The sequence below is a fragment of the Falco biarmicus genome, chromosome 11, assembly GCF_023638135.1.
Source record: "Falco biarmicus isolate bFalBia1 chromosome 11, bFalBia1.pri, whole genome shotgun sequence".
Classification (NCBI taxonomy): Eukaryota; Metazoa; Chordata; class Aves; order Falconiformes; family Falconidae; genus Falco; species Falco biarmicus.
In genome coordinates, this window is record NC_079298.1 from 12502480 (window position 1) to 12784321 (window position 281842).

General features: G+C 47.8%; 8 protein-coding genes and 1 long non-coding RNA gene across 30 annotated transcripts; 7 read left to right on the top strand and 2 right to left on the bottom strand.

The window, feature by feature from the left end:
* Positions 1-2075: 2075 nt before the first annotated feature.
* TAL1 (TAL bHLH transcription factor 1, erythroid differentiation factor) lies at positions 2076-11708 on the top strand. Its single transcript, XM_056355236.1, is given in 8 exon segments — positions 2076-2224; positions 5031-5052; positions 5054-5143; positions 5145-5210; positions 5212-5322; positions 5324-5463; positions 6201-6292; positions 10676-11708. Coding segments are annotated over 8 exon segments (954 nt in total). The 5' UTR covers positions 2076-2210; the 3' UTR covers positions 11095-11708.
* A 2639-nt stretch (positions 11709-14347) lies between these two features.
* PDZK1IP1 (PDZK1 interacting protein 1) lies at positions 14348-36678 on the top strand. 2 transcript variants are annotated; one of them, XM_056356448.1, is made up of 4 exons: positions 14348-14528; positions 33429-33537; positions 35465-35563; positions 36100-36678. In XM_056356448.1, exons 1-4 carry the CDS (start codon positions 14498-14500, stop codon positions 36170-36172), a joined length of 312 nt encoding a protein of 103 aa, XP_056212423.1. In that variant the 5' UTR covers positions 14348-14497; the 3' UTR covers positions 36173-36678. The 2 variants fall into 2 exon arrangements, with proteins under 2 accessions (XP_056212423.1, XP_056212422.1); XM_056356447.1 differs by lacking the exon at positions 14348-14528 and adding an exon at positions 28731-29668.
* A 5639-nt stretch (positions 36679-42317) lies between these two features.
* Positions 42318-51791, bottom strand: LOC130156699 (cytochrome P450 4A4-like). 3 transcript variants are annotated; one of them, XM_056355354.1, is made up of 13 exons: positions 51481-51791; positions 50446-50587; positions 49702-49746; positions 48890-49017; positions 48336-48457; positions 48090-48241; positions 47806-47912; positions 46829-47019; positions 45279-45412; positions 44857-44954; positions 43949-44031; positions 43461-43581; positions 43140-43225 (listed from the first exon to the last, which is right to left on the bottom strand). In XM_056355354.1, the coding sequence occupies exons 1-12, from the start codon at positions 51664-51666 to the stop codon at positions 43506-43508; spliced, it is 1464 nt and encodes a 487-aa protein (XP_056211329.1). In that variant the 5' UTR covers positions 51667-51791; the 3' UTR covers positions 43140-43225; positions 43461-43505. The 3 variants fall into 3 exon arrangements, with proteins under 3 accessions (XP_056211327.1, XP_056211328.1, XP_056211329.1); XM_056355352.1 differs by lacking the exon at positions 43461-43581 and having other exon boundaries at positions 42318-43225; positions 51481-51790; XM_056355353.1 differs by lacking the exons at positions 43461-43581; positions 44857-44954 and adding an exon at positions 44736-44800 and having other exon boundaries at positions 42318-43225; positions 51481-51789.
* A 755-nt stretch (positions 51792-52546) lies between these two features.
* On the top strand, positions 52547-61436 carry LOC130156707 (uncharacterized). The gene is made up of 3 exons (XR_008824570.1): positions 52547-54912; positions 59944-60051; positions 60335-61436. It is a non-coding gene; the product is annotated as an uncharacterized LOC130156707 (long non-coding RNA).
* A 32-nt stretch (positions 61437-61468) lies between these two features.
* On the bottom strand, positions 61469-75043 carry LOC130156701 (cytochrome P450 4B1-like). Its single transcript, XM_056355361.1, has 12 exons — positions 74717-75043; positions 70648-70792; positions 69941-69985; positions 69284-69411; positions 67608-67732; positions 67338-67489; positions 66672-66778; positions 64966-65156; positions 64291-64424; positions 63583-63647; positions 62971-63053; positions 61469-62222 (listed from the first exon to the last, which is right to left on the bottom strand). The coding sequence occupies exons 1-12, from the start codon at positions 74894-74896 to the stop codon at positions 62054-62056; spliced, it is 1524 nt and encodes a 507-aa protein (XP_056211336.1). The 5' UTR covers positions 74897-75043; the 3' UTR covers positions 61469-62053.
* Positions 75044-76063: 1020 nt separating this feature from the next.
* EFCAB14 (EF-hand calcium binding domain 14) lies at positions 76064-94144 on the top strand. 5 transcript variants are annotated; one of them, XM_056355355.1, is made up of 12 exons: positions 76065-76478; positions 77351-77499; positions 80813-80958; positions 81310-81396; positions 82828-82926; positions 87166-87276; positions 88170-88250; positions 89121-89303; positions 89948-90028; positions 91225-91336; positions 92189-92320; positions 93185-94144. In XM_056355355.1, the coding sequence occupies exons 1-12, from the start codon at positions 76303-76305 to the stop codon at positions 93358-93360; spliced, it is 1533 nt and encodes a 510-aa protein (XP_056211330.1). In that variant the 5' UTR covers positions 76065-76302; the 3' UTR covers positions 93361-94144. The 5 variants fall into 5 exon arrangements, with proteins under 5 accessions (XP_056211333.1, XP_056211332.1, XP_056211330.1 ...); XM_056355358.1 differs by lacking the exon at positions 92189-92320 and having other exon boundaries at positions 76064-76478; XM_056355357.1 differs by lacking the exon at positions 87166-87276 and having other exon boundaries at positions 76064-76478.
* A 2193-nt stretch (positions 94145-96337) lies between these two features.
* Positions 96338-106266, top strand: ATPAF1 (ATP synthase mitochondrial F1 complex assembly factor 1). Its single transcript, XM_056355374.1, has 9 exons — positions 96338-96559; positions 96920-97028; positions 97598-97648; positions 98379-98441; positions 99851-99901; positions 101724-101771; positions 103868-103963; positions 104571-104678; positions 105543-106266. The coding sequence occupies exons 1-9, from the start codon at positions 96381-96383 to the stop codon at positions 105735-105737; spliced, it is 900 nt and encodes a 299-aa protein (XP_056211349.1). The 5' UTR covers positions 96338-96380; the 3' UTR covers positions 105738-106266.
* A 6118-nt stretch (positions 106267-112384) lies between these two features.
* On the top strand, positions 112385-170601 carry LOC130156702 (MOB kinase activator 3C). 14 transcript variants are annotated; one of them, XM_056355373.1, is made up of 16 exons: positions 112985-113378; positions 113565-113622; positions 114096-114259; positions 121270-121769; positions 146899-146985; positions 154006-154104; positions 154977-155074; positions 156507-156586; positions 158014-158087; positions 161386-161490; positions 164514-164569; positions 165148-165243; positions 166191-166385; positions 167021-167185; positions 167800-167843; positions 168771-170601. In XM_056355373.1, exons 4-16 carry the CDS (start codon positions 121352-121354, stop codon positions 168997-168999), a joined length of 1746 nt encoding a protein of 581 aa, XP_056211348.1. In that variant the 5' UTR covers positions 112985-113378; positions 113565-113622; positions 114096-114259; positions 121270-121351; the 3' UTR covers positions 169000-170601. The 14 variants fall into 14 exon arrangements, 11 of the variants coding, with proteins under 11 accessions (XP_056211342.1, XP_056211348.1, XP_056211343.1 ...); XM_056355365.1 differs by lacking the exons at positions 112985-113378; positions 113565-113622; positions 114096-114259 and adding exons at positions 148335-148404; positions 150520-150621 and having other exon boundaries at positions 121634-121769; positions 146921-146985; XM_056355366.1 differs by lacking the exons at positions 112985-113378; positions 113565-113622; positions 114096-114259; positions 121270-121769 and adding exons at positions 145820-145941; positions 148335-148404; positions 150520-150621.
* A 122-nt stretch (positions 170602-170723) lies between these two features.
* Positions 170724-217571, top strand: TMEM275 (transmembrane protein 275). Of its 2 annotated transcripts, XM_056355375.1 has the most exons (7): positions 170724-171960; positions 174485-174636; positions 198979-199083; positions 201005-201204; positions 201287-201371; positions 201475-207166; positions 207807-217571. In XM_056355375.1, the coding sequence occupies exon 7, from the start codon at positions 207898-207900 to the stop codon at positions 208444-208446; it is 549 nt and encodes a 182-aa protein (XP_056211350.1). In that variant the 5' UTR covers positions 170724-171960; positions 174485-174636; positions 198979-199083; positions 201005-201204; positions 201287-201371; positions 201475-207166; positions 207807-207897; the 3' UTR covers positions 208447-217571. The 2 variants fall into 2 exon arrangements, with proteins under 2 accessions (XP_056211350.1, XP_056211351.1); XM_056355376.1 differs by lacking the exons at positions 170724-171960; positions 174485-174636; positions 198979-199083 and adding an exon at positions 200349-200952 and having other exon boundaries at positions 201039-201204.
* Positions 217572-281842: the final 64271 nt, after the last annotated feature.

The window sequence follows — 281842 nt, forward strand, 5'->3', positions numbered from 1 at the left end:
TCGATCACGCTTGCTCAAAAGGTCTGGGGCCTGCTCAGAGCATCACCGGCATCGTTATTCTGCGCAGTTCGGTGCTCCCTGCCCCACGGCGGGGCTCGCTGCCCCTGCGCCGCGGGAAAGCGTGGGGAGGGGGCGAGCCGCGGCCGTGGGAAGCCCCCCCCGTGGCCGGGCAGCGGCGGGGAAAGCTGCCCGTTACCTGCCGCACCGGCGTTCCCCTTAGTCCCGGGATGGGGTCTCCCGGGAAGGGGCAGCCGTGCTGGCGGGGGTGGGCTGCCCACGGCCCCCGCCCCCGCGGGAGGCAGGCACGGGTGGGAATGGCCCGGCGGCGGCTCCCGGTGCACAGAAGATGCTCGGTTTCCTAATCTCCCCCGCCCAGCCCCGACTGTTCTATCTTTAACGCTTCCTGTTGGTTAGAGGAGCCGGCTTGAAAATGGTCGTGTTTCCTGGCGGGCGGCACGGCGGGCCCCGCGGCGCGTCCTCACCGGCCCTGCCCGCCGCCCCACGCGCGCCGCCGGCAGCCTGCGCGCCCCCGGCCCGGCCCGGCCCGGCCACTGCCCCGGCGGGGAGCGCTCCCACGGCCGCGGCCAGAGCGGGAGGCTGAGGGGAAGGAGTGAAAGGAAGAGTAACAGCTCGGGCATTTCCCCCTGCGGGAGGGCCCGCAGGTGGCGGGGAGACAATAGCGCGGCCCCGGCCCCGCCGCCCCCGCCCCACGGGCCGCCCCGCACGGCAGGTGCGGCCGGTGCTCAGCGGTTTCTCCCCCTCGGCCCCGGCTCCGCAGCCTCGCCCCGGCCCCGTAGCAGGGACCGGGGGGCGCCCCGGGAGGTGCTGGGCCCCGGCCCCCTCCTCCCCTCCCCGCTCCGGGAGAGATTTCGTTGATTTTCTGCTGCCCGGGCAGGCCGATCCCCCGCGCCATCGAAAGCCGCTCCCCGCCGCTGCCCTGGGGACCACTTTAGCTGTGGGTGTCCGGAGGAACGGACCTGGGACACCCCAGCCACCCCCGCCGCTCCCCCTGCCCCTGCCTGCAGCCTCTGGCAATGTGGGGAGGGAGTCAGACGAGTCCCGTCGCCTCGCAAGCGCCGCAAACGTATCAAATAAACCCCCCCCGTGTCCCGCACCCGTCCGCCTCCCCGTCCTCCCGCACCCGCTCCGCTTGCACGGCGGCGTCGGCGAGGGCAAGGGCGTCCCCGTCCCCCCGGGCCCGCAGCCCGCCTCGGCCGCGCCGAGCACCAGCCCCGACGGGGCGGGCAGCCGCTCCCGGGCCCCGAGCCCCGCCGGCTGCCCCGCACTGCTCTGGAGCGACCGAGGGTCCCTTCCCCAGGCCCCTCTCCTCCAGACTCGGCCCTCAGCTCCGCTCACATCCCAAATTTCCCGAGGGCGAGGGGTGCCGGCTCGGTACCCGCTGCATTCCCCGTCCCCCAGCATCCCTCAGCTCGGCAGGGATGCTTGGCCTCCCCCGCCCCAGCAAGGGAGGTGAGACAGGGAGCTCGCCCCAGTTAAGCCCTTCAGTGAAAATACACAGTGTGGGGGGAGGAAGGCTGGGGCTGGGGCCACTTCTCTCCAAAACATCTCCTCTCGATGTGCTTAATTTACCTCCTCTTGTCCCAAAGCAGCCCACACCCCTCTCTCTCAGTATCTCCAACAATTTATTTTGGCTCATTAAATTTAATTAAGAACGGAGTAGGTGTTCCATATTTAATAAGAAAAAAAACCCAACAAAAAACAAAACAAAACAAAAAAAACAACCAAAAAAAAAGGGGCATAATAACCTCCAAGAGGACTAAAATAAAGAATTGCTATTCAGATGCGGGCAGCCACAGTGCAATTTTTTATTACTTTTTTTTTTTTTTTTTTTTTTTGCAGTGTCTTTTTAAGAGCATCTAAGCACACACACATAAAAAGCTAGAAGGCATGCATTCCGGAGTTATTCCTATGCATATCCCTGCAATAATTTTCCGCTTTCCTTCGATAAAATTGCCAAATAATAATGAATCATTTCATAAATAATGGGTTTAGAAGCTTATCAGGGCAGGCGGGGCCACTGCTGGGGTTTATCTCTCTCGGCCACATTGCAGTAGTGTTCCGCTCTCCATACTAAATAGGAAACTGGACGTGATGTGGAATTAGAGCCTACCCAGCTGAAGCCACCCAACACTTACTACAAATATAGCCGCGATGCGTAGGCCACAAAATGGCTCCACTCACTTTTCCCAATGAAAAGCAAATGGTGAGTAGAGCGGGATCCGGCCCTGCAGCGAGCCGGGCGCTGGCTGGAGCGGGCCGGGGCTCCGGGGGGGGTGGGGGCACCCAGGGCTGCTCGGGGGGCTTCTGCTCCATGTAAGAGGCAGGCAAGGGGGGGAAAAACCCAGTCTTTACAGCGGTCGGATTTTAATTTTTTTTTTTTTTTTGGTGCGGTGTGGGGGAGGAGTAGGACACGCTTTCCCTTTTGAAACTGTGGGGTGCGCCCCCCACCCCGGACCCCCCGAGGGGGCGGGTGGGACCGGCCGCGGGGGAGCGGGGGGCGAAGCGCCCACCGGGCCGGCTTCCCCCAGCCCCTGCCGGGGGGCACCAGCACCCGACCGACGGCCAGGGCCGGTCGCTTGTTCCCGGGGGGACCTTCCCCACCCCCACCCCCCCCCCCGCCCCCCGGCTGCCCCCCGCCCCGGCCGCGCTGGGGCCGTTTCCCTACAAAGGGCCGGTGGAGAGGTGCGTTTCTGGGCTGGAAATTTCCTGCCGATCCGCTGCTGGAAAACAAAAGGATTTTGCGGAGCAGAAACCAGCGGGCGGGGATTTAATGCCCCCCCCTCCCGTTTTTCTAAACGAAATCACCCCCTCAAATGAAGGCAAAATACTGCGGGTATTTTTGCGGTTTTGTGTATTTCGTTTTTTAACGAAAGCGGGAGAAAAAGCCACGGGGATTACTTCGTTTTCTACGAAGGGGGAAAAATCTTATTTTTTATGATTTCTTTGCCGGGGGTGGGGGGGCCCGTCCTCGCCTTCCTGTTGATCCGCGGCGGGGAGCGGGCTCACCCCACCGCCGGCCGGCCCCGGCCGTCGCGGCAGCTCGGGGCGGGAGAGCTGCCTGTACCGGCCCCGTTAGGAATTAAATTTGCTCCATTAGGAATTACATTTTCCAACCGGGCGTGGGAGAAACGCCGCGGCCGCTCCTTGCGAGCCCAACGGGAGAAAAACAACTCCGTCTCCAGCCCCGTCTGGGATTTCCTCCCGGGGAGACCGGGCTTGCGATGTGTCCAAAAAACCGCCCAATACGCCCCAAATATAAGGCGCTGCTTTTTTTTAATTCTTTTTTGATGTATTTACTGTTTTCCACGCCAGGCCGTGGCCCTGTGTGCGAGGCGGTGGCTCCGGTTGCGCGGCGGGGGGAGCCCGGGGGGGCCGGCGGTCCCCTATAACTGGGGCCGCCCCGGGGTGCCGTCCCCTCCTTCCCTCTCCCCTGGTCCCCCTCTCCCCACCGATCTCTAGCAATCCGGGCCCACGAGATCCACCCTCTCTCTCTTTTTTTTTTTTTTTTTTTTTTTTCTCCCCCCCTTCTCTTCCTCCCAGGATTTAGCAGTTTTATCCCGATGCGGGTGTCCCTTCCTCTCTGTAAAGTCGTAAGTACCTTGAGGTGGGAGGAGTAAATTCAGCCTGACACTGAGAGCGCTTTTGTTGAAACAGGAGAGACTTGCGGTGTCCCCTACTTAAATATGACACATGTGAGTAATCTCTTCCTATACAATATCGGAATAAGCAATTAGATTTTTCTTTCTAGAGGCTGGTGGGGAGGGGGCTGGAGGGAAGGCAGAGAGCTTGTGCTTTGGGTTGCGTGGGTTGGTTTTTTTTGTTGGGTTTTTTTTTTTTTGTGTTTTTTTTTTTTTTTAACCAGAGAGATGGTGAGATATGGCCCCCCAAATGGGGTTTCCTCTCGCAATTCATCCCAGCAGAAACAAAAAAAAAAAAAAAAAAATACCCAAGGCAAAGGAGGGGAGAAGGATGGGGAGGAGACCCGGTGTGTGGCAGCTCTATGTCCGGCCAAGTCTCTTATTTATGGGGGGGGGGGACACGACACCAAACCCGAAGGAGGCGGGGTGTAGGAGAAACAGCATGGCAATAATAGCGATATCGCTGCCTGCCCTAGGCGCGAGGTGCCCTGTCGCGACAGTATTCGTTCTATGGCAGCAGCAGGGGGACAATGATGGTGTACGGGCGCGGACGGAGGGCTGCTCCGCGTCGGGCCCCTTCCTCCTTCCTGCGGTAGCGACTGCGCGGGGGCACTGACTCCGCTACGGGCTGCTTTAACCCCCTCTCCCCCAAAAAGTAGTTTCAGGTGTATTTCACTGTTTCAAAAAATAATAATAAAAATAAAAATGGGAGGGAGAGGCCTGAGGCTGCTGCCGGCAGGCCGGGCCGCTGTGGGGCTGGCTCCGTGGGACCCCCAAAAACGGGGAGACATCCTCCAAGCGGGGGGCTGAGCCTCCTCCCGCCTGGCCGCAATCGGGCCGCACCGTTCCGCAGCCTCGGCTGGCCGAGGCGCCCCTCGCTGCACCAGCCGCCCGCGCTGTGCCCCCCCCCCCCCCCCCCCCCCCCGCGTAGCCGCGCACATCGCCGCCAGGCCCCGCTGCGCGGCTGCGGAGCGAGGGGGGGGGTCCGGCCTGGCCGCCCCCCTGCGCGGTGCGTCGTGCGGGGCCGGGGCGCTGCGCGGCGTTTACAGCGCCGCACCGTTCCGCGAGCTCCGTGACGTCACGGCAGGGCCGGGGGCGCTCCGTGACGTCACAGCACGGTCTCAGCGGCGTGGCCCCGCGGACCCCCGGCCCCTCTCGCAGGGGTTGACGGGGCCGTCCCGCCCGCAAACTCCAGCTGATTTGGGGTGATTAATGCCTCCCCTTGCCCCCTCCCCCCCCCTTGCCCCCCATTTTTCGCCTGTGAGGCCCCGAGCCCCCAGCAGACCCCCCCGTCGGGGCGGGTGCCCAGGGCGGGTACCCCCCCACCCTGCTCCAGCCGGGGCCGCCCCTCACCGCTGCCTCTCTCCGCAGGACGATGGACAGGCCGCCCGCCCCCGCCGCCCCCCAGTGACCCCCGCGATGCCCGCCCCCCCCGGCGGCACGACTCGGAAGCGGAGACCACGAGCGAGCCGGAGAGCAGCCGCGGGGGGCATGGAGGCGCCGGCGGACCCCCAGCTGCTGCTCAACGGGGCGTCCAAGGAGGCGGGCCGGGCCCTCCCCCGGGCCCCCCGCCGCCCCCGTGCCCGTCATCGAGCTGGTGCGCCGGGGGGGCTCCCTGGACATAAAAAGCCGGGAGGCGGCGGGGGAGGCGATGCAGAGAGCGCCCGGGCGCCGAGCCGTGCCGCGCCGCTGAGGCCGCCTGCGAGGCCCGCATGGTGCAGCTGAGCCCCCCCGCGCTCCCGCTGCAGCCCCCCGGCAGGGCCATGCTCTACAACCTGGGCCAGCCGCTGGCCACCATCAACAGGTCCGTGTCTCCCCCCCCTCCCAGCCCACCCCCGGCGGGGGGTCCCTCGGAGCGGCTTCCCCGACGGGTGCCGCACTGGGCAGCGGGGCTCGGTGCCGGGGAGGGAGAAAGAGGGGGGGTGTGGGTGGGCAGCACCATCCTTTGCTCCGCGCGGGGCTCGGCGCTTAGTCATCGCGGGTTTGCATGCAACTTTGCAAAGGAAGAAAGGGGGAAAAAATAACCAGAAAACGAAAAACTGTCGTTCCTAGGAAAAAAAAAAAAGAATGCACGGCAGAAAATGCCGGGCAGAGCAGAGGGGGGCCGTCGGTAACCGCGCTGTGTTTGTTGAGAGCCGGTTTAGAGGCCAGGGAGCGGGCTCCCGCTGCCCTCCAAGTCCCGCAAAAACCAGCGCCAGGGACGGGGACCCGCTCGGGCAGGGCGGAGCGCAGCCCCCCGTGTGCGGCGACCGACCCCCGCGCCCCGCCGCTATCGCCTCTGCGGGGGGGGGCTGCGCTGCGGGGCCGGGCTGGGGGTAACGGGGAGGGGGGGCGGGGTGTCTCCCGGCAGCCGCCAGCCGGGCTGTCCCACGCCGGGCAGCCGTGCTGCGCTGCGTGTCACCCGGGCGGGAGGGCGTTGTCGTGTGTCGCCGCACGACCCCGGGCTCGGCTTCGTGCTGAGCCCTGAGCCGCCCCCCGAGGGGACGGGAGCGGGGGGAGGCGGGGGTATCCTCACGGCCCCTCTCTGCTTCCCGTTTGCAGCGGGTTTTTCGGCGAGCCCGACACCTTCTCCATGTACGGCAGCAACCGGGTGAAGAGGAGACCCTCTCCCTACGAGATGGAGATCACCGACGGTGAGAGCGCTTCGCCCCTGCGCTGGCTCTCGGGCGGTGTGTGTGTGTGGGTTCCCCGTGTGCTGGAAGGGGGCGAGTTGCTTCACGGTGCCACGTGCTGGGATTAGATCCCCAAATCGTACAAGGCGAACGGGGTGGCGGCCCCCCCCCCCCCCCCCCCCCCCCCCCCCCCGCCCCCGCCGAAGGCTCAGCAGAGCTCAGACCTGTCCGCCTGGCGCCCAGCAGCGTGCTCGGCGGATTTGCCTTCACGCAGCAAAGCAGTTCAGCGTATGGTTAATTACATCCCTGTTCGGCAAATTGCTTAGAGATTAAATCCGAAGGAAGCCACTAAATTTAAGTCTTTGTTGAAGTGCGGAGGCTGGATCAGGGCCATTGCAGTGACACTGTGTTTGTAAACCCTTCCAGCCAGGTCGCGATGCAGAGCAGCCGTGGGCAGAAAGGTCCAACCTGCCTTTAAAGCGTCTAGAAACAAAGAGCTAAATTCTGTGCTGAGCTCTGCAGGGTCCCCCCGCGATGGTGGCCGGTCCCCGTGCCAGCTTGCCCGCACCTTGGTGCGGTACACATCCACAGAAACACCCCACGCCTGGGTTGTGGCACAGCCTGGGAGGGTGGCAGCCTAGTGCCCGAGCAGGGACCCCAGGTGCGGGGCATCCCCTGGGACTGGCAGGGGGATTTCAAAGAAAGGAAGGCCAGGAGCAGGAGGGCCGCATCCTGCTGCCTGCTCCCTGGCACTGGCCTGTGCTGCCGCGCAAAGGCGGTGTTCACCCAAGCGGTTTGCACGTGGAGGGCTGACAGGTTTATCTGCAGAGTTAACAGCCCCTACAAATGAGATCCATTGAAATGTGGTTTTTTCTTCACCATCGTGAACGCTGTATTGCAGTTGCTGGACAATTAATTTTCCTCCTTTTGAGCTAGCTGTCCCTTTCCTCTACCCAGCTAATCTAAAATCAGATCAAATCATAATCCACATCGCTCTAAAATAATACAGCCCAAAATGACGGGCTCAGGGCATTATCTGCGTTCATCAGTCACTCTCTCCCGCTCCCTGCCCTCCTCCGTCTGCCCTGCTCCTTTCAGACCGCGGCCCGTGGGGCAGGGGCTGTCTCAGCCCCCGACACAAGAAGGTCTTTTTTGTCTGGGGTTTCGATTCAGAGGCTTAGTGGTTACGGTGAAAAGTCCATCAAATCAGTGTCTGACCTAAAGCTTTTGACTTGCTATTAAATTCGATATTAAGGATTACAGAGATACTTGGTTATAACCAGGTTTTTGGATATGTGCTATAGTGCAGGTGTATAGATTGGGCCCGATCCTGCAGGATCTGGCTCATGCGAATTTCTGAGGCTGGGCTCAGAATTTTTTTGGAAAGAATAGGTACCGACGATGCTGTCTAAACAGGAGCAATTTTAGGGATGTGCATCCCCTGCTGAGGCGTCTGTGTGGTCTGCTGGGCTTTGCTCGTTGCTCTGATGGTCACCTGCTGGATGACACCCACGGCACACCGGAGCATCGCTCCTGCTGGTCCTCAGGCCTCGGGAGGTGCAGAAGGGCATGAGAGTCTTGCTGGGCACCTGGTGTTTGCTTTCCTCTGTAAGGAAACGAGCAGGGATTTTTTGCAGCTTTTCCTTTATCCATCTTGGGAAAAGTTTGGTACATCGAGTATCTTAAAAAATAGATATGAATGGAGATAAAAACAGTATCTGCAGGGGTATTCTGGAACTTTGGAAGCTCAGCTTTTTATTAGTTTTCCTCAGATCTCAAATTACAATTAAGAAAGCTTTGGTCGATCCCTTGGAACAAAATTCAGGCAAAAATTCTCAGCCGACTGCTTGAATTAATTACGAGGCAAGTTTCTTTATGAGAAATAAATCTCTTCTATCATAACACAGCTACAGGGCTTTTTAAAATTTCTCCATTGCTTGACATGTTTTGGCCAAAACCTGATCTCTTTCTGAAATATATGTTTAATTCGGTTGTTGCAGGAATCAAAAATCTGCAGGGTGTCAGAATTTGTGTAATATACTGGAGCTTGGTTTGGGTGCCCCTGGATGAAAATGAACAGGTCTTTTTTCTGATTTCTGACCTATTTATGAATAGATGTCTTTCAGTCAGCAACTTTCAGTGAGCAGAGACACATATTTGAAACCTGTGAAGACTGGAAATCTCTTGAGTTCTTTTTTTTTTTTTTTTTTTTTTTTTTTTTTTTTAGTGAATGGTATCCAAGGAGTTTTTTTGTCATACTCTTATGGGAGTAAAATGGTTTTAAGTTGCATCTCCTTCTGGATTCAAGGCTAGTTGCTTTGTCTTGTCCGAAGAAAGCATTTAGGTGTTGCAATTGTATTATTGTAGTAGGTTGTAGCACATACTCCACTGCGTTATTAGGACTGCTGGGTAGCCTGGTTGTTGAGGTCCCCTTGATCCCCACCACCTTCCCCATGACCCCGTGGAGCAGGCTGTGCACATCAGGGACAAGAAACCTTCCCTTTCCATGAGCTCTTGCATATTAAGTCTTATGAAGGACATTTATGTGTTGTTTGGGAGTGGAAAATTGGCTCTATTAAAGCATCAGACTGGGATCTTAGAGGTCAGAGATGAGCTTGTCATTCTGACATCCTCCAGCTTATCCCAGGGGCTCTTTGTGATTTTGGGGGACTCCCTGCTCCTGAGCACGCTTCAAGAAGTGAGTTGTATGGCTGCTTGCATGCTGGAGAAGCTGGTAGCGTTAATCTGGCTGCTTGGGCATGTGTCCCCATGCAAACCCTGTGGTGGGCTTATTTCGCGTGATGTGCTGGACCGAAGGACCTCTGTTTCCACTGAAGGGAGAAAAGTGTGATGGTGTTGAATGGACTGGAATGTGGGATTTCTCTTCTTGTGTCGCGCCAGATGGCATCTGTCAAGGTGCAGCCTGACTGGGATGCCTCCAAAATCACATCTGTTCAGCTGCTCTGCCACAGTCAAAGCAGCCAAGACTTTTGCTATGTAAGGATAACGACGACCAAGTGCCCCCTGGGATGCTGGTTTCACTGGGTGATGGCAGAGCTATGGCTTAAACTGCTCACCATGGCCAGGGACTTGCTCCCACCGGGCGGGAGTAGTTAGGCAAGCGTCTGAGAGGGGAGGCTACAGGGGAGAGATGGTGCGGATGGGAATATCCACAGCCTGTCCGGTGGGTTACGACTCACCGATGTGTTACCTAGCAGTCTTTGCTTCATACTTTTTGAAGATTTTCACTGTCTGTGATGCTTCCCATCCTATGGGGGTTTCTGCCATGGCATTCTCCCAGACTTTCATGAGGCTGACGTGTGGAGACACCAACAGTATCTCCTGGAGGTGAGGATGGAAAGGATGAAATTATAAAAGCATCTTATAATAGCATCTCCTTGCATGAACTGGTTTCCATGGACCCAAGGATCTGCAGTCCTGATTTACCCCATTGCTGCTCCGGTGGCACAGTACTTTTGGGTGGACGTGCTTTTGGGACTCTTCTAGCGCAGAGACAATGTCTTGCTTGTGCCAAGAGGAGTTACCCTCATGATCTGAAAGGGGAATCGGTGAGTTTCGTGCATCCGTCCTGTGTAATGCCCCATCAGAAATATGGCTGTGAAATTAGAAATACGGCTGTGAAATTACAGGGATTTAACTGGAGTTCACGTGTAACTGAGCCAAATGGACACCTCTAGCAATTTAGTGTCAGGTAGGGAGCCTTTGCCCTGCGTCACTGAGGTGCAGAGAGAGCAGGCAGTCCTCAGCCCAGCTCTGAAACTGCCTCATCTTCCACCTGTGATCACCCTTCCAGCAAGGACGCCGCTTTCACTCTGTGGGTCACATTGCTGCCTCTCCTCATTGCTATGGGGTGAATCCTGCCACCCCGATTCATACAAACCATCCAGAGGGCTAGCGGCAATCCTATGATCTCTGTCAGCTTGGGATCCCGCCTACATCAGGGAGGATCTCTGAATCTTTCAGTTGTCAAAGCCTCTGCTCAAGCTAATTTCCTCCTCTCCCGATGATATGTCCTTAAGACTTTTTTTGGGATAGAAAATAAAACCATCTAGTGAGGTAAACTTTTAACAGAACCTTTGTTGCAGAGATACCTTAAAAATATAGCAGCCTGCTGCACATGTGTCATGGTCTAAGCCTTCCTCCTTGGAGAGCGGTAAATTTAGGCATCTCAGGAGACATCTAAAAAGACACAACTCCATTTTTCCCTTCTGCTAGATTGAACAGAAGTTATGGCTACCTCAGCTCATCAGGTTAGCTTCTAGTTAGCTGTTGTGCTAATGTCACTGAAGTAAGTTGGTTAATTTGGGAAATGGTGACCTATTCAGCAAAGTAATAAATGACCTGCTATGCCCTGTTCCTAATTCTGCCTGGTTGCAATTGCAGGTCCTCATACGAAAGTGGTTCGTCGCATTTTTACCAATAGCCGGGAGAGGTGGAGACAGCAGAATGTCAACGGAGCCTTTGCAGAGCTTCGCAAGCTCATCCCCACCCACCCGCCTGACAAAAAACTGAGCAAGAATGAGATTTTGCGCCTGGCTATGAAATACATCAACTTCCTGGCCAAGCTGCTCAATGACCAGGAGGAAGAAGGAAACCAAAGGGGCAAAGTGAACAAAGACTCTGGGATAGTCCAGGAAGACCTCCTGCAGGACATGTTGTCTCCTAACTCTAGCTGTGGAAGTTCTTTAGACGGAGCGGCGAGCCCGGACAGCTTCACGGAAGAGCACGAAACACTAGATTCGAAGCACACGCGGAGCCTGCACCATGCCATTCTCCCCGTAGAAGGCAACGCGCAGCGGTGATGACCTTCGGCGTCGCTCCCGAAGCACCGAGGGGGGAGGCGAGACCCGAGCGTGTGGATGCTGGAACTTGTGCCCATGGGATTTGTGACTCTGCCTTTCTGCGGGGGCTCGGGCTCCCTGTCTTCCCCAGCCCAGGACGGAGCGGCTGGCGCGTTGGCTGAGGACAAGACCAAACCAGATGGACATTCGGTATTTAGGTACGTGATCGTACAAAGAAGAAAAGCATTGAAGTCATCTTCATTGTACATACTGCTCATGATGTGACTCTGCGGAGAGGAAGGAGATGCGGCCAGCCACCTCTTCAGTGTTTCGAGGGTTTTCACACCGTTCGACCACCATCGCTTTTTAAACAGCTGCCTGGTTGAAATGTGAAACTCCTCTTTCACTGCTGGTGGAGGCCATGGAGGCCACCGACGCTTTCCAGCTCCACGTGGTGCTGGAGACTGCTGAAACCCACCAGCGCTGCAGCATTTCTCCAGCCTGTGGCATATACAACGGGTCCGAGCAGGAGCTGGGGCCACGTGTTCCTGTTGTCTGAGAGCTTTTGACTGTATCTTTTTAAAGAGGTGAAAAAAACACCCTCAGCAAAAGAACTATTAAAAGCATTAAGACTATTTCTTTTTCTCTCCTTTTTTTTTTCTTTCTTCTTTTTTCCCCCCCCTTTTCTTTCTTTCCCTTCTACCTAACTTTGGATTTTTGGGGTTGTTGTATTTATGACGTGGGATTACTTCTGTTTAACGCTGTCATGCAGTATCCAGTGAATGAAAAGGTACATAGGTGTTTTCTGCTGGCCTCCCAGTCTGCTGGTAATGCCCAGCAGGTGAGCTTCAAGCCTATTGTGGTCTCCTAGAGTTTCCCCAGCAGTTTCTGTAGAGCCAGAGCTTCTCTCAAGGAAGATGAATTTCAGAATTGGTAAGGGGGAAAAAAAAATAATTTGCTAGTGAAGCATCCCCTTGGACTGGGGATTTTTAAGTTCAAAAAGCGACAAAAAGGCAAAAGGAGTCGATGATGCATCAACAGTGCGTGTGTACATAGGGTTATAAAAGGGTTTTAATGGTATGCTTTGAATTTTTTGGTTTTATTGTGTGGAAATGGTGGTGGTTCAGCTGTGCCAATGTCTGTAAGCTGGACTGCAGCCCTGGATTTATTCTGGCGTTAGGAAGGTCCTCGCCTGCCCGAGGCTGGTAGGAGCCCACAGCCTCCCCCAGTCTTGAGAGGAAGCGCTAGAAGGAGCAGTGGGGTCAGCTCCGTTCCCCAGGGCTCGGATTGCTGCAAAGCTGATGTCTGCGCCTGAGCTGACCCTCTGGTCCCGGCTGCCTCCCTGGGAGGGCGTTTGGGAACAGAAGGGCTGGGGAGCAGGAGGCTGAGAGCTGAGGACCACACTGTGCCATCACTGCTGTATCAGGCCCGTCTCTCACCCATCGCCTGATGGAGCAATTCCCCCAAGCCCATCCCTGACTCTGCAGAGATGTCAAGGCACAGAAATCTCTACCGTGCTACAGTAAAAAAAAAACAAAAAACAACAAACCAAAACACTGACAAACATCCTTTGGAAGGGAAAGAGTCTTTTGAGCAGGGACAACTTCCACTGCACTCATTCCTTTCCGGGGGTGCTGAGGTACAAGGAAACACAGAGTTATCTGGACAGGCGTCTGCAAGCCCGTCCAGGCTGAATTCAGAGCCCCATCATTTCTGTCCCTGCTTGGTTTTAATGCCTCTTTGTAAATAATAGGTGGGAGGCTGGCGCGTGGGTTGGCACATTAGTTGCCTGGGAAGGGGTCCTGGCCCAGGCAAGAGTTCCCAGCATAGATCCCAAATCCTCCGAAACCACCAACCTCCCCCATCTTAAATTGGAGAAAAGGAGGAAAACTCCTTCCCCAGTCTGGACCGCCTGTGCATGGAGGGTTTGCTAAAGAGGGTTACCTGCATGGCTGGGCCTGGGGAGAGGTGCTGGCGGGTGATGGAGTGATGCTGGGGAAAGGGTTTGGGTTGCTGCCAGCACCAGGGGTAGGAGAGGTGGGCGGCGGGACCCTTCGGGAACGGGGGGGATATGCTGTTCACACAGGTAAAAGCCGTTCTTGGTTTTCAGCATTCGAAATAACCCTGGGGTGGGGTAGGTGGGGGTTTTACACCCTTTTTATTAAACTATTGCAAGAAGAAATCACCAATACTCAGAAATCCCTTATTCCCCACAGGTTTATTTTTTTTTTTTTTTAATTTTCGGTAGCTGAACAGTTGGGAAAATGGTACAACCTTGGTGGCACCCCCTAACACCCCCATGCTCATAGCCCTTAGCAGAGCACACCGTAGGTCTCCCGGGGTATGTACAGTTGTACTTTAATTGTGATTTGAATGGTACATTTCCTCTGCCCACCTCTCCTCCTGCCTGCTTCATCTCTCGCTGTGTGGACCATCGCCCCCCGTTTCTGTTGGAAACAGTGTTTTGGGGCAATGTACCGTGTGAGTGAATTCCTGCCTTATGATTTTTGGTTTTTTTAAGCCCCATCCCTTTCTCTGCCACCCTCCCCTGGGATTTCTGCATTTTTTCTGCAGAAACAAAGTAACCAGACCTGGTACCCTGAGTTTCAACCCACTGTGGATGTGCTATTTAGAAAACACATTTGTTGTAATGTGTGTGTATATATAAATATATATATATAATGAATATATCAAGAATATTTCTAAATAAAGTTTTACAAAGCAGCCTCCGTTTGCTGTCTGCCTCTCTCCCACCTCGTCACTCAGATCCATTGCTGCTTTGATATTTCATTCCTGGACATCGTGGGGTGAGAATGCCAGGATGGCCCACCCCCTGCCATCAAAAGTCATCAACAGGCAGCAAAAACCTTGCAAAAGGATCTGCTAATTTTTTTCTTGCTTGGCTCATGCAGTCCAGCTTGGGCTGGGCTTTTGCAGGGAGAGCAAGTGGGAGGAAGAGCGTGCGGGGCCAGCAGGAAGGAAGACGGGCGGTGGAGCAATCCCCCCGCTGCAGGCGAGTGTCACCAGCTGCCATGGCCTTACCCCCAGCACATTATTTGCAGGTCCCCCAAAGCCTCTGATGGACTTTTCCTCTCTTTTGATGAGGGGGATGTGGAAGGAGGGGGCTGCCGGGGGTGATGCTGCTTCCCTTCACACCCCACACACATTCAGCCACAATTTAAAGGCAACGACAGTAATTCCTCTTTTTTTTTTTTTTTTTTTAAAAAAGAAGTTGTTATCGCAGCCATATGCACAAATACTTTAAAAACTGATTGAGCTGGTAACATTAGTTAGGGAGTGTTTACAGGCTAACTGCTCCGTTGAACATGTGCATGTGTGTATATATATATATGTTAAATACGTATGTATGTGTGTATAACTAAAGCACCATGCTGCAGATGGTGGCCAGCACCATACCCATAACATGGAGCAGATGAGCAGGAATGGCACCGCAGGTATTTTCTTGTCTGTAATTTGTTTGATTTTCAGAGTCATTACCTACTTAAGCAGGGTCTTTTAGAGCATCCCTTGCTTTCTTAAAGCATCCCCCCACAAGCTTATCTGCTAAACCCCCCCATGACCAGCAGCCTGGCAGGCAACCCTTGCTTTTAGAGTTTCTGGGTGACATTTCCCCCATGGGTGAAAGAGGAGGGGGGGTCCTTCTCCAGCTCTGACCTGGGGGTTGTGGGGAGACCTGTCCAGGCACAGCCCCAAGCTAGAGGCATGGGGGCCCTCACTGCCAGTCTGAGTAAACCCCCACAGTCAGGGCCAGGCTGGTTTCCATCCCTGGCACCGGGATGAGGCGTTGGGTGGGTGTGGGGCAGCGGGTGGCTGCTGGGTGTTTATCTGGGGTAGGGCGATCACGGCTGCACAGCTGGTTTAACCCCCACCCCCAGCCCTGCTGCCAGCCCGGCAGAGCTGATAGCTCACCCACTGCTTATCTCTCCCTCCCACCTCCCGGCCCTCTCCCTCCTTCCTTCCATCGCCAGCACAATTCTCCTTCCACCTCCTCTCTCTGCTTTTTTTCTTTCTTCACTTAAAATGTCCTTCATGGCCATGTGGCCTTTGCCACCAGTAAAGGGAAGAGCATCCTCAAGGTGAAGGTTTCAAACCACTCCCTGCACATATATATTTAATAAATAGCTCTATAGCCTACAGAAAGGGCTGGGAGGATGCTGATGCCACCCGCTCCGCAGTGGGATGGCTGACATGCGTCACTCCTGATGGACCCCAGGGATGGGGAGACCCTGGGAGCCACCGTGCTGGGACAGGCTCCAGGGACATGTCCCCAGCTGGGTGCCTGGTGGCCCTGTGTTGGCCATGATGGAAGTGCTCCTTCCAGCACCTTCTTCTCCAGAGTATCTGGACCTCACTGCTGCTTGGCCACCAAGATCAAATGTCACAGAAGGTAGCAAACATCATCTGCAACTTGTGTTGCAAGTGGTGATGAGCACAGCTCTGTGGATTTAAATATATGGGGAAAAAACCCCAACCCCACCTGTTTTTTTGTTTGTTTATGCAAAACAGAGGAGAAAGTTGGGAAAAGCACCTTAGAGTCCTGATCTCTACCACACAGGCACAATGACAGGGTGGTAGCCTGGGTGCCATGGGTGGCATTGCCCTTGGCTGGGACAGGGGTTCACCTCCCAGCAGTGGCATCACAAGGCGATGGGGGTTTTGGCCTGTCTCCTACTGCAGAAAATTTTCTGCAAATAGCAGTTTCTTTAAAAACTCGAAGTAGGTGCATTTAAAGGTATTTTGTTCACCCATGTTTCTAATGTGTCCCAGGAACCTGGCTGACATTCAGGCTCTGGTGGCACAATATTTGCCTTACCATTGCATGGATGACACCGGGGAGCGAGAGCAGAGGGGAAGTGGCATTGAGATAAAATTGAATTTAAGAAACCAGAGAAGGTGGGAGGGACGTCTATGTCCGAGACAATGAAAAAAACCCACAAAAACCCAAAATCACCCCAAATTTGGGCAGCTTTTATTTTCAAGCCCCATTATCTGGCTTTAATTACAGCCTTTCTGGCAAAGCGATGTTGAGGGCAGCCTGCACGGGCACCCCTGCCTGGGAACACCACCGAAGCCAAGAGCAAGGACCTGCTTCATTAAGAGCATTCCCACATTATTGAATTAAATATGCTCACAGAAACGACAGGACCCAAACATTCCCACCCCAGCAGACGATGGGAAGGCTCTGCCTCTTCACTATCACAGGCCAGTGACAACAGGAGGCAGTAATTTATGGCTTTCTGGGACTGCTCGATATGCTCCTCATCCTGGGGCTCATCCCCGACATTCCCACTGCCACACAAAGGCTGCAGCCGGCCAGCAGTGCCCAGGGGACACTGTGCTGTCACAGCGGAGAGGAGATGAGCAGCCAGCGGGATCCCCTTTCTCCTGCCAGCCCTTTTCTTCCTCTCTGGTCCTCCTGCCTCTACTTTCACCTTATTTCTTGCTCATTGATTTTTTTCAGTTCCCATCCAAATTCTTGGGTGCTGGAGGAGCTCCGTGGCTCAGCAGGGCTGAGGGTACATGGGAGAAGACAAGGTCACTCTGAGACCCTGGGGGCTCAGGAGGGGGGACCCTCACCACTGATGGGGATGCAGGATACCTCCTGTGGGGGGTCCAAACTTGTCCCCCCGGTAGACATTCCTTTTACCCTGCTCTCAGAGCTATTCTCAGCTGCCCTGGTGACCTTTCCGGGGAACAATTTACTATTGTGTTTTGGTGAAGCCCAGCCTCTATTTTTACACTCTGTTTTGCTGATGTGGGGAGCGAGACGGGAATCCAGCAGGAAATGGGAGGGAGCGTCTGGAGCACGGTTAAAACTGCACCGGCACTTTGATGTGCCGGGGCTGAGCTTGCCCGGCAGCACGTGTTGGGGCCAGGGGCTTCACTCCCTGCCCAGCTCTCCGCTAAATCCTGCATGGTACCAGCTTAACCCAGCCATGCCAAAGTGGGAATGGGTCCTACAGCAAACGGCTTGTGGCAAAGAGGCTATCAAAGCCGTGGTGGTGCTGTCTCCCTTGGTGCGTGCACGGTGCAAACTGAAAGGCAGCTTTCTTCTGGCATTGTGTTACTTAAGGGATGCTGGAAACAAGGGGAGGAGGTGACTTGCTGTCCGTGCTGGGAGAGGTTTGTGGACTTGCCCAGGGACATCTGGGAGAGCCCATGGCAGAGCATCCTGGGTCGCATCATGTGAAATGAGCAGGCTGATAGCAGGTGAAAGGGGCGGGTCTTTATGTGAGGTGTGGTTGAGCCATAGTCCTCCCTGATGTGGAACCCTGGTCTGGGCTTGTGGGGAGTAAGTGGCTCCAAATACGCCAAGAACCACAGCCTAGAGTGGCTAGCGGAGCGTGGCTGGCCACATGCCCCATTGGCCCTGTGTCTGTGGCAGAGAACACCAGCCCATCCAACCCTGGAGGTGTAGCTGGGGAGGTGGCCAAGCCCCAGGGAAGGGAGTGGGGCCAGCTCTGTCCTGTCACTGTCCTGCTTCCACCGCCATCATCACCCACAGCACAGCCCTCAGGGCAGGAGTAGCACCGTGCTGCCCCAAGGGTTTGCCCAGAGCCCACCAAAACCACAGGCAAGGTCCTCCTGCATGTCTGAAGGGTCTAGCCACCATCTCACCCACTGCCCATCCAAGATCTGCCTGCAAGGGCCTGTGAGCAAGGGGACGCTTTACAGCAGCTGTCCCATCTCCAGAGCACTTCTCTCGCACCCCACCAGAGAGACATCCCTTCACACGCTGCTGGAGCTGAAATAAAACACATCAACACTCTCCCAGTCGTGTGTCTTGCAACCATCCAGCAATGCAGCATCGCTCTTCTGAGCACGCCATCTGCCCCGTCCCTGGGAATGTGCTGAGAGGGGACCTGGAGGCCAGCGCGGGTGGCCTGAGGGGCAGCCAGAGCTGGTTAGTAGCGTGCTGCCGTGGGCGCTGTGGGTGGGAGGCTGTTCCTCGGGGTTGGGGGGCTCTGTTTGTGCTGGGCTTATGTGCAATGGGTGAACTGGTGCCCTGCAGAGGCTGGGCCAGGGAGCAGGTGAGGAACAAACCTGGCTGCAGCTCCAATGTGGGGCTTCACGTAGCAGTCATGCATTGGCATAGACACTTGCATGCACAAGGAATCACGAACCTACTCACCCCACAAATACCTGTCCATGGACAAGATCAGGCACCTGATGGGTAAGTGTGCACACTGACTTGCTCACAAATGCATGGCCCATGTGCTCTGACATGTGTGATGGGGCACGAACACCCTCACAAATGCATGTGCTAATTTTTGCACGTCCCACACCTGTGGGCACATCTGTGGATGCACCTCTGAGGACAGTCCTAAATAGAGATATTTGGATGGATGCGAACATGCAGTCCTGCAGAAGTCTTTTAAGCCATTCAAGCCCACGACATGCTCACACATGTGTCCCCCCTGCTCCTCGCACGCTCCCCTGCCGGTTGTCCCCACCAGGGTGGTTACGCTGTTTGTTGCACCAGCAGAAATCACTCCCAAGCTGCTCCCTGCCTCATCCGAGCAAACCGGGAGCTGCTTTTTCCCTTCTTCTAGGTCAGGTGGCACCAAACCATCCCAAGCAGGTACCGGATGCTTTTCCCAGGGTGATTCCGAGGGCGGCAGGGAGGGCCAAGCTTGCCGGTGTGCCAGAGGTGGCAGCTGTTGCCCCTGCCCGGGCTGGCGTGGGGTGGGGGGCTGCCTGCCCCATCCCAGGGGCCACCCTCCAGCCGGCTGCGCCCGCGCTCCGAGCTGCCCCTCTCCACCCTCCCGGGCAGCACGAAGGGCCGTGTGCCGGGAGCACGTTTTGTCCCCTCCAACGGTGACACTCCCCAGCGACGGCAATGCCACCGCCACTCCCCTGCGCGCTCGGGGCTGCTTTCCAGCAGGAGCTCGACGTCTTCGAGGTGCCGTGGCCCCAGGGGGCGTCCCCGTGTCCCCGTCCCGGCGGGCCTGTCCCACCCGCGGGTCCCGTCCGAGCCCCGTCCCCGAGCCCACGGGGCGGCCGGCGCTCCCCGGGCAGCAGCCTCCGGGCCGGCGCCTCCTTTGAACAGGTCTCGGGGAACCCCTCGCCGCAGATAAACGGCAGATCAAAGCCGACCGCAGCCGAGCGCTTCCTGCCAGCCCAGCGCGGCGGGGCCGGGGCGGCAGCGGCAGCAGCGCCACCCCCGCGGGCGCGCCCCGCCCCGCCCGCCAGGGGGCGCCGCCCCGCGGCAGCGCAGCGCCGGGCGTGGGGGGCGCGGAAACGGGGTCTCGTAAAAGGGTTTAGTGTTTTCTTGGCGTTTTCCAAAGAAAGTATGTTAAAGACTGTCCTTTCCCCTCTTCCTTTCCTTTTCCCTTTTCCCTTTTCCCTTTTCCCTTTTCCCTTTTTCCTTTTTCCCTTTTCCCTTTTTCCTTTTCTCCTTTTCCCTTTCCCTTTTCCCTTTTCCCTTTCCCTTTCCCTTTTCCCTTCCCCATCCCCATCCCCATCCCCTTTCCCTTACCCCCTTCTCTCTTCTTCCTTTTTCACTTCCCCTTGCCCTTGCCATCCCCATCCTCATGCCCATTCTCCCCTTCCCCCCTTCTCCCCGTTTCCCTCTCCCACCCATGCTGATCAGCAATCCAGGTCCCCATGGGGTTACCACAGGCTGCCAACCCTTACGTTACAACCACTGTATTTGAACATTGCAGCTGTTTTCCTGCAGAGTTTTGGGGTAGGAAGACACAGAGGAAGCCTGGGACAGCCGGCGTGTTCCCCCCAGCTCAGCCAGGCCCTGGAGGTCTTGGTGCTTGCCGGGACGTGGGGGCCATGGGCTCTGTGCCAGTGGTCACCAGCTCGCCGTTGGCTCTGCCAGGGGAGCTGCCCAAGTGCCCAGGGATTTCTGCAAGGGTGAGTTGACCCTGCGAAGGCTTCTTCTTCCCAGTGGGAGCGCTGGTGGCTGTGACAACACCTTGCTATTTATTGAGTTTTAATTAATAGCCCGCCCAGTCCTGGAAACAGCCTCTCTTCCTCAATCCCAGGCAAAGGCATCTCTTGGGGGTCTTCACCTTTTGTCCTCAAAACCTATTCAGGGCTGAATTCAAGGGCAGCCTGTTCTCAGCCACTGTGGCACAACGGCACAGCTCGATGTTGTTTAGCCCTTTCCTATCCATCCCGTCCCTCCCACCCTGGCTCCCTGTCCCCAACTCATGGTACTCAGCTCAGCTGCAGCAGCATCCTGCTGAGGCTGGCAGCCTCCAAGCCTTCAAGAATGGGTTAAGGCTCCCAAAAGCTCCCCTAACTTCAATGTACTCTGAGAAATGGCTCTTTCACCCCTTGGACTCACATGAAATCCCTCTGGCCTCGCCATGTCCCTCCCACCCCCTTCCCCAGCAACAGAAATTGCTGCTCAGAGCAGAAGATGACATGATTTTTCCCATCTTCTCTACTACCTGCATCTGTTTGCTTGGGTGGCAGCCAGAAAAGTGACTTCATACATTTGATTCCCCACCCTCCCCCTTTATTTTTCATTTTATTTTTCGACGAGCCCAGCGCTTTCGCCTGTTGCAGAATCAAGGGTGAAGCATCCAGGCCAAATCCTGCCCCTGTGTTATGGTAATCGCGGCTGCCACCCAGCAGATGCAGCTTGCCTGAAATAATAAGGCTGTTTAACAGGCACGGAGAAGGAGAGGGAAGCTTTTGTTTGACACTTGCCGGGGTTGGAGTACACTTGTAAAGCAACAACTGGAGCTTGTTGAAAAGAAGTGGAGGTTATTAGATGTGTTTTGCTCACTGCCGATCCCCCCCTTATTTTTTTCCCTTCGGATGCCAAGGCAAAAGCTCCCTTGCTGAGAAGGAAGAGGAGAGAGATGCTACCTGAAAACGTGCTGCTTTTGCTGATGGGCATGGAAATAAATAGGGCTAGTGCCTGCTGGCAGGGCTCTGGAAGGTTAAACCCCATGGTTCAAGGATGCTTAGGCTGATCTCCTGTACTGGGGTGCTCCTCACGCTGCCCATGGCCCTTCTTTTGGCCCAGTAAGTCTGCAGGGGCTGAAGAAGGGAAAGCATCTTCCTCAGATGGTGCTGAGCAAGGGGGTCCTACTGAAATTAGCTCTTCTCTACCAGTTGGCGACCCAGAGGGTCATGCAGGGGTGTCCTCCTCATGGGGCAAGGCCTTCCCTGATGCTCCTCTTCTTTCCAGGAGGCTGGCACCTGTCTGTCATGAGACAGCAAAGCCAAGTGGGACTCAAGGGTGCACTGAGTTGCTCTCAGAGTTGTCAAAACACAGGGCTTGCCACCAGCAAAGGTGGTCCAGAATTTATCATGGCTGGTGGGCAATGGGTTACTGATGGGGCTGAAAGAAATTCAGGTGACTGCAGGAGCTGGGGTGACATAAAATCTCATCCTTGGGGGTTATAATCCCATTTTGAAGTGTTACAGTTTTGGATGGGCAAATGACTGAAGGTAGGTCCGGGTGCCACGGGGTTTTTATCTTCCCCCAGATAAGTGGGAACAAGAAAATTATTAGATGGGTTGGGAGTCCATCCATCCTTCTACCTCCCAATCTACCTCTCTGTCTTGATGCAGCTCTCACCAGCCTTATCTTTGCTCTGAAAAAAACCCAGCGATCCCCTTCAGAAGCCAGGAATAAAATCAATATATTCCCTCTCTAATTCAGGTAGCTCCCCATAAATCTTCCCAGCTTCAGTTTGGTCTCCTAGGACTCCCAGATCAGTTGGGAACCTATTTAATCAGCTGGGAAGATCAGCGCTGTTTGTTGCCGAAAGGCCCTTTGAACTCTTTGTCTCTTCGTTGAATGATGCTCGTGTCCCCAGAGGATTTAGCCAGACTGGCCCATTCTGTGTGACAAGTCTCAGGTTAATAACGCCGGGCGCTGGCAGCGCCCACCAAAGTCCGGCTGCGAGCCCAGGGTGCTGGGAAGAGTCAGAGCCCCTCTCTGCCAAGCTCTTATTGCTGCATCTGCCCCTGGCCCCTCACTTGGCTCGCTGCAAAGCTCCATAAAACTACACCAAATTGCAAGCCCAGCAACGGAGAGCATCCAGCCTGGAGACAGGGGAAGAGAATTATAGCTCCTTTTGGAGAGGCTTAGCAAAGGATGGAGGGGGAGTGTGAAATCACAGTCCCCCCATCCTGGGGGTGCAGGCTTGGTTTTTTAGCATATTTGAGTGCATTTTAGGTGTTAGCTCACTGAGAATTAGCCCCACGCTGGTACCTTTGCTGAGGGATGGTGGCTTCTGGAAGAGGTTTCCCATGCTGGTCCAGCCCTTGGGAGCAGGGGGCTCGAGATCGCTCAGGATCTGGCCTCCAGGAAGCAATTCTAGAGCTGCCCCAAATCAGCAGGACTCCTTCCACTGGCTTGGACCAGTTTGCAAGCAGGGAAACATTGAAGTGTCACCTTCAATAGCCAGGTTTCTTTTCTAGGCTGTGTTGAATCTGTGCTGCAGGTGGCTGCTACCTGCCTCCTCAACAGCCTCCAAGCAACCCAGCCTGGTGAGAAGCAGCCAGATCCTCACCCTGTCTCCATCCAGCTCTGGCCCAAAGGGTCAGAGTTTCTTCTTCCTAAGGTTTCTGCTCTTCATAAACCACAACTTAGCATGGACCACCATCCAGACAGGCAAAGCAACCTAATCTATGAGCGCATTAGGGTGTCAGAAAACAATAATCCGAGAAGGAAACACATTATCTGGCCTTGTTACTTTACAAAGTAATTTAAATTAATTTTTCCCTAGAGTGGTTAGGGAGCACTGCAACTTGCCCTTGTCTATTCTCTCCGGCTAATGAAGCTTTACCAGCGACTGCTCGTGAATTCCTATTAAGACCTCATCTTAGAGGTTACAGGGCAAAGCAATTTCTGCTCCTGGGAAAGATGCCTATGAATTTGTAATTGTAAGTCCATGTTTGATAGGGATTAGCATCTGAAAGGGGTAGAGTGGTGGGTAGCAGAGAAAACATTATTTCAATTAGCAGAAGAAAAGCAACTTAACATTTGATTATAGTTTACACTTTTAATTTTCTACTATTCTGGCATCTGGGATAATTATTTCCTGAAACTGTCCACCCCCACCAAGCCAGCCAGCTCTTTCCTTCTCCTCCTCTTGGCCATCTTGGTTGAGATTCACATGGAAGTAGTTGATGAGTTGGGTCCTTTCTTCTCCCAGGCAATAGCCAGACTCACCAAATTTGGGTCCAGAGAGGAAGATGCTGTGCCAAGCCAGACTGAAATGAGACATGATGTTTCTCTTCACACTGAGGAAGTGCAGGATGAGGAGGATGGAGCTTTGCCCTACAGCCAGGCTCGTGGTCAGGCTTGTGGCCAGCAGCTTGGCATGGCCCTTGTGCCTGACTCCCAGGCAGAGCCCTGGTGCCTAGAGCTTCTCTCTGTGTTCAGAAATTACTTTCAGTCCCGCCTCTCCTCCCGCCCCATAAAGGCAGGTGCCATCTACTCTGCAGGGACCTGGCCATTGCTCTAACCTGTGCTCCAGCTATTTTTTTCTGGCTTCTCTGCCTCCCATTTCCTAATGACGATGCAATCAGTTTTTGGGTGGGAGATTCCTTGTGAGAAGGCTTGTTGTTATTTAAGGAAGATCATGAAATCCATCCTTAATGAAAGGACAGGAGAAAACCCTTCCACCAAGTTACAGTGAAGCCTGAGATTATCATTTTTATGGGCTTCCAATCTTTCCTGCCTCATGTCTTATCAGTGAATGCAGCTGGAGGCTTCAAAAACCCTCCCAGCTTGCTGCTGATTTTATGGGATGAAGATTAGAGATGATCGGATAGTAAATTATTCAATCCATTCAATATCACTGGGCAGGAGGGAATATCCAGAGTGAAGTCAGCTCCCTTCTCCCTTTCTGAGCATCACGTATTGGGAACCCGGCTATCTGCCACTCCAGCAATGCAGCGGCACTTCCCCCTGTGCTCAGAGATGATTAGGGGGGCAATATGCCCTCTGAACAGATGGGAAAGCCAAGGGGGAATCACGGATGCAGGCTCATCCCCTGGCAATAAGGCAGATCAGAGGCAGATGGATTTTCTTCGTGTTTCAGGGATTTTTAGTTTGATTCCTCCCAGCCCAGAGCAAGGTGGGACAGATCAGGTAGGTGTTTTCTCAGTGTAATTTTCCAAGGTTGCGGGCCCCCAGGCTGAATGTGAATGTGCTGTCAGACCCCTGGCAGCTATCGACCCCAGGGATGGAGGAGCGGGGAGCTCAGAGAGGACAAATCCTGGCAGCTGTGTGCAGACAGCTGGATAGAGAAGGGAGCCCATTGCTGTCCTTAGATGTACGGAGCAGGAGCATCAGGCCCCAGCACAGAGGGTGGCCAGTGTGAATGCTGCCCAGAGATCCATGCCAAAAATCAGCTGGTGTAAAGAACATCATTCAGAAGGTCCCATGAAACATGCACGGACCACAATGATGCTACTGAGCAGGTCTCAAGGGAAAATTAAGCACATACCTGGTGCCTGATGCTGGGGCCATGCCTGGGCCCCATCTCAGATGGCTGCTGGGTACCAGCTCCCAGTGAGTGTCCTGCCAGGAGTGGTCCTGGCTGACCTCATTGAAGCATCCAGGCTGCCTGGGGGGGGAAGGGAAAAATCCACATCCTCGCCAAACAAAGGTCCAGGAGGGATCATGGCCACCACCATGTCACCCCCTTCTCCATACTGCTTAATCAAGGCTTGCAGTTAGCATCAGCTCTGGGAGACTCAGGAATGGTCCAATGAAATGTTTAATAAAATGCTGAAAGGTGTGTTTTCTCCTTGGCTCTGTGTGTGTGTGTGCAATAAGGGAGCAAACGGCTCAGCTGAACCCCAGGCTGGCAGTGGGAGAACGGAGCCAGTGTGGGGCGATGCCCCGTTGCCACACCATTGACAGCGGGGGTTTCATCAGCATGTAAATAAGAACACATATTGCTGTTTAAAGGCATTTTTAAAGAGGGGAAGTGAGGTACAGAGCTGTGATGGATAAAAAGCCTCAGTAGGGGCTGCCTTTTTCCACTGCTGTTTATCCACGCTAGGCTAAAAAAAATATGCCCTTTTCATAGTGGTTGTATCTCCTGGCTCTCCCCTGAAAGCATCCATCCCAGGCAGGATTTGAAAGCCAGTGTTGATGGGAAATGAGAGAATTCTGGGGCAAGGAATATTTGGCAAATGTTGAAAGAAACAAGTAATTAAAAATTGGTTTTTGTTTTGTTTTTCTTTTTGGAGTAGCTATTAAAATAGAACAAATTCATCTTTTTTTTTTTTTCCCCTAGGAAAAATACAATCTCTTCTTCAGGGGATGTTCAGGCTCACTCTCATATTTTCTTTATTTTTACGGGTCTTTCTGAGAGATGTGGAGGATGAAGGAGGGAAGGAAGTAGGGAGGAAGGAAGAAAAGAAGGAAGGAAGTGAAGGAGAAAAAGATGATCTCCTATATAACACAGAGCCCCACAATGTTTTTCAAAGAGGAACTAGCATCTGTGCTCTGAGCTGTTTCACCCAGGAACACATTTTAGGCTCAGGAATGTTCCTTTGAGCAAATATTAATTTTGGCTAAAATTTTCATATTTCTTATGGGAAAATCCCACTGATTTTTAGATAATATCAGCATAAATCTTGGAATTCGAAGACTTGCTGTACACTAGACCTGTTGTATAGGCAACTGCTCACATGGGTCCCTAAGAAAGAACTGAGCTAGCTCTGGGTCCACTTGGGTTTGACTAAATACTGCCAAGGTGATTTGCCCTTCTGTGCCTTAGTTTGCCCTCACCTGTGAAATGGACCTGTAGGGCTTTGAGTCACCACAGCTAGGTGATGCTGAAGGCTTAAATGAGAGAGACAGCAAGATTTCCAGCATGCTGCAGCAGAAACACATAGCTTCTCATCTCTGCAGGTCCCAAGCCACAGCCAGAATGACATTAATATTTACCAAAATTTTGGACTTTGCCCCTGCAACAAGGTTGCTGCCATTGGAGTGACTTGCTATTTTTCACACCCCCTAGGCAGGACCCAGGGATATGCACCCAAGCAGGTGCCAGGCCAGCTTCTGTCACAAGAGCACATACCTCCCTGATAGCTGCCCTGGGCTAAAGAAGATGCATTGGAGCACAGGGGAGCTTTGAGATAAGCAAACAAGCAGCAAACGAGCAATTCCCTGGCCTCATCAGCAAGCCCCAAACAATTTAATAATTAAATTTCCTATAAATGTGGGAATGTGCACTGGTAAAGTGTTATTTGCTCCTCAGGAGGGACCCAACAGTAAGACCCCTGTCTGGAAGGTACAGCAGCTCTGCCTTCATCTCAGTGTGTGGTTTGTCATGTCCTGTCCCCCCAGCACATCATAGAATATGGGTGGATCCTTGAGATATTCCTATCCTTGGAAAATCAGCCCAGGGATGCTGGGCTGGGCAGGGCTCTGGGGTGAGAACACAACCTGGAGTACATGTGGAGGAGGAGCAGAAGGAACCCACTAAGCAACCTGCCACAGCCCCAGGCATGGCTGGGCGTGGGTAGCAATAGCAGAGAGATGTCTCAGACCTTGAATTTTCCAAGGGCAGCAGCAGAACTGGCTTCTCTAGGACTCCTGATCTGCCGATAAAGCCTTCTGCTCTAAACAGCTAGTGTTTTGCTGGGCTTTTGGTAAGAGTCAAGTAACAGCTGCAGATGTGGTGTGGGAGTCTGTTACAGACCACCCGACCAGGAGGAAGAGGCAGGTGAAATATCCCATATGCAGCCAGGAGAAGTCTCCCAGCCGCCAGCTCTTGTTCTCCTGGGGGACTTCAACTTGCCAGCGCCTGCTGGAAATGCACCACAGCAGGGGGAACAGCCCGGGGGGTCCCTGGGGCGTGTGGCAGGGACCTTCCCGACACCGCTGGGCCTGTGGGCGACGTGCTGGTCGGAGGCCGTCTGGGGCACGGTGATCACGAAATGACAGAGGTTTTGGTTCTCAGGGAAGTCAGGGGAGGGGTCAGCAGAACGGCTGGGCTGCCGTGGGCTCCCCGAGGGCAGGCGGTGGCCTCCTCAGGAGGTGGGCTCAGCGCTGGGCCAGGCCCGTTAATGTCTTCATCGACGACCTGGGGGGGGATCGAGCGCACCCCCAGTCAGTTTGCGGACAGCACCAGGTTGGGTGGGAGTGTGGATCTGCTGGAGGGCAGGAGGCTCTGCAGAGGGATCTGGGCAGGCTGGACCGATGGGCCGAGGCCAGTGGTGTGAGGGTCTACAGGTCTCAGTGCCGGGTCCTGCGCTGGGGTCCCACCAGCCCCACCAGCGCTACGGGCTGGGGCAGGGGGCTGGGACTGCCCGGTGGGAAAGGGCCTGGGGGGGCTGGTGGGCAGCCGCTGAACAGGAGCCAGCGGTGTGCCCAGGTGGCCAACAGCACCCTGGCTGGTATCCAAACCAGTGTGGCCAGCAGGACCAGGGCCGTCATTGTCCCCCTGCTGCACCTCGAATCCCGTGTCTGGGTTTGGGCCCTTCAGTACAAGAGGGACACTGAGGTGCTGGAGCGTGTCCAGGGACGGGCAGCGGGGCTGGTGAAGGTCTTAAGAGACCTTACAAGTCTTGTGAGGAGCAGCTGAGGGAACTGGGGCTGTTTGGCCTGGGGAAAAGGCGGCTGAGGGGAGACCTTATTGCTCACTACAGCTCCCTGACGGGAGGCTGCAGCCAGGTGGGGGTCAGTCTCTTCTCCCACGTAACAAGCGACAGGACACGAGGAAATGGCCTCGAGTTGCACCAGGGGAGGTGTACATTGGATGTTGGGGGAAATGTCTTCACCGAAAGGGCTGTGAGGCACTGGAACAGGCTGTGTGGGGACGTGTTGGAGTCACCATCCCTGGAGGCATTTAAAAGGCCTGGAGATGTGGTGCTTGGGGACATGGTTTAGTGGTGGACTTGGCAGTGCTAGTGGACTTTATGATCTTAAATGTTTTTTCCAACCTGAACCATTCTATGATAACAAGCAGGCAGCAAAGATTGCAAGCTCTGCGTGCTTTCCCAGACAGATAACGTGGAAGCAAGTCATGGGGAACGCAAAGTTCACTCTCATTTTTATTTCTTCACCAGCCATTCCTTTTTCTCTGTTACAGTATGAGACCGATTTTATAGGGCCTTATTATGGGCAGGTCCCTGTTGTGCCACTTCCTTTCTGGGTGCAGTAGGAGAGTCCCTACCCCATGGAGTTCGTAAGTAAAAACTGGAGGGTTGGGAATGGGATTACCCCATGTTGCAGGTGGGGATTTGGCCATGGAAAGGAATCTAAGAGAGAGCCGGGAAGTGGTGTTCAGTCTTGTACAGCTCAAGCCAGGTCCAGCTTGTTTTCAGGATACACTACATCATTCTAGATACAAGGGAAAGAGGAGAGATGAAGGGCAATCCGCAACGATGGGTATGTATTCCTGAGGGTGCTGCATGTTCCCAAATGTGCGTCCCTTGTGGGTGGCCACATGGGGACCTGGCACCCAGGCAGGGTCCGTGGCGGGGGGACGACTGACCTAGAAGCTGGGGAGCTCAGGTGCTATGAGGGGGATGCTCAGCAGCCCTGCAGGCTGGGCTTACAGGGATGCTATGACACACCACAGGAAGACTGACAATGAAACCACTGGCTCACAATTTTAAAATTCCCTTCAGGAATAACTCAAGTGGCACAGCTGTGAAGCCAAATAGCTTTTATTCTTCCTGCAGAATGGGTTTGTCAGCCATCCACACCCAGCATGGTCTGGGAAGCTGCTTAATTCGGGATCTGCAGTCTTCCCTGTCCTGCAGCATTTGCCCAGCTGATGTGAAGGGCCAGCCTTGCTGTCTGCTGCAGGTCTTCAGGTATTTCTACCTCTTCTGGTGTCTAAGAAATTTTGGAGACAGCCCTGAAGGCTCAATAAAATGAATGCCAAGTTTGCGCTATTTAACATCTCTCCGTTAAACAAGGCTTAGGAGGTGGGAGGCAGTACTTGGCATCAAGTCTGGTTTATTAACGGATGTTTTTAAGCTGCAGATGTGTTTTGCTGGGTTGTTAATGACACTTGTTGAAAAGGAAAGGGCAAGGAAGCGCATGGGGGCCGTGCTGGGCAGCTCCCTGCATCTCCAGGACTTGGGGTCCGTGGGGTGGGGTGGGATGTCAGAGCTGGGGCGTCGCTGGACCCCTGGCTCTCCTGCTGCAAGGGGGAACACTCGGGGGACACCCAGGTCCTGTTCAGCCACATTCCCCAAGCACCGAAGCCACAGACTTACCCATCTGGGTGTCTTTCTTCCTCCTGGCGATGTAAATGTTTTGTGCCTGTGTGCCCTTCCACGCCCTAAGGGGACTATCAGGTTCGAGTCACCGTGCCCCATATTCCCCGCCAGCAGGAGACAGGCACCTCCTTCCACCCCTTCCCACAGCAGGATTTGAATAACCAGGTGTGAGCATCAGCCTCCCTCGTTAATACGTTTGATAATTGACCAGGCGCTCATTCCCGTGGGAGGGCTGCGTGCCCGAGCGCAGCACCCTGCGAGGAGGGGCCGCCCGGCTGCTGCTCCGCACCCTGAGAGCCCGTGGCCTTGCCTGCCGCCATGCCCGCCCGCCGCCTCCTCCTCCTCCTCCTCCTGGGGCTGCTTCTGGCCCTGCAGCCTGCCTGCTGCCAGGAAGGTAAGTGCAGGAGGCTGCCTGCCCTCCCGGGGAAACTGAGGCAGGGGCAGGCAGGAAGGTGTGAGAGCCCCGGGCAGGCAGGAGCTGCTCGGTGGGGTGGCTTTGGGGGCAAGGGACAACTGTTAAAGAGCCTCTTGGGAAGAGAAAAAAAAAATAAATCCCAACTCCTGCCTAAGCTTTACCTCCGGCTTCACATCAGTGGGCAGTGGGGACGGGTGGGTGTCCGGTGGGTTGGGACGTCTTGCCGGAGCACCGAGACTTTCTACCTGTTTTGCTGAAGGCTGAAACGGCCATCCGAGGTTTATCTTACCTGCTTACATGGAGATAAAGCAGTTCTGATTTACCTCCAGCAGGACTGTGCACTGAGATGAGTAATCTGTTTTCTTAAGGATTTTTTTTTTTCTTTCTTCTCACTCTTGTCCCTGAGCAAGTGTTGTGCTGGGTCGCTCTCTGAGCTCACAGGTTTTCCTGTTAATCTGTAATTTTGATCATTGCTGAGGTGAGGGAGCAAATATTTTCCTCTGCAAGCCGTCCTCCCGTTCCCTTCCCAAAGACTTAATAGAGAACATTATTTTTAGGAAATTTGTGGAAGGACTTTCCTAATGCTAGAAATAACAAGTAGTAATTAAAACTCATCTGATGCTGCCAAAGTCCCGGAAAATTCCCTCCCCCTTTCTCCTTCTGATGCCCCAGCCCTGACCGCTCTTCCTGTGTTTGTTTACCAATTTGCTGAGGATTTAACAGTCTAGGGTCTACCCTGTCAGCAGGATTGAAAGTTTTGCTGTTGCCTGGAAAGAGAAAAAAACCCCAACCCTTTAATGAGTATCAGAGCCTGGCATGGCTTCCTCAGAGAGTGCAAAAGACAGGGGCCAGCTGATGCTTTCTAAGCATTTGGGGAAGATGGATCAAAAAGTAGGTCTATGTCTTCAAACCAGCCGTTGAGCATGGAAACAGGGTTAAAACATGTGCAAGGGCTTATGCTAGCTAGCATTGGCACTTCCCTTGGTCTCAGGTGTAATCACAGATGTGTGGACACTGATACACATCTGCCAGGGGCTGCAGATCCCGCATTGCTTAGTTTGGCCTAGAATAACTTGTTTGGGAGGGAAAACCACATCACTGCTATGGTGTGAAACATAGAGGAGGTGGCAGAGCCCAAGGGACAGGCTGTCCCACGAGGCACATCCCTAGTAAAGCATTTTTGCAGAATCACAGTCCTGTTTCCACAGGCGAGACTCATCTTTTAAGCCATCCCTCCTGGCAGGGCACTGAGGTGTGCTCTGGTGGGACTCCAGACAGGTGGTGCCCCCCAGGGCTGCCATCCACATACTTGCTGCCCGAGAAGATGCTATCAAGCTCTTGCCTCTGCCTAGTTCCCATTCTTCCTTTCTTATGCATGTGCAAGTTCCCTGCTCCCATGGGGGTATTTCAGCCTGATGTGCAGGCACTGGCTGCTCCCCCTGCCATCCTCACCTCTCCTTGCCGCTGGGCTTTCTGTGGTCTCTCAAAGCCAGAACCACTTGATTTTGGATTGGTATTTTTCCTTTTGCTTTTGGATGCTCTGAAATCTGGTGGAAATAGCTGCCTGAGTGGTTTCACTTGCAAAAACCTTCAGTACTTCCTGAGCATAGATGCTTGGAGGAGTTTTCCTACCGCTTCTCTCCTCCTTTGCTTGAAGATCATGAGATGCACATTTGGCGATTTCAGTCATTGCTGACTTCATTCCCTGCTTGACCTTGAACTCCGTTAAGCCCAGCAGAAACCTCACCGAGGGCTGGACCTGACCACCCCCTCCTAGGCTTGGGCGGGAAACCCTGACCCCGGCAGGAAAAATAAAGCACAACTAATAAATAAATGTGACTGAGATAACAGCCAAGGGCAGAGCGAGGAGGAAGCAGAGCGGGCCAAAGCTCAGCCTGGAGGCAATAGGTAGGTGTGTTTGGGGTGCACCCGTGGGGGTGGTGGGCAGCAGGGGCGTGAGCATCCTTGCCCATCAGGTAGGGCAGGAGGGGACCAAACCCTGCTCTGCCTCACTGCCACCAGCAGCTTGCTAATACAATGGGATTTCAGCTGAAACACCTTGATGCAAGAGGCAATTTCCATCTGAGCTCCTCCCGCTTGAGTTTTGGCCCTGGGACCTTGCACTAAACATGGCAAGTGTCTCTGCAGGGAAGTGGGGGACTGAAGGACATTGTTCAGGGCTGCTCTTGCAGCCTCTTGCCCTGGGGGTGCCACCATTTTCCGGACTGGCATAGGTGGTGAGTCAGCTGGCTAGGTTGATTTTGCTTCCAAGAGTTAAAAAGAGCTTTGTTTTGTGGGTTGCTTGGTTTTTTTCTTTTTTTTTTTTTTTTTTTTAATAGAAGCCTCTTGCAGTAAAGACTCAAGGAGCTGGGGGTCTTACCAAAAAGCACTCTGCCTCCCCAAAAGCAAAGGAAGGAGATGAGGGCTGTCAGCAGCAGCAGCAGCTGTGAATGAGAAGTTTGCACACACGGAGCACACAGCCCAACTTTATTGCTGCTAGTAAAGTTTATTTGCTGCTTATAGCAGGGATTTGTCTCCTGTGAGACAGATGAAGTGTTCAGCTGGCGTAAAGCTCCCTAGTCAGGCTGATGTACCAATTCACTCATCCTGTGGCAGGTCAGCTTCACAGGTGCTGGTGGTGGGGGCTGGGTCCAAGTGGTCCGAGGCTGGCAGGTAGCATCCCCCACCTGCCCCATCTGCCTGTGCAGATGGAGCTCATTTATGTGCAAGGCTTGGTGTTTTGATCAACACAAGGATGAAAAGCCATGCCTGAATAAATAGTAATTTAATCCCAAAGGGATGTGTCTGCATGGGCGAGGTCTCCTTTTGGTGTCCATGTGACAACACTTAAGGATGGGTTTGACTGCATCTGAGTGCTCCATCACCCCAAAGCTGGTGGAGGCAGGGAGCAGCTGTCCCAGCAAGGGCTGGGACAAGGTTTCCTCTTCTCATCGCCCTGCCCTTGAGTTCCTCCCACATACAGGAATATATCTCACAGCCTTCCTACCTGTGGCTGGATCACTGCTCAAGTCTGGCTAGAGAAAAATGAACCTGTGAGTCCATCCCGGGCCATAGATGCTGCAGCCTGCTCCTGCCCCTCTATGGCCTGGCCCCCTGCCAGCCCTGCCTGGCCTTTGTGCTAAAAGCTGTTGCTCTGAATACTTCACCCTTCAGTTTCCCATCATAGATCAGTTTGCTGCTCTGGAAACTTGTTGAATGATGCATTTTGCTGAAATCCACACCAAGAACCATAAGAGTGACAACTGAATTTTACACCATCCCTGTTGGGGGGTCCTTATTTTGCTGGGCAGTATTTGGAAAACCAGGAAAGATGTCTGTGGCACCTGGGTATGGAGAATAAAAATCTTACTGAAACCCCTCTGCCATATTTCCCCTGTCACTTTGGGTAAACACTCTCCCTTCCTCCCTCCATGTCCCCCAGTCCTTTGTCCCCCCAACCCAGAGTCATCTGTGCCCCACTGCGTACATATATGTATGTATGTATGGGGTACCAAAGCTGCAAGGCAACATGGTCCACATGCAAAAGCCAGTGAAACTGCCATTATTTGCACTTTATTTCATTGCTGTCACCCAGGTGAATCTGCCTGAATTAACAGCAACATGCTCTGCTTGGGTTTGCAGGACCCAGCTCTTGGCTGGACGTTGCTAAAGCTGGACAGAAGTTTGGCAGATAAAGCCTGAAGGTGTATTTCTAACGTGTCCTCTTTTTTTTCTGCAGCCCGGGGCAATCTCCAGCCATGGTCACAGGGTGTCATCGCAGTAGTTGTGTTTCTAGTCTTGGTGGCCATCGCTTTTGTGGTTAATAGGCTCTGGTGTAAGGAGAAAGTGTAAGTGTGGGAGCCCCACGGGTTGCTTTGGGTTGGGCTTAGCTGCCTCTGCATGGGTCACTTCCAGCTGCCTCCATCCCCGTGCCAGGACTGGGAACACTGTGATCACTGTGCCAGGACCCAGGCAGAGAGAGCAAAGACTCCCTGTGCTGATCTCCCTGTTCTCTTCTCCCTGTCCTGGTCTCTGCTCCCTGTTACTTATTGCCAGGTTCAAGCTTGCACTGTCCAGGTGCTGCAGTGAGAAAGCGCTGCGTTGGGGATGGCAGAGCTGCAGCATCATGACTGGTGTGCATAGGCATGTGTCTTGAGGGGCTGGCCTGAGCCTGGTTTCCTACGAATTTGGGGGTGCAGTTACCAGGTGCCTTATATCCCTTGGAAAACAAGCCCAAAACAGCTTCGTTTGCAAAGCAGAGCGAGCCATGTCATCAGAAGGCACTGAGAGGAGCTGGGAGAAGAGGGAGGTAGCTGAGCCGTGGCAGCTGTCTCCACCCGGAGCCCACAGCACAGGCAAACCAGGTGGCCTCATTCATCAGAAAAGGCTCTGGCAGAACCATTACCTCTGGTCCATTGCTGGCCAAGTAAAGCCACAGGCTCCTGCTCGCTGCCCCAGGCCCACTCGCTAAGTTGCAGTAACTTGATCTTGAGTTTGAGCCCAAAGTCAACAGGGGATGAGGACTGAAAGTGCCTTATAGCTGGGTTCCCAGTTTCTTTCCAGTGGCATGGGCACTTTGGGCTTTGCACCCTAAGGTGCTGGAATCTTCTTGGATCTGCACATGGAGACTTGGGGTATATCCCGATGCTCAGCAGATTGACTTCTGCCCTAGGTGCCTTTACAGGGGGCCCTTTGGGATGCATTTAGGGCCAACGCATAATGCAATGTAAAGAGAGAGATATATATATTTATATGGTCTGATCTGCAACTGCAGTCTTTGTTTCTCAAAGAGGAACCTTTGTCCTCAGGCTGGAGGAGCTCACAGCCCATGGAGTGGGAGGCAGGGATGGTGTTTCCTACCTCTGCCTGTGGCTGGGCTGCCTCTTCCCAGCCTGGAGGCAGAGGATGCTGAGGAGGGCTTGAGAGGGGGGGACGGTGGCTTGTTTTAATTAATCTGGCCTCTCTTCAGAAGAGTGGGCAGCGAGGCTCGGCAGCCTGGCACACTGCCAGCTCTGCACTGTCACTGTGACAGCAGCTATCAGCTCAAGCCACTGCCTGTTTATGCCAGTCTGCTCCTCGGAAAAGCCTCTGAAATTGCCCTTGGGCAAGTGCTGGAGAAGGCAGGGATGTGCACACTGGGTGGACCTGTGCCCACCCTCCACAGCTAAACCCCCCTGGTGCTGTTTGGGGCATGGCTTACTCCAGAGCTGAGCTTTTGGGCTCCAGCTAAGGTCGAAGACCTGATCCCTGTGCTGTGGTTCCTTCTTCGAGTGATCCAGACTCACATCTGAAAGCAAACAGCTCTTCTTTGCACATGTGTGCGGATGTACACCCCTCCTGTGCCAGGGCTGCAGCACTGGCAGAGCCTCGGCATTTCTGTCTGTCAGTTGGGACCCATAGGGAATATTTTGCAACAGATTACACAGAAGAAGACTGGAAAAACCAGTTAGCAGGAGAAAACAATCCCATGTATTGACAAATGAGTCTTGCTACCTGCCAGGCTGGCACTGGGAGTACTAACTCCAGAGACATGGGTTGGCACTCAGCAGCTGGGCATGACCCCTGCAAACCTGCCATGAGGGCATCTGTTGTTACCCATGTCTTGCTGGGAAGGGGGTTGTGCTGGGTGTTTGAGGCCAGGATTACACATCCAGGTTCCTTATTGTCTCTGTAGTGTCGGAGCAGTCCCTTCCTCTCTGCCATCACCATTGCAAGCTGCTCCCTGGCACAGCCCCTCTGTCTCTCTGTCTCAGCTGCTCTTGTCTCCCTCTCCAGGGAAAATGTCGAGACGGTGGTGAGTGTCGAGGACAAGCAGGAGGCTGTCATGTCCAATGGTCACGAAGGGAAATACCTAACTGCTGCAGCCAACTTCAGGTGAAAGACTTGCTTAGACCTCCTCCACATGGCTCCCAGGCTCTGTTCCATCCCCCGGGGACAGTTCAGACTTGCAGTGCTGCAGTCTCTCCCACTTGGGGTCTCACATGTCCCATGCACCTGGTTTTGGGGCTGTTATCCACTCCAGGGACTAAGAGAGTGGTGAGGGAGTACCCCCTCCTCCCTAGTCTTTCCTCATCCCTGCAGCTGAGCCCCATGGTCTGTTCACCACCTTGCAACCTGCCACACCACATTTTTCTTATACTACATCACAACTTTCAAACAGAGAAAACCACCAAAAGTGGCCATAGGTCAGCAGATATTGACTATCAAAACAGCCCTTGCTAGGAATTAGAGCAATTCCCACGCTGTGCTTGGCTTTCCCTCCTGGCAGCGGGACCCCTCCCACCCTCCCCACCTCACCCCTTGCTCGATGCATGGCTGGCACCAGCAAGGTCAGGGCTCCGGTGGTGGCTTTGGGGAGGCTGGTCTTGCTGGGGGCGAGCTCAGCGCTGTGCTTCTCCCTCCCAATGCAGGTCCAAAGAGAGCCAGCACGCTTACGAGAACACCCTGGAGCCGGAGGAGAAGGTGATCACCACTGCCATGTAGCAGGCACCCCAGCTGGCTGCCCTCTTTCCACCTCTCACTTTGCTTCCCGCTGTTGCGATGGGCATTTTCGCAGGGATCCTCTGCACTGGCATCCCCCGGGTGCAGCAGCTGCCTGACCTCTCCACAGCACCACCATCTCCTGATCTTTTCCCTTCCCACTAGCGGGACACACACCACCCACTAGTGGCGCCCACGCTGGTTCCCGGGAGAGGTCTGGAGATGCCACCTCTCCTGCCTGGTGGTCACCCTACCTGGTTGGGGAGGCTGATGTCCCCCATCCCAGGGGGGTGCTGACCTGCCCCAGGCGTGGAGGGGTCCACACTGGGTGCCTGGGACCTCCCCACACCCCCAGCTGCCCTCTGGGGAGCTGCTGATGGAAAATCCTCTCTCTTCTCCCTGTTTTCCCTTCCTTTTTACAACCGACACCATGCATTTTAACGTCAGAACAAACCTTCTCCCCTGTATATATCTTCCCTGTGAGCAATAAAGAGAATTGTTTGCCCATAGGACAGCAAAGAGGGCTGTTTTGTTAAATCACCCAAAGGACTTTCTGGTATCTCAGCGCTCCCAGCCTTGGGGCAGTTTGGGCAGCTTGTCCTGGAGGAGGTGCTGCCCAGCATGGCGCAGGCAGCAGGCTTCTTCCCCAGGCAGGGGCTTGCAAAACACCATTTTCCTACAGCACCAAAACCTGATAAGTATTCCCTAAAACAAAGATGCTACAGTCCTGGTGGGGATCTCAGCCCAAAATAGACCACTTCCCACCGCCGGGAGCCCTCCAGGATGGAGCAGGGAGCTGGAGCTGGTGCCACTGCTTGCCATGAGCCACTCTCTCACTTCCCACGGGTGACTCTGTCGATGTCCCTAGCAGATGGTGACACAAAAAATCAGGAATGGGAGTAAACTAGGAGCCACATGAGAGTAAACTAGGAGCCTTCCAGTAACAGACCCACCCTGAAAAGCATCTGAAAAGCCTCTGAAAAGCCTCGTGTTTTGAAAACGCCCTCAAGACTCAGTGTTGAGAAATCACCGTTCCAGTTGAGAAATTGCATGGGGGTAGAAGAAAACAGGCAGAAGGGCCAGAGGGGTCAAGCCCTCCAGTGCAGAGGCAGGATGGCTGCCATCCACATCATCGCATCAGAGCTGTTCCATTCTACCACCTTCTCTGGGGCAGCTGGAGGCTGAGCCAGCCCCAGGCTGGGTCCTGGACCTCCCTACTTGTGCCCCTGATGGATGCTGTGCCCCTGACTTTTCTCTTGCAGGTGCCAAATGTCATGTGGGCTTGGAAAAAAACAAGCTCCCTAGTGCTTCGCTCAGCAGGGTTTAAGGAGGATTAGTCATTGCGTGTTCCCGCTGCGTCAGCACTCGGGCTGGGGGCTGGGGGTGTGGCGAGAGGAGGGGAACCCATTAATTTTTACCTCTTAGTTGCAAAAGAAGTTAGAAATGGCATCCTTATAATGAGTAACAGTGGGAATCTATTCCCTGCCCGGTGCGCACCCTGAATGTGTGACAAATGCCCAAGCTGTTCCTCTGGCGGTGCCTGGATGTGGGTTTGGAATGGAGGTGTGCTGGGGGCTCGGTGGGTCTCAGCATCCCTTTCTGTGTGGATCCCTCCCAGGGTCGTAAGTCCAAGCAAAGAGAAGGATGGGGCTGTACCACTGCACGTTTTGGGCTAGCCCAGGAGCCTCGGTGCTTGGGCTTATTGCAGCCAGTGCCCCTTCAGAGTTTGCTTTCCTAAGGAAAACATCTTTTGCAAGAGCCAGTCTGTTACCTCCCTGCTGGCATCTCACCTCCGCACTGTTCGTGACGCCTTCCTGCCTCAGTTTCCCTTGTCTGTCAAGCACGACTCGAGGCTGACTGTGCAAAGCAGGCTGCCTTCCTGCGAGCTGTGCAGCCAGCTCACAGATACTTCTTGGTGTGATCCTAAAAAGAACAAAAGGAAGCAAGCATAAATGAAATTTATTGTTGGAAAATCTTAATTAGATTTTAAGCCCCAAAGGGAGAAAAGTGAGGTATTATCTGAAACAGCTAATGAGTGTTAAGGGTCCATTGTTATATTTCTTGTTTACCTTTCTGTGCGGGCTGATACGGCCCAGATCCTCGCCTGTACTGCCATAATTAGGATATCTCATCTCTCGCTGATAGGGTCGGGGATGCTCTTTAAAGCACAATGCTGTCTCATCCCTCCCTGGCAGGATGAGCGTGATCGGGAAGGCAACTTCTGATGTCCCAGTGCTCACGCCTGCCGCATTGACCCTGTGAGTTGGGGGATGCCCTCCAGAGCTGGGGCTGTACCTGATAGCTCCTAGGAGATGGGCACCTTCAACCGCCTTGGTGATCTTTCTGAAGGGTCCCAAGCCAACTTGCTTGGGGGCCAGATCTTCCCCAGCACCTCTCTCCATGCTGCACAGGGGTTGACTGTGTCCTCCACAAGTCACCCCATGCCCACCAATGAAGGGGAAGGACACCCATGGGTGCCCCATCCTACCCCTCACTCCATAATGCCAGTATCTCTGACGCTTGGCCTTTAGGAAGACATTCAGGTTTGGGACCTGCTGTGGACAGGATAGTGTCCCTTTGGGCAGAAGATATGCAGGGTGGTCTTTCTGCATTACCACCCTGTTACAAGATGTATCACAGCATTTCTTCTCCTAGTGGCCTAGGAGAGTGTAACTCAACTCTTGGACCTCCATATAACAGAGCATCTTGCTGAGAACCATCCTCTCTGATCCTTCCCCAATCTCTCCTGAGGCTCTTTAGCCGTGGAGGTTTAAGATCATAGAATCATAGAATCATTTAGGTTGGAAAAGACCTTTAAGCTGTTCCTGTTCTGTGACCACAGCCCTGGAGCCGCTTAGGCAGGTGGACACCTACCACATAAATAATTCCAAAGTGGTTTAATTAAAGACTTGCTGTGTGCAGGTAAACCTCTGCTGGAAGGACCACCAGCTCTAGCTCTAGCCCAAGCAGTGTAGCCTGGGGTTTATGTCCTGGCATTGGGCACCTTGATACCCAAGTGATGTGATTTGGACCTTCAGAAAAAAGGGAGCCCATCCCACTGTTGTGGTCCTTCAGGCTGGGGAAGGAGCCCAGCCACCCAGGTGGGAGCTGGAAGCGTGGTGTGTAGGGGTGGCTGTGTGTGGGCAAGGGATCTGCGAAGTTTTTGGTCTCAATTCAAGCCACTGAAAGCCAGAAGTAAAATACCGTCCATTGTTGGTTTATACACCCGTAGTAGCCAAACAAACATCCCCGGAGCCTGTCCTTATCACTTTATTACACCTGCTAGAGTGAATAGATTAAAGAGGATGGGGGAGGGGGGAGAAAGCAGAAGAATCCAGCAGAAAAACCGGGTTTTGGGATTGTTAATTATTCTCTGGGGTCTCTAATCTTTAACTGGCAAACAGCATCACTAACTGTCTTAAAGCCCCTCCTGGAACATCCTGATAATAAGCCATCTGCATGAAGGCACCCCGTTATCTGCCCTCCTCCAGCCGCCTGTGACATGGCTGGAGTGGGAGATAATGAATGTGTGGTGTGTAATAATGACACGTCATTCATGATTATCGGCCTGATACCCAACCTTTTAGCTCCATTGTTTGTGCTTCAAAAAAAGAAGAGGGAAAAAAAAAAAAAAAGAGAAAATAAAAAGGAGGACAAAAAGAAGAAAAAGGGGAATTTTTGGTGCTATGGGCTGTCCCGGGGTCCCCGAAGTGTCTCCCTGCCAAAGAGGCTGGGTCTCGTAGCATCTCCCAGAGGGTTTGGTGGTACCCAGGAAGGACTCGCCCGTGGATTGGCGGCTGCTGTAACCATGGTGATGGAGGGAGAGAGCCGAGACAGCGCAGAAATGTCACTGCCTGGCAGAGAGACATTTGGGGCAAATGCTTGGGTGATTAGATCTGTGTCACCGGGTGCTGCTCGGCTCCTCGTGCTGCTTTTTGCTGTTCTCGAAGCCGTTTAGCGGTGGCTTGGTGGAGGAGGTTATCTTGTACATGCTGCTGTCCAGAAACTGCCAGCATTTGAAGGTGGGGGGATGTTTGGATTGCCTGGTTAGACTTGGATAAGCTGAAAAGTAGAAGAATCTTCTCCTGGTGGCCACTGCGTTATGGCTCCGTGATGCATTTGTGCTGAGAGAATCCTCCCTCAAAAGCTTTGGTCCTTCAAACAGCAAACCTGGGTTAAGCATGATTTTTAACAGGGAGGGACTTTAAAGTGTTTGTATCTCAGGTTACCTCAATTATTGTCAGAACTTCCTGGAATAACAATCCATTTTTTTGCATAAAAAATAGCAGTAGTTTCTCCTCTCTTTCCTGAGCAGATTTCCCAGAGCAGTTTCCCTGGGTAAGGTCCCTGCTGGAAATGGTTGGGGTTTGGCTGTTTGTTAGAGTCAGGACGACTCTTGGAAACCAAACGAGCAGCCTCAGTCTTGGCAGTGCATAAGGTGATGGCCTCAAAACACAGGGTTGGGAGGCCAAGCAGGTTGCTGTACAGACCCAGAGATGGGCAGCAGCTGTAGGTCCTCATCAGATCTAACTTCTGCTCTGGCCTTATCCCCCCATGCCCAAACCAGAAGATGATGCAGGAACATCTTCAGGTGCCACCTAGTTTCCTTTGCAACCCACCACCACCAAGAAGACTGGGCTGGGGCTTTGTGGCCAAGTGCTCCCTGGGTTTGTTGCTTGGACCACAAGCTGGAGAGTGCATGAGCAGAGCTGCAAGGTGGGCTTGCTTGTTCCTGGATGGGTGGGTGAAATGTCTGACAAATAGGAACAGTAATGAAAAGCTGTGTCAAACTGCTGCCCTCCAACGGCTTCGCTGTGCTGGAGCTGGGGAGCAGAAGAGCTGGAGTCTGACTTTTGAGACCAGCCAGGGGTGCCGGGGTGGTGGCACCTGCACAACCTGCGTCTAGTCCCTTCCTGGGGGAGAGGAGGAGAGGGCTGGGAGAAGAGGAACTCAGTCTCCAGCTGCCTTGCAAATAAATACAAGCTGCACCTTGCCGGTAATTCACAGCATCCCTGTCCCGCTAGGTGCTGAGACAGCCAAAACAAAGGTCCAGACCCAGCCCTAGGGGAGTTTCGTTTGTCAGACTGAGGGTGCAGCAGGCGGTGGAGATGAGGAGCAGGGGGCTGCAAGGGTTTGTTCAGAGGAGGAGATGCTCAGATTTGGCTGTCCTGGTCTGGCAGAGGACCCAGCAGAGGTAAGCTGCGCAGACAGATGGCCATGGTTCGGCTCAGTTAGTGCCTGTGGTGATGCTGGTGATGCTATATCGCTGTGAGTGAAAGCTGGACAAACAGCCTTGTCTCTCGCTGTGGCATGGCACGTGTGCAGCCCTCCGTGCCTCAGTTTCACCTGATGCCTGCTGAGTGCCCAGGCACTCGTGGTGACAAGCTTTCCCTCGGGTAATATCACCATCGTGCTGGGGACTGTGACGGAGCAGGGCCTGCTCCGCCGCCCTGCATGGCTGAGGGTGGGGATGGGGGTGGGGGTACCCCCAGGGATGGGGCCCATCACCTGCCCTGCTGGGCCTGGCCATGCTCCCTGCAAAGCCCAGGGGGTTTTGCCAGGGACCAGGGAGAGCTTGGGTTTTTCTGGGTCTCCCACTGCCACCTAGTGATGCGTTTCCCACCCGGGACCTGCAGCTCACCCAGATGGTCCCCCTTGGCCTGGGAGCCCACCTATGGTCAGTGCTGGGGTGAGGGCCTGCAGTGGGTCCCTGCACCTCCAAAACCAGCCCGGCCCCGCGCCCATCTGCACTGCTGGGGCAGCTCACTCATGTACCGAGCGGTCAGTTCTCAGCCTGTGCAGGAAAAGACTTTGTGCTCCCTCTCGGGACTTTTTCTTTTTTGCAAGCTGATTTTCTTCTTGCCACCGGCATGTGTGTGGGGTGTGTGTGTGTGATCTCTCTTTCCCTTTGTTTGACCCCAGATCTTGTTTCCTTACCACAGAAACTCCTGGAGGCAGAGTCGAGGGCATGGGAGGGGTAGAAATGCTCCTCGGGCTCAGTGGGGGACAAACCCACTGAAACAGCCCTTGTGGCATGAGAGAATGTTTGCAGGGCTGCACCCTGGGGCACAGCCTTGCCTCTAGGCTGCTGGGACTCATCCTGTACCCCCCTGACCCCCTCCAAAGGCAAAAGAAGCCAAAGCCACACTTGGGGAGCAGCATCACACGGCTTTATTCTTATTTCAGAGAGTAAGACTAGGCTGACCACACATTGTTTTCAGCCTCTGTACTTTCTCCAGGTTAGCTAGTGACACATCTCTGCACTGGCTCCTGAGCACCCTCAGCTCAAGGAAGTTCAGCACTGGGGCAGAAAAGCCTGCTGGCCTTTGTCTCTGTAATGTTGGGCACAGGCCAGCCCCAGAGCGGACTCGGGGATAATTGGGAGGGTGGTGTGGGGGTGCAGCGTGGTGGCAGGGAGGAGCAGCACACCCAGGCTGGAGGCAGGGGAGGGATGTCGTGCTTAGGCAGTACCCGGGCTTTAGACATCTGTGCAAACCATACTGGCGATGCTCACTGCCGTGCCCAAGCGGGGAGCTGGCAATGGTGCGAATACACAGGTGGGTGACAGAAGTCCCACCAGGCAGCATGTGAGGGCAGCTTGGAGGTGAGGAGATGAGCAGGACACGGAGGATGCCTGCGGAGGTGACAGCTGAGCCACAGCCGTGCTGTGAGACCCCCTTGGCAGTGCCGTTCTCTGTGGCAGGAGGAGACCTGGACCTGCTGGGTTTGGTGTGTGTGACAGGCGTCAGCGTGCCCCCCTGGACAGCATTGGCCGGGGGTTAGTGTGGGAGAAGTCTGAGGTGGCCAGGGTGGTGTTCCCCTCAAATCTCTGGGTGAAGGGTGATCCTTGGGAAAGCCCTTGCCCCTTGCCGTGGTACCCCACAGCATCAGTGAATCTTCTTCAAATGCAGGTGGATCCCATTCCTGGACCTGAGGATGATCTGTGGTATCAGTGTGGGAGGCTTGGATGGGTCAGGGTAGAGCTGAAAGCGGAGCAAGGTCAAGGCCAGCGCCACCTTAATCTCATTCATGGCAAACTGCTGCCCGATGCAGTTCCTGGGGAGAGGATGACAAATGCTCCGATTACTGCCTTCATCCCTGCCTGCCCTAGAGCTGGGCTCAGCCCATGCATGAGCTGGGGGACCTCCAGCTGCTGTGAGGATGATGCCACAGCTTATCTAGGAATCCCCTGATGCCACACCAAAATGCACCCAGCTCTGCAGTGAGATATTGCTGGTTTTTGTTAATAAGCATTAAAAAAAGATATGAGATTGAGAGAACTGGGGTTTACTTCACTAGAAAGTGCTGCATGGATCCAGTCAAAAACCCAGACACCTCAGAAAGGTTGTTTTTGGCTCTGTGTGGAGTATCTCCTCTTGGAAGTTACTGAGAGCTCAGTATCCTGCATCTGTCTATTGATAAAACACATGAACCAAAGACAGTTGGACCCACCTTGGCTTTGAGGTGCACTGGGTACTCACCCCTAAACAAGGGAGCCTGTGTTTCCAATGCAGGCAACAGAAAACGTAAACATCTCTGCAGATCCCCAAGAAAAGTGTGTGAAACCCTACAGTGACCACAGACAGAGCTTGGGGTGTGGGAAATGCTGTGGAGCTGACAGAGCGTGGTGGGGATCCTGCTATGGAAAGCTTGCTTGGCTGACCAAGCCAAGCTGGCTCATAGGCATTGAGGGAAGATTAGCTTCAGGAGCTTGGCTCTGAGCCAGGTCTGCCATGCAAGGCAGCCTGTGGGGGAGGAGAGGAATGAAGGATCTCCCACCTGGATCCAGCGGAGAAAGGCAGGAAAGCATGGGAGTGCCTCTGTGCTGAGTTCTCTGGAGAAAACCTCAGGGGGTCATAAATCTGTGGGAGCAAGAAAAGCCATTTGGTCAATGGTTGGTCTGATATGAGCAGCACCAGGTTCTTCCCCGATCCCCAAGGTAGGGCTGGACGTGGCCTCTGCTGTTCCTGGGGGAGCTGCAGCTGACAGGCATGTCTCTGCAAAGCCAGTGGGTGAGAAGAGGGAGCTGGTGGCTGTGTGGAGATACCCTCTTGGTGATAACCAGATCACCCACTACAGCACCCAAGATGCCTGCAGGTGTTTTCTCATCCATGATAGCAATGATCAAGTCAGACTCTTTCTGGTACAGAGATGCCTGATCCTGGCTCTCCAGACAGCCACTGGAGAAAGGCAGCTGTGTACCCTCCTTCAAGTTTCCCAACTATTTCTTCCTTGAAGCCCCCATGATATCAGCTTCGAATCACACCCTGACTGGACCTAAATCTACGCTGGGACCTAAGTCTATCCAGGGCAGCTGAAAGCAGTCTGAGTATCTCTGTGTCACCGTGCATGAAGATAGACTCTTCAACACCCTTTCCCAGCACTTTGTCATGTTCAAAGGCTTAGCGGTATTTGGTAACTTCGTTGAACTTTGCATTTAGATATGGACTGTTGGAATAAAAGGGAAAAAAATCCATGGCAGGGAGGCACAGGCTGCCTTGTTCAAGGGGGCTGAATGTCTGGGCTCAGAGATCATCTTCCCCTTCTTGTTATAAAGGTGAGATACCTCAGGGTCCTCCCACACATCCCGGTTCCTATGAATTGCAAATATGTTCACTGCAACCTGGCAGCCTGTAAAAGAAAAGTGAGAAAAAGCTTGAGACACCTCAGAGTGAAGCGATACCCACCCAGGAGAGGTGGGATGTCCTCTCTCCCTGGTTCTGCAGGGGCTGTTGCAGGGCATCTGGGCAGTGAGGATGCCCAGCCTGTCCAGGGATGTCATCTCCTGAAACCTCACATGGAAGAAACAGTGGTCTCAAAGCAGGGCCCCATTTTGGTAACAGTGGATGAACTTTTACTCATGGTCAGGAGAAACACTCTGCAAGTCCCCTTTGAGCTCTGTGAACACCTCACTGCCTTGGAGCATGTCCTTGGACATTCTCCATCCACCCTTCAATGCTCACTGTGACAGTGAGCTGTGGTGGCCCTGTACAGCCCTTGGAGAGAGAAAAGAGGCTGGAAGCCCCTACAGCCTCTCCACGCAGCAGTCTAGCAAGGATGACCCACTTGTCATGGACAGAAGCATGAAGGATGAATGAACTCAACAGACCTGCTGGCAAGCTGCGTCCATCGGGAAATGTGACAGGTTTAGAGAGCTTTCGGGACACAGAAGGAACTGGTGGAAATAGGCGCAAGCTCTCTTTGATGCACATCGTGGTGTAAGTCATCTTCCCAAGGTCCTCCCTGAAAGCAAAGCTGGGGGTCAGGCTGTGTTTGAGTGACAGCAATGGGGACACCCGCAGCCACGGCCTGTGTGGCATACTGGGTGGGCTGGACTTGCACGTCTTCTGTCTCCTGCTGGGGTTTCTCCTTCTAGTCCTCTCTTTGCTGCCAGCATTGCTACATGAAAAGCAGAATGCCCCAGTGCAGGTGCAGTATAAGCTGGATGAAGTTTCCTTCTCATGATCGTAGAATCATAGAATGTTTTGGGTTGGAAGGGACACTTAAAGGTCATCCAGTCCAACCCCCTGCAGTGAGCAGGGACATCTTCAACTACATCAGGTTGCTCAGAGCCCCGTCTGACCTGACCTTGAATGTTTCCAGGGATGGGGCATCAACCACCTCACTGGGCAACCTGTGCCAGTGTTTCACCACCCTCATCGTAAAACATTTCTTCCTTATACCTAGTCTAAATCTACCTTCTTTCACTTTAAAGCCATTCTCCCTTGTCCTATCACAACAGGCCCTGCTAAAAAGTCTGTCTTTGTCTTTCTTGTAAGCACCCTTTAAGTATTGAAAGGCCACAGTAAGGTGTCCCTGGACCCTTCTCTTCTCCAGGCTGAACAATCCCAACTCTCTCAGCCATTCCTCATAGAAGAGGTGTTCCACCCCTCTGATATTTATATGCCTTCATCTGGACCCGCTCCAACAAGTCCACGTCTTTCCTGTGCCGAGGGCTCCCGAGCTGGTTGCAGTACTCCAGGTGGGGTCTCAGCAGAGCAGAGCAGAGGGGCAGAATCACCTCATCTGACCTGCTGGCCACGCTTCTTTTGATGCAGCCCACAATATGGTTGGCCTTCTGGGCTGCAAGCGCACATTGCCAGCTCCTGTCCAGCTTTTCATCTACCAGTACCCCCAAGTCTTTCTCAGCAGGGCTGCCCTCAATTTTTTCATTCCCCAGCCTGTATTGATACCAGGGATTGCCCCAACCCAGGTGAAGGACCTTGCATTTGGCCTTGCTGAACCTCATGAGGTTTGCATGGGCCTACTTCTTGAGCTTGTCCGGGTCCTTCTGGATGGCATCCCATCCCTCCAGCGTGTTGACTACACCACTCAGCTTGGTGTCAACTGCAAACTTGCTGAGGGTGCACTTGATCCCACTGTCTATGTCATTTATGAAGATATTAAACAGTATTGGTCCCAGTACAGACCCTTGAGGGACACCACTTGTCACCAGTCTCCATTTGGACATTGATCTGTTGACCACTGCTCTCTGGCTGTGACCATCCAACCAACTCCTCGTCCACCCAGCAAACAGTCCACCCAGCAAATTCATATCTCTTCAGTTTATAGAGAAGGATGTTGTGGAGGACCGTGTCAAAGACCTTAAAGGATAAATGAAAAGAGTTCAAAGTAAAGGAATAAGAAGTCCTAGCTCACCACTCAACGGTATCTCGGTCTCCCAAGATCCCCTGGATCTCCTCCCTGCACCGCTGCTGGTGCTCTGGATGTAATGACAGGCAGTAGAAGAGCCAGGAGATCCCACTGGCTGTGGTATCATGTCCCGCAAACATGAACGTGTCCACCTCAGCACGCAGGTCCTCATCAGATAGCCCAACTCCATTTGCGTCCTAACAGAGAGGATGCAATTCTTAATATCATTCTTAAGCACACATAGACTGGACTTGGGTTTTTTTGGCTGTAAAAATAACCCTGGGAGATGATGAAGAAAGGACCAGTTTGGTGTCTCTTATATGTCCCTGTACAACAGGAAGTAAGCTGGCAGAAAATATATCTGATACACGTGAGAACAGTCAGACCTGCTTGTTGCTGACTTCGCAGTCAACAGAGCTACAGAGCTGGGCTTTGGTGGGATGTCAGGTCCCAGCCCTTCAGGACATCCTATTCTACCCAGGGCCCCTGTTAGTTTTTTCAGTAGTTGAATGACTTTTGTTTCAGATTGAGACACAAAAGAAAGCGGTGGCTCCAGAAAGCCAGAATGAGCCAGCGTGTATCTCCTTCCTGAACACCAAATGCCGTCCTGTGAAGGTAAAACTACAGAAGGTAAGAAACAAAATCTCTTGAGAGGACTACAGCCGCAGTGGCCACCTTGCAATCTTTCCAATGATCTCATTCTTCTCTGGTTTCTGACAGCTCACTTATTTTAACTACTAATGTGCTCAATGAAAATGAACAGGGGAGATGAAAGTCTGCCCGAGCTATTTATGCTCAGTCACTGCACCTCACACATTTGCATTTCTTTCCCTGTCAGTCCACCTTTCCTCAGCGAGGAAACCTGGAGTGGGGAAGCTGTTGCCAGCAACTCCAGCCAGGGGCGGTGAGCTCCCTGCTGATGCATCCTCGGTGCCACCTGGGTATGTTCCTTAGCATTTGAAACAATTATTTCAAACGTTCACCTTGGTACAAAGAAGAATATCCAGAAAATCCAGATGTCTCTTCTTCCGGATCTTGTCAAGTTCCTTCTCATTGGACAGCAACATCTTTCTTTCTTTTATTACCTTATCTGCATAGAAGAACGATCAGTTAGATGTGTCTTGCTCCTCCAGAGACCTCATGTACTTCTCTGCTTGGTCAGCAGCTCTGACTCAGTTTGATGTGTAACCCCCTGGCCAGCACATGCTGCAGCCCCGCACGGAGCCGCTCCAGGTGCAAGTGGGCTGGGGAGAAAGGGGAGAAATACCTGTGTGGGTATGGGCCAGCTTGCAAGCGTCCTGAAACTCACGGCCTTTGTGAGTCAGGTCATAGAAGATATCCTTGTAAGAAAAAGTCTGGATTCTGTTGCTCACGAGGTAGCTCAGGTCATAAACAGCTCTGATATAATAGTCTGAGTTGCTGTAAGGAGACCAAGGTTAAGGCTGGTCTTAGCAACAGGAGTGGGGAAACGGAAGCACTTGCTTTCTCAGAACTTGAACATTTGGGCACCGACCTCTGAGTCTGACAGTTGGCGTTATAACTGAAGGCACATTTCATGATGCTGTCTAGTGTCATCAAGCTGACGTCTTGAAAGAGCTCCACTGATTTCGTCTCTGTGTTCTTTCCCCATTTATCCTAGCGGTGGAGACAGGGGTAAGGAGGGACAGACTACCATCTACAATCAGGTCATATTTTCCTGTCCCTCTTCCCAGATCCATGCGACTATGTCCTTTCTTTTCTGCAGGCAGAGGCCCTAGTTCACTATGTATTCTGTGAATCTAATCAAACTCTTCTGTGCACTTCTTTTTCCAGGTTTACCATTAGTGGGCTAGAAAGAATATTCTAGCAGTAGCTGATTTTCTTGGAAAGCAGAGGAAAGAGAGAGTAAGTGGAATGGCCAGAGGAAAGTGAGGGGAGCAATATCAGAACTTTAAAATAACCCCAAAGGTCCAATCAAACTTCAGGAACCATCTAAGTCCAGTCTCTTTCCCTCAGTCATTCCCAGACCTGATTACTTTTGCTGGTGCACAGCTGAAAGGTAGAAGTAACAAGAGTGGTGATTCTTACCAGCATCACTTTAACAGAGTCTGACATCAGGGCCACGTAAGATTTCAGCACATCATAATGAAAAGCTGGGGTGAGCAGCTTCCGATGCTGGAACCATTTGGTTCCATCCAAGATCAACAGTCCCTGCCCTGGATACACAAACAGCAAAGGTGCAGTCAGCTCCTCCAGACTCTGATCACGGCTCTGGCAGCCTTACTACTGCTCTTGGCCAAGCACAGGCCAATGTACAGGGGCCGGGAGAGGGAAGAGTTGGTGGTGCAGCCTTTTCTCCAGCCCCTCTGAGGCTGTTCACAGCAGGGCTCTTTGGATGGAGGAGGAGCATGCCCACGTGTCCTTCACTGCATCCAGCTGTGCACACCTGATCTATCCTGAAACCAAACCCATGATGGCAGAGGCACAGGACTTGCTCTCTTGGGTATTTTTTTCTGCTCTAAATGAAATACTTGAATGTCTTTTGCAGCACACGCTGACATTTGTTAGCAGGACCCTGGAGGACTACCTCAGAGCTGTGTGCAAGCCATGAACCCTCCTGTGCTCAGTGTGCCTCACCCCAGTTACCCACAGTAACGTTCAGTCCCTGCACAAACTGCAGGTTGCTTTGTGAAGGCCAGGGTGTGTGATTCAAGGCAAAGCCACCTGATGTGCTCCACGACTAGGTGGGCACCACCAGTCCTAGTGGTCACACTCAAACCAGCCCTCTCATTTGTGGGTTGTGGTTTTAGAATGGAAGAAAGCAAAATAAAGGAAGACAAGAGAGAAGCCACTGAAATGGGCAGTATGGCTGAAAGGGTTAATGGAAGAGAATGACTTACCAATCCAGGGAACTACGAATTTGTAGGGTACATTGGGCTTGCGATCTGTAAAAAAAAAAAAGGTACCAAAACAGTATGAATGACTCATGAATTCAGCATAACAAAAAAGAAAATTCAGGATAAATCTACATTAGACTTTGTCCTCCAAATCACAAAGTAGAATTGATCTCCTTTTGATACGTAAAATACCCTACCACTAGAGCTAGAGTTTAGAAGTGGTATCCCACAAATATGTCCTCATTGGAACTGAGAAAACCAGATAAAGGTATAATGAAAAATGTGTGTGGAAAAGATATGGCCATGGCAAATCTCAAAGCTGAGAAACATGGATGGGAGTTACTGGAGATTCCCTGTCATGTACGACTCACAGGCATCATGCTCCATAGAAAGGAGCAGAGGAGAAGACTTAAGATGTCTTTTGAGAGCTATTGCCCTGCTAGCTCGCTCATATTACTGGATTTACTGAGAAACACAGGTGGTAGGTGCCATAGAAGACAGTAAGATCAGCGATAATGGAGATGGTGACCTGGGAGGAACAGGCACCTGGTCACTGTTTTGCACAAGAGTACAAACTGCTCCGTGAAACCTGGAGCAAGCTGGGAGCTTGTGAGGGGGAGCAAAAAAGGAATTGCAATACTGTGAAGGAAGCTGGCAGAGGGGATGACTCCAGGCAAGTTTCCCATGATTTTCTCGGTAGGGAAGTGTCAGGGACATGACTTCCCAAAACCAGATGTAGACACTTACCTGTTTGGCCAAGTAGGCTTTTGGCATATTCAGGGTGGTGGATTACTAGAGAAGGCAGGACTGGTCCAAACCATCTGGGAAAGGCATAGGGGTATTCTTCTGCCCATGACACCAGCTGATCTAACATTTTTTCAGCATTTAGCTGCAATGACAGTTAAGCAGGGACTGATTTCAGTCAGAAAAAAAAGGGTGTACTGGGGAGAGCAAAGGCTGAACTTGCCCTCTTAGGGAAAGCGGATACCACACATCCTTTCCTGGGAAATTTAGACAGAGTGGGCAAACTTGCCAGAGCAGGGGTTTCCATGCTGCAGGTGGAGGAGATGCTGGGCATGGCAAAGGGAGCGTGCACAGGTAGCAAAGCCGCCTGAGCTGCCACGTCCCTGCAGCCCAAGGCAGCTCTGTGGGGAGTCCCGGCTGCAGTCAAGCTGTGTTAGGGCAGCCTGGGCTCAGAGCAGCTTGGTGCCACACTTGGGAGCTACAGCTGGCATGGGCAATGCCAGGATGCGCAGTGAACAGCCCGGCAGGACCAAGGCTGTTGCACCCCCACTCTCTATGTTCAGCAGTGCAAAGTGGGCATGCAACGTGAAAGCAAAAGTATCTTCACTATGGAAGGATGAAAATGGCTGCAATAAAATGCCCTGCTTTTGTGGTCGTGTCTTAAGTGGCTATAGGGGAAAAGACTTCCTGGTAGAAGTTCTAGTGCAGGAGAGACATTTTATGGTTGCTCATGTTTAAATAACTTGATGAAAGTCTCAGAAATCACCTAATTCCATGTTTAAGTATATGATCAAAACCGATGAGGCTGTTTTTCTCCAGATGCTGCACATCTCTTATCCAGGCAGATAGATAAGAGATGTGCATCATTTCTGCCCTGAAGAAGTCTTGGTGCTCCCTCTGCAGAGGTCCTCTCCCATAGGAAGGGAGATGAGCAGGAGACATGCACACCCCACCCAGTGCATCCTCTCATCCTGACTGATAGCTTGCACAGCTGCTGGGACAAACTTGCCCTGAATGTGCCCCGCTCCCTCTCCTTACCAGGTGATTGTGGCCATAGAGCCAGTGTTTCGGGGGACCAGGGAATGCCTCCAGAGCTTTGATGAGTTTCTTCCTCTCCCGATAGAACTGGGCCACCTTCAGCAGCACGAAGATTACACCAAGCACCACAGACAGCTGCAGAACGACAGCAGAAGGTCTGGCTAGGTTGTCCAGCAGAGATGCCATGCTGGCCCTGCGTCTGGGATGCCTGACACTGCCTTCTCCTGCCTGCTTCTCTTCTGCTTCTCACATGCCTACACCTGATGGGGAGCTAGGTACAGGTAAAAACCCTCTCCTTCTTGCTCTGCTGGAGCCGAGCCTGGTGAAACACTGCTGGCAGCAATTTATAGCAGCAGGAACATCATGGTAAACAATGACTCAGCTTGGCCGCCAGCCCAGTTGCTGCTCCCACTCACCCTTTGACCTGTTTCCAGCAACCTGTGGATGCAGGTGGCTTGTTAACAAACAATCTGTACATATTTCCTACTTTCATTGAAGTCCCATACTCCCCAGCAGCAAGAGAAAGCACTCATGGTCATCCATGCCCAAGTGGACGAAGCCTTAGGAGGGAGGAGGTGAGAGGCAGTCAGGGTCGGGCTCTAGCTGAGCTCCGTGCTGTCCTCAGCCAGTTCAGATCTGGAAGCTGTTCATCCGCTCATGAGAAGTGAGGAAAAAATAGGCCACCTCTACCCAACACATGAGCTGGATGGATCCAGCCATCTTCAGCTGTAAAAGCATTGCTCTGGGTGACTGCAACATCACACAGCACCGCTAGACTGTAATCAAGAGAACAGACATAACGCCATCAGCACACAAGGGACTGTGGCCCCATTCTCCAAGAGGTCCTACCATAGGTAAGCCAGCAGACAAAACTACTGCCCAGGAGTATTACCATGGTCAGTAGTTAAGACAAGGAGGGGGAGAATAGCAGAGCAGTACGATGAGCTGCAGCAAGGTTGAGGGCATGTCTAACCTGATAGAGAGGTGTGATGGTCTGCGGTCCTGGTGAGTGCTCCTTTGTCTACACAGCATCTCAACATCCTCAAAAAAAGGCTCCACATCACCACATTTACCTCTTCAATGCAATGCTTAGTTGGGACCAAGTAGGATTCCTTCTAGCAATCCCTGAAGGATCTTTGCAGAAGCCTGGAATTGCTTGGAGGGAATTGTGGGGTTGGTGGAGGGCTTGGACTGGAAGCCTGCTACATGTAGGTAACTTCTAGGCATATTGCAAAGAGGATGATCTCCAGATGTGCTGAAATAATTTCCCATTTGGATGCTGGGATATTGTGAGGATCAAATGGGTTATCAGCTGCTAAACCTGGTAGTAGGATGGGCTTCTACATAGGAGCTGCTGAATTCTGTGGGTCTTTCTTTTCAACTGAACATGTCTCTAAGACAAAGGTCTTCTGGTGTTTGGGCACTTTCCTTTAGTTTTTAGTCTAAATTATGCCATGGCAAATCGAAACCCATGTTTTCTGCTAGTGGAGTCATTTTACTGAAAAAAATACTGTTTATCTGATGTTCCTTGCCCAGATCTATCCTTTTTATAACCACAGAGACATGGAGATCATAGGCTGAAGTGAATGTGCACAGCCCCAATGAAAACATTTAAATTTTTTAGACAGAAAGAATATATGAAAAAAGTCTTACACAACCCCCTGTCAGGGAATTACCTGGCTCCACAAAAAAAGTCTGAAAGGTAGTGGAGTAACTTTTCTCTTAGCTGGCTTGTGGCCTATTCGTTAATTAATGATCACAAAGGTGAAGCCACAGGTACAGACAGTACCATCTGTATTTCAGTCTCAGGGAGATCTAAAATGCCTGGCTGCTACTAACCCATGTAAGGGGCTGACAATAGATTGCTGGTCCGTTGTGATGTGCTGCTCACCGAGAACAAGCCGAAGGTCATGTGTGTGCCAGTCTGGGGGTAGCTTGGGAAGGTGCTCAGCTGCCAAAGCCAGACTCATCCTGTGCTCTTTGAGAGGAAAATCAACAGACTACAGAAATGCTCAGGTGTGGTGCACGGCACCCTTCAGGAAGAAGTGTTGTTAAAGTATCTCCCTTTTCACCTGAAATCTTCACATGCTACTTCAAGTTCTCAACTCCTCTTGGGAGCTCACAGCGTAAAGCCCCATATTTGAGGGCATTTGGGGCAGTTTTACTTCACATCTGTGCAGATTCCCTTGATGATATGTACAATCTAATTCAGGATGGCTTTTTTTTCTCTTCTTGGGTGGGTAAACTAGTGCACAGAGCAGGAAGACTCATCTGACCCTCTGCCCAGCACAGGCACTGCAATATTACCTGTGTGTCCTTGCAAGGGAGAGGATTTGTCCTCCCTGTCGTGCAGCTAGAGGATGCTGAGTGCTGTATAAACACTGAATCTCACAGCTGAACAGTTCACAGAGGGACCCTGTGAGTTCAGGTGGCTCCACCTTCATGTCCCTTCAAGGGATATTTGTGCATCCCACTGCTTCTGTCTCCTCTTGGAAGTTCAGCTGTGGATTTTCTGGGTGAACATCAATCCCTCTGCTGATGTTAGCTAGTGTGGTACATGGTCTCTGTCATGTGTACCATAGTTCTCAGGTTGGGATAAGATATTTTGCAAATGCTTGGGCATGACCTGTTGGAAGCGGCAGTTTCTAACAGTGGCCTCCAGCTTCAGCAGCGACAGCGTTTCCAGAGCTCCTCATTTACTGCTGTGTTTGCATCCTGAAGCTGGCAGCCTGGACATTTCCACATAAGATAAGATGAGAACGCTGACATTGAGACACCTGCCATCACGGGTACCCAGGGCACAAAAGGCACCGGGCATGGCAGCTGGCCAGCCAGCTCCTGCCATGCACGCCCAGATGCCTGCTAAATTTTGGGCTAAAGAGGGGGTCTGTCCATTGCTTCTGCATGCTGGTAGTAGAAGACTGCTCTAGAAACACACTTTTCCCTTGAAAGACACCAACTCCATGATCTACTCTTAGTCTGTTCCTGGGCTGCACATACCCTTTTGCTGGTCTGCCAGTGTTGTCTGTAACACTGAGTTTCTTCAGCATTTCCCTAGAAATAGCGATTGCATAAGTTCCTCAGCTGAGATAAAGTGACCCAGTCAACACTACAGCTGTCTGCATGGCACTGGGCTTTCCTTAGCATGGCGGGAGGATGCATTGGACAAAGCCAACGGACACAGCTGAAAGTCTTTTATATTTCCTCAGACTTGTGTGCTTCGGCTGCCTGAGCTCTGTCCTAGCACATTTCTTCGCTCCCCGGTGTGACTGTCCCCTGAATGGGACCCCTGTAACTTACATTAAGATGGTGTCTCTGGTTCTTCAAACTGGGAAGAAGAGGAAGGGGGGGTTATATTCTCTGGCTGGCATTTGTCATCCTGCTTTCTCCCCACCAGTTGCTGGCATGCTGCATCCTTTGGGCCAGAGCCTGGTAAGTCATTACAGCCACATCCTGCAACAATTTTAAAATTTAAAGAACACACTGACTGTCCTTGTGTTGCATTGGAGAACAACCCTGGCAGGCACTGAACACCGTTAACTTTTCACACACTTGGCCATCTTCATAAAACTAAGCGTGTGTAACTATGCCGAGCCAGCTAGATCTGTGTGAAAGTTCAGAGAGTTAAATGTTGTCCTACAGGAGGCACAAGGCTGCAGGCTGTCAGGTTAGACATGTCTTAGGAAAGGCTCTGGCTGTAACCAGAGCAAAAGGCACCTGATCTGTCATGGCAACTTCACACTCCTGAGCAGGAGACCCTGACTCCAGGGATCTCACGGCCATGGAATGTGTAGTACACATTACCTCTAGCTCTTCCTATGATCCTCCATCTGTCCTGCAGCACCATGATGAATGGGCTTCCCATCAGGAGAGGAGGTGGTGCAGGCTGGTTAGCCAGCTGGCTGGCAAGTGTGTGGGTTGCAGTTGGTCAGGAACCTCCTGTTGATGCTTCTTGCCTACCTGAGGAGGAGAAGGATGAACATGCAACACAAGGAGCCACTTTTGAGCTGTCAGAGCCAGGCTCTGCATGTTGCCTTCAGAACGTGGGGCTGACCTAAACAGACTGGGCAGGTGAAGGGTGTGAGGAGAGCAGTGTTACCAAGTGCTTTCTCTTGTTATCAGATGAGGCTGTAGAGAGAGTTTGGACAGGTCTGCTGTGATGCTTTGGATTAACCTTGAAGTTGGGTTCAAGTGGTGTATGCTACAAGAGACCCCATTCACCATCTCCAATGCATCATGGACTCTGTCCCAAAACTATCCCTCCTCCAGGCTTTTTTTCCTCTCAACTAGCTCTAAAATGGCCTTTAGGCTCTTTCAGAGATGCCCCTTTAGGAAACAGTCCATAAACAACTAACCTCTTGTCTGGCCTTGCCTGTGACTGTGGACAGGAGGGAGAAGAAGGGGAGCTCTGTGGGGCTGAGGATATTGGAAGGTGGGATTGCTACTGTGGGTCCCTCGTGTGAAGACCTGCAGCACGCTCCTATATCCAGCAGTGTCATGTAGTTGGGTGCCTTACAGTGTCTACGAAAGGAAAACAGGGAGATTTGGAGGTTGAGCCTTTGGTCAGTGCCAATGGAGCTGTTTTGGGGTGTCCTGTGGCACCTACCCCATTACCAGACCGTCTGACCTGGATCTGGCTGGCACCTTCCAGCAATCACCTACAAAATAACTCAGAAATCCCCAAGACCCACAGGCTGGTGAAGTCGCCGGCATGGTCTCAGATGATACTTTTATAACAACACAGAAATTCTCACTGGTGACAAAGTCCCTGGACAATGGGTTTGACCATGGGTTACTGAGCAGGGTGAATTTTTACCTACCTGGCTCCCTGACAGTTATTTAATAACCAGTAACAGCTGTTGAGTGTGGAGCCAAGGCGACATGGGTTGTCTTGAAGGTCAAGGGAGATGTCAAGCATTGAGCTGGTAGGCAGGGAACACGGGGGACAGAGTGGCTAAACCCATGTTTATAGGGATTTGGAGCAAGAAGCTGAGCTTGGGTGTTGGCAAAACTAGATGCCTCATCCAGCCTCCAGCCTCTGCGTTTTCTGCTTCACTGGTGGAGGGGAGACAAACGCCTTTCTCACCTGTTTCAGAAGTTTCATGGAAAGAGGGGCCATGAACATTTGGTCTGACATTCTTTAGCGCAGCCCAGGGAAGATAACTCAGGGTTTTTTACGGGGGAAGAAACCATGGAAGTTTAAAAGGGAAAGTGAAGTGGCCACAGAGCCACAAGTGGAGCAAAATGAAAGGGGCCAGCACTGGTTTGGTCATCGTAAGGGACTGGGACAAGGCCAGAAACAGTCTGCTCAGCACCAAGACAACCTACAGCCCTGTTGCTCCCAGGCACCCCGACTGAAGTACGGAGCCTCTGAAAGAAGATTTAGGCATGACAAAGCAGCTGCAAGGGTCCCCAGCCAGCCGGGGAGGTCTGGGGAGGTCAGCAGGGTGAGCAGAGGCTTGGCTTGACCTTCTGGACATCTGGGGCTGGCAAATACACAGGTGGGTGCTAAAAGGATGCTTCGAGGGTCCTGAAATATTTGCAGAGAGCATCGGCCCGGCTGGCTCGGTGGTGTGGATGCCCACATGACAGCAGTGTGTGCACGGCAGGGCAGGCCATGCACGGGCAAAATATCCCAAGTTGGGCTGAAGAATTCCCATCCCATCCGGCAACCATGGGCACATCAGGCTGAGGAAGTTGCTTTTGAGGTCTTGGGAATTTCTCCGCTTAATTTAGACACCTAAACAGAAGGAGGAGAGGGTCTTCCTCACTGATTTAATCATCGTTGGCACTCGTTGCAGAAGAACTGGTTTACTAAGCAGGTGAAATTTAGGTAGTGGATCAGTACTTTTCCCCGGAGCGTGACCTTGCTGCAGCTGCTTTCCCCGGCTGTGCCTGTGTTTATTTGGGTAGGAAGAAGAGTCCAGGCCCATCTGTTTCTGTGTGTTCCTGCAGCGCTTAGTGCTGACAGACGAAATGTAGCTGTAATGCCAAAAAAAAAAAAAAAAAGTGTTTCAAGCTTCTAAACACATGAGGAAATCACGGCAAGAGCCCAGCAAGTGTTGCAGGGTAATGTGAGCTGCCTGGATCCCATCTGAACACACATGTCTTGAGGATGATTTTATATCTGGAAGCATTTAATACAGCTGTCTTACAAATATGTGGCGATACTTATTTAATTTACGGGCTGCTTCCAGTGGAAAATCCCAGTGCAGTTTAGATGGAAGTTGCTGGTCCCATCTGATAATGGAATTGCTCGGAGAGCTGCCTGGGTGCTGTGCAGGGACTGCAACCCCCAGCAGCACGAGCCAGCTGCTCTTGCTGCTGGTTTTACTGCCTCTGTTGTGCTTGGCAGCGTGTGAGAAAGTACCGGCACTGGTACGGATGGGTATCCTTCGTGTGACTGGGATGTGGCTGTACAGCTATTATGACAATCTCTGTTGGAAAACAAATAACTGCATGAGCATATGGTGTCTTTACTCTGCCATTATTACAAGACCAAGCTATAGCAATGAGAAAAATCCAAGATCTTTTTAACCGAAATAAAGACTTACCTAGTTGCACCCCACCTAACCCCTCTCATGAGTTCTCGTTAAATTATTTATTTGAAGGTCTGAATCAGGCAGTCCAAGGTCAGCTCATCATCTTTGCAATTACCCTTTCTGCAGAGAGTGGGGAAGGATTAGAGAATGAGGTAACCTCTCTGCATCTAGTCCTTGATTTTATTGCTCTGAGTTATACATCCCATGTGACCAGGTCTTTTTATTACTGCCATGCGTCTAATATCTAGGAGCGGAAAGGTAACTGGGGGAAAGCACTCTCAGAAATTATATTTGGGAAATATCTGGTTTGCTCTGGCACCAGGACATAGTTGCCTCAGAAGCCCCGTTGCAGCCTCAGCCCAGCTCTCCAGTTCAAGAGCAGAGCAGACACAGAAGATGTGGGATCCAGGATGCGGGATGTGGGATGGTACAGGATGTGGGATACAAGATGCGGTATGTGGGATGATGCAGGATGCAGGATATGGGATGCAGGATGCAGGATATGGGATGCGGGATACAGGATGTGAGATGCAGACTGGCTAGCCTGGCATGCAGTGCTGGCCCATGTGGCTTGGGGAGATTGGGAGCTGGGCTGCCATGCGTGACATTATTTAGAGGAGTGTGACTCTAGCTCCTGGCCTCGGAGGGTGTTAGCACCAAGGAGAGCTTTGTGCACAGAGCTGATGTTGGATTTGGGCAGGCAACAGCAGGGGGAACCGGGCTCTGTTCCCTTCCCATGCCAAGACACCACAAACACAACAGAGAGGAGGAGGGGAATGCTGCCATAGCACCTTTCCTTTCCCTCTTCAGAACTGAAGAGGCAGATTTTTAGTGAATCCTAAAATTCATGGAAGGAACAATGAAGGCAGAAGCAGTCTGGCTTTTCCATCCAAGGGCCAGGAATAACCAAGTGTTGGATGATCCAGTTGGGAAACCAGCTGTGCAGGCTTTCCTCTACCCCCGATCCAGTCCGCTCCCCAAAACCAGACCAGAGGTACTGTGCTATAACCTCACACTACATTTGTTGCCTTCTTTGGGATTATGCAGCAAAAACAGTGACCTGCTCTAAAACCTCTGAAAATGCAGATTCCCCAGACAACCTATCTCAGGGCTTGAGAAACCTTAGGGAGTGCTTTATGCTGTGTAATCTGTATCTACCTAAATGCAGTTTAGCAGCTGTAATTTATTTACATGAGGGCTGTTATGCCAAGTTTTCCTAGTTTGATACCCTTTTACCTACTCCCTTCCAGTGGGTACACCATGATTTCAGCATTGTGCTCTTGCTCATCAGGTGTTCTTGCTTTAATCTTTCACGTTTACATGCCAAAGTTCGTCACTCGTTTTTAGATGGTATTTTTTTCAAATTTTATCTTTAAAAGAAAATTGAATCCAATACAGAGATGCACGTCATTTGCTTCTAGTGACTTCAGCTATTTTGATTGATTTTTTTCTCATTTTACACTTTAGAATATGTAGGCAAGGTACATTTTGGAATAAATGCAGTTGCCTTTATACTACAATCTCCAAGCAGGGTTGAAGGACACTGTCTCATTTCATCTAGTGAAAGGAGATGCAAGTGAAAAACTTTTGAAAAATATTTGTATTTATGTATCCAAGTATGACGTTTGCTTTGATTGCAACAGTAGGGTATTATTGATTCATTTTACCTTTGTCAAACTCTATATTTACGAAATACCTTTTTGAGACATTGCTGCCTATCCATCCTTTCTCCTCCTGGTTTTGTGCGGTGGCTGTTCCTGCTTTTGTGCTTATGGATTCCAATCCCATTCACTTCAGTATTGTTTTCAATTTATCAAGATAGTTTTGTGTCCTGATACTACCCTCCAAAGAGCTTGCGGTGTCTCATAGTTTTGTAACAGTTTACATTTTAATAAGCACACTCTGTCTCTCTCCATTGCAGGGCTATCTCTGATTTCAACTCAAGAGCTGTACCTTGCATCTGAAGAGGGGACAGGTGGCTGGAACATGCCATATCATTAGAGGATGTGACCAAGCAGCTTTGAGCCAGGTGCATTTACTGCTTTCCTCCTGGACCAGAGCCTCACCAGAAGGAGATAAATCATTGCTTTCCTTTAACTTATGCCAGCATATAGAATGACCCAAGTTTTTTTCCTTGCAAGCTATGGATACAAATCCATGGGGGGGGTGTGTGGGAATCTTTTTGTATTTTTTGTGCACTCAGGCTTAACAAAGTCGTAACTGGATTCAGGGTGAAGCTGGATGATGCAGACATGTCTTTTGTGTTACCCATGCACACTGGTGATTTCTTTCTTTCACCATTTCTTCTGCAGTGGGATATTACTGAATCCTAGCAGTTGCTTCAGGGCAATCTGGAGGTTTTGCTCATAGGAGGGATTAATTTGTGGCTTGGGTGCCTGGAGCACCATGAGGCATGGAGATCAGAGGTGAAGCTGGCTGATGGATGTGCCCTCTCGAGGCTGCTTGGCCAAGCGAGCACCCCAAGGCATGCAGGTTTTATTGACGGCAGCTGGCTATGCTGGCACAGAGGTAAGTAGAGAGGACACAGGAGGGGTTTGGGGGGGCTAGGTGGTAGCTGTGGATACAGCTGTGGTTAGAGAAGATATGGGTGATGTGGCAGAGGAGGTGCATGGGTAACCCTATTGCATAATATACTGATCTGTTTTTTGCAGCTTCTTAGTTACAGCTGTTCTGAGGACGCCTTTGTTGTGGCATTTGCAGTGGGTTGGTAATACGCTCAGTGAGAGAAAACCCAAGTTATCTGTATTATCTCATTTATTATGGGCATCCTTTGTGCATTTAAAATTAAAATTGGACAAAACCTTATGTTCAATGTAACCTGTTAACGGCGCTCACCAGTGATTGGGGGCAGTGTTGTTAGTGGAGCACAGTGTATCCCACAAAAAGGCCCTCCTGTATGCCACTCTGCTTTCTGTCTGCTTTATCTCTGCAGATGAATGCTGTACGAAGTCAGCCGCTGGGTTGCTGCACAGCTGCCTGCTCACGATGCTGGAACCACAGTCAATGTCACTGTGATGCTAATTGCAACAGCAGCAGTTGGGATTTCCCAGTTTGACACTTTCTACCCCAATAATGATTCCTGTAGGGGCAGAGGACAACTCGCTAGTGTCCTCCGGAGTACCTCAAGCATAGAACTCTGACAACTTTATCAGCTTAGGAAAAAAAATAAATAAAAGGAGGACAAACCCCTTTCTAACTGTTAGAACTCCTCCCTTGCAGCTTTAAATGAAGATTGCACATTGGACCCCTGTTTAGGTGTTGCCCATGGAAGGAGATGCTGGGTTGGCTGTGGCTGGGCTGGACACCCCCAGGGTTGTCTCTTGCTGTTCATGGGTTTCCTCTCCATCTCCCATTTCTAAGGGGGTTTTACACTGTATTTATGACAAAGTGGGCAAGCATCACAATAAAAACAGATGCAGCTGCTGTTACAGGAATAATTACTGGTTTATTAACACAAAAATTACAGAATATTTTGCAGTTTAGGCAGAATTTCAAAGTTTTCAAAACTGGACTCAGTGCTTTCAACAAAACAGAAACACATGAAGTGCGAGAAGAGACAGGTCTGCCATGGGCTGTCCCTGCTCCAGGAGAGGAGGGCTGACCTCTACGCACTGAGGAAGGTACTGATGATGGAGCAGGGCTGGGAATGGTTATGGATTAGGCCAGGACATGAGTGCAAAGGCCGGATTTGGTAAAAAGGAAGATGCTGGGACCTGCAGATGTTCCCAGGTCAGGTCAGCCCTTACGGCAGGGCAAGAGGGCAGCCAGTGAAGGGGCATGGCCACACCTGGCTGCTGGAGACTAGCGCTCAGAGCAGAGTGCAATGGGTCTGTGCAATGCCATCCAGGCTACCTAGGCCCAGGACACAAGGGGCTTTCAGCTGGTAGGAGAAGCACAGAGATCAGGAATCCTCATCCACAAATCCTGCCTTGCACCTTTTACCCCAGAGTAACGTTGTCCCATCATCAGCTTGGTCCCTCCCTCTGGCAAAGGCAGATTGTTTTCCAGCATCAGCCGATTTTCTTTAGATACAGGTGAATCCCATTCTGGGAGCGAAGGGTGATCCTAGGTATTTTGAAGGGAGGGTTGGCAGGGTCGGGCGAGAGCTCAAAGCGGAGCAGGGTCAGGGCCAGCGCCACTTTCATCTCGTTCATGGCAAACTGCTGCCCGATGCAGTTCCTGGGGTAAAACAGCAGCTCAGCCACTCCACCTCAGCAGTGGGCACAGCAAACCCACATGGTCAGATCCCAGCCCTCTCCCACCAGCACACAACCCTTCCCCTCTGCAGCTCTAGGGGCCCCAGGCAGTGTTTTGGGTAGCAAAAGCAGGGGCATGGGCTGAGCAGGGGGAATCTGGGGGAGCATCGGGAGCTCCTGGATGCATGCTCGGTGAGCATGGAGGAGGGATGGGGAAGCCAAAGGAGAGGCAGGCAGAGCCAAGGTGGTGGGTCTCCAAGCAGGAGCGGATCTGCAAAGTGTTTGCCTTGGTGAGGTAAGCACAGGGCGAAGGGAAGGACTGGGAGCAGGGGAGAAGGGGGAATCAAAGGCCTGGGGGGTGGGATGGAGGTCTCTGTATCAAGGAGAGGAGGAGAGCAGTGAGCCCAGGATGCTGCAGGCTCCCTGCGTGATGCCAGGACGATGCTCCACGGCTTTGGGACCTGGCTCCCTGTGCCCAGGCGAGGCCTGGCAATGCTGCCTTCTTATTTTGCCTGCTGGTATCAGAGTCCCTCTGGCATAAATGCTTTTTATATGCTCATGAACTGTTTAACATCGCAGGGCCAGGACCTCAAACGGTGGTCTCTGAAAGCACTCTGTGAGTGTTTCTCCAGTAGCAATTATACCAGCAGCACACACTTCTCGGGCTGAGCAGTTCCCGGGGATGCATGCTTTCTTTCCCCACTACCCCTTCGCTGTTCAATACACTTTACCTCATTCCAGCAGAAAAAGGCAGAAAGGCGTGAGAGTGTCTGCCTGAGATGTTCTCTGGGGAAAACCGCAAAGGGTCAAATACCTGGAAATTAAGAATACGCAGCAAGAAAAAGTGATTATTTAAGAAACACAGTACTGACTAGTATTTTCAAAAATGTGACACCCCATAATTTCTGAACAACCCCACCGGAGAGAGACTTTATTCTTAGATGGGCTGAAACTCATACACCAGACTCCCTTGCTTTCCACTGAGCCTGGCAAAGGTGTTGCCAGGATAAAACAGACACAGGTATGAATCCTGGAGAGTTGGGATTCAATTCTCCACCTGTAGGCTGAGCAAAAAATCATCTTTTTGCCTGATATTACAACAAGCTCTTCGGAGCACTTTGTCTTACTGTTTGTGCAGCACCCAGCCCTAATGCTGGGGTCTAACTGCCCTGTGCCGCAGCTGGCAGAGATTAACGCTAGGCAGTCACATCCCAGTGTGGTTCCCATGGGCAAAGTTGTTGGGAGCAAGAGGGGCTCTGCTCTCCTGCTAACAGGTGAAGGGGACATTGGAAGAGGCATAGCACAAAGGGGAAAAATTATTAGAAGGGCAAAAGAAAACTCACCAAAGGGTCTTTCCATACTGCAGGGTTTCTGTGAATGAGATAAATGCTTATTGCGGCGACACTGCCTGTAAAGCAATAGAGAAGAAAAGAGCTCATTGACAAAGAACCTAAAGGGAAAGTTGCAGCATACTCACACAAAGGTCTGACTAAATCATCACAGTCTTATCTGTCAACTGGAAACCTATGAGGGTTTTGTCATTGGCTTCAGAGAAGATGAAACATTTTCCATTCGTTTAGTTGTAAGCAGCCAAACGGTGGAAATGGGGAAGGCACCGGCACCATAGGTGCATCATCCCCCCACCAACACCGCCTGTCTGTGTGCCAAATCAGAGAAGGGAAGGAGCAGCACAGGGCAATTCAGTGCCGCAAGCTGGGATGGGACCATTCCCTGTCCCCCTGTGCCTGCAGTTTGCCAGAATGGGTGAACCATGAACTTGTGCTTGGCCGGGACAGAAGGGGCTTTGGGCACTGGCACAACTGCCCTATAGCGACAGTGGCAGGAAGGACATCACAGGGATGCTGCTGTACAGCCCAGACCTCAGTCTATCAACAGAAGGCCAACATCTGCACAGTCCTATCTGAAACATCTGCGCCGGCGAGGAGCAGGTCACAGAGGCAGGGCTGTTGCCTTTGCTCTGTGGCAGGCAGCGAGGATGCAGCTGATGTCCAAACGCACAATTTTCTGAAGCAGCAATGGGATTTACAGACCTTCTGGCAAGGTGCGTCCATCGGGGAAGGTGATGGGTTTGCTGAGCTGCCGGGACACACCAGGCACTGGTGGGTAAAGGCGAAGGCTCTCCCTGATGCACATGGTGCTGTAAGTCATCTTGCCCAGGTCCTCCCTGCCAGGACAGAGGCAGACTGAGGCCCACACTCCCACTGCTGCCCTGCACTGGGAGGTCCACTGCCCCATGGCCATCAGCCCCCTGCGCAGACCCCCTTGCAACAGATGGGGCATACGGAGGGACCCACAATGTCCAACCACAGGCTGCTGCAAGCTGGGGACCCCAGGACACTTCTGAACAACCTCTGAACATGCTCAAGTGCAAAGTGACAGCAAAAGGTGAAAAGCTGTGACTACAATGTCCTGTGGCAAGAAAACAGGACGGAGCAAAGAGCAATGTTGGCGGACCAGGTCTTGGCACGGCATCCAGCATGGGCCTCCTGGTCTGGAGTGGTTTTTCTTGTGTTTGCCCCAGTAATACAAGCCCTGAAGGGCAGGGAGGCAGATTTAGCTAAAGGATGCAGTATGTGCTCCACCCTATGAAGTCCCTGTGCATGCAGCAGCCTTTAGCACCCCAGCTTTCAAGCCTTGAAGGCATTGCTCACTTAGAAATGGCAGTGATGGGGAAAAAAGTCACCAGCTGAAAAAAGCAACCTTACCACTGAAGTGTCTCCCGGTGTCCCAGGATCCCCCGGATCTCCTCCCGGCACCGTGCCTGGTGCTCGGGGTGTGATGCCAGGCAGTACAAGAGCCAGGAGATCCCACTGGCTGTGGTATCATGGCCCTCAAACATGAACGTGTCCACCTCGGCACGCAGGTCCTCATCAGACAGTCCAGCTCCGTTCTCGTCCTAACAGTCAGGAGACACTTTCAGTGGCCCATATATATATATATATATGTAAAATATATTAAAAATATAAAAAAATAGATAATAGAGATAATACAGCTAATATAGGTGATATATATATATTAAAGTGGCCCAGATATCACAGAATGGTTGGAGCTGGAAGGGACCTCTGGAGATCACCCAGTCCAACCCCCCTGCTAAAGCAGCTTCACCCAGAGCAGGCTGCACAGGATTGTGTCCAGGCAGGTTTTGAACATCTCCAGAGAAGGAGACTCCACAGCCTCTCTGGGCAGCCTGTTCCAGTGCTCTGTCACCCTCAAGGTAAAGAAGTCTTTCCTCATATTCAGGCGGAATATGTATTATTCTTGTATTTCACTTCATGCCTGTTGCCCCTTGTCCTGTCGCTGGGGACCACTGAAAGAGCCTGGACCTATCCTCTTGGCACTCGCCCTCAAGATATTTATAGACATTGATAAGATCCCTTCTCAGCCTTCTCCAGGCGAAACAGGCCCATCTCTCTCAGCCTTTCCTCACGAGGCAGATGCTCCAGCCCCCTCATCATCTGTGTAGCCCTCCACTGGGCCCTCTCCATTAGTTTCCCATTCCTCTTGATCTGGGGAGCCCAGCACTGGACACAGCACTCCAGGTGCAGCCTCACCAGGGCAGAGCAGAGGGGAGGATCACCTCTCTTGACCTGCTGGCCACGCTCCTCCTAATGCACCCCAGGATCCCACTGGCTGTCTTGGCCACCAGGGCACACTGCTGGCTCATGGGCACCTTGCTGTCCACCAGCATTCCCAGGTCCTTCCCTGCAGAGCTTCCTCCCAGCAGGTCAGCCCCATCCTGTACTTGTGCACAGGGTTGCTCCTGCCTAGGTGCAGGACCCTACAGTTGCCTTGGTTGAACCTCATGAGGTCCCTCCCTGCCCAGCTCTCCAGCCTGTCCAGGTCTTGCTGAAGGGCAGCGCAGCCTCTGGTGTATCAGCTGCTCCTCCCAGTTTGGTATTTTCAGAAATTTGTGGAGAGGGATCTCTGGCTCTTCATCCAGTTCATTGGTGAATAAGTTGGATGAAGGGACAGTGTAGACTCAGTAAGTTTATATATCTATATTTATACGTAAAATATATAAAATACAATATCCCAGGAGGGACCATTATATTATTCCAGCTATTGCAAAGCAGGGTGGTGATGCTCCTGGGATATGTATAAACAAAATCAATCTGTTTAGACTGAATTCAGGGCCCCTTTGCCTTCACTTATAAATTCCTTTATCACCCCATATTAAACCACCAGGACTATGAAATCCCTCTGCATGTTGTATTCCCCAATAGACACTACCAGCATTTCAGGATGAGAAATGGGATCACCTTAGCTTCTCCTCAAATGGGCAGAGCTGGGCCAATTAACTTTAATGGTGTGTGCAGTCCTAAGGGTCTCTGGTAGTTTGTGAGACCCTTGCAAAGACTGAGTGGCTTTTGCACCCTGCTGCCCTACCGCACACCCACTCCTCGCCACTCACTTTGGCACACAGCAGAATGTCCAGGAAGTCCAAATGTCTCTTCTTCTGGATCTTTTCAAATTCTCGTTCGTCTTTAAGGGACTCCTTTCGCTCACGGATCACCTTGTCTGGGGAAGAAAGAGTTAAAGGTTCAGCAGAGGCAGGAGTGCTGAGCTGCAAACTCACCCTGTGAATGCAAAGTTCACCCAAGGGGGTGACCAGTGCTCAGTCCAATACGTGTGCTTCAGTATCCCAGGCAGTTTGGCTTTTTCAGCAGCATGGCAACAAATGCTGTGCACACTGCCATCCTTTTCTGCAAACTTCTTTGCCCACCACAGACTCCTCACCTACTTTACCCTTGCATTAAAATCATGCCTGGGCTGGAAAAGGAAAATCATTCCTTGCATCAGTGTTGCCTGCAGCACCCATCCTTTCTCTCAGGAGTCTGGCCATTTAACAGGAGTGTTCCCAAAGAGGAATGCCTCCGTTAGTCCAGTTTAATAACCCAGGAGCTGTGAGACCCCCTTGCTTCATGCCTAGATCAGACCACTGCTGCAAGCTGATGCTCTGCTTGGATCCCAGTTCTGAGCCTCCAGGCAGGATCATGGCGTGGGCAAAGAGGTAACTCTGGTCAGCCATCACCCATCCTGTTTGAAAGGTTTGGCAAAAGATGGAGGCAGGGGATACCTGTGTGGTCATGAGCGAGCTGGCAGACCTTCCTGAACTGAAATCCGTGGGGACTGAGCCAGTAAATGATGTCATTGTGGTAGGGAAAGATGCGGAGGCGCTGGTGCACCATGTGGCATAGGTTGTAGACCGCCTGGATGTAGGTGTTTTCCCTGGGGAGAGGGAGTGGTGGAAGTTTGTCAGTTTGGGAACTTCATGACAACCAACTTGCCCATTTCCCTTCTGAGGTGCAAACTTTTTTTGCCAGGGTTTGGGACAGCCAGCACTGACCTGCTGGTCTGGCAGTTGCTGTGACAACTGAAGGCACATTTCATGATGCTATCGAGAGTCATCAAGCTGACATGCTCAAAGAGCTCCACCGGTTTCCCGTCTGTGATCAACTGCTCCCATTTATCCTAGGGCACAAAGGAGACAGAAATGAGAAGGCAAGGGACAGTTCTGCACAATCTGCAGTTACCCTCTGGTTAAACGAGTGCTCAGCTAGGGATACATCCCAGAGAAATGGAAAGAAGAGACTCTAGTTGCTGTCAAAAGCCTGGAGAAGGGAAGCCAAGAGTGGGGTGGTTAATACAAGACTTGCCTCAGGCAGCTGCTAGTGTCAGATTCTGGCAGCGGTGGGCCCTGGTACACTGGACCCTGGGGCAAGGGCACCCTGGAGAAGCCCAGGATGGGTGCATTCCTGGGTGATGGGGTGTGTTACCAAAGCCTGTCTCGGGGAGCAGCATGTTCCCTGCACAAGCGCAGTGTATGTCGGCACTGGGCTTCACCAAGTCTGTTCTCAAGCACATATGAGTTTGGTGCTTAAGATGCAAACTTCTGACCCAGGTTTTTCCTCCATCCCATGCTCTGTCACTGTGTTTTTCCAGCATAAAATCTAGGAGCTTTTGCTCAACTTTTCATATAGGGGATCCCTAAAGAAACTATAAATAGCGTCTCTCTTGCCTGGCAGACACGAAATGATGTTGAATCCTCTGTCCCTTCATGGCTGTAAGGAACCAGTGGACTCAAAAGCGGAGAAAGGGAGATGGAGGAGCACAGTCATATCTGAGTTCCTACAGAACTGGGGAAGTGGGCTCGTAGGGCCAGACTCGTGTCCTTAACACATACAACGATTGCCACCTGGTGGCATCGGCTCCCACAATAGGCACTGTGCATTGTCTGCAAGGAATGACAAACTGCCAGGGGCTTGTGTGCATTGCAAAAGCTCTCTTGGCTCTCCAGCCCCTGGCTCCTGGCTGCATCCTGGGCCAGTGGGAGGGAGGACAGTCAGGAACCATGTGGAAGTTTCTGGGGAGGCTGGATGGAGGGAGGCAAAGGAGAAAGAACAGATCCAGCATGCAGCCTCCTGCTGGTCCACGTACACAAAGCCTGGTACCCCTCACCTGTAATTCACACTGGTTTCCATCATGTCCAGCACTGATGGATGGGAGAACAGCGCAGTTTCACTGTGTGTTAGGCAAGGCAGTGATTGCAATCCAGTCATGGGTATGTTGACAGCAAATGATACCCTTTAACCTTAGGTCACAGTAAAGCTCTGTTCCAACCTTTTTATTTTGGGGGGTTTATTATGAACCTTTATTTACTTCAATTCTTCATTTACAAAAACACCTTACAAGAAGTTGAGGTTGGGATTGCGAGATCATGCACAGTTTAGGGATGGTAGTAACATTAATCCTCAAATCTCAGCCACAGAGCCCAAGGCAGTACCAGAGACATAGCCCCTGCAGGGAGGTTCAACCTGCTCATTCCTTCCAACTCACAGGCAGAGGCAGGGATTTGTGGTGCCTCGGAAAGCCTGACCACCAGGACACAGCCTGTCCTTACAACTACCAGGTTGTGAGCAAGGGCGCTGCAAGAAAACTCTGCTCCAGCATTTACCCACTACCCAGTCAGGATCAGGGAAGAGAAAACAAGGCAGAGAGAGGAGCATCAGATATGAGTCCTACCAGCATCACGTTAGTAGACTCTGCCATCAGGGTCACGTATGGTTTCAAGACGTCATAATGAAACCCTGGAGTCAGGAGTTTTCGATGTTGGTGCCATTTTGGCCCATGTAAGATCAGCAACCCGTTCCCTGGGGAAACACAGGCAAGGCATGTTTTGTTGGGCACAAGCAGGCTGCTTTCACCTGCCTGCGGACACAGCCTCTGCCTGCGAGGAGCATGATTAAATCCACTGTCTGAGCTGCTACGAGACAGTATTTCCAAATGTTGCCATCAGCTCTAGGGTTCCCAGGGCTGAGCAGAGCCCTGCTCACTGAAATGATACTGCACTGCCTCCAAAAAGAAACACCCACACAGATGGAGATGAGAAGTTCAGATCAGCAGATGCATTCTCCACCAGTCCTCCACTATGAGCTTCTCCCCTTTGCTATCTATGGACGTATAAGTGGTTCTCATTTATATATATGACTATGTTTGAACTTTCCTTCCTCAAATCACAAAAAATGGCATTATTTAGCACCTTTTTCAATAAAAGTAATGATTTCAGGAAGCTTTTAGCTATAACTGCGTCAAGAACCAAGTACAATGCTGTTTATTTATAGCATGTTCTTGACTAACTTCAGAATCATCCCTGGTAGGCAAAGCCCTGGGAATACATACCGATCCATGGGACAAGGTGTTTATAACTGATGTTATCCTTGGGATCTGTAAAAAAATCACAAAGAAAGAGAAAAGAAAATTGTAAATGTTTCAGTAGCATCAACACACTGGTTTGCAACTGCAAGCTCCCTCTGGGCTCTCAGTTTTTGTTAGGCATAAAGCAGAACTGGTGGCATCCCTGCAGAGTTCATCAGTATTTCACAACAAAACAACACTGCCTGGCCCAGCAGCAAGAAACAAGTACAAAAGCAAGCGCCCAGACTGGAAAAAATATCATATTGGTAGTCCAAAGTCTGTGCTGTGTGATAAATGATTAAACTTCCCAGACGACACTTTTAAGCACCTTTCTCTCTTGATGCACTACAGATACTTCCCTGCAGTAGGAGCCAGGGCTCTAAGCCAAGAAAATAGCTCCCAGCTGCCGCCTTCTCGCTGGGGTTGGGCACTAAGAAAGCAACTCTTCAAGGATCACTTGAGGAAGTTTGATTTGCCAACAAGTGATCTGGAGGGGCCCTGGTCAGCCCTGGAGCCCTGTGCCTGAAGCAGCCAGGGCACGGCATGAAGGAGGAATATCTCTCCATGCCTTTAGATGGTTTGTGCAAGGCAACCCCTCTGTGAAACCCTGCCTTGCTGTGCATTTTTAGGCTGGGATGGGAAATCTGCAGGCTGTGGTTGTTGCTCCACAGCTGAAGGCATCATCTCCTCACCTCCTCTGGCCAACACAGCCTTGGCATAGTCGGGATCAGTGATAACCAGGAATGCTGAGAAACTTCCGAACCACACAGGGTGAGCATATAGGTACTTCTGTGCCCATATCTCCACCTTGTCCAGCACCTCCTCCTCCTTGAGGAACTAATTGTGGAGAAGTAAAAAGAGAAAGAATACACAGATTCAGAGAAAAAAACCAAATAATCTCCCAATACACCGTCTTAAAAAGCTCAAGGTCTTTCTACATCATAAAACCAGGTAATGGCAAACAAGGTGTTGTCCCTCTGAGTTTACAGAACATAAGAAGTAGAGGTGCTTGCTACTTTTAAACCTCATATAAAATAATGCTTCCTTATCACTTGGCCCTAACTATGGAGAATATCCTTAGGGACAGTGGTGGTGCCTATCAGTGCCTGTATGTTATCTGCTCTGTTTCCATGGTCACCCCCGAGAAGATTCAGATTTACCTCAGACAGCATCTGCATTTAGTGGTGCGCAAATACGTTTTCACTTGCACATGGTAGAGCAATTAATACCCTGCAGTCACAAGAAAATACAGCAGCACTTTCATGGCAACCAACAGCATCGCTGCTGTGTTTGCCCTGGTGCAACGATGCCTCCTGACCGGGAAACCTGGGCCACAGCTTCCTCCAGCCGTTTAGGTGGAAAAGGCCAGTGTCCAGGTAAAATGCAATAGAATTAGTCCAAAGTCACCAACGGAGTGTACAGAGGAGGGGATGCTGGTTAACAATGTTAGATTAAGATTTCATTGATTTCCAGGAATTGAATTTAATAGGCAATGAAGAGCTGGTGCTCCCAGAAAGGTTCATCTCTGGTCCTTGGAAGCTGCACCCTGAGGAGCAACGTGAGCACCAGTGTTTGTATAGGCAGCACTGGCAGGTTCACTCTCTGAAAGTGATCACCATTTTATTGCATTTATAGCCAGCATCGTTGCATATTAAACAAGGCAACGGCCAAAGAACAAGTGGAAAGACCGATGGAAAGATCCAAAGTCAGAAACAATAAAAAAAAGATCACAGAGACAAGACTGTGAAGAATTCTCTTTTCTTTGAACAGAAACTGCTCTGCCACAATATGCAAGGGGAAGGATTTAGTAAGCTAGGGCTGACATAGCTGCTGCTGCTTTGACTTGAAGCTCAAAGTTTCATTACATCCACACACTGGTGCAGAAATCGGCCACAAAGTCACCCTATCGATTGAGTCAAGTGAATATTTGCTCAGTTGCTTTGGTGCTGAGTTAGCTCAGCTCAGCTTTTAGTTGGCTAGTGTTTCTCAACCCGGCAGATGGCTGGTGCTCAAATGATCGCCCATGTCAGGCTTATCTTGGAGAGGATGCGCAGGAGCTGTGTAGTGTCTACCTGGGGACTGCACAGGCTGTGTAGGGGCACATCCAGGCTCTGTGCTCCAAGGCTGAGCCCCTGTCCTTGTGGGCCAGGCGGGTCCCTGCAGCATCTCTCATGTGTCTCCTGCATCCAGCAGAATGATGAACTACATCCGGTTATAACTTATGGTAGAACGTTATCGTTCAACTTCTCTTGCTCACGTTCAAGGTTTTGGATTTATTAAAGAGAACCATCAGTTTTTCTGGTTGCAGGGATCAAGTTTTGGAGTAAAAGGAGGCAGCATCCCCCAGCGCCCACCTCTTCAGCAATGCCAGCAGAAGCGGGGCTTGGCATGGTGCCTTTAGCTGAGTGATATTTGAACATGTGAAAGTCCCTTTGATATGGCTGCTTGTGCTTCCTCCCGTCACAAAATCACAGAAAGCATAAATGGAAGTAATTGGGAGATGCTGAGTAAGCCTCACTGGCAGAAGTCCTAACGCTAGAAGCCTTTTCATCCAATCCTGTTTTGGGGGCGCCAGCCTTGGTTCAGGGTCAACTGTCCCTGAGCTGGCTGAGGGTGGAATGGGTTTATTTGAGAGGAGAGGTTACCCCCAAGGTGAGTAACCTCTATTTGCTGTGCCAAGCACTCCTGGAGCAGCCAGAGGCTGTAAAGTGCTACAGGCTGCGGAGGAACAGGAAAGGAAAGCTCCTGCTTCTTAACAAGGGCTCCAGCTACCAGGCTCTGCAGGGAAGACCACCACTTCTACGTCTTCCTCCCTTGGGGGCTTGAAAAAAAAAGTATAATCCCCACGCAGGTCTAAGGAAGGCCTGATCTCATGCTGAAATGCAAGTTTTGAAGTGGATCCAACACTAAAAGCATCTGGGAAGAGGCGCTTAAAGGCGCTTTTAATGACTATGCATCGATAGCAAATGAAGCAGAAAACACGGGAGCTGGAATGTGAGCATGAAGCAGTGCCATGCTCAGAACCAGGCTGGCTCTCCTCCAGCAGCTGCCTGGACAGGGCAGATGCAGGCAAAGGGCTGCCAAGGAACTGACAGCCCCCCTGCGCCCATGGGGCAGCGACCCTGCTCCTCTGCTTCCCACCAACTGTGGCCATGGGAAGTGGGTTCAGCCAGCTCGCTGGCACTCTGGATGGCACTCTGGCTTTTAACTAAGTTGTGCTGCTGCAGTGAGGCTGAACAGCTCTACACAACCTCTCCTGATACTTTAATGCAATTTCTACCAAGTGATTCGGATAAGCGGAGCCTAATACCTAAGAACTCTTTAAAACAAAGTGATGTATTCCCAGAAGACCACCCAAAGCATATATTTGAGATACTAAACAGGTCTGAATCAAAACTGGCAATTAATAATTTTAAAGCAACAGAAGAGGAAACGTCAGTGCTCTCCCTGAATATAGCTCTCAGGTCACCCTCCGAGGTGCATGTAAACTTTGTACTCAGTATGTGCCCAGAGTGTTGCCAGTTTCCTCACTGGCTCAATGGACTGCTGGGCTCTGGGGAATTCAGGAGCATTTAATCAGCAAACGATTAAATTTGCCAACAGGAATTCTTCAGAAAATACCACCTGTGGTAAAAGTTGAGCCATGAACAACCCAGCCACGATGGGACACAAACAGTTAAACCCTATTCCAAGACAAATAGTCACCACTGATAAACAGGCAAACATACTTCATTTATTGCTGTTTTAAAGTCTAACTGGCAGCGCAATGAAGCCCTGACCTGGCCCATCTTCATGCTTAGGTTGCCAAAAGACTGCCCGTCCCGTCCAGCATCCAGCACAGGAAAATTGGGGCGGCCATGGCACAGAGACGAGCCCTGGGAGGTCCCATCCAGATTTCCCAGCTACTTTTCAGGGCGCCAGTTATTCAATGCGCCACAGATTTGGCCAAAGCAGGGCATCAGCAGAGCCCAGGAGCGGTCGGGGTGATTTTAAGCAGGCTTTAGCATGCATGGAAATGCCTTTTGCACCAGGCAGCTCAGTTACTCCTTAGGAAGCTGCCAGTGAGTTGTGGAAATGTTTGCCAAAGAGGCGGTCACCCCGATCTGTGCGGGCAAGCGCATACCTTGGGGATCAGTCACCCGCACCACGAGTGCCCGGAGCAAGGCTTGCTTCTTGTGTATGTGGGTTTAGTTAGTCATGGCTGTAACGCAACCTTAAAAAGACGCGTGGCCCCTGTGCTGGATGCTATACCTGGGATGCATTTTGTGGCTTCAGTGTGACTCGGAATGGCCCGTGCGCTGCCTGGCCCACCTGGCCAGCCGTGGAGGTGACACCAGGTGGCAAGGGGCAGAAGATGCCCTGGGTGCTGGCAGTGGCGCGCAGGTGCTCAGCGTGGCGGGGGCTGCTGCTGTGGCCTTGCCCTGGCTTTCACAGGAGCACAGAGGTGACAGCAGAGCCCACCCCGGGACAGAGCTGCCTCCAGCACCAATGCCGGGCTACATCCTGGCCCAAGCCACCTTATATTATCGTTTGCTTTACTTGCAAGCCAGCTGCCACCTCTTTCCACCACGCATTTTGCAGCGGCCTGCCTGGGCAGCTCTCCAGGCATCGCACGCTGAGAGCGCGGTTTGGATGGCCAAGGAAAAGGATGCCCGTCTTTCCCTTCCCCAGGGACCAGGAGAAGCAGCTCTCCTAGAGCAGAGGGACAAGTCCCACCGGCAGCATCCCCCCGGCCGCTGTGGGAAGCGGCTCCCGCCCTACCTCCTGGACGTGGCCGAAGAGCCAGTGGGTCGGGTGGCCGGGGAAGTCGGCCAGCGCCCGGAGCAGCTCCCGCCGCCGGTGGTACAGCTGGATGGCCTTCAGCAGCACGCAGGTCAGGCAGAAGACGGCAGCCAAGTGCAGCACCCGGGAGACATCCACGCCCAGCCAGGAGAGCTTCATCCCCCCGGCGCAGGCGGCGACCTGCCGCCCGCCGCTACCGGCTGCCTGGGGCGGAGGCCGGTGTCACCTCCCGGGGGGCCCGGCAGGCACCGGCCGCGCCCAACCAATGCCGGGCGGCGAGGCAGGCCCGGAGCCGGACGGCTGCCAAATCACGGCAGCGCTTGTTGGGAGGGGGCCTCGGGGAACGCACCGCTCGCCCGCCGAACGGGCCGGCGGCTGCTGCTGCCCTTCCTCCTGCCGCCTCGCACCTCGGGGGCCGCCGGCGCCGGCCGGGACGTGGGCTGAGGCGGGAGAGGAGCTGCCGCCCGCGGGCGGAGCGCGGCGCGCCGGGCATCGCTGATGCTTGCCCGCCCCCGGCCCGCCTGCCTGCCCCGCCCCCGCCCCGCCGCTTCACGTCACTCCCGAGCCCCGACCGTCGGCCCGCGCGCTGCCATCGGAGAAAACTGCGAAGACCGAGCGCTACCGGGGCTTTTAGGGAAGAAAAGAAAAAAAAAAAACTAAGAGCCCGGCTGCGGGAGGGTGCGCAGCGGCCATCCCACCGGGCGCGGGGGCCGGCTCTGGGAATGCCGCTCCTTCGCACGCAGTTCTCAGGCGCTCGGTGCGCACAAGCCCGGGGGAGCAGGCAGGTGCATGCCCTGCGCTGCCGCCCCCCGAGGTCCCCGCCACCATTCCTGCCTCCCAAGGGTCCGCTCATCCCCATCCAGCCCCATCCGTGGGGCTGGCGTTTCAAGCCGCATCTTACAGACGGCCAGGACCGCATCGCCCTCGCCGTTAGCGCGGTGGGTGCCGCGCCGGGCTGGCCGGGCGGTGCCCGGTAAGCCGAGGGGCTGGTACCGGAGGCGCTCTGGGGCAGGCGGAGGGCGGGCAGCTGCCAGGTACCGCCGCTTCCCTGCCACAGTTATCTCCGGTAGCAAGGGCCGCCGTCCAGTCTGGCGGGCGAGGGGGCGGAGGGTGACGGCGGCGGGAGGCACCAGCCGTGCCGTGCCGTGCCGTGCCGTGCCCCCCGCGCTGGTGGCCGCCCCTTCACCGCTCGTCCCACCCGCCGGAGGCGCGACTCGAACCCACGACCCGTCCGCGCCTTTCCCGGCCCCCGTGGGCGGCGCGCCTGGGCCTTTAAGCCCTGAGGGGGCGGTCCCGCGCCGCCCAATGGGAAGGCGGTTTGCTGGCAGGTGCAGGCGGCGGGGCCGGGAGCAGCCATGGCGCAGGCGGCGGTAGCGGGGCCGGGCGTGCCGCCGCGGGGCCGGCGGGGGAGCAGCGGCCGCGGCCCCGCGGAGCGCCTGTAGCCGCGGCCGGGCCGCAGGCTGGCGAGCCGGGACGCGCTGGCGGCGGCCGCCGCGGCGGCGGCGGAGGAGGAGGGAGGCGGGAGCCAGCCGCCGGCCGTGCCGCCGCCGCCGCCCCACAAGAGGATGAAGAAGCGGAAGGAGCTGAACGCCCTCATCGGCCTGGCCGCCGACGGCCGCAGGAAGAAGCCCGCCAAGAAGGGCTCGGGCCACCGGCTGCTGCGCACCGAGCCACCCGCCTCCGACTCCGAGTCCAGCTCCGAGGAGGACGAGTTCGCGGGGGCGCGGGGCCGCTGCGGCAAGTGAGTCCCGGGCCCGGTCCTGCCGGCGCGGAGCCCCGTGCCCGCCTGCGGGCCCCGGCCCTGCCGCCGCGGGAGCCCTCGCCTCGGCGCCCGCCTGCGGGGCGAGCTGGGGGCGGCCGCGGGGCGCAGGGGGCTGCCAAGGAACCTGGGGCAGCCCCGAGGGTGTCGGGCCCAGCAGGTCGCCTGCCTGGGGGTGGAAACAGGTCTGAGCCGTCTCTGGCTTTTTTTTCGTTTCTTCTCGGCGTTTCTGTTGGGCGCTTACCGCAGCCGAAGCCCTTGGAGCAGCTCGGGGTCAGCTGCTTGAAGTGTTGAGCCGTTACCCGTGTGTGCTTGGCGTGGCACAGCCCTGTATCTGCGAGCTGGCGGAGGGCTGGTTTTCTCATGGATGTGATGTGCTTTTGCCAAAGAATAAACTTTTAAGTTAAAACAGCGTTACTAATGGGTCTCTAAGAATAACACAAAGTAGGTGGGTTTTTTTAAGAGAAACTCAGACTTTCACAGTTTAAGGTAATCTAGAAGGACTTGCCATCACATTATGGTAATACCCTTTCTTGAAGCCTGCTTTTCAAGCTACCAAGCAGATGTTCTTCACATAAGTTTATGTGAGCAGAGCAGGAAATTTTAGTAAGGGAAACCTGACATCTGCTCTTAAGTATGCGAGTTGTGTCTCCTGAGGATAAACTGAACAGAGAGTGGTAGCCCTGATCTCACTGTATAGCCTTGTTTGTTCTTGGAAAACCTCTTTATTAGCTTTTCTCAGCCAAAATGTGTTCTGTTCCAGCACTGCTCTTTACTTCGGTAGAACAGCATTAAAATAAAACTTTTCTGTGTATTGTTGAGTATTTGTAAGCTGTTCTTTTTGTTTTATCCAGAGGAGACTATCTACGATGCTGCAAGTTCTGTTACCCGTTGTGTGCATTTGTCATTCTTGCTGCTTGCGTGGTAGCATGTGTGGGCTTAGTCTGGATGCAGGTGGCTCTCAAGGAGGATCTTGATGCAATAAAGGAGAAGTTTCGAACTAGTAAGTGTAAATGTAACTATGCTATTTCATATTTGCTTTGGGCAGTATGAAGAGCTTTAGTTGCCTACTTGCTTGTTCAAAGTTTGAAAGTACTGAATAGATGAACTGCCTCTGAATTGAGGAGTCCTCTGAAGCCAAAAACAGTAGGAGGCTGGGTGAATCTGAGGCAAATGTTATATATTCTTGCCTGCTCTACATCTTCTCAAGGGCAGGGGTGTTGGACTGGTTGGGCTTGTCGCTGCTTGTACCTACATTTCTAAAATTCCTGACTTTGGGAATGTTTTCTTCCAAAGAAAGACCGTATTTAAAAAGAAAAAGTTCTGATCAGCTCCATAAAAGCAGTCTAGGGGATTGTGATGCATCACTGAATGGAAAACAATGTTCTTTTCTTGAGCTCTTTTAAAAACTTCTAATACTTGCTATGGCATGACTGCAATTTGAATGTTGCTTCTGTATTGTGTTTTTTTCTTGGTATCCTCTGAATATTTATCTTCCTTGCATTGACCTGTTCTTGTCCAGCTTTTTATGTTGTGTTGCTTATGGTGTGGAGTTACATCATGTTTAATACTTTGAAGTATGGCATTAAGGTGAAGCATTTTGCTTGTAGGTCTCAGGTTTTCCCTGTCTCTGTAAGATTTCAGTATTATAACTTCTATAGTGGTGAGGTATAACAAATCGTGAGATTTGCTTTCACTTGCTTGCTGTTCTCTATACCTCACCTATGGACACAAGATATGTTTTGGTGCATTATTTTAGTAGCATTTAAAATCCTGTATGTTGAAAAAGGCAAGGGTAAGCTGAGGAGCTATGTGTATGGAGTGGGAGAGAGTGAAGCTTAAGCATTCAGGTAGTCTGTAGTGGCTTCAGGAAGGCTAAGTAGGTAACATTTTGCCTGAGGAGCACCGCTGTTGACTGTGAGTTTTGTCCTTAACTTTGATCTTCATCTTAAAATTTTTGTGCCCAGGACATGAAGATGACCTTAAAAACAAGGCTGGTGAAATAAATTAAAAAATTACAGGAGACTGTTAGGGCTGGAGGTAAGCAGAGGGTTTGATTTGCTTGTGTGGTCTTGTGTGGTAAAAGAGGTATTGAGGAAATGTGTGTTTAATAAAAAAAAAAAAAAGAAAAAAAAATTTGTTGCTGTTGTTGTTCAGGGCTTCCTGTTCAGGTGTTTCAACTTTGGTTGGTGAGGTGGGGAGTTGTCTGCTAGGGTGGAACCTGCTGGGTAGCTGGGAGAGTTGTTGATAGATTGGCATTCACCACTTATGGAGGATACCTTCAGTTACAGGCACTGCTTTGTGGCTGTGAGCGTACCGAACAGCCCTGCAGTAGCTGTTTCTCTGTTCTGGGTGAGCTGACTGCCGATTTTCATGGACTAGTCTGCTTCAAGAATGTACCGGCAGTAAATGTTTTGCACGATGACAACATTTGCTGGCTTTGGTGTAGTTAAGTTTCATTGTTCCTGTTCTACATAGGCTCTTTGTTAAAGCAGTTGTTCTCTCTTGAGCTTACTGTCTGACAATCACAGATGTGCTTGTTTTCTCCTTAATAGCTCTGATAGAAAAGCTGAGCATTTAATACTTTATCTAGTGATTAGGTAGTCTTGGGTTTCCCTGCCACTGTAATAGCATGCCTAGAAGCTGGATGGGAGTTTTATATTGAGGCACAGCATTAAAAACAACCACAGAAAAGCAGACAGCAAGAATAATGTGGTTCCAAAAGGTAACATTGTGCCTTGGTGAGATGCGTTGGTGGATGGAGAAACAAAGGCACGGGATCTCTCTGTCCTACAACAAGTTTGGAAGAAGAACCTTCCTCCTCTGAATCTTCATCCAGACCTTTTCTGCATAAGAGCAGATTGCCGTGGCGGTATTTGTTAATGATCTGCCATCCTTTGTACAAACTGAGTATGGTATGAGTGCTTTTTAAAAATAAGACATCTTTGCATCTAGTACGTCTGGGATAAGGGGAAGTCATTGTGGTGTTTCCCTTCAGTTGTTAGGAATGATGCAGAGAATGTGTATAGTACTTAACCTTCCTGGGACTGCAAAAAAATCCTAAGTGGAGTCTCACTGTACACAGTGAGAGTGGCAAAACAGCAAATAATTTTTCTACAAGAGCCTCCGAAAGATCAGGTTCAGCGTGAACTGCTTGTGTCACATGCACAGTTGGCTCTCGATCTGTTTTGGCTAAAATACCTTTCAAGGTCTTGCTGAACTGGAAGCGTGGTTTGGATCTTGGGTGATCAATGCACGTTACTCTGTACTTAGAAATGACTTCTAGGACTTCCTTCAAGAAAAGCAAACTGGGTTTTTGAAGATGCACAGCCTTCCAGTTGTATGTATTTGGGTATCCACTCCACGGGCATGGAACCCTCCTGAAGGTGTCCCCTTTTGACTGGATGGGTCAGATATGGAAACTCGTTCTGGGAGCTGCCAGCTACCTATGACGTAGGTCCCGCTGCTTTTGGCAGTCTGGTCAGAGCGATAGCAGTTTGTTACGGAGCATTCTAGTGCTGTGTAACAGGGCAGAGGTGCAGATCTTGGAGAACTCTGGAATCTCCATCTCAAAACTTCTGCTTATTTGTTTCCTGGACCTAGGGATTTAGGATTGCCTAGTGACGCTTGCAGCTAAACAGCTTAGTCACTGCAGATCTGGAGGAGCTGCATTTCTGAGGCTCACTTGAATTGGTTTGAACTGCATGTTTCCCCCTTCCTGTAGTATTAATTGCAGTAATAACTGACTTTGTCCAAGGACTTTGTTTACTGATTTGTTTACCAATAGACATTAGTGTGTAAACTTGTACTTTTTTTTTTTCCCATTTGTCTTTGTCACACAGAACAACTATAATCACGTTAATCTCTTTGGAATTCACTTGGTCAGCAGCAGCCCCTTTGCAGGCTTGAAAAGGGCACTGAGGTTCCCTTCACGTGCCTCCTTTGCCCTGGTACTGTTGGCAGTTCTGATACACAGTCCCATTACTATTTCGTGTTCCTCTGTGAAAGCAATGCAAAATAACTGCACTAAATAAAGACCTGCTGAGGCTTGCCAGAATGACCATACTATTGCAAAGTGGTAAATTTAGTACGGTCTCTCTGGGTTCTCTCTCATCAGTACTCTTAAAATAAAAAATTGCTCTCATTCTGAATGAACACAATTCTGGATGGGTGATAAACTTGTATGTAGAAACTACATTTCCTTCTTTTGCTGCTGTAGTGTTGCTGCTTGTAATTTGTTTGCTGCTCTCAATGTTGTTTACCTGGAATTTTGGTTTTTTTTATTGTATTTTTTAATTTTTTTTTCATTTTTGTAGTGGAATCTAATCAAAAGACATCATTCCAAGAAATTCCTAAACTGAATGAAGATTTGGTGCAGAAGCAAAAGCAACTAGAACAAATAGAGACTGGAGAACTGGGGCTAAATAAAATTTGGATAAATATCACAGAGATCAATAAACAGGTGAGACAGATCAGTGCTTGGTTTTGAAAAATAAGAAAATATACAATTAAAATTTATTTTTACAGAAACTAATTTCAAGTGCAGTGCTGAGCTTTTATGACTTCTGTGATCATACACAACTTTCTTATTTTTGAAGTTAAAATGGAGTATAAGCCTTGTTATTAAAGAAGCAAAAAAAAGTTTGAGCATCCAGTTGGACTGGAGACTGATTGCAAAGAAGAGAAATTACACAACTGGTAGAAAGACTTCAGGCAGAACTTAAAAGAACCTGAGAACTGTGCAGTTCTTAATTTTCCTTCCAAATAATTGTGATGCTTATAATGAGAGATTTGACTTTTCAAATTTCTCAAGAATGTCTGCAGGTGTTTCATAAGCGTGGAAAAGAGTTACTTGAATCAGTGCGAGTTCATGTTGCTACAAATGAAGTCCTGGCATCTTGTGAGTATAAAATCTGCTAATACACACTCAGAATCTGAGCCGGTGTAAATCTTAGCTCTGTTTACATGGCTAGAACTAAGCCACTTAACAGAAAGCTGTTTCTTCAGCTCTGTATTAACTCATGCTTCAAACCAAGCATCCAGCAAAGGATCTTAGTGAAATTCTTGCTTCGGAGGGTAGAAGTTCAGAGCTGCTCACAGCTGGTGGTATTGAGAAGCGTGTTTGGGGAACCCTTCCTGACACTGGTGCTTTGTGTTTAATTTTTAAGAGTACCAAGATGCCTGCTCAGATTGGGTTTTCTTCAGTTTTATGCAGTGGTTAGGTGCTTAATGGGGCACATGAATATATTTAAAAATTTGACTTGCTTTCTTTGACATCTGACAGTATGCATTATGCACAGATATTTAGGCGCTTCATTGCGCTTTTAAAATTCTGTCATATGCAACTGGATGTTGAAGATACTTGCACGTGGTTCTTGCAGGCCTTCAAGCTCAGGGTCTGGCAGCAGTCTGAGCTGACTCTTCTGGGAATCAAAATCTGGTTTTTTCCATGAACTATTGGGGTCTGCTGCTGGGAATTATTTCAGCCAATATTCACAGCTGTGGAACCGGAAACTGCACACTAGCAGATCAGCATTGGTCTAATGTAAAATTAGGATCTTGCCCCTTTCCTCAGCTTGGGAAACAACTTTTTTTAACCAGAAGAAAGTGGGATTATCTGCTCTTATTTTTGTGTTGTCACATGTGAGAATAAATTATTTTTCTTTGTTTTGACTACTGATGGCTACAAATTGATCTTAAAGTGATAGTATTAGCAATTAATGATTGGCATGTAGTTGATTTTAATATATTTGACAATCTCTCAATTGGAATAAGTGATCTTGAAGACCTACTGAATAACTTGCTTTCTGGGTCAGAGAGCTGACAGAAATTTAACCAGCTGTGCCTGGATTGTCACTGTTCTACTTCTGTAGCAGGAAGTTTGGGTGATATGTACATCTTCTTTGCCTGTCACTCAGCTAGAGAAGTTGCGTGGCTTCGTTGGGATTGCCAGGCAGGTTTGATTGCTGAATACCGACGTGGATGACACTTTGCTCCACGTAAGGGCTTCTTGCACAATTTTTTAAATCTTTCTTGGGCAACGGCCTCTAAAGAGTGAATGAAAAATAGGCAGAAGGTACCTTATTGAAAAGGGGCTTCTATGGTTTTCATTCAGTTTAAAAAAAAAAATCATGTTCTGTTGCAAGAGGCAGAATATTTTTAATGTAGCCTAGGCAGGACTGCAAACCTAGAGATGGGTGTTTTGTGGGTGTGTACATATATAATTTTGTCTTGCCTTATGTTTTAATGTTACTCATTAAGTCATTAGTATTGGGAAAGGTCAGAATTGGGATTGCATTGACTAATTCTAAATATTTCTTTTTCGTTTTAGATATCACTATTGACCTCAACAGTAAATCATCTCAAAAACAACATAAAGTCTGCTTCTGATCTGATTTCTCTTCCTCTCACAGTAGAAAAACTTCAGAAGGCAAGTACTGTAAATGTGGCTATTGCTAAATGCATTCTGTGCTGTGAAGCTGCAGCTGGGCTTTTGGAGACAGCACTGACAACAGGAGTTACCTGAACTGCATGTGAGGAACGTTTGCTTCTCTTGTTTCTAAATTTGACTTCATATACTTGATGTTGTATGGTCCCGTGATAATGTACGGCAGGTAAAAAATGGGAAGGCCTTGTTTGTCCCTTTCTGGAGACACATTTTTTTGTATCGTGTTGTTATTTCTTTACCTTGGGGCTGATCTTTCTAGTTGCTTTCCTTCGGGTTGCTAGTCATAGTATCCTTTGACACTTGCAAAAAGTCTGTCTGCAGTTTTACAACTCTGCTTGCAAATAGGTGGTTTGTTGGCTTTTTTAATTGGAAGAGGAAATGGATTGCTTTCTGGAAAATTTCCTCATCTTGTGCAGTGAATGGTTCTACATCTGGCTCTGTGTTTACAGTTTTGTAGGGGTCAAACTTGGGAGCAGTGGGCCTGGAACACCTGTGTGGGAGCTTTCTTGGTGTTCACTACATGCACAGAAAAACGAATTGTACTGGGATGGGTTTCTGACAATTCCTTGAAAGATGGATCTTACTGGGTGACACAAACTTACTTCAAAAGTGACTTCTGTTAATATGGTGTCTTACCATGTGCCTTAGCTGAGCGTTCTTTACCAAAGAACTGTCCTGTTCATTCTGGTAAAAAGAATGGCTTGTTGAAACTTTCCCAGCTCTTCCATGGCAGTTCTGTTTGTTTAGCAGTAAGCATTTATATTGGGCTAACACCTAATGTCACTCCCATCTTTGTGGCTTTTATGGGTTTCCACTTCTCATTTCCTGTCCCTACAAAATTAATGTATAATCAACAAGCTAGTCATATGCAAAGCAATTAGCGTGGTTTGGCTGATCAGGCTGCTCGGATTTCTTTTTCTGGGAGGAGTACAAAGCTGTTTCCTAAGTCTCTAATTTGCTGTTATAAGCATGCTGGTTTTTCATTGTTATATCAGAAGTAAGTCTATGCAGTACCTAGTCTGGAACCTCCACCTACTTTATTTGTGTGTGTATGTGTATATATATATAAAACAGTAAACATACAGAAACACCTTGTCACCTTGCTGCCTTCAGTACTGTCAGGATCAAGTGTTAGGCCAACAGGTTTCTCTTGCAAGGATCTCCTGAAGAGCAAGGCTTTTTTATTTTCAGATAAGTCCATCCTTACTCATGCTTCATGGATATCAAAGGTCTTGGGAATTTTGAGTTCTTTCCAGTCTCAGCTGTTGAGTCTAAGGAAGGTGTTACATGTGGCATCTGTTTCCACTGCTCTCTTGATGCTATCTTGCTTGCCTTTACGTTTTTGGTAGGTTGATAAAATAAAACAGAGCTGGGAGATATACTGCGAGGTGTTGAGTGTGGAAAAAGTATTTAGAAGTTTAAATACAGTATTTCTAATGGTTTGTATGTGTCATGTTAATGAAAAGCAATAGATTTCAAGACTTGGACTTTTTTGACTTTTGTGTGCCTGCTGTACTACCTCCTGTCACGCAGGAGAACTTCGGTGTGTGTAGGTGAGTAGCCTGGCTTTTGGTGAAAAGTCACGTGCTCAACTGTCCCTTGTATCCAGCTGGTTTTGAAATTACCTGCCTTGGAAGAAATAGTCTATCAGCAGTCCTGGCTCACTGGGCTGGCCCCAGTTGACTGGAGGTTAGCCACTGTGACGCCTTGCTACAAGAAGGGCCAGAAGGAAGGTCTGGGGAGCTACAGGCCTGCCAGCCTGACCTCTGTGCTGGGGAAGCTTATGGAGCAGATAACCCTGAGTGCTGTCACACAGCACGTACAGGACAACCAGGGGATCAGGCCCAGTCAGCATGGGTTTATGAAAGGCAGGTCCTTGGCTGACCTGATCTCCTTCTATGACAAAGTGACCTGCTGAGTCGATGAGGGAGAGGCTGTGGATGTTGTCTGCCTAGACTTTCGTGAAGCCTTTGACAGAGTTTCCTGCAGCATTCTCCTGGGGAAACTGGCTGCTCATGGCTTGGACGAGTGTCCTGTTTGCTGGGTAAAAAGCTGGCTGCACAGCCGAGCCCAAAGGTGGTGGAGGATGGAGTTACATCCCGCTGGCAGCCGGTCACGAGGGGTGTTCCCCAGGGCTCAGCGCTGGGCCAGGCCTGTTCAGTGTCTTTATCGACGACCTGGGGGGGGATCGAGCGCACCCCCAGTCAGTTTGCGGACAGCACCAGGTTGGGTGGGAGTGTGGATCTGCTGGAGGGCAGGAGGCTCTGCAGAGGGATCTGGGCAGGCTGGACCGATGGGCCGAGGCCAGTGGTGTGAGGGTCTACAGGTCTCAGTGCCGGGTCCTGTGCTGGGGTCCCACCAGCGCTACGGGCTGGGACTGCCCGGTGGGAAAGGGCCTGGGGGGGCTGGTGGGCAGCCGCTGAACAGGAGCCAGCGGTGTGCCCAGGTGGCCAACAGCACCCTGGCTGGTATCCAAACCAGTGTGGCCAGCAGGACCAGGGCCGTGATTGTCCCCCTGCTGCACCTCGAATCCTGTGTCTGGGTTTGGGCCCTTCAGTACAAGAGGGACACTGAGGTGCTGGAGCGTGTCCAGGGACGGGCAGCGGGGCTGGTGAAGGTCTTAAGAGACCTTACAAGTCTTGTGAGGAGCAGCTGAGGGAACTGGGGCTGTTTGGCCTGGGGAAAAGGCGGCTGAGGGGAGACCTTATTGCTCACTACAGCTCCCTGACAGGAGGCTGCAGCCAGGTGGGGGTCGGTCTCTTCTCCCACGTAACAAGCGACAGGACACGAGGAAATGGCCTCGAGTTGCACCAGGGGAGGTGTACATTGGATGTTGGGGGAAATGTCTTCACCGAAAGGGCTGTGAGGCAGTGGAACAGGCTGTGTGGGGACGTGTTGGAGTCACCATCCCTGGAGGCATTTAAAAGGCCTGGAGATGTGGTGCTTGGGGATGTGGTTTGGTGGTGGACTTGGCAGTGCCAGGTTAATGGTTGGACTTGATGATCTTAAATGCCTTTTCCAAGCTGAACGATTTTATGATTCTGTGAAAAGGCTGCTATCTTTAGAAGAGAATTTTGGGTTTTTTAAGCCTTTTTCCAAGTAGGTACTGTTCTTGGAAATGGGGAGCTGCTTGCTGCTGTTGAGTCCTGAAGGATTACTGAGGGAATCCTGTTGGACAGTGTCCTGTGTTCAGACTGATGAAAGGTGCTAAGTGCGTCCTGAAGTCTTCCAGGGCAGAGACATTGCTTACTGAACCTGTGTTCAGACTTGTAAAATGAAGAGCTGGAGAAAGACTTGTATTCAAACAATATCCACACAGTCTGGATAGCTAGAGGGTCACTTCAGCCCCTTAAGAGCTTATAACAGGGTTATAGGAAAAGGCAATTTTTAGATGGGTTCTGTTTGTTTTAACAATTGAAGGAAGTATTACATATGGAATGAGAAGCATATGCTCTGTCCTGTTACTGTAACTTTCAGGAATGTTTGTGGATGGGCTAGCTGACAGTCTGACTCTGATGGGTGCTATGCTGTCAGCTGCTAGAACACCAATTTTCAGAACAGTAACTTTCTAAAGTTAGAGCTGGGAGTTGAGGAAGTTCACATAGGTGAAGGCAAGGGAGGCATGTGGTAGGAGCAGTCAGGAGCAAAGGAACTGTGTCAGAGCACATTGACTGTACCTGCAGAATTCACGAGGGCTTTCCTGATGCTTCAGATCTGTTCTTTCATTTTAAAAAAGGCAATACTTTTTCGAAAATTTAACCTGCGACCTTTAAGCAGACTAGTTTTGCAGCATATGTGTCTGATGGGTAGCCCTGGAAGGCAATTAAGGCAGGGTAAATCGGGTCTTGTCAGCATACTTGTATTCAATACAAATACTCCCATGTAGAGAGGAGGCAAGATGTCTTCATACCAGGATTATTATTTTTTTAATTAATGCCAGAACATTTGTATTGTTTTGGAAGTGGGAGTAGCAAACTTGTAATTTTGGTTATCTAGTTCATATGATATAGAGTGTGTCTTTGCTTATTGGCCTGGAGGTGCGATGGGTATAATTCACAATTTTGTCTGCAAACAAAGTTCTGAATACTTCAAATTCACGTGCCAGTTTTTGTGGCAGTCTGCCTGCAGCTTCACTAACAAAACATTGTGTTTAGCAGATGGAAACTTTGGGACAGTGCAGTTTGAGGAAGGCTGAGATTTTTGTCATCTTCTTTATTCCAGACTGTAGCGAACATAGGTAGCACGCTTACCAGTGTTTCTCATGATGTTGAAAATATCCAGACAGCTATTGAAGAATACAAGAAATCCATAGAAATACTCCAGAATGACGTGGTAAGAAAAAGTACTGAATTAACACTGCATTTTCACAGTTGACATGCCTAATATGAAGCAAATTTAAGAACTGTGTGGAGTTCTGCCTTACGCCTTTGAAATACTTTTGCAGTTTCGGTAGGTGCTGGTTGGTGCATTAATAAGCTAATCTTCTTATCCTTGTGTGGCATCTCCTGTATGGTACCAAGTGTGTATTTCTCTGGAACCAGAATTGTTGGTCTCTACTACACTTCCTATCCTGCAGATTTTTGCTTCCTACTACACAGGTGTGGAGCCTTGGGAATCTCTGCTTCTGTGATGCAGAGCGCTGCTTCATGGTAGCTGTCGGCACTGTCTTAGGATCTGGGGATGGTGGAAGCGTTGAGATAGTTTGTTGGTTGAATTAAGGATGTGTATAGGGATGAAATTACTGACCGTCTTTACCAGAAACTACTCACTGTATTTATACTGACCTCTCTCTTGGAGTTAGCAAACTGAGCCAATAATTAAATTTTTCATCTAAACTACAATACAGTATTACAGTATTACTTTAATAAGAACACTTGCAGGTAAAATCTGAATTAGACACTATATAAAACTTGCTTCAGTAGGGGGTGCTACGAAAACATTGCAGATATGGTAGTGTGTATGGTAGCAGTGAAATGTGTATCATAATACTTCGTTAAAGAGAGAAGAGGTAATTAGGAGTGTTTAATTAAAATAAATTTGGACCTTATGTGTTTGAAAGAGAAAACTCTGCATTAGCCTTTTTAAAATCCTGTATGCGCAACAGACATGAGTGACTATAATTGTAGCAAAACATCCTCAGCTGTAGCCTGCCACTGATTAAAAGCTGAGTTTTTTTGGCTTTTTTACAGCCATTTTGTAACATAATTTTCTATTTCTTTCCTTAGAAGGAATTAAAACAGATACCTTCACTTCCCTCCACTGTTGTGCCAAGGACTGAGAGAAATCAGACAGAAAACTGCAAAAAGGTATTTTTCTCTCTTGCTTAAAGAATATTGGTACAAATATCATGATATGTGAATTTGTGTTTTGCAGTACCATAGTGTGCAAGAAAGTAGGGGTTTTTATCAAGACAGTACAGATAGCATCCTTCAAAACAAAATATAAGTTTATTTTGCTGTAGTTTGTTCCTGTGTACGTGCAAACAGGAAAGTACCCTAGTCTGAGAGTGTCTTTTTTGTATTCTAACTGGGTGAGGAGTAAAAAGACTGAAGTGGATATCCAACAAATCTTAGGTGTACTTTGCTTATGTAAATGGAAATTAGTTAAAGGCTTTTTATGGAACAGATTTTATGGCAGGTACTCGCCAATCCGAGCAAATTTGGGAGTGACACGTACTGAGTTACCCTCAATGTAATAAGGTATGGAAAGTGGGGATTCAGCTACAAGGAAAAATGGTAACATGTGGGTGTTTAGCTGAATGGGTTGGAATGGAATGACTGCATTTATTTACATTTAATGCAGTCAATATTTTCCTCAAAAATTAATCTTGTATATTAATATGCCTAATACCTGTTTTCCTGGGAAAAAAGTAGTTGATGTAGTTACTAAGCTTGCCCTGGAAATTTAGATGAATAGGCTTTCTGTGTTTGCTGGCACAGCTGAAGTGATTACATTGGCAACAAAGAGGTTAGCCCTGAGGAAGAATCTGAGTTTTAAACTTTGAAAGCTGGAATAGCATTCTGGAAGCTTCCAGTTGGATGTTTTCAGTGGTGTTGGTGGAGAGCCAGTTTGAAGTCTGCCCAGTTAAACTGGGTCAGTCACCATGTTGTTAATAACAAGAGTGCTGCAGAGGTTGAGTAAACTGACATGTGCTGGTTTTATATTTCACTATGTAGTCACTGCATGCAGCTTTGGAAGAGCTAAGTAATGCTGTAGTGGCGTACCAAAAGTTGAATGACATCAAGCTTCTAAACGTGGATTCAGCCATTGGTAACCTTAGCCGGAGGGTTATGCTGTTAGAAAACTCTCCTCTTGCTGTGAATAATCTGGACAAAAGAGAGAACTTGTCTACCAGTGCGGTAAGTATTTGATGACTAAGGTTGTCTACTCAGGCTAGTAGTTTCAGTACTTCCTATACACTACATAGATAACTTTTCAAACCTAACGAAAGAAAATGTCAGAATGAAACTTGAGACAGGTTGGAATTTATTCCATATTTCTGAACAGATAACCAACGTTGAGAGTAGCTCTGAAGTAGTGATTTCTTCTCTGCAGAATCTACAGAAGACTATCCCAAACGCTGTGACATCTAAGACTTGTATGACTGCTTGATGGGATGGGATTCACAAACCTCTAACTGTTTTAGGAAGGCGCTGTGGCAGGGTTTTTTGGAGGACCTAGGTGGGCCTCTGGATTGTCCTGCGATGCTTAAATGCTTAGAAAAAGATCCTTAACCAAAACATTAATATGTTCTGAAGTCCTTCCAGTACTTTCTTTATGCCATACTGGGGCCAGTCTCTGAGAACATGTTCTGTGTGTTTAGCAATAAGGAATATTCTGATGTTGCTGTGGTAAATTACATAAACTACTGTCTTCATGTTCATTCTAGCACGTATTTGTCCTGTTTTTTCCTGCTTCATGCCTGCCAAATTTGAAGGAAAGAAATTACATTGTAGAAAATAAGTACATGAATGAACTCTGCTCTCCTCTGTTTTTCCTGCAGGGGAATGATGCAACTACCTCTCCAAAAATGGAAAATGAAGATCAACTAGATAATGAAACTCATTCAAATAAAGAACTGAAGGTAAAGTAAGGAAACACAAATTACACTGGATTAGTAGAGCATTTTGTTGTCTATAGTCATGTTTTAAATGTGACTTAATTGAGGAAAGATCTGCAAACAGGCTAATCTGATCAAGTTTCTTTTAAAACAAAGGCCAGAGTAGAAGGACAGCTTATCCACCCCATTTTGGGGACAGGAAGCTAATTAGGATGGAAGAAAAGTTGTAATAGTATTGCTGTTCTGACTACATCTGGGATAGCATAGCAGGGCTGCCGTAATATCCTTCCCGTGGAGCTGAAAGAATCCTGGGAGGTTCAGACCTCGGTCCGGCAGAACAGGGAACTCTGGCAGCCAGCTCATTTGTGTACTCATTGCCATGCGCTCAGCAAAACTAGCCCAGCCATTGTGGGTTCACACTGCAAATGAGGTTGCAGCATTTATCCCAGGAAAGTTTTCAAACCTGGATGACTTAGAGAACCTTTGCGCTAGCGGAGCCTAGGAATTGATGAAAGGCTACCTCTCGGTAATGATCTGTTGACTGGCTGTGAGCGTGTTTAACAGACTGACTGAATGGCCACACTGTGGGCTGGGGATAAGAGGCAGTGCTGCTGAGTTCTTAGTGTCCCATATTCTGGAAAGAAGGCAGGTGAGTGAACTGGCTGCACTGTCAGTTCTAGGTTTGAATCGATGTGAACTCAGCCTGTCATCTGGAACCTACTCACAAAAAGAGCAAAAGAGCTCCAGATTAAAAAATGGGGTGTTTTTACTTTGACAGAGATACAGTGAGTCCCGCACCAAGGTAGTCAGTACTACAGGCAAACGTTTCAAACAATTATGCATTCAATTAATGTATAGATGTTTGCTCTAAGTATGTTTGACTGTTCTATATTATGATTTTTCAGTCTTGCTCATTTGTGTAAAAAATACAGAAACTAAATGTCAGATTCTTTTGAAATCCGTGCCTGCTAAATAGTTTTCTGGTAGAGGTACTGATTCTGTTGTTTTCTTACAGGCCATGTGAATTTATTCCTTACATCTTTCCATAGATTTCTTAAAAATTATTATTTAATTTATTCATTTTAAAATCTTGTTTAGCGTTGTAAACTTTGATCAGCCTGGCGACCTCCCCAAGTACTTACAAATTTTAAATTACTACTTTTCCTGATCTCCATCTGCTGAAGGGGTGCTTTTTAAGAAATTTTTTCCTATGTATGCAGGAAACAGGGACTAGAGATTCTCAGGTATCAATACTAAGAGAGAAGCTTCAACTGCTTGGTGCTCTCACAGGCAAGCCAGAAAACGACAGATCTATTGAGACATCAAAGAATGGTAAGAATTGTCATGTAATAGTAATCCATAAACCTGAAAGTTCCCTTGTCATTTCAAAGAATAACTGGTGAAGGTGCATAATTCAGTCTGTTCCTTAAGACTTTGTGAAGATTATTTCTGTTGAAGTGGTCAGAAACTGATGGCTCTAAAACAGAAAACTATATATAGTCCAGTTTGAAGGTGACTTTGCCTGTGTATAGCAGGATTCACATGCATCAGTAGCTTGTATTTGAAGACATACAGTGATTAATCTGTTGGAATTTATACCCAGTAACATGTATTTTTGCTTTTTCAAAATCTAAGTGTAATGTAGAGGAAAGGTCTGCCTCTGTGCTGACTTGTCTCAGTTCTGCACTTTTGCTGTATATATTCAGGTAGTGCCGAAGATAAGATTTGAAATACCTCATTACACTAGAACTGTGCTTGTTGTTAATTTGCAAAGCAGCAGCTTGGAAGTTTAGACCTTGCTGTTAGGGAAGACAGATACCTCCACTGACTAAGTGAAAACAGCCCAGGTGGGCAGATGTCATTTGCTTAATAAAGCTTGTTCAGCACTTTCAGACTGGGAAGGAGAAAGTGTTTCCAAGTCATTCTTTGTATGGGGTTTACAATTATACATCTAGTACAGCATGAAAGATTAAAGCTATGTAACTATCCAAAAAAGTTTCCTTCTATTCTTCCAGTTACTAGTGAAAGGCGACAACACTGCTGTATTCTGAAATTATTTTGCAACATTCTTAATCCATACAGCATCTGTGATGAAAAAAAATAAATCAGTTATATCACATTTTTTGTTTTGCTAACTGCAATTCTGTGGAATTAGTAAGACTAATAGAAATTGTTTTGTAACAGTTGAAAGTAGTCTGAGTACTACAGCAAAGCCCACAGACCTTTCAAGGCTGGCTTCAAGGTCAGCTGATGGCAACACAGAGGGTAATGGACAGCTGAGACATCTGTCCTTACCAGGAATTTCCAGCATCAAAGGTATGTCCTTTCTAGGCTGACCTCTTCTTTTTCTGAATATTTCATATAAATGTTTAGGAGATAAATATAACTAGGACTATGGCAGTGCGGCTGGGCATTCTGGGAGAATTGAGGTCAATTTTAAAAGCTGGAGAACTACAGATTTAAAAAAAAAAGTAGTAATTAAAAAACCCCAAAAACAAAACTAAAAGGAAAGAGTAGCATGTAAAAGAAAAGAAACTGGGATTTAAACAGGAGTGTGCATTATAAGAGAATTATGATTGTTTTGAGTGCCAAAGTATTACACCAAGCGCCCCAGAGACTGGGGGAGAAGTCAAGGGCAGAATTAGGCTGCTGAAGGAAAGTGAAGTAGGTATAAGTGTCTATATTTTGGAAGGGTGTGTGTGTTTTTTTTTTTTTTTTAAGGGAACACTGCCTGGTCAAATGAATGGTTTCTGGATCTTGCTGTTCAGTCTCTTCAGCTACTGAAAGGGCAATGCTTTGCATCAGGAAATGAATAGACACTTTTCCCTTTATGTCATCTGTGCTGTTGGCATAGCAACAGTCATTCAGAGCTTGCTTTTGTGGAGGATAACTGCATCTGTATGCAGTTAGTGGTTGTAGAATGGGGTATTAGTTGTGAACAGAGATAGGGGTTACTTTTTTAATGTAATTTAATCCAGAGATGTTCATGCTTTTTTTTTTTCCCCTCTCCTAAATTGTTACTGACAGCTTGTGACAACGCAGAAGGCAAACTCCATACTTGAGCATGCTTTATTTAATTACTAGGTAGTAAGACACAGTGCAGTAAAACTGGAAGAGCAGCTTATAGGATATTCCTGTGTATTTAAAGGATCTACTTTTCAATCCTTGTTCCTTTTGCAGATCTTCAGAATTTGTTTGAAAAAGCAACTGAAGATGCTGATGGAAAACTATCGCATGAAGATCTTCAAAAGCTGCTTGGCTCTACAGCTGAAGAGTCACAGAGCTTTAAGAAATTTGACATAGATGGAGATGAGAAATACTCATTACAAGAACTGAGATTAGCATTAGGTGTATAGGATATATGTTTAGAAGGGTGATGCTGATGGATGCTACTGTAGCTAAAGGAAACTACGGGACATGAAAAACTTATGTCTGCACTTTCCCAGTGTTTTACTGATCTTTGGAGCTAAATTACTGTACACATTGCCACCTCTTTTTTCATCTGCAGTTATTGAAAAGAAATTTACAAATTTCTATGTTGATAGGACATAATATTGGGACTGTGTTAAAATCCAGAAAATTCCCAAACTTGGAAACATTTTCCTCTCATTCTTTCCTTCTTAAGGGAGTCTTTGTTTTTAATTTAAAATGTGTACATACTAAAATAAAACTATGGTTTTATATTTCACTGAAATTTGCCTTAAATTAGAGAGCTGCACTTTAGGGTAGAAGGAAATCTGTCTTGTAAAGATGGGCTACTTCTGCTTGTATATATTTGAAATAGAGTAAATTATGCATATTTAAGGGGAAGTTTGTGTCAGGGGCTGTGTTGGTAGTAAGCTGTTTATCATGAGAGATGAAGCCTAAAAGGGGTGGTTAAGAATTTCAGCTAAATTTCTAACTTTGACTGAGTATAAGCGTGAATGAGTTTGGACTCGATCAGAAGAAAGCAGGAGTAGTAAAACATGCCCATCTATAGCAGGATTTATTTTTAGAGGGAACAGTTGAAAGTGTTTTTATATCATGAGCCTATAGGAGCAATTACCTCCCAAGTGCTTGGGCTTTCACTTCAGCATTCTTTGAGCTTTGCTGTATTGTGTACAGATTACATTTTGTGAGATGAGCCTATCTGTGTTTTTTTTTTAAAGTAAGTACTGAATAACTTTTAACAGATGCTTATGAGGTAAAAGTCCACAGTGCAGCCTGCTGAGCAACACCTGAATCGTTCATGCCTTGGGTACAGTCAGCTGTGTGCTGACGGTCTCACTGACTGGGCACTAGAGATGTTTGAACAGGGTTGCTGATGCTGCTGGTTTTTTCCGTCCACTGTTTGGGCCACTCTGAAGTGTCCTGAGTAAAGCTCCTGGTCACTAGAAGTGCGAGCAGGCAGGAAAGGCCCAGAGTAGACTTGGGGGCTGTTTCCCGTCTAATGTGAACGTGAACACTTCTTGGTGCCTTTACCTTTCGTGTTCTTGTCAACAGGAAGGTATAAAAGCAGTGCAGGAGTGTGCAATCACATCGGTATTCTCTGCTGACATGTGCTTTGTAAGGGAGGTTTCCTTACTACAGAGGAACCTCAGGGTTTGATTATGCCAGTAGATCTAAACGCGGAGTGTGTTTATAACCTTCTGGACCACAGAATGTTACTTTTGCAGAAGGGATTCTCTTGCAGGCTAAATCAGGGCCTAGTTGAATGATTTTGCTCAGAAATATCACTGATCTTGTTGGGAGTATTTTGCATGATTAGTGAACTGAAGTTGCCTGCCTCATCGAAACATCAGTTTATGTGGAAGTCAGTTCATAATTGTTGACTTTTATATAACTTTAGACTGGATGTTTTCTGAATAATTGTATTCTGGAAGTATTGAATCAGTGAAGGAATGTACAAAACAGAACCCTGTTACCCATTGCCCAGGCTTCTTTCACTGTTGCTCTTCTATCCTGTTTGGGTAATGCAGATGTGACCCAATACAGAAATGCTTTTGCTGTGATGCTGAGAACACAGTATTTAAAAACAAAGCAAAACCAACCAACCTTGGCTTTTGAGAGGACAAGAAGCCAACACTTGCTTCTTGCTGCTTCCCATGCCCTTTTATACACTACTGTATAATTCCTTAACCAAATAAAAAAAAAACTAGCAATAAAATGTAACCATTCTGGTATTTTGTTTGTACATATACTGTATCATAGCCATATGCCAGAGTTCGCAAAATATTTTTGGAAGTTTGATTTGTATGGACTTTAACTTACCTTAAAAATTGAAGGGATTGTTGTATCGCCACGTGAATCTGAGTGTTTTGTTTTGTTGCAGTCTGCTTTACTTTTAGAAGGTTCTTCAACAGCAATAGTGAAACTGTCAGCCGGAGCCAGCGTGTGCTGTGCCATCTGCCTGTGGCCAAGGTCAGTGTGGTCACTGTGGTCATTAATGGGCACTGGGGCACAGCTGGCCAGGGGTGCTGCTGAACTTGCATGTTGACTGTAGTCGATCGCTAATTGCTGTAGTCACTGCTGTTACAGGATGCACTTGTGCTCATCAATTTAACGAAAGCCGCTCAGCCCGGAGTGCAATGGTCGCCTTTGTTTGGCTTAGGGCAGCAGTGTGCTGGGGGGGGGGGGGGGGGGGGCACCTGTCCCCAGCTGGCTGCTTCTGTCCCCATGAGTTTAATGCTATGCTGCTGCTCTCCATGCTTCCCCAGCCCTGCTGCGGGGGCTTGGCCGGCCTCCCCGTGCTTTATTCACGCTGCAGATGTTGGAGGGCATAAAGGCCATTGGCCTAAGTAAATGCTTGCCCAGATACGTGCTGTGGCTCATGCCAACAGGCCGTGGCTTTCCAGAGGGCGGCTGGAAGGCAGCCTGAGGGCGCTGGTTGCCCGCTGGTTGCCCGCTGGTTGCCCGCTGGTTGCCCGCTGGTTGCCCGCTGGTTGCCCGCTGGTTGCCCGCTGGTTGCCCGCTGGTTGCCCGCTGGTTGCCCGCTGGTTGCCCGCTGGTTGCCCGCTGGTTGCCCGCTGGTTGCCCGCTGGTTGCCCGCTGGTTCGGGGGCGGGCCCTCGAGAAACAGGCCATGGCTGAAAGGAAAGGGAGCGTGGGGACAGCGCTGTACCGTTTTCAGTTCCGGAGCTCCGCAGGCAGCTGTGCGGGGCGCGCATCGTGCTTCCCTGCCCCGCCGGGTCTGAGCCGCGGAACCCCGCGCTTTTGATCATGTAACGCGACTTTTTTAATTTCTCTAAATAAAAGTTCCTTTCCCAGTCTGCGCCTCCGGCCGCTTCCTTACGGGGGCGGAACGGCGGGGCGGGGCGGCGCGGCGGGCGGAGCGCTGAGCCGGACGGACCGCGGCGGGCGGAGCGCTGAGCCGGACGGACCGCGGCGGGGCGGGCGCCATGGCGGGGCCGCTGCTGCAGGCCTGGGGGCGGGGGGCGGCCCTGCGGAGCCGCGCCGCTCTCCGTCCGCTGGGGCTGCTGGCCCCGCCGTGTCGGGAGCTGGCGGGGCCGGGGGAGGCGGCGCTGGAGGAGAACCCCTTCTACGGGAAGTACCGGCACAAGATCCAGGAGCTGCGGAGGTGCGGGGTCCCGGGCCTTGGGCGGGGCGGCGGGGCCCTGGGGGGAGGGAGGGGTCCAGCAGGGCCTGGGATGTGGGGGGAGCTGCCTTTTGGGCAGAGGGGGTGCCGGGGAGCTGGGCTTTTTTGGGGTGGCGCGAGGTCATTTGTAGCTTCCCACGCTCACGAGAAAATTAATCCATTTGGGCCAGATGCTGCCTTGAAATTCACGTGTAGTTGGCACCAAGGCATCTCCCAACATGATCAGCTTGAGGGAGTTTTACTGACTGGGCTGAGAACGTGAATCGGTATCACAGCAAACATTTTAAAAGGCTAAGTGGCGTTCATCACCCAGTATTCTTAATAGTTCCTTTCCCGATTCAGATCCAGTCCAGATGTGTTTGAATCCCGTATGGAAAAAAGACATGAAGTGAAAAAGCAGCCCGTGGGATATTCCAGTCAAGGAGAATTTGTCAGATGCATGGAGGAAAAGGCAAGGCCAGTTTTCTTTGTAATTCACATATATTAAAGCTCTAATGGCATTGGTATAGGATCAGCATAATGCTACAATCACAGTGTTCCTGTCAGTAAGGAGCCTCAGAATTTTACACTCTGGTGGCTAGAAGTATTGTTCTGTATTCCAGTGTAGTATTTTGCTTTTTTTTAGAGTGTGAATTCTGTGCTTGATGCCTTAAGTGTTTAATTAGTTCCAGATTAGTTTGGCTAGATGGAGTGACGTGATCTCACATCTGTCACTTTTTAGTGAGAGCAAGAGAAATGTTCAATAATACTGGATCCAAAGTGTTTAATGATTTGCTTTTAACTAATCCTTTTTGGCCTTGAAATTTGTAAGTCATATGAAGTTACTCATCTTCTTATTTACTTCTCCGAATCAATCATTTATTTTATTAGAAATGCACTGCAGTGATCTTCAAGTATCTTAAACTTGAGCTCCTGCTCAGGATATTTTCGTCAGCAGGCATTTTATGCGTGGCAGGGAAGCCAAATAAATTGTATTAAAGCATCAGCTATTAAAAACTAAAGAAGAATGTTTTCTTCCAGGCAGATGGCTTGGGCACAAAGGCATCAAAGGGAGGATTCACAAAGGATAAGGTAAGGGAAACAAACCTAAGTGTTAGGAAAGGACGTACTGTCAAATCAAGGACGTAGATTAATTTGTATTGCTACCATCAGTGCTTCAGCCAAGAGCTTCTTGTCATAAAGCTGACGTTCCTTATGCTGCACCTGAGCATAAGATTTTAATTTACTGTTGGGATTGTATTCAGTTTTAAAGCTCCGGGCATTCTGGGTTTTTATTATCCTGTCCTTTCTCTCTAACACCCTGGAAGTTCCTACTAGTGAGGGGATCTGTACTGAATATTCGCAGTAATAAATGGAAAGGGTTAAGCCGCCTTTACATCACACAAATATATTTCCAAAGATCAACCATCAGAGGGACAAGAAAATGGTGTTATTCTCTTTCACGTTCTTGGCAAAGTTCCGGTGTAAATCTGCCAACGAAGCATGTGTCTGAGATGGCTGAAGGCAAAAGGCTGCAGCACGTCTTGCAGCTTCAGTAGAGATCTGCACAACTGGAGCAAAATGCGTTCTGTGTCCTGAAAGAATCTTCTATTCTGCATTAATATGTGAATCCAGTCCTCACTGTGTTACTGTATGGGATTTACTAGTTTCTTTAGCAATTAAGAGGACTAAGTCACCCTGTAAATTGAATTAAGTTCCTCTAGCTTGATTTTGTTGTCTGTAATTACATCTATTCATTCTGGTTTTTCATTTGAATCAGAGAACTGTCATCGTGCCAAATTCCTTACGCTTTCTCTTGCAGACACTTGATTCAATTCTTAATGTTGAGATGGTGAAAGAAAAATCAGCGGAGGAGATAAAACAGGTGATGGATTTAAATGGAATAAAGTTTGCTCTACATCTGTGCTTAATAGGATTCTATATGTAAGAATAGAAACTTTACTTTGACTGAAAAATAAAACACAGCTATGGATGTATATTTATAAAAAGCACATTCACATGCATATCAATAGTAGGAGGTAAAGTTCTTTCCATATAGGTAAGTCCACCTAGGATGTACTCACTTGATAATTAATACATCTGGACTTGATCATTCAAAAACTGTCTCTACTGTAATTCTTATCGTTGCCACTTAGTGTGTAGCAGTTGAATTGGCATTAGCAAGCTCCTGTCAGGTTTGGAGCCAGGTGAAGGGAAATCCTAGCAGTAGCTCATATAGATTAAGCTGCATCTGTCTTGCAGGAGTAAAACCAAAGCTTTTGCTACCTTGTACCTTTGTTTGCATTATCTGTTGTTCAGGAGCCTGTATACTCGTACTGAAGTTGGTTAGGGTAAGAAGATTGTGGGTGGGTCTGTTTGAAGAACGGTGTGAATTGAGTTATTCTTTCTGAAGTTGGCTGGGCTTTGCACTGTATTCCCTTTTTTCCAGTTATAAGTCACATCTCTTGCACATTTCTGAGTGCTTGAATTGGATCTGCTGGGGGGTTTTTTTCCTTCTCAGACTGTATGCCAAGAAACTTTGTTGGCATGATCAGTTAAGGGGAGCAGCACATATGAAGGAGCTTTCTGGCATGACTTAGAGAGCAGAAACCTAGCTGCTTTCCTGATAGCGTGAGAACGTTATAGAAGCAGTCACATGCTCTGCCGGGGATGGTGTGTGACCAGTTATAGCAAGGAGTGGATCTGATGAGTCGTGAGTTTCCTTCGAGTTCCTCTATCTTGGTTTCATTGATGAAACATTTTACTGACCATCCTTGTTAGTTGTGTGGGACTGGGGAAGAGCCACTGAAAAAGTCCTGAACTATGGGCTTTTACCTGTGCTCGTCCATTTATTAAGGACTTTGAGCTTTTGCCATCCTGCTGTGGTGAAGGAAAAGACTGAAAACACAGAGGAGCGTTGTGCGAAATCATGTCTTCTGTTGAAAATATTTTGTATGTTCTTTATTAAGAAAACCCCCCAAATTAAAACCTTCTAGGAAACATTAGCGTGATTGTTGGGAAAACTGTAAGAAGCATTTCTGATGGCTGGTGAATCCTGAGCCATCTCTGAGCCCACTGCTCTTTTGTATCTAGCTGAAATCTGTCATTTGGTACAAGTACTCTGGAACCTTAGGAGAAGTGTGTCGCATTAGCAGGAAACTCAGACTTGATTGAAATATGACTTCTCAAAGTGCCTACAAAGGTTAGTTTACAAATGGAATTAATCTTAAAGCATTTAATATCACTGCTAGGTGCTTGATTTTAACAGTATCTCACCTCCTTTGTTTCCTACAGATTTGGAATCAGTATTTTTCTGCAAAAGATACAGTTTATGCTGTCATTCCTGTAAGTAGTTCACCTGTAGTTACCTGCTTGAAAGGCCACTGTGCAAAGTTTTCCTTTCTAACTGTGATTCTGTTGCTTTTAAAAGCAGTCATGGAAGGAAAATGAGGTTCCAAGAACAAACTTTCTTTCCGGACTGAGTGATTTCATTGCCCCAAATAAGGGCTTTTGTTTCCAAAAATGTGTATGCTTTTTTTTTCTCACTTACGTCAGTCTCAGTAAAGCTAGTACTTTTTTCTGCACACCTGGCTTGAATTCCCAGGCATTTTTTATTATTAGTATCCAATACTGTTCACAGGGCCCTGGTATCTCTAAGATAGCATTTGTATTTTCACACCATTTTTTCTCAGAGTTGCTTGTTTCTTTCCCCTCTTCCCTGCAGCAAGGACAGCTGACTCAAGTTTAATATGGCAGTACTAGAGCACTTGCCTAATAACTTGCACGTGGCTAATCACTTGTGACTTACTTTCGTAGTAAAATTATTGGCAGCACTGCCTTCCATTGAGCTTGCATGGTGCTTCCTGTGATAAGATCATATTTCTTATTCCTGATAACTTTACCAGATATAAATTGTTGTTAATCTGCGTTAGGCTGCAGGAATTTTTTTCACTTTGGGGATTTCTTTTTATTCTTTGCTTCAGAGTTTCTCGGCAATCGTGATCTCTTAAATCTGTCTTTTCACAGCTGGGCACGAACTGTGTGTTCCTTGAGTTCTTGAAACCTCATTTAGATCTGGGGTCTGATTTGCAATTGTATTTGGCCCTTGGAGCTGCAACTGAAGTCAGCGGGAGGCTGTATTCTAAATGTATGAAGTGCTGTATGCTCTGAAACTGGCAATGTGGGATTTGAAGTCAGGCAGCTTTGTGTTTCAGTTTTCCCAACATGTGGATGTTGTGAAAATAGTTGGAACTGCACATTTACTGTAGCAGAGGGCCAAAGCCAGGGACTCCAGTTAACATGGTATAGGTCTTCCGTTAGTGGGGCTGGCACTGTTCTTCGGTGCACTGGTCTGGGGAGCTTTGGAAGTTTTTAGGGCTTTAATGCAAACCAGATGCCAGGCACATTAGGAAGTACTTCAGGGTGTCACTGGGGGGAAAAAAAAACCTCTGTCTTTTGCCAGAAGCTTTTTGTTGGTTGGAAGAAAGTCCTCACATAATCCTCAAGTGCTCAAAAGCACACATGGAGGAATTCCGTGTTGATGAATGGCATATGTTTTCTTTCCTGAACACCTTAAAGCAGGTATTAATGTATGGTGCTGGGAAGAGAAGAGCAGGCAAAAGATCTGGGGGAATGCAGAGAACATGTGAATGAGATTTGCCAGGTTTCATCAGGGTTGACCAAATAACATTTGTGGTTTTCATATAAAACAAAGCAGTATGTTGTCTGAGAAAATATCTATTCTGTATTTTAATTCTGTATTTTAATACTGAAGAACAGATCGCTGTGATGTAAAATCCACAATTTGAGGCCAGGGATGTGTTGTCTCGCTCAACTGTTGATACCACATGGTGCAGTGGAGCTGCTACTGAAAGAGGACATAATGAAAGCCTGAGGTGTGGGCCCCCCACCTCCAAGGAATAAAGCTTTGGATCCAAGGAGTTTGCTGCTGCATCCTAGAGACAGCATTGTTAAAATGGGATACGATGACATTTAGGTAACTAAAACCTAAATACAGGTTTCCACACACTCATTGTTAGCTGTTCCCACAGCGAGACCTTCTGTAGGTGGAAGTTGTACCCTGTAAAGGTTAATGAGATGATTCTGAATAACTGTGCCTCCATGTTTGTGTTACAAAAATTGGATTTCTCTTTTTCCTTCCCTAAAGGCAGAGAAGTTTGATTTAATATGGAAAAGAGCCCAGAAATGTCCATCGGTACGTATGGCAGAGACTCATGCTGTGCGGATGTATAGCTGTAATGCATTTCTCCTCTCTAAAGCCAAATTTGTAAGCTTTTGACCCTCCTGTGTTCAGACTTACTGTATCAGCTTGATTAGTAAAATCCAGGTGTTCAAATGCTTGTCTTAGCATCAGATAAAAGCAATGGCTATTCACCTGTGTTAGTTTGATCTAGTGATCAGATATCTAGGTGCATGAGATGTAGGTTTCAGAAAATGAGAGCACAGAATCAGAATCTCGCAGGGAATGAATTTAGCTACCCCGTCCGTTTTGCATTAATTTGTGTCTTGTGGTTAAGTCTCTTCCATGCTGTGTTGCAAAGAGCCAAACCTTTTAGGCCAGCTTCATTAATGTTCCCGCATATCTTTCCTTATTGCATAAAGCATCCTTGCTTCAGCCTGGAGATACTGTTGTTAGCTATAGCCGTGTGTCACTGTGGCATTACGTTGCATGTACGTGGAGAAAGTGAGTTCTCTTGTCTTAACGGTTGGTGTGAGTTGCTCCTCTTTTTACGTCTCTTTACTGGCAGTGAAGATAGGCAGGAGTATTTGAAAGGGAAAAAGACAAGAAACCAGTATGCTGGGGTTCTGTCCACAGAAAGAACTGAACCTTGTCATCTATTAGCCTGCTCTTCCTCATCACAAGTGTGCATAGCCACTCTTTCTTCACCACGCTGGTGATCTGTGATAGGTAAACGTTGGTAAGCCAGTAGGTATTTGCGTAGAAGCCATACTGGGCAGGCACTGTGCTGTGTCCATAATGCAACTCTGTCTGTAAGGGAGTGTGAGTTGTCCAGAAAGACTATATGGCATGCACAGAATTCAGCAGTGTAAGTTCCGTTGCAGAACATTGTAATTCAACAGCTGTGACAGGAAGGAAGGGGGGAATTGGGTGTAGTCAAACCCTTTATTATAGATATAGAGTAAATACTCTGTGGGTTGTGTCTTAGGTGTATGCCAGCACACAAAGCATAAAATACTGAGAGTAAGTAATACGGTTATTTCAGGAATGAACCCAAATCTTGCAGATCCACTCACACCTTCTCACATGGGTCGGTGGATATCCTGTCAGCTTCAATTAGAAGATTCCTGTGTGAATGTGCATTTTATTGCTTCTAAGAAGTTGAACTACAAAAGAGCAAAATGGTTAACAAGCAAAAGGATATCTTTCTGCAATTGCGTACTCTGTGCTGCTGGATTAATACTGTTTTCTGTTGAAAATAATGTGTTGTTAAAGTAATTTGTGCACTGAAGCATGGGCTTTGTGCAAATTTCACTGTGCTGATACAGAAATGAAATGTTTCATTCCTTTATGAAAACAAAGTAGCTAGACTTTGCTGTGTTGAGAGGAGCGCTTTTGTAGAACTGAATGGGAGACTTCACTGGGTTGATGGATTGGTCCCGTATATTTCACTTGCCAAGGGCAAGGTCAAATGTATCTGGCTTCCTGAGCTGCTTGGAGCTTGGAAAGTTGTCTATAACTTTAAGTGCCTTTCTGTAAAGTGTATTGACATTTAGTCTGGTATCCTGCATGTTTTTCTGCTCCCATGTTGTCCTTTCTCTTGGTGTAGGAAAATGAGTAAGTCCCTAGCCTGTGGAGCTGAATAGACTGTAAATCTCTAGAGAAAAAATGCTTGCTGACGGTTCCGGAATAGTTGGTGAAATTACAGAATTAAATACTCTGAATCCTCCTTATCTTATATTTGACTATTTCTGCTGTTAATTTTCTAGGACTGAACAAAAAGAAAATGAAAACAAAACCAAAATTAAAAATATTCAGAGTCCGAATGTTCTGTACTGTCCTTTCCTTTGTCTGTGTCGTGTAATACTGATAAAAATATGTGCCAACATGCTTGCTAATGAAATAGTACTGATAAGGTAACGCTGGTTTACTGTCTGCTTTGAAGTCTGGGTCCTGCCAGTGTCCTATCACTCCTGGTGGGGCAAAGAAACCCTGTTTGCTGTTGTGGTTCTCTCGCTAAAACATTCATGCTGGAGGCCAGCATGACATGGGCATCATTTTGCTCTATGAAAGGAAGAATTGTGATTTTTTTTTTAACCATTTGTCTGCAGTTTCTATATGCTTTGCCAAGAAAAGAAGGCTATGAGTTCTTTGTGGGGCAGTGGTCAGGAACAGAATTGCACTTCACTTCCCTTATAAACATTCAGGTGAGTGGTGGAAATAAAAAGCCAAAAATGGCTTAGGATCCAGAAATATATAATATCAGCATATTGCAATATATAATATTTGCTAACTAGTTTAATAAACAGGTTGTCTAGCTTAAAAAGAAAAGAATTGTCAGGGAAAAACTGCCATTGATTTTGAGTAAATTAGTAAGTTAATTTTGAGTCAGTTAGTAAATTACAGGTAAATTGGTAAATTTATGGCTATTGCGTGTGTCTCTAAACAAGAATGAGGCAGAGGTCAAGTAGTCTAAAAATAGAAGCAAGAGCCATTTTTTTTAGACCTGTTTGTGCAAGCTACTTATAGTATCAGTAGATGCTGTAAGATGAAATGTTTTTTCTGGAAATTGTGGGTTCTTTTAAATGCAAAATGGTCTTTAGTCAAGAAAAAAACCCCAGCCCTAACTCGGCAAATCCCTTGTTTTCTGTAAATACTGGGAATAATGAACTTTTAATTGAAACTGAGCCTTAAGTCCTGAAAAATGACTGCTTCCATAGCAGTTAATACTCAAAGTTTTGTAATCAAGCCTCCAAATCTGCAATCGAGCTGAAGTTCTTTATGGGATACAAACAGATTTCTTTGTCTCCTTAGACGCAAGGTGAAACTGCTCCTAGCCAGTTGGTCTTGTACCATTATCCTGAGCTGCAGAAGGAAAAAGGGATAGTACTGATGACAGCAGAAATGGACTCCAAGTTCTTGGTAAGAGAAATCTGCTCATTGGCTTCCTTCATTTTATGCTGCAACTCCTCCTAAGGTTTGAATTAAAACCAAATTCAGGTGAAGTCTTTAAAAGACCCTTTCCCAAAGAATGGTCTTACTAGATTTCTTTAACCTAATCTACTTAATACTAGGAAAAGCTAGAAGGAAATCATCAGTCTTTTGTCTATCTGGTGATTTCAGCTCATGCATTCTTTTTTTTCCTGTTTATTTATTTTTTCTTACTTTGGATATTAGAGTTTATTGTAAAAAAAAAAAAAAGAAAGAAATGCTTCTGCTTTTCTTATTAATGGAAGCAAATGTAAATAAAAGCTCTTGCTACCTGCCAACGAGTTAAAACAGTGTTTTGAAGCTTAATGCTACTTACCAAATCAGGGGACCTTTAGAGCTTTGTGTCAGGTTTCAGCAGTAGATATTGTACTGGTGGAACAAGATAGCTAAAGCTTCCCACCTCTAACTGACCTACTTAAACCATTTCTGAAACAGTGTGCAGAGGCCCTGTTGTGTCTCAGAGTAAACAATCAATTTTTGCAAATAGGTCAACTGTAAGAAAAGAAAGATGAGACTTCGGTGCATCTCCAGTGCCTTAGAGTGGGCAGGGATCGTGAAAGACATATTTGACCTCTGAGGTGTATGCTTAGCAGAAGAGTAGTTTAAAGGCACAGTAAGGAGGTCAGGAACAAGAGGGAGGTGGTTTGTTAAGAGATCTGCTAAACTAAGGTGACTTGAAATTGAGTCATGAGATGAGTAGGACCGCAGCCTTTCAGCTGCTGAAGAGGCTTTTTCAGCGGTATACTCAAATACAGCAAACCCCGATGGTAACACGTTCTCTGTTTTAACTCACAGGTGGTCCGTGAAGCACAGTGCTTGGCGAATCAGGTGCAGCTTTTCTATGCAACGGATCGTTCCGAGACCTACGAATTAGTGGAGACCTTCAATCACAGATCTAGTGAATTTAAATATATGTCAGTTATAGCAGAGCTTGAGCAAAGTGGACTTGGAAAAGAACTGAGACCTGGTCAGGTTTCTGACAAGTCGTAGAGCCTGACCTGTGGGGGGAGCGAGCCAGCAGCAGGCAGGGGGTTTCCAAGGTGGGGTGGTCCTGTCTCTTTTGGTTTATGAATTTGGTCTGGGTCCAGAAAGGATCTGGAGACATCCTGGGAGCGTGTGGTAGTCAAGCCTGTGTGGCACTGAGGCAAGATGAGGACTTGGGCCACTTGAAGGACAATAACTAGTTGCCAGAGTGGAGCCCTGTACTTCAGTGTAACTTCTTCAGAATGAGCCGTTTTCCTGTCCTGTTAGTGCTGCATGCCGTATTTTTGAAATCTGAAATATTAAGTGACAGAACCAGAGCTAGTAAATACACTTTAAGTGCCCTCTGCCATTATAATTGCATGGTCCAGTGCTTTTGAATCTGTGTGGAATTTATACAGGCTTGTCCATCAAGAAAAAAAGATTGAAGGTCTAAAACAGACACCTCTTTGTTACTTTGAATGTGAGGTTCCTTATACAGATGTATACTGTGGCCTGTGTTTTTCTCAGGATTAAAAAAAATAGAGTGTAGACTAGATTTGTTATAGGAATTTTGTGCTTCTTAGTTGACATCAATTTTATCCTGTTGCTGTGTTTCTGTCTTAGAGATGTTTTTCTTGAGGACGATATTATGAACATGTTTTTTTTTTTTTTGTATATTTTTACTAGTGTAGAGGAATTACTGCCTGCTTCATAGAATTAATTTTTCTCAAACTGGCATCTGGTCTGCTAACTCTACAAATGATGTTGGAGGGGGCATAAAATAGCTCATGTTCCCATTTCAAGAAAGGCACTACCTGTAATAAAAGCAAGGTGGACTGGCATAGTAACAGAGAGAGCCACCAACCAGCTTCTCAATTGCTAAGTGATGACTTGTGAAGAAAATGTAGTGGTATAAATATGTATAGCTGCTCTAACACAGCAATGTTGGTAAGATTCTGGCTTTACAGACTCCAGCAGCTTTGGTTTTTTAAACCTGTCTTCAACAAAAGAATCCCAAAGCATTCATGCTTCGAGCTTCTCTTGTTTTCATTCCCAGCAGAGGCAGCCAGCGCGTCTGTGGACAAGGGCATACTGCAGCGGTACAGTGTGCAGCCTGTGCGTGGATTCCCAGCATACCACCATTGCACAGGTAGACAAGGAAACAGGGGGGACAGCCAGGAGCTTCCCAGGAGCAATGCTGCAATATTTCCCACATCCACATCAAAACCTTGGCACTAATTCACCCTTGGTATGAATTATCCATTATATCCATGCCACACTGTGTCTTCCCGTCAGCCTGCTGAAGCTAGCAAGCATCCGCTCCTTTGCCAAAGACATGGAGGCAAGAAGGGTAGGCAGCTTGTCTCTCTGTTAGAGGAAGACCGATTTTTCGGCAGTGCTGGTATCAGATTTTCTGTGCTACCCTTAACCATGACCTGATACGGAGGTTTGGTTAGTTTTAAAGGGCTCTGACGCAATCTGTTCACTAGTGTGATTGGAGGGCCCTGGTGCCGTAATACTTGCTGTCGCTCCATACTTCCTCAGCCCATCCTTTGGACAAGAACATTGTTCAGGTCATCACTAAAGGTGGACAGTAAGGTTTTATTGTTGGGGTCTGTTTTAGCAGCGACTCGTACGCGTTGGGTGTGAGCTCCTGTCCATTCAGGAAATGACAAGATGTTCTTGAAAGAGGCACATGTTCTCTTGGGGCCTTGCTGCAGGGAGATGGTCGTGCTCCCTAGTAATGTCATCTTTTTGTTTCTGATTGTATCGGGTCTGTGAGTGTGTGCATACCAGGGGAATAATCAGAGGAGGTGTGGACAGGGCCGTGATAATCTGAACAGCAAATCACCTTTATTAAAGAGCCTTTCTACTTCTATTTTGTAGCATTTGTGCTCCATTTATCATTTTCCCTTAGCTGATACAAGGGCAGTTTTGATTCATTATTCACTTCCTGGTTTGAAGAAGTCAAAGTTGCTATATTGATTTTTAATATAGCTGTAATATAACATCCCTGGGTGAGTAATGAGCAACAGGAGTGAAATTCAAGGCTTCCAAGTCTACACCTGAGCCTCTTTCTGAGCATAAAAGACTGAAGTCTGCAGAGTAAGGCTGTAGCAATCACTACCTCTAATTCTGAGTGGGTTTTTTTTCAACCCATCGTGATTAATCCCAAGCTAAGAACTCCAGGGTTTTAAGACAGACAGAAGTAGCAGAGACAAAAGGAAACATTTCTTGGCGTTGCATGATTGGAATGTTTCTTAAATAAGACCTAAACTGAGAAGGCAAAGTTGATCAAACTGCCTGCAGACATTTTGTAAGAGAACTGCATTTCTGGCCCTGGCAGAGGTGGAATGGACTGATGGAGGGAGCAGAGGCTTTTTTCTGCAGGTGTATTCATGTACCTTGAAGTGCACGCCGTAACACGTTTCCTCCTTGAGTCAGGGTGAGAGCGCTTGGCACAGAAACGACTGACTTGCTGTCAGTGATCTGGTGCTGTATTGCATCTCCCTGAGGAGCAGAGGCGCAAAGAGCTGGCTGGATTTGTATTGCAATGGCAGGGACGTAGCTGAGGGTTTACAAAATGGGAAGCTGCATGTGCTCCTGGGAGGTATTCCCAGATCTGCTGCTGGGGACAGGGTTTGCTGCAGCCCCGGACAATGTTCCTGCTGCGTTGACTCCGTGAAGCCAGTCTGATGGACTGTGCCGCTAAAACACTGTTGTGAGTGGGGAAGCTTCAGACAGGTATTTCCTACTGTGTTCCTGTATGATCTGTATACAAATTGCCATCTGTATTCCTACAGATTATAACATCATGTAGGAATACAGATTGTAAAAGCAGATGGGCCGATATTCTGTGATGCTGTATCATCACACCAGAGGATCTTGGTCATGGAAAACAGTTGTTTCAATATTCAGTGGCTGCAAGTTTGACACTCTGTGAATGAACTCCCTAATTTGTAAATGGAAAAGTGGAAACATCCAGTACTTCTGGCAAAACATAGGCTAATGCATGTGCTTGTGTTACAGTTAGGACTTGAACAGCACGCTCGGATCTGTGCTGGCTGCTGCTGTGGTGGTGGTGCGGCTGAAACTGGGATGAAGACCCATCATAAAAAGGTCCAAGAGAAACTCTAGGCTTCATCCTCCATCCCACTGAGTGCTTGCTGTAAGGGGGAGTAACTCAGCTGAAGAACTGGCCCGATAAAGCATCCTTACTGCAGAAACAGGCCAGTGGTGGTTCATGGCTGCGTGGTTGCCCCAGTGCCTGGGACGCACTTGCGCATCAGCCATGGTGCTGGCTGCCCGGCATAGCCTTGGCACGGGTGGGCGCCTGCAAGCCGCAGCACGGACACGGACACCCGGCTCCATCTGTGGCTTTGTGCAAACTGGCAGCTGTGCCAGTTTGAAGTCATTAAAAACTCGCGTGGGTTTTGTGAGATGTGATGAGCTTAGGATCTGTGCTGAGCCTAAGGGCTGGTGGAAATGCTGCTAACCTTCACGTCGGGAGAAGGTAACAGACTTGCGTGCTGTACAGCCGCTAGAGGGAAGGTTTGCCTCCTCGTTCTGAGCTGCCAGTGCGCACACAGCTTGCGTGAGCCTGTCTGCTCCGCGCGGTGAGCTCGGGGTGAGCTTTGGGCTAAAAACCATGGTAGATGCCCAGGCTGCTCCTAGATGGTCAGCATCGTGGTGGGCTGCACTGAGACCAGCGGCTGCCCTAGTCTGGTGGTCTAGATCCTAGATGAGCTGCCTGGGGGGGGGGGGGGGGGCGGGGCGTGTGTGTGCAAACATCCTTTTCCAGGTTGCTTTGCTGATTTCCAGCTGTTTGTGGGCCAGGGTCTTCCTGAGCTGGATGCATCTGTCCTTAGCCAGTCCTAAAGTGGGCATGTTCATGGAGCGGCCCAGGTTTCCCTGTGGCCCCATGTAGGCTTCAGTTCCTGCAGCATCCTGTGGCAAGGACTTCACGGCTGAACCAGGTGCTGTAGAAACAACCTCCTTTCCTCAGGGCTGTCTGTTGGTCTGTCTCAGGCTGGAGGAGGGCCCAGGGCCAGGAATGTGGGAGCAAGCAGTTCCTGCTAGGAGTAGTGGAGCGAGTTTTGCAACTAAAGCCTCTTCATTATCAGCATCTCGAACCCCTTGGCTTGCGCACCCACCCCTGTCGCCCCAGGGAGATGTACCCCCGTGTCAGCTGGAAACCTAGAGCCCATCCTGCTCCCTGGGGAGACACCCTGGATTGTGAAAGGCGGCCGTCACAGCAGTCAAGGAAGTGCAGATTGAAAGATGATGTTCTCGCCCTCACTTAAAATGCTGAGTCCAGTGCTTTTTCGTCTGTGCCCCATCTTTTTTTTTTCCCCTGTGCCTTAGAAACTGGCAAGACTCCAGTGTCCTCTGATTTGCAGCTGAGGAAGTTCTCACTCCCTATCTCCTGAGCTTGCACAGGGCTCAGTGGGGCAGAGAGGGGGAACAGGCTGTTCCCGATGCTGCATAGCCAAGGCAGATTTTTCTGGGCATGTCCTTTGCCTCTCTGGGAATAACCAGAGCAAACCCACGGCGCTTTTTGCTGTGTCTTGTCTGCACAGGCATGCAGAGCCTTCAAACCCTGCCTGGGAACAAGCATCTTCCTGGCTGATGGGGTGCTGTGATGGTCGGGTGCATGGTGTGTGGGGCATCGCGTGGCCAGGGAGAGCCTGGCCTGGTGCTGCAGCTGGTGGGGGCTTGCAGGGGGCTTACAGCACCCACCCCCCACCAGTGCAGCTGTGTCCTGCCAAGCCTGAAGCTGCATCACCACCTTGGGCCTCTTTCCATGACCGCCTGTGAGGTCTGATGGAGCAGTCCAGCACTCCAGGCTTGCTTCCTTCCCTGCTTCCTTCCCCCTGATAAATTCAGTCATGCACCTGCCTTCAGGAGTGGGGCCAACCCCCCCTTTTCCTTCCTCCGGGCCAGACAAATGCCGTCTTCACAATAACACATCCCCCCTGCCCCAGTCCTGCCCCTCAGACTTTTTCCTCTCTTCCAAGTGACTCTTGCCCTCCCTCCCTGCAGCTGGGACCCTGGGTGGCTCGGGGACTGCGGGCTCTCTGCTCTGCGAGGTTTCCAAAACCCCATGCAAGGGAGTAACTCCCTGATGAGGAGGTGCCGCTCAGCCCCATGGACTTGTAGGGCTGCAGCTGATGCAACTTCAGCCCCCTGCTATCTTCCAGGCCCCTCTCCTTTGGCTCCAGACTGCTGTGGGTGGGAGGACCCCATCTCACCTCCAAGTATTTTGGCTCTGTCTTGCCTGGATGTAAATCCTGGCCGTGAGTTCCTTTCAGGGTCTTTGCTATACAGCCAAGCCCCCTCAGTTTTGGATTTGTGCCCGTTTTCTGCTGAGGTTTCTGTTGAAAGTTTCCTCCTGGCTTGGCATCAGCTGTCAGGAGTTACATCTGCTCTGCAGACCTCCGCCTCCCGCTCGTGAGGTCCGAGGACATTTTGTGGTTTCCTGCATTCCTTGAGGAGAAGCTCAGACACTGGTGCTTGCTGGGTCCCTGGGGTGGAGGACAGTAGCATTACTCGGCCCGTGTTGGGACCTGGCGCGGCTGCGATGTGCCAGCAGGGAGCATCCGGCATTGGGGACACTCCCCCAGGTGCCAACAAAAGATTTGCAGAGCCGCTGTTGCTGCCTGAACCTACTGGAGCCAGACAAGGGGCTGGTTTGCCAGTGACCGGGAAGAGTCTTCTGGGCTGCTTGAGCTGGATCTTGATTTTAGGGGTGTTGCTTCAACCTGAGGCTGGCTACGATGACTGCGAGAGGTTTGCTCAGGAGCGGGGCAAGGCTGGGGGGGTAAAGGCTCTGCCTCCATAAAGCAGTCCGCAGGTCTGGGGGTGGGTGTACACGCAGAGACGAGCTTTCAGGGTTACGGCTGTTGTACTGAATCACCTGAGGGTCACGGTGGGAAGCAGCCGCACGGGTGAGTGTGACAGCTCGTGCTTCCCTCCTGCCTCCGGAGCCGAGTGTGCAGGGTGCTTCACCTCCGCGTTTTATCTTCTCTGCAGAAACGTGCCGCAGGTGTGAGACAGCCACCTCACGCTGCAGGGGGTGCCCAGCAGGGGTGAATCCCGCAGGTCCTCACGTGTCCTTGTCCCATTTCCTGGCCCGTGACCTGCCCTTCAGCCGTGTCCCAAACAGTGACAGGTAGGAAAGCAAGGAGCTGCTGGGGTGTGCAAGCCTCGGTTCCCTCTGGCTCTGGCTGAAAGCCATCTGCCTGCTGCTATGGGCCTTCCCATGTCTCCTTTGCTCCTACTAAGATGCTGCTGCAGGTGGCAAATAGTTTGTGTTGCACCTGCAGCACAAAACCAGTGCTGTGCTGGGCCTTGCACCAGCTCAGAGAGAGAGGAATGGAGAGCAGATGCCTTGTAGGGCCTGGGCTGAGCTCCCTCATGGCTGCTCTGGGAGGCTGTTGGACAATCAAGGGTGTTTGTCATCACCATGCTCATAACTTTATTTTTAAAGTCTGTGTCTGAACATTGTGCCTCAAGGGCAAACCCTGGCATCACCTATAACTGAGAAACCCCGTTACAGGAGAAGTCCAGATCTGCAGGGATGTGTCCAACTGGATGCACAGCCTGCATGGTGTCAGAAGGTAAATCTGTGGTGGCAATAGCAGGGGAAGCCGGGCAGGGTTCAGGGAAGCAAACCCCCTCATCCTAAACCCTCCTGCTTCGTACAAATGCACCCAGCAGCCGGATCTTCCCGTTGTCTCAGGCTGCTGGGTTTGTGGTTTCCTTTCTCACACTCCTGCTCCTTACCGCTGCCTCGCCCTGCTCCCCAGCTCGCCCCATCACCTACAAATGCTTGGCTGAACCTGAGTTTAACGCACTTTTAAGCAAAGCCTAGAAACGTTTCCCTCGCTACAGCTGTCCCAGTTCCAAACAATTTGCAGATGTTTGCAGCAATGCTAGCATCTCATCTCGCCGCAGCTGAGCCGCGCTGCTCCCCTGGGAAACACCGTCACGCCAGGAAGGGGATGAGGAGTGCTAGGGCCATGCTCCTGCCTCCCACCCCGCTGCAACACCCGTCAGCATCACACGTGGGGTGCACCACCAGTTTTACATCCCCACCCAGGATGAGCCCCAACCGGAGTCCCAGCCCCCACCAAGCTGCCCCATGCCGGCTGGCTGCTCCTCTCGGCGCAGAGCAGAGCGTGCTGGCACAGGCTTGCTTTCCCCGAGTGGTATTTAAATACCGCAACACAGCTCAGAACTCACCCCACCTCAGAGACCGACAGAAAGTAAGTCTGCTCTGTGCAGCTGAAGTTTTTCCCTTTTTTTTTTTTTTTCCTTCCCCTCTCTGACTTTTCTGTTCTGGACAGCGTCCAGCTTGGCCTGGCACTGAAACCTCCGGCTGATTTTTGTGTGCGTGCAGAGGGGGGAAGGATGGAGGGAGCGGGACTGCAGAAGATGAGGGGGACACACACACACTGCAGGATTTCATCTCCTTTCCCTCAGCAAGCTGCTGTCCCGTGAAAGCCCGGAGCCAGCCAGCAGCACGGGGCCGTGCGCCAAAAAGGACCTCAGCATCTAGGAATGGAGCGTGGGTGTGGGTGCTCGCCGTGAGCGTGTGCCCGCCGTGGGGGCTGCCAGCCAGGCTTCCCGGCGGGTTTTCCAGGGACGTCTGGAGCTGACGGCGGGGTAAGGATGTGACATCACGGCCGGAGAAAAACCCTCGGCCCTGGGTTTCTCCACCAAAAGCCCGGCGAGTGCCGGAGCGCAGCAGCTCTCCCTGCCGCTGCGAGCTCCGAACCGCCCACAGTCCCAACGGGGAGGCGTCGTTATTAGTTTTTAAAGTTGGGGTTTTTTTTCCTTTTTCCTCAGTAGGAGCAGAAATCGCAGTGAAGGGATTTGGGGCTGGAAGCCGGGCGTGCCAGGGGATGAGGTGAGTCCTGGAGGTGGAAAACCCCTGAGGATGCTCCTGGGGTGCTTTTAAGCACGGGTTGGGCGAGACCTGGTTGGGGTTAGCCTGGGAAAGAGCAATCCTCTGCCCAGCCAGGGACAGATGCCTGCAGAAGGCTCTTCCCCTTTCTCTAGCGTGTCTCGGCTCAGCTGCCAGCGTGTAAATCCCAGGGGAGCCTGTTTGGGGGATGCGGGAGGGTCGGGGAGCCAGCGGCGGCAGGGCAGGCAGTAGTGGAGCTGGCCGGCAGCGCGCAGGGGAAGGGGGACCCGCAGGGAAGGCAGCACGCGGTGTGGGCAGGGACCCGTTCCCCAGTGGGACAGTCCTGGCAGTGGTTCTGCTGGTGTCAGAGGGAGGGCAGAAAGTTGTGGGCAGGGGAAACTGGCTGAAAGCGAGCGGTGGAGATGGGTTTTCAGCAGCTGGCTTATCTCCTCCCCTCTTCTTCCCTGAGCTCACAGGCCTGGAGCTCCTGGTGTTTGGGATTATGGCTCTGATGGTGGAGTAATCACTCTTGGGACTGAACCACAGCAGTCGGGTGCCACGGAGGCCATCGGACACCTCTTTGCAGGACTCCCAGCAAGTCACTGGTGGCAGCAGCAAGATTTCAGCCCCCAGGAATGAGGTACCCCTAAAAAGCCCCCCCAGCCCCATGGTATCATCCCCCCAAAATGAACTGGACATGCTGTCTCTAGCCTGGAGAGATGAGGCTTTGCTTTTCTGCTTAGGGGCATCTTGGGTGACTCAGGAAAAAACGTTTTGGTACCTTTGGGCCAGGCTGTGGTCCCCAGGGAGCTGCTGTTTTGCTGGTGGTGTGGCAGGGAGGCAGGACAAGGAGTGGGAGAGTGGGGGGCCAGCCAAAGTGTGCGTGGTCCCACTCCTGGAAGCTATGCTGGGTCTGTTTTGCATGAGCTGGGAATTTTCGAGTGCCACATGAGCCAGGGGAAGCACTGGCATGGCTTCTTGCTAGCAGCTACCCCCAGCTGTGGCGGGGAGCCTGAGTCCTGCTGCTGCTCCAGAGATGGGTGCTGAGGGGCTGCATCAGAGGATGCTTGCACCTCTCGTGGGTTTCTGCTGCAATGGGGAGGTTTGCACGAGGAGGATTTGGTGGTAGAGAGATGATGCTGAGAGCCCAGGGCTTCTCTGCAGCTCTCCCAGCCTGCGTGCTGGGCCTTGATCCCCCTCCCGGCATCTTGTCTTGGCTCGTTTCCTGGAATTTTCCATCGTTTGGGTTATATTTGGGATCAGCAGCCAATAACCCCATTTCTCACGGACAGCCCAGCTGGGGCTTGGCTCCAGCAGGAGTCACAGACGGAGCAGGGCCAGTGCCCCGAGACTGTGCTCCCAAGCATCCTCCTTCTGCAGCCCCCCTTCCTTAGACAATTAAAACCAGGCGTGGCTATAACAAAGGCTGGAAAACAGGGGATACATTCCCTTCCCTGGGAGCACCGTGCACCCACAGCCCCTGCCTGGATTGGGGCTGGGGTGGCTGCAGTTCAAGGATTGCTTGGGGAAAGCTGCTTTGGTCTTCGGGGTGCAAGTCCACCAAGAGGAAGCCCTGCTTGCAGAGATGCTCTAGGACAGGCTGAAGACCAAACTTTGCAACAGGATTCCTCTGGGGCTAGAAGGAAAGCTCAGAGACAGGGCTGTCAAATCAGCAGCCAGACAGCGGTGCTTCCTAAGAGCAGTGAAAAGCCAGCCAAGCCCCAGGGCCAGGTGGTTTCTGGTCAGGCTGTCCCTCTGGAGACTGGCTGACTGTGTTGGTGCTCTGGCAGAGGGTGACCGAGCTGATGCCTGTCCTGCTCCTCTACCGGGGACGGGGCAAGAGGGGACTTTTTTGCTGCCTGTGGTGAGCAGAAGGGAATCCCCTAAAGCAGGGAAGCAGAAGTAGAGATCTAGGTGGCTGAAGGCAAGATCCCCCCGGGGAAGCCCGATGGGGATGCGCAGAACTGGTAGTTATTTAAACTACACTTTGCTCTGAGTGGCTGGAGCTGCATGGACCTGTGCTTTCCCTCCATGGCCTCTTCCCAAAGCGGTGGGAGCTAAAGCAGCCGCTTGCGGTTTCCAGTCAGAGGCTTGTGCAAGTATGTAACCGTCTGGGGCTGGATCCAGAGAGCATGCGCTCAGCACCGGAGCCACAGGAGGTGCAGGTGTCAGAGCCTTTCTCTCTTCTTACCCTCCATAATCATCAATGCTTCCCAGGGGCGCTTGCAAAGCACTTTTCCCCCTGAAGCTTTTGCTTTTGCAGCCCTTAATACAGAGGCAGCCTGGGGAGGGAAAGCAGCTCTGAAACTGGGGAAACTGAGGCAGAAGACTGGCAGTGTGTCTGACTGATCCTTTCTGCTGAGTTTCTGACTAAAGCTTACTTGGGGTCAAACCCACACCTTGCGTCATGCCTGCAGGACCCGGGGGAGGAAGCCCCCCTCCTGCTGCTCTGCCTGCTTTCCCCTTTTGTTTGCCAGTTTCTAAACAGACCTTTCAGAGTTGTTTTTAATTTACAACAAAGCCTTTGCCTTGCTGTGTTCCTCTGTGGTTTTCAAATGATAAAAAAAGAAAAAAAAAAAAAGCTTAAGTAAAAGACCAAAACAACCCTCAAATCTGAAATTAGCGGCTTAGCTTGACCCTGAACTTATACCCCCTCTCATCCAGTTCATTTCCTTTCATCTCTGGGTCTGCCAGCAATCTAGGAAATCAGTTTTTCACGTGTTTCTGCCTGCTACATCCCGGGCAGCAGCTCTGCCTTGGCCTTGCGGTGCTTAACCCTGTGCTCGTTTGGTTCTTGCTAAACTCAACTAAGTTTTGTTTCTGTTGCTTCTGGTAAAAACAGGGGCAGGACTGAAGCCAGCAGCCTTCACAGCTGTGGACGAGGTTTTGTGGCCGCTCAGCTGGGTTTGTAGCCAGCCCTCTGCAAAGCTAGGCTATTTTGGGAGCATGGATGGGGGTGAGCACCGAGCATCCATGGCGTGGACATCCCATGGGAAGCAGTTGCCTCTTTCCACCCAGCAGCTTTGCTCATGCTCCTCTGACTGTCCTCGGTGAGGACACAGGGTAACAGTGCAGAAACTCGCCAGCTCCGTGGCTGCCTGCTTCACTCTCTGCCCGCTCCTAGGAGCAGGGTGAGGTTTGATTTGGGGGTTTGCAGATGCTTCAGAAAGGGATGTGAGAGCCCCCAGGGTGCTGGCACCACCCCGTGATGGGAACTGCGGTGCAGTGAAGGGGGGCTGCAGCCTTTGCCGAGGCTCCTCTTGGGAAAGCTTTGATTTTGCACGTGGGAACCTAAGGCAGAGACCTGCAGGCTGCCGCCGCGGCGCCGATCCAGGCCCTGCTGGCACGGGCTGGCAGCGGGATGTGTACGGTCATGTCATAGAAAGCTGCTGTTTAAGCTCATTGAATGGCAGCTCGCCCTTTGGATTTCCCAAAACAGGCAGTGCGAGTGGCGATTTGGACTTGGACGGGTCTTCTGTCCCACCCTAAGCCCCAGCGGACCACAGCCTGATTTCCAGGAATGCGACAGCCCTGAACATCAGGCTCAGCTGAACTCTGTGCTGCAGCTAAACCTTGGAAAATCTCCCATTTTCCATCTCTTTACATGGATCTGTCCCAAATACTTGGCTGGTGATGGAAGAGCACTGGCCGAGTCAGATGCATAAAGGTGGACACTGGGAAAATCTCATCTTGTGTTTGCTGCTGATGCCCTTTTCCACCAGTTAGACTCAGGATGTGTCCAGGTCCGTTCCTAAAGGGCTTTGCTTTTCTTCCCATAAAGTGGGGGCAGGTGCTGGGTCCCTGCCCTAGGGGAAACTGGGGCATCCGTGACTTTGCAGAGCCTGTTTGCTCCAAGCTGATATGTCCCATCTCAGCACCCCAGCTGCAAGAGCCGTGGCTGGTATTTCAAGCCCTGGTCCTGGCCTCCGTGCAGCTCCCTCCCTCCACTGCTCACATCCTTCCCTGCACTTCGATCTCTCTTGACAGAAAAAGCTTTGGACTGAAGTAGGCAACAGATCTGTTCTTTGTCTGGTGCCTATCTCTGCTTCTTCAGGTAGGAAATCCCAGGATGTGTTTTTTGGCTTTGCATTAAATTTAATTTCTGGAGAACACTTTTCTCCAGTTTAGATTGACAAGGCCTTTTAATGACTTGGTAATTTGGTAGTTATGCTGATGAGGATCCTGAAAGCAAAACTGCTCATTGCCCCGGCGTGCACTGCTGCCTGGGGAGCAGAGATGCCATGCTGGAATCCTGTGGGCTCAGGGGACAACTCTGCTCTGAGCACTTGGGCAGCAATGGGTTTTGCTTCCCCACTCCCAGGAATGGTAGGAAGACACCTGGCAGATACTTAGCAGGTCTGTTGCTCTTTTTTTTTTTTTTTTTGGTTGTTTTTTGTTTTGGTTTTTGGGGTTTTTTTGAACTGGTGTTTTATTTGAATGGTACTGAAGCATGAAGCACATTCCCACCTGCCTAATGGGTGAGAGCAGCTTGCAGGGTAACAGAGATCCAGTTGTGGATGATGCAGAGATGCAGTTGTGGGATGAGTTACCGGGACACCCCCACCCCCACCCAGTATTAATGGAAAACTGACTTCACTGCCGATGGCCCCTGCAAGTGACACATCTGATGGGATATCATCTGCCGGGGTGGCTTCTCATCACCCCGGAAACAACCCCGTCTCTTCATGGAGAGCCTGCAAACAGCAATAGCTCCTGGAGCAGAGCGAATGGAGCCGAGGCCAACAGAAGTGGTGACACGGAAAAATGTCTGCTGGCACGAGTTGCCTTGCTGAAGTCCCAGGGAAACCTCCTAGGTTAGATCCCAAGCCCTGTCTGTACTGATGTTAACCCGGAGGGACTGTGCAGCCTGGTGGGGATGGTCCAGTATAGACATAGGGATAACCAAGTTGTTCATCCTCCATCTTCCCAGAAAAGAGACCGAGGACCCAGGCTTGGCATGGTGCCATCTGATGCCCGTCCAGCCCTGCGGGGTGGCAGTCACAGGGCTTTATTTGGGTGCTAGGAAAAGGGGCTGCTGGGGCCGGGGAAGAGTGAGCTGCAGGACAGATTGGTGGGTGCTGCTTCATCCCCATCCTGGGAAGCTGCAAAACATCAGATGGGGAAATCCTGACTTCTCATTAGGAGCACAATTGTTTATTTTTGCTTATTTTAATGGCCTTCATGTTTCAGCTAGAGCCCTTTGCCACCGGCTGGTGTGACAGGAGAGAGGGGGAAAAATCCACATATGAAGGTATGGACAACAGCAAGGCAGGGACAGCCCCATGTCCTGGCTTGGTGGCAGAGCCACTTGGTAATGAGTGCTTTGAGGGGGGGTGATAGCAGCAGAGGCGCTGCTGGCCCCTTCCCTCGCACGCTGGCTGCAGGGCCGGGTGCTGGTCGCCCCATCACGCCTACCTCCATACGGGCAGACCCTGCTGGATGCCTCGTCCTGAAGGATATCCCAGCACTTCCTATGTTACTAGATGAGTATCCCCATTGCAGTAGTTATATATAAACATATATGTATGTATATGTACGTATTTGAGAAACTGTTATGGACTAGCAAAATCCCCAGGAGGCTTTTTTTAGAGGTGTTATCAACAGCATGTGCCTTGAATATTTGACAGCCGGGTGGGAAGCCCCGGATAAGGGCTTTTCTTTACAGCCTTGCTGTGCCCAGCGTCCTCTGGCCTCTATTGGGCTGCCGTACCAGAGACCCTTCCCCTCCTACTGCCGGCTCCTCGGTTGGCATTTTGGAGAGCTCGTGGTTCTTTTTTTTTTTGAAGTGAGGAACAAGTTCTTTGACATGGTTGGGGTCAGCTGCTTGGGACAGGGGAGGGAAAAGCATCCAAGAAACATCCCCTCATCATTGCCCTTTGGCAATACATGAGGACAACAGGGCTGGAGCCATTAAAAAATACCCACCCAGCCACACGAGCTAGGTAAGGTTTGGAGATACCCTGCTATTAAAGTCACACTGCATAACATTGCGCGATGGCTGTGACCTGCTTCATGGCACAAAAAGCACCTAAACCCCTACGGTTTCAGGTCTGGTTGTACCTGGACACAGCAGAGCATGGTGGGATTTGGTGCCACCATGCTGTGAGCTACATACTGGTGGCAAAGCACCACTCCAGCCTGCGGGAGAGTGGTTAGTGCAGTAACGTAACGGCACTCATGCCGGGGTTTCCACCCACGTGAGAGTTTGCACCCACACCAGGGTTTTCCCCTCACAGCCACGTGCTGGCTGTGGTGTAGAAATCCCCACCGGGCAGATCCTACCAGTGTTTGGGATGATCATGAGGTCCTGCCGTCTCCCAGTGATGCCCCTGTGGGTGGGCTTTGAGGGAAGCATAGGGTTTCTCTTGTAAGGTGTTTAGCTGGTCTCTGCTGGGCAAAATGGGATCTGCCTGTGGCTTGGGACTAAGTTTAGAAAACAAAAGTTTATATAGCAAGCTTTTAGCTAAAAGCTGTCTTTTTTAATGATGAATGTGCATCCAAGTTTTGCTAGGGCACCATCCCCTCCTGCTTGTGACTTTGGGTAAGTCACTTCCCCTTTCCATGAATCTTTTTCTTCCTTTTTTTAAGCCTTTTTCCATCTCCTCCTGTAAGGGGGGAGGCTGTTGGAGGATTTCTCTTCCCGAAGCCCCAGCAAAGCATTTAGCACAAGGGGGCCTTGATCTCATGTTACCACCACTGGGAATGAGTGCAGGTTAATGAAATGCACAATTTCAGCCTGTCCAGGACAGCCTGGGGTGGATGGGATTTCCACTGGAGCTTCAGGGAGGAAAAGGGGGGGGGGGAGGAAAAAGGGGAAATACCGCAGCCCTGGTCTGTGCTGCTAACCTCAGAGAGGAAGGGGTGAGCTCAGCGCTTTGCTGAGCTGTGACTTCCAGACCCAGGCAGTTGGAGCATCAGCTCACCAGCCACCCACCAACACTCCTGTGTGCATTGTGTGCATGCCTGGAGGGCCGGCTGCATCCTGGCACATCGTGTTGCTGTGCTGAGCTGCCATTTCCCTTCTTTGGATGCGGGTTTTGTTCTTTTGGACAAACAACAAAAATAATCCCCCCTTTTCCCGTTGATCTCAGTGCTGGGGCTGTGTGAACCAGCAGCCAGCTGCAGTCGCAGCGTGGTCCCTGGGGCATTGCTTGCCAGGCACCGCGGCAGGGTCGGGGATTATTTGTGCTGGAACTTCCTGGGAAATAAATGCTTCCCCTTTGCTGGAAGAGGAAACGGCCACCAGGTTGGGACTGCCGAGGCTGGTGAACTCTGGCAATATCACGGCTCTTGCCTTATTGCAATGGTTACTGGTAAAAGCCCTGGAGGTAAGAGGCCGGCTGAAGCCTGCTGAGCCTGGTGTGCTCAGGAGGGAGGAAGGGCTCTGTCTACCATCAAGCCTTGCACAGGGCATGTGTGGCAGCGCTCACACTCTCCAGTGCTGGGAGCTGCTGTTCGAGGTGGCAGCAGCTGCTCCAGGTCACCCTGGTGGGTGTGGAGGGGCCAGGAACTCACCCTAAATCTCCGTCCCCATGTGCTGCCAGAGCAGCAGGGTCAGTCAGCATCCTGGTGCGAACTCGTCCCTGCAAGCGTGCCTGTGCATGCAGCTGGCTTCATATGTGACCAAAATCTGTCTTTTTCTCCTCCCAGAAACCTCTACCCCTGAAGACCCCAGACTTGGGTTTCACGTTGCGCTGAGCCTCTGCCCCCATTCTGGCCAGCCCTGCCCGCTATGGCGTTGTGTCTCAAGCAAGTCTTCAACAAAGACAAAACGTTTCGTCCCCGAAAGAAGTTTGAGCCGGGCACCCAGCGCTTTGAGCTGTACAAGAAAGCCCAGGCCTCCCTCAAGTCTGGGCTGGACCTGAAAGCAGTGGTGCAGCTGCCTCCTGGCGAGAGCATCAATGACTGGATCGCTGTGCACGTAGTGGACTTCTTCAACCGCATCAACCTCATCTACGGCACCATGTCGGAGTACTGCACGGAGAAAAGCTGCCCCATCATGTCCGGTGGACTCAAGTATGAGTACAGGTGGCAGGATGACAGCAAATACAAGAAGCCAACCAAGCTGTCGGCTCCGCAGTACATGTGTATGCTGATGGACTGGATTGAGATGCTCATTAACAATGAGGACATCTTCCCCACCAGGATAGGTGAGTGTGTGCTGGTTCTTCACAAGAAGGCTGGGGTCGTAACTGGTGCAGCTTCCCACGCTGCCGGTGCACCTCAGGGCTGGTATTGCCAAGCTTTGCAACCTCAAGGATCGTGGCCTTTCCTGTTCCAGGTGTTCCTCGGTATCTGTCCCATTCCCCTTTGCTGCTAATTGAGCTTGGCATTCCTCTTTCTGCTCCTAGGGGATGTGGAAAACAATGCTGTCCTTTTCTGTGCTTGCACTTTTTCCAGGTATGCTGCGCTTGTGAAAACTGAGGCTTGGTAGGTTGTCAGCTTCCTTGCTCTTCCTCAAGGAGCTGAGCCACAGTTGGGCTCGTTAGAGTTGTCATCACACCCCTGCAGCATGCTCTTCTCTCAACTGACTCAATTTCTTTCTAGTTTTCCAGGTAGGTTCATGGTTCCAAGGTCTAACCCTTGTCCCACCTTGCTGCTTCACTTCTCAGCTCCTTTCCATCTATGCTAATTCATCTCAGCCCTGATTATACATCACATCTTGCTATTTAGCTGAGGTGTTGCCTGAGTGGAGATGCCTGTCCCCGGGATCTGGCCTTTCCAGCTGTCAACCCCCAGGGTATATGATGCGCCCCTTCAAAAAGTTGGGCCTTAGGAGCTTGCAGCAGCTGCCAAAGGCAACACAACTTGCAAACTAACCCCTCTGCTGCTGACTTCCAGCGCTTGGCAGCTGCCAAGGCTAGTATTAGCCCTGCTACTTAGCCGCTTTCTTGTTGTTTGGGGAGATGAGTTCAAGGGTTGGAGCTGATGCCTTACCTGGTGGGGCTGCCAGAGCCTCAGGCTATGCCTTGGAGCACTTGCTTTTCAGATGAAACACAAAGCTACTTGAATGTAAAAGAAGATTTAACGAGCTTCAGTGCAGGGGGTAGGGGGAAGGCAAGCATGGTTTTGCAAGTCTGCTTGACTTTTTTGGTTTTTCAAGCAGCAGAGCTGACAGAGCTGTATGAAATCAGTGCAGTTTTGGATCAGGATTTTTATTAATATGCTGGAAAACATTGAAGAAAATGGTCTATGTGGGATTGCTGGCAGCCACTGACTGCTGTAGCCCCATTTGGCTGTGCTGTAGCATCTAGCTGCGTGTCTTTTTCGAGAAAGTCTCTGGTCCTTGCAGGGGCTGCGGCTCTCTGCAGGCAAGAGGAGAGGCAGTGCTGGTAGGCTGGTTAACTATTAATTTTGGCCGCTGGGATGGGGTGGCCCCCCAAACCCCTGGTCTGACTTGGCTCCGTTGGCTTTGCCTGGGATTATGGTGGTACAACTGCCCCTCTGGAGGTTTCTTTCTCTCTCCCTCCATCACCTGAAGCCAAGACCTGCAGGCAATTGCTGCTGCCTTCCCCTTGCCAGCAGTCTGGGGCAGAGCTGGGTAGTGCAGTGCCAGATCCTTGGGCGAGGACAGGCAGACAGGCTGCCTTCAGTGCACGCCAGGGAGCCATCCCCTGGGATTCACTGGGGGCATCTGCTGTGCCACGGAGGCATCCCTCCCTCGTGGGCTCAGTGGGTTCCACGCATCGTGGCAGATGGAGGAGTCTGGATGTGTGGCTGGCTGACAGTGTCAGCGCAGGATGCTCTGTGCCGGCAGCCCCAGCTCTGCTGGGGACAACAAAATCGACGTTGATTCTGGCTGCAGCTGGGCGCAGGCTTGCTGCTGCCGAGGGGCGAAACAGCAGCCACAGGGTACGGGCTGCCTCTTCCCCAAGCGGCTTGTTCCCAAGGAGAAGCTCTGCGCACCATTAAAAGCAGGGGCACAGATGTGGATTTACGCTGTTTTCCCTCCATCCAGAAAGGACAGTGTCCTGGTCCAATTTCATGCCTTTCAGGTGGGATTTGGGATGTGATGCTTGAAAGCTGCCTTGGGGAGTCAGAGCTACAAGGAGTCTTAATACAGCAGAATACAGGCAGCTGGGGAGGGATAGTGGCGTCGCAGCACCCTCTGCTACCCCTCATCTCCCTCTGCGATGCAAAACCCAAGTACAGTCGTGCCCTCCTGGTTTTCACCTGATTTCTGGCACTTCTCCCTCTGAAGTGTAACACGTCTCAACTTGGGGAGGAATGGCTGGTGCCTCTGGTTTCCATTTCTTTTGTTTTGGCATGGGGACAGTTCTGGGTGAGGTATGGGCTGGCTGCAAGCAGTCATGGGGCAAACCCATTTTTTTCTCTTCCAAAGCCACTCCTGCGTGCCTCTTCCAAACCTCTTTGTTGTGAGGACCCCTGTGTCCCTGAGTGACTTCAGTCCCCTTGCCAGCGTGTCTTGGTGGCTCTGGCCTCACACATGTGAAAGGAAACTTAGCTTAGTTCCGTTAGTTCTCTTAGGAAAGAGATCACACTTTAAAATGCATGAAAGGCTGTTGTGGAGGCAGGGGGAGGAGGGAGCTGGTGGCACTTTGTTGTCAGTGTGTCCCCAATTAACTGCCTTTCAGTGGCCTGCCTTGTGTGCTGGGTGATTGCTTGGCAGCTCTGGCATTTCAGAAGATGGAGGTGTTTGGCTGAAGGGAAATGTCACATCTGCCTGTTCCTGCCGGGCTGCTCTTCATTGCTTCGCCAGATGATGGGCAAGCCTGGGGGATGCACAGCGGGGAGGGATGCAGGGCTCAGGGACCAGGCGAAAAAACAGGGATGCTGAGCCTTCCTCCTAGGGAGCCAACCCCTTGCAAAAAGACCCAGGACAAGGGGAATAAGGCACCGAGAGGACATAGGGGAGATGTGAGCTGTTTTAAGGAGGGGAAAGGAGTCTGATGTGGTGATGGGGGGAGATTTTATATTTCATGCTTTGAGTTGCAGTGAGGCTCTTCAATATTAGCAGCAGAGATGGGATTTAGCGTGAAGGTTTGTTCCACTCCTGCTTGTACCGAAGAGGTCCACTGGGACAGCCGACCACCATCTCAGCAGGTGTTTCATGAGCCTTGTGCATCTCAGCTTTACCTCCCGGCCCCTCTTTGCTATGCGCAATAAAACTGTCCCAGTACAAAGATCTCCCTGGCTAAGGCCACTTGACCACAGACAAAATTGACTTTTTTTTTTTTTCTTTTTTAAGAAACAGCAAGTGTTCCCCAAATTTGCTGATGTTGCCTGAGGCTAACCTCAGCATCCTTTTCCATCCAAAAGCCACAAAGCCTGAAGCAGCATGCAATTCAGTGGGGCTCGCTCATGGCTGTCCTGGCAGTTAAGGGAGAGGTATTTCATGGGTCAAAGGGGGGAAATCCTTCACGCTGGGTTGAGAGGCTCAGGTGGAAATGAGCACAGATGGTTCACTGGCTTGTGGGCTTACAGCATCCTTTGGCATCATGAGGGAGTCCTTGCCTGGGGTAAACAGGCACAACTCTCGGTGACTGGAGCAGAACCGGGCTGATATGCACCACTAAAGCATCTGGTCCTTCAGCGTGTGTCAGAGGTGGGAGGGGAGCAGAGCAACCTGGGTGACAAACACCTTTGGTTTAGCCAAGCTGTGCGATGCAGAGTGTATGCAGCTGATATCCAAAACAGCAGCAAGGGAGCCTGATGCCAGCAGACAGCTTGTGACCTGGCAGAGTTAACCAGCAGGACCACAGCCCTCGGATGGCACACTTGCACCAGTAGAAAATCCCTGTGGTGGTTTAATGGGGCTGGGGGGGCTGCCAAGCCCTCTGTGTACCGCAGCAGGGGTTGAGGAGAGATACTGTGTCTTCCCCAACCTCAGGGAAATCCACCTGCAGGGCTCGGTCCCACTTAAAGACTTTGTTGTATAATCATTCTTCTGGAGCGGAAACCTGTTTGTCTGCCAGTCAAGATGAGACAAATCCCTGCATGGAGTGAGCTATGCCATCTTGATCACTATAAATCTACAGCAGCAGCAGCTTTCCCAGATGACCTGTATCAGTTTGCATACGTTAGCACTCTGTTTCCACTCTTCCAATTAATGTGGCTGTCCTGAAAAATACATTTAGATGGAGAATGAACGTTGTTCCCATGCAGGGAAAAGAATAAATGATTCTACAGGTGTATTTTTACCATCTGGTAAAACTATATCAGTAGATTTCTTCAGTGAGTGGCCACATGAACAAATTACCACCTGGAAAATATTGGTTCCTCCCAGTCATCGTTCTGCTCTGCAGTGCCTGGTTTTAGGGAGGTGCTGTGGGGCAGTAGCGCACTGGGGAAGAGGGTGGATGGGATTTGCCGGGCCCATGGCAGTCGGCTGCATTGGCACTGGTCAGCCCAGCATCAGCCTGCTGGTTGCACAAGGCCAGGCATCCTACATCAGCACCATCACGGCTTCTGAAACCTCTCCGTTATTAAATCAGAGCAGACGCAGAGTCTGGATCAGACTCAGCGCCGGAAACACCCCGTGCTCTCTGCCAAATGTGCCTGCAGCTCTAAAGAGCATCAGTCACAGGAGATTTTGGAAGAGTTCTTGGAAAGCATTTCAAAACTCAAGCTCTGCCATTCAAGCGTGGTCCCAAAACAATTATAAAAAACAGAGAAAACTTGGTGCAAAATGATCCAATACTTTCTCCCCATAACGACAGGAGAAAAATGTGCAGAATTCAGCTAATTATTGCCGTTCTCTCAGCTGGCTATTTTTTACATGACTTGTCTTTTTTTCTGCCTGTTTTCTTCCAAAATTAACACCACACCAGCTTGCAGCTGCCATCATGCCATTAGTTTTAAATGGGGCTTTAAAGACTTATTTTTAGGAAAAAATGAATCACTGAACACCAGGGTGGCCAAAATGGAGTAGAGAAATAACAACAACAACAATAATTCATGATGTAGTTCATTGAATTACTGCTTTTGCAGAGGAAAAAAATACAATTGCCAAGAAGCAAAATAGCTTCCCAGCACTGATTCATCATGAAAAAATTAAATTGGCTGGAGCATGAGGGTTAGGGATGGGAGAGATGGCAGGAGAGATCCAAAAGCCATTCACAGTCCCTTTCCGTATGCACAGGCACTTTGTTACCTCTCATTTTCATTTCCTTTTACACGTGGTCCCACATGGTTTCCTTATGTTTTGAAGCAATCAGCACAGAGTAGGGAAAACAGATTTCTCAGAGCATTAAATCACATCTTGGGGTTTTGAAGCAAAACATCCAAGGTAAACTGAAGGTGCTAATTCATTTCAGGGCTGTGAGTCATGCTGCTTGCCAGTGCCTTGGCTGTGTTGCAGTGAGTGAAATTGTACCTGACAGCTTTTGCCCTGGCTTGGAGCATGAGTAAGGTTCTCCCTTTGCTGCGCTGTGGATGGCTGCTCTGCTCCACTCCTCCTGGGACCGGGCTGCGTTTATGTCCTGGGACAGGTGATGCTCCCAGCTGCTGGCTGTCTGGTCTGTGTGGAGTATCTGGTTAGTGCACACCTGTGATCATGGGTGGAGGAGAAGAGCTGACCCTGTGTATAAATCTTTTTCCCAGTATCTGAGCAAGCTCACGTTGCATCCTGTGGTCCCCTCCTCGTCATCACGCAAGAGTCAGAGGGTTACTGCTTGCCAGATTGTGGGTTTGCTGCTGCTTTCTCCAAGGTTGCTGGATGGTGAGCACCAGTGAATTAAATGTAAAAGTAATTTCAATGCCTTTCAATCAGCCCAGGTGGGTTTTGTGGTGTTCTGCTGCCCCTTGGGGCAGCTGGGACCAGCATCAGTGGGATGCAGTGGAATGGCATTGCTGGGTCCCAGTATGTGTGTAGGGCTGGGAGGGTGAAGCAAAACCCATCAGCAGCACCTGCCAGGGTGCTTTGCCAAAACCTGGGGCTTCATCCTGACTTTCCCCTGGCGTGCCATACATCTGCTAACAAGGTCATCTCAGCCATGCAGTCAATCCCACCAGCCTCATCCGTGCATCTCACCAAGCTGCTACTCCTGCTGGTTTATGCCACCGTGCACCACCTCCAAGATGAAGACCCCCAAGCAAGGGCCACCACTGCCCTGCTCCCAGGTGCTGCTTATCGGTGCATTGGCCGCTACTGGGGTCTCTCTGCCACTGCCTGGCCCAGCCTGACAGGGAGGTGGGAGCCATGAGGGGAGCAGCCTGCCACCCTTCATGCCTGGGGCCCCATTGCTCCCTACTTGCTGTCAGGGTGACCCCTTCTAGCAGCCAGGATGGCTCTGAAATGAACTTATGGGAGCTCAGCTGCTCGGTTTAAAGCTAAACATCAGCAAGGGCAGGACCAGTGTGTGGCCAGTGCTGAGATCCCTGTCCCAGGGCTTCCCCCTTGCTGGGACGTGCTGGCTGCAGTGTGCGCCTGGTTGCAGGGAGGAGGCACAGCCTGCTCTCGCTGTGTCCCCTTGCATGCTGGAGAGGATGTCACATGCCTTGTCTGTTGGACATCCGCTGCACCAGCAGCTGTGACCTAGGGCAAGCCATATTTATGCCGGATCTTTCTGCTGCTCTCCCCAGGTTGGTCAGATGCAGCCTTTACTGGAAAGCCCTTTCCTTTCAGCTTTGGGCGAGGGGATGGGGAATTTTTCCAGCTCCTCGCCAGCGTGGCCAGTGCCTGCTGTGGCTGCTGTGGCTTGCTTTCCAAGTCAGTGGAGATCAGCAGCAAGGCATGACTTGCTGCTGGCAGAGGCAACCTGCTTATCAGATATCCACCCTGCTTCCTTCCCGTGGGGAAGCGCTTTGATCAGCTGGCACAGGCCCCTGTGCCAGATGCAGGGTCCAGCCAAGCATCCGTAGCCTGTATTGAGGGTCCTGGCAGAGGCACACAGACATGGCTGCAGCTCCAGCAGAGGAAGCAGGACCCCAGGGCCGAGGGTCGTGTCCTGTGCTGCTGCGGCTGCCCCTGCCTCCCTGGGCGTGTGTATGAGTGAGAAGGGTGATGCCGGGGGGAAGAGCCAGAGCAGGACCCCAGTGACCCCTAGACCCAAAGGACCATAGTGGGTGGTGGTGTCCGTGACATGGTCGGGTGAGGGGTCACCTGTAGAAGTCCATCAGCGACAGCCAGCCACACACTGACACCTTGTGATGGACACAAAGAAGAGCAGCCCAGCTTCACCTCCCGGGAGCTGCTGCTGCTGGGTTCATGTGAAAGCACAGTGCTAGGTAGCCCAAAGGGTACTTTTAGGTCCTGGAAGCTTGATGGTATCTTTCCAGGCATCATTAGGTATTAGGTATCTCAGCAGCTCTCATAGTTGCTGATGGTCATGAGATTTGGAGTAGATGACTTTTAAAGGTCCCTTCCTACCCAAAATGTTCTCTGATTTATGCTAAATATCTGTTCCCTGATGCACGAGCTGCTTTTGGAGAGTGCAGGATGTAGCTGGAGGTGTCTCACCTCGAAGTCTCTCAGCTGCCAGCTTGTCCATGAAGACTTGCTGGCAGCTGATTTATAGGACAAGACGGTTCTGGCTAACCTCAGGACAAAAGTGGTATAAAGTTACTTGCCACCATCTGCCAGCTCTAGAGGTGGCTCATCTAACAGCAACATCTGGACCACAGATGCTGTCGGCCCTGGAGCCTGAGATCCTTCTGATCTGTCCACTCACTGTCTTACTTCTTTCTGAGTTCAGGACTGGGTTATGGTTTGCTGCTTTCCTTCGCTATCGCTCTTTGCAGTTTGGCAATAAACTCCTGGCAGCTGGTCAGGTCTGAGTTCTTCCTCACTGCCTGCTTTGACTGGAGGAGGCACTAGGCGAGTGGGACGAGTGACAAACTGGAGGCCACAAACATGCTGCTGGCTGCCTGCTGGCACTTTGCTGACTTCCCAGCAGCGACTGCTCGACTCTGGTCCCAGGGAGACAGGCTGTTCAGAACAGCATGTATTCCCCAGCCAGGGCCCGGCAATATGTGTTCATCAAAAATTACTTGCTGCGATGAATTTTTCTTTATTAAAAAAAATATGTTTCTTGACTGGCTCTTCAATGCTGGTCTGCAGGGGCCACCCTAACTACACGTCTGAGTCCCCAGCTGGGTGATTATGGCTTTTATTTGCTCAGCAAATTCTCACTCAGTGCAAAAAGCTCAAATGAAGCCATTGATAAAGCGTCGTGTCCTTCCTGACTGCAGGGAAACCTGGAGATCTCTCTCTCATCCCCACCCTTATCTGACTGGCAGGCAAGGAGAGCTCTGCAGTCAAGGGTGTGGGGCAGAAGCAGATCTCCAGTACCATCTCTAAGCTGCTGGCATGGCGACAGCCTGGTTGTACTTTGCCAGATGCAAACACCGTTCCCCGAAAGTCCTAACGGGATCTGTTAGACCTGGCAGTGAAACGGGTCATGTGGAGGTCCCTGCTGGGGGAGCAGCCCAGGGGCTGCAGCCTGCTCGTCATTTTGCACAGCAGAGGCCACGAATCAGTCCCCAAACCACCTCTCTGTGTTCACATTATGCTGAGCTGAGCTACGTGTCCTCCTCCAAGTGCTGGCTGGGGCATCTGCCTGTGGCGTGAGCAACGCGCTGCTGCCCTGCCTGCCGCGCCCTCGCTATGCAAGGAGCAAAGGGAGACGAGGCTGGGCTCAGGGTGACTCTTTTACACCAAAGATCGTTTTCTGTTCAGTGCTGCGGTACTGAACTCGGCACCTGCCGAACCCTGGCCATTGAAAACACAGGCTCCACGCGTGATGTTGGAGGCACAGGCCCTTTGCATTTGCCTCCCACAGAGGAGAGAGGCATGGCACTGCTGCTGGGAAACAAAACTGCCAGGAGCCTTTGAGAAAAAGAGCTTAATTGCCTAGTAAGGCTGATGAGAAAGATTCAAAGATAAAATTACCATTTTAAATTTTTTTTTTAGCTGAGAGATTTGCTGATGCTTTCCACAGTGCAAAACGTGTGAACTGGCTATGGTTGAGCAGAGATTATTTGGAAAGATTTTTAAGAGGTTATGTGCTGCATTAATAAGAAGCTAAGGGAGGAGGCTGGTACAACCGTGGGAAGGGAGGTTTTTATTTTGTTCTTTGCAAATTTGCATTGAATTGCTCAGGGGAGAGGAAGAAGCTTCAGGAAAACAAATTCCAGTTGTTTCATTTTCCTCCTCCCAAAAAACATATGTTCAGGGTTTCAAAGCCATGCTTCCTGTAGAGATTTACCCCAGGCTTGCTGACACTGACTGTGTCACACCTCTGAGATTTTCACTGTGATAGCAGTGCATTTAAACAGATAGAAATGCAGGGTATGAAATTGTGTCCTTGGGTGGGACAAGGCTAAATATACACCAAGGTGTGGCGGGACCCATTCTCAAACAACCTGGGAGGACATTTCAGGCGGGCGCATCAGACAGGTGCAATGAAATTACAACCTAAACATGATTAAGATGGGCAGTTTTCTTCCTGTTTTAATGAGACATTTGTTTGAAACAAGGATCAGGAAAAAAGGTAGCAAACCCACCTGTTTTCTGTTGATGCATCAAAGGTGATGCTTGGGGGTGTGTGTGGGAAGAAAAACAGTATGAGCTGTTCTTTTCATTCAGAGAACCAAGGAAGGTGTCTTTTCTGCTGGAAGGAGGTTTGGTTTTGTTCATGGACCTGGGTAAATACAATTTGACTTATGCTGTGTCTGCACAGGCTCGTAGGGGAAAGGCAGGGAGAGCAGGCTGAAGGATCCTCTGCCAGATTGCTGTGCATAGAGACAGATGTGGAGAGACATGGCCTCCTCCACCGGATGAGAAATTTTCTCTCCTAGGGCAATCCCGCAAATCCTCAGACCATGTCTGTGTGAAATTGCTGGGAGTGCCATGAGGAAGTCTGTGAGGAGAGCTAGATGGCACATTGCCCTGGTGTAGCTGTTGACATTAGCCACTGAGTTCTTCCTCATCGTCCATGACTGCCTGTTAAGCATGAGTGACATTTAAATGCTAGCTGGGTTTTTTTTGGAAATGGTCAAATGGCTTCCAACTTGCTTCTGCTTTGCAGGTGTTCCCTTCCCCAAGCAGTTCCAGCAAGTTTGCACTAAGATCCTCACCCGTCTCTTCCGTGTCTTTGTCCATGTCTACATCCACCACTTTGACAGCATCATCAACATGGGTGCTGAGGCTCACGTCAACACCTGCTACAAGCACTTTTACTACTTCATTAGGGAGTTCAGCCTCGTTGACCATCGGGAGCTGGAGCCTTTGGTAAGGATGCCCGAGGGGTGGGGAGGTGGAGGGGGTGAAAGTGGCATGAGCTGAACACAGTGCTGGTAGATTCAGGTGGGGGCTGGACTCTGAGCAGTGCAGTCACCCTCTCTGGACTCTTTCAGCTACCCTACCTCAGAAGCACACCCACGTTTTCCATCCTGTAACCATCAGCCTTAGTGCTCTGAGAGAGAACTTCCCAGCAACACTGAGGAAAACCTTTACCCTTTGAAAACGCTCCTTAAACTTTCCCTCTGCTGCCATGTCTATGAATTGCTCTTTGGTATCCTCAGGACCACCGTAATACAGTGTCCCTCTATACTGTCTTGGTAGCTCTAATGCAATTTGCACATCAAAGTGTTTCCAGCCAGTTGTGTCCACATGGCTTTTAGAGGTCAGATTTGAACCCAAGGTCTCCTCTGCACGGTCCTGAGTTTTCCAATTAGCAGACTAAGGTCCCTGCTTGAGATCCTAGTGTGAATTACAATGAGGCTGCAGGAAGGCAAGCCCCAGTAGGACATGCAGCTCCAGACAACAGCTATAAAGGCCAAGCTGGAGCTCCCAAGTTTCTCTGCAGCCTCCCTTGGGAAGCAATTAGCCAAGCAGAGAGCAAGAATCCTTGAAAGTAGCACGACTAGTAGGAAGCAGAGGCCAGACAGCCCAGGCACATAAACTAGAAAATGCACATAGTTCTGTAAGAGAAGCAAGTGTGTCACAGGCAAAGTTGAGTGTGGTCTGACTTAGGGAGGACATGTTGCAATGGGGAGAACAATTAACAGGGAACCCAGTAGTTAGCACACTGTGATAAGGGCTGGGTGCAGAAATGGCCATATCCAGCAGCAAGGCAAGACCCAGAGAGAGAAAGAGCTGAGAAAAGTCCCAGCATGAGCTGTCTGTTTAGGAGTATCTGGGGGTGGAGAGGGGTGGATGCCCCTGCCCCTAAGTGCTAAGCGCTCTACTCCTCTGCTTTCATTTGTATCAGTCAATTTGCTGCCTGCCTGCTCTGATCGTGATGTGGGGGGATGGAGAGATGATGATCTAATCAGGGGAGACTTGGATGACAACAGCATCTACATTATTTTGTAGAGTTTGATTGTGACTTACATTATCACAATGGCCCTCAGCTCCAGAAAATGGCAGCTCAGCATCACTCTGTCCTCTGTTAAGTCTTCCTCACCACCACTCCTCATTACATACTTCTTTAGCCTTGATATAAGCCCATAATGGTGTCATCTCCTTTGACTGGTGCTTGCTAATTTAAATAATTAGCACCTAACAGCCAAAGCAGAGGCTGACATTGCTAAATAGGCTTTCAATGCCAGTGACTCACATGCAACAGGAGATGATTTATGGGTCTGGATGAATCTAAGATGAACAGATTTTCCCGTGAGATGCAATCAGGGTTAAACTACAAGGAAATGAGACACATTTACCTCTGGTCTACCTGTGTCTCATTTCTTGGTGTGCCCATTGCCTGGCATCCAAGCCCCAAGCAGACCCAACCACACAGGAGACCTCCTTCTCTCAGGCAATGAGTTGCTGTAGGTGTGTATGAGAGCATCCTGCAACCAGAGGACAGCCGTGTCCGGGATGCAGTGCTGAGCTGAGGGAGGGACAAGTTGCAGCAGCTTATAAACAACTTTCTAAAACTGAAAATGGTCCTGCTGGCCATGCTGTTAACCCAGGAAGGCTGCAGCTTGACCCTGCCATCAGTCCCAAAGTCTGTATGGGTTAGGATTGATCCACTAGCTTCCACCAGCATTTCTCTCTGCTGCAGGCAGGAAAAGCAATAAAATGGGATGTTTTTCCATGGACATCCAAGGGGCTTTCCAATGAGCCCCTGGGAACCTGGTGTGGCTCCGATGCATTGTGCTGTGGAGCATGTGGGGAGCCTGGCAGTCATGCTGTTCTGGCTTTGCTTCAGCAGCAGTTGTGAAGATGCACAAATAGTAACATCCAGCCTCTGCTGCACCTTTTTTGGAAAGGTGGTAATCTCTCAGTAGGGATGAGATGAACTGTCCTTGAGAGGTTCAGTCTCTCTTGACTGTCTCATGATCCCAGAAAGCTGTCCTAACCTTGCATTTAGATGGCCAGAGTTAGCCCCCATGAATCCCATGAGGGAGGAGACTCCTGCCTGCAGAGGTGCCTGTTCCCTGCACGTGATTATGGAAAACCCCAAGCAGCTGGAGGGAGCATATCTGGAGCAGGACAGCAGGTCTCTGAGTGCTGTGTTAAGGTTGGAACTTTCCAGATGCGGGCTTTCTAGTGAGGAGCCCCAGTTTTCAGATATAAAGAAAGAAAAACCCCAGCACCTCCCCAGCCATAAAATGTCCCATTAGGCCCAAAAGCTTAGAAAACTCACAAGGACTGGGGGATGATGAGTGAGTTCCCAATTTCTAAGCCTGCCTCTGGCTGAATCTCCCTTTGCTGCCTCAGTTTCCTTTTTGTCAAGATTCTTTGGGGATGTGATTTCTTAGCAGCAAATCTTGGGAGCCGAGAGTGAGATGGATCCTTTGTACAGGCAGAACTAGCGGAAGGACGTGATTCACCCTCTCAACAGATCAAGAAATACGGCAGAGAGAAGCCGTGCACTTGCTTCCCTGACAAGGGCAGGTCACGGTGCTGGGCAGCAGCACTGGCAGCGGTCCAGCTGGTTACATACCAAGGCAGAGCTGTGGGGATTTCCAGAGTGTGATGAATGCTTTGGACATTTGGGGCCAGCCTGAGGAACTCACAGATGGCTTGGTGGTCCACTGGCTGCCCCAACCCATCCCGTTCAAGGCTGCTTTTGTGCATGGTGCTGCACTAATTGGGTAGGCTGGATGCTGTTGCAATGGGATGGTTACAGTCTTCTCACCCCTTCTTCTTTCTCATTCCGAGATGTTTGCAAACACTTCCTGTTTGCAGCGTGATTTTGTGACAGAGCATTGGCTTTTCATTTGATGGCAGGGTTCTGTGCTTGAGTGATTTTCCATGTTACCCCTACAGAGAAGCCATCTCTTTGCCACTCTCCCCCAATGGATTTTAAAAACAAAGCTTTCAGCACTGAAGAGCTGACACCGCAGCTTCTGTCTCCCTTGGTTATATTACTAAAGGGCCTTTTATAGGGTTACTCAAGCGTCATCCTACTATTCTAGTTCTCCTTTTTTCAGAGTTGCATCCTTCCTTCTCTGCAGACCACTCCTACTTGAAATCTGCTTTGGGAGTACATTTTAATGTGGCAAACCTTTCTCTGGGGTGTGTGAGGGGTCTGTGTGCACACACAGATTCAGAAGCCATGAACTTGATGAGGCAGACAGAATCACAGACTCCTCGCTGCAGCAATGTACATGATTTGCAAGCTATTAGTTGAGCTCCTTAAGGCAAGGACAGATACCATCTTCCGCCAGCTGAAAGCTGGGCACCTTCCTAATGCAGCTGGCATGATGCCATCCTGGCTAAAGAAAACAGTCTGTTAACCTAAACAGAGCTCAGTCTCACAGGTTTCCTGTGGCCCTCTGTTATTAGCACTCATTTGCATTGCAGTGTGACCATGGGATCCCTTGCCAAAACCACGTCTTCCTCCCGGAGGAGGCTCTCGACTCTTGGAGTAAGAGCTGGGAGCAGCTCCACATCCCAAATCCCTAGGCAGCTGCAAACGGAGGCTCTGAGTGCTGCACCACCTTGTCTGGCTGCTCAGTGGCTGAGTCAGGAGCAGGACCTGCATCTTTCAACATCTCAGCCAATGCTCTTTGTTGGACGGCTCTCAAAGCTAGGGCTTGGCCACAATAACCTTGTGCCACAGAGACTGAGGAGGATGCCAGGAAGGAGCTGCTGAGGCAGAGCAGTTCCCAGGAGGGCTGGCATGGGAAATACAGAAATGCTCTCCAAGGCTCCCACAGTTGCTTCCTCAGGTTGTTTTTGGACACCTACCAAACTGCCTGACAAGTGACGCTACTAAAGCCTGTCTTTCGCACTTACTGTTTCTTTCTTTTCTCTCCCCCTTCAATGCAGAAAGAAATGACAGAACGAATTTGCCACTGAAGCATTTTGGCAGGTCAACTCAGCTGGCTTATTTGGAATCTGATGGGACAAGACACCCTGTGGTGGGAGGCCTCTTCCCAAGGGCTCGCTCTGGGCATTTCGACATGAACTACAAACACTGCAGAAGAGCCTCTTCAGGCCAGGGCTGAATCCTGAGCCTGCCAAGCATCTCTGGACAGATTTTTTCATAGATCCCAGTCTCTGTTGTATGGCTCCTTAGAAAGTCACTGGAGAACTAGGCAAGTCTGGTTGACTTTTGCACACTCTGGTTTCTAAGACTCAATCCCATGTTTGATATCACCCCTGCAGCTACCTTTCCTCTTGTTTTGATCTCAGCTACACTGATCTCCAAATGTTTTAGTAGTGATTCCTGCCCTGTGAGCAGGTGTGACCTTGGCTACCAAATGGTGCCTGTTACCTTTCTTACACGCAGTGGGTTTGTGATAACATCCGAGATCAACTCTGCAAAGCTGGTGACAGTTGATCATGTGGTTAGTTGCTGATGTACTGTTTTTAACCATGAGCTATGAATGTCTTTTCTTCTGCCCTAGCTCATGCTTTACCAAAGGGACCATTTTTCCCTGCAAGGGATTTTTCACACTTGGCAGACGGGACTTCATGATGCTCTAAGATGCATCCAACACTGGCTGGACTAACGGCAAGGTGGCCCCAGGACAGCGGAGGTGAACTAGGCCACTTTTCAGTGTGATCAGCACAGTCTACCAGAGAAGGACTCAAAGTGGTGGAAAGAAACTGTTGCCAGAAAACAACATTACCAACATGTCAGCATTTCCTGACATGTTGCCTTGGTTCAAGGTCAGCAGATGCTGTCTGTAGAAACTGTTTTCCCATTATCCAACCCTACAGCATAGTAAAGAGTAAATTAGGTGGAGAAGGGCTTTAAGAGACATCTAATTTATGCTGTTCTTCCACAAAGGCAAGATCAGTCCTTCATAAACCTTTTTGACCTTTTGAAAACATACTATTGCTACCTGGTCTGTGCCATTATTCTCCTGAAAGGTATCACATCTCAAAATTTCTTCCCTTTCTGCTTGCAATGCCTGATAACTTGTATTGTGTTCCCTGTGCCATTTTTCTTTTGGCAAAAGTTGAAGTCTTTTTTTGTTTTTACTGGTTTTAGGGAGTTAAAATCAAATTGTCTGAGCCACAGCATTGTTATGCTTGTGTTTCCTGACCTTTTTCTGGGAAAGTTTTGTATACCAGACACAGCTGATATTTATAATCTGGGGCTTGCACATTTTTGGGGTAGGGAGGGGATGCGGCTAGAAAATGTAAATATTCAGGCCAACATTAAAGTGCACAAGTGATTTTTTTAGTGCTCAAAGTGCTTATTTTGTTGTGAAAATCTATTTTTTTTTAATCTTGTGTACCAGATGTATATTTTTACATGGAAATAAAACAGAGCAAAATAGACACAAAACCACCTGATACATCATTCCAATATTTTCTGTGTAAAATAATTAGTAAAAGTCCCAACATTTTTGTTCTGTTACTCATTAAAGAAACATTAATAAAGCTGGTGTATTTCATTCTCCCCTGATTCACCTGTAGTAAGACAAGCATCCTGAAAAAGAACCCAGGATAACTTGAAGAGTAAGATTTCCCAAGGGTTGCAGCACTGACGGATATCAATACCATGTTGAGACCTCAGCTTGTATCTCAGAAAGCAGCTTTACACAGGCTAATGTTGCTGCTCTTCATCCTCCCCTTGCAGACTTTTCACCAGCATCTCACCTGAAGGCATTTTCCTGGCGATGCACAGTAGTGAGTCACACAGCTTGGTGTTGTCGGCAAACAATGAAAAAGTCAAACCTCTCCCTTCAGGAGGCTCAAGGGTGCCTATGAGTCTTCAGCATCCCCAGAGCTTCCACAAACATCCCTGCACAATCTGAAAGCAGGCAGAAACCCTGGGATGCATTACATATGCATGTAGCTCTTGTTAACCCAAGTTCCCCAAATGACTCATCTGCTCAGATGGCTGCCAGGTGCCTGGGACTCATTTGCCTCTTCGCAAAACCCCTGGGTTCTCCTGATGAAGGGGAGATGTACTATTGCCAGGATTTTATTTTCCTTCTCTGCAGCCACCATGTCCTCTGAGACCAAATAAAAGGCTGTGGTGCCAGTCACCACATCAGATAGAGGCTGGCATGGGAGAGACACTGTGCTATGCAGTGTCTGCAGACATTGAAGAATTTAGGAATAGCCTTGGATGGGTGAAAAAAGGGCTTTGTGGAGCATAATGTCTCCTATCCCAGTGCCACAAGGATGGGATATGGAGAGGGTTTGGGCTTGGCCAGTGAAGCGTACTGCCCTTGGCTGGGCATAGGCAGGGGTCAAGGCTGACCTGCCCTGGCAGCAGCCCCATTGGCAGCCCAGTAGGGCTGGGCTGGGCTGCGAGGTGGTGGTTGGGGTTCGCTGGTCTGAGTGGCGGCTCCTGGGTTTAAGCCTGCGCATGCTAAGGCTGGACAGTCCTGGCTGAATGCTCACCGATAACCATGACATGATCTGGTCTGAGATATTCCTCGTCTCTTGGTGAAAGCTTGTAAAATCTAAGAGAAGACTTGGGAGGAGAGAAAACTGAGCCAAGGTGATGCTGTTGTGTCCAAGGGTTACAAATCTGTTCGTATTGGGCGACGACCATGAATCCACTTGGGATCAGAAAGGGGTGAGATGGGTTAATAGTACCAGATCCACTCCTTGATTACTTTAATGGTGGTAGGCTTAAATGCTGATTCTAGCAGAGAGTTTCACAACTAGAAGCAAGAGTTTTTTCCTTGGATGCGTGCAGCTTTTACTTTCTAGAAGCTGATGGCTTTGCTAATGCAGCCCAGTCAGCCAGATTCCCTCACGAAGGTCAGGGCAGGACAAATGACTCATAAGTGTCGAGAAAACCTCTAATCAGGAGTGTGGCATTCAGCTCCCTGCTGAAAAGAGACCCTGAGTCAGAGCTGAAATGCCAGCAGTGTGTGTGCGACTACCGCGTGTCTGCATGGATGTAGAAAACAGCAACAGCAAATGCGGACTCTTACATGACAGGGTCCCTTTCTGGAGAGGTGGCTGTGGGGGAAACAAAAGCATGGTCTGCCCACAAATTCCTTGAAGGTCTCAGTGCAACACAATCCATTCAGCTCCAGTAAGGCACCTTACTCTGATGCTTTGAAATACCAGGTGGTGACATCTGCTACTGACACCCATAGGGCAGGACTCACTACCTGTGTAGTTGCTCAATGCTGGCCAGAAAGCCCCAGGGTCTCCAACCTTTTTCAATGTCTGAGCTCACCCAGGCTTTCCCCCATCCAGGCTGGGTCACCACTGGGGTCAGCCACAGGTTCCTTGGCAGCAACACGGATAACTGGGATAGCAGTGTTGAGATTATAGCCATTGGATCCTAAGTGAATACAACAGTTCCGTGACTGCTGCTTCTTAAAAGTATCTGGCACTTGTTCTCCCAAATCATGTGTTTTGGTGGAAAACTTGAAAGAAGTTTGGGACTTTGCAGGAACCCTGGCCTGTAGGGCTTCTCTTGCAGAACAGCTGGGTCCATGTGCTGGCTGCTGGGGTACATACTCCAATCCCAGCAAGTGGTGGTATGCATTGTACATCCTCCTGCTGAGAACAATAATCATGAAGGGCAGGAAGCGGATCCATATTTTCAGGATTTATCAACTTGTATGATTCTTCAGCCTGTGTTAGAAGGAGAAGCTTCACCATCATTTGCGTAATCCTCCAGCAGCTATTTTATTATTAACTTTAATGAAGCTGTACCACCTGGGATTTGACACTCTGGAACAGATGTCTTCTTTGTCATTTAATATTTTATATCCACTGGGCAAGTCATCAATTGCTTTGGGCTATGCCCTGATGACAGAGTGAGGTAAGCATTTTGCCATCCATTCATGTGGCTGTCAGGTGAGCATAGGTAAGAGCTGGCGGTCTCGGGGCAACTTGCTGTAGGTGTCCTGGGCTGGAGGCCAGGACCGGCACCACACTCATGGTCTCCCTCCCTTGGGTCTTACTCATCTTGCAGTCTTCCAGTAGTGCAGGTATTCACCACACTTACGTGCACTGGGAGGAATAAGGGTTGAGATGTACACAAGGTCTCAGTCCCAGCCTAAACTAGCTGAGTGGATGTGCTGGTTTTTATAGCTGCATATAGGTGGAGGTAATGTTATGGAAGGCCTTTATTTCTAATACTGTGGCAAAATGTTCTGCTGTTTTGGTGACTGTGCTCATTTCTGAGGATTTGTTTTCTTTCAGTCCTTGGATTGCTTCTCTAACCCATAACTGGCCTTGTTAGGAACACAGCTAATGTCTTCTCTGTGCTGGAAGCAGGAGCCCCAGCATCTTGTCTAAGTCCTTCTTGCTTGACTTTGCAATCTGCTCTATATTACTGCTCTCTGATGCAAAAATAAATACCTAAGCAGAACAGGAATGCAGTGAAATCAAACTGGGATGCTGCATTTGAAAATGTCGCCACTTAGAAGGAAAATCATCTTCCCACTTCTGTTTCTAGCAGTTACAACAGTTTCCTTCCCAAGACACCCTTTTTGTACTATGACTTCCAAAGTCATTCAAACTCACAAATATTCTAATATTATACTATCTTGTAGCCAATGCATAACAATAGGAGGATTAAAAAAGCCTCTTCTGCATAAGCATGTAACAGAAGACTGAGAAGCCTCCCTCTCTGGTGGAAATCACTTGTACAGCAACACCTCTCACATCTCAAACCCAGTTGGGTAGGATGAGGATATCAACCCCTGCTTGTCAAATGAACTTTCTGAGAGTTTTGCTCAACTTTGGCCCCAAGACTTTTGTTTTGTCCATGTACAAATACTGTCTAAACCTCTAGACAGCACAGATAGATGTAGCATGCGGAGTATCATAGGATGAAACTGCGACATACAGAACTTTAGCAAAGAGGCTGCTACTCATCTGGGTAATAGCCTGAGGAACCCAAGGGCATGAGACATCTTAGCCCTGTTCATTTTAATAAGAATAGATCATCAAAACACCACATGTAACATCACCAGATCTCACCCCTCTTGTCCATGTCATATTGACAATGATGGCACAGACACAAGCTAAATAATCAATACCAAGTTGTAATACTTAAGTCAGACTACTTGGACACAGCCCCATGTGCCTCCAGTGGCTGTCCAGGGGCTTAGCATTTGGGATAGCACGCAGTCTGCATTTCCCCTTGCTCTTCTAAGCAGGACACCATAGGAAATGGACTGGAAGCATCTGTAATGGGTCCTGCTGACTCTGGCAGAAAAGCGAGGAACTGTTGAGGACGAAAAGCAATCCAGGCTGGTAGAGTCACTGCTGCTGAACAGCTGTTTTGGGTAGATGGGGGATGCAGTAAAAGCCTCTGATGATCAGCTTGTACAGTGGACACAAGCATTTTTCTGCTTGTTTCTAGTAGGTTTGGTTTGTTGGTCTCCAGCAGACTACACATTTTCCAGGTCACGTGTTACTTGGGCTTTCATTCAACAGAGTCACTTCAGAATCTCTGTCCCAGTGGGCAGCTGGGTGGCACTGTGTGAGGGTGTGAGTGCTCCTCATGGGCCTGGCTCCAGAACAAGCAGGTTTCACCCTGGCATTCACATCTGTATGGGCATTTTCGATGTCCATTTTGAGAACTTTTCCATGTCCCCTGCTGTGAACCACTGTGCCAGATGTGACACTGAAACATGGTCTCTAGGGGTAGAGATATCTCACGCTACCCATAACACTACACATGAATCATAAGGTTTCCTGAAAGAAACAGCACTTTCTCTTTTATTTTTTGAGGGGTGGAGAAGGGACATTCACAACAAAAGAATGACACAGAAGCTTGATCTTGGCACATGTGATTGCATAAGCCTGTCTCTGGGTTTAATCACCTAAATGAAAAGTATAATTTTCAGAGAAACTGAGGCTGTACAAATTCCTTGAACAGCACAGGGAACAGTACATGCTCCGTGTCCTGAAAATCAGACTAGATTGCAGGTGCTTAAATATAGATTTAGGTGCTTGGCTGTGGAGAGATAAGAGAGGAATAATTCTAGTCGAGGCTCGAAATCATTTTAGTAGTAAAACATAGGCCAAAGTACTGTGATCCAATTGTAATGCTGCTAAATCAAAACTAGCTCTGGTAATTACTTCTCATTTGCCTAACAGCCAGCATAGATGGCTCCTTATCTTCTCTGCTGTGTGCTGCATGGGTAAAAAGCGGACAGGTACTTGAAAAGCTATTAAAAAATGAAAGGAAAAGTCGTGTGGAAGAACTACTCTCTTTACTGTGGTTAATAAACCAGTTATACTGTTTGAGGAGGTGGTTCCTTCTTCACTTTTCATGGGACTTCACCCTGAAATATTAGCATAACCATTTCCTAGAAATGCCATGCTTATTCTATTAAAAACAACAAATGAAAATAAAAATATTTTTTCTTTTTTCTCATGCTTTGTAACAGGCTATATTGAAACTTAAGCTTTGTCCTCTGGCTATGTGGGTTGTGCAGCTGGGTTACCTTGTAAGCCACAAAAGGGACAGAAAAACAAGGATTCAAGTACATACATCTTGCTTTGAGAGTGGATGCCTACTTTCACAGGCAGAAGATGCTGTGTTGTGTAAGAGCCTTTTAACCTATGGGAGAAAGGTGTAACAAAAAGCAATGGATGGGAATTAAAAACCATAATGAATTCAATTTGAAAATATGCTGCAAAAATTTAAGATGATCTCCCTTGAACTTGATACAGTCCTAGATGTTGAGAGTCTGAAAGGTGCTTGCATGGATCTGAGCTATTCTTGCAGACCACCTCTTACTTCCGTTCAAGTGGGACAGATGTTCAGACCTAAGACCTGAACCTTCAAGGATAAAAAATTTCAATGTGGTGTGGAAATAGGTGGGCAGCTAGGGGAGAGCAAAGACTACTAAAGCTCTCCCTGAGGGAAGAGGGAAACAGAAGAATCCTCCATCTGGATAGGCCACCATTCACATGGGGAAGAGCTGCTGTGAATGGCTTCGCTGTGGAGAAACTTTACCTGGGCTTGCACCTTGTTAGACATCAGAGTGCTGCACTAACATGCACACATAAGTGCATCCCTAGGAAAGCAGGCTTCAATACTTCTGCTGTTTATAGGACATGCTCTTCCATGCCAGCCTGGCTGAAAGAACAAAGCACACTTTCATCCTGGGAGAGGATACCACAAAGATACCATTGATGTTCAGTAACCTCATCCTGTACTGGGACCTGCAGGCTTCAGCTGTCTCAGGCACTGCTCTGCTTCTGAGCTGTTTCCTTTGAACCCAGGTGAGGAATTGGTAGCTCTCAAACTGTGATGCATCTTCCTGGCCCCTTGGCAGAGAAGACAGCAACAGCAGGTAGCATATGTCTTAACTTGCTTTATATTTGCTGAGACTGTGCCTTTTAGTATTGTGAGTACCAAGCTGCATGTCCAGACTGAAACCATACAGTCCTGGAATGCTCATGGGTTCAAGCTGTAATTCACTAACTAAACTGACTTTGGTGTTTCTCTTGAGCCATTTTAACAATAGCCAACACTGGCAGAATTAAACAGCTTTGGGTGAAAAACACTGTTATCAACAAGTTATTGACCCTGTATGTGGCAGAAGAGTTAAAAGTTTTGGGCCAGTATAACTAAAAGAGGTTGTTCTCCCTCCATGGAAACTTGGAGATGGTTTCTGGTGCTCAGGGGGTGGGAAGAGCTATATATCTCTTTGCCATCCACAGTCCTACAGGCGCTTTACCATGTGGCAGTTACCATCTCCCAGTTGAGATGTGGTAACAGTGTGTGCAAATGCCCAAATCCTCACAAATGCAAAATAAAATGAGTTAGAACATCTATATAATGACTGCTAAAAGTCCTGCTAACTTGATAACTTGCAATTTGCTTTGATTTTTCCAGACATATTCAGATTCCGCTTCAAAGTTTCCCATTGTCTATCTGGTATCTGTAGCCATACAGTGCAAGCTGCGCACACACACAGAGTGCAGCAAAGCTTGCAGTCTCTAGGCATGAACATGTCCCACTTCCTAGCAAAGCTAGTATCTCCAGTGATGTTTGAAATCCTTATGGAGAAGATACTATATCACAAATGAGGTAGGGAGTAGTAGCTCACAGGAGTTCTTGTTGGACTTGATTTCAATTTACTGTATTATTTTTTTTTTGTACAAACTCCAAATTTACCAAGTTTACATCTTTTCATTTAGCCTACTAAAATAAGTGGAGAACCGAAACGTCACCGAGACTGAGAATAACCTTATCAAATGTCAATCTGAGTTGATATGGAAAAGAACTATTTCTTTGCAGGGATACTTCTCTGCAAATGAATTCACCTTCCTGCTCAGCCTTACGATGCAAAATAGCACTGATAAGTGTCTCTTCCCGAGCCTTTTTAACACCCAAGAATTAGGTCAGAGCTGCTTTTTGTAAAACTAAAAGAAAGGACTCATCTTCAATCTCCAAAGTAAGATTTCTGCTATTAGTGAATTTGTCTCTTGCAGCTCTTGGGGATAGTGTGTGCCTTGTGCCTCTGCTGAGAAGAAAACCTGATTTTTTTTCCCAGTCAAATATATTTACAGGCAATACAACCAATTAAAGCTGGCAAAATTTAAAGCCTTATTTGGCAGTAATAATTTTAAAGGATTTTAAAAAATATGTAAGTAGCGTGTTTGTCTTTGCCCCACTGCTCTTACACTGCTGCCCCTCATCTGTAGCTGCAGTGGCCACAAAGAAGGAGACTTATCTTTCACTGCCAGATAAAAAAGGGGCAGCTGTTCTGCAGAGGTAAGGAAGTAGCTGCAGGAAATAAGGCTGCTACCTAAATTATTCAAGACACCGTGGGAAAAATGAGAAAATGCATCCTAATGTAGAAGGACTGTGATTTATCCCAAAGTGGGTAGGAGCAAGCAAGGCTGGGATACAGATTCACCACGGAGGAGAAGCAGCAGGTCAGGTGTACAGCACTGCCTTCTCAGAGTCCTTTAGGTGTTTCATCCCACAGTAGGGTTTTCATGCTGTGCCTCCATAGGCTTATACCCAGCTTCTTGGCTGTTACTATTTTTTTCTTTCTGCTCTTAGTCTGGCCTGCTTGAAGGCGCACCCGGCTTACTGAATGTCGCCAAACCCCACTGCCATTAGCACCCTGCTCTGAGGGACAAAGGCAGGGGACACTTTCCCCTTGTCACCTGAGCAGCTGCTGAGGTACATCAGCACTAAGTTGATCCCGAGGCCAAATGGAAACCTGTGAAAAATCACTGGCTCATGCAAAACACTTGCAGGGAGTGCAGGCAGCAGAGAAAGCAGGCAAGGAAATGATCTTCCAACGGATCTACTAGACTGCTGGTATTACAGACAGTGCAGTATCAACTTGTAAAGCTGAGACAAAAAGAATTATCCTGAATAAAAAGGCTTCTCAAAAGTTATCCTCATCACCCCTCCTGTGCTCTACGTTTTGTGAGAGACAGTACTTGGTGCAGGTGTTAAAAGTCTTACTGGATTTTTTAACTCATTAGGGTCTTGACTGCTGAGGTATTATCTGAACTGCATGTGCTGCATTTTGTTTGTTAATTATTGTCATTCTTCCACAAGCGCTTCTTGGCAACCCTGCAGAGGGATGGGGGGCTGCAGTACAAGATGGCAGCCACCTGCTGCTCCACCTCAGGCCACCACAAGAGGGTCCCCACACAGCCCTCCCACCCTGAGGGGCCCTGTGTCCTGCTGCCACTACCGGGGACACGGCCAGGTGCATATCCCTCTTCTGGGAAGAAGACTAAACTGCCAGCCTAGCTGGGGGAGCAGTGCCCGGGCCCCGCTGCCCCCCTAACGTCTGCTTCCCTGCCGCCTCGGGGGAGAGCCCCCGCAGCCGCCCCGCGCCTCTGCGCGCCCCACCCACCCGCACTGCGCCTGCGCGCCCTGTGCGCCGCGACCCGGGGGCGGGCTCACCGCATGCGCGCCAGGCGCGGGCGCGCTCAAGGGGCGGGGCGGCCCCGCCCCTCCGCACACCGGAGCGCGGGGCGGGCGGCCGGCGGCGCGGTGCCGCCCCCGCCGAGGGACGCCGGCGGCCGCCATGGAGGTGAGGGCGGGGGGGGGGGGTGGGGCGCGGCGCGGCGGCGAGGCTCGGCTGCCCGGCGTCTTGAGGGGAGCTGCGGGAGGGCAGCCCTGAGGGGGAGCGCTCCGTGCCTGCAAGAGCCGCAGGGCTCCCCCGGCTGCGAGCGCGGGGCTTGTCACCGGGGCTTGCCGGGACTCCTGTCAGGCGCGGGGCTTGCGGAGGAAGAAGCACCTGAGCGGCGGCAGCCCCGGCTGTGGGGTGGTGCCGGTGGCTGGGGATAGCTGGGGGTCGGTAAGATGCCTGCAGCCCGCCGGCCGGCACCGTCGGGGCTCGGGGCCCGCTCCGGAGGACGTGGGAGTTCCCTGTGCAGGGGGTCGTTCATTCCCCGAAGGCTTGAGCTGCCGTATCGCACACGTAGCGCGGTTTTTAATAAAGTGTGGTAAGTCTGTGAACTCCTGTGAGGCAGCTTTCTGTTAAGGGTATTGCTGGAGTGGAAAAAGAGCGGGCCAAGGCGAATCAGCCTGCTCCTGGATTTGATCATGCATCTTTTGGTTCTTTTTTTACATCTGTCGAAAACTCGATGAGACCTGTGAACCCTTGGGACCACTGAAAGTCTGTCGAGGTTTAATGTCTGCTTCGCCTCTGCCCTGTCCGTTAGCCTGACCCGGGTGACCTTCTGAGGCAGCCCAGGGGGAGAAGCCAGCGCAAGGTGGCGGCTCGGCCGCTGGCTGCAGCAGTGCCTGTGGTGGCCAAAAACTATGACACCGCTGCCGTTAGTTTGTGAAGTGTCAGATTTGTCTAAAAGTAAACCACTCTCTAGATTTCTTTTTTCCCCGCTTGTGAGTTTACTGTTTATAAAAGGCTGTCATACAAACTTACGCCCCATGATTAGCTTGGAAAAATTGGCTTATAGCCTGATAATTTTGAAGAGCTACAGTTTGGCGGTTTTTTTTTCTTTTTTTCTTTTTTTTTCCAAAACAGAGCTCCTCTTCATGCCTTCCAGGTGCTGGATGGAAGCAAGGCAAAATATCCTCATGGAGCTGATCATCTCCCACTGCTGTTCTAAAGGTAATTGCTTTTGCTCTTGGCAGCCTTCCAGGTAATGTGGATTTAGGTGACTTGGACACTTGAAAGTTTCTTGACGATGATCTTAAAGGTCTTTTCCAACCTAAACGATTCTATGACATTATTTCATAATATGTATGCTGTATCAGTACTCCTGAATGCTTTCAAAAAAGATACTTACTGTTACGAGGAATTTCCTCTCACTTTCCAGTACCTTCCTAGTAACAAATGTTAAAACACTGGTGCAAATTTTATGTGATGTCAGATGTGAAAGGACAATGGAGTTTAATGACTGTTAACTTTAGAGTTGAAAGTACAGAGGGGGTGAAAATGAAGAAAAAAAATCACTCTTGTTTCAGACTTTAAAAACACGTTTAGTTTGATTAACTTTTCCATAAAAAGCAGCTTGCTAATATGGGAGTATGTTGTGTAGCTTTTTTTTCCAGTGACAAATGTCATTACCTGGTCATTTGTGGGGTGTGGAGCAAGAGCAGGAAATGCTTATCTTGCATCTGTATGAAATTAAAAGTTGTCTTCTAAGAAGTTTTTCTCTTTGGTTTAGACTTGAAAACTAGTAAGGGAGTTGAGTGGGGTTAGAGGTGCTAATTGGCGATGCAGGGACAGTCTTCTGAGAATTGATGCCGTCAGACATAAACGAGAGTAAGCAGCTTGCTGTTTAGTAGATGGCCCTCAATTTACTTGGCTTGTATATCTCCTTAATTTAGAAGTGCTCTAGGGATTAGAGGAGCTTTGAGTAGCTGAGTCAAAGTACTGTTGCAAGGACTTCTCTCATTTAGAATATGTGTGATCTGGAGTTTGAAATAATTTTGCAGCTAAGTTCCTGCTGCACTGTGATGGAAACTCTTAAAAATGAATTTTCTGCCAGTGGTCAGTAGCTTGAAATGTCTTGTTTGGCTGTACTTCTTTATGTGGAAGAAGGGCAGATGGTTTTTAGTGCAATAACCAGTGTGTATGTCATGTTATTCCTGACAAGGCTTACTGTTAACACTTAGTTGTTAGCCCCATGAAATACACCCTCTTATGTCCTCTCATCCATGTGGCTGTCTGAGGCATGTTGTCCTAGAACAAAAAATTAAAGAGATGACTCTATTTTTTTAAGTCACCTTCAGTCTCACTTGTTGTTATTACTGGTTCATTTATGGTGAGGTAAGTAAGTTTGTCTTGTTTGCCTTTGTTTTTCCAGTGGGGATGATAGCAATTCTGTTGCTGATGTTCTGAATGATAACTAATGCTTTTAAAGAAATGTGTGTCATTGTAAACATAGGCAGACCTCAGCAGAAGATCTCATGTCTACAGCATGTATGCTAAAATATGCTATTTTCTCCCAACAGGAGAGGGAAAGGAATGCTGTGCGCTCTCCTGTCAATTAAAGTTCTCACTGCTTCTCCAGTAGTAATCAAGGTGAAGTAATAAATTGGGGTGGGAGGAATCTATTTGAAATAACTTTATATACTATCCTGCAAAGTGAGATTTGCCCGTTGCTGGAGATTTTGACTTGGAACCTCAGAACGCCAATGCTTAGATTGCAGGGGAAATGGTTAGCTGAGAGTGTGGGAAGTTAGACTCTGCACCTTGTGTAGATAAGGTGCCTCTGGCCTCCTAAAAGGGTGGTGGAAGGGAATCACAGAACTATAGAGGTAAAGAAAAAGGTTGCTATAACCTTTTCTACAGAGTGAAGGATTTTAGAAGGATGGTGTCAGCTGTTAAACTGTGTAGGTGTTAGTGATGCCTGTGATAAGGCAGAATTAATAATTTTTCTCAGCTTTGCTCTTTCATGAAATTACACTGCTTGTGCTTCCTGTGGACTTTTGGGTGTTCGTTTCAAAATGTTAGTACCCCTGTATTTTACTGGGAAGATGTTGAAACATTTTTTTAAGTTCCTCTTCCTTCATGGATAATTCAGATTAATGAATTAAATGATACTAAAAGTTTTCTTGTAGGTGGGATGAGAAGGTAACTTGCACAGCTGAGGATTAATTATGGCAAACTACCGTAAAGATGAACAGTTTGTAAGAATACTCACTTCTTACAATTTGAAATTAATATTCTTAATGCAGTACAGAATAAATATTGAAATCTGCCTCTGGTTTTGACACAGAGCTGTCCTAAAGAATTGGGCATCCTTCCTCTTCAAATTTTGTTTCTTTTAATGTGTAATGTTACAAGCACAATTAATTGCTATGTAGTCACTTTATAAAGGTAGCTTACTAGATTATCCTGAGCTTCCTGCAACTAGCAGGTTTTAGCAGAATCAGCACCTGCTGAGTGAGTCCTGTTTCATTATGAGCCACATCTACAGGAATCGAAGTGTTACTGGAGAAGGGAGTGTACAAGAACAACAACTGAGTTGGGAGGAAAATTATGCTGAAGTCTGTTTCCATTTTGTTTCTTTGTTCAAAACTGGATGTCTGAACTTTAAAGTGGCTTAACTTTTTTTTTTGAGTTTTGAGCGTGCACTTTTACATTTGAAGTCTGAGAGTAACAAGTATGTCTTGCTTGTGGAATCAAGGGACTCACTCATATCCAATTATTGAATCTATTGGCAGCTGTTTGAACAAGTAAACAATGGCTTTGAAAATAAGCATAAATCAACAGCTAAGTTGGATGCTGGTCAGAAGGTGCAGACTGGTTTCCCTGTTGTTGTTCAGTTAGGCAGAATAGAAGCCTCATCAGAGATCTCGGAAGGCTTTTATTCGGTCTGAATAAGTAGTCTTTGCTTTTGCCATATCTGTGGGACAGTAATATTTTTGTAATTGCAGCTGTTTAGATACCACCTCAGTGGTCTGAAAACATCCTGTGCTGCCACATCAACTTTGAGTTTGTTTCATCTGTTGAATTTCAGGTTGTGGCTGCTCTCTGTGAATCCACAGAAGGCTTTATTTTAAGGCTCCTGATTCTTCTTTTCTTTGTGGTGTTACCTTGTTTGGTAACACCATCTTGCTATCGCTGCCTTGTTTGCCGCTCACTAGGGGTGAATTCAGTACTAGTGGTACCTATTCTCAGGAGAAGATTTTTCAGCTATGGTAAATGATTTCTTATGCTTCTGGTCTGTTGGAGCCTGTTTGGCTGCCTTCAACACCATTTTCAAGATATGCTTTAACTTGGTGCTGTTACAGCTGTAGTTGCAGCTCTGTCTTGGCAGAGTGTTGATCTAGGTTAGGAGTATGATAATCCTTATCCATTAAGAGTAATTCTGTATTTTATATCTAAACTTGTTATGGTTCTCCAATGGTATAACAACAAGAAGTAATGAACACCATAAATCCCTCCATTGTTTTTGCAAGGCTGTAATGAAGGGGTCTCCTCTTCAATTGAAATGACTGGTGGGCTGGAAATAAGTACAGAATACAAAACACAGTGTTAAGAGTTATAAAGTCTTTAATGTGGGTTTGTGTTCTTGCTGTGTGCTCACATGAAGCCCAGCACAACAGGTTCTTGAAATCTCTTGAAACTCTGGGCACTACCTGAATGTAGCTTACGTGATTTCTGAATGTGATTGTTTCTTTTTGGCTGCAGAACAACCTGGCTCAAGCAAGACTTGCAAGTTTTGAAACAGGTGGTAGTACACGGACTCTGCTTCAGCTGCTTTCTTCTGTTGAATTCAACCACACAAACAAGGTATCCTCTTTTTAATAGAAAGAAGCATATGTACTGTGTTTTCCAAGAGCTTCCTGTACATATGTGTGCTTGGGAAGCAGACTAGAATGAGAGGAGAGTTACATCTAGGTAGTGGATTTTGGCATGTTTGTATATGGAGTGTTAGGAAGCAAGATGAAAGGTGATCTAAGATCTAGATGAAGTGAAACTTAGGGCAATTGTTCCTTTTCTCCTTCACTTGGCATTGTTTGCAAGTTGTCCTTATAAGTGCTTTTGTTCATCCTTTTGAAGATGGCTGTAGAGGCCTCAATAGCAAATGGGAAGGGCTGTAACTATACCTTCCCACGCAGGCTCTGAATGTTGCATGTGTTAAATATTGCCTCAGCATTGATTTATGATGATGCTATTAAAATCCAGGACTTCAGCAAAACTGCAGCTAAGACAAAACTTGCTCTCTTTGCTTGTAGTGTGGATTTTGCCAGGTTACATAATTTGTAAGCAACTTGACTGGAGGAGAACGACAGATCAGAATTTGAACTGTTCCCTATTTCTTCAGCTTTTGTCAGACTGCTAGTCAGACAGTAGTTCTTAGAGAACAGGCTGACTGTTACGGTTGAGAAGGATGTAAGAAGTGCCCTTTCTCAAAGGCTTGGCTAGTCTGCACTGAACACCAAGTAATGTTCTACTCCCACCTCCCTGTACTCAGCCAGAAGAGGTTATGAAGTGAGTGGACAAGTTGATTTGGTGGAAGCAGAGGTTCAGCGCTTCAGGCCACACTGTAAATGACCTTAAAATGACAACAGTTAGACATTCGTCTTGGACCTGTCATGTTCATGGGTCATTTCCTTCCAGAGCAGTTCGTCCAGTCTCTGAGCTTTCTGTCTGGCAGGGTGAGCTTCCTAAGAGCCCACAGTGTCTTTGTCACCAGAGGTAATCATGCAGCATTTAAAATGCCTCAACATTGCTTGGACGGTTGAGGCACACTGTGTCTCAGTGTTATCAGAAACTGTTTGGTATATGGTCACGGAAAACACAGGAATTTCTTTGAAAGCTTGAAAAACCTCTGAAGCATGTGGCTGAGCTAAAGGCGTTTTCTTGTCATCCAGTTGTTACTTACAGTTCATTATAACAAAGTGAATTATGAGAATGAAGCTGTGATGTCTTTAAAGGAAAAGCTGTGTTGACAGAAGTGAACCACACAATTATGTGAAATAGCAGACCAGAAGGGTAATAACAATCTAATGTAGCAAACATGTCATGCCTGTGTGAGAGCAAATTTGGTCAAGACTATAGGTTGAAAACACCAGATTTTCAGTAATTTGGTCTCTGTATACATGACTAGTGAACTTCCTGGTTTCAAGGAAGCAGCTCTCTAATTTAGGAGTTGAGTCAGACTAAAGAGAATTGAAATAATGTAGTCAGTTATTAAACACCAGACCGTAAATATTGTAGCCAACTGGTAGAGTGCAGGAGATGGTTGTGAAGAAATATGTCAGCTGTGCTAAGATGCAGGATTCGTCTCTTGGTTTTTTGCTAATTTTTACGCTGTTAGGAGCTCTGAAACCATGTTAATACTTGAAATGGAATAGAATCTCTCTAGGTGTGACTTGTTGACTTGCAGGTGGTCAGGTTGTTAAAGTGACTTGTTTGACACCTTATGGAAACCAAGCACTTCCTTCAAGCAGACAGCTCTCTCTGAATAACTATTAATGCAAGCTGAACTGAAATTGGGGAGAGCTGGAACTCGCTGTCAGCGGCTAGCCTTCTCTTTGTGTTAAAATTCAAAACTGTATGTGTGTCAGTTTGAGTTGAAAGGAAACTGTTGCTTCATAACTTGGTAAAATGTACACTTTTGTATTTCTTGCTGTATTTAAGAACTTATGTCATCCATCATGATGATTTCTTAACACATTCTGCTTAAGTCTTGAAAATGAGGATTTACCCTTGTCTTGAGACTGATACATTTTTAAGTGTTTCAATAAGTTGTTAATGAGAAAAGGCTTTCAAAATAGCCCTTGTCTTATTATTCAGGCAAGGTGAGTTCAAAGTGACACTCATAATAGTTGTTACTGACAAATATTGACAAGAAAAATACAATGAAGCAAAGAAAAAGTATTTGGTGTATTGGTAGATTATTGTGTAACATCTTCTGCCTGGGTGCTTCTCCTGTGTTTTAAGAGTACTTTAGAAACAGTGAAGAGCAGAACAACTGCTATTTGCAAAGGCTCTCTGTTAAAGGAGAATTGCCAGAATTTGTTTTTGTCAATTGTTTTCAGGGCTTGCTCTTCTTTCATTACCGGTGTCCTCATAATTGTTCTATTTCTAGGGATTTAGTTTTTCCTGTAGTGCAGGATCTTTAATTGGGAATTTACATGGCAATCTTCCTGGCTGTAAAATGTCTTAGCACTGCTTTGCTACTGCCTTAAAAACTTGGAGCCATGACTTTTTACTGTTGGGGCCAACTTGGCAGGATGTGACTGGTGGTGTAGCAAAGTGCTCATGTGAGTATAATGTGGAATCATTCAACCTTTTTGGAGATAGGTTAGCTGTATGAAGCAGCCTCTAGCAGAGGAGGCGTATTTTTAATTTTATTTAGGCCTTCCATAAGAATAAATAAATAATAATAATTTTTTTATTTAGGCCTTCCATAAGAGTACGTGGGTGTTTTTTCTTTTTTCTGCCATATTATCTTGCATCAGTGAATTGTTATCTCTGACTAAGCTCTTGTGATATCTGCAGCTAGTAATGCAGGAAAAAAATCTAAATGCCATAAATGCTGCTTGTTTTGGAGCCCAAGTTATCCATTGCTCTGTGGTTTAGAAAGGCACATCATGCTTCTGTGAAAAACGTTTTTTTTCCTGGCCTTTTGGCAGCATAAACTGACCTAGATTGTGCCTTTGACCTGTTAAATCCTGCGGTTCCTTTGTTTCACCAGGTTGTTTGAAACTTCCCCGCACCTTCCTCCTGTTTTGGAAGCTCATTTTCTGCAGCTGACTTGAAAAAAATTGACTTGTAAACCAGTAGAATAGCTCCAAGAATAGTGCCCTTGTGAGGGCTGTAAATCGGGTCATGTGTTACGTTGTGGGTAGCTCGTGGTGGTTGTTGACAAGGTTATTCCCATGCTTTGCCTTACTGTGCTATAAGAGAAGGATTCAGTATAGGTGCATAGTTACTTTCTTCTGTTTTTGCATTTGTGTATCAAATGTTCCCAGAGCTGTTAACTAGCACCCAAATTGTTGTTTTTTTAGGTTTCCTATGATATCTGGGGGAGATCTGGCAGCATGTGATGAAGACAAGCAGAGAAACTTTTGGATAGCTTAAGAACATAAACACGCAAGAGCATGTTCATTTTCTCCTAAAGTAATTGATTGTGTGTTAAAGGCACCTTTATGTTCTGCCACACAGAGATGGTCAGCAGTCAGCCTCTCCCCATAGCAGACAGTGGGAAAAGAAAAAAGAAAAAAAGAACCAGAGCCACAGATCATGTCCCTGGAAAGTTTGAAGGTTAGTTGCAATTTCTAAGCTTCTAATTGTAGTATTCTGTTTTCCCTCTGCTGTTCTCTGTTTTCTTAGCTAAACATTGCTTTTTGGGAAACATTCTAAGTTGACATTTCTGTTTTTCTTTATCCCCTATGTTTTGGTCTTCAGTCTCCTTTTTTTCTTTCTTTTCCTCTTGGTGCTGAAATCTGAGTCTTGTTCATAATCTGGTTTGGTCTTTGGTTTTTTTTTTTTTTGTTTGGTGGTTTTTTTTAGTAGGAACAGTGCTGATGTTGAAATGTTTTGACTACAGATGTGAGCACAAATACTGTGAAGCATTGTAGGTCAAATACAGCTCAGTGCGACAAAGGTGACCAGTATAAAACTACTTAGTGGGCCAGGAGCATTGTAAGGTATGCTGCAAACCAAGATGGTAGCAGTCTTCTAGGTTTAAGCTTTCGGATTTCAGTTATACTTAAAAACACTCTCTGCAAGTAGATTTTTGTATGGTAAGCCTTTTCTGATCAAGGAGTGAAATGTTTTCCACCTGAAAAAAAAACTGGTTCTGTGTTTTACATGGAGACAGGGAAGGTGGATGAGGTCCTAGCAGTTACTAAGCTATAAGATTATTCATACAAGAAACAACTTGTAATTTTGATGCTGGAATTAAGTCTGCTTTAAATTTTCCTGGAACTTGGAGGGGGGAATTGAAAAATGAGGCATAATTAAGGCTGGCACATCTACTTTTAATCCTGATAAATCTATTTTCTGTCTTCATTACCAAGGGAATTTTTTCAGTTGCTGTCATGAGGGATGCTCATCAGATAAATAGCTTGTCTTCATGTTATTCACTGAAATGCTTTGGCTAATGTGTCCTTTCTGCTGGATTTCTTTGGCAGACTTGTACAAGCTGACTGCTGAACTTCTTGGTGAGGGAGCATATGCCAAAGTTCAAGGTGCTGTCAGCCTTCAAACTGGGAAAGAATATGCAGTAAAAGTAGGTATAGAATAAAAGCAGCATCGCTTCTGTCTGTAGCATGTCTTCTCCCTCCTAGTATCTCAGTGAAAACCTGTAGTAGTCGGTAATAGCAAAACCTTTTAGAACATTTTTGACGCTTGAGATGAGCCTGCTTTATAACTGTTGAGATATCTGTTGTCTTAAGTATTGTGCCTCTGGAGTTAACTGGTATATCAGCTGCAGATAGAATTCATAAACATTAAATACGTGATGGTTAGATCTTGGGGCAAGCTTTCCTCTCATGTCCTGATTTGATTGTAGCCCTACCAGTTTTTAATCTCTTATGAAAGAAGAGGCTGAGTTGTCATCTAGTATGGCCTACCAAATAGTGCAAACTTTTGAGAATGCTGCTCAGAGTTCAGAGAGCATCAGTTACTGCCATTAGTTCATGTAAAGCTGTCTTATATTTTGACAGAGGTGAATCTTCTGTAACAACATTATTAAGTGTTAGGGCCCATTTACACATCTGTGGTTATCCCGAGTCTCCCATTTAATTATAAACACTTTATGCTTGATTCTTTTGCAAAAGCGAATAGGCACAAAATTTTCAGCCTCTTTAAAAATCTGCTCCTTTAAATGCTGTGATTTTGTGTGTACTTGGTAGAATTGAAAGTTGAAAGTCTGGAACAGACAAACCGCTGCATTATGAATTAGATGCGATGAGATACCAAGTCCCATGTAGTGCTGGTGAGTGGTTTGCCTGTTCAGTACCAGAGAACTTTGGCTGTAAAAATGAGAAACTGATACTGGATACAGGTGGTGGTAGTATTTGCGGTGATGTCATGAGTTCACATTCACACAGCAATCATTCAGTCTTAGCCTCTGTGGAAAGCCTTTGTCCTTGTTCTCTCACAGCCCGAGGAGCGTGTGAAGGAAGGTGACTTCTGATGGCAGTACAGAAGGGCTCTGAGATGGAATGTGTGGTTTTTTTTTAATGTGTTAGGCCCTGTTATTGGGTCTCCATGAAGTTAGCACTATGAACCAAACTCATTTTGTGGTGAATTTACTACTTAAACGCCTATAATGACAAATCTCTTTTTGGCTGTTCAGTGTCTGATGTGACTCAAATCTACTTTTGTTAGAACTCAAAAGGATATCCTTTTCTGCACGTTGCAAGGTTAAAGTGATGCAAGAAAAAGCTTGTGGTAACTGGTCAGTGACTTCTGTAACGTGTGGATTTAGTTCCTTTCTTCTCTTCCTGTCCTCATTTCTCTTGTCCTTTGAATGTCTTCCAGAGCTCCGCTGACACTGTAAATAAATGACAGATGAGAAATTAAACAAACAAAGGTGGAGTGTTTCTCTCTGGTGGGCATGCCTGAGATTCAAGCCTTAGATCACTTAACTAATTCTAGAGCTATGTGCACAGTTCCTGCAGTAATCTTTCAAATAAGAGCTCTAACTCTTTCCACAGATCATTGAAAAAAACGCTGGGCATAGTCGCAGTCGGGTTTTTCGTGAAATAGAAACGCTGTACCAGTGTCAGGGTAACAAGTAAGTATAGACCCTTGTGCGTGTGTGTGTTTAAAGTATCTTGAATATTTTTTCAAATTTTCAAGCCTCTTATGTGTGACTAGGTTAGGAGCTTTGCAGTAGTCTTCTTAAAACCAGTTGAAATTCAGCCTTGACCTATTCAAAAATAAGAATTTCCCCTTCTTTTACCTGTGAAATTTGAGGAAATATTTACAAAATAAGTCACGTAACTCGATTAGCAAGCAGATCAGTGTAGCCTGAACATGCTTCAGTGATGAGTGGCTGTTGTCCAAATGAGGAATTAACATTTTGAAAATCTCCCTTGTGATTTCACCATCAGCAAAAGCTGACCTGATACCAGCTGCTGTTGAAAGGAACAGTCTTGCCATTCCTTTCCTTAATGTGTGGTTTGTCCTCTTTGTGTCGGCCTTCCTGCTTTTGCACTGGAACTCTCAGATCAGCCAAAAGCTAACTTCGTTTTCATTTGAATATGTGCTGACTTCACATAGCCACAGGATGAAGCAACTTTAAAGAAGCAACTACTACTCATCTCTGAAAAGGAGGGAAAGGCTACGCCGCCAGTGGCAGCATGCTCTGTGAGGAGTTTTAAGTCAGTTCTGAAACTACTCTTTTAGATGTCTCTGGTATTCTAAAATGTATATAACAGCTGTTATCTGCGCTCCAGTTGTGCATCTTGTATCGAGCCTTTTTTTTACAGATTTTTAGTACAACACTTAAAGATAGCTTAAAAACAAACTTCTTTACCACACATGTGGGTTTAAGTTGTGCTATGGAGAAGCAGATTATATGTCTTCTGTGTGTGGTTGAGCACATGGTCATAACTGATGAAAAATTCAAGCTCTCATGACCACATGCAGAATTTGGATTTTGGGTGCTGTAGGTTTAGAAAAATCTGACTTAACATGTTTGACATTCTCAGGGCAACATGGGGTGTTTGTGTGCTACAAAGGCTGTACGCTAGCTAGACAGGAGCGAGTTAATTTAAAAATGGTAACTAAGGCACTGGATTTAATATCATGTTGACAGGTGCCTGTCTGCTTCAAACCTTGTGTGTTCTGCCTTGTGATTTCCAGAGAGAAAGAATGCCAATTATTTCTTTTTTGTTCTTGCCTTCAGCACAAATGCAGTGTTCTAGACTTATTAAATACAATCTATTACCAATTATCTTCCTGTCAATTGAGCAGAACTCTTTCACAATCCTGTATGATTTTGGTGTTTGGCCTGTTTCCCCCCACTTACATTTGTGTGAGTTGGAAATGTGGTTTTAATGCCACAGGCAACTAAAACAACATATTTAATTACAACTTTTATTTTTGGTTACTTCCGGAACTTCCTAATTAGCCATGGTGAAACTCTTCATTGCTCTGTTCACACTCTATACCTGTTTGTTCTATTTCCCCTTTTTTCTTTTTTTTTTTTTTCTTAAGGAACATTTTGGAGTTAATAGAATTTTTTGAAGATGACACCAGATACTACCTTGTCTTTGAGAAGCTGCGAGGAGGTACTGTGCAGTAATTGTGCTTTGCTCACTGAATCATTTTGGTCCTGCTCGTCTCAGTGTTTTAAAGCAGAAAATGAAAAGCTTATTTTAAATGCTTGATAATTTTGAGACTAAGAACTGGAGGGAAAAATATATAAAGCTTGATGGTTATTCTTTAATACTGATGGGTCTGGTCATACATTTGCAATCCCTGTCTGTAGTTAAGCTATTGAAATGTCAGCTCTACTACAGCGGAAGCTTTGGAATATAGTTAATAGGTCACAGTACCTCAGGCAAGGAGGGAGATGGTATGTCAGGTATTATGTATGATCATAGTACAGCATCTGTATCTGCTCTGGTAGCATTTTCTTTTGATGTAGGATTGACTGTTTTCTGAAACTCGGCACCGTTGTGAAAAACGTCTTGCTTCGGTCTCGGGTTGCTGTAGTTGTGAAGCAGTCTGCTTGTGGCTGTTAAGAGGGCCCATCAAGTGAACATGTGTGGCCACTGGTCTCCAGGATTTAATGCTCGCCTGGGGAATTAGAAGGCTGCATCAAGCACTTCATGGACTTTCTCACATTTGTCTGTATGGAGCACAATTACAGTATGTATTAATTTCATGGCTGTGCAAAACCAAGAGTTAAGTGTAGCCTACCTTTCAAAGAAAAATTGAATTGACATCTATTGTCACTGGTCAGGAAGGTTTTCAGTAGCAAGCCATATGTGCAAGAAATGCAGATTCCTTTGGTATAGATGCAAAACCTTTTAAAAAGGAAAATACATGCTTTCTTCCTTCCCTTAAAATTACTGCATCATTTCATTGTGGTTTCCTCTAACGCTCTTCCTCTTAATGCACAGATTTCTCTGACAAATTAGCTATAATAGGTCTTGATTGAGATGAATCTGCATTTGTCTATTTTCCCATGGCCACATTCTTCCATTAGTTAACCCTCTGACTGTGGGACTCCGCACGGCTGCTGAGAGGATAATAATACTATACCTTCTTCCCTCTCTTAGCTACTGTTTTTATAGTGGTCAACTAGGTGAGGCTAGCTTTCTCTTCAAAAATTTTCAGCATTTGAAGTTTAAGGTAGGTGGGTTTGAAGAAAGAAATAAAGGGAATTAGGGTTCAGACCAGCTTCTGATGTGCTACACTTTGTAATGTAAGCAGTGGGGCTGGCAGCAATGAGAACATTCATCTCCAGTGCGAGCCTTACTTCAGTAACTCCAGTTTCGGAGACTGATGTTACCTACAGCGGTGGGGGCTGTCTTGGGCGTTCCGCTTTCAGCTTTGCCGTCCTGTAGCTGTGGTAACTGAAGGAGCTCTGCTCCCATTTTAGCTGTGTTCAGTTCACCATAATATGCAGAAGCTTTTTAATATCCTTGCCTGACAGCATTTTATAATTGAAAGTGTTAAAATCCAGCTTATTATACTGAACTTACATGATATGAGACCTCCCCCCCCTTTTTTTTTCCTGTCTGAAATGCATTTTGGGAGGTGCTATATGGTGCTTTCTCTCTGAATATTGAAGAAGTGGTAACGACTGTGGCAGGAGTGCCCTGCTAGTCTTTCTGTTTGTTGGGTTACTTTATGTGAGCTGAATATAAAGTTTTTAGAGTATGTTTTCACTGATATTGATACAGTTCTTATCTGAGAGTCTGGAACATAAGCTCTATTCAGAAGAGTAATCTGAAATAAACCTGCTGAGTGCAATGAGCGCTTCAGGTTGCTCAGTATTGTTTCCTTCGAAGTCTGGGTTCTTGTCCACAGGGATGGAAACATCCAAGAACTGTTAACTATTTCTGAAGGTGAAAAGATCAACTATACCAGGGAAACCCTTTGAACTCTGTGCCCGCAAGAAATCTGTAGCAAACCAGAAAGTGGTGGTTTCAGCAAGGGAAGCTTTCTGTATTTAAAATCTGATAACTTGGTCCAAAATGGCCTTCTTCCACCCATCTGACATGGCACGTCTGTGCATATCTGAAGAGTCTTTTGTCATGTCAAAGCGTATCTGAAGAGTCCTTTGTCCCTTTTTCTTCTTTTTGACTTGTCTTTCCTGTTTCCTCTCAGAATTCTCACTGTGGAGGAGTGGCAGCAGCATTGATGATACAAGAATAGGAATTACTGCGATAGAGAATGGGAGGTTTACTTCCAGATCTAGAACTGAAGAATAAAAATGAAATCACCTGAGATATAAGACGGTTATTGGGTGCTAATAACAAATGACAGTTACTTCCTGAATTTCTCTGCCTGATTGCTTTTAAAAATATACCTCTCTGAGTAAGGAAATGGAAGGCTATTTAGTGGGCTTGGATCTCTGGACTACATGTAATTGGTTTTCTAAAGACATTTTTAATCTTTTAAGATTGATGGAATTCACTTAAAGAAGATAAGGAGTCAAACCTCCCTTTATCCTCTCTTAAAAGGATACCAGTGGAGCTCTGCCTGCAAGCTACCAGTCCCTCATTATGTTAATATTAGAGAGTTCTTTTGCCAGTTTTCACATCCCTTGGCAAATTCTGCCTTAAGTCAGTCTGAGACTTACCTTGATGTTAGTGGGAATTTTAATGTTTATTTAAAGGTAGAACGTTGTCCTGTTTTGATGGTGTTGAGACAAGAAACACGTATATTTGACTTCCAGTGTGGGGTTTCAATTGTCACATTACCCAAAGTGAGGAGAGTTAGTTTGAGCATGGCCGCCTGTGACCCAGGAAAGGATGGGTTTTGCTGAAATGCTATGTACATCCTCAGCTGATGTTTTACTACTACAATAATTAGCACAATAGCAATGAAATAACAGTAAAAATCTCTACTGTCCACAGTGTGTGGAAAAAAGTCCTGTGCTGGGGCAGTAAAGCAATTGCTCTTACGATGTGCTTAAACTAGTGGGCTGCCATGTTTGAAAATTATGTTCTAGCATTCTTAAGTATTTAAGCTGCTCAGCTGTAACTTTCTTCTTAGTCATTTCTCTGTTTGGTCCGTGGAAGTTGACTGCTATGAAAGACTGTTAGAAAAATGAGAGATGAGGTTACAGATTTGTGATACTTGGTATTAGCTCATCATTTTCTGAGGCTCTTCTCATATAAAAACATGGGATTGTGACACTTCAGTTTCTGCCATGTAAAGATACTAGGTCAGAGTGTTAGTTGCAAATAACTTTTCTAAGTTATTTCTGGCCTTGCTCACACTGAGATCGGTTCTCCCTTTATGGCAGGCTAGTAGTGGCTATTGCATTTTTATCATCATATTGACAAAGCCTTTTCTCAGCTTAGGCAGCATTCATACTAAGGTTTTCCCTTTCACCTGTTACTCTGACAGGTTCGATCCTGGCACATATACAAAAGCGAAAGCACTTCAATGAACGAGAAGCTAGCAAAGTAGTGAGAGATATTGCCTGTGCTCTGGATTTTCTTCATACAAAAGGTAAGAGAAGGCTGTCTCCATCTTTACTAGTTAATATTGTACACTTAGGTTATGGAGCACGTTTTATCTTTAAGTAGTCTGTTTAGATTTATTTCTATTTACAGAAATGCCAGATGACTTACACTGTTTTCCTTTAAATTACTGTATTAAAATATTATAATCAGCTGTGTCAAGATGATAGAGCCTTTTGAAGAAGAAAAGTTAAATCTGCATATGGGGAGAATTAACATTAGGGTTGAATCTGTTTGCTTGTTCTAGTTACCTAAGCCACCATGTGAAGGTTACTCAAAAGGGAACTAATATGCTTTTTAAATTCCTCCTCTTTCAGGTCTACAAAGATGCTTTTCTGTATTTACCCAGAATTTCTGCTGGTTACGAGACCTCTTTGTAGTAGTTTTTAGTCTCTACATTTAGACCTCCACTGTTGGGTTGAGACCACCTACAAGTAAACCATAGTCCTTGTTTGAAGCTGCCCTAATTGTATTTGGGGTTTGCTCAGGTTTAAAAGCAGTTCTGTTTGTAGAGAGTTATTCTATGTTAAAATGCTTTCATGCTGCTTTTTCTACTTGAGACTACTTTATTTTCAAAATTTCTGTGTGCTTTACGGTCATCCCAGAGTAATCTTCTTGTTGAGTGTGATAGATAACTTCAAAATCTTTCCTATTTCATGATTACCTGGTCTTGTATAGATTAAGCAGCTTCAGTTAAGGTTACAGTGATTACCTGTGAATAGAATGGTATATAATTGGAGGCTGTGTTTATTGGTTATTTATGTTGATAAATTTTTCCCTCATTTATTTGCCATTCTGATTAGCTGGGTAGATCTCAGCAGATCTATGTTTTCTGTCTTAAGTTGTTCAGTACTAGCCCCAGTTCCATAAATGTTTAATTGTAGGCTTTACTTGTAAGTCATAGGACTGCTTATATGTTTGAGTTGGAATCAGCATTTGTACCTTGATAGGTTGAACCGATTAAAAAGTATAGGATAGGGAATAAAGCAGTAAACCTGAGGAATATGGATCCTTTCACATGTTGTGACTGTTATGAGAAGTTAACTTGAATGTGGAAACAAACTTAGTTCGGATTAAGGTTTTTGGTAATTGTCATAGCCTGTCTATGTAATAACTGAACTTGAAACCTGCAGAGAATGTAGTCTTTGAATACCTGTATTTGGAAGACTTTGACTTTGAGATACAGGGCAAATGAGGAACAGGAAACTGTAGGCTGAACATGTGGAGAAATACAGTTTGATGTTAGGCCTACAGTAGTTGCTTAACTGCTGAAATTCTAGGAACACTGTTCAAGGAAGTTTAAACGTCAACTCAGCTAATACCTTTCTGTAGTTCTCTCTCAGACTTTAGTTTTAATTCTCCTTTCCCCAAACAAGAGGAGAGTGATTCATTTAAAAGGCTTTAGAGCAGCAATCCACTTTCTTGTTGTTTGCTGTGAATTGGTACAGTGGGGACATGGCTTGCAGAATCAGCTACAACAGCATCCCCTTGCATTTTATTGTTCCCTTTATGGTTCTTTTGTGGGACATTAAAATAATTAGTAAGTAGCATACAGACCACTAAAGTAAACAGGAAATTAAAGCAATTTTATTGCACAGCTTAATGGTGAAGTGCTATAGCTAGATGCTTTAAAAAAAAAAAACAACAACGGAATGAGGACAACTAATTCTTTTACCAGGAGTAGTTTAGAACTTAGCTGGATGATAATACTGCCTTACACCCACTTGGGATATGTGTGCCTTACTGCTAATAATCCACTGGAGGAGTGTTTAAAGGAAACTGTTGTCTTTTCTCAGCGCTGTGTGCAACTGCAAAATACAATGTTATATGATCAGATACATGAATTCAAGCAATGATACAAAAAAGTGCTGTTGGGTTTCACCTTGCAAGCCAGGCCAACTGCTGGGAGCTTTGTCAGCCTTGCTGTCAGCATGGGCCGCCTTGATGTATTTGTTTTGCCATCTTCCATGTATAAGGACTCTGAACGGTATCGTTATTGTGAAAGCTCTGATTCCTTTAGATTGGTGTTATGCTGTGCTGTTAACGTCTTTAAGTCATGTTGTAGAAAGTGCTGAGAGGAGGTGTTAGAAACTCCCTTACTGAGAATTTGGTGGGATATTTTCTTTTTTGTATTCTGAAGTAGTATCAAGTATGCTTGGGTTGTAATGTTTTTAAGCAAGGCTAGAGTGCAGTTAAATTACAGCAAGTTCCTGATTTGATTTGATTATTTTGCTTCACATTCTCTGCATTCCCATTAAGTGTGATCATATTAAACAGAGAACTTCCAGAAATAGTGTGTTTGGACATTTGAAGAACTGCTTTGACAACGCAGAACTACCTTTGCATATGAATTGCATGGATAGGTACCTTTGCTTCCGAGTTGGATTTGCCTGTTGTGATAGCAGTTGAATGAATGAAGATGACCTTTGGTTGTTCTCCTTTAGCTTTTCCTCTTCATCTCCAACCTAAGCCTTTAATTTTTCTTTTACTTCAGCAGTGAGTGCATACCTTACTGTTAAAGGATGATATTTTCATCTGCGAACTTGGGTGGGGTTTTTTTTGGGGGGGAGAGCATGTCATGCATGTATTGTCTGTGCTGGTAGGAGTTCAGCAGACCACTAGTTCTCTATCTAGAAAGGACCTTACTGTAGAAGCTTCAAAAATCTTTTGACTAAACTGTGTACACAAACTTGCCTACAGGTCAGCTATCTTTGTAAGCTGGTTTTAATTAACATAACTAATTTGGGCTAAGCGAAAAAGTTCCAGTGTTAAGTTTTTATTTGCTTGACTGACTCTCATGTACATTTAGAGATAGTAAAGGTATAGCAGGATGAAACAGTGACATTTAGTGAATACACTTTGCAATTAAATTACTTGCAGTATCATTAACAGGGGCTTTTATAGCAAACGCAGACCTAGAATATTTCCCAGGCCATCCTCTAAAAAAGACAAGTAATGAGAAATAAAACAGGAGAGTATCTTTTCTAATGAGTATTTTATATTCTTGTTTAGGTATTGCTCATAGGGACCTGAAGCCTGAAAACATCCTGTGCGAATCCCCAGAAAAGGTGCTACTCTTGTCTCTGCTTTCTGCAGGGTATTTTTTAAGCTGGTTTCCAAAAACAGCCCTCATGTTCTGTCTTGTCTCTTCTTGAAAACTTTTGAACCCATTGGTGAACTTCAACTACATTTGACAGAACTGAAGCCTGAAAGAGACTAAATTCTTTGGGATGTGAAAATGTGAGCATCTGGCTAAGGGATAAAAAGCCAACTGTTCTTAGAGAGGGCATGGCAATTGCAGTTGAGCACCTCATCTGTTCTGAGGCAGTACCCAGATGGGACAAGCAACAGGCCAGCTGGTCATGTTATGTATAGTTCCCAAACTGCCCTAGTGTGTACTGGCACTTGCCTAACCAAATAAAAAACGCAAAGTGTAGCTGGATCAGATACTAGTGGTGTGGGAGCAACTGAGGCAGAGGTGGCAAATGCAAGGAGTGGAATATAGCTGTAAGAGACAGGGTTTCACTAGCTGTGCTGCTAGACCAATTTGTGTTCTGTCCTGGGGTTTTCCACCTGGTGCTGTATTCATACATATTGCATTAATCCCAGTCTTCTGGACCTCTTACTGCTTTGTCCCCATTTTTAGGTATCACCGGTAAAAATATGTGACTTTGATCTTGGTAGTGGGGTGAAGTTGAACAGTGCGTGTACTCCAATAACTACTCCTGAATTAACAACGCCGGTAAGAGATCTACTGTAGCTTCATGCTTTTTCTCCTCTACCATAAAACAGTTTTTCTTGTCGCCAGAGGTGAGCTTCTGAAGGGCTTACCACAAAGTAACACCCAGCAGTAGACAGTTCGTTTAAAGCAGGTGTATGTGTGGTAAGTATTGTCTTGGATTTCCCAGTCATAGAACAAATATACAGGTTCATGGGGTCTCACTGTGTTAATTCTCCTGTTGGCCAGCAAGTAACACATTGATCCTGTTCATCTCTTACTCCCATCAAATGAGGAAGCTTTCATAGAGGTTTTTTATGTGCTTATGGATTGAGTTTGAACCTTAGTTTTGCGTTCATTTTGCCACATTTGGGTTCTGTAGCTAAGACCCATGAGCTAAGGGGGATGCTCTGTAATCGGTGTGTAGCTTTATGATACACATTAGTTTGAAAAACTAGTACTATGCTTACTGCATTACTGTGAAAGAAAAATCTGACACTTTTGCAGGAGTCTGCTATGGAAATCACCTCCCATGATGTATTTGTTTACTTTCTGAAAGGCCTGATAACTAATGGATAAGATCTAAAAACTTGAAGTGTGTAAATTAATTTTTTGACCCTTTGTAAAGGATCATAAATTCATATGGAACAGCTTATGCTTCTGCTAAAGAACAGTAGGAACTCTTTTGCCTTCTATGAGGTCTCTGTGGTCCTTACACCTGAAATGTGTTAATTTTTTCTCTGTGCAGTACACTCACAAAATGTTTCAAATCTCTTGGCAATTCCATTTAACCTTTGAGAGATGCAGCAGTTGTCATTTGGCTTAATGAAACAAAACCTGCAGTAAATGTCAATAGTCCCTGATGCCTGATTCTGCTTTTTGAACAAGTCACCTACTGTAGAGGAGAATAAGCCTGAGTCTTGTCTTGATTTGACCCTCCCTTTGAAACTTGCGTGAACTTGGTTTCCTAGTGTGGGTCTGCAGAGTACATGGCACCTGAAGTGGTTGAAGTCTTCATGGAGGAAGCCACGTTCTATGATAAGCGGTGTGATCTTTGGAGCCTGGGAGTGATCCTGTATATCATGCTCAGCGGTTACCCCCCTTTTGTGGGCAACTGTGGCACAGACTGTGGCTGGGACAGAGGAGAAGTCTGCAGAGTTTGCCAGGTGAATGCACATGTTCTGGGCACGTGTGGGAGTGTGTAGTTTGCCCTGTGAACTTAGGGTGTAAGGTTTGCCGCAATGCCAGCAGTGAAGAGCTATGTTTGTAACCTAGCCAGTTATCTGGGAGGATAAGCTGTCGCTGAGAAGTGCAGGTGGTATACAGAAGCTGAATGATGATATCCCTTTCTAAAGTAAGGTTTGGCAACTGCTTTTTTTCTCTGCCTGATGTGAGGTCTCGGAGCTTTTCCTCATCCTCTCCCCCACCCCACAATCCTCTGTGTTCTGTAATTCTTGATGCGGTTTATGGTAGTCGCCACAGTTTCTCAGATAAAAGTTGAGCCCCAAGAGAGTCTCCATGCATGGCCTGAATTCACTCTTTCTAAAAGCTGAGTATGTTGGCTGTGCTGTTACAGGGGAGGGTGGTGGGGGAAGGTGTTTTCAGCAATGTATCGTGTCCATCTTAGGATGCACTGAATCACTGTAGAGCTACTTGTCACTCTCTGTTGACTCCATAAGGACAGTGGATGGTTTCACTTGTCACCTACCACATTAGGTGAATAAAATTGAGTGAGAAGAATTCCACTTGAGAATTCTTCTGGTTGCACTCTATTTAAATTAAAGGATTTTTCCTTTACTAGAACAAGCTTTTTGAGAGCATTCAGGAAGGCAAGTATGAATTTCCTGACAAGGACTGGTCACACATATCCTCTGAGGCCAAAGATCTCATCTCAAAGTTGCTGGTTTGTGATGCCAAAGAACGACTTAGTGCTGCTCAAGTTTTGCAACATCCATGGGTTCAAGGAGTACGTATCCCCCTTTATATTTTTTTAAGGGTTAGTCTTCTTCCAAAGTGACAAGCTGTTCCCTGTCTCTGAACTTTTAGTAGTCATTGTGTGTTTTAGTGCTCTTATCTTGGCTAATTAAACGATACACAGTGGCTTTATTCTTTCTGGAGCTCTGTGTGGTAAATATTTGGATGAATCTGTCAAGCTTTAAGTGTGTGGGTTTTTTTTATATTATTGCTTCATGCATTTTAAATGGCTTTCTTGTGAATACAAAGTGCTGCAGTACACAGATTATTATGTTACTCTTTAATACAGTAATGCAGAATGTTGGTAGATACGGTTTTAAAAGACCGGCAGTGTCCTCTTTTGCTTCCCAATTGAGGAAAGAAGGGATAGAACCTCTGGAGAGCTTCTAAAGCTTTAGTCTTATACCTGCCAACTGTGGTGTCTTCTTGTGAGGGGAGACAAACTATGAAATGTGATTTGTAAACCAACAGTGGTTTCTAAACCCACAGTGAATTAGTTTATATGCAGCATCCATTAGTTTGGGGTGTCACCTATTTATCACTCTCTCTTGGGAAAGCTTGATTCCCAGCTAATACATAACTAACTTTTTTAACTGCTTCTTCTAGCAGGCTCCTGAAAGGGGATTACCTACCCCTCAAGTTCTTCAAAGGTAATTTTTTTTTTTATTGTCTATAAACTTGGCCAGGAATAATCACTGAAAGAATGGGGAGAGATGGGAGGTGACAAATCAGGGGGTAAGATCCTGGGTTGAGAGTGGAATTTCATAAATGTGCAGCACTAATTTTGTCAAGAACATGAGATCCGAAGAGAAAAATGAGAGCTTTAATATTTCTAATCTTGCTTGTTTGTGGGAAAGGCATTGGAGAGGATTCCTGCAGTGCAGTGCTAATCTTAGTCAGGAAATAATGATGGTTTTGGCAGTTTGCTGCCCAAGAGGGGGAAAAAAGACATAAAGGCATGTATTATCCAAAGAGACTGCTTTCTGGTGGGTGAATAATAATAATATACACAGACTCGTATCTGACTTACACAGTGATCACCAGCAACTACAACGTCAATTTAGCTGTGAGCAGGGCAAGCCTCATTTAAAGTGATTTGATGGCAGATTCTGTATGCCCGAGAGCCTGAGTCACACATCTCTCTTGTTATTTCTGTATCTGCCACTGGCAATTCCAGGTGGTTATTCCCATCAGAAATTAATTTCCTGAAGCCAGATGCGCAATTGTAGTGCGATTGCAGTTCTCTGAAGAAAGACAATGGTATTGCCCCACATGCCCATCCTGTTATAACGTGTAGAAATTAAGCATGGCATCTCAGGTGGCTTCTTGGCTTTATGTCGGAAGTTCTTGGCAGAATGAGGACTAGCGCTGTGGCTGTTCCAAAACTCAGCGTGTTTTTGTTACATATTGCTGGTCCTCACAATGAGGAGAGGTGCAGATATTAACTAGTCTTTTTGCCTGCTGTGTCTGTTTCGATAGGAGAAATAAAACTGCCTGGAAATAAATACTCTGCTGTGAGGGTAACCAGGTGACGTGACTCTGTGTGTTGTAACTCCTTTCTCCTTTTCCCTTGAAAGGAACAGTAGCACAAAAGACCTGACACTTTTTGCTGCTGAGGCTATAGCCCTTAACCGCCAGTTGTCTCAGCACGAGAATGACCTCAGCGCAGAGCAGGAGAATGTTGCCCACGCTGTGTGCTCCATGAAGCTTTCACCTCCATCCAAGTCCCGCCTCGCCAAGCGCAGAGCAATGACACACGCCACCAGAAACAGTGACTTTCAGCCAGTTCCCCATAAAGCCTTTTAAACTTCTTTCCTGCTATGGATTGGCAAGATCAGCCTGTGTTTTTACTTGGGATTTTTAGCACTGGTAAAAGCTTCTCTGCTTCTGCCACTTTGGTTAGAAGCTTGCTCTTGTGATGTGACTTGTAACTTTAAGGGGACAGTTTTTTATGGGAATGTGTTTTGCCTGTCAGATTTGGTGCATTAAGATAATTTAACCGATCTTTTTAAACTGGAAAAGATGGGTTTGCTGCTGGATTATTTGAGGTGATAAAGCACTAAGCTTTCCTTATTTTCCTCTTGGAAGAGCACACTTTAAAATGCGAACTTGAAAACATCAGGAAAAAAAAACCCCGTTTTGCCCTGCAGAGCGTCAGGTCTCTCCCTGCCTATGGCTGCTCTCTTGATGGCACATCTTGCAGGGCGCTGCTGCTAGTGTCAGCAGCAGGGACTGTTTTCAACAGCAGTGCCCTTCCCTCATTCTGTAGACTCGGGAAATGAAGATAATGACTGGGTAGATACCTGCCTCCATTGCCTTCACTAGGCTTAAATTGTATGAGGATGATGCTGTAAAGGTGCAAGGATCGCTCAGGCTTGTAGAGGTGAAGAGGACTGAGTTGCTTTTTTTTTCTATTCTGTTGATAGTTTGTGTCAGAATGTGGGATGAAAGCCAGGGGTGTGTTTTTCTTCATGTGACATATTGTTCACTAAAATGTCCCCCATATAATCTTTTTCTGTTGTCCAGTGTGTCTCTTTCTCTGGCAGTTACATTCTTAAGCCTTATAACCACCATCTAACAGATTGTTTATCAAACAGTTTATATTTTGTATCTGGGTTTTCTTCTATATTAATGCTATCCTCAGTTATGCCTTCCTTTCTGTAAACTACTATTTCTCCAAGTCCTTTTGTGTGTGTTGCCTGAAGTTCTTAATGTGAATGGACAGGCTTCAGTGAATTTTGGTGTGCGAATAATTTAAGATTATCAAATGCAGAGGTACATCTGTACAAAAATGGTGCTGCAGCTGTTGCATTCTGCCTCCTGCGGTGATCTCAGGCTGGTGTCTATAGATTTTTGCTTCCAGTTCTAGTACTGTGGTGCACCAAGGGTCAGGGGCAATTTGGAAAGGTACTGGCTGAAAAGCTGAAGATTCTGAGTGGCCAAGGTGAGGTGCCCATGGGGAAGGGCATGGATGTTGAGCACTTTCTGAAAAGCAAGCTGTGAAAATTGGGCCACTAAGATGCCTGATGTGATGCGCCTTAACTTGCAGCCATTTCTGAAACCCTTTGCCAGGGCATTCTGTTCAGGGTGGAAAGGGGGAGGAGGCGGCGGCCCCCAAGTGTCAGCACAAACCCCTCCCAAGCAGAATGAGAAGAAATAAAGTAGCAGATCCAACAGGCCCTTGGAAATTGAAAGGTCAAAGCTGAATGTCTTTGCATGGCCTATTCAGAGTGGTTTTACATAATCTTTTAGCAGTGTGTATACAACTATTTTTATACAACATGCTGTATTTTGTGACTAATATTAAAGTTATTTAAAACATTTTATACATTGTGACAGTGGGCAGATTATGAAATGTATTTTTTGCTTTGTTTTTATTAAAACGCTTTAAGTTACGGATTTAACACATTTGGCAGTTCTGTGTGGTTTGTCCTGTTAATTTTTTTGGTGACATAGAAAAATAGAGGATTACTTCCTTCTCTGTGTGATATTGGATTTAAGACAATTTAAGTCCCTGAAGACTAAGCATACCTCCCTCTTCTGTTGCTTTATCAGTCTCTGGAGGCTCCTGTGATCTCTGCTCTCTTGAGGTAAAATGAAGATATGACTACACAGAGAGGGTTGGAAAGGGATCCTGTGATCTTTTGACTTCCATAAGAGATCAGATAAGTTCCTGAACTCACTGTCCCCTCAGTCATCTGCACTGTTACATTTTGTGTTCTTCCCTTTGATTTGTGCATGAAGCAAAAGTCCGGAAGCTTGACCAGGAGTGGTGGTATGATGCAAAATACTCCTCTTGGATGGAGCCCCGAAGCTTTTCAGACTCTAGAAGTCTAAGCAGCAGCATTACCATGGAGGTGTGAAAAGGGGACGTTAATGGTGCTGCTTGCCCAGAGACTACAGGGTCTGGTAGACTTATTCAAGTGTTGGTAAGTGGCTCTTTACAGACTTTGCTCTGCACCTGCTGCCTTTCACTGGTGGTAGAGTTTGCTCCACTAACTCACTCTGGGGCTAAGACCAAAGCTGCTGCTTCAGTGTTCTTAGGTGAACTATTGGTCTGGACAGTCAGTCCTTTCCCCCCTGTCTCCAGAACCCAGTGTGGAAAGTGAATCCAATACACGTGTCATCTTCACAGCGAGGAATAAACTGGCTTGCTAGCCAGATTGGCTTTCCCTTTACGAAAGAGAGCTTGGGAGGAGAGAGCAAAATGTCCAGAGAAAACCTTAGTTTGGAGATATTCATGCCGTTACCTTCAGCTAGTAGAATTGCAGTCTAGGTGGACAAGTATTTCTCTGGGTTTGAAGCCTCCTCCAGCATGGAGATTGCTTTAGCTGTCGCATGCGTGCAATGCAAAGGATTTTAAGCACTGGCATGTGAAACACTTGAAGTGCCCAGCAGGACTTGCTCTAAATGGTTAAACTTTGCCTGGCGGTTCTGACAAGCCTCTGAGCTGATGGTGTAGGGCCCATCTGGCTCTTGCCTGCTCTCAGCTGCCTGGTGCGTGCTGCCAGCAGCCACCTCCGCATGTGACCTGTATTAGAGCATCCTTGCTCCCACTGGTACATACTTGCAAACTTGTCTGTTCAGGACTTGAAGCGATGATGTTTGGCTTTTCACTGAAGAGCTAAAATCTGGACATGCTTTTCCTTTTTCTACAGGGCAGTAACCTCTAGCAGAGAGGAAGGCAAGCAGCAGGGAGCAGTAGGTGCCAGAGCTGTGTAATGCTGTGAACTAAGAAAACCTCTCCAAGCGGGAAGAAGTGCTGATGTAAGCCAGTTGTTCTGCTTTCAGGTGTGGTCTTGTTTTGACTGCCTCTTGCAGAGTAATTTTTTTAGTTTCTTTGGATGTCTATGGCTAAGAGTTTGTAACCTTTGGGTGGGGAAGGTTATTTTGCCAGAGAAACAGGATGCAGCACTCCCCAGTGCCCTGTGAGGCTCACACCTGGCATAACCAGATCAGCCCATTTGTGACAAACACGGTGGGTTTTAGTTCCTTTTCCAGTGAAGTCTGAAAGGAGCAGGGATGCCAAACCAGGTGACAGGCCCTTTATTTGTACTCGCCTTTCTTTCAAAGGAAATCTGCCATATTCAAGTCAAATGCTTTTGTTTGACCTGTACTTTAAAACAAGCTGTTTCTCTCTCCCTCTTCCTTCTGGGCAAGAGAGGTAGCAGGGAGCACAGGAGACCTTGTAGCGGTGGCACAATAGCAGTGTTCCAGTGGTACAGATGTTAGATCTTTCTTTTCCTCAATATGAGAAGTCAGATTCAGCTGATGGTCCAACAGTCTCTTATCACAGGTGCCCCTTTCCCTCTGGTCTTTATTTTTCAATGAGAGTCCAAATTTCTTTAGGCATTTTATCCCCAGAAGGTCTAATTTAGTAGGCCTTCATGATGCTTTTTTCATGTCGATGGGGAAGAGGCACTTGTTTCTAGGTGAGAAGTCACTAAATGCAGAGACTCTGTGATCTGTCCTTTTAAAGTAGTGAGGGTGTGCTCTTGTCACCTGAATGTCTTTTGTTCGGGCAGCCTGTAGAAGTGTGACTTCGATTCATCACTGAATCCCACCATGTCTCCTTTGGAAAGGGCTGAATCTGTGCTGTGCTTTTTCAGTTACTAGTGATAAAATACACCAGGCAACCTATGTGGGCTCCCTGGCTTCTGAAAAATGAAAGAGGCTGTTGAAAATGGCTTTTGGTGGGGAAAATGGGGTGGGTAAGGTGAAAAGTGACTTTCAAGAAATCAGAAATATGTTCTGACCAGCAAGGAGAGAAGCAAAGCAACTAAGGTGATCTTTAATGTTAAGGTGCCCCCCCTGGAAAATTCTCCTTCCCCTTCCCAAACTTTTCCTGGTAGGTGGGTGATCAAACCAAGGGAGAGGCATCAGCACAACGAAGGGTGGTGGTGGTAATTTCAAACAAATAGCAACCAAACAGCATTAGTCTCAAAGTATTCTTTCTGTCCCCGTGGGAGCCAGTGGCACAGGATGCTCTGTAGGATTTTGCTGACCTTGACGTGCAGTATTTTACAAAGTGCATTCAACCTTGTGCTTGTGCTTTTACAGGTGCGGTTTCTGCATTGTTGGTTGCATAAAAGCAAGCTCCTGTTTTTCGTTGTGTGGCATTCTCTTTCTTCATTCCCCACATGTTTATTGAATCCTTTATCAGGGATGGAAAGATGCTGTTATTTTTTTGAGAGCTGTGGGTGGGCTGGCTTTCAAGGTAGAGAGCAGCTTGGTTAATTTTCAAAACTAATAATTTCTTTGGGCCACTCCAGTGGCAGCAACAGGCTTCAAATTTGGCTTCCATGGAAACATACTGCCATGGTAACTGAAAGGCCTAACAATCCTGAAGAAATATTTGCTTGTACCCTTCCTTCCTTCCTTTCTTTGTTGTATTTCCCATGCAATGTGTGTGTTTGGTTACCCCTGGCAGATTCAATCAGTGCATTTAAAATGCTCCAAGCACAGAAATGCACTTCTCCGGGAAGAAAACAAAAAAAGTTGTAAAAGCAATGGTGTCATTTTGCTGATGATGTTTGCAAAAAAGCTGTTTCATGTCTGGAGGGAGACATTACTGAGCCACAAATTTCTGTCCAATAGGAAAAAGAAAACCCCTGAAAGAAATGCTTCATCCTTAGATTATTTTGTGGGGACTGACTGGCATGGGCTGGTTCAGGGAATCGGACCTTGCACCCAGTCCAACATCTCTAATACTAAGGATGTTGAGAATTGACTCATCCAGTGGTTGTGAGACAGAGTACCAGTGTTCTGCTGGGTCCCTTCCAGCTGATCAACTTGACGCTGGATTTTCTGTCACAGCTGCTTTCACACAAGATTGGTTAGCAAAGTTTGGCAGGGTGACAAGCAGCCCCAGTTCAGCAGCTTTGCTCTGATTCATTGTGGAGTGGGAGGGAAGGGGGAATGGGGCCTCCTGAAATGTTCTGCAAAGCAAGAAGCGGGCAAGGACTCTGCATGGCAGAAGATACAAAGGAGCTCAGAGTCTGGCGCTTTCTGTTTGATCCAGAACAAAGTTCATGACCTAACCTGGCACCACATCTGATCAAAATCTTGTGGCCAGTTATTAGGCAACACTATGTATGTGTATGGGTGTGAATCTTATCTCCCTGACTTCCCTTACCCTAAGTCATTGCTCTCTGGACTTGAGAAACTTTTTCTGCCTTGGGAATTGTAATGCCTGCACCCAGCTCCAAGCTGCCTGTGGGGAAAGCAGAGTTGCCTCATTTATTTCGTGCTCCTTTTCTTATTCCCTAGTTTCACCTTATTCTTTATCCAGATGTTCACCTTGCAGCAGCTCTAGATCTGCTTGCTTAGCCCAGGAGTGTTCCTGCAGACTGCCACAGCCTCTAGAGACTGCTGTGGAATGAAATGGAGAAACATCTCATGGAGCTACATGTAGGAGGAGAGCAGACACTGACTGCGACACAGGTTGGTGAACTGGGAATGTGGGAATAGTGAAGTCTTTTCCTCTTCAGTCAGAGAGCTGGTTTATAGAAATGATCCCAATACAAACTGTTCCAGCTTTAAAAGAGTCACCGGAGGCAATGAAAGTTATACCTGTTTCTCTACTGATGTTTTATATGGCTTAATTGTAGCTGGCTTGACCAGTATGCTGGGTTGTTTTGTGGTTGCTGTGCCTGCTGTTTTGTATTAGAACTGAGAATTGCTTTTTGGGGTACTACCTGCTAGCTTTGGGGGTGCAAGAGCTGCAACATCCTTTTGTTATGAGCAGAAATAGCTGATTGCTGGAGACCTGTGCGGATGGTCCTGCTTTGTCACTAAGCTTTGCTGGGGGCTTCTGTCAGTGACCATCTGATTGCTTCTGGTCATAGTGGATGAAGCAGGTTGGCTTTTCTTCTCTAGCAGAGGGGAGGTGAATGAAAGTGAGAGGTTGCATTGGGCTGAGACAATAATTGATGCTGGAGAGGAATGGGCAGAAATGGCTGCAGTCAGCACTGTTGGGATGATCCAGGAGCGGATTCCTTTTCATAAGTGACAAGTGAGATTTGTTTTGGTTTTGTGAGGGTTTTTTTGTTTTGTTTTGTTTCTGTGTGACATTATCCATATGGATGTGGTGTTTTCAGAGAAAAATGTATATCCCTGCCATGAAAAAATTTTGTGGAGCAAATGCCTTCCATGCTTATCCTAAGCACTGAGCTCAGTACAAAGCTTCCAACTGACTGCAGCAAGCCTTGGTCCCACACTGGCTGGTTTCCTCTTATATTAAGCTCTGCCATACCCTTGCTGCTGTACAAAGTAATCCTAACCTCGTTTGGGCATTTTCAGGCTGTTTACAGCAGACTGCCAGCGCTCTCCAAGCTAAGTGGGGGATGCCATCCAGAACATGCTCTTTGCTGTGTTTTGGGAAAGGATCATGCCACCTCTGGCTAGCGAAAATGTCTTTTATACCCCATGTGTCCTTCCAGCAGCAACTGGATGCAGCTTTCCTCATGTTCTGCCTTAAACTGTCTCACAGTGCTATCGTGCCCTGCAAAGCCATTTTCATGGTGTTTCATCAGAGCAGAGTGCTTTCACTCTCATCCCTACACCTGCTCTCAGTTTCATTGAAATGTGGGAAGGGACATCTGTAAAACTGCCCCCTGTTCTGAGCAATTTACTTCAAGTTTTACTTGAAACTGGAACAGGCTCCACCTCCTGCTGGAAATACCATGAAGGCCCTCTGAGGTTTGGCCATCCCACTTCTTTTCATTTGAGGTCTAAACCACTTGGGCAGCTTTGCAAGCTTTGCAGTTTCACTGCAGAACGCCGGCAGTGGTATCTGTGCTAGTGGCTTCACCACAGCCCTAGGACTTGAGCTGGAAACACAGAACAGCCTGATCCTGACTGGAAACCTCTCTGGCATATAAATAAGGTCTGCTGTAGTCACAGGCTGCGATTGTGAATTTATAAGGAAAGCGATCAGATTAATTGAGCAGCAGTGGGAGTGTTCAATTGCACTGCCTTCTGATTAATTACCCATTGTCAGCCCACTTCCTAATGCCAAGCATTGCCTGAGGTCTGTGGAGCGGCAAGGTCTTTGCTTTAACCAATGGCAAAGTCAAACAGGCCTCAAGACTAGTAGTTTCTCCCCTGCCTTCTTGATTGTGTGGAAAATTTTGCCAAAGTCTCAACCAAGTCATTTTGGCCAATTTGCCTCTGATTCTAAACAACTGGGATGATGGGGGTGGATTTTTAGGAGATCAGATGGCAACTTGGACTGGTCCTCTCGATATAGATCTACCAGCTATTCTCTGTGTAGCATTGCAAGCATACACCAAATACTGTCATCTGAAAGTGATCCTGTTAGTATTTTGGTTTTGCACTTCCCCCCACGCCCATTATCCCAAAGGATGAAGAATCTAGTGGGTTTCAGGGGAAGACACTAAGCTGGCACTGGAGCTACTCCAAGAAGAGCTGCTCTGTCTGCCCAGTCTGTGTCTCGTGGCTTCCCTCGAGCCCTTCATGGGGCTGGAAGTGATGTAAGCCTTCTAGTTCAATTTCTGTGCTGGAAGTCAGGGCTACTTGCCTTTCCCTCTTTCAGAGCCATGTACAGATGCCGTGAGAGGTCTGGGCTGTTGTGAAGGCTGGAGGAGAGACTGAAGAGAACATCTGAACAAATCTGTAGCCACACTCTACCCCTTAATTCATGCAATGACCTCATCTTCCAATGCAAATATACCTACTTTTCTAAACATTGTTCCTTGTGATCACATTCCTTCTCAGCCTTTGCATGTCCAGGTAAATACGCCAAGCCCTTTGGATGGGGAAAGCCCCCCATTCTGGTTCCAGCTGCGTGCACTAAGGCATGTCACTGTCTTACACACCAGCAGCGTGCTTCCCTTCTCCCCAGAAATCTCTCACCTGATCATACTAAGATTTCTCTGGTGTGTTCGTATTTGCAGCCACTAACTTGCTTCTGCAAACCCAGTCCTTTCCTCTCCTCTGGGAACAGTAGACCAGAGGTCAAGTCTCCACTCTCACAGCAAAAATTCTAATTGCTCCCTAATATCATTGCTGTCGGCTACTGAATTTCAGCCCTGTTAGATTTACTGAGGTGCTCAGCATCCTGCTTGTGATATTCTGGCCCTCTTCTAAGTGATGGCTCAGTGTCATCAGTAGATCTCACTGCCCGACTTCTCTTTTTGTCGGGGCCATCAACTAAAATGATTTAATTGCTTGATTAATTCCATTGTTGCTGCTTTCCTCCTGATTTGTTGGATCTTACCCTGTCAGCACAACTGTGGCACAAAAATTCTGGCTTCTGTGCAGATTCCTCTCAGGGGCTATCACCACTGAAGTTATGTTTACACATGAGATGCGTGCATAACCAAACTCTTCACAAAAATATACAAAATCTACTTGTACAGTGTTTCTGGGTAAAGGGAAGAACCTGCCTGGGGACGAGTGAGTGGGTGGTAGTCTGCTGCATAAGCAGCACTGCTCTTTCAGGCCCTGCAGTAGCTAAAGGACACGCTTCCCACATCTCTGGATTCAGGTTTTGTCTTCCTAACATCACATGCAGATCACTATAGCTTATGAAGTTTCATAAAACTCATTGCCTTTTGCTTTAACAGGAGAAACGTACAGCTGTAAGAAAAAGTACAGCTCTCGTGAGGATTTTTCTATTTTCTTCCCTATTTCTCAGTATTTTTGGAATAGCCAAAAATGCTTTGACAAGTCCAGATTTCTTCTACTTCTGATTACCAGTTGATACCTAAATCACACAGTCCCTGTTTCTGAATGCTTCAAATAACACCCTTCTCCCCTGTCCACGCTGCTTCTGGAGTAGGGGCAGTTGTCCGTGTGCTCCTCTGCAGTCCAGCCTGCATACTAACTTCTACAGCAGAAGACTTCATTCCATAATCTTGAGGTTTCTCCAAGATACCAGCTCTGGTTTACCTCTCATGTGGATGAAATCTCTCACCAGAGGCTGTGTCCCTAGTCACCTCCCTCAGGGGTTAAGACTGTGATCCTGGTTTTGCCCACTTGCATGCAGTTCCCCAGCAAGATGAGGATCCTCAAGGTCTTGACCACCCTGCTCAATTTTGTGCCTGAATCTTCATCTTTTCAGGTTACAGATAATCCTGACTTTCCCATCAGAGTTTTTGATCCGGTTCTTAGCTTTCCTAAGGGCACAAACTGCCATGCGTCAACTCTTCTTGCCATTGGCACATGAGGCAACGCGCTCTTCTCTCATGGGTGGTTAAGCTCCTCTGAATTACATGGTATTTATTACACAATAAGAACACACACAAACTATTACTGTGGATCCTCCTGGTGAGTTGTTTCAATGCTTAAAGCCTGTGGCTGGATGTGGAAGATTTCCAAAACCACCAGTTACTCACAAACTGAACATAAACAGATTCCTTACGTTATGGTTTTGGAAATATTGCCCCCTTGGGCTTCTTCATTATCAGTTCAAGACAGAAACAATACAGTCCAATATCTGAATTATGAATGCCAGCTTCTGTCTGCTTCTGTGCAGCCATTCAGCCTTGCCTGAGTGCCTTAGATGGGTTTAATCCCAAACTGAGTTTTGAGGAATGCTGCCAAACTTTTCCAACAGCACGGAAATCAATAAGCTTCCCTTCCCTTCCCACTCTTGTTGTAACTATTTTTTTTTTTTATTTGTCATGTGTTTTTTCTTGTGTTGAATAATTCAGCTAATAGGCTGGCACTTGAGAGCTGTGTTCCCTAATGAGGGAAGCAGCTTGCCAGCTTTTTGTGTTTCCAGTAGTTTGACTGCAAACCCAACATCGTTAACAAATCACCATGGAATAGCTGTGGAAATACAGAACAAAATGTTGTTGTCTTAAGTTGTTAAGAAAAAATAAACAGAATGAAAGAAACCCAAACCCCACACAGGAAAAGGAAGTACGAAAGTGAAGGGTGCATGGAAGGAGGGTGGGTATCGGTATATCTGTTGACAGCTCTGCTTCTTTCCATGTTTATGTGAATATGGTTTGTATAGACAGCAAGCCTTTTTCTTTTTTCTTTTTCTTTTTTTTTTTTAAGCTGAATGTTTTATGGTCTGTGTAACACACGTGGGATTTAAAAAAAAATAAATGGATGTGATGCATTTTTGCATATTGCTTAATCCCCTTTAAAATAGCATTAAAATCATATTGGCTTGAGTTTGTTCAGATCAAGATTCACACTGGCATTTTTCAGACAAACGTTTAGTCCTTGCATTTGTTCTTTCCTGGATCCCCACCTCAGCTTACCAGAGCAGGGTTCAGCAGCTCTGTGTGCCTAAAGGGTCCCACCTGGGAGGACATTTGCAAGGTCCCTCGTCTCCTTTGCAGGACAGTAACTGTCATAACTTGGGAATCAGGCAGAAATGCAAGCCCATGTGGCTTAGTTGGGTCCTCCTGCCAGCCAGCAGCTTGCCCGAGACCAGAACTTTCATCTTGAATCCCTGCCCAGTGAAATTCTGCAGCTGAACTAAAATTACACCAAGTGCTGCATCTGAGTTCAACATCGTTATCTGTGTAATGTTTTCTGCAAGGCAGGGAAGATACTCATCTTAGGTCTTGGGGCCAAATTCTCAGCAGCAGATGTAGCATGGGAATGCTTAATGCAATAGAAACTCTTATCTCAAATGTTGACTTAAAAAATGTACATCTAAAAACCTTATATATGCCAAAGGTCCCTATTATGCTAGGTACTGTACAAACATGGCTCCAAGAGGTTGTCCTCATCTAGAAAGTGAGCTTTTCCAATTTCTTTCCTGTTGTGTTACCAGCATTTGTGTAAAATGCAGAACATTGAGCTGAATGATAGAGCTGGGCAAAATTTGGCACTTCTGAATTGAGCTAAACTGGCTGAATTGGAAATTAAAATCCCACTCATCTGGCCTGTAATTGCTATTAAAGGGTCCTTTGGAGGCATAAGGCTGAATTAAATCAGCCTTGCTATATGGACATCCAGGGAACTGCACCAAATTAGAGCGGTTAAAGATCTGACTTATTATGTTTGTTTGTACTCAAAGCCTGGAGAAGGGAAATTGAGATGAACAAAAATGATGACAGTAGAATAACAAAGGAAAGCCAGCAAAATGAATGACTGAGAGCTCATGGAGCATTGCTCAAAATGGGTCCTCAGGGAATGTGAACTCACAATTGTTGCTTCTGGAAGGCAGCTCCCCTTTTGTTTGCATGGATGTATCGCTCAGCACCCTCCTCTCGTCCTCTTGCTTGTTTATAATCTATCTTCTGTTTCATACCAGTCTTGCTTGTTTTTTAGTCTATACTTCAGCAGTTGGTGACAGGAGTAAAATACCCTTTTGCTTTGCATAGCAGGGATATATGGGACATGAAGCCAGATGGCTGCCAAGATGAGCAATTGAGAGTGTCTGCACGTTATTAATTGCAGCTGCTGTTTTTGCAGTCGGAGGTGACAGGAAGGTTCCCGGCAGCAGCCAGGAGCAGATGGATGAAGAGGCATGTGTCTTGGTGGCATGTGATTAAAATCTACTGGGATGGGGTGTGCTCAGCCCCACTCTGAGCTTAGGCCTTCTGTTGGACAGCAATGGGTTTATTCCTGCTTGCCCGTAAAGATGATGGCCAGGAGCTTGGTTTGATGCACCGGTGTGATCCCTCTGAAGTTGGTTAAAGCTGAACTGATTTTCATTGTTTCTTGCTCTTCCTTCTTAGTTTTTCTGTTAACTGCTGCATTGCATTACTAAAAATACCTAAACCTGTATCACTTACTGAGCTGCTTCCTCTGCTTGTGCTTGTTCCAGGTGCAAACACCCATCTCTCTCTAAACACCGATCCCATCTGCCCAAGTTATCACCACTTCAAAGCAGAACTTTACCTTTAGGGGACCTGTTATTCTGTAATCCTGGTGTCTCCTCCCGCGCTAGCAAAAGATCTGGCACTCAGGGTGGGAGTCCAGTTTGGCAATAGCTGAGGGGAAGGGTTGATAATTCCATCCTCCTCTAAATTGGAGGTTGGAACATCTTGGATTCTTGCTGAGAATTAGAGGGGCTGTTTTGGGTCAAGCTAAACGCTCTTACTCTGCATCCTGTTTCTGTCAGTGGCCAGGAGAGGATGTCGGAGGAAGACATGTAATTAGGATGCTTTCCCTGCCTGTAACCCCTAGCCTTTGGCAGTCAGCAGCTGAAGGACTTCATGAACTGGTGGTGTGCTGTGCAGTCAGCAAAAGGCAGAGATCTTCATTGTCTTTATGAAGCTTGAAGAAGTCTTGATATTCCATGTTTCCTTCCTGTCTCGTCCACCCATGACACAACACTCCTGCAGCCTCATGGCTCAGAAGACAGGCTGGATTTGAGCTGAAGTTGTTGTCTTGATTCAGGGTGTTTCAGGGTGGGTCCTGCAGGTGATGAGTGTTGCTGTGTGCTGTCGTCTTAAGCTGAAAGTTTGCCAGCTTTTCCTCTGGATTTGCATTGATAGAAGCAGCATCAGTTTGGTGTTCTGGCTGCAACCCCTTCACAGAAAATTCTGCTCTCCAGATAAAAGGAAACTACAAAAAAAAAAAAGAAAAAGCCCAACTCGAAAAGAGTTCCTGTGAAAGGACACTCTGGCAAAACAAAAGCAGCATAAAACAGTTTAACGTTGTTGATGATGACATGGGAACTGTCTGTCCCAGTTCAGAGCAGGAGAGGATCTGGCTTGTCATATTTGGAAGCCAGTGACGATGTCAGCGGCCTAAGGTGGTATCTGACTGGTGACCACTGCCATGGTTTAACTGGTAACTAAGCCCCACACAGCCACTTGCTGTCACTCCCCACCATTCCCCCGTGGTGGGATGAGGGAGAGGTCGGAAGACTAAAAGTGAGAAAACTCGTGGGCTGAGATAAAGACATTTTAATAAGTAAAGCAAAAGCCGTGCACGCAGGCAAAGCAAGACAAGGAATTCATTTACTGCTTCCCATTTGCAGGCAGGAAAGCAGGGCTCCGTCACGTGTAATGTTTACTTGGGAAGGCTAACACCATCAGTTTGAATGTCCCCGCTGCCTTCTTCCCCCAGCTTTATATGCTGAGCATGATGTCATAGGGTATGTCATACCCCTTTGGCCAGTTTGGGTCAGCTGTCCGGGCCGTGTCTGCTCCTAGCTTCTTCTGTCCTCCCAGCCTGCTCGCTAGTGGGGTGGTACGAGAAAAGTCCTTGACTTAGTGTAAACGCTACTTAGCAACTACTAAAAATATCACTGTTATCAACATTATTCCCATACTAAATACAAACCACGGGCACTGTACCAGCTGCTAGGAAGAAAAATAACTTTATCCCAGCTGAAACCAGAACACCACTCGGGTGCCTGAATCCCTGGGGACGTGCTTAAGGTTTTTCTTTTGTCCATGTCTGCCACCTGGCATTAAGGAATGTCTGGCACACCAGCTTTATCTGGATATTGCGCCGCAGGCACTGCATGCTTCCCTACTCAGGGCTTCAAGCATTTTGACACCTGGAATTTGAGGGTTTTTAAACATGGGGTTCCTAATTTTGGCCTGTTTGGCTCCCTGCCCTGGTTGCCAGCCATGTGGTGAGTCAGGAAAGGAAGATCTCGAGCATTTCCCTTCCTGAGATGTATAACTTTGGGATGGCAATGTTGAGGGCATATTGTTGCCTGGACTATGGTTTTTGGGATGGTATCAGGGCTTTTGTATTAGGACATGGCTGAGAGGTCCCTGTGTTTCTTCTCCAGAAGCAGTGTTCACAGGAAGGAGAATGAACTGACAGGCAGTTTGGGGCGGGATAATCTCCCAAGTGCAAGATACAGAAGTTGTACACTCCTTTTCCCTAGGACGGTGATAGGCTCAGTTACACTCAACACGATGGCTGTGCATAGAGCTATCTCTTTTCTCTGTGTCTCTGAGATTGAGTCCAATTTGGTTCGATTTCCTTAAGTGTATTCCCCATATAAAAACTGGTTTTTTACGTTTAATTACAGCTGTGTATGCAATTATGTATGTTTTCTGTGCATGTGTTTGCACATACAGTTCCTCTAATTCTGAGCGTGGCTATTTCCTTTCTGTTGTGATCTGACTACAACAAAAATTAAAATAAAGATTAGATTAGTTGCTGTGGTAACAGCTACCCCTGCCTCATATGACGCACAGATTCTGTGAAGCAAAGGAGCACATATCAATTTACACTCTTAATTTTTGGGACACTCAGGGTTCAGCTCTTCCCAGGAGGTCCTCTGATGACAGCAAGTGATATCGCCCTGTTTCCACTCAGCAGGCTTATCCTCTTTGACTTTTTGTAATTCATGAGAGCTTCAGAGCTGCCGCCACCACCTCTTGGTAGAAACAATCTCATCGTTATTTCAGTTTCTTTCTTAGAACAACAACAACAAAAAAGAGAGCGGGAGGATGATGAAAAAAGTCTGCTCTGGGGGATAGTGAGGCTGTGAGGGGTGTGTTTGCTCCCCTGGGGATGGAAACAGCCAGGGCTTCATGCACATCAGTGCAGTGGCTGTGCACGGACTGGAGTTGTATGGCTAATAAGTAATTGCTGATGAAAGGGATCATTGCCACACAACATCAGCAGTCAGGAACTAGCAAAGAAGTGCGCAAAAGAGCTAACAGATCTGCTGTGCTCCTGGTTCATTTGTTCTCATGACTGTACATCAAAGTTCTAAATGTTTCTGCTTTGTATTGGAGAAAAATAAACAGCCTTGAGTAGATGTAGTCAGACTAATGATATCTTGTTGTGTGAGTTCTCACTTGTTGCATCTCCCAGCTATCAGATCTTTTAAGGTGTAGGATGAGACGAATTATCGGGTCCACAGGAGAAGAGCACATGAAGAGATAATACACTTGACTGCAGTTAATGATTGCTGCTGTGTGTCTGTATACTTTACAGGGATAATAGGTCTTTTTGATTCTTGCCCATCGGGCGCTTATCCATGTTGTCTTTCAATCTGCATCCTTGATTCCCTTCTCAGAATTTATTCCAGGGCTATCACCAGTCCCAAGATTACATTTTACAGCTCAAAAGGCCGCAGTTGTGAGCCCCCTGGTAATGCAGGGGTGAGAAGGGAAGGTCTGGGGGATGCCTCTCCCTCCACACTTCCCACACTATTTCTTATCGATTGTTCCCTGCCACTTTTTGTCTCCATCTCCACTACAAATATACTGAAAATTGCCACCTCCAGAACAACCTGCTTACCTTAGGGTGCATTAGGTATCTAGTTCAGCTACAGACCGAACGAACCACAGAACCTGGCAAGGCATTTTGCAAAGTGGAAGTGGAAAATAGGTTTAATACCAGCTTGTCCCTCTGTATGTAACTTGCTTGTTAAAAATTTATCTCTCCTCCACGCGTGATGGACATGTCTCCCTGCTGATCTGTCTACCAATTCATGAACCTACCTGATAGCGCACCTCAGCCTTCCCAGCTGGAAGCCTAGCTCAGGGTTTCTTGCCACCTTCTCCAGGGACACAGACTACAGCACCCGCTTGTCCAGCTCAGGGAGCTGGGAACAGCTTGGGGCTTCTTAGCGGCATGGTCCAGACTGGGTCTAACTGGACTGTTTCTGAAGTTGGGATGGGGAACCATAGACTCTCACGAAACACAAAATCATCCGTTGTCCTGAGTTTCCATGGAAAACCTATTAGGAAGAACTTTCTTTGTGGTAGTGGTTTAACATGCTGAAAGAGGACACAATGTCCCAGCTCACACTGGAGAGGCAGCAGTATAGTTTGAGGTGTCTGTGTTGTCACAGCTGTAAGAACAGAGATCTATTATGAGCGCTAATTATATTAATAAGTTGTGCTGCTGTTTGTGTGAACATGGCTAGAGAGGAATACAGATTTTCCCCATTGTTTTATTTCCAGACAGAAGCTGAAGCCCTGACAGGGGCCAAGTCTGTACAAAGCAAGAATGTACGTGCTGTGATTCCTGAAATTTAATAAAATACACAATGTATTTTAAAAATGCAGTCGCTGAAAGCAATATTTCTCTTCATCAGATTGATTCCCTGGAGATTTTGATGCATTAATCTCATGTTTTCTTTCTCTGGCATCCCTGACTTGAGCTATGTGCACAGCCGCCTATCCTGGGAACTGCTTTGTGCCTCAGGTTGCCCCCAGTTTCAAGAGAGGAAATGGAATAATGAATTTTCCTCAATTTATATGGGCTATCCAGTCTACAGGACCTTAGCTTTTGTCTTCACGTAGCCTAACGCTATGGGACTGTTGCTTTTTCACTCTGCTTGTAACAAAGCAATGTCAGCGTTAAAGATGTGCTCCCTTCTGTGGTCTGGGGGGAAGGAGTCTTGGACTGGAGAACTCTGGCTTCAGGGATGAGCTGGTCTGTTTATGGAGCTTGCTGTTTCTCCTTCTTCCAGGCCCTGCTGCTCTGTCCTGGGGGCATTGCCATAGGTTTCCTGGTGCTTTCATAAAGCTCTCACTGCTGTTTTGTTCTCTTTTGCTCCTTTCCAGTTGCCAGGGCCCTACTGCTTATAGCTAAAATAAGGCACCAGCTCTGAAGGGACAAGGTCCTTTATTCCGCAGTGTTCTTGCCATGGCTAGGAAAGGGATGCTGCTGGCAGCCTGAGTGGGAGGAATGGGATGTCTCTTAACACAGGTGCTTTATTTATGGGCCGTTAAGGACTCCAGCAGTAGTGCAGAGTCCTGGATGTCTCCTTATGGGGGCTGCAGAAAGCATTCATTGTCTCTTCTGCTTATGGCTTATTACCAAAGCAAGTTATTGTGGGGCAGTAACTACAGGAAAAGTGGGGATACCTGTGCCAGCTTCTGTCTTGCGTTGATGCAGTTGCCTTTGCTATCTTAATGCTGAGCATTTGCACAGCAGCTTCAGTCTGCCCTGGCCAAGAGCTTCTTGTTTTCTATCTAGATTCACTTGACAGTAGCCAACTGTTGCCCTTCTTTCAGCAAGAACATTTCTCCCTCTCTGCTTACTAGCCTACCTTCTTAAAAACTCGTGTGAGCACAACTTCCCTCCCACACTGGCTGGGAGGCTTATAAACTATTACAGAACCACATCTTTTTCTGCTCTGACCATCATGATACTTAATGCAAAAGGTGGAAAAAATGGAGGGGCCAGTTCTGGTAAAACCTGAAATTAAATCTTCCTTTAGTAAAATGTCATTTGTAAAATTAGCAAAAGCTGCTGCACATGTGTGTGCTGTATGCGGGTCAGCGATGCTCATGTTTCACTGCTGTCTTCAGCACCTGACCTTGGTATTGGTGTTGCATCTTTGTCTGACTAGATTAAGAAAACCTGTCCAGCTGCATCCCAGCTTGTGATTTAAGGAAGAAGAGTGGAAATTAAGGCTTTTGGGACTGGAGCAGGCTTTGAGAAGGTTTTCCTGCTGCCCTAAGGTGAGCTTAGTACATTAATAGGATCAGTACATCTATTTTTATATATCATTAGATGCAATAGCTGTTATGTGTCTTTACAAGCTGCAGATTCAGATAGATCCATGCTCAGTTGGTATATGGTTTATCCCAGAGAGAGAAAATAAGGATGAAGCCTGTATCAGCATGATATGGGTGAGGGAGAATGGTTGGAAAAAGAGTGGTTTTAGTCCTCAGCCTTGCTAAAGCCTTGTGGTGTGATCCAACAGAAGCCACTTTATCTCAACATATGAAAAAGGGCCAGAACGATTTCCTTTGTGGCACATCTGAGTTGTCTGTCAGCATCTTTTGTATGGGTTCAATCCTGTCCTGAAGAGCAGCTACAGTTGCACTGACCACAGCAGTCATGCCCACCCTAGTGGGTTTGCCAGACCTGAATGCTGGATGCAGATGCAGGCATTGTTCATCAGAAGCAAGGAAACAGGTGGCAAGACCTTTTTGTTATCCTACATGTTATGCCTCACTGCTGCAGCCCTTTGCTTCGCCTCCTGCAGCAGCACTGTTTTAGCAGTGTCTAAAAGACTACCAGTGCAGCCACACTCCCTGTGTCTCTGCTTCTTCCCCATTTTGAATGGCATTCAGCTTTCTCTTTGTTTTGGTGCTGTTTGGTGCCCAAAGATTTGAGTATTTACATCTTTCAGCCTGATACTTTTCTGAGCAAATGTAATCTAATGCTTACAGTGGGCTTTCTCAGGCACAATGTGTTGTACTTCCCAGTACAAGCTGTCTCTGTTGGCTCTAAACTGCAATAACAACTACCTTTAATCATCTTGTTCAGCTTGTAATAGGCAGCTTAACCACAGACGGTGAACTTGAGAATTTTCCTAGCTCATGTCTGCTATGATCCCAGGTTGGTTTCTATTTCCTACCTCTTTGTAATAACTAGTTGGTGGTGAAACCTGAGTGGAAGTTGTCTGGCCTTGGAGAGAGCTGACGTTCGCTTCCTCTGATGGATGAAAACAGGAGGAGAGTGGGTGAAAAACACTGGGTCACACTGCTCTTATAAGACTTACAAACGGCAGCTCATCTTCATCCTGAAATAATTGCTTGTAAAGTCACAGCTTTCCTGGTGGGATATATCAGCTGTAATCTTGGGAAGAATTCCTGCCTTCTGAATCAATGACCAAATGGTCCAGCACAGCCAGTGATGAATTACCCATTTCCATCTCCTGCTTTCTAGTGCCAAATCTTCACCAAAACCAGTCACGAAGTCTTCCTCGCCCTAATGGCACATTTCCCCAGGCAGCCTTGCTCTGTTCTTGCAGCCCCGGAGGCCCAGGATGTCGTGACCACACGTGAAGTGGAAGAAGGAGACCTGTGCTGGGTTAAAGGAGGCTGTAGGTGGGGGAAAAAGGAGGAAATCAAGCTAGGACAAAAGGATGATGAGCCTCTGAGAGTGCTCAGGTCTGGCAGGACGGGGTGGGATGCTGTTCAGGGGTGAATGGTCTTGTTTAATGCCAAAACTGTCTTCTCCTATCCCCACACCTACAAAGGGGTTGCTCTTGCTGGAGCTGATGGAAACCACTGGCCACAAAATTGCCTTGTGTTATTGAAAATCAGGCAGAAGGCATAGACAAAGAGCATTTCTCACACACCTGCAGGATGCCAGGCTCTGGGGATTACACCTGGCAGTACCTGGGCTATGGGAACATTACAGGAGCCTGGTTTGGGTAAAGGGCTTGCAGGGGGACCACATGTTGCCTTTACTCCTTTGTTTTCTGTGGGTTCACCTGTGGGTGAGCTGAACAGTGTGGTGTTTGACAGAAATTGCTTCTGACATACTAGAATCAGTATTTGTCCTCAGCTGGACCTAGAAGACCTGTGTAAGTGCCCCATGCGGCAGGACCAGGGACATTAACCCACTGTGGGGTCAGAGCCTGCAGTGCTGAAGCTGCAGGGCTCCACTCCAAAAAGCATCAAAAATAGCTAGAAAGAATGTTTTGAGAAGGGTCTAAAATACAGCTTGCCTGGCAGCGGTGCTGCCTACACAAGGGAGTTTTACGGAAAGTGAAAGAACACAGGGGAAAGTGCGAGCTTGGAGTCATTTTGCAAACTGGCCTGAAGTCACTCTGTGTCCTTCATACCAGAATGAATCGCCCTCAGGCACTGGGTGTCTAACCCAGAATATTTGCTGGATGTCCACGGTGGTCAGCAGGACAAGTAAGGCTTTAGCAAGTGTCAGAATACCTTATTGTGGATTTCTTTTCCAAATGAACTGAAGGCTGTCCTGGTCTGAGTCACACCACTTTCCTCCCATCACAGAACATCTAAGCAGCCAAATAACTTTTGTTATTTATGTGTGGGGATTGTAGCTGTCCTTGCATGTCTGAAGCAGGCTTAAAAATCCAATTTTTCTGCAGGATAGAAGACTTTGGTTTAGAGTCATGTTGTTGTGTGAGCTAAATGCTCTCAGGCCTGATAGCTGCTTGGGGATGTCGGTGGGTTTTACACTGACTCCAGTTTTGCCTAATAGCTGCATGAGGCTTTGGGAGTTGTTGTCTCTGGCCTGCACACTGCCATGGCCCTCAGGCTCTGTGGGATCTCTGTAGCCATCTCAAGGCTCCAAGGTCTCTGCTGCAAAGCTGGGAGCTCAGCCCTTCTTAATTCGTATGTCGGAAAGCTGTAGGACCTCCTGCTAGTCCTCGTTTGTTCTAGGAGGAAAGCAGGCATCCTCCAATCTTTGCAAGATCAGCCTAGGTTCATGGAACCTGAGATGTTTTGGGTGAAACCTTGTATGCTTTTCTTGGTGAAACAAGGGTTTGAAAGACTTCTGATCAGCTCTGCATAGTTCTGCTGCTCATCTGCACTCAAGGAGCTGTGGTATCCAGTGCTGTACTGCGAACACAGAGCAGAGAGGCAGCTCCCTCCCTTGAAAAACGGGGACTTTCTGATGTGGGTTGGTCCTTCTGGGTTCCTAAGTGGATTCCCTGTGTGATCAGTGTCCCTGCATTGTTTCTGTGGCATTTTGTCTTTGGTCTGTGTAATGTCCTGATTGTGCTGTGATTTCTAATGCTGCTGTTGCAAGGAGCTTGAAGTGTTACAGGGTGGAAGCAGGACACGATTTATGTTTGGTGTTTTCTCAGTGAAATCAGCAGCTTTCCTGGCTGTATCCCCAGTCCTGATGTTGACGTGTTTCTCTCTGCTCCGGGCTAAAAGCAGCACCTGCATAATAGTTTGCTCTGACATGATACCTACTGGGCAGCCTCTGTAGCAAATTATAGGTTGAGCAAATTAAAAGTAAATGGAAAAGGAATGATAACAAGCAGAAGAGGTGGTTGCTGGCACTTTCTCTGGGAGATCAGGGGAGTTAATTCTTGGCTGACTCTGTAAGAGGCTGCTATTTTTCTCTACCCTCCCTTCCCTTTACCCTGTTGCAGAGTGATCTCAGCTGGATGCAGCCACGGTGTGGGGCAGGCACCAGCGTGACCACTGCTCACTGCACAGTGAGGCAGGGGCTTGGAGCATCACCTCTCCGTGCCCCATCCCCAGCGCAGTGAATCTGAGCCTGGCTGTTTGGCGCTACAGACCCATAGCTGCGGTGCCGCAGGAGCCAAGCTCTGAAATGCATGTGCTTATTGCTGGGTCCAGCCGGCTAGGATCTGAACAGGTCTTAATTAGGTTTTGGCCAGGTTTCCTTCAGAAGTGAGGCTTATGGGGTGCTGTTCATGTGTGTGTCTGTGTGTATCTCCCTGCTTTGCTCTTGTTTCTCCATCTGTTCATCTCCACTCTGTGCTGAGGTGTGTCCTGCTCTTGCCCTTCCTCCGTCCTGTCTCCTGCTCTCACAAGGACTTGGGGGTACAGTTAGAAGCCAAACAGACATTTGATTTTAGTCCTCCTGCTCTGGCAAGTGAAAAGGCCAGGTCAAAACCTGAATCAATGAGTCTCTGCAGCAATGTGTGGGGCAATTCCCTCTGCCTTTGAGGGACCAGCAGCCAATTCAGATGCTCTGTTACCTTACGGGCATAATGCTAAGTCCCACAGAGATTCCTGCCACACCAAAAGATGCTTCTCTCCCCCCAGTTTTCTCCTCCTGCCTGTTTTGGGGAGCAGGGAGAGCTTCCAGCCCACCCCAGACTCTGTTTTCTGGAACTGAGCTTCAGTACTGAGAGCGTAAAACTTTGCAGCAAATTCCTGTGTAATGTTTCCTTGAATCCTCCTGGGTTATACTGCAAGTTTTATTAATGCTTTCTAACAAACATGCCACTTGTGAAATAACTGCTGGTCATGTGCTATCTGGGGAAATTTTATTGCATTAATTTTTTTATTTTTATTTCTCCTGCAGTCAAGTTGTCTGCTACTCTCTCCCCACACAGACCCTGCTGCCACTCAAGAGTATTAGAGTCAGCTTTGCGTTGTCTATAAAACTGGCTCATTGTCAACTTAGTCACTCTGCCACTATTTCTCTGGTCAGGTGGCTGGAGGCTTGGAGCAAGGTGTGGAGCAGGAGAGTGTATGGCTGAACAGATGAGCCAGGGAGACTGAGATGCGCAAAATACAATTAACCAGGTTTTGCAGGAGGGGTGAGCAAGGTGCAGAGAGACTGTCATACCAAAGGTGCCAGCTGGGATTCAGGAGTCTCCGTCTTGTGTTGTGGGTGGTGTGGTAATAATAATCAGGAGCTGAGCAAAATCTCCTGGTCGGGAAAAAAACCCACCAAAACTCTGTAGCAGGATAAACACATGGAGGGCTTAAATTTGCAAACTGCCTGTTGTCCCCTGGGCTGCTCCAGGAACCCCTTGAGTGTTTGCCTGCAGGGTGCTATGGACCTTGGGGGCACTGGTCCTTGGCTCCATGCCGAGAATGGGCTAAGGCTGTACAGGAGCTATAAAGGAACCACAGGGGGAAGTTGGATGAGAAAATCATCTCTCTGTATGCTGCACTTGTGCATCCCCAGACCTGCTGGATGATCCCTGGAGGCAGCAAATGAGTAAACTGGATCCGGGATGCCAGAAATCAGCACTCTGGCTGAGCCAAGGGGTTAACTGTTTCCTTAGCGGTGAGGCTGTTGCTGTACTACAGGGGATAAATAGTTACACCTGAAATAACACTCATAGATTTCCAGGCATTGATCCAGCACGGCTTGCAGGTCTCAGCCTGGGAAATACGCTTGAATGGTTAAAAGGTATAAATTACTTTAAATTAATCATTGATTTAATCCCTTTCTCTGGAAGCTGGGATCACCATATTATTGAATCAGGAATAAGCTACAGTTGCACACAGAACTATGAGAAACGCACATACTCGGTACACTGGCTTCTTGCTCTTTCCGTGAAGCATATACCATTTCCCACTGAGATGAGTAGGTGTTGCAAAGGCCCCAGCAGTGAGCAGAAAATCTTGGGGAAGTGCACTTCAATCTGCCCAGCATCAAATTGCACCCATTTGAACAGGCAGAGGAGCCAACAGAAGATTTCCCCTGGGTGAGATAGGTATGGGAGGAGTGTTTGCCTCCAGTTTTATAAAATGGGGTTAAACATGACAAACACCCAGCTGAGCCTGTGATCCTTCTGTGCCTGGAGATGCTGTGAGCAGTGTGTGGCATAGGTAAGGGATCAGCTTTCTGGTGGGCAAGCTGGTGGTAAAAGCCTGGAGACAGAGAAAATGTGGTGCCCTTGGTAAGATGGAGCTTGTAGGGAGGATGGAGGCGCTGGAGAAGATGCTGGAGACTGGCAGTTCTGCTGCTTTCCTGCCAAAGCAGTGCCAGCTTCTCTTGTAGGCAGCCTGGCAGCTGGGGTAGCAGAGGGGGAGGGCTGGGGGCACTTAGGTATCCCCAGTAATTTCACCGGAGGAAAGATGTCAGTAAGGTGATGGCTGGAAAGCTTGCTAAGGGAGCAGCAAGGAGCGATGAGGGACACAATCATTTAGAGATCATCAGATATGGCATTATAATATATAATATTATATTGTATATATAAAATATATATTACATATAGAAATATATATAATATATAATTATATAATATAAAATTATAATAAAATAAGACATTGAGCTAGTGGTCCTGAGCAGGCTCCTTTCAGCAGCAGGTGTGAATGCTCCAGGCCCGTCTTGAGTGCAAAGTAAAACACGTTTGCTGAAAGCTCTCCCCAAGGTACTTAATGAGGTGCCCCTCATTAGCTGAATCTCTAGAGCTGGCTCTGTGTATGCTCCCAGCCTGCTCTGATTGCACAGTAAAATTACTATCTGGTGCTGCTAACACAGTTCAGTTCATAATTGGGAGGGGGTGGGAGTGTGGAAAGTCAGTGGCTGCAGCTGACGGATGGCTGGTGAGAGGTTATGTCATGGCCTCATCACTTATGAACATCTTTCCCAGATCCTGAGAAGAGCTGAGAAAACCAAATTGGCACAGAATCCAGTGACAGTCATTAAGAAGTGAGTTTCTGTGGTGGAGTTAAACTCTGCACTGGCTGGGCAGGGACTGTATGGCCAGGGAGTGTAATTAGCAGCAGGTTAGAATTGCAAATGAATGCTAAGCAGAAGCCCTGATCCCCATGCTGTTTGCTGAGGAGGCTGGGGAAGTTCAGTCCTCCTCTGAACCAGAAAGCTGGGGGAATGGCTCCATACTCCTGGGTATCTGCCTGTCCTTTCTTAGAGAAATTAATGATCAATTAAAAAGCACATGTGAAAGATGAGGGGGAACCTTATGTTCAGAGGAAACCATTTTACTCCTTCTAAACAGTCACAGAAACTCATCCAAGGTCTTTCCATTTGTTGGGTTTATTTTGCTTTCTCTTCCTTAGTCATGTTTGCAGCTTCCCAGGCTTTTCAGAGAATTCATCCTGTATCCAACACATTGCAGCATTTTTGGGGCAGTCTTTTGTTTGCTGGGCTTGAGACAATGATTGCAAATCAGCCCTGGCATCATAAGGTCCTGCAGATCTTTCCCCAGCACCAGCCAGGCTTTCTCTCCCAGCCTCCATTTCTTACTCTCAGCCTGAGCTGCTGCTGCTTTGTTTATTGAAGTCTGATCTTCAGGATGTTGGATACACAGACTATTTTTTTCTTACTTGCTTAAAATAGTAGTGAATAATTCTAGGCACTGCTTCTGTTGCACAAGGTATAGGCAAACAGTGTCTCCTCACACAGGCAGGTTAAGTGTCCTTACTCTCTTTTGACAAATAATTTAGTGAGAAAAAGAGTTAAACCCTTATCTTCTGCAGACCTTGGAGAGACTGATCGCTCAGCTGATGGCTGTTGGTCCCCTCAGCAGTGGGGCGGTCCATTCCCAGCATCTTTGCAGTTGCTCCCCATTGGCTCCCAGGCTGTGGGGTCTGGACCATGGTCTTGGGCTGGATGTCACCTTGACATAGCCTCTCTGCCTCAGTTTCACACTCTGCCAGATGTGTGTATTACCATTTCCCTCTTTGAGGCAGAAATTCCTTACATCCATGTGTTTATGTAGCACCTGGCACCTTTGGTCCTTGATCTCTGTGGAAGGGCTGAAATGTGAGTCTTACAAAAAGCGTATTGAAAGGTGATGAGGGAAGGGGTGTCTGGCTCTGACCACATCTGTGGTACTGGAAGAGTGCTCCTGTAAACAACATCTGCTTCTAATGACACTGTATGATTTCTCAGCTCTGCAAGTGTTGCTAAAGAGGATGTGAGATTTAATCAGAATTTCATGTTACCCTGGTGGTGATGATAGCAGAGCGCCCCGTGCTTAATTCTTACCTGGTCTTGGTCAGGAGTTATCAGCATCTCACTGATGGTTGAGACAGCTTTTCCCTGTATCTGCGCAGTCTGTGTGTGGGATGGGGAAAGGGATATAGGGTGGTTTCAGTGACTTCTAGAATTAAATAGCACTAAAACCTGCCTACAGAAAGGCACCTCTGTAGCTCCTGTCCCATCAGTTGTCCACTTAACTGTAGTAGCTGGGTAACGCTTTCTCGTATCTGCTGGCAGAGTTACAGGCTGGTAGTGCTCATCTAGATTCTACTGCTCTGAACTCACCTGTACCATCACCTGCTGGTTCGTCTCTGAAATGGTGTGTGCTGCAAGAGAGAAGTATGTTTCCTAATTAACTGGTTTATGAATCCCATCAGTCTATGCATGGCATTGTGAAATCAGAACCTCTGTTCTGTGCCAGTTGCTTGAAAGAAAATATTTGGTTGCCTTGAGGGCAAACAATGGCGACTGCTCTTTGCAGGAGACAAAACTTGTTTGACTTGAGGTTCTTCACCTCTGTCTTCAGCTACTATAAATAAAACTCTGCAAGGGTTATATGACTACAGTGCTGCTTTCTGCTAAGGATCTTACTCCAAACCATGCTGAATTAATCATGTGTGAGCTGCCATAGTTTTCATGACACATAGTTACGGGATTTTTTTTCCCTCCTCTGGATCCTGGTTTTGAAGGCAAAAAGATGTCTACCACACACAGCTAATCTCAAACCTGCAAGAGGCAGTTACTCCCTGGGGACCAGTGAGTAGTTATGGGGTCTGGTGCGGGGTTGTGTCTGCTACAGACAAACACAGCACTACTGGTCTGCATTGTCTGAAAGCTGAACTCACCCTGACAGCAGGCACTTTGAGTGAGAGGAGAACCTCTTCGCTGCATGTGGTGATGATGCTGGGAGGGTTCTGTAGGACCTGAGAGGCAGAAAGATTAAGTGCATTAGGAGAGAGGCTTTGCAGCAGAGCAGATGAGTTGGAGTCAAGTGTTTTAAACAGATGCTTCATCAGGCCCTGTGTAAAATAAAACTTGTACAGGCACAACGATGCTAGGTGGTGTTTGACATGATGACCTTATAATCACTTCATTTAAGGATGTGATTAATGATCTGTGCTTTGCTGTGTTATAACTTGATATCCCACATGGAAGCTGCAGACATCTGCTCTCTACCAGAGGGTAAATATTCACAAGGCAGCATCCTACAGACCTTGTGCACACCTCACTGAAGTCACTGCAACAACTTCCATGAAGTTACATGAGATCTGTCTAAACCACAGAAGGATCCAAGCAGTCTGGGCTTTTTTTGCACCCTGCAGTTGAGGATAAGATACCCACTGACCTTCACGTAAGGATGAATAAGGACTCCCAATTCTTATCTTTAATTTTCCCTTCAGTCTTGCTTATTTAGCTGCTTTGAAGAGTTAAGGACTTACCTTGTGAGGTGTCCCACTGTTGTACTGCAGGTTGAGCCATGAGGGCCTCAAGAGTCACAAAAACTTTCAAGAGAGCACACCTGTGTCCAAGGTGTTAAATATTTTGAAGGGACGTGAACTACATCACCCTAACCTTGCTTTTCTGCACTGCCTGTACAGTGCACTGTATTTCCAGGTCTTGATCATCCTTGCAGACCATGTGTTGCCATGTAAAGCCTCAGCCCTTAGGTGAAGACTGTTGGGTGAGAAACAAGAGCATCAGTGCCCTAAGCAGTGACAGGATGATCCAGGACATGTCTTCTCTTCAGACAGAAACACCATCTGTTGATAATGTTGAGTCTGACATCCCTCAAAGCTCGAGTTTCCAGGAATCCAAACTGGCTAGAGTAATGTGATTTATGCTCATAGTAAATAGTATCTCTTGCGGTCTGGCATGCTACAAATTGACCGTCAGGTGGATATAACAGGCACAAATTAAGTCTCTTCTTGCTGGCTTACAAAGCAACACCACATCTGTTCCAATGGGGTTTTGGTTTCCATGTCCAGGGACAAGTTGAATGGGGGCACCATTGAAAACGGTGAAATTATCAAGATGTGGAAAGCTCTAATCCATTATTTTACCTATGGTAACTAGCTTAGCCTGTCTCCGCTAAGAAGTAGATTTTGATGGTCTAAATCACCATGTGAGTCCTTTTCCCCATGTGGATGAGCAAAATGAACATATTTGCACCAGTGAGCATGCTTGCAATCAGCCTCTGATATTACGCATGGCTCAACTGGACAGTGGTACCTTGCTCAATGGGATACATAAGTACTAGATGGGCAGGAAGACGCTGTGGGCAGGCCAGCAGACTGCTTGGTGGATGTGGTTCCCAAGGCTGAAGTGATGTGGCAGGTTACCTGGTCTCAGGGCGGCACAGATGGCTGCCCCCTTTCTTGTACTTTTGACTCAGCCACCAGAATTGAGTTCAGAGGGCACATGACATTTGATTGTTTCCTTTCAGATACCATAATTTCTGGTTTTCTTCATGGTCAAAAGCCCCGTTCACCACTGCTGCTTTGTGACACCACCTAAATCCCATCCCCAGAAACGTCCTTAAATTCACCAAAGATGTAATCCCAACAAAGACCATAAATGCTCTTGGAAGGGCAGTTCTTTGTTCACGTGATGTTTCATGTGTGGGGCCTGACTGTATTCCCATGTACATCATTGGTTCTTGTGGTGTAACCTCTGCTTTATCTGGCGAAGGTACTGACCGTAGAAAGCACATACTTACCGTAAGGCTCGTGAGTAGTCCCACTGAAGTCAATAGGCCAGTACCTAGAAAAAGCATGTATTTAAGTGCTCTGCTGGATCAGGACCTCGCTATCACGACTCCTACCCCATCAAGGCTGTTAATTACCTTGGCAGCTCAAATGCATATCAGACGTATTTGTGCCTTCTTCCTGGAGAAGAAGGGGAAGATAAGGAAAAGAATTATAATATGTCATATGTAATATACAGTGTATAAAGTATAATATATTAACACACACTCAAATTTCAGTTTGTGAGGAGCCAACAGCCCTTGGACTAAAATCTCTACCACCACTTCTTTTAAAGAAGAAGATGTAACGCTGAGGTCTCTGATGAACTGCACTTGAAATGATGAGCTAGAGTTCCTAATGGGCACACTATGTGTTTTTGTCTCTTCCACATTAGCTACACTTTGGTCTGATCTGGCTAGCAGGGAAGTCCAGGATGTGACAGAGGAGAATGAATTGGGTGTTTGCCTCCTGGGTGAATAAAGTCATATAACTTCAGGCCTGCTCTTCCAGTGAAGCTGCTTGCTAATTAGTTTGCCAGTGGGAATCTCTGAGAATTAACCACAGGAGACATAACCCTCCCTGCAAGGTAATTAAAAATATTTGCCTCTTGCTGATGACTGACCCATTGATGTCTTCCTGTTTGAGAAAGCTTCATAAAAAATTACTGTACTGTTTGTGTAACAGGACAGCCACTGGCACAGATGCTTTCTGTCTGCTAACTTTCAGCTCAGTATTTCCAGAGGGTGACATAGGAAGGAGGAACTTGTTTGAATATCTAGAACCTTTGTTTGTTTGTTTGTTTGTTTGTTTGTTTGTGTGAAGGGAGGGAAAATGATCTCTAGATTATTTTTAAAAACCCCAACAAACCACAAAGGTGCTATGGAAGTAGATCATCTAATCAGAGGGTAGAGGCAAAGCTTTAATGATGCTGGACATCAGGCTGATGGTACCCACTGACTGCCCAGCTGAGATCCCCATTCTGTCCGGGGCCCAAATCCCAAGCAGTGTGGCACAAAGACAACTCTTTTATACCTTTCTCAGTCTGTCTCCCAGCACTGTCCTGTTCTGATTTCAGCTTCCTCAAGACTGTGTGTGGGAGTCTTGGCATGAGTGGATTGTGCAAGAGAGGTTGGGTCCATGTCAGGTCACAGCTCTTTGAATGGAGGGGCTTGATGGGTTCAGCTGGGCTCAGTGCTCTACAGGTGAGGAGTTGCCAGCACACTGAGGAGATGCAACCTGATGAGGAAATAAAGGTATTCTGCCTACAGTCTTTGGCTAAAATGGTTAATTGGGGGTTAATTGATCCCTGCTTTGAAAGTGTTGTATGTACAGCATGCACATGCATGGGGATGGGAGCATCTGCTAACAAATCTGGGAACAGCTGGCCCAGATGCTTTAGGTGATGAAGACAGTGCTGCAGGTGATAATAAGGCTCCCAAGTAATGCAGAGTAAAAGTAGGAGCTATCCCTGCTGAGATGCAGTGAGTATGCTGGATATTGCAGTTGTCCTGAAGGAGACTAGGTGTGAAATGTGGCTGCCAAGTCTCTCTGATCAGAAAAGCCAGTTTGGGTTTACATTCACAAACAACAAAAGCTTCATTCCTGACGTGACAACAGTCATATGGGACTAGGTAAAAAATAATCTACCTTCCCTATTCTGCCTCAACAGCTGTCAATAGCAGAGGCTTAGACTGCAAGGACCATGGCAAACCTAGAGCAAGCTTTCCCCTTCAGGCTATTCCCAGTGCTCAGAAACGCAGGGACATTGCAAGCCAGAAGCTGCAGCTGATCTGTTGTGTTTGACAGGTCCAGTTGCATCTGTGTTTTGGGTCTGAGCACATTAATACTGTTGTTCTGCACAGCGGAGTCCTGTGATTTTAATTACACACAGTACAAGGAGGCATCTCCTTCATGGGTTTAAATCCGCTGCACAGTAATTTCGCAGCTGCCTCTAGGAATGACAAATACTAACTTCTTTTTTGCTTCTATCTTTCTGTACTTGCTGTTATAGACAGATGAACATTGCTGCAGAAATTTGCCCTCTTCTGAACTGCCAGAGACAGCACAGAGCCATGAGACAGAGCTGGATCCTGCTGGAGTGCAAACATTGGGACAGGTGTGGTGGCATTTAGAATTGGTTTGGAGCAACAGCAGATTCAGTCTCGTTTCCTTCCCTTAAAAGGCAACTGCAGTGTAAATGCACAGAGCGGTGCCAGTTCTGCGAAGCCTTGTGGAAATCTGCAGGGGGATGTTTTTGCACTGACCTTTGTCTAATGATCTTACTGGACCATAAACTTCCAGGCACTTTCTGTCTCCCACATGCTCCACGTGTGATGGGTATGGTTCAGCAGGCAGCATCACAGGCTGCTGCTTTTTGGTCCTGTCGTGTGGGGGAATTGGGCTGTGGGTGTGCTGCTCTTATTGTAAGCATGGGTCTGCTCACACACTTTGACTCCAGTGTCAGTCCCAACAATAATCCTTTGAATTCTCTATGAAAGTATGGATCACCCTTACCCTTCACACTTTTTTCAGTTATTCTTGCAGAGAGAAACCACACAAAACCAGCAGGATGTCTAAGGGCTTCGTATGTGGTAGTCACCATTCTGACCTGCTTCAGACTGGGAGGTGGTGACACTGAAGCCCAGCCTTTGGGTGGCAAGAGTGCTTGAGCTAGATTTCTTTGTCATGTAAACCAGAGTCAGGAACTGACAATAGGAAAAGGCAGGCAGGCAATTTTGCCTCTCGGTCGGAAATTTCTGACTTAAACTAATCTCTGAATTCAGCAGAAGCTGGGAACAAACAGCTTCTCCCAGAGGTATGCCATTCCTAGTTAGCTGAGGCTTGGGATCTTGTCTGTAAAAACCACAGGTTTTCCCAGTTCCTGGCAAGTTTGAAATTGGGAGCCGTCAGCCATCAGTCTGGCAAAACCCACTTGGCAAATCATGAATGCTTGTGAGCTATCAAAACTCTGCAAGGCAACGAATCTGCTCTGATTTATACCAGTGGGAAATCTAGCCTTTAATTTTAGTTCTTGAATTAGCAGTGGTTTTAATCACGTGAATGCAGTCTGCCAGGTTGTCAGGGCCACATATGCAAAACTCAGAATTATTGCTTCAGTGGAGCCCTAAATATGTAGTGTTTCAGTAAAGCCTTTTTATTGGGTTTATGGACCATTAAGCAGAAAGTGTGATGGAGTCATGCGACAGCCAACCTGAAGCGGGCACGGCTGCCTTCATTGCTGCCTTGTGCAATTAGGGAACAGCTCACAGGTCATTTGGTATTAATTGGCCCCCTTTGGAGCTTGAGCGCCGTATGGATGCTATTATACAATGTGATAGCAGGGGACTCGAATCAATGACCCTGGCAGTCTCTTTCCCTCTGACAGCCACTGTTCCTAAATCAACATGGCTTATGGCCGTTTCCGTTGAGCGATGTGGAGCCACACCAAGAACGAGTTCAGCCACTCTGGTTTCTACCCAGCAACAGTCAGCAAACATGAAACACTAGTTCTGCCACGTGTGGAACTGTCTCTCACACGTGCCATGTGGAGACTTTCTCCAGAAAATCTTCCGCCATGTGCTCTCCCATCATCGCTTTTCTGGCGGGGAAGAGAACACTGAGCTATGTTGAACTTCATGTTACAGGGCCAGGGAATCCCTGGAGGGATACACTGCATCTCTGGAAAGGTCTGAAATGAGATTTCCCAATTGGTTCTTTCTGGAAGCCCAGGCAGTCAACATACCTGATCAGCACTGCTTTTCTCCTGCCTTCTTGCTCAAGTGATGATGCAGTGTGCTGCTGGCATTACCCAGGCTAAGGAGGAGAGAGTTTTCTTCCTCAGCAGGGGCTGAACCCCTTTCTTCAAAGCTTGTTTTTGCCTGAATTTCTAGGACGACCTGTAAGGTGACATGCAATACGATGCAGTAGAGGATGCTGCTGTACTAAGAATACTCAAGCTGGAGTAGTGCCTGGAGAATAGAGAGAAGTAAGTGTTCATTCCTCTTCAGTGATTTGTCTCTTTGACCTTTGTTTTTCAGCATCTCCATGTTACCTTTCTCCTTCTCTCTGGAGATCATGAAAGCAATCGTTTAAAAAAGAGGGGAGTGTGATTCATGTTCAGTCAGCTCCAGCCCGATTCGTTACCGGATTCTTCTGCAACAAGCTGGAGAAGAGCCTCTGGTCGGTTATTTCTGGCAGCACCCAGGCTGGTTACAGCAGTTTTGGGCATGGAGAGCAGGTGAGGGCACGTGCTTAAGCTGCGGAAGAATTACCTATACCCCATCCAGTGTGTAACTTGCCATTTGCCTTGTTCCCTGCAGTCACTAACTCTGCAAACAGCTGGTGACCGGCTTCTTAATGTGGGAGCTGAGATCTTGGCTACGCTTGCCACAGGGCTGGCATCAGGTGTGTTGTAGAGCAAGTACCTTTAAGCGTACCTGAGATCTGATTGCCGCTTAAAAACATTAGTTTTGCATCTGAGGACGGGTCGGTTTATTTTATTTGCCAGCTCCCACACCCTGAACATTTCCAGCTCTGGGAGGTCCTGTCTCAGCACCCCTCACCTCCGGCCGCTCAGCGAGGCGTCACTCCAGCATCCCTCCAGGATCCAAGGGCACCCGGACACCAGCTGTATTTTTCTTTTTTATTTTTAATTTGTAACGTGCATTTCAAACCTCTCGCGTGTGAGAGCTCCCTGCAGCAGGCGGAGAGGCTGCATCTCGCTGCCGGGCTCCGGCGGCGGTTCCCCCCCCTCTCCCCGCGGCGGGCGGTTGTTCCCCGCCCCGGGGGCCGGGGCCGGGCTGGGGCGGCCCCTCGGCTGGGAGCGCTCCGGGGCTCTGCTTCTCCCCGGGGAAAAGCGGGGCTCTTGGGCCCCGGGCACCGCTGTCAGCTGGAGGGGGCGGGAGCTGCAGCCTTGGAGTAGAAAAGGAAGAAGAAGGCGGCGGGGAGCGGGCGAGCGCCGGCCGGGCAGCGGGGGAGGCGGCGGGGCTGCGCCTCGCTGGCACCGCGGGCTGGAGGGGGATGCGGCGGGGCGGCGATGCTGTGCCTGGACCCCCGTCTGCCTGAGGAGAAGGACGGCACCCTCCGAGGGGATGGAGGAAAGTGGGGGGAGAAGGCAGCCCAGCTCGCACCGAGCCTGCTGAGCTCTCCCGGGGAGCGCTCGGGGCTCGCCGGGCACCCGAGCAAAGTTTCCCGAGCTCGGTGAGGCGAGGAGGAGGTATGCGAGATCCTTCTCCTACACAGCTGGGCTTCCAGCCCCGGCCCTGCTGGGGCTAGCCGCGGCTTTGCCAGCCCCGACTGAAGGTGAGGGGGAGACCCGGGGCACCCGCTCCCTCCATCGCCTTCCCCTGCTCCACGCTCCAGCCCAGGTAAGTGCCCATCCCCTCCAGACACTGGGGGACTCTCCAGCCCTGCCGGAGACTTCCCCAGCACTTTGCCCAGGGAAAAAGTCTGTTGCTTCTCCCGATAGCTAAAGGGTGCGTGTGTGTGTGTGTGAGAGAGTCTCTCCGTGTGCAGGGGGTGGTTATAGCTGTCTGACTGCGGTTTCTGTTTGCTGATCACTGTCATTATTTCACTGTGCCATCACACCTCTAGAAAGGAGACTCATCTGGGTTCTGTCAAATATTTTGGCTGTGTTGCTGCAGTGAGATGGTGTGGAAAGGATGACAACTCGATTCTCCTCACTACAACTGAGGGAAGCATGCTTAGCTGTGCATGCTGGTGTGGCTTTAAATGATGCTCCTAAAATGCTGGTTGAATATGTCAGTATGCCCTTTGAGCTCCAGGAGCTCTTGGAGCTGTGAAAGTCTGTCTTTGTCCCCCTGAGAATATAGGGAGGCATGGATATCGCCCTGGAAGGAATCACTGTAGCCTCTGGATTTCTGTGGCTGTAGCTTGGAGATACAGATAGATATTTTTGTGTAGCAGTGCTCGGCAGTAGTGCATTTCAAGCTGAAATGTTGTTTGGAGAAAAAACCTAGACGCCAACTGATAAGAAAAGAACCTGTTTCACACAGAGAGCTCAAAGAGAACTTTTCACACTCCTGATGGAAAGGAAGTTGGTCATTTTGGACAGAATAATTTGGCTGGAAATTTTGTCATTTTTGAACCCATTAACTTTGCTGAATTGGAAGGTAAAAGCTGGCAGATATCGTCAGGCAGGACAGCAGTGGGAGCTGACCCACGTCAGTGAGGTCTTGTGGCTGCAAAGGGAATGGAGAGGGACCCTACTCCCCACAGCATCAGTGTGGGCTCTACGAGATGACAGGAGAACAAAGATGTTTCTGTTGTACGTGGCAATCAGAATAAAGATGGGCTTTGTGTTGTTGCAGGGTCTTATCAGGTAGAGGATGGTGTAAGGCATTGTGTGGCTTTGGTTTGTTTTTTTGCTTGATCCTCCACTGTTTACTGGCTTTCTCATCCCCATTTCATCTGGTTTTCCAGCAGGAATCCCCTGTGTATAATCCCTGATATTTTATATGGAGATCGAGAGAAGAGCAAATGGCGATCTGCTTTCTGAATGTTCCCAGTCATAGAATTATTTAGGTTGGAAAAAACCTTTGAGACCATCAAGTCAAACCATTAACCCGGCACTACCGAGACCACCGCTAAACCATGTCCCTAAGCATCACATCTATGTTTTTTGGACACCTCCGGGGGTGGTGACTCCACCACATCCCTGGGCAGCCTGTTCCAATGCTTGATCACTCTTTCAGGGAAGAAATTTTTCCCAATAACCGATCTAAACCTCCCCTGATGTAACTTGAGGTCATTTCCTCGTGTCCTGTCACTTGTTATCTGGGAGAAAAGACCGACCCCCACCTGGCTGTAGCCTCCTCTCAGGGAGCTGTAGACAGTGATAAGGTCTCCCCTCAGCCTCCTTTTCCCCAGGCCAAACAGCCCCAGTTCCCTCAGCTGCTCCTCATAGGACTTGCTTTCTAGACCCTTCACCAGCTCCGTTACCCATCTCTAGACATGTTATAGCACCTCTACGTCCCTCTTGTCGTGAGGATCCCAAAACTCAACACAGTATTCGAGGTGCAGCCTCACCAGTACCGAGTACGGCGGGATGTACTGTTGGTTACGCCGTGGTGCATGTGCAGGTCATGTCCTAGCCCTGTGATGGTGCTATCTTCCAAGGTCTTCTGTCCTCAGGCTGATGGGAGAGGTCCCCACTGCAAGCAGGGCTCCCCTTAGATTCTCCAGTGTCTTCATTGCTTTCTGCTGGGAAAGGTCTGTTACACCGTGTAGGTGTCCCAAGCAAAGAGGATGGGAAAGAGGTTTTGTCTTGGACATAGCATGACCAGAACCCTTATGGTGCAGCTATAGAAAGGGTGTGACAGGTCCCAGAATTTCTCGTACAGTTCATGTGAGATCTCAACCTTGGCTCTATTTTTGACCGCTCCAGCTAGCTCTGTCCCATGGTTCTGGGTATATTTCCATATACATAATGTGACTGAGGCAGATTTGGTTCCCTGTGCTGTTCTTTGATGCCATCTCAGCAGGTTTGGTGGCTTGCTCCCTCAGTCACCCCCGGGTGCTTTTATTTCCCACCTAAGGGTGTGCAACACAAACCCTCGGATTATTGTCGCTACAGCTTCACCCTTCGGGCAGTGTCACAGCCCTCGTGTTAGACCTGGCCCTTGGAACTGACAGGCGCCGGTGTTGCGGCCGCAGATGTATCTGAGGAGGTCCAGGGCCCTGGGGTCTGTCACACTGCCTGCTCTGGTCTCTGACCTTTTGTGCAGGCTGATACTAATGCATCCCCAGACACCCAAGCTAGGACGGTGACTCCTGGCAAGCTACTCAGCACTGCTTTAGCCGCGGTGGTTTATTTGCAAACTTCCTTTCTTCCCTCTTTGCTTGCCAGGAGGCAGGTGGCTGTGTCCCTGGGCACAACCTGGGAGCTGTCTGCCTGTCCTAGGGTGGCCCAAGGAGCAGCCAGCGTCTTCTCCAGTCAAGTTGCAGGGTGAGAGGTCTCTGTCCTTATGTGCCACAGCCCTATTTCTGTACTGTAGAGCTGGTCCTCTCTTCTTCTGGGAAGCGGCCATGAAGGCCTGGGAAGGAGATGGTGACTGTACCCACCCTGAGTCCAGCTGGATCATTCTCTCATGTCATTTATCCTTCCAGAGCGGATCTATGGTTCTCTTTTACCTGCTGGGGTGAGCTGTCCTTGGATGGGCTGCCCTGGTGTATCATTGTGATGGTACCTGAAAGAGCCCTCTTATCCCCGTTCTCCCCTGTTACAGCCTGGGGAGGTCCAGCGTGGATTTTGCCCAAGGTTAAGCCCCTACGCTCACGGGGCTGTAACGATGAACAAAAATTGTCAAGCAGAGAAATGAGCTACCAGGGGCTGTACAGGGTGATATCGCTGCAGCCTTGAAAGCAGCCAGAAACTGGCATGGTCTCTTTGGAGCGACTGCAGGTGACCACTGACAGATGTGATGGGCAACAGGTTGAAGCTATTCTTGAAAATCTGGGTGGGAGTATGACCTCTGGTCTCTGCCGTGCCGAGGAGCAAGGGCAGGTGGCTGGTTTGTACATCCTGACAGAGCCCAGCAGCTGTGATGGCAGCCCGGCTCGCCCATGCAGGGGAATTCTTGCAGGGTGGAAGCAGGTGAGTGATGAGGCATCAGGAAGGAGAAACCTGGTGGAGTGAATCTGTGATATGATTTAACCATGAGGAGCCACACGTTTCCCTGCTGAGCATTTTGCAGTGGGGGGGATGTAGAGCAAACTGAGGGACAGAGCCACACTGGGGTGCCTGCAGCCTCTGTGTGCCAAAGATTCAGGCTGGCATCTGTAAGAGCTGGGCTGAGAACAGTGCGTGTGCGTCTTTAACCAGAAGCTATCTTGCTGCTGGTCCAGGAGGCAGAATCAAGGCTCTAGCTCACATCAGTGTGCCAGGGTTCCTGAGCAGAACAAAAGGGCATTGCTGGAGAAACATATGTGTATGTGTTTAGCCTGGCTAATGGAGAAAATGCCCTTTTGCTCTCTAACGCTTTCAGTTCTACTGAACAGTCTTTGCCTGCAGAGATTCTCCTCCCCAGTCAGGCATCCCCTGATGAGAAAGGATTTAATCCTTCCGTGTGTCTGTCCCTGTCAGCTCCATCTGATGTCTCAGCTGAATAGGAACTTCGCTGGAAGTTCACTGCTGCACTTCATTCAGGTCTAAACAAAAGCCTAAGCGAAGGAAGCGCGGTATGACACCAGCTAGAGCAGCAGAGGGCTTTGCCTCAGCTGGAAGTGCAGGAAAATTTTATAACCAAGGAAACATGTTGAAAATGCCCAGCTGATCCCACTGGCATGTTTCAGGGTGATGGGTTGGTTTTTTTTTTTTTAATTTAGTGGCTGCAGAGTGTTAATAGCACAGCAGTGATTCTTGGCTCTTACAGCAGAAACCTGTGCAGTGCCAGTTCCGCCCGCCCCCCCCCCCCCAGCAACCCTTTTGGAAGTGATTTGACAGCAGAGGAGGGAAGCAGCTAGGAAGCCAGGCAGGGGAGCAGGAGAGAGCAGACTGCTGTTGTTTGCAATCAGGCTGGGAAGAGAAATGCTCTCCTGCCTGTAAAATCAAAGGCATCGCCTACAAACTGCTGGCAGTTTGGCTTCCCAGCAAAGTATGGGGAACACAAAGCCAGCTCTTATCACATCCAGCAATCTCCTCCATGGAGAAGCTGCTGTTGTCAGTCAGGGCTGTGTGTTCCTGCCTTCCACGCTAGGCAGACCCCCACACGTGCTCTTTTACAGGTTCATTGTCTCAGTTTCCATGAGCCTCCATCCAGGAGCTGGTGTCGCTTGTGCAAGAACCTTACACACGTTTGGTTTTACAGTTGCTGAGGCAAACAAGCTTCCCTGCTCCCTTCTATGGGATCTCCTGTGATCACACCGAACGGGCTTTGATGCATAGTAGAAAACGTGGTCCTGCAGGCAAAACACTTACATTTGCTCTATTTTATCCTAGAATTCTGTGACTGATGGCAAGTCATTCAGTATCTGTGGATGGAGTTTGTCTCACTGAACATCGAACTGCTGACTGCTCGATCTCCTAACTGCTCGATCTCCAAGGTTCCCTCTGTAGTCAGCTCAGCCCTCCACTGTGGACATTTTTTCTCAGATGTTCTGGATCATCTTCAGTGACCTTTTATTCTCCACTGGCTAGAAAGGCAACCTGGATGACTGGTTTCAGTTACTGGACAACTGAGGTGTGGAGCAGAGTCCCGCTTTCTGTTACCATTTGGGACCTTTACCCATCAAAGAATATGTTGCACTCATGTTGCAGTGAGGGATGTTCAGAGCAGTACTGTGGTCTCTTACTTTGGGCAGGTGTTGTGTGGGTGATGACAAACGCTGTGAAACCAGCTACTGCCCAAATGGGCAGCGGGACATACTGCCTGTCCTGAAGAACCTGTATTTTAAGGGAAGGGTGGATGGAGTAGAGGGAGCATCAAGAGGTGTATGCAGCACGTCTCAAACCCATGTGAGAAACATCAGAGCTCGTGATGTGGGTCTGTCCAGCCATGCTGCTGCAATGCTGGGCTGTGGCTCAGACTTTAGGCAGAGCCAAGCGTAGGCTCTGGGCCATCACGTGGTTGGATTCACTTGGGTGTCATCCATCTGGATGGCAAAGGGTGTTGAGCACGCTGGGCTTAGTGCTCCAGCCTGAGGCTGACTGCACGTGGCCACCATGGACAGGGAGAGCCCAGACTTGAGAGCAAGCTTGGATTTGTATTTGGTTGCTGATACCAGCAAACCCAGAGAAGATTCTGGTCACCATGAATGGTGATGGTAAGGGGCCTTTGGTTTATTGCTCTAACAGCTGCATGCTTTTTTATTCCTCTCCAGGGATTTCAAGGCAGCAGGAGACCAGAGCTAGCCTTCTCAATACAGTATACACCTAGCCAGGACTGAAGCAACTTCTGAGACTCATCTCAACATGTTCAGTGAGAAGAGCAGCGCCTCTTTGTCCCAGAAACCCACCCAGAAAAAGACACGACCTCAGGGCCTCCCCTCCCCCGCTCTCTGCTGCGCTTGTGGACTTTGCATCATGCTAGCAGGGATCAACATCACTTTAGTGGGAGCATTTGCCTTTGGGACCTTCCTCCCTGTGAACAACCCTCCCATCATCATCGGACCCATCTTGCTGGTGGTGGCCTTCACATTCTTTGGTGCCTGCTGCATCTGCAGCCGCAGGCCTCCAGCTCATGGAGCCAGGAAATCCAAACCAGGCTCCAACATTGGGCTCATCAAACCTGGCAACACAGCCTTTGAAATTGAAACTAGCGAGCACACGGTGCAGGATACCACTGCCGTTCAGCTGAGCCCCACAAATTCCCCCATCTCCTCGAAAAAGTCCACGCCAGTTCATGAGAACACGAAGACTTGCAAGCTCTTCACCATGGAAGGCAATGGGCCGGTGGCCAAGTACACCACAGGAGGAGAGGCAATACAGCTCAACTTGCCCAGGGACCTGGCTGCATCCTAAACCCAGGCAGAGCTTTTGTTAGCAGCCAGCCAGATGTGCGATGGGTGGGCTGGAGATCTGTGATGCACCATTGGTTAGAGGTGTGGGAAAGGTCCTTGTGAAAAGCCAGCAGACAGACAGGTACCTCTGGATCATTTTAAGGGAGGTGGATACAACAGCAGAGAAGTTCCGGATTTTTGTTGAAAGGAACATGCCCATTACATGGCTTTCTAAAAGAAAATTGATGATGATGTTGCTGTGAAAGGTTGACTCTCAGTTCCTGGGAAGACACAGGCTGTTTGGGGGAGCAGATAGGAAGAGGGCTGAATTAATTTGTCTAGCATAACATGGAAATGTGAGGGCTGGAAGGAGGGGCTACGCAGGGCTGACAAATGACAGCTCTTTCTTCTCAGAAGTGAAGCAATTCTTGAACATAAAAGAAGCAGGAATGCAGTAAATTACAGCTTGCTGCCACTCAGTTACAAGATTTCAGCATTTTTAGTGCCAGGCTTTTTGGCAGTAGGGACAAAGCTATGTGTTTGCTATTGAAAAAGCAGTGTGAAACAATCTCCCCTCTGTTGAAAATCCTTGCCCCATCTTGCCTTCATTTGGGCGATTTACCACCTATTCTAAGAGACGGCAAATCTACAAGGATCACAATTAGCACTGGTATTTTCCTCTTGTTTTAATCAGTTTGATGATCAACTGATTATTTGATCACTGTGCTGCTCAGTGCAGTAGGTATCTTAGAAGGTCAGCCAAGCTGAATCCTCGAGGATAAGCTCCTCGAGTAACCAGAGACTGGCAGGAGCCTGCAAATTAAATTTTTGGGCAACGATTATGTACCAAGTGCTAGGCACTTTCCTTTCCATCTCTTTGTGGAAGGCTGGCCTGGGACACACATCAGCTTGCAGCAGGGGGCAAATAACTGTATGGGCTTCAGCATAGCTGTGCTAGAAGGTGGTGAGTGTATCTCCTTCCCTGAAGATCCATTACACAGAGTGGGCAATCAGGAGTGGACCTCCTTGCTGCAGGAAACTGGCTGCTCGGTGTGCTCATGGGCTTGCAAAGCAACGGGCTGTGTTTGCAGAAGAGAACTGATCAAGAGCTGTTCAACGCAAAGACACCCCATCTCCCTGATCTGATGCTGCAAATCGTTGCTGCAAAGGCTTTGTGTTCTTCCCTGGGTGACCCCAGCTGGGAGGACAGCACTGTGCTGATGGGCCATTGCTCTGACTCCTGTAGGGGCTGTTCACATGTTTTATGAGATGTGGGACCAGTGTAGAGAAGGACAGAAGTGCTAGGCAGGACCCGTATGTGGGGAGGCAGCACCAGAAGGATGGATTTTGAGCAGGAACAGCTGCATAGGTTTTCTGTTTATGGAAATTCTATATTTGAAATATGGGTCTTGGGACTCATAGTGACTAGGAAGTCTTATGGACACAAGAGTAATCGTACCAGATCGTTCCAAAGGCCCAGCTAGCCCAGCATCCAATTTCTGACAACGCCAAGAGCAAGGTCTGGAGAAGAGCATAAAGCTGGGGCAAACCCAGGGTGTTGCTTGCCCAAAATGCTCTCCTAGCCTCCAATGCACTATTGCTTAGGAGCTTCCTGAGCTGGAAGTGGTGCCTGTATTCAGTAGCCCTGAATGGATTGCTTCTTGACAAAATAATCCCTTTGCGCCTTGAATGTCTGTGAGGTTTCATTATTTATGATCCTGCAGCGGGGAGTTGCGCAGTTTCATGAGAGGCCATAAAAGTTCTCTATCCTTGGTTTATTTTCATCCTGCACCCTGCTGGTTCCCTTTGATGCCCCAAGTTTCCCAGATTAGGAGGACCAGCAACCAGTCCATGCCGCCCACCACTCAGGTTTTCTGTGGCCTTTGTTATGTTTCCTTCAGCCAGCTCTTGCGTCACATTCCATCTGTAATGGTTCCCATTCAGCCCAGCACCAGCTGTTTGCTAGGCTGAGGACAACAGAGCCCTGAGGTGTCAGCCGGCAGAAATGGGTGTCTGGAGAGGTGGGAGGGCTGCAGGGAAAGGAGGAGGAGGAGCAGAGGGAGAGGTTGTGACGTGGCCATGGGCCACCAGCAGACCTCTGCATGGCCGGGCTTTGAGAGCTGTATGGCTGGTGTGCTGAGTTGCGTGGTGGCATGTGGGGTCATGGGGGACCTGGAGAGAAGAGTCAAGGTGCTGTACAGCCCATGCATGAGGTGTCCTGGTTGCTCTGGGGAGCTGCTGTGCAGCTGATGTCCCCTTCATGAGCTGGGGTAGGATGAGGTTGAATTTCATTCCTTGATGAGAGGCAAGCAAACTCTCTTGCTGTGGGTCCTCCTTGAGTGCTCCAACAGTTCCCTGCCTTGAACATCTGCTTCTACACCAGGGGATTACCCCTGTGATTTTATCAGGGCTGGTCTACTGGCTAGGAGGGGCAGAAGCAGGCTTAGGAGAAGGATGTTTGTGTGGGCCTGGGAAGATGTGGTTTCAAGTCTCTGGTACAGACTCCAGGTCCTGGGCAAATAATTTCATTGTGCTACTGCTCAGCTCCCTGCCTGTGCGAGAGCGAAAACCTTCTCCCGACTGCACTGAAAGCTGCGTTAAAGATGTACACATTGCCAAGCAGCACGTTGGTGTTGGCACACCTGAGTCTGGATGTTGCTTGAAGATGGGTGAATCTGTATGGTCTGATCTCTGCACGCTCTCCATTAGAGCTCATTGTCACGGGTGGGCTCTGCCTCCAGCACCGGCTGCCCTTTGGCCCACGGGAACTGCTGTAGCAATTAAACAGAACAGCTTGCCGATGTAGGTTTGATTCCCAGCTTGCTGGCTCACTATCCTTTTGGAGTAGCACACAACAGGCTGGAAGTCCTTTAGAGGCATTGACCACATGAATACGGTTACTGCAGCACTTTCCTTTGAGCGCTTGGAGCCAAAAACATACTGACACCAAGTGGTAACCACACAACTCTTTTCTCTACTCGCTGAAGGTTTGAAAGCCAAGCCTGGAGTGTGCGTACTGGAATCACTCCGTATTGCAGCTGCGCCGTGAAATGCTACCAGTGATGGATCGTGCAGTGGCGTATCCCATACAAATGAAGGCAAAAGCCCCTTGGGCAGGAACGGAGGCAGAAGCAGGACTTTGCGGGGAGTCTAGGAGTTTAGCCTGGTTCGCACTGGTGGTGTGGCATCCCAGCCGGTACCGTACAGGGAACTCTGACATAGCCCCGACACCTGGTGCATCCTGCGCAGCACGTGCAGGTCACTGTAAAGCTGGTGTTGCTCTGGGAGTTGGCACCCTTGGGACCCAAGAGACAACAACCAGCAGAGATTGTGCCTGGGCAAGCAGAGATGTAGGACCAGTGAGATTCTGATCCCCTGGTGCGGTGGGTCTGTATGCCAAGCTGTGACCACAACTGCCTGCCTGCACAGCAAGGTGGGCATGGGAACATCTGCTGCCTTCTGAAGCATGAATGCCCTGCTTTTGCCTTTTTCTGTCTTTCAGGATTTCCACGTCTGTCTGTCTGTCTGTCTCCGTGATTGGCCGTGACTAATGTGAATCTCGCGCCTCCTTTGTGTAGTGGAGACAGGGAGAGTATCTTGTTCTCTAAGTCAGCATTTCTGGTGTGAGTCTTTTTTAAAATTACTATTTGCATGTGTGCCATGTGGAATTTGGAGAAGACAGACTCATTAAAATGATTGCACTCAGTAAGCATTTGGCCTGCCTGCTCTTTCACTCTACCAGCCACCTTCTCCCTTACCCCCAGACTATGTGTGCCCCAAGGCTGTCTGTATTCATTTTGCCTTGTGCTCCCCACTCTCTAAATTGTCTAAATTTGTCTAAAATTGTCAAACCCAATGTCTAAAATTGCTTGATTTTAGACAGTGCAAGCAGCTGCAAGGAAAAAGCATCCCTATGAGTTCATGTTGCCTCTTGAATGCCGTTGCTTATTGAAGCACCGGTTGCCTAAGCACTGGTCCCACCGCAGACTCCCGCTGTCATTGCTTTGGCTAACACAGGAATAGCCCAATTTAGCTGCCTTTTTCTGCATGTGTGTGTTAACCCCCAGCTGTGTACCTGAACAGGCCTCCAGTTTATTAGGGACACAGGAGGAGCAGGTTTGTGGTCTGGGGTGGGTGAAGACCATGGGCTGTTCTGAATTCCACCCCTTGGGTACTGGAGGACTGGACTGGGTTATTTTAGCTGACCCTACCCAGCCCTGGGTATAGATGGTGTTTAATTTATGGTGCGGGTAAGGGGTGGAATCTGTATCTGTGTGTGTTTGTGTGTGTCTAGGATTGGTGCCATCACCTTTCCATGCTCCTTCTGGGCTTAGCCCAACATGGTCTCCTGGAGATGAGTCAAGGAGGGATAGCACAGCGAGAATAAAGAGGATTTGAGAGGCTTGCAAATTCACCTCGTCAAAGGGCTTCTCTCCCATGTGCAGCCAAGTGATTGGAGAAGAGAGGAAATCTCTCCGTTCCAGGCAGGCTGGCTGGTTAAAGACCTGGGAAATGAGCTGGCTAAGAAGGCTCCACTGACAATGTGTGTAAAATGAAAACCTGCTCCCTTCAGAAAGGATTTTTTTTGGCCATTAGGAAGAACTCCCTGGAAGGATTTTTCTTTTTTAAAAGTGGGACCAGAGAGAAAAGCATAGAGGAGGGTTTGCTGAGCATCCAATTCTGCCCTCCTGGACTTGCAGCCTGCAGCATTCCTGCCATGGCAGCTGCCCAGCGCTAACCTGGACCATGAGCTTCCCTCTCCATCTGGAAGAATAAAACAGAAACATTACATGAAATGTAATTAGCGTTTTCTAATTCCCTGCCCAACTTTATTTGTAGCTAGTTTATTTCCTTTTACTCTTGTACCAACAATGGCTTTAATCAAGATGCCTTTTTGCCTCCTAGAAATTTGTATCCCTGAAACATTGTGAAAACCCCCCATCTGTTAAAAAAAAAAACAACCAACAACAAACAACCACACCAAAAAAACCCTTTGATATCATTAGTCTCCAATAAGTCCATAGCAAACGTGGTCAATCTAGAGGCTGAAAGGCTGGTTATCTCCAGCTGTCAGATGCTGTCTGCTCAGCTGAGCTTTCACATCCATGGGAGAGACCCTCAGACACTGCTGGCTGCCCCCCTACAACATACTCCAGGAGAGGCTCGTATATTTGTTTTCTAAAACTCTCGGCTATCAGACCGGTGACTGCAAAGAGCTCTTCATTTGGGATGGCCTCAGAGTGACACTCCTGCCCCTGTCCCCAGGGTGGTGTGAAGCCACAGGAGATGCTCATCCTCCTCAGCAGCACCCCCTTCTAGATGGACCAAGGATATGGAGCATCTTCCCTGGTGTTGTCTTACAGCATTTGCTTTCTCATACTTCCTAGGGAAGCTGGGAGCTTGACTTTTTTCATTTTAATATCAATTTAAAACTCTTGGAGACTGGCTCCATGCAATGGTGGCTAGTTTGGGGGCTTCTGCTGTCCCAGCTGCCCCCACTGCTGCCCCAGAGAGCTCCAACAAGGAGGGGATCACCCAGGCTCACAGTGAACCACCAGGCAGCTGGACTATCAGGGTTGGTCAGCGAGGATTGCTCCGTACAGGCTCGTTTCCATGGCTTTGTTCAGTCTAATTTATAGAGTTCACGGGGAAAAGATTTCTCCGTTTCCATCAACAGATCTCCTGCTACTTGTAATTACTCTCAGTCTCTGTAGGACCTGCACATGCTGACAGGGCTTTGAATTCTCAGAGCACAGAGGATGTCAGGACTGGGAGGACAGATTATGTTTTTCAAGGCATCCTTGCATACAAAGACTCCCCAGGAGTTTTTCCAGGGAGCACATATTCATCAGGAAATTCTCATTTCCTGAAATTCGCTGGTCCTGAGAAGACACTGGTTCTCATGATGCTTTTGCCAGGAAAAAACTTCCCAGGGTCCAGATGAAATTTCCGATCCGAACACTTGAGAATTGCTCTATTATTCAATCCTCCAGACACCCCTAAAATGAGATCTTGCTGGGCTCTGTCTCCACATGAGGACCAAACTTCAAAAGCAGTTTTGGGGCTACAGTCCCCTGCTTTTAATCAAGTCCAAAAAGCCAGATCTCTCTGCAACGGTGCTTTTACTAAGCCGTGCCTCCCGAGATCTGCGTACCCTCCCGAAACCATCGCAGGAGGTCTCCCCTGCTGAAATCTTTGCTGGAGTGTCTGGCATCAGTCTGCTGTGACAATGAACACAGCTTCCAGTGTGGCTCTCTGGCCTGGTGCCAGATGGGTATTTAATGAAGTTTTCTATAAAGTCGGACAGAAAAATGATTTCTTTTGCTGGCACATAGGCAGAAAAGATGCTTCTTTTGGAGACAAATCTTCCTCTGTTATCTTGGTACGAGAAATCAGTATGATTTATGGTTCGTCTTTTTATCTCCAGCTGAGCCAGGCGAAGATGATGCTGTCATTAGGAGCTGATCCTCCTCTCGTTGCGAGTGGCTGGTGCTTTATCCTGTTTGCTGTCTCTGGGGCTCTGCACTCTCCTTTTGGAGACTGATTTTGCATGTGTGAAGGACATGCTGCCAGCAAACCCAAGGGGGCTGGCTTCTGCAGCCTCCTTAGGGGTAGGCCCATTGCTGCTCTCTGTGCCCCATGGCTGTTGTGCAAATAAGCAGCTTTGATTTCTGGGTTGGGAACCTTCCATGGGGCCATCGAGTTCACTGGTGAAAAATAACCTTTGGCTAGAAATTACAGCTGCACGCGGGAGCGGCAGAGCTGTTTGCTCCAGGGAATGAGGCAAACCCAGGTAGTAGAGCATGGAAAGCTCCCTGAGGCTGCTTTCAGCGCCGCACTGCGTGATGGTCCCCAAAAGGCTTTTCTTTCTTGTCCTTCATCTGGAAACACTGACCAGCCCCAAAACCAAGGCATATTTTTGCTGCATCCTTGCTGGATAAACCCTTTTTCATGGCCATAAATCCCTGGAAATCCCACTGAATGCAGTCTTACACTGTGGTGATGGCCAGTGGTCCCATCCATGCCTCTGGTGTTCCACTATGTAGGCACAAGTAAGGCAGCCCCTGCTCTGGCTAAAGAGAAAGACAGCAGGTAAGAAAGGAAACTGAGGCACAGAGCTGAAAAGGGGGTCTCAGCTGAAAGCATTAATCTTGATTTTCCCAGAGAAAGAAAAAACCCTCAACTCTCAGCATCTGTAACATCCTGGGGCAAGGATTTCCATGCCTTAACTCTGTGTTGCACGGAGACCCACCTGCTTGAGCATGCTGGCTTTATTTGAAAGAGGGAGGAAAACCCACCTCTTTTCTCGATTAAACCTCAAAATCACCTTTTGGGTGGGCCACATTAGGAAACTCCAGAAACAGCTGTAGATTCCCTTGTTCAGGGCAGCGATGTCCAAGGGTGAGAGATACAGAGGTGGGTTTTCTCTGCAGGGAACGGAGCGAAGAACTTAGTGAACCTGTTGGCTGTTGTTCTCCTGGCGTGATGCATTTCCCTGGCATAACGCTGAATCTCCCACAGCTCTGGGCTACATGTATTTTCATAGAGCCTCATTAAAAACATATCTTCAGTTCTGAAAATCACATTTGTTCTAAATAAGGGCTGTCTGCTGGGAGAATTAATTCCTCCGACTTAAGTCACCTCCCTGGAAATGTTGCTGTTGTCTTCGATTTCATGGCTCAGATGATTATGCTTTTCCAACACCCAAGAATAACAAGATTAGGGAATTTGTGGCAATGAAGGCAAAGAGGAGTAACTGGCTAAGAAATAGGGAAGATAAATTGAATTTTCCTGTTAAAAGAAAAGGAAATGGCTATTTCACAGAAACAATTTTGCTTTCAGGAAATAACAGTGGGGAAAACTCCCTGCTTGAACCAAAGTCTCTTATTAAACCTATCAGGTTTGTTGTTGCATTCAAAAAGCTTCATGATTCTTAGATATGCTATCTAAAGCTAATTTGGGAAGTATTAAATCCAGTCCCGTTAATTATAAATTAGTGGAAAAATGCATGTAAATTGGCAGGAATTGGCATCAAATGCACCACTGGTGTGACTGCAGCAGTACTGCAGTGGAGGCACAGCCGCCTGCTGCTTCTCATCTCTGGCCAAACCTTTCCAGAGGGTTACACATCCTTGTGGGGAATAGATGGAATAGGTGAGGGCTCCCAGGGGCATGGGGGAAAGCTTGCTGTCCAGAAGATAAGTGAAACCATTGGGAAAAATCGATTCAGGGCTTTGATCTATGTTTGGAAATGATCTTGTTGAGACAGAGGCATCCAGAGATGGCAGTTGCCATCCACCCATCAGCGAGGCACTGGGCATCCCTCTGCCCCTGTGCAACCAGGAGGGAAATCCAGGGGAGCGGCTCAAGCTAGTGGATTTTCCCTAATAATTTAGGCAAGCTGGGAGCAAGCCTGTGGACTCCTCGCAGGGCATGGCTGGCGGAGGGGCACTCCAGGATGCAGGGGAGGTGGGGAGCTGCAGGACCACGCTGAAACTGAGGATGCTGAGATTTTGCCGACTGGGAATGAAGATATTCTGAAATGGGGCTGATTGCTGTGTGAGCATGCATGGCCCACACAGCTGTGCGCATGTATGTGTGCACCCCACACTCCTACTGCCAAAACTCAAAGGAGCAGCAAGCTGGCTTTCCTCTGCGATGCCACGGATGGGAAGAAAACACCCTCCTGGGAGGGGCAACTGCTAAAGGGAAAGGCTCTTCTTTGGTGACACCAGGAGCACTTCAGCAGGGCTAACGCTTACAACATCATTAGGCTTAATGTTTCTGTTATTTGTGCTGTCAATTCTCTTAATGGCGCTCCAGCAGCATGGAGTGGAGTGAGTCATAAAGGTAATTATTAACTAGGCTATGGCACTGAAAAGGCATTCGAAGTTCAATTCAGCGCCAGCCTTGGTCGATGTGGATGGTGTACGTTTGTTAAAGAGCAGGTGCAAAGTGCATTTGCTGAGGAGAGAAAAGGAGAAACCCCATTCAATGTGAAATATTTTGCCTTATTATCTTCATAGGGAAATACATAGTAGCAGGTGGAGGGTGTGAATAGCAGCAGGGGCGTACCTCTTGCTCCCCACATTTTTAAGAGCACTTAAAACACAGGCACTCTGGGTTTTACTACATCAGTGCCCAGACTGATGTAGGGAACCAAAGGTGTCAGGAGAATGGTACGAAGCTGTGGCTGCCACCAAGACCTGGGAGTCTGAGTAGAAATAAACAGGCAAAAGGGTGGGAGAAAGGAGTGACCATCCCCATTCTGGAGGCAGGGAAGTGGATGTACTGGGAGATGATGTGACTAAAGTCACATAACAATTTGGTGGCAGAGGAGAAGACAGTGCTTAGATTCACTGCATCTTTTTCTTGTGACTTACCCACCAGACCTCCCTTCTACCTAGATGTGCTTTCTGCTGGAGGCACTCAGTCACCCTTCCAGACAGATTTTTAACTGCGGAGACAAGGGAACATCAACCCCCTCCCAGGCACATGTCCTTCCTCTGCCCAAGGCTTGGTACCCACAGGAGGCTCAACCCAGGGCCAGAGCTGGTGGAGTAACACTGAACTGGCAGCTCCTGAAGGTTCCTATCAAAGGCAAGAAAGCAAGTCCCAGCGAGGAGCAGGTAACAGCTGTACTGGTGCTATTGCTGCTGCTGATGTTCTCAGGCAGGACAGGTCGCTCTCTGCTACAAGGTTGTATTTACTCCATAAGATTATTGCTTAGCTCCCGCTGGGTAGCTCTGCTGAGCTGATAATTGTCCATCAGGCAAATGGCAGAGCAAAAGCTCAGATCAACAGGGATAAAGTCCAGTCTGCCGGGGTGGGTTTGTATAGGGCTTTTGTGTTTCGCTGTTTTCCTAGTTAGATGGAAAGGATTTGTTTTAATCAGAAACCAGGGGTGATAAAACTCATTTCTAAAGGTAGGCAGATGACTGAGATGGGCAGCAGCCACGTGGAATAGCAGTTACAGACCCTGCAGATGTGGCATGGGTCTGAGGCAAGTAAGAGGGTACAGGGTAACTGGTTTACATCTAATGAGTGTGGATCTATGTTAATAAAAGGCAAGAGCCAGTCTGAGGAGGTGATGGACTGCCTAGAGTGAAAAAGGCAACCATCTGTCTTCTTTTGTGACCTGTGAAGCAAAACTGAAGGAAAGTGATGGTGCTGCTCTAGGAGCTCATCTGTATCAACCCATGAACAATTGCCTGATGGACAGGCTCCATCCCCAAGACCAGAGGTGTGTGGTGACCAGCTCGTATGTCCCATGGGAGCAGAGCTGTAGCAGACAGCACATGGCTAGGTTTGGACAGCCTTCCCCAGGGCCTCGGTGAGGCTGTGCATCACACCACAGGGCTCTTGCGCATCCCCTGGCACCCAGGGAGGACCTGAGAGCCCCCTTGCTCCTCCCGACCCAGGACCGACTTCTGTCTGCTCCTGCACTGCAGCAGCTCAGCTCATCAAACCCACATTAAATTCATGCTGCATGAAAGACCAAGTTGTTTTCCCCAGGATTAGTCAGTTTAGTTGGCTCAGAAATGGCTCTGTCAAATACCCTAAGCAGAGCAAGGGAGGAGGTGGGCAGGAGCAGAGGGCTGGAGGAGCAGAGGGGTGGGATTTCTCTTTTGGAAGGAATGGGCAGCAATGGGAAGTGTAAAAAACAGAAAAGCATTTTTCTCCCCAAGTAAATCAATGCTGACTTGGTAAGAACAGTTTCAGAATAAAATCAAAAGTTGCAAAGACTGTTCAGGGGGGGAAAAACCTTACAGTCATTGCTGAGAGCCCCCAGCAACCTGTTTAACCTGGGCTGCATTTGCATACCTGCGGTATGAGGAGGAGAGTAAAGAAACAGCCTTTGATTTTTCATTTGAGGCATCGTCTGCACAGGCATTACCACACAGGCGGGTGCACGGTGGTTCCAGCTCACCTTCACAAACTGCTGCGGCCATCCCTGGTGCTGTGGTGGGGTGAGGGAACCTCGGGCAAAGGAAATTCACCAAATGGAAGGACTGGAGGGCTGGGCTGGCTTTTGTTTCACATGAGTGAGCTGTGGGAAGACCTCAAGCTCGTTTGGCTCTCACATTCGTTTGTGGCTGGCCGTACAACTGTGGAGGTTTGGGGGAAAACAACATGCAAGGTGTGGGATCTGGGGTTCATGGCATAAGCATGCCAGGACATGCAGTGTCTATTCTAGTTCATTTTCATGAGGTTGGAGGCAAGTAGTCTTCTGCTTTCCCTATCTCCCAGCTACCCTGGGCAGCCATGGAGAGGTAACAGATTTTGTGCAATACTCAGTAAAAGCCCCAAAGGCTCTATGCTGGGTTAGAAAATGATCCTGTTTGTGGTGCCTGAGGCTGGCTTGCAGTGTCAGGAAAGAACACTGCTTGATCAGGAAAATGAGAAGGCCCCGTACTGCGCATCTGCTGGGCAGCATGGGATCTGCCTGACCTGGGTCACCCTGGCTGCTGAGCACCAGCCAGCAGCTCTCACTGGTGTGCAACCTTCCACCACTAAACAAAGCCACGCAAACCCCTCTAATAGCCTTCAATCATTTTCCAGTTAATTCCCCTCGTTCTAGAGCCTTGTTTAAAGATTATAGGCTAAACTATTTCCACAAAGACCTTTTTCTGTTCTGGAAGGTGGAAATCAGGAGGTAGAAGTGAGAAAAAGAGCAGTCTTGAGTACTGCCTGCTTCGGGTGCCTTATGAAGTGGGGAGGGTAAATCACCATTAATATCTGTAACATCTTCGGGGGATGCAGCTGTAATCTGCTGTCTGTTCAGCTCTGAGCTTCAGCTTGTCTCTTTATTTTGTAGGGCTAGACTAACCTGAACCTGATTCTGTCCCTGCCACACCTGGCCTCAGCCTGATTTCTTAATTTTTTTGAGGCTTTCCCTACCTGTGGCACCATGGGGATGGTTCACTGCTTCCCTTGGTCCTTGCTCCAGCCTGGCATAAGCTGATCTTCAGCAAGGTCCATATAAGCTACCTCAGCTTCTGGACTGGAGTTTGCTCAGGATGGAGTAGGTCTGGCATGTGACACCGAGTGGGCATCAGGTCAAATGGCTCAGGTTCTCCAGGTTTTTGATGCTATGATATGCAGTGGTCTGCCAGAGCTCAATTGTCTGAAGACCTGATGACTTTACGCCTAGGCATAGTCTTAACAGCCAGCAGGTAGATGACAGTGGTGTGCTCCAGTCACCTTTCCCAGGTGAGATGCAACCTTTGATGGGCTAAGAGCAGCTCTGAGGGCTTGGCATCCAGGAACAATTGAGGATCACACCTAACTATGGACCAAACAGACCATACCTGGCTGTTTCCTCAGGGGAAGCAAAATCATGCTTGCAAGTTCTGGAACTCTTCCACTGACACAGAATCCAGTAGAGATGGGATCAGCTTCAACCACCTGTTTTCCAACCTCAGATGATGAGCTCTTGGTGGTAGTGGCATAATATCACTTACAGCACAAGCACCATCACTAATAACTAGACCCTGTTTGGTTACAGACCTGATTTCAAGGAGGACATGTTTGAGAAGTGAGACTGGTATGGGAACACCCTGCCCTCCCTGTCTCCCAAACTGCTTTAAGGCTAGGTCACCTGGTCATCACCTACTGGGTAAGAAACAGTAAGACATTTAGGTCTTCAAAAAATAAAAAAAGGAATTTCAGATTTATATTTAGCACATTACTATATGATAGGAATATATATAGCAATACAGGATTGCAACTTCAGTCTGCTAATTTCAGAGGCTTTTGAGCCCAGCTCCCCATATATCCTTCCTGCTGGGCTCTTGTAGTTTCTTCTGCACCTTTTCCCTCTGTGTCCAATATTCAAGACCAATGAAACCCTTGCAGCAAAACTATAGTGGAAACCAAGGATTTTTGCCAAATATGTTAGTGTCAAGAAGTCAACATATTCTAATTTGTACCTGCTTTGGTGACAAGTTCTAGACAAGCTCTGAGCAAGGCTTCACGTTTCAGCTTCACTCTTTATTGGGACTGCAGTGATAACCGTGCTTCTAAATGGAAATAACTCTGTGCAGGCTCCTCTGATTGTTCCCATTCAGACTGATGCCTCCAGCTGCCCCCAAAAGCCAAGTTTTACAGCAGCAAAAAAAATGTTTTATAGTCTTCACTTTTAATTAACTCCCTAAAGCAAAAGCCACGTGGGCTGTAACAGGTGAGTGGCTTTCAGATATGCTGTTTGTCAGCTCCCTAAATGTAATCAGTGTCAGTTTGATCCAGCTAGGCAGTAAGCAGTACAGGATAATACCATGCAGCCTGCATGCAGCAGCACTGAGGACAAGGAGATGCAATGCTGCAAAACTGCAGCCTTCCCACCTACAATACAATTCCATTTCTGTGATTCAGGTGAAAGTCCTTGATGCCTCAAAAAGCACTTCAGCATCTATCAAAGGCTGAGCCTATAACGCTGTTGCATGTTGTATAGGCAAGCCTGATGTCTCTTCCAGCTTGCAACAGGGTTTGTGGTGCCAAGACACTGTAATGTACCTGTCTCAGACAGCAGCTGAGTTTCACACTCTAGAACCAAGGGTAGATATCATCCACCACCCTTCAGGGAGCAAATAACACAAGAGGTTGTGCTTAAAGCAGCATTTTGCTGGATGGAATGTGTGGGGGCAACGCTGCTGCTGTGCAGCAGCACCCAACATCGCCTGGAACGATGGTGTCATTCCTGAACATCCATGGTCATCAAACCTGTTGAAAAAAAAAATTGCTGCAGCTATTGAAAGAAAGGAAGTCTTGCACTACCTTAGCTAACGTTGTGCAACTTCCCCTCCTCTTGCAAAGTAGAAATCAGCAGCCACAGCCCTTGCTTCTCTTTCCAGTTTTGGATCAGAGGAGCTGACTCCATCCTTCATCGTTCAGTTAGGCCGTATGCAAGCCTGTCCCTGCCACAGACAAGCTGTCCTTCCCCAGAGCCACCTGTTTAATGCTGAATTAATTTACAGTTCCTTTATGTGCTTGTGTTTTCTTCAGCAGACAGGATATGAATTATTGCCTGATCTGCTTTTCTGTTCAGGAGGTTACAAGGTGCTAGTTAAACAGAAAAGAATGTGCAAAATGAAAGGTGCCTTTCCACTTGAGCAATACTGAAGATTAGAAACACCAGTCAGGAAGAAAAGAGCTTCTGCATCAGTGCCTACGAATCTTTTTGCCCTGAGTTCTTTGTTTATATAAAATTATCATCAAGCCATAAATTTAACTGAAAACTGACAGTCTGAGTGGCAGACTTCCCAGCAGTCAGCATATGAAATAGATGCCGTTCAGGTGAGTACTGGCTGTGCATGAGGAGGTGGGTTTTATCCAGAACAGCAGGCTGATTGATGAGGATGTACCAACATCAGGAGTGCTGTCTGCTTGAGCAATGAGGTGCCTGAAAGCAGTGATTCGTGTTTGATGAATGCCAGAGATCAGATCCTGAGCAAGCAGAGTGGGTCAGGTGGGACCTGAGCAAAGAGACACTGGATGCTGCTGGAGATGCACTGGAAGAATTGCCAAGAACCAGCTGGCTCAGCTGGGGGATTGGAGTTGGGCTTGGGGCTGGAGATTAGACCAGAAGGTGACCCAGGAGCTACCTTACTGATTAGCTCCTTGGAGTGTTTTCTGCTACCTTCAAATACATCAGGAGAGTGTACCTTGAGAGGACCATGTAGGATGGGTGCTGCCCAGGTTTGCTCTGAGTAGCTCGATCAGAGGTTAAAAGCAGATGCGCAGCAGATCGGAGGGACTGGAGTTATTTTGGCACTGGATGCAGTGGTACTTGCAGCAGCCACTGCGACCACCAGTGCCTGGGAGATGCTGTGATGGTACTGGGGCAGTGAAGGCAAACCAGCACCGTGCTGCTGTTTGCCAGGAAGAACCAGCATTGACCATGGGTCTCATTTCCCACTGAATCGCTGCTTTCCACCAGGTAAAACCAGATTAGCACCCCTGTAACTCCTGGGCTGCTGCCCGGCCAGCCTGGCTGAGCCTGGGCCAGCTGGGTCTGCCCCTTCCCAGGTGCCCACACCAAGTCCCCATGTGTCACCTCTTTCTCCCCTGTACCTGCTTGGTTCTCTGCCCACAGCTCTGGGGACCTGTGATGAGCTTGTAAGCCAGAGTGCTGCTCTTTCCCTCTTCCCCCCCACCCCCCCGCCTTTTATTTTTCTCTTTCAGCTGTATCAGCCAGTCTAATAAAAGATATTGTCTCTCCCTATAAACCTTGCCTCTAGAGACTTAACCGCACTGAGGTTGCTATAACAACAAGTGAGCTCTTTGCCAGCAAGACATGGAGGAAAAAGGTACTGGGAAGACTAAGAGGGAGCTCAGCAGAGACCCCCACACCACTGCACTAGTCCTGTGAGGGCGAGGATGCGGCTCCACCTGGGAAAAGGCAGAGGAACACAGGGAAGAAGCATCTCTAGGGGAAGGAGGCACTCAAGTTCTGACTGCTCAGGATGTGCTGTAGGAACCTTCCCCACCATCCACGCAGGGCAGCTGTCCTGGGTGAGCGTTTTCCCCTGTCCAGGTTAAAAACCATGCATTGCTTCTTCACAGGAAGGCAATGGCTTTAGCATCGCTTGTCCCCAGTTACAGGGCTGCTCCCAGGACTCATTCATGGGGCAAAATTCCCATCCCGGCCAGGTAGGAGATAGGTGACAAAGAGTCTGATTAGATGTTGGAGCAAAACAGCCACTTTCAGAGGGTAAGCAGATGCCATGTCCCCCTGCAGCTGCAGCGGGCCGGGGAAGGTGTCCCCTGCCGCTGAGCACAGCCCGTTTAGGCAGCAGGAGAGGGGCTGCTGTGGTTCCTTGGGCTAAAAAGAGCCAAGGAGGGCTCAGTGAGAGAAAGGAGGTGGAAACTGCCAGCAAGAGCATGCAAACGCTTGTGGGGGATGCTTATCCTAGGAAATAATAACTAAAAAGCAGGGGAAAAAATAGTAGGAAAGCTTATTCAGAGTAGCTATAGATGCCCACAGACAGAGATGCTCTTCTCCATCCTTTTCTGTTCTTCTTAGCTGATTGCAAATGCCACAGTGAAGCTCTTTTAACTCCATCTGCTAGGGGTTTATTTGAACCAAATCTTCATTTTTCCCTCCCAAGTTATGGATTAGGGGCTCTGAATTGTTAAACAGCTGAGGATTGCCAAGAATAGAGAGTTTGTTAAGCACTTTGAGAGCTGGGCATTAAAGAAAGTTAAATTATTGTTCTCGGATCCACTGCAGAGCTCAGTATTTATGGCTCAATCTAGTTTTCCACAGTCTCATCATTTCTTATGTCAACTGTACTGTATAGAAAGGTCCACAGGGAAGGAATTGACTTTTGTCCCGGGCCCAAACTAAACAAGCTCAAGCAGTGATTATTTGGGGTTTGAAACAGTTGGATAATTTAATCTCAGCATCTATCGATCCCTTTCTGCACTGGAATCCTATGACTAAACATCTGCAAGGCAATTAATAGCCCAGAGTACAAATTAATTACAGATTTATCAATAGGTACTGAGTTCTAGACAGAGAAAAAAAATAATTGGGTTTTAATCTGCTTACTTTGGGGTAAAAAAAAGAAATGCAACCTCATGCAGCTGCAGATACATCTAAGGCCATGACAAAACTGCTCTACATTGCTGGTGTGGTTTGAAAAACTGATCCATTTCAACCCACGTGGTTCCCGGTTTGGGGCAGAGGAGGGTAAATCTTTCAGCAAAATAAACCAGCATTTCTCTCAAAAAGCAGAATTTAAAATTAAAAAAAATACTTTGTGAAAATTTGAAAAAACAGTAGCATTGTCCAGCGTTGCTAGCCCTGATGCCTTCCCTGGCCAGAACGGGGGCAGTTCGTGGATTCTTCCCTGGATGCGCTCCCTCCTGCAGGCAGCTGCCATCGGTGGCTAGCAAAGTGATTCCCATACCAGGTAATTAATGGGTGCAATCTGCTAATGAGGTTTACAATGTACTTCGTGGGCCATCTGGACAAAAGATGATTTGCGAGGATGACTGCAACGTGTCCCTGCCTTTTATCGTTGGTAATGATTAAATATGGACTAATTATGGGGGGGACAAGCTGGTTACAAAGAGCTGGGGCTCACAGTGATGGATCTATCATCAATGAGTAGGAACAGCTGCTAAGAGGAAAATCTATGCCTTTCTGAGGAGGACAGGGAGAGTCCATCAGCGCTGAGCAGCGTGGCAGACCAGACCCTGCAGTGGGCTCGGCTGGGGCCAAGGGCAAAGCTCAGGGAGCAGGAGGGATGCTGAGGCGCAGGATGGCTGCAAGACTGGCTGACCTGGCCTCAGGCACAGCAGATGCTTGACCCTCCCCAGCAGCTTCTCAGGATCCCACTGCCAAAATTTGTCCCGTACTTCACCATTGTGGCTGGAAATCTAAAAGGCAGAGGGCTGTCAGTTGTCTTGAGCATTGCAGTTCATCACATCTTAATATAATAATCTCCAGGTGTCTGGGAGATTATTTTAGTGTAGAAAAGAAATACTCCAGCCTGTAGGGGTAAAAAAACAAGTGAGGGGAGTACCAGGCAAACCCAGAGAAATGTCTTCTCTTTGGCTCCTGCCCTTGTCTGAGCCCCCAAATACTCTGATGTTCATCTCACCCCCATTTGTCAGAGCTCATTTCCCTTGCAAGGAAATAAGAAGTGCTCAGCTCTAATTTATGCAGCAGGGGGATACATGAGTGTCTGGAAGGGAATCAGCTCAGTCAATCACATGCAATGTAAACCCTCTGTGAAAACACCCCAGATCCACTTTGCAAAATGACTCCAGTAAATGACAAAACAATATGCATGCACTTTTTAGAAGTAAGAGATTAAACAAAGGCCTAGAGTTTATAATCATTGCTGCTCTGAGGCAGGAATAATTTACAGTGATAGATGCCTGCCTGATGTGCATTTTAGCAGGTTTTACAAGCTTTTCCCAATTCCCTTTTCTAGCCAATACTTCAAATTTGTTTGTACCCAGAATAATTAGAAAAAACCACCCTCTTCTACTTACCAGTGCATAAAACTGCATCCATAGGCCATTAAAGAACAAATGGCTGCAGAATGAGCTGCCAATTAGAAGCTATTTATTGCCTCTACAGCCAACCAGCTTGCTTCTAGAAACCTCTGAGCTGAGCCACCTAGTATCCACCAGTAAATGCTCCTGTTTAGCACTTATATTTAGAAGTTATTAGTGTGATGGGTTTTGTTTTGGGGTGGGTTTTTTTGGTTGTTTTTTTTTGTTGGTGGTGGTGGTTTTTTGGGGTTTTTTGTTTGGTTTTTTGTTTTTGGTTTTGTTTTTTTTTAATGTCAAAATACTCATCTGCAGAAAAAAAGACTCAGCAGCCTATTGTCAGGCTGGTTGTCAGGCTGGGTCTGGGAACTGGTACTTGTCAGCAATAAGAATATTGACTGACCTGACGCATGGTCCTGAGGCATTGGGATCAGTGAGATTGCTGCTTCTGGGGCTCAGCCTCTCCAGGAGCATCAGCCGTATGTTAAATCAGTGCCTACAAGGGCTAAAGCAAATAAAAGTGTTTCTGCACCCCTCAAGCTCTGCCTTCACCCCGCCTCTTTCCCCAGGTGCCCCCAAGTCTGGCTGCAAGTCTCCACCATGCAGAGTTTTGTCCAGCACATGGATGATGAGCTGCAAATACAAGTTGCCTGACACTGCAGCTCTAATGCCTATTTTTATGCCCTTAATTCTCACCAGGCTTCCTATTAAAGAAATAGAGATGCTTAATATAGGGCTTGATAATTCTTTGAGGGGTCGAGCTATTTGAAACGAGCACCCCTCCCTGTGAAAGCAGCACTTTCAGCTCGTTGCTGCCTCTTCCCACTGCGCAGAGAATGAATGGCGTTTTATTTATAGGCAAGACACAAAGCTGAAGGCCCAGGATGAGAGCTGCCAGCTCCAGAGACAGAAATAATATCTGTGATTGACCTAAATGTCCAAGGCAACCACTGACAGCCCAAACACAGCACAGGAACAGAGCCTTTGATGAATAAATGGAAGGAAATTTATACCCAAGGCTGCAAGTGAAGACCTTGGGAAATAAATACCCTCAGCCTTTCAGCAGCAATCGCTCAAGGTAGACAACCAGATTGTGCCCCGCCATTACGCCAACCTCCCTGAGCGTGGCAGAGCCTCCAGACCAAAGCCTGTGACCTGACAATTTGCAAACACCAGAAGAAACCCCGAACTGGCATTTTCATTCTTAAATTTTGCATGGGCCAGCATGTGCTCAGAAATACCCTGGGTCACAGCAGTGGGAGGTTGTGACCCTGGAGGGTGGCCCTGACCGCTGGCCACAGCACAGCGGGGAGCTGCCATCAGCTGGGTGAGTCCTGCTCTCAGCAAACAGCCGCTGGTGAGTGATGGGGAATGCCCGGGCACCCCTGCAATGCCTCATAATCCTCACGCGTCAGGGTGCGAGCCAAAAGCTGCCAGAGGAAACTTCCTGGAGGTGATTTAAGCCAACAGCAGTGCAGGTCTGGGGACACCTGAGACTTTCTAGACTCACAGACCAACCCAGGAGCTCATTTATTTCCCGTATTCCATCCTCATACCTCAAATCCTTCCCGACCCTTGGCAAAAAAGCAGCACCCTCTACTGAAAAGCCTGAGCCCGGCTGCTAAAAAAGCAGAGCAGTTGGAGAGCTGCGCTGCGAATGTGTGATGGACATAGTCATGGAGAAGAACATAGTCATGGGAATGAACAAGGGACCTTTGGACAGAAATATACCCTTGGCTAAGAGCTGATGGGGCAACCTGGGCACGGGCAGCTGCAAGAAACATATTTCCTGCAAAGCGCAAGGAAAAGTGCAGCATTCATTTTCTGCACTACCAGATGAAGCTGGTAGATGTCACTAGCAATAAATAAAATTAAAAAAAGAAGGGCAGGCACGTTCCGTTCAGATTTCTGTGTCAAACCTTCACTGCTGGGTTGGGGTGTGCGTTTTTGGCACGACACAATACTGCAGGGGAAACAGAGATATTGCATAAGCCAGGTTAGGCTCATGATTCAGAGACAGCCGGGATGCTGTCTTGTCTTTTGTTCCCTGGTGAAGTTATTTTGCACAAATGGGAATTACTTGATGTTGAGGGTGCTGTTAAAGGACGGTGGCAATGGGTTCTGAGCACCAGCATTAGCTCATGGTAAGCAGTGCGACAGTTGTCCTGTGAACTTACCAGCACATTGTGGGCGGCTGCTGATGGGGTATCTGAGACAGACACACTCCTGGTACAGCCCAACATGAGCTCAGAGGAGTTGGTTCGTGGCCTGGCACTTTCAGCTGGTCATAGTCCACCCCACTGCAAAGATGACAGTCCTGCCTCCACTACCTGCTCCCTTCTTTCTATCAGTACTAGAATACCTGGCTGAAAAATCCGATCTGATCTCTTTTGCTCCTCCAAAAAAGTTCGTTTCCTGGTGGATCAATTCCCTGCTCTGTCCCACGATAGCTACTGCCAGTGGCGTGGAGGGGCAGGAACATGGGAGACTTTCCCACCTCAGTGCAGGCTTCACTCCAGGCAGGAGTGTCCTCTTCCTCAGCACCCTGCTACAAACTGGTGGGATAATGCAGCACACAGCTGTGCAGAGCAATGCTAGAAATGGGGCAGTGGGTGCACGGGTGTCTTTGCTGCTGAGCCTCCTTGCTGTGGCCATCCAGCAGGGAAAACCCCAGCCTTGGGCACCGCCTCATCTGCCTGGTCTTTTTTAAAATTTTTCCCCCCCCATGCCATTTCACAAGCTTGGAGTTCTGGAGCCTGTGCTCTGAGCCGCTGTTATTGCACACAACTTCCCCCTCATCTGCTCTGACAAGTAATAGAATTATCCTCCTTCCCCAGCTTGTCGGCCAGGAGCTCTCTGGCTTTAATTCAGCGATAAATCTTTGCTTCATGGAGGGAGAAGGGCGAGAAAGGGGAGGATGGAGTCGAATAGCCACAAACAGGGAGCTGATAAATACTAATGAATTTACAGGGATTACACCGATCCTCTAGCCGATGCCAGAGCCACATAGCTCCACAGACCCATGCGATCTGCCTGCATTTGACTGCAATAAATAATTCAAAAGACAGGCAATTTGCCCTTTTGCTGTAATTAATTACAGTTGGCAACAACAGGAAGCCAGGCTAAACATTTCACTTGGCTGCAGGTGGACAGACATGCTGTGCCCTGACGGAACCGGGGGGCTCCCTGGGGCTGATGCTGGGGGGCAGTGGGGGCTGGGAGTGGGGATGCTGGTGGCCACTGGCTCCCAGCTATTATGGTCTGGCCCAGGGACCGGCTTGGATCAAGGCACAGGAGCGGTCTGTAGGAAGGCTGGGAGATGCAGCGGGTCCTGCCGCAGCGGCAGCCCCCCCGCCCCGCCTCGAGCAATCCAACAGGATTTTGTTTTTCCCAGGCGATGCGGGCAGAGGTTTGGCAGCAGAGGGAGCCCGCTCCGCTGGCACGAGCAATCCCTCCCCTGGAGCTGTGGTTTGCGTGTCCTGAGCTTGTGGGTGCTGTGCAGGGACAGGGGGCCGCCAGCTTCGCCATGGCGGGGGCAGATGTGCAACGCACCTGCTGCATCTGCTCCACTTGGGTAGAGCCCGACCACCTCCGTGTTTAACCGCTCTTTCTTGCAATGCGGTTGTGCTGCAAACGTAACACACCGGAGAGAGTCCCTGCCCCACGGAGCATCCTCCGGGGCTAGACCTCAGGGACGCTCCGCTACCAGAATACCTGGCCCAAATGACAAGCTTGAGTGCTACAGGTTAAAAGCTGAGCTCCAGAGGGTCCCGCCGAGGGGTCACACAGCTGGTCCCTATGCCAGGCAACGAGGATGGCACTGTGACAGTCACCCTGGCTCCTGCTGGTGCTGGTGCTGGTGCTCTGCACACCTCTGGAGGAGAGGCACAGATGTGGCCATGAGCGGCAGATGTGGCAGTGCCAGAGGTGCCCTGGCCTCCTCCCTCAGCCATGACCTCACTTCTCCAGCGAGAAAGGCCAGCTGGGCACTGGGGTTTTGAAGGGTACTGTTCTCCACAGGGATATTTGCTAAGGACAGGAGTAATCAAATAACTTTTCTGTCTGCCAGGTCACCTTAAAATGGCTTGAGGTTGAAGGGCAAGAAGTTAATATCTTATTTTGTCTTTCAGTACTTTGAAAGGCTGTTTTAGTATATAACTTGTTTTGCATGCATTGGCATTAACTTCAAGATACAAGAAGCACAAGAAAGCAAATTTCCTTTCCTTGTTTTTTTTTTTATTTTTTTAAACTGTGCTGGTTTCGCCTGGGATAGAATTAATTTTCTTCCTAGCCGTTGGTATGGTGCTGTGTTTTGCATTTGTGACCGTGACCAAACCAACGGTGATACAGGGATGGTGTAGCTACTGCTGAGCAGTGCTTACACAGAGGCAAGGCTTTGGTGCTTCCCAGCCTGCCCGACCCACACAAACACCTGCACCCAGAACCTCAGGCACAGAGCTCCTGCCAGCTGCGCTCCTCCAAGTTCAAACATCTCAGAGCAGTCCCTGGAAGACGCAGTAGATGGCACTCCAGATATGATATTCCGGACCTAAAACATCACTCCTGAAGTTAAACTAAAATTAAAAACCTGGCAAAGTTCAGGAGAGCTTTAAGCCTCTTAATTTAAATACAGATGCTGAACGTCTGGAAGAAATTCCTGACACTGGAAGCTGCTTTTCCCACCTTGTTCAATGAGAAAGGTCCCATCCCTGATTTATCAGCACAGTTTGAGTGTGGGATCCCTGAAGTATCAGGTAACCAGAGAGATTTGGGGAAAGGCTGGTGGAGAAAAGGGCATGGCCGATTTTATTCCTTCTCTCAAAAAACTTCTCACCCCAGAAAGGACCCGGTATAAAACTTGGCAGAGAAATGGCATGGGATGCAGGTGCTTGGCTGGTAGTTTTCACCTGTGGCTTGGCTTTGGGGGGGTGCCACATCTCTGACCCATTTTCCTTATAGCTGCATGCAGGAGTCTTCTGAACATCTCAGCATTACATGCCCACTGAAGCTGCTGCTCTGTCCCAGCGGCACCGTTGTGGAAATGCAATACGAGGCACTGCTAGTGATAGAGGTTTGACAAAAAAATAAGCAAATTATGTCTAACTGATTCGTAAATCCTGCTGAGGGCTGGATAGATTGTATGGATGTACGGAGTCATCTCAGGTAGAGAACCAGCAAGGCACAAATTTGCTGGAGTGAGGCGGTAGCTGTTGACTCCAGCAAGAGCCTGTTCCAATTTCAAGTGCCTCTCCAGAAATGCTGTCTCTTACTTAGTTTCTACTTTTTTCCTATGAAGTGCGGTGATCTTTATGTGTTTCTTACAAAGTAGGTCAAAACAGTCTATCCTGCATTTCTGGGGGACAAGACTTAAAACTACTTATAGATACTCTTTAAAAATGACACTTAAGGATTTTATTTTTTTTTTAAGCAAATCGTCTGTTTTTTAAATAAAACAAAAGGCAACATGTAACTTCTGTTTTTTTTAGTCTGTTATTAAATTCTTTGATCTCAGGGGAAAAAAGAAAAAGGCTACTATACTGATAGCATATTGGTTTATTTCTCCATATTTATTCAGCCTTTCTCTTGCTTGGTGTAACCACAAAATGATAAATACATGGTGCAAAAGGCATAAAATCATCTGCTACTAAACTAAAGTCATCAGAAGGTGGATTTGTCCCAGGCAAAGTCCTCCAGGAAGCAGGACAGGGAAAAGTCTCTTTGACTCTCAAGGCTGCTCCCTTGTTTCCCACTCAGGCTGCATTCTGGGGAATGTTTTTGGAAAAGTCTGATCTGGTCTGAGATAGCTTTGAGGTTAGAGGCACAAAAATCCCACCACAAGGCCATGGGAGAAAAGCCATGGGAATAATTTCTTTGTGGATGAACAATATCCTGCTTTTAGGTAGCTCTCCTGGGGCTCCAGCAGAAGAGGAAACCACAGGGTTGTGCGGCATCTGGGGGTTAGCTGTAGGTAGAATTGGTCATGACTTTCCGAATTGCCTACACTATACAGACATGGGCAAAATGGTCCAACTTTTGTAGACAAATGGCCTTCAACACACCTTGAACTCCGTGTCTGTCACCACCGTTGACGAGAGACCACTCTGGAGACTTCCCTTGGTTTCACATAGTGCAGCACTGGGCATGAAAATGGTGCACGGTCCCTGCCACACTCACGCACGTGCACCCTCACACCTGTTACAGCATTAATACCTTCAGTGTTTCAGCGAGCTGAGACCTTCATGTGAAAGCTTTTCATGGAGGAGTTGTTCAGGGGAACATTCATTCCTGTCTTTTTGTGGGAGGTAGCAAGAAGAAAATCCACATTTCTGCACATCCATATGAAACTGGAGCTGCTAAGTTATATGAAGAACACACCAGCAACCTTGCTGCAAAGGTTATGTACAACCTTCAGGTCTGTGCATGCCTTAGCATGTCTAAGGGAGGCTGGATTATAAATGTCTGTTCTTCACAACACCTCTCTGTGCATGTCAGTGGCAAAGGCAATAACAGGACATTTTATATTCTGCAGGTTACATCCTACTTCAGTGACCCAGGTGCGAGAAACCTGATATTAAGTAAGCTGGGGAACTTGTGTTTCTCTCTTAATGGGATTCTAGCTGTCATTAATCCTTTACCAAGATGTGTGTTACCAGAAGAAGACATGTGTAATCAGCAAGACTTATGTGTTGGTTTTTGGATGAACTATGTTCAGTTGCCATGGTGTGGAAGGTCCTGCTGGGCTAATTCACACTGCAAAGCCAGGGCGAGGAGCCGTCCCCCACACAGACGGATTACACAGCAAAGGCAGCATGTGCCTGCATCCTTTGGCTGGGGGATGGAGGTGGGGGCAGGCAAGGTGGCTGGCCAAGGACGCTGTGCTGGAGCAGGGCTCTGAGCTCTTTGGTAGCACTACATGGAGATGTCCCACTCTGATTCACATCTGATATGTAGCTTTTACAAAATGAAGATCCCCAGAAGCAAGAAGTGAATATTATTGAGCATTTCCCCCACACTGGGCAAAAACCACAGTGAAATTCTTCCTTGCTGCAGGCCAGGAGTGGTCAGGACAAGAAGAGCCAGGCAAAGTGTAGGGAGGCAATGGGCCTCTGGCTCATCCTAGCAAAATGGGGAGCAGGATTTGGCAGCTGCACATGACCTCGCACAGAAACAGCAGGACCCTTGGGGTATCTGCACAGCACCTTATGCCTTTGGCACTCCCCCCCAGTGAGGGGGCATGGGAATCAGCTGTATCTCTGTAGAACAGTTCAGGTCTTCAAGCTGGATTGAAGGATGCTGGTGGAAACCCAGAGGGACAAGTGGTGTCCTGCCTCTCCCAGCAGTCACTCAAGTGGTCCTCTCCAGATTGCATCCATGTAGGATCCCGAATCCCACATTCAGCCATGGTGGTGAGCCTGCTGCCTTCGACAAGGTCAGAGGGGAGGCATACAGCTTTTGATCCTCCCTGCTGTTTTACCCCTGAGCCTTGATTTACTGCCAAAATGTTGGGGCTGTTTTGGAGGAAAAGGGCCATTTAGCTGAAGACAAAACTGTCCACAGGGGTATGACCTCTCCAGGACCAACCTCGCTGGAGAAGAACACTCCCACCTGAGCAGGAGGACTGGGATAACTGGGGCTGGGGGCTGCTGGGGAACACCAGGCTCTTTGTCAGGTGGCAGCGAGAGCTGAAGGTGGTCCTGTCATGGGGACCCTGAGCACGGAACTGCTGGGTGCTGCTCGGTGGGTGTCCCTGCTTTTTTCCTCTGTGTAAGATTTGCAGAGTCTTGGGGAATGCAGGAATCTTTCAAAGCTCAGAAAGATTTGCAGAAGCAGAAATCTGTTTCACATCCCTTTTATATACATCAGCCTTCTCACAGGGGTTGTTTAAGACCTCCCAAAAGCTTCTGTACAGCAGAGTAGCTGCTGAAAAAGCACTGATATCCAGGAGGGTGACATTTGCACTGAGATGTGCTTACCTCTTCATTGTGTACAAGAGCACAGAATAACTAAATCAAACCCACAGCAAAATTCCCAGTCCCATGTACACGGTGATCAAGGGGAATTTAGGGGCTTGCCGCACCTCAGATAAGACAATAAACCTACATATCCCACATAAAGGTCCTAAATACAAACACAGTAATTTGCTGAAATTGTACTCCAGCACTCTTGTGTTTTAGCCAGAGCATTAACAAATATTTGACATCTGAAAAAAAAAAAGGGGAAAAATTAATAGGATTTAAAAAACATCTTCAAGTACTTAAAGAGCAGCTTACAACTAATTAAAGACCTTATAAACATGAGAACACAAACAACATAAAAAAATTCCTGCATATTATAAAATGATTTGCCGTAGAGTGGCTTGCATGAAGAGATTAGATATGCTTTGCAGCATAAAACATTATTCTGTAAAGGCATTATGTTTCAGCAAACACAGCATGCTAATTGTATTAGAGGAAGTTCAGGTGAAGCATAACTCCTGGATTAGAAAATCGAAGACACAGGTTAAACAATGTGTGTTGCTCGGACTGTTTGAAATTTGCTGGCAGATCTTAAATGGGATTTTTTTTTTCTACATTGATTGAGTTACTGGTGGTTTTTTTGCTAGACTCTAAGATCTGTTTTTTTAAGGGTGTTAAAATTTTAAGCAACTTTAAGCAAATATAATGGAATATATTATCTACATAAAAGTAGGAAGTGTATTTTGTAGTTAGGTCAGATATTTAAACAAACCTACTATTATAGAGTTGAAAACATTTCCTAACATTGCTGTTACTCTAAAAATATTTCCCCACTGGCAAACTCTTTTAATCCACTAAATTATTTCCCAGTTCTGAAAATAATTAACACATTCTACAGGGTACATATGCAGAATACAAACACTATAACCATTCAGAATAAATTTTTGGCCAACAATGGATATGATCCACAGCTAAATGCCAGAGCCGGGCGATGCATCTGTGTCTGTGTCGGTGAATTTTTCAAGCAGTCGTGTGTGGCGTTTCACACATGTGTGCAGAGCAGGTGTTTGCATGTGCTGGCACTTACCCTTAGTGCTCTTAGATGAGCCAGCATTAGCAAATGATAACTTTTTAAAAGAAAGCCCTCACTGCATCTTCCTTCCTATAGCCAAACTTCATCTCAAACCTTCCCAGATAGAAAAGAAATAAAAATCTACAAACAGGGTGAAATAATCTGTTTTCATTAAGGTAGAAATAATGATTGTAGGAACCGTGGGATACAAAGAAGAAATTCATTCGAGTGCCCCCACCCCTATTTTTTGACAGGGAGCACAAGCAGAAAGACAGCACCTCCCTGCAAAAAAGCCCAGACTTTGTCCTGTCAAAGCGATCCTGATCTGGTTTTGTCTGACAGGAAACTACAATAAATAAAAGAAAAGATCAAACATAAGAAAGAGAAGAAAAATGGCAGTCACCCTGGGAGGGAGCTTCCTAGCGTATGATAAATTGGAAAATGGACATACAGAACATGCTGACATACATTTTTAATGGCCCAATTGCTCAATTAATTCTTTCCCTTTTCCCTTTTTAATGTGAAAATCGTCATAATTCCTCCCAGATTAGTATAGATACAGGCCGACAGTCTCTCCTGCTCAAGGTATTTGCAGGACATAATTCATTCATAAAGCCGTAATGCACTCATCTATCATCCGAAATATTTTTTTCCTTTTTTTTTTTTTTTTTCCCTTTTCCTTTCCCCCTCTCCCGTTTGTGCTTGGGGCTCTCGCTGAGTCTCTGGGCACTGATGTATTAGCTGGCATATGCAAGCTATGAATTATCAACTGAAAGGAGTCAATTATCCACTCTAAAAATGAGTGTCTGGGCACCAATAGCCTGAGGGGCCTTTTTTGTATTTACGAAATGATTTCATGGCAAGTAGAGGTGTGTGTGAAAGGGGGATTGAGGGGGGGGAGAAGGGAAAGGTTGGGGTTTTTTTTCCCTTCCCTTTCCTTGTGTCCACCTCCTATCCAGAGCAAGGCGAGAAAAAAAAAATAAAATAAAATAAAAAGAATATTTTGAACTTTTAATGCAATAATCCATTTTTATATACACCAACCGTTAGGAGTGATTTCGGCTAGCTGGAAAGGAGACCCGTCTGGTGGCCATATTGCCTGGGCTTCTCCTCCTCTATCTGGTCTCAGCTCAGCCTTCAATCAAACCGGGAGCCCTGGCTGACTTCAGCTGCTAATAGACTGGATAGGAAATGGGATATTGGATAGTTTCTTGGTCCCCAGTCACTGGCCGTGTGCCTTGTCATCTCTGCAGACATTGATTTCTCCCTCTCTTCCCCCCACTCCCCACTCTGCTACAGAGCTGTGGCCCACCAAGAGGTAACACCGCAGCAGCAAACCTTGCGTTGAGTTACGCTTAGGGAAATGAGGTCATTAGATGGAATTACAGCAGGTTTTGATAGCTCGGTAATAGGTTTTAATGATGGAATTTAACATAGGACCCCCACTAGGGACAAGGCTGATATACATCCAGACAGGTCACTTAATAAACCTCCACTCAGCACTTGAGTTGAGGAATTTAGGAGGCTCTGAAAACACAGCCCTTCTTAACCAAGCCAATACATCACTGGCAAGTAGTCTCTTTGGAAGGCTTTTTATTGTTATTTTTGAGGTGCTTGATTGACTTAAAACATGCTATTCCTTTAAATTCGCACATTTGTTTTACCAGATGCATTTGTGAGGAGGATTTCTTTGGGCGGCAGATGTTTTTCTTAGACGTGAACAGGCTGTTGTGCTCTTGGGGGCTAAAGAGCCCATCTGATGGTGCGGTAAATTGTTTGGAAGTTTGAAGAGCTTAGCTGGCCTTTAATGTATTTGTTACTGACAGGTAAATTGCAGGTTAAGTGCAAAAGCAGCATTAGCTGAAGAGTCCAGGCTTCCACAAATCTACCTTGGCCTCTAATCTGAATACAAAAGGAAGGAAGGAATTAAATTTGACCCCTCGAGTATGCTGTTCACTCAATCCTAGACTTATTTAGTAATCTGCTTTAGGGTGCTTTCTGTTTGTTCTGGCCTCATCTCAAGCAGGTACAGGAATGCCCACAAAAGAGGACTCTTCACGGGTAGCAGAGTGGATCAAAGCTGGAGCCATTGCTTTGTATGTCCCAACGATGCTGAAGGGGCAAGCTTGAGGCTCTCTTGAAGGACTCTTCATTCAGTTTGTTCTCCGAAGGCTAAACCACCATGGTAGCTGCTGCAGATCTGCACACTCCCCAGGCATGGGAGTCCCGTGAGAGCCACCAAGCCTCATGCCGAATGGTCGTTCATTTGTGTGCTACGTCGATCATTGAGCCAAGCGCCATGCAGGTGTCTATAGCCACGATCCCCTGCCTGGGGGGGGGTGACATTGGAAGTTTGCCATAGAGGGACTTCACAGCAGGGTGCTGCTGAGCGAAGGGCACACTGGTTGGGCCATGGAGATGATGGATGGCTCGTAGAGGTTCACTCTTCCCTTGTCTGTTTTTGAACGTTAGCTGCAAACTCCTGTGTTAACTGTAACGTCCTCTACATTGCAAAGGAGGGTCTATAAATAGGAGAGCTGAGAAGAAAGGGTCTAGCTGCTAGGGACAGTTTGCTGGGACATGGAAAACAGAGGTTTTATTGACTTCTCCACCAGCACATTTGTCTGTAATGGATTGCTCAGCCGATGGGTATCTTCAAAAAGCAGCCAGGTGATCTTCCTATATGGTCTGCATATTATATAGAAAAGGAGAGAAGCTTTTCCAGAAGGTACTTCAGAACCAAAGTTTCCATCAATGTCAATGAGAAACGCCTCCTTCATGGTGTTTGATGTCCAGTTTAAACTAATTTCTCGGCTTTCTTGACAACCAAGGAAGCTGGTTTGGTGGAAGACTGTGGTGAGCTGATCCAAGCTTACCTTGAAGAGTGTCCACATTTCACCAGGGGGGACACTGGTTTATGGTTAGCTGCCAGTAGGTCCCACCACACGGAACCATACTCCCTTCAATTACTTGCCTGGTAGTGCTACTATTTCCCAAAGGCATTCCAAGAGCCAGCAGCAGTATTTAATGTTCACATGACAAAGCAGGTCAGAGACTCCGGTGTCATCCTGGAGAGCCCGGGCCAGGAAGCCAGGTGCTTCCCCTGGCGTGTTGGAGGTTGATGCAGTGGAGGTGCAGGTCCCTAACCAATCTTCTCAGAAGAAAGGCTGCAAAGATCTCCCACGTGGACAGCCAGTGGGTCTAGGAGCAGGGGACCAGAGCTGTCCTTGCTGCTGACATGAGCCACCTCACTGCTCTTCTTTGGCCTTCAGTAACCCCGGCCACAAGAGGATGACAAGCACTCTCATGGATGTTTTGAATTACTCAAATCTGGCTTTGACTCTCTCGTTGTTCCCACCTGCTAGCAACCGCCCCCCCCCCCCCACCACCACCACAAAGACCCTGATCTTCCTTGTACTTTAACCTTTTTCTTCCTCTTTTTTCCCCGCTTTTCTTGAACAAAGGTGTCATAAGTGATTTGCCAGCTCAGATGATATTTGCTCCAAGTGTGAACTGTGTGGGCTGTGGAAAGCTGTCCGTTTAATTTTGAAATCCCTGATGAAGCTAAGAAACAAGGCCTGGAACAAAGAAGAAACTGCCACTTTTTGGCAAGAGTGTGCTGATTTACAAAGGGCATCCTTCAATTATTTAAGGAGCAGTCAGCAGTGCCATAACTTTAAGTATGAATCAAGTGGCATGACTGAAAAATTTGTCACAGTGTGTTAGATCAATGGTAATTACCTTACTGACATGAGTACTGTTATTATTTTACAGGGCTGCAAACAGGATCATGGACGTGAGGAAACACAAACTGCGCTGTGATCAATACTCTCTGAAATATGACTCTCCGCGGCCCAAAATGGAGTTTTCGAGCCAGGCGAACCATTATAGACTGATTCTCTCCCTCTGCCTTTAGATGGATACCCTGAAGTAAAACACAGCAGCAATTGGTCAACTTGTTTCTGGCTTTGAACAGGCAAATAGTCACTTAGTATTTTTAAGGACAACTGTGTGCAAATAAAAAGTCTGTGCAGCCAGACTGTGGGTGAAGAGAGAGGAGGGCTCCGGCTCGTGCTGTTCTTTAAAGCCAGAGATTAATCTCTCTGCTGCAGCGCGCATTTAGCATCAAAGGGTTTCAGGTTCTCCCCCACCTCTGATTTCAAAGGGTGCTGGGACTCCTGATCACTTGGCATCGCAGCCAGGATCTACAGGATGTGGCAGCTTTCCTGGATTTCCTCTCTGGACAGCGATGCATGGCACGGGGCAACATGGCGTGCGCCGTGTCCGTCGGTGGTTAAAGGCAGTCACACTCTTTGCTGCGGTGTTTGATGAGATGACCGTGGCCAAGATGGCACTAAGTGCCAAGTGGACAACCAGGCTGGCCGAATAGAGGGCAACAAGGAGTGGAGGTAGGATCTGAAACTGTCACCTCTCTTCAGCCCAGGCCACTAGGAGTTGCATTTCCACTGACTGAGGACACCAGTGCTGACACATCCATAAACATGTACTTTGCACAGCTGCCTATCACACAAAGTGTGTACAGGATCACCAGCATGCAACCCAGGAACGTGCTTGAACTCTGGTGCTTCTTTGGGATTCCGTGTTAATACAGTGTCCTCAGCTCTGCCAAGCAAACAATTTACATATTTTCTTCAGGTAATTTCTAGTAGAAGGTACGGGGTTACAAAACCCATGAAGGAGATGAAAAGTGCCCAACTACAGACAAAATGGGCACGTGTCAGGTAGACCCAGAGTGTTCATCAAGGCAAGCGGGAGGCTGGGCACAGGTGCCAGGGCAAAGAGGTGTGAATTGAAAGGAAAGAAGAAATTTGTTTGACATATGAAGAAATGAGGCACTGCTCATAATTGAGAAAGGAGCTTGCCAAAAGGTCGCCTCTGGGGGTGAGACAGGGATGACTCCACTTTGGCCATACCGGGCACGTGGCAGATAGCCAACATCCCAAACACTGTGCCTGGGCGCTCCCAGGGAGAGGGGTGAGCAACCAAAACCCACCAAAGGCAGACCAGAGTTGGAAAGGTGACCTGAAAATCAGTCACCTGGAGATAGCCACTAGGTGTTGGTGAAGCACTATGTCGCCCTGTGAAGAAGTGGAGGAAGAGAAGGCCAGCGCTGAAGGTCACAAGCAGAGCAGGGGAATATTGCATCTAACCCAGGGATTTCAGCTGCACTCCCCACCCTAAAATGTGGGTGCATGGGAATCTGCTAACAAAGATACCATACTCCTAGCTGCAATGCTTTGAATAAATCAAAGAGCAAACTGATGAAGGACACGGGGAGAATTGTTCCCATGCTGCCCAACATCTTCAAGATCATTTATAAGACAATGAAAAGTAAGAAAATAGAGAAGGTTACTTGGGAATATCTGCATTTCTGGCATTCTTGTTCTTCTTTGGCTGCTGTTAGGAAATCTTGGTCTTTCTAGAAGGAAGGCTAAAACATGTATTTGGGTTATTTAGCTTTGTTTTGTCACCTTATTCTGTCTTGTTGGATTCCAGAACGCCATAAAGAATGAATTTGGTCCAGGAAACTTTCATCTCATTAATGTTTTATCCACTTTTTCCACTTCTCTGTGTGTGTGTATGTTGGGAGGATGACAGTTGAATAGCACATGATGCTAAGACATTATCTGATGAGGAGCAAATGTTGAGTGCAGTAAGAAGCAGCAAAAATGAGCAGTGCCTCTTGTGAGGTGAATAGTTCAGAAGTGGCTATGTATTATTTTGGAAAGGGTCACAAATTAAGGTGTAAATTCATGTACACCTTAAGTTGTGACCTCATAAAAATGATCAATGGTTAATGGTGCAGATAACAGGATTCATAAGGGAAATTTATTGGCCACTTTTGTGAAATAAATATATTTATACCATACCGGTGGGAAATAAAAACACATCAATAAATCATATAATATCTACAACTATACTAATAGCATGAGTAGCTGTTATAACCAACATTTTTAGACCTGCAGACACCCCCTCTGGCATGGTACAAATATAATACATGTTAGCAGCAAAATGTACTTCAGTAAGAGACAGCCATGTATATCCCCCACTTGTGACTTATCTAGGCAGGCACCTCTCATGAATTATGGTCCTCCCTCAAAACATGAGCCATGGAACAGAAAAATAGATACTCCACAACCATGTAATACGGGTCAAATACAAAAGCGTGGCGGCCGAACAGGCTTGTAATCATAGAATCGTAGAATCACAGAGTATCTCAAGTTGGAAGGGACCTGTAAGGCTTATTGAGTCCAGCTCCCACTGAGCCCAACAGATGTGCTTATCTGCAAGGTGATCCTGCGTGCTCTGAGCAGGAGCAGACCTGAGCAGCAGTACACATTTCACTGCTGAGTTCGCATTGTTTTTTTATTTTCAGCTGGCTACCAGCGAAGATGAAATTCAAAGTGGGATCTCGCATGCTGTCCTACAAAAACATGTCCTCGCTCTGTAGGACTCTCTGAACTCTGCTAGGGTGCCAGGGGGTGGAAGTTCATTTTTCCTGGGAGACCTCAGTCAATTTCCCTATGTTCCAAGGAGCTGCAAGGTTTGCCTGGCCCTGCCTTTAGCTTTGACAGGCTCTCCCACCAGTGATGTTGCCGTTACGGAGGCAAATCTCAGCTTGCCCTGCTGACTGCACCCACCAGCCCAGAGCATCCCATTTGCACTAAAGACCAACAAAGGCAGGTTGCATGGTTGAGCCTCTTAAATAAAACCTGTTCTCTGATTTCAGGTAGCGAGTTCAATTTCCTTGTGGTTGATCCCCAGAGCCTCATGTGGTTCCCACCTTGACTTAAAGCTCCTGAACCTCAGCTCAGCCTCGTTGCATCACAGCTTGCTGGTTTGCACCAGGCATCGGGCTCTGAGCTGGCTGGTGGTCTGGTGTCCGGGTACAGATGTCATTCGGCTGCTGGGCTGTGGCATGGCAATCTCCAATCGTCCCAGCAAGGCTGTCAAGAGGTAGGTATGCGCAACACCATGTGGCTCCTGCAAGGCACCTCCTAAGCCAAACTCCTTTGAAATCCATGAGAAAAATCTATTGGCTTCAGTAGACTCTGGAACAGACTCATTTGGAGAGCTCAGGTCTCCGGTGCAACATTGCTCTATCTCTCCCCAGCACCAAATTCACTTGGAAACAGATCAAATCAAACACTTCTTGCAGCTATCTGCATTTTTCAGTGAGTATCAGCTTTTGCTATGGTGGTGATAAATTCATGCTGTAATGTGACGTGTAGCAGTATGCTGCTTTGGCAGGGTGGAGAGATGTAGAATAATAAAAAAAAAGCAAATATAGCCTAAATTGTTGGGTTTGTGTGAATTTGGGAGGCCATTATTCAAGCACGAGCATGCCTGACTTTATGAAGGAAAAAAAAGACTCTTTTCCACTAGCAGAAAATAATAAATTGTTCTTGTGTTTTTTACGTATTTTCAGCTAAGCTGCCTCCTTTAAAAAAAGTAGTTATGAATTTGCTTTCCAAATGTATTTTTCATTGTGTATTTTGTCATCTTTAGTACAATAAAATTTTCTTTAGAAACAACACATTATTGTGTCAGAAGGGGAGGAGGGGAAGAATACACCAGGGAGCCTTTTAAAAATGTTTAAGTATTAATTTATTTCATGATGAATTTTCCACTGTCATTTTCTTAATAGCATGCACATGAAATAATCATGTCTTAAAATGCTCCATAATTGAAGGACATTTTCATTTCCTGATTACTGAGGGAATCCTGCTTTGAACCTTTATGACTTAAGGATGTAAGCACTAGGCTTTCTTTTTTCTTTTTTTTTACATCTTTTAATTTATGTATTTCTTCCCTCTGCTAGTCTGTTGGAACAATTTCGTTCAGTCATAATTTTCACACGCATGGATGTTACTTTTCGGATGAGAACAAATCCTGGTATGTCCCTCACTGATGCAGAGCAAGGACACTGCAAGAGCGGCAGCTCTCACTGATTGTATTTTGGTTTACAGGGGATTTTGAGGTCACTTATGGGTAGGGTGGTAATATGGATGGCTTCAGCTGCTGGATTTTGGCTGAAGTAGGTAAAAGCTCTGCCTTGTCCTGAGGGTACCTCTGTGGTCACCCACCTGCTGAGTCCTGTGAGGTACCCCCATGGGGTTGTGGACATTGGGGTCTGGTGCAGGAGGCAGAGCCAGGTCAGAGCCCTTTTCCCCAGACCATTTCATCTCTCTGTTGCCCAAGTTTCCACGCCAATGGGGTGAGCTGATGGCTGGGCTGGTTGGCTGGGCACAGGGGGGGTGTAGCACGTTACACAGATGGGGATATACGCTGGCCCATATGGCTCTGAGCTAGCCCCCGGCACACCCATGGAGCCGAAGACAAGAGGCACTGTGAAGCCCCGAGCAGAAAACGCTGACCACAACCCCTGCACCCTGTCCCACCACTCTCCCCAGGGGCTGAGGGCCAAACCCACCTCCTGGGAGCCCTTTTGCACCCACAACTGACCCAGGCTTTGGGGGCTCGGGGGAAAGGGATGACCAGCATCACTCCAGAGAGGGAAACTGAGGCACAAGAATGAGATGGACTTGTCCCCACTCACCCACCAGCCAGCAGCAGAACTGGAGGTAGCAGGGCCAGTGGGAGGCTTTGAAAGCCCATAGTTTAGGGGTTTTCCCCAGCCAGATCTCTGCCCATCTCAGGGCTTGGCTTCCATCCCCACTGAGCTCCCTGCACCCCAAATTCACCTCTCCTCCCTCTCTCTTTTCACCAGCAGGAGAGGAGGAAAGACGGGGGGCTCGGGGAGGCAGGGGAAGCACTGCGTGCTGGGAAGAAAAGGAAGATTTATTAGTGTTTATCCAGAAATACCAGCTAGCCTGCTGCTGATCCAACTGAGCCCAGCAGGCTGCAGATTGGGGATTTGCACCGAGCCCGTTCTGCACCAGGCCATCCATCACGCCCAGGCGGAGTGGGACCGATGGGGAGCATGGCGCTGGTGCCCTGGGGGGCCGGCGGGGCTGGGGGTGCGTGGAGGTGGGGGTGCCGCCAGCCTGGCTCCCTGTGGCTCACGCCCCACGAGCATCCTCAGCTGCCGCCTCCCGCCTCTCTTTCCCTCGCTCCCCATCTCCAGCTGGCTCCGGACTGCACCGCACAGTCATTTTTCTCTCTTGGACTCGCTGAAGCAAGCGAGACATGTCAGTGCCTGATGAAACCCCATTTTCACTGATTAGCTCCCTTAAAAATATTTCATTTATCAGTGCCAAGATTTAAGTACTTCCCACTTGCAGGCAGCCAAGTGTGTCTTGTTGACTATGTAGCACGTCCATTTACATCGGCGCTGACAATGTTACAGCAAGTGCTAATGTCCCCTCGCCCCCGCTCCCCCCTCCGCCTCCCCCTGCAGCATCTCCGGGCCGGCAAAGCTTAGACCTGTTTTATTGCAGACCTGTCCTCCTCATCTGCGGGAAGAAGAGAAAATGAGGAGGGAGGGAAGGAGAGGCGGGGGATAAAAAGACACCGCTGATGTGTGTCTCTCTTTTCTACAGGAGTCATTTGCAAAGTCATAAATTTCAATTTCCTCCTCCCCCGTTCTATTATTACCTGGGCCTCAAACAAGTTTTACACTCATTTATTCCCAAATAGAAATGCAATTTCCTCAGCAAATGATACCTACCTAGAACTCCATTTGTGTTCAACCACGAAGAGTTATTTTCATCTTCTTTATATTTTTCCCTTCTTTTTTTCTTTTAACACCTTCATTTGCATCTCACCCTTTGGGATGGTCTGCCCCTGCTCCCATCGCCTCCCTTGGGGACACATAAAGGAGACAAGCCATTTCATTTTCTTTCCCAACGCCTCACCTAAGGTTTCCAGTGTTCAGGAGCCAGCAGGCTGAAGGAGGGGATTTGGGGCGTACATTTTTGTTTGTGAATGACAAAAAAGGTGGAATTTGGGAGAAATAAATAGAACTCAGGCCAGCTGCCTTTCTCAGGGTTGCTGGTAGAGTGTGTTAAATATTTTTTGGAGGCCCATCTTAGGTGGGAGGCAGCATTTACATCACCTAAGGATGATGGGACATCACCTAAACATTCATACCTAGCCCCAAAACCCAGCGAGAACAATGACAATGGGAAAAAACTTATCACACTGTGGAAATGAGAAAGTCCAGTGTGTTGGGAAAATTTAGCAAGATGGGGGAAGGTGGGTGGTTGTACAAAAGACATAGAGTTTCTGGGAGGTACAGCTCCTGGGCATTACTTTGTGCTGGAGGGCCTCTACCTGTCTTGCTGGAAAATTGCTGTCTTCAGAGTATCATCTCTACAACCCCTTTAGGACTTTGGCTGTGCATGTCTGGAGAGATTATTCAAGATCTTTCTAGAGTCCAGATCTCCTTGAGCTCTCTTTTGTTCTGTTAACAGATCAGTGAGCCCAGCAGTCTACCCTGGGCAGCCCGCATCACCTGCATAGGGTGTTTTATGGGTTGCAGCATCCCGTTCAGGTGATGCTCAGGACCTTCATGCAATAAATCCTGATGTGACAGCTGCCTAACTTCACCCTGAGGCAATTGGCTCCCAGGCTTGACCGAGATGCTTTGTTACATGACTTTGAAGTTGGAGTCACTCCACTGATGTCAGGACATTACCCTGGAGTTATTCCAGCAAAAACAAGGGCCAGATCTGGCTTATTCAGAATATTCCCTGTAGAGTAGTGACTTGCTGGGGAAGTCTGATTTTCCTGCTAGTGCCAAGGCAGTGGCTTGGCTGTAAACTCACCTTTGGCTCTGTTTCTTTTTTTCTGCTACCCACCAGCTCTGCAAACTTACAGAAGAGCAGAACTTGTTTACCGAAGACCTTCTGGAGCAAGTCTTATTCAGTTTTTATTTTTCTTCTATTCATCCCTCATTTTGCACACCACTGAAAGTAAGCATAAGAAATACCCAAGCGGAGATCCTATCACACCGACATTTTAACTGATGGTGCAAGACCTAAATCCCCGTGCCGCTGTACATAGAAATGCCAGATATATATTATTTAGGAAATTAATAAAGAAAATCAGCCATCCTTTAACTTCCCTTCTCCAGCACTAGATTTCCCATCCCAAGATTAAGAGCCTAGGAAATACTAAAGGCTAAACGCCAAGGAGATTCCTTTCATTGCCTCATTGGCGTCCTGACATTTCCACCGAAAACAGAGTGCTCTCATAGAAGAGAACAGAAAATGCCCAAGCCAACACAGCAGGAGTCTGAAAACCAATATAGCCTTATGGCTTTTGGCATGTTGCAAGTGACATAGTCAGCCACTTCCCTAATACAGGATAATATTGCTTTATCTGCAAGATTGTATGGGGGAAACATTGCACTTAGCACTGAATTGGCTTCATGCTGGCTCAGCATGGAGAGATAAATCTGTGCAGGGGGATCTCAGCCTCAGGTGCTGTAAGGGGGCTCAGGGGATGTGAGGATTTCACTGTGGAGAAGACCCTTGCCTTTTAAGACATGAAGCTGCCCTTGTTGCATTCACAGGTCTGAGTGTGAGTGTTATGGTGAGTGTCGGTGCATAAGGCAGCAAGGTGAGGCTTGCAGGTACAGGTAACATCTTTTATTATACAGATTGTAATGTCATTTGCCTGTGAAGGTGTGGCTTTCTCCAGCAATCTCAGCTGAGCTCAGAAGTGGGCTGTCCTCATTCTGCAAGCCAGTCTCATTTGGCATTTCTGTGATTTGTTCAAATTTTCTGCACAGGAGTTGCATGCAAAGGATTAAACAGCCCCAAAGCAAGGCTGGAAGGGGAAATAAACAGGCAGGACAAAGGTGCACTGGATTTGCTTCTCTGCACCTGCCTGCAGGACACTGACCCAAAGCAAATTCCTTGTGGGAAGTTCTGGAGCTAATCTTCAAGATTAAGTTTTCCCCATGTAGGGCAAGACCCTGGGACTCACCTCATTCCCAGCAGCCCAGAAAGGGAGCGGGAGAATAGGGCCAGACCTCAGCTTGTCCCTGAGCCCCAGGGACCAAGCAAAGGCAAGATGCCTCTGGCTTCAGGCAGCATAAAGGGTATTTGGTTCATGCAATATCCCATGCCTGTCTTCTGGTGCAACTGACTCAATCTTCTCTTTGGAAATGGCCAAATAGGAGATGTTTATTAACAAAACCTGCTTCAGAAAAGCACTGAGCATACTGAGCTCCTGCTTTGACTCTTTTGTTCATCAGTGACTCTATTGCAAGCAGCACAATGGGCGTGGAAGATATCGTGCAAATAAATACAACAGTTGCAGATACTGAACGAGACAGTATTGACCATGCACTGCATGGGCAGCCTGGATATCCCTGCTATGAGATGGATTCATTCATCTGACAAAAAATATTAAAACCAACAGCAAAACCCCAAACCCATCAACCCCATCTTCATCACTAGCCCTACTTTGAAGTATTTTAGAAGACACAGAGCAGTCACTGTCTTTCCACTTGATTCCTAACCATGCACCAGCCTCCACTGGATGAGCACAGTATTGGTCCGTCCATCACTTCCCCACTTCTGATGCCCCTGGCCATTTTGACAGGGCAACCATCACGCTGCTGTGCAGAAATCGCTGGTAGAGCAAAAGGCAGCAACTCGCTGCTGAGAGAAAGCCAGAGCAAGTTCAGCTCTCAGCTGCTCTGCACAGCATCCTCTTCAGCAGCCAGGATGCAGCACCCTGCAGGCAAAGCCCCGCACATCTGAATAACATGTTAGCAAGATGCAGCTATGTGCTGGGCCAGCACACAGAGGATTCGGGGCTACCATCAGAGACACACGGACTGTAGGTGTAGGGAGGGACCCCAACATTCCGATGGGAGGAGACAGAGGAGGAGACTCCATTCCTTCTGTCACACAGAACAAACAGCTTTGCAGTCTGTAAGGGAGGAGGTTGGTAGCTTTAATGTCGTTTTGCACCTATTAGCTTGTCCACTTATTTTCAAACTCCCTTAGAAGTCATGATGTTTAGTGTGCCACATTTATTTACTAAGCTAGTAACCACAAAAATGAGCTGTGCAGCAGCTCCATTGAGCACAATGCTAATAATTGACAGGGCAGTCCAAATTGTGAAATAGAGGTGAACAGAATAGATTTTGCCTGATATTAAACTTGACCACAGACAGAGGTGGCTATTTTATTAGTAAGCTCTGAAGGGGAAATGCCATGCATCCACGTTTACACTGCTATAACACTTTTGGCTTTAGCTTCTATGAATCTTGTTTTTTGTCCATAGATCTGAAAGGGCTTTACAAAGAAATCACACTAAGGAGCAGAAACCAGGTTGCTTACCTCTCAGATTGACATGCAATCTGTTGAACCACATTTCTCAAACACTTCAGCTTTGTTGTCTTTCTTGGCTGTACAGAACAATCCAAATCATGGGTAAAACGTCACGATTTTGCATTGGGAGATGCATTTTCTCTAGGTCTTGGAGGCTTTGGTGAAACATTTGGATAGTCAGATGGAGGGAAGGTCTGGAAAAACTGTATGTTAGGCAGCATTTGTTACAGAACTGGGCTTGTCGTAGCCAGCAATAGGAGCTCAGCTGATGCAGTGATTCCCACTGAGAGACAACAGGTCTCCAATGAGTTAAGTGAGGTCTGAGATCCCAGCCATACTGTGAGTATCTTTGTTGAAGTGCCCAACAGACTGAGAGTGGGCAGGTTTTCCAGCTGGCCAGCAGACAGCCGAGAATGTCTCCTAGATGTCCTTCGAGACGAGTGTAGTGTGGCAGACTGGGACCCTCCGCCTCCTTTGGGTGTCCCTCAGCAGCACTTTGGCATTACACACCTTATTGAACTGTGGCTAAAATGGAGCTACTGGTCTAGATGGAGTTGATATGCATAAACCTGATTTTAGGTTTATTCTTCCACTTCATGGAGAAGGCCTTCTTAGAAATACCTACCGTAGGGAAGGATGAGATGCCCTTCCTTAGGTAAAAGTGGACAGAGGGCAATGGATGGATGGATGGATGGACAGATGCAGCAAATTCAAGCATTCATGCCTCTTGCCCCCACCCTGTGGACCCGATCCAGTTAGTCATCTCCCAGCCCTTCTCGTCCCATTGGAGTCTTGTCAGCTGTGAGGCTGGCATCAGACTGTGCTTCACATGCTCCCCGAGTTGTGTGATTTCCACAGGGAACAGGCGTACCCCAGGGTGTGAAGGAAGAGCATGAATAGTAGCCAGGGCTGTGCTAACAGAGAATTCTCACAAGGAAGGTTTCCACAGCTCTGAAACAAGGTCATGGCTTTGAGACTGACCATCTCAACCAGATGCAGGGATCTGGCTCAAATAAAAAGCCTCTGAGATGATGCGGTGGCTGGCAGTGACACCAGCTCCATATCCCCCTCTAGACAAGCCCATGTGCCTGCTGGATGGTTGCTGGATGGTTGCTGGATGGTTGCTTAGTGATCTGGTTTTCCTCCTTGTCAGGTGGGTGGATGTTCACCTCCAGGCAGTAGGCCAATTTCTGGTTTTGTCTGTGACTATGCCAGGGTTAAATCCAAACTTTTCAGAGAGATGAGACTAAAGCAACACTATAGAGGCATAGTGTATGAACCCATGAAAATCAGAGACTCTACCAGGCTCTGCACCCTAGTCCTGTGGGGAAGGGAGAAAACAACACAATTCATGTAACATGGGTGGCATGTTCAGGGAATGGCAAAGAAGCATCTTCTGGTGTCTCCCAGGAAGGTGGTCTAACCACCAAGCTAGAGGGTCATACTACTGTTCCTCCTCCACTCCACATTCTCCATTCCTGATCCCTCCTGAAATAACTGAAATACCATATTTTATTCTAATGATTAGGCAGACCTATTTCCCATGAGTGCTCCAACCTCACAAAGGGCCAATGCAACCGCTAAAATTGTGAGTCCCATTGCTGTGTACATACACGGCTTCACCATCACCACTTTTGGCACAAAAGGAGTAGGTGGCATCTTCTAAACAGGCTTTTGGGATGAAGAGAGGAGGCCGGAGCCCAGGCTGAGCTTGGGGCTGCTGTGATCTGGCCTTTGAGAGGGACACTGACATCAGTGAGGTATCAAGAGCACTTGGGCATTGCAGTGCTTAACTTTTCTGTGTCTCTCCTTTCTGCTGGATTGATCCTTCTCATCTCTCCCTGGACTGCATTTGTAGGGCAACTCCAACCCCACTGCTGAACCCTGCTGCTTATTCAGCTCGGAAGGACCATAAGGTCCATCTGTCTCTGACTGTGTCCCCACTTTCAGATGGACAGTGGACATGAGATCTGATGCTTGCTTTCCACCCACACCATCAGTCCAGCGAGGCATGGGCATAGCTGAACTTGGGGTGACCACTGATGGACTCCAGCACTTTCACTTCAGTCAGTGCCCGATTCATTTAGGCTGAAGGAGCATGTTCGGGTCCAGCTCAGCTTTCTTCCCTCCAGATTGCTCTGCTGCTCCAGGTGAGGCAGCTGTTTGCTGCAGACCTTAGGGTTTGCCGTACTGATGGAGGATGAGTCTGGTCTTCAGAGCAAGATGCAAACACAGGTCTTTCCAGCCTCCAAGCACAAAGAAGCCTCCAGACACTGGGACAAAAGACATGTCATTAGTATGGCAGGTGATAATGCTAAGAGATCTCAAGCTATCCCCTGTGAAAATTGCTGGGTAGATGCCCATGGCGAGGAAGTAAAAATAAGGCTGGATGGAGCCCTTGAAAATGATAAGAACTCAGATTTAGCTAATCTCCACTAAATCCCTGTGGGATCTGGGGGGCTGTTATTTTCTTCCTTTGTTTTTGGTTTGTTGGTTGTTTTTTCTTCCTTCCTTTAAGCTTAAAACCAAAAATAAATGCTTTCTCTTCTTTTGCTCCCCCTCCTCCTGAAATCCATAATGCTATAATTAAAATGTCATAGTGAAACTACTCAATATTTATCAACAGTCAGATGCTGGCAGGTACAGTTTGGGATCCAGGTCCAAAGCTAACATAAACTGGTAGAGCTAATGGGGGTTACCTAATTTACACTAGGAAACAATCTGGCCTGAGGTTTCACATTTTCTTGTCCATCCCTGAATATATAAAGGCTAGTTCAAAACTGTGGTTTTCAAGAAGTTACCTGTGAGTATTAATTTCAACAAGAGCAATCAAAACCCCCTTGATATTTCATGAAGGCTGCATAGCTGCAGTTTCCCTCTGTAGGAGGGAAGTACAGTTTTGTTTGCAACATCTGTCCTTTTAAATGGAGGAATAATACTTGTCTTCATCTGTTATATTTATCTTATTGCTGTTGCCAACCAATACTTGCAGATTGTGGCTCAGTATTTATTGTTCATCCAACCGTTTCACTTAGGCAAAATGCCTCTTAATATGCTCCATAAAGAAACTTTACCCATTTGGCTCATGGTGCTGTTAATTTGCATATCATTACAATCTCATTAGATTTATGGCTCTGATCGAATACTTCCACCATCCTGTTACTCTGTGCTGGAAATCTACAGGCTTTTGTTAATGCTCTGTATCTCTGAAGCGCCTCTTTTCTTTCTGTTCCATTTTCCCATTTCCCGGTTGTTTTTGGTTTTGGGTCTTTTTTTTGTCAGAAGGATTTGGGCAGAAAAATCACTGGAGAAGTCAGCACTGCATGCTCACAGGGACAGTAAGGAGAGATAAAAGAGCCAGGAAAGACAGACAGAAATACAAGTCTGATGATGGTGTGTGGCCCCTTTGAGTTAAAATTTATGAAATCACCAGCCACATGTAATCTTGATCTCCAGGTCCTCATTCTCCTTTGGGGCTCAGTCCTTCTTCCAGTGATGGACCACAGCAAAGGTAATGTTTTTGGCTCAGGTATCCTTTAAAAAAATAATAATACAACAGGTCAGTGACTGCAATCTCAAAGCAAACATGTTCATGCCAGCCGAGCTTGGCAGCCAATATTCCCACTAGTGAACAGGTGCTCTTATTTAAAATATTTGTAGTCATTTAATTCTTCATGTCTCTGGTGATCACATACCAGTGATTCACACTGTACAGTCTGTCCCTGAAGACCCTGTGATGATCATAATTCAAACAGATCTATTACCTTTTAGCTTTCCAAATGTAATTATAATCCAATTAATTAGGTACTCTCAGTTGATTCTGGGTTTCTTCCTCCAATCTCAATCTATTGCCACACGAAACTAATGGCTGTGAGTCCTTAAGATCATTCGCTATTAGTGCTCGTTCTTCATTAGAGGCTAATGAGGTCAGGTGTGTATTTGGTAGTGGGTGTGAGGGACCCATCCTAACATTTTTTTTCACATGGAATTCAAGCCCATTTTGCATCTCATTTTGACTTGCTGTTATTTAATTTCATTGTCTTTTCTGTGTGAAACACTTTTATCAGGAATCATAATGGGTTAAGAAGAAAGATACTATAAAAAAAAGGCTGCTCCATTATGCTGCATTGGTTGCTTAACAAAACAGGTTCTGTCCCCATTAACCATGCCTCAAAGACAAAGAGCTCCAAGCTCTACTGGAAGAGCAGCATGTGTAATATCAGGTGAGGGCACAGCAAAGCAATAGATGGTTTTCACTGTAGCTAGAAGGAAAAAATTAACCCTCGGCCCACCTGGGGATGTGACCCAATTAAGTAACAGGGAGGTAAAAAAAAAAAAAAAGAAAAAAGAAAAAAGGTAAAGGAAAAAGTATAGAAAAAAGGTATTAAAAACTTACTTTTCTTCCCTTGCTTTCTCTATCAAAGCTTTGAGGCATCCTTGTCAAGACCCAAATTTAACCCAGTCGGAAGCCCCAGGACTGGTGTTCCTACAGCCATGAGGAGGTAACCTTACTCCTCAGAGACAGGACGGTCACCTGCACCCACTGTCAGACACTGAGGGTGAACCACCCCTGGTCAAGCTCCCTCCAGACCCCCCCCTCGCCACAGCCTGACCAAGCCTAGCGAAAGCCGCAGCTGGCAGCGCCAGGCGCTGCAGAAAGGCCTTGCAGCCCACGGAGCCCGCGTTCGGTGGAGGCCAGGACAAGCAGGGAATCTGCACGATGGGCACGATCTCCATGGGCTGGTGGGCTTTAATCCTGCAGCTACGTAGATGCCCATCTGTAACCTCCTCCAGCTCCACCAATGTGTCTGCAGTCTCTGGGCCCCTGGGAATGGGTCACCTTGCAGCACTGATGCATAAACAGAGTGTAAATATGAACGGAGGAGCCATGTACCAGTTCAGCTTTGCCTGTGACATTGGCCAGGTCACTTTATTCCTAAAGCTGTGATCCATCTTCTCTGTTATCAGTTCTTCTCATTAGATATGGAAAATTAGCAGCACTGTGGGGCTCTGATTTTTACCTAAATGCTCTGGTTTTCACTGAAAGCTCTCAGTAAGATCACTTGCTAATCATAACACATCATGCACTGACCTTGATCCAGCCACAACCTTCTGACCGCATCAGATTTTTAATGGAGAAGTGGTGGTCCTGAATTAAAGTCATGGACATGTTCCATGCTGTAGCTGTCTGTGTGAGACTAGACATACACCTGAAGATGGGAACCTTGATCATAATACAAACCATGAAGAGCAGAGGAAGAAATTTCCAAGTAAAAGACTCTTTATAAAGTCTTCTTTTCTTTTCTTTTCTTTTCTTTTCTTTTCTTTTCTTTTCTTTTCTTTTCTTTTCTTTTCTTTTCTTTTCTTTTCTTTTCTTTTCTTTTCTTTTCTTTTCTTTTCTTTTCTTTTTTCTTTTCTTTTTTCTTTTCTTCTCTTTTCTTTTTTCTTTTTTCTTCAAAATGCTGTGGAAAAGATCTTTAAAAAGTGGGTGGAGGAGGAGGGCAACAAGAGATAGCTCTGAGGTACATTTCAATCTGCATGGTTCAGGAAGGAAGGAATTTTCAATCTCCTCTCTATCATTTTCGATATCATTAATCCTGAACACTCCATTTTCCATGCTCGCCCGCCCAGGCCTGGAGAGTGAGCGACACGTAAAGTGACACATATTCATCACTTGGCATTCGGCGCCGTGAAGGCTGTAATATAATATTAGTGTTGTGTTATCACTGTGTCTCTCTTGCCAGCCTCGGCTGCAGCAACGGTAGATGACATGAATCGATCACCTGTGACATTTTTGATTTGGTGTCACTTTCCCCATTTCTGCCATTTGTTTTGGCAGTTAAGAGGTAATTGTGTGACATTAGCATGGAAAGACTCACTTTCCTGACCCCTCTTCCCAAGCAGGAAGAGGGCGATGAATCTCTTTTGTCTTGTTCCATGGGTTCAGAGAGGCTTGCAAGAGATGTGGTATTTGCTGCAGCCTTGTTCCCAGGTGGCTCCGTACCCTTCCCTAAAGCCGGTGGAGGATGCAATGTCTGAGCCAGGGACATCCCTCCCGTGGGATGCTGCCAAGCCCGTCTCCTGAAGTGGGGAGCACAATGGGAAAAGGTGGCATTATAAGACACAAACAAGCCGTGGGTCCCTGCTCTGCCAGAGGTTTCCCCAGCTGACTGTGGGTATGGCACTGAGCCCTCGCTGGGGCTGAGACACCAGGTGGCTGCTGCTCAGTGAAGGGGCACTAAGAGCATCCCCATTTAGGTCAGGACCAGGGACTTTGGTCTGCTGGAGTCGCAGGACCTCATTCCTCCAACTGCAGATCTGTCCCATAGAAGTGATTAATAGCATTAGTAATCAGGGGAGGTAAACTCAATTAATTTGCACTGCAGCCCTGGAAAAATTTCAGCAGCTGGCCATGCCTCATCCTACACGGAAACCTGATTCTGTTCCACTTTTTTTTCTGAGCAATGCTTATCTTGGGTCTGATCTGCTCCCACAATATTTCAGTGCACAGTGTGGATGTAAATAGGGATAAATAAGACAAAATCTTGCTCCAGAGTGATAAATACCAACACCTTTCATAAAGGTTGTAAAACCCTCAGCAACCAGATGTCCCAGATGGGCTAGGACAATCCTGTAATGTGGGGAAGCTTGCAGCATCTGTACAGAAAAGTGCAAGGTGCAGTCCATCCCAGATTTTTGGAAGGATAAAGGATTTTTGTCCTTTTACCTCTAAGCATAGCCTTGGCCTAACGTGCAATCAGTTATAAAGATGTCCTTTAAAATAAATACAAGTGAGAACCTGAAAAACTTAAATCCAGAAAGCATTGCAGCACAGGGGTATACATGGCAGCTCAGGGCTCACAGAAGTCAGGAAAAGCCCTGGTACAGGGAAGGAAAACCTTCAGATCTACAAGTCTCCAGCATCAACACACCTTGGTCATTCCAGCATCGACCACCTTCTCATACACAGGCAGCTGTGGGAAGTCAATCACTGGTTTCTGATATGCCATAAACGCGTCACACAAAGTTAGGAGAAAGGCAAAAACCATCGGAATCCTGGGAACTGACTTCCGAAAACTGAAATATGCTGTGGTTGTCCCTCCAGCTTTCAGCCAACCAGTTAATAGCTGGGACCACTACTATGTAATGAAATGTGCAATGGGGTGGCCATGGGAGGCTTTGTTTGGGTATCTGGAGCTTCTTTTTCATCACACTGTAGGGGTGAACCATAACTTGGTTCTGAATCAGCTGGGCTGGGCTCACAGCAGCACCCTTACAATGAAGGTTTTCAGAAATTCATGTTTTGCACCGAATCATTAAATCTTGTGTCAGTCAAAACCACATGCATGGAAGCCACAACGGGAGCCAGTAAAACAACAGGGACCTCCCCGTTTTAATGCACCTTGTCACAGCAGATAAGGTGGGTGTTAATACCCACACGTTCACTTCAGGGACCAGGGATCTTTGGTTAACTTAGGAAACGCTCTCCCTGTAGGGAGAATTTTTTGAAATTGTCCATCAGAAGCTTTCTTATAACTTCTGCTAAAGCAGCTTGTACTGGCTACCACTGAAGACAAAAACCTGCTCAGAACCAGCTGATCCACTCCCAGATGATGACTTTACGCCGGCATGCTTCCTCTGCCATCGGTCCCTGACTGCTCCCAGGGACAAGCCAGGGCTGGATTGTGACAATTTCACACGTGGCTGCTTTTTGGCTGCTGGGGCAGAAGCCGAGGGCAAAGGCTGGAGGACATCAACTACTGGGGAAGTCCCCCCAGCTGGTGCCCCCCACCGGGCTCCCGTGATAACCCCCACTCCGTGCAGGTGCCTCCTGCCATCTGGACCTGTTAACCCAGTCAGGAGACAAATTGTTCCCCGTGTCAATTTTCCATTTAAAATGCAAACTAGATTTGACAGAGTAAACTGAATAAAGATTTGGATCGGATAATCCAGTAAAAGCTAATTACTAAAACAAAATGAGACACTGAGACGCAATCTCCCTCCTCCCCTCTCTAACGAGGTTCATTTGATGAGTTCTCTGCCTCGAGTATTAGCACTTTCTATCAAGAAACACCAGCTATTAACTCCTTTTAACAATTTATGATGTTCAATAAACTGATTAGGAGCCCATGGTACATAATTTAAAACCATTTGGATGTCCTATGGCCATTAAAGAGAAAGCAATGAGTCTGAACAACCCTGCTAATTACAGGTCTTGATGACTCCTGATTAGAAATCCTAATTAGGTGTCCTAACTAAATCTTTTCTTGTTTTTAAATCTATTGTCTTCATCTCCTCACCGTGTTTATGAGATGATTTTAGGAAAGTTAGAAACAGACCTTCCCTAAACTAAAAATTCATTAACCAAATGGAGTAAGGTTCACAGCACCACCAATAAAAAAATGCCTTAACACAAGCCACTAAATACATTTTATTCTGAAGTCTAAAACTAGTTACAGAGTTTGGTGGTCTGTCTTTCTTTCATCTGTCTTCTGTTCTCCATTTTATTGCACATTATTGAAAAGCCCCAAAAAGTGAATGTCAAAAATCGCTTTTCACCCCACTCTTTTTCATCCAAATGTGAAGCTTCCCTAGAAAGTTAAAATAAAAAATAAAGAAAGTAAAAATTTCTAATCTTCAGTATTGGTTCAAACTATATGTATTTTCTGTTTTCTTCTTTTTTTTTTTCTTTAAATTTTGGGGGGGGTGGTTTCAAGCTATTTTTACTGCCAATTCAAAGTCTACCCTTTATTGTATTAATTTTTTAAATCACTTCCACTATTTGAAAACCTAAAATCAAAGGTGTATTTCTGATGCAAAGTTTAGGAATAACAGCAATCTGAATCCGGCCACTTGGTTTTCACATCCAGCCTCTCCGCCCAGTTTTGTGCGATGGGATGATCTGCAGGGAAGGAGGCACAAATGGAAAGGGCTGTGCCACCAAGAAGGGAAAGGCAGAGAATCCAGCCTCCTTTGGAAAGGTTCATTAACGGTTAATCCTCCTCCCTCCTAAAAGTCTGCGCCTCATTTCTGCTCTGAATTCATTTGCTTCATCTTCTAAACACAGGGCTTTGTTCAGCTTTTGTCTGCTACATTAAAAAGCTGTCTGCTACCAGATCTTTTCTTCCTGGGAAGGTATTTATAGATGAAAATCAAGTCACCATTTAACCTTCTCTTTGTTAACTCAAATAGACGAGCTTAATCTAGCCCTTGGCCAGGAACACTTTTATGCCATAACAGAATGATGAGTATGGGTGATGCATCCTTGGCATTCAACAGCTGATCTATCCAGAGGCTTTCCCTAAAATCTGAAACTATGGAGCAAAAAAGTTAAAGCAACAGAAACACCACTTGTTTCCCTACAAGCAGAAAATACCAAAGGTATACCAACACTATCAGCAAACCTGGGAGCTGGACCCCAGCCCCATCTCCATGCATGCTCCTCATCTGCCCTGTGCAAACACAGCGTGGGACCAGGGGTGGGTTTAGCCCATCTTGCTGGGGTGGAGAAGCTCAGATTTAGCACAGCTGGGGTGCTCTTGCTCAGGTGATCTGGAGGAGCTAAGCCAGGACAGGGCTTCGCATCTAACACCCCAGTGCCCAAGGAGATGTCCTGGGCTCGGCTCCTAAAACACTGAAGCTTTATATGGTTTGATAGATATTGGACAACAGGACAGGAAACATGATATGGCAGCTTAGCTAGACCAGTCATTTTCTTGAATTTCTGGTAAGCGGTCTGTTGATTGTAGGCACAAATAGATAGAAATGTTCATGGAAAGACCTTTTCAAACCCTTGTCAGTATGACAGCCTTATAGAAAAGCATAGATCCATGTTCTGTGAGAACTGTTGACCGATCAACAATTTTTGCAGTTACTGAAAATTTTGCGCCTACACTTGCATTTTTAAAGCATTTGACAACTGACAAAGAAGAAAAAGGTTTTACTATTAGAACAAAAATAAATAAATAAAAGGAAGTATTTGGGATTTGAAGAGGAAAAAAAAAGAGAAAGAGGGGAGGGGAGGATCCAAAAGAGCCATTGGGGGGGGGGGCGGAATACTATGATAGAAAGTTATTTGACACTTACAAAAATTTCAGATCAAATGTATTCAACTCCTGACAAATATTTGTTTGTGAGAGGGACAAAGCATGGGTTAAAAAGGAGATAATCCCTGACATCCTTCTGTTGGACTGGACTGGATCACCTTGCACAAGTCTGGTTCAGGGATAGTGTTAATTCTTGCAGGTGTTAACCCAGCCAGTGAGTCCTGAGGTCCCAGCGCCTCTCTTGCCTGCTCTTTGGAGGAATAGCCCAGGTTATCTTGTCCTCTGCACCCGCTCCATCAGTAGCCTGTTGTAATGATGAGCATCCTGCACTGTCAGGGAGCCCCAAACCCACTCTTGTTCTCCAAACATTATGCTTGCCTACAGGAAAGGCAAATGCTGTATTTCGTAAAAACTGTACTTGGAGGTCAGGTTTGTCTTAGCTTCGGTGGAAATATCACAGAAACACAACAAAAAGTCAAAGTTATAAAAATGACTATCCAAACAATCCAACTTCTGCTGAACCCACTGCTGGCTTGCAGCTGCCCCAGGAAAGGTCTCCTAAGGCAGCCCATCACACACTGCTGGCAGGCCAGGCACGTTGGGAGCCACTCCATCTTCTTTCCAAATCATGATGGTCCTCATGGAGCCACATCTCATGGCAAGGGGCAGTGGCTTGTACCTGGTGCTGACCAGCAGAATGGCCACCCTAAGTGCAGTCCAGGAGAAGGCTGGTTGGTTTGGCGTGTCAGCCACCAGCGTCTCCATCCCTGACTTGTAAATATCATTGCAATATGATTGGGAAGGCAAAATCTTCTTTTAGGATATGATGTTCCATCCTGTACAAAGCCATCACGTGAGTTTTAATCTGAAGCTTTGCCCTTTAGTTGTGTTTGCCATGAATTTCACTTTCAGTAATACTTACTTAGCATGCAAAAGCATAGGTGTTATCGGCATGATCTCTTTTTTGGGTGATCCACAGGGGAATATTTGACCTTTGCCTCTTTCTAATACCCAACGGAAAAAGGCTGCCTTTCTTCCAGTGAGCTGAGCTGCTCATTTGTTATCTCAATATGGGATTTAGCAGGATTCCAAGCTGATTAGGTTAGAAAGCATATGGGCGATGAAAGACATTTTATGTAATGGGTTTACTTGTCCCATTTGGTAAACAAGCAACCACACTATTGACCTGAAGAGTTAATATTTTTTATGCTTATTATTTTTAGAGGCAGATTTTGCCACTGTGGGATGTTTTTCCCCTCAAGGTGTTCATGCTGTGGGACTCTGGCCAGTGGATATCTCCAGGCAAACCAGCATCAATGACATTTCCCTTTCTCTGGCAGAGAGAAACAAAAGAGCTTCACTAGGAAGAATGGCCAGTTGTGAAAGACTAAAGTGAAATGTTCCTCTCTTACCCTTTTTTCAATTTATTAAGTAGTTTGGCAAAACTGATACGATTTCCTTCTGCTCAGGTCCCTCCAAATCTGTACTTTCTTAGAGAAAAAAACCCAGCCAACAAACAGAATCTCTGTTGATTTAGATTCTAGATTTGAGACTTCATGATTACAATAGAAATAATACAGTATTGATGGTAGATTGACAAATTTAGTCCTCTAAATCATCTATACAATGTCGTCCTTTACAACCAATAAGGCTGGGGATGTCTCACTAAAACAATCCTCTTCCTTAGTGCCTGCTCTTGTCCTTTAACAGGTGCGGGTATAATTTTTGTTCTCTGTAAAACATCAGGGTCAAGGTGACAAGCGCAGAATCACTGAGACGTGTGTGGAACAATTGCTCTTTCAGACACATGATTTATGAAGTATCTGACTAATGTGGTCATGGGAGCCTGAGAGGAAGGCGAAGAAGCTGGTTAAGAAGCATTTAGCTCCCCTCTCCCGGCCCACATTTGCATCCCATAGCCACAGTAGCATTCATCTCTCTTGATGGTAGCTGTTTAAAATGTAGGCATTTCATTTAAGCCAGTAGTCAATTCAGCAGGGAGATCAGCACATGCAGATGATGATTCATCCCTCCTTGATCAGACATCACCACCACCAGATACCCTATCCCTTGGTCATAGGAGGTGCCTGGACACCTCATTTCTAAATAGTTAAATGAGATAAATCCCCAGGCATCCGATTAACCTGTATAGATCAGTGGGCTCAAATACACCTGACATTCCCATTCACATGTAGCTCAGCTCACCACGGTATATCTGAACAGCCTGATGGGACAGGAGAAGAGCAGGACTGGCCTCACACCAGCAGCTTCTTTGCCTTTTACCCAGCCTTCTAACACAGCTCCAAGGCCAGCCACCATCTTATCCCACCCGTTCAGGCCTGGCCAAATGACACGGGTGTCCCAGCATTACTACTGGTCACTGGGATGGTGCCAGCAAGGAGGAACTGTCTGCTTCTTCCAGGTACCAAAATCACCAGCTAACACCCTTTACCTCTGATCTGGGGAGAAATTGCCCTTGCTATAGCTACTACAAAACAGGAATAATGGCCTTTAATTAGCAGAGTTGACCTCTCTCTGCTTTGAAAATGTCCGTTGGTTTTAATTAGACTCCCAAGGCACTACCCTGACATGCTGGCCCCAGACTCTACCGCTGCCACCAGCGCAGTACAAAGCAAGATCTAAGCAGGCCCCGTTCTTTGCATGCAGCTCAACAGCTTTCCCTGTTATATTCTGCATCTCCAACAAGTTCCCATTTTTTTGACATACCTAAGATGAATATTCAAGGTTTCAGCCCAATTTACACATCTGTAATCTGGCAGTGAGAATAAAAGGTTGTCAGGCAAAATAAATGTGTGTCTCAAGGTCAGACCTGGTTGAAACCGATAATGGTGCTTAACAGCCTATGCCATGCCTCCACAATGATCAGCATTGCTCTAATTGACAAATTAGCTGTCCATATGGGCTCAGAGGCAATCATACATCCATAAATCCCAATAAATACAAACATAATCTGATCTAAGTTGGATCAGCCAAATAAGTTAAAGCTAGATTTAACACCTTAAAGGATTGCATTTAAGGAAAATCACTGTTAGACAAGATTCGGGAGTGCTGGAACTGTATGGTCAGAATGGAGGCCACCAGGGCTCACACCTACCCTGGCTCTCCCCATCTCCTGGCCAAGCTGCTTGGGACGGCAGCCATGGGCCAACCTGTGTGTGCCAGGTGGGTGATGTGATGTGGGTCCCATTCCCAGCAATTTTCCTTGGAGGTCACTCTTGGGCGGGGGAAAGCTGTCTCTGGACTGGCCGCTGCTCCACGAAAGAGCAGGCAGTGGCCAGGAGGAGGTGGAGCCTCATCTTCCCGCAGGTGGCACTGTTGGTGGGGTGCTAACTGAGGGGAACAGGAAAGCTAGGTGAACCTCAAGGTCATCCACGTTCATGTCATCATTCCCTCCTGCCCTCAGACAGGTGGGTCTGTGCTGCCTGCTGCGACAGGCTTTGAGGAATGCCCATGAAAGCTCTTGTGTTGCTCTAGTCACACCTTTCCATGATTTCCTGAAAAAGAAATCGATACACTTGGCCCATCTCTTGTGTGTACTCACCTGTGTTCTTCTCAGCTCCCCCCCCCCCTTTTCTTCCCTAAAATCTCTTCTGAATCCATTGGCAATGTTAACCACATTGAACAGAGGTCTCCAAGAGGTGCTTTTGCTAGACAGCTGGGAAGTTTCTTCCAGTTTCTGGAAAACAGGTAGCCTGGTAGAGCAGAAAGACCTTGGCAGTTCTTCCAGGAGAGAGAGGTTGGGACCTTATTAAACATCCCCCAGACCTCACACAGGTGCGTGGCACTGTAGCAATCTCACCTGCTAAACAACCTTCACAGCTCACAGCGTAACAGGGGTTCCCAGGGCTATTAGGTCCAGGCAGATTCCTGAAGCCTCATCCAGGTCTCTACCCCGGTAGAAGCAAGGCTGCTGGTTACTCTTTGGTAGAACAAAAATGTGCGGTCCCCCTGAAAGCTGAGGATCTTGCTGAAGGCATTCAGAAGAACAGCAAGCAATATCTCTCTGCATACTTACCCTGGCTGTTCTTTGAGAACCAGTTTGCTTTACCCAAGGACGTCATCAAAGGTCCCCAGGTCTTTGTCGCTATGTCTCTTCCACTTGGGATGGCCTTCCAGTGCTGTCTAGGGCCCTGATGTGCTGAGAAGTTGTTCATTGCCTAGGGGCTTGGAAGGTCTGGTCTCAGGGACAAGATGGAAGGATGGACTTTCAATTATCTCAGCAACTGGGAAGGATGTAGTAGGCTAAGACTGGGTGAACCTTATCCTAGACACCTCAGTGGGGAGAAGGATGGATATTAAAGACAATAGTTATAATGAGTTCCCCGACTTGGGTAGGAAATGTAGATGTCCAGGTTACAATACACAGGCTGAAATCTTGGATCTTCCCCAGGCCAGATTCAGCTCAAGTCAGTTTCAGCAAAAATTGAATAGCTTCTACTGTCTGCTTCACCTGTTCCTGTGGGCATTTCCAGCCAGACTGTCCCCTCTCTCATGGAACAAGAAAAACTTTGACATCGACTGCTTTGCAGGCTTTGGAGCCATGGTAGAGATCAGAACTCCCAGAAGGTGGGATGGGAGGTGGGAACATAGAGACACTGGTCAAAATTAAAACTAGCGAACAGCAGGAGACAGAAGGTTCACGTCTACAAGTCCTTCCTTCAATAAGTCCTGCTTAAATAGCCTTAGGGGCTGAACTTCTTTGTGTCAACCTTCTGACTTCAATTGACTTTGGATCAGGTTCTGAATTAAGCAGTAAATCACAATGCTCATCCTAGGCCCTGGATGGGAGATATAGGAGTTAGACAGTGATTTATGAGAGATTTGACCAAGGGCCGGCATGCTCACCTTGAAATATAACCTTCCTACTTTTGGATTGCCAACATCTGAAAAGATACTGAAGTTTCCAGCTTTGTTACCAGAACTGTTCTTCACAGTATTTTAGCAACAAAAAGGGGTTATTAGAAACATTTGTAGACTAGTGCAGCAAGTTTTGGACATTCTTTTTGGCTTAACTGTGATTGCCCAAAGAAGTCTGCTAGCTGTTCAATGGGTTAAGTGATAATTTACTCCTGCATTCTGCTGCCCCATCTCCCACATACACACAAACACCACTGCATGTCACCCACACACCAAATGCATCAGAGCTTACGCCATTTCAGGTGTGAAATCAAATGATTGCTCTGTCACAGCACTCTCCAAACTATCAAGCTGCAACAAGGTCTTTTGGCCATCTCATACCAACACACTCTTCATAGAGTCCCTCTGCTGCCTTCTCCTCATCCCAGATATGCATTCTCTCTCTTCTCTCTGCTTCTTTCTCTCTCTTCATTGGCTGCCCAACCACTTAACAGAACCAGCCCCACCTGCACCTTACCTACATGGGCCAACCCACTGCCCCTGAAGCCAACCCACAGTTGTATATTATCAATGCTAATTAACCCAGCTTCATTCCTCTACACTGCTCTATTTCTTACATAATTTCTTATTTAGATGTCTGGATTTCAAGCTCAGTATTTAAGCATTTCAAAGAGATGGAAGCAGAATTATGTAAGATTTAGGGAGATTTTTGGTATTCCTTGTGCTCATACACTCCTGGGAAGGCATCTGAAATTGCACTTGTATCTCTACAAAGTGGTGAGAAGCTCAGAGACAGTAAATAAGGGATGTTTGTTCACTGTCTCTTTCAGTACAAGAAGTAGACATAACCTAATGACACTAACAAACAGTGATCCAAACCAAACACAAACAGAGCTTGCAAATACATTGTGAAACTCCTCGATAAGTGATATTTTGGATGTTAAGAGTTTTTGTCACTTCAAAAGGCAACTGAACAAATTCATGGAACAAAAACCACAAAGAGTTGTTCCATTCCAAGATACCACTGCTGGCTCTGTAGGACTGAACAGCAAAGTGCCAGAAACTACAGAATATTCTAGGGAAATGTTGCCTATTCGTCCCTATATCCTCCCATTTGGGCACTTTCAGAAATAGGATCAATATTACTTCCAGCAGACATTTGGCCTGGCCCTGTATGGCCATCCCTGTGGACTTAGGTCCTTCCCTGGGAAATACTACGATGTGGTTGTTCTGTTGAGGTCCATTTGGTCCACTCCTTGACAAAAAGCCTCTTCCTATGCTTCCGAGGTGCCTGCACACATGGCCTTCTCCTGGATACAGTCATAACAGCTGCTATTGGGTAACCCCGCTGCTCTCTGCTGTTGCTTACTGCTTGCATCCAATAGGGTCAGTCCGGTGCAGCAGCTTTCTATATTTTGCGATTAGATTAAGGGATTATTGATGATGATTCCCTAAGCAAACACAGACTGCAGCTCTCCTAGCAATAGGCTGATAAACCTTGGTTCCACATTTTAATTCCTCAAATTCCATTAAAAGACGTTCTTACAGTTTAAGGCATAACATGTTTGTTTTTCCAGCCCTAATGAGGATTATTAAGCCATGGGTATGCAGCGACTGTGCTTGGCATTAGCATCCTTTATGTACAGTTTTCTGGGCTCACTATCACAAATACCCTACCCTTTAGATATTTCAGTGTAAAAGAGAAACACAGAGATAAGGAAATAAAGAATAAGTCTGTGCATGTATGTGCAGGCACATATAAAGCTCTTTTCCGTAACCTAACTTTTTCTTCTCTGTTTCCATGTGTAGAAGATTCATTGTTGGATGGAGTTCGAAGGCCTAGTCCATGACTCCCATTGACAAAAATGAGCTTTAGCTGAGACTAGCTGAGAAGATAAAGAAAAGGAGCTCTGCAGCCGATGGGATGGAAGATGAGAACAGAAAAAGTAGCCAGGAGACATATGGCAAGAGTACAAAGAGACACACTTTGTCTTGAGTTTAAAACAAAGCCACAGGGTTTAAGCAAGGCTTCAGGCTTGCCTATCATATACATGTCTTATGAAATGACCCATTTAAATTACCCATTAGCTAATCCTCCCAGCCACTTTCAGGCCATTAGGGCAGAAGTGTTGTATGGAAGGATGCGACGTCTGGGCCGCAGCCCAGGTACAAATGGCCCTTAAGTCGGATCAGCCTCAGGTTTAACTGAGAGAGAGCCTTTGGAGCACTATGGGCATTCTTGCTATTGCAAGAATAATTTAGGAAACAACGCTGGAAATGTCCTTGTGGCAGAAGGGCTCCAAGTCCTTTAATACCATGAGGGCACCCACTACAATCAGTAGGCAAACACAGGTTAAGAACCAAAGCCAGGAGTACCAGCCCTCCGTTGTTCTGGTTGCTTTGAAGACCTGCCAGCTACAGCAAAAGAAGGTGGCAGATGCCATGGTGGCAGAGCTGCGGTTGGGAAAATGTCCTCCAACAACCGCTGGAGGCACCTCCCCACAAAGGATGGATTTGTTAGGAGAGCAGATTTCATTTGGTAGCTGTCAAACGTATCCATATAGCGCTTCAGTTCAGCCAGTCCCATCCCTAGGCTCATGTGAGCTACAAATCCAGGTCCCTGTGTGCAGGCAAGGGTGGACAAAAGCTGGCTCTGAACCCAGCTGAAGGTGCAGCAAATACTGAAGGGTCTCCTGGAGCAAGGGGCGGGAACGGGACTCTTCCATATCTTCTGTACAGAGGATCTTTGTCAGGCTCAGCTGCTGGCACCCTGGGGGGAGCATGGCCACCAGCCTGGGATGCTTACTGCAAACACACCCAGTGGGACAAAGATTTCCTTGTAGGACATCTACATTTCCATGCTATGGCTTCTGTGTTTCTGTTCTGACCACTGAGTGCATGAGGAGGGGACAAGGGAGAAGGCTAGGAGAGGAAAAAATAAAGCCCAGAGGGACTGTAAGTAATAAAAGGCTGCAGCAGATTTGTCACAGTATTTAATTTCTTATTAAATTGAATAGTATCAGTAGAGAGGGACATAAAAGAAACCACATATTCAAATACCTCTGAACTCCAGAAATACTTGGAGATAGCTCTAATTCTTCATTTATCATTATTGTATCTACTAAGGGAAGAGATATATATTTTAATTTGTATCCCAAAATGTGGGGTTTTTTAATTCTTATGTTTAACAAACAGAACTTCTCCAGAACAGTTTTGATTTTCTACAACTATCATTCATGTTGTCCCCATTAATTCTATTTAAAAAATAAAATCCACCAGAATAAATACTTTATTACAAAATTTTCAGCCTGTGAACATTAAAACCTGTAGGTGCTGGAGCTCTCCATGCAGCACAGCTGTACTGATTCTCAAGGTTATGTGTATTTTTTGTGATAGAAGGCAAGAGTTTAACTAAAATGAGTAAGAATTAGAAATAGAGGACATTCAGAGGCTTTTTTATATTAAACTCAAAGCCTTTGCCAGAGCTGACTGTTTCACGTCAGCTGGAATTTGCCTGAACTCATTTCTGGATTTGAAAGTGATCTTAGAAACCAAAGCCTAAGTGGGGAATGATTTACCAAAGAAATACTCACTTCTGTGCAATATTCTTAGTAATAAAGAGAACAATTTTCTTTTATTTTTAAAATACCATTAGAAGTCAGATTTCTTATTACCTGTAATTCCTCCCTGCCCCCAGATCAACCCCATAAACCCAGCTGTGTTTACAGCCTGCATGATGTTGCTGCATGAGAACCCAGAGTACAGCTCATTGCAAAAAAAAAAAAAAGATGACATTTGCTAAAAAAAAAATAGACTGATTGATAGTCCCGTGCAAGGTAGCTGAGCTCTGGCAAGTGAAATGCAAAAAATAAAACCCTATAAAACCCCCACAATACCTGAAAAGCAAAAAAGGTAAAGCAAGCCCTGCAGAAAACATGAAAAATTATGTGGGGGTTCTCAAAAATGGTCTCTTTCAACAATCATCACGTTGGTGTTAGCAGTAATTTGCGAAAACCTTTTCCACCTGACTCCTGTGCATTCAGAGAGGTGTCACTTCACAAGGTTTTGGGCAAATAGGCTTGATCCTGACTCCAGGCGAGTCATTTGGACCAGGAGCTGGTGGAGTAGCGGGCGGATGCTGGCTGGGTGCAACCAATCGCCTGTCTCTTGGGAAGCAAATAAACAAAGTTTCCTTTGTTTACTCAAGGTTTTAAATAAAAGATTGTTTTTCATGGGACCACTTTTCAAAAGCTTCTGAAAGATTTTATTTTTCTACAGGAAAGCACAAGGAATGTGCTTATTTAGCTGAGATAAAGTGATAATTCCTAAGAAATCATTGTGGATTAGGGAGCGAAGCGATTAGAGAGAGAGAGATGGTATATTTATGAATGTGTGCATAGCCCTGCTGGTTAAAGGGGTATTAATCCCTCTTAGTCTGCAAAAGGACCTTCAGACTGCTCAAGCAAGCAGGGCTTAGGCACTGCAAGCTTCCTAGAAAGTCCTAAATCTTCACATTAGCTCCCCTGCGTTTCCTCATCTTAAAGTCTAAGCCGTTTTCTAAAGGATACTTCCATAAACAAGCCCCCTCAGAATCTGCAAGGATTTGGAAATCCGGATTGGTGAATTTTTTTAAATCCAAGGTCCAAGTGGATAGAAGAAGATTAGGTTGCACTTAAAAAGGCCACCTTTAAAGAGACAGCGCTGTCCTAGATCATTATTTAGGCTGAACTGGAAAAGCAAAATAAAGAGAGAGGAAAGAAAAGAAGACAAAAGAGGAGAGATAAGGAAAAAGTGTTGCATCTGAGATCCCGCTGACTCAGTGTCCTCCGTGGTCCCAGAGCCTTTCAAGGGGGAGAAAACATATGTATCTCTGCCAAAAACAACACTACATTTCCCATACAGTATTCAGGTTACTTGTGACTGCTCTACCAGCCCTTCCCCGGGGTTTCAGCAGAGATCCCTGTCCTCTTTTTTGTGAGCTGTCACTGGTTGCTACCAAATCACATCTAGGTTTCTCCACCGGTGGTGCACAGCGCGCACGGGAGGGATAGCCATCCACAGTTGCAAGTAGTTATAAGATTCCTTGGGAAACTGGGGACATCTTACAGGGAGATCTTGGGTCATTTTCACTAGACTACACCTTGTTCATGAGAATCTCGTGAGGTCCTCCCTCCTCTCCCTCTTCTCATGGTAAAGTATTTGTAGCCATGGGCTCTGCTGCAAAGGAGGAGGGACAGTGCATCTACATGGGACCCAAGTTCAGCAGAAGATGATGTTCCCTGCCTCATTCCTTTCACTCTTCAGGACTGACACCCACCAGATCTCCAGCAGATTTAATTTTCGGTCCTTGTTATTCCACCAGAACAGCAGAAGAGCAGCCCTTGCTTACCTGCCCACTTTGCCTTAATCAGGGGAGAGGAAATAGATTACCTGTGATGATGGCTACAAAGCAGTAATGATACTTGAGAGCAATTTTGTGATCCTGTCCCAGTCTTAACAATGGTTATATTTAGGGAAAGCTAGATTATCTTTTTTAACTCAAATGAAGTCTCCTGACAGAAAAACCAGAAAGAGGCAGGGCTTTTCATCCTGCCTGCAGAGCTCAGAGGTGCTCAGAGGGCTGACACAAACCACAGCACCGGGTAATGTTTCCTTTCTCTGTGTACTTGGTTCAGGTGAATTGTACAGGCCCCTTCAGAAGATGCTCCAAAGTTGACAGTTCAGCGATGGAAAGCATGTGTCATCGCTCTATAGTGCTGTCAATCTCCAAAACTAGCAATAGCTCAGCATATGATGGGACATGTGATTAGTATGCGATGAGAGCTCACAGTGGGAAGATCGACAGTAAATCCAGTAGAAAAAATCTTGTGGATGCCTCTGTAAGAGGTGAGGAAGATTCTGGAGGTCTTTGGAGCTCTGCTTCATAACATGACCTGACACCAGTCAGTTGTCTCCAAGTCAAAGATGCAAGGGATGAGACCTGAGACAAGAGCAGCACATCTGTCCCTGCACAGAGCAGGTGAGTAGTCATGGAGCAGAGAATGAGGATGGTGAAACAACACAGTACATTACATTTGACGGTATGACACCTCCTTAGCTGTGCTGGCATTGCAACAGGCTCATGAGATGAGTGGTGAGAGTCCACTGCCCACCTGAGAGAAGCCACAGGGTGGATGATTCCCAGAGGGAAGTTTTTTCCCACTCTTGCTTCAGACGGCCTGGGCAATATGCTCCTCCTTCAGCCCAAGGTAGACAGGCCTGGTTTTGTTCACCCACTTGGTGGCAGCTTTCTTATTGCTTGTGAACGTATACTGGGACACCACAGGACATTGTTAAGGGTTAAATAATTTCCTCCTTCCACAACCTTCCTCACTTGATGTTTCTACTGTCTTTTCCTACTGGTTTCTATCCTTTACATTTAATCTGCTCTCCCCTTCTTAAAGTACATTGATAATACTTACCAGTTATATACCTCTGTTTTTTTTAAGGCACCCCCTCCCCTTTTGAGATGTATTCAGCTTGTTATGGGCTTTATGTGGATTCTGCATGTGACCTATCAAAAGACTAAAAGACAAATTTAATGTCTGTCAAGACAATGGAACCCCTCCTCCATCAGAATGGCACAACATCTAAAATGAGATTGTTTAACATATTTGTGACTCTTTTAATTAGGAAGATGAATGGATTTGTTGTGAAGACTAGAGAAAGGGACTCAGAAGGCTTCGGTTCATTTTCTAGCTCTGCTATAGGGTCTCTGTGGGATCCCAGACTTATGTGTGACCTGCTCTGTGCCCCAGATTCAGAATGAGGATGGCAATTTGCTTTCCTCCCATTTTTGGGCATCACTGTGATGGCTGATCTTTCTAGGGCAGCAGCGTACCTACACGTGCAGCACCATGCACAACCAGGGCTGTGACATTCACCAGCACTTCGAGCTACTGAGCATGGATGAACAATAATCACCTATCAGCATTCTCAATATCCAAGGGTGATTAATAATCATGCCTCCTCCTTTTCCCCAACGAGGAAATCCTGAGGTGCCCTCCTGCTAGCAGGTCCCCTGCCTTAAAAAGGACCCTTTGCAGGACTTGGATTTTGTGAGTTTAAGCCCTGACACCTCCTTCCCCCAGAAAAATTTGCAGAGCCATGGAATCTTTGAAGTATTCCAACAAGTTTAGTATCACTTTACAGACTAATGCTAATGAGATCATAAGCAATTGACCAGAAACAAATAAATAATTCAAAATCTACTGCAAGTGTGAAAAGTATTTAAATGCTATTGATAAACTAATCTACAGACTCTATTAGCAATTCAGTCACACAGCACCTGTATTGATCGGCAAATTTAAGCACACGCACAAAAACAAACCCCAAAAATACAGCCAGCAAAAGCTAGCTTGTTTAGCAGTGCTTTAGCAAGCAACTTCATTAACATTTGGGAGTTTACTGTGCAATTTGCTCTGGGAGTTTTCTTGCCTTGCTTTTTTATAGACTGTAGCAATAGCCTGCATGCTATGTCTATGGAGTAGTTTTAGCAAAGCTTATATATTTATCTGTAAAATAGGTTAAAAACCATTTGGTCATTGCTCCTTTAAGGCACCTACAGGTTGCCGAATTAGCTAATGCCACATTTCTACCCTTCAAAATCTGCTTTTGGGCTGCAGATAGCATTGTTTCTTGATGTCCTGGCTTGTTCAGCCTTTCCCTGCACTGCTGTAAGCATCACATGTTGAATTTCCTGCTAAAATACCTTTTTGGGCGATACACATAGCCGATGCTCATGCTGCGGACCCTACAGCATCAGCAGGGACTTGGGTGGTGCTGGTGCAGGTCTGTCTGTGACTGCAAATGAAGCCCTTTGGAAGGGCTCAGCAGATAGGACACATCCACACGGAGCTACGCTGGGAACCAAACTTCTTTCATCTGCCTCAGATAGCACGAAATGTCCCATTTGCCATGTCAAGCTCGCATGCCCTGCTGCACCCTAGTAGGTAGCCCTGCACCTCCAGCACCCAGCCTTGTCTGGCCATAGGTCCCTCATTCCCAGCCCTTCCCGGCCATGAGACAGAGCAGGACTGTCACTCTGCCACCCTGGAGGAGGTGAAGGCTGATGGCTCGTGGTACAGCAGCGAAGCAGAGGTGGGGGCTGAACAAAAGGCCGCCCTTTAAATGGAGGGGGGCTTTTAATTTCTTTTCCTTCCTAATTGCTTAACACACTGATCTCTTTAACTCAAGGAGCATTTTGCAGCATCGGCTTCATTCCTGAAGACATTGTTGAAGGCTGGAAAAAAGCATCGGGCTCAGCAGTGGTCCTGACAGATGATATTTGCAGCTCGGCCTCTGTCTCCTCAATCCACCCTTAGGCTCAGCCAGACCTGCCAAAGCTCCCTTCTTTGCTCTTTCCCGCTGTCACCCAGCAGCCTGCATCAGGGCAATTACCAAAACAAATCAATCTTCTCTTGACAGTTCATTTACACTGAATTAATTTGGAATTAGAAACTGTTATTGCAATTGGCAGCTCCTGATATTCCCAATACAACGCGGCATCTGCAGGGAAAACAACTCTAGACCCCAGCGTTTGAATTAAAAAGGACACTTCTGCCTGATTGAGATATAAAATCAGAAGACATTTTTTTGCTCCATATTCTTGTTAGTTTTAGGCTGCTGACAGCAAATCCAGACCTGCGGTGTCCTAAATAAAACTTTCCTTTTGGTGATACAATTCCTTCTCTCAGAGTAGCATTTCTAATACTGTTGCATAAGGATAAGACACCTGAGTCTTAATTTGCGCCTTTTACATCATGTTGGAGCCCACAATGCAGGGGCACATTGGAAAAGTCAGTCTAAGAAAGCTTGTGCCCATTTGACAGGTGAGGTCATGAGACATGGAGAGGTTAAGAGGTGAATTCACCTGAGATGGTTTTCCCCTCTGAAGCCCACAGTTTGAGCTGCTCCCATCAACAGAATGTTCTGCTTTCCTTCTTAAAAAAAAATAAACCCAAAACCAACCAAAAAACCTCCCCAAAACCACATTTTGTAAAAAAATCTAAACTTTCCAGTAAACATTTTAGAATCCTAAGGTTGATCACACAACATCACATGCCTTGTTACACCCCCTTGATGTATTTACTTACAGCCCTGTCTGAGGGGATTTGACCTGCTTGCCTCCCACATCTGAGTATCTATGTATTTAGTCCTAGGATAACTTTAACTCAAGGATTTGCTTTAACTTTTTGTCAGCCCTGAAGTGGTCAGGCAGTTGGACTAGATGATCACTGTAAGTGCCTTTAGACTGAAATGTCTATTCTATTCTATTCTATTCTATTCTATTCTATTCTATTCTATTCTATTCTATTCTATTCTATTCTATTCTATTCTATTCTATTCTATTCTATTCTATTCTATTCTATTCCATTCTATTCTATTCTAATTCTATTCTATTCTATTCTATTCTATTCTAATTCTATTCTATCCTATCCTATCCTATCCTATCCTATTGGATTTCTTCTTAAAATTGTTTGCCAATTCACTGGGTCAGAGGAAAGACACACACACGAATACAGGGATAAAAGATGTTAGCTGCAAGGTGTTCTACCACCCTCTCTCATCCTTACCACCCCCATCCCCACCGTGGTTTTTTGGGGCACTGGGAATCATTAGATGGACATCGTGGGTAAAGTAGGCTGAGAAATATCTCTGAGACCTGATAAGGGGCACCGAGCTGCTCAGCCCAGACACGATAGGGGTGCTCCCAGGAGGGGCTGCAACACATCTCTTCAACACCTGGGAATTTTAGCATTGCAAACTGACACACCAAAAAGATTTAAGGAGCATCCAGGGTCAAGCAGGAGCTGGGTGGTGGTTTGGAGGCTTTACAGCTGGACTGAAGGGCTTAACATGGTAATTGTGAACCTATGTCCCTTCGTGGGTCTAATCCTTGATGTGCTTCCTGGTCCACCTTTGCTAGGGCTGGGCATGCACCAGATTTCTTCGTTTCAGTGGGTTATTCTGTAATTCTGGTATGTCCCTCTGCTCTGAAACAGAGCTGGAAAGTGTCCCCATGAAAGAAAGAAGGCGGAAAAATAATTGTGTGGAGTTTAATATGTTGGTTCCTGCTGCTTTCTGTTGCCCCATCCCACAGCAGCCGAGGTGCATGGGATGTATCTGCAACAAATGCCCAGGACCTACAGCCAGTTATTGAACAAATATCTGTGCTGTACCCTAATAAATCCTTTACCCTGTTGCTCATGGGCTTGTAAAGCAGGAGCCATAGATCATCAACATCCTCCCTCTGCATATTAAACATACCTGAATGTGTCCCTATGTAGTTTACCCCTGGTAGAACTCCATTTTATCCTTCTCACCAGTTGCTACAGAAATCTCCATGGTGAATTCCTGTGCTTTGCCTGGATTCCTGCTGATCTTTCTAGAACATAAAATTTAATTCAAATAAAATTAAACAAAACAAGATCTCAAATGAGACTATCTGGTGCTGAGACCTACTCATATTTATGGGAATGAAGTACAAGAGCAGGCAAGCAGAAAGGTTCAGAAATTCAGACACTTGAACTTCTGTCCTTCTCATTTTATTGAAGACCCAAAAGCTGGCAAAACCCAACAACAAAAAAGACCCCCCGAAACAAAACCCCCCAAATTCTTAAGTAATCCTACCCTCAGTGGGACTTTCTCATGGGAACCAACCTCAAGTATGTCCATGCCAATGGCGTTACCATTTCAAGCACACGCTGCGATGGCACACCTCTGCCCACACGGGTGCTGGCAGCTCTCGTTCGAGGGCTCCTCTGGCACGCTGAGCCCAGCTCGCCCTGCTGCAGACCTGCTGAGCTGAGCAGCAGCAGTGCTGGGCTCAGTTTTACCCCCGGAAGCAACTGCGTGGCATCCCAGCCCACTCATCACACCCTGCACACACAGCCCTAATAACACGGTACACCTGGTTCTGCCACGCACGGGAGAGCCATGCATTTACACCAGCCTCCAGGCGGGGGGAAGGAGTCCAGGATCAGGCACCAAAAGCCTACAGATACATCCAGCAGCATCTCTCTGTGCTTTGGGATCTCACAGGCAGCCCTGTCGTCTGTGCCAGCATCCAAGAAGCTAGAAACACATGGTAAATTTGGGTGATGGGCTTATGCCCCAGCTCCAGGGTACATTTAGTTAAATCTCTCAGTGTACCAGAGCACCTTCCTTGCAATGCTTAACTCCCCGTGTCTTTGTTGGGATCTAAGCGCACACATTTCAGCAGACGCCTAAACACTGTCTTTGATACAGATTCTTTGCTGAATAGGGCGGTTGCAAAAGCTTCTGCTTTACACCAGCAGAGGATCTGGCCCACAGGCTATCAGCCATATGGCTAATCACAACAATGCCGAATTAAGCTATTTAAATTGCCTAAGGAATGCCAGAGGGTCCACGTGCTTTTTTTTTTCTTCTTGGTAAAAGTCCTCTTTGTTATTATTCTGATGACCAACTTGGGCTGCTTTGCTTTGTCATTTTTAGTCAGTCCACAAATTCCCTGAGCTATACAATTTATGGTTTTATCACCAGTTCCTAAGCTTTGCTACCCCGTCTCTCCTGCATCTCAAATACTTCTCCCCTTTAAATAAACCTGCTTCATTTTTTTTTCATAACTTTCCAAAGCAGATAAAAAATTCTTGAATTTCTGAAACATGCAAACTGATCACTGTGGCATTAAGAAATCTTAAGAAGACTTATTTTAAGGGGTTTTATTAGGGAAATTCCTGCTCTTTAAGATATCTGTACGGTTGTCAAAAGCAGTCACTTTTGCAGATGTTGGGGCTTTTCTTACACTAATCTCCGAGGAAAGCCTGAGCCTCAGAGATCACTTAGCAATTTTTAGATTTAAGGAGATGAGAAGAAAAAGCCAGGGAGCTGGTCCCTCTTAGGGTCAAGTCTTATTTGAATTCAGAGATCTCTTCGTCTAACATGCAACAGTGTCGTTTAGATGACGGCTAATTAATGCAAGATGACTTCAAGAGATTGCATTGAAAAAGAAAAAAAAAAGAAAAGAAAAAAAAAGTGTAACCTAAAGAAAAACCAAGCCTGACCCCTCCCCTAGGAGAAGCAACACCACAAAACTGTTTCCACTGGGTCACCAGCAGCAAACATCACCAAAGCTAAGAGCCTGGCAAAACAAGTCCTTACCCAGATCGAGGGTGGGCTGAATGTGAAATGTTTTTAGATGTGCACCAACTTGCTATCTGTCCATCAATCACAGTAATGCCACCCTTCATTTTTGTCTCCCAGTGTAAAGGAATTAGGCAACTGTCCTTATTTTGGATCTTTATTAGTTCTGTATTAGTAATTTGGCAAGGCTTTAACACCTTTTTAAGCTTGAAGAGCACTAAGCCAGATCTGTCCTTCTCTAATCACATCAGCTTATTTCTGATTTCCAGAAATTACAAGGAACACAGCCAGGGGAAAGGCCAGGGTCTGAGGTAAACAGGCAATGCAGGGCTGTCCCTGTCCCTCTCCCTGCCATCAAACTCTCTCTCCTTGCTCCCTCGAGAGGTACCTGCCTCTCGTGGGAGCCGTCCCAGGGAAGCAAAGACAGCACCTTGCCCCTCTGATCAAAAACCATATCCAATGCACTTGATGCTCATGGCACTCGGGAGTATCTGCTCTCGACCCGATCCCTGCAAAGAGATGAGCTGCTCAAACTGTCAGATAGCTTACTAACCACAGCCTCTTCCTCCTCCTCCTTTTTCTTTTCTTTTTAAAGCAACACAGATTAAAGGAAGCTTTTTTCCATTTGGCATCCATTTGTAAATTAGCCACAGTTCCCTAACATTACTGTTATTAGGTATTTTTCTCCTTCCTCTTCCTTTCTTCTTCTTAGCCTATCCAATCCAGTTGTTTAAAACACAATAATAATGTAGACATATACGTCGTAATTGTATATACATATATGTAACATTTAAAAACAACCCCAAACTATGCCCAAATGCATATTTCTCCCTGTCTCATAAGTACTTTAATATCTGATTAATGTCTATTTCACTCCTTCCCCCAGAGTATTTAGTGTGTGCCTCACTGTATAAATCTGCATATATTTTGCAGATCTAGTGGAAGAACTGGAAAAATCTCTATTGCTTTGACTGAGAAAACTTGCTCAGAGAAGCCAGGTCAGGTGCTGGGAGGAGTTCTGCAGTAGAAGGCAGTGACATGTCCCTGTCTGGGGTGCAATGTAAGAATTAATTAATTATAATTAATGAGTGTATGAATTTGCTGATGCAACATTGACATATGTTGTTTTTCTTTCTCTTGGAGCAGGGTAGGATTAGTACTTCCTAGTGTGGATGTAGCTATGGCATAATTTGGTAGCAGTGATTTCTTAGGTCAATCCTGATACAGCGTGATGGAATTTGTGTAGACAGCGATATCCTTCTACATGATCCAGTGATTTCATGGGGAGGGAAGAAGCACTCGGATGGGTATGCTGACACGTGCAGTAACACACATCTGCGTGTCGACAGTACACTATGGACTGTAGGGAATTGGATTTTCTCTGGAGGTTGCTGCTTGCAGCATAGATCTCAAAAGGCAGCTCTGATCTTTGCGCTATTGATATTTTCACTGGCAGCCTTTCATTAAATTACTTGTTCCTTTCAGTATTCTTGGCCTGACTCTTCTCTGTCTCAGTTTGAAAGGGCCTGAACCAGTGCCCCTGGATCAGAAGAGAAAGACTGCTCCCAGCTGCCAGGACATTCACATCTCCAGATGTTTTGCTCAGCCACTTAGCCAGTTTGTGCTATAGAGGAATGAATGGCCACACTGAAATTTTCTTGATCAATTTGGCTGGCAGCTACTCTGGCCCAGACTGTGAGATAACTGTACATGGCCTGTGGGTTGCTTGTGGCCAGAAATGCACAAAATGTAAAAAAGCAGATCAGGTAGGAAGTAACATCCACACTTGGGATAGGAGTATAACAGCAAGCTGAGTTATTGTTAACATGACTGGTAATAATGGTCATCCTGCAACAAGCGAGTATTTAGTGGTGAACAATAACTCCTCCTCACACAGCAAAATTTGGGGTTGGTTTGGGGTTTTTACTCTTATATCGTTACGGTAAGCATAGTTTTAAAAGCTTACCATATAGCAGCTGCTTCAAAATGGGGGATTTTGCAGTTGCCAGCTCTGGGAATGATGCTCCCATTGACAAATACGTAGTGGTCACACCATAACACCTGTATTGTTGCTGCTGATTCTGGCTTCACTGAAACTGCAGTGTCGTTTCACATTGCCTTCGGTTTATGGCTGCAAACATCACTGAACTTCCTGCCTTTCCTGTAGAAAACTGGTGATTCACAAAGGGGGGGGGGGGGGGTATGGTGTGTGTGTGTTCAATCAGAAGTCAACAGATAATCAAAACTGAATGTGTATGAACGAAGGAAAAATCCTAGGAGCTATTGATGATAGTAATTATTTCAGCTTTTGGAAAAAAACCTGTCATTAGTCTTCATTGCCTCTGGTGTCATCTGCGGGAAAGTCTTCTTCGAGGTTCTTCAACCTCTTTCTTCCTTGCCACTAAAGGTGAAAGATGAATCAAAATGAGCTGAAATGATGTAACCTGGAGCTCCTTATAGAAGGAACAGCAGTTTGGAGGAGATCTGGGATCAGGCTTCCCATATAAGAGGAGGTTTGGAAGATTAAAGTGAGCTCAGCTCTGGATGAGGTAGAAGTGATGAAGAAAAAAACTTCAGTCCTAGAAATATGGTGTCTTTAAACCATACTCTCCACAAACTGGTTCTCCCTCTGTTTGATGCAGTTTCACACATTGCTAAACCTCACCCTACAATAATAAATCAGAGATAATATGTCCAAAATTTTATTCACCAGCAAACTCCTATCTGTGCTCTCAACTGAGGATACTCCACTGCATCAATAAAACTTTGAAGTTAAATCAGTTACTCTGGGTATCTGTCCTCTTGTGGGTGGCTACAGGGACATTCCCTGCTCCTACGTCATTGTCATGCATGTATGAAGGTGGGTTGTAGATACTGCAGAGGTTACTGGGTAAGTATAGCCAGCTGCAAACATTGCTGTTTTCCAAGTCAGGTTCTTCATAACAATTAAGAGATTACTTTCATCTTTAACACAGTTTTTCAACCAGTTTAGATGCATTTTTACTTGTTTCTTGACTGCACTTGGCACTCAAGACCTATAAACTCATTTTTATATAAATGCAAATCAAGATTTCCCTGTATTCATCTGACTCCCAGGTAAGAGGCTTGAAGATAAATACAGATGTTCACAAAACTTGCAACAGAATCACAGGGGCTGGCAGGCATTAATTCCATACAAAGAAACTCTACTGTTGCCCTTTTCCAATTGCTTGTGCTACACTCGAGTGGGAAATTCCGATTGTCTCCATGACAAATTATGTTTGGCTGTTGTTATTCTGCAGGCATCTTTTCCAAGGGAACACAAACCCTTATGGGCTCTTCACTGACCTTTATGGTCAGGCTCTAGAACACTCTGACCATCAGTAGAACAAAACTCCACCACTGCATGGGTCCTTTTCTTCAAAGACTGAACTCTTGGCAAAAATCTGTCTCTAAGTCCCCACAATCCTTCTGCCAAAAGTCTGCCATCAACTCTTGAATACAAGGCAAGGAATAGTCTGGGAATTATCCTCAGAAGCCTCAAATCCTTTGACCACTGAAGTGCTTCTGACATTACTTTAAATCTTTGGCCTTTTTGATAAATAAGTTAATAAAAACAAACAAAGAAAACAAGCCACCGAAGATGAGAGAGGTGAAAGAGCATGACAGAGTGCTTTTACCTGCCACTGCACCAGGTTGGGTGTTGATGAAGCTAAAGCCATACAGAGCACCTAATAGATGTACAAAGATAAAATGAAAGAGGAGAGAACACAGCACTGTCAGTTCATCTCTGAGCCAGGATAAATATTAACATTATCAGACTACTGTGAAAAATCCCAGAGAGGGATTACAACCAGAGATTCCTTAGAAGAAGCAGGGCGGGGGGAAAGAAAAGAGAGAGATAAATGGACGCCTTTCTGAATGCTCGGAAAGCAGTGAGTAACACTTTCTCTCAACACATTGTCAAACCCTTCTACAGAGCAAACAGGGCTTTCATTTCACAGCTTCTTCTCCCTACTCAAGGGCCATGGGTAGATCCTGGAAAGAAAGAGGATTTTGGAAACTTGTCAAGTGATGGGAGGGGTTTTCAATTGGTGTTTGAAAAAGGACTCGGTGAAACCTGACCTTGTGTTAGCACAAGCACCACTTTCCTTCCCAGTCCCTGCACCCGTGCACTCCCTCCTTCACCTTCCCCCAAGGTCCCCCATCAAAGGGAGGTTCAGGAGAAGTGTGTACAGGTGACAGTGTCAGGTTTGGCACGACCTTTGTAATGGAGTGAACAAGATACTTATTGGCTGAGGACCATGGGCGATGCACACCAGCGGCTCTCAAGAACTTTATAGCAGGTGCATGGGCAGGTCTTTGCCTCAAGAGCCCAAGGACTTCTATGCCCTCCAGCCAGGAGCACCTCAGCTGGAGATCCTTGCTCCAGCCTAACCAGCTCCTGAGCTCCAGCCCTGACTTTAGAGCTTGTTTTCATCATTTCTGCAGTGAAACCTACTTCCCTTGCTCTGCTACCAGCTCTGCTGGTCCAAACAGGTTCAGGTTAAAAATTAACCCTTCCCCATAACCCTGGGTTATTATTAACCTAGACCATGTCAAAATGGGGAGTAAAAGACTAGATGGGAAGGACACTTCTTATATTGCCCTCACCCTGAAGGAGTAACTCCGCAGTTACACAGTGAAAAAACCAGAATTATTCATCAAATCATCAACCCGAGACTAGCTGAGCACACAGAAGGTACATTAGGATTTGGGCCAGCTACCAACACAACACAGTATGGCATCTGCATGAGGAGCAATTGCAGTGACTGGGTTTCCTCATCTCTGGAAAAGAAATTATTAAGGAAGGGAGTGATAAAGATAAAATGGGCTGAGAAAGCTAAACACAATAGTTGTTCACCTTTTCTCCCAGAAAAGAACAGGGAGGCAGCAGCTGAAACTTGCAGGTGGCAACTCAAGCCAGCTGGAAAAGCAAAAATAATTTTTCACCTAAAGCCTGTTTAATCTGTAGAGCTCCTTGCCACTGGACATTGTGAATGATCAAAAGCAACTGGAAAAATTAATGGAGAAAATAAATTAATTTTGGTTGCATTGGGAAGTCCCTTGGCCACACATCTGGGGCTCGGGAGAGTATTCTGGGGAAGGATCACTATGAGTTTTTGGTGTGACATTCCTTCATCAGCATCCACTGCTGGATACAGCTGGAGACAGGACGCTGAGGCGAGATCAGCCTTCGCATGGATGTTTGCTCCATTTATTGGCCTTTGGAATGGTTGCTGGAAACGGCACTGTCATTTAACACAGCACTAATAGATAACATGTTTGTGTCCACAGCCCTTCCAAAGTCCAGATTTCTCAGCAGTTATTCTGATTGATATGAAAACTACCAGGTCCAGGTTTTTGGCTCATGAGTGAAGCTAGAGATGGACAGCCAGAGCCCAGCTCCTGTGTCCTCCAAATCCACAGCTGGCCGTGCGCTCCCCACTGATAAACGAAGATCTGGGTTTCCAGCAGCTTCTGTGCTCATACTGATCATTAATCTGAGCAAAGACCTAGGGCTGATTTTCATAAGTGCTGAGTACAGGCAGCCCCTACTTAAGCCAAAAGGAGCTGTGAGCCTTCAGCGTCCAAGAGAATGAGGCTGAACCGTCAAAATCCCCTCTGCTCAGAAACTCTGTGGAGCTACAGAGTCAGCTGCCACCCGTTTGCTGTCTCGGTGTGGCTGGGGAGCCGAGCTGTGCACAGAGCGTGAGTCAGGGCTGGAGTGGGGATGCTCCAGGGGCTGTCGGGACTGTGCCACGTACCTCCAAAAGCAGTGGCAATGCCAAGCTGGTAAATCCTGTTCCAATGAGCATCTTGTGGAAAAAGGGTTTCTTAGCAAAGGAGGGCTTGGTGGGTGTAGGGACTTGCTTTGAGATCCCACAGCCTCACATCTAGGGAGGGTTGTCTTCAGTGTAGCATGATGGAAGCCTGTTCCCCACAAGTAAGAAAGAAAATATCCCTCCTCCGGTTTGTTTGGGCACAGCATTAACCCCACAAC

Coding starts and splice junctions, on each gene's coding strand:
- TMEM275 (XM_056355375.1), top strand. CDS start 207,898: ATGTTCAGTGAGAAGAGCAGCGCCTCTTTGTCCCAGAAACCCACCCAG.
- EFCAB14 (XM_056355355.1), top strand. CDS start 76,303: ATGAAGAAGCGGAAGGAGCTGAACGCCCTCATCGGCCTGGCCGCCGAC. Junction 82,927..87,165: donor CAGTAGAAAAACTTCAGAAG/GCAAGTACTGTA, acceptor TCTTTATTCCAG/ACTGTAGCGAACATAGGTAG. Junction 91,337..92,188: donor TATTGAGACATCAAAGAATG/GTAAGAATTGTC, acceptor GTTTTGTAACAG/TTGAAAGTAGTCTGAGTACT.
- PDZK1IP1 (XM_056356447.1), top strand. CDS start 29,593: ATGCCCGCCCGCCGCCTCCTCCTCCTCCTCCTCCTGGGGCTGCTTCTG. Junction 29,669..33,428: donor GCCTGCCTGCTGCCAGGAAG/GTAAGTGCAGGA, acceptor TTTTTTCTGCAG/CCCGGGGCAATCTCCAGCCA. Junction 35,564..36,099: donor ACTGCTGCAGCCAACTTCAG/GTGAAAGACTTG, acceptor CTCCCAATGCAG/GTCCAAAGAGAGCCAGCACG.
- LOC130156702 (XM_056355373.1), top strand. CDS start 121,352: ATGGCGTTGTGTCTCAAGCAAGTCTTCAACAAAGACAAAACGTTTCGT. Junction 161,491..164,513: donor GGATTTTCTTCATACAAAAG/GTAAGAGAAGGC, acceptor ATTCTTGTTTAG/GTATTGCTCATAGGGACCTG. Junction 167,186..167,799: donor AACATCCATGGGTTCAAGGA/GTACGTATCCCC, acceptor TGCTTCTTCTAG/CAGGCTCCTGAAAGGGGATT.
- LOC130156699 (XM_056355352.1), bottom strand. CDS start 51,666: ATGGCATCTCTGCTGGACAACCTAGCCAGACCTTCTGCTGTCGTTCTG. Junction 49,018..49,701: donor ATTCGTAGTTCCCTGGATTG/GTAAGTCATTCT, acceptor TTGTGTATCCAG/GGCAGGGACTGTTGATCTTG. Junction 45,413..46,828: donor GACCGAGATACCGTTGAGTG/GTGAGCTAGGAC, acceptor CTTTGCTTTCAG/GGAGGACCTTGGGAAGATGA.
- ATPAF1 (XM_056355374.1), top strand. CDS start 96,381: ATGGCGGGGCCGCTGCTGCAGGCCTGGGGGCGGGGGGCGGCCCTGCGG. Junction 97,649..98,378: donor GAGGATTCACAAAGGATAAG/GTAAGGGAAACA, acceptor TTTCTCTTGCAG/ACACTTGATTCAATTCTTAA. Junction 101,772..103,867: donor GAGCCCAGAAATGTCCATCG/GTACGTATGGCA, acceptor ATTTGTCTGCAG/TTTCTATATGCTTTGCCAAG.
- LOC130156701 (XM_056355361.1), bottom strand. CDS start 74,896: ATGAAGCTCTCCTGGCTGGGCGTGGATGTCTCCCGGGTGCTGCACTTG. Junction 70,793..74,716: donor TCTTCGGCCACGTCCAGGAG/GTAGGGCGGGAG, acceptor CTCCACAATTAG/TTCCTCAAGGAGGAGGAGGT. Junction 65,157..66,671: donor ACATTCTGCTGTGTGCCAAA/GTGAGTGGCGAG, acceptor CCTGACTGTTAG/GACGAGAACGGAGCTGGACT.